General features: G+C 37.5%; 1 protein-coding gene and 1 pseudogene across 9 annotated transcripts; both read right to left on the reverse strand.

The window, feature by feature from the left end:
* Positions 1 to 12,871: 12,871 nt before the first annotated feature.
* Amph (amphiphysin) lies at positions 12,872 to 227,643 on the reverse strand. Of its 9 annotated transcripts, XM_077796785.1 has the most exons (23): positions 227,575 to 227,643; positions 126,945 to 127,025; positions 104,735 to 104,789; positions 99,245 to 99,339; positions 96,496 to 96,591; positions 88,264 to 88,371; positions 86,740 to 86,825; positions 77,679 to 77,754; positions 77,021 to 77,103; positions 73,887 to 74,025; positions 72,550 to 72,678; positions 57,806 to 57,922; positions 53,374 to 53,397; positions 50,807 to 50,830; positions 50,054 to 50,551; positions 48,021 to 48,053; positions 43,846 to 43,885; positions 43,775 to 43,779; positions 39,346 to 39,471; positions 23,061 to 23,264; positions 20,579 to 20,839; positions 17,960 to 18,061; positions 12,872 to 12,979 (listed from the first exon to the last, which is right to left on the reverse strand). In XM_077796785.1, exons 1-23 carry the CDS (start codon positions 227,641 to 227,643, stop codon positions 12,872 to 12,874), a joined length of 2,559 nt encoding a protein of 852 aa, XP_077652911.1. The 9 variants fall into 9 exon arrangements, with proteins under 9 accessions (XP_077652911.1, XP_026243408.2, XP_077652916.1 ...); XM_026387623.2 differs by lacking the exon at positions 50,054 to 50,551; XM_077796790.1 differs by lacking the exons at positions 43,775 to 43,779; positions 50,054 to 50,551 and having other exon boundaries at positions 20,579 to 20,649; positions 20,770 to 20,839; positions 43,829 to 43,885.
* Positions 129,612 to 130,404, reverse strand: LOC113181955 (dehydrogenase/reductase SDR family member 7B pseudogene; annotated as a pseudogene).
* Positions 227,644 to 288,358: the final 60,715 nt, after the last annotated feature.

Here is a 288,358-nt window from a genome sequence, read left to right on the forward strand (position 1 = left end):
TCTCACTTCCTGTTTTTCCATTTCTTTCATGGTCATGGGTCACGATGGCTGTCTTAAACTACTTATTCTTCCAACCCATGTGTCCTCTCAGAATTGGCATCTGTGTGTTGACTTTTCCAGGGTGAGACACAGAGAGATTTCTGGTTCACTGTGTGCTGAGTAATTGTGCTTTATATCTTGCATATTTTGAATACTATGTTGCAAGGCACTACACCTTATTTACATATATGCAGAATATTAAGGTTTTTGGCTAGCAGGCACCCGATCCAACATGGTATTGCAAGTTCCTACAAGCTTCAGATGGGTGGTTCCATTCGGTTCCCTTTACAAGCCTTTACAGTGCTACTCAGATGTGTCCTGTGTGTGTGCTACCCAGAGACCACTCTGGAAACCGAGCAGGGCTCTAATCCTGCTAAGTCTTTGGTAGGCTATTTAGGGTCATACTTAGGCAGGCACAGCTTGGGGAAAACTCAGGACCCTGAATACCATTGCATGGGATTTCTTTCTTAATCTCCCTCTTCTCTGCCATCTCTACAGCACTTGCTGATTTGTGGGGGTCTTCGATCCCATGGCCACATAGGTGGGGTTCTATAAACTGCTGCATTGTGCCTCTCCTTCAGAGGGTTGGCATCCCGGGCCAAGCAGTGAGAGGATGAAGAAAGAGCAAAAGCCACCAGGATTCTCTCTCAGGACCACAAGATCCCTGGTCAGAGAAGGTCACTGACCTAGATTTTAAGGTCCATTGTAGCCCCCATCTAGTCACTGCTGGCATTCCCCCAAAACTGGGAGAGAATGAGTACAAACTCAAAGCAGAAAGCAGGGTGCTTCCGCCCACCAAGAATCTCTTGCTCTTTCCTCACTCTCTCCTGTGTTTCTGGTTGTCTCTTAAAAAAAAATAAAATAAATAAATGAGAAACTCTGGTTGAGTGGTGCATTCCTCTCCGCTTTCCTTCTCCAACTGACTTCCTACCATTTATTGTCCAGAATTCTAAGATTCAAGATTTAGAGTTGTGTCCAGTGAAGAACAGATTGGGCTCTCTCCAAATTTTCCAGAACTGGAACTCTTGACAATCTGAGTTTGCAGCTCCTTTTACCAAGAGATACAGTTTTATTTCCCCATTAAAAAAAAAATCACTCACCAGTTCTATTTACAAAGGATGTGGTCTTCAAATTGGTTATATCATGTATGCATCAGATTCTGCTTCATCTAAGGCATATTAGAATGCTCTTTGACCAAATGCTTGAATGACAGTTTTGGAGAATCAATATATACCTGGTTTCTTTTTAAATATTTATTTTGTAGTTGTACACAATATCTTTATTTTATTTTTATGTGGTGCTGAGGATTGAACCCAGGGCCTTGCATGTGCTAGGCGAACACTCTACCGCTGAGCCACAATACCAGCCCCACCTGGTCTCTTTTTTATCTTTAATGCTTGTTCAACTCCTGTGATGACCATCTTAAAATGTTTTTTCTCTAATAAACTTCTTTATCATCAGGCTAATTCTATGTGTAAATTTAAGGTTTATTTCCTTATTTCCATATTTAAAAATATTTTTACTAGTTATTGATAAAACTTTACTTATTTATTTGTTTATATATGGTGTTGAGAATTGAACCCAGTGCCTCACATGTGCTAGGCAAGCACTCTACCACTGAGCCACAACCCCAGCCCCTATTTCCCCATTTTTTAATGTGTGCAGAAGTTGTGGGTTCTAGTTCTAAAGCTAGAATTCAAGACTCCTGCTAGTTCTTGTATTCCCATCATTGTCATGAGAACAAGCCTGGGCTAGTCTGCTGGAAATGAAACATCCTGTGTAGCAAAGTTGCCTCATTCCAGCCCAGCATCCTTGATCAGCCAGCCCCCCAGCAGCAGACCCAGCAGCTGACCAAAATTTGCCCAAGTCCACCCAAGATTAGCTGAGCCTGGCCCAGATAGAAACACAGCCTAGCATACCCATGGGCTTGTGAGACCTAATAAATGAATGATGTTTTGGGGCACTGTTTGGGGGCATTACACTACATTATTGTGGTAAAAGAGTCAATGATAGATAGATAGATAGATAGATAGATAGATAGATAGATAGATAGAATCTCTATAAAGAGGGAAAAAACTAGAAATATGTATTATATATAATTATAATTCATATGTATAAATAAATATCTGTATGTTTGCAACAATACATACAGTTGCAATATGATGATTCAACTTATGATTTTTCAACTTTACAGTGGTGTGAAGGGGAGAAACATTCAGTAGAAACCATACACTGAATTCATTTAATCACTATTAAGCCATGCATGGTGGTACATGCCTGTAATCCCAGTAGCTCAGGAAGCTGAGGAAGGAGGATCACATATAAAGAGATCAGAATTACTATTATGATAGAATTGTACAAAAATTTACTGCTTTGGGGAGAATAACCTACAGACTATTGGTTATCTTTATTATTCAGCCTGCTATGAGATGTTACCTAGCAATAATGTGGGAGTCAATTTACCATGAATTATTATAATTATTAAGTTCCCTGTGAGCTTATTACGTCTAAGAGGATGTGTATTCCTTCTATATCATTTTGAGACCACAGTGAACCAGGTCACTAGTATTTATAGTGAGCTCCGTCACAGGGACACACCTCAGTATCAAGAGCTCTCATCTAATCCCTATGGATCATAGGGATTACATATATAGTCATGGATAAATTATTATGCATATAGTTTGTAAGTTTATCATAAATGTGTCCATAAAGCTAAATTATATAAAATGTGTTATATCCATAGGAGATTTTTTAAAAGTTTTCAAAACTAGAATCTTCATCCCGTCAGCCTGGTCTGGGACATAATGAGAACCAGTGACTCAAGAAAATCATTACTGATTACAGTGGACTGAAATAGGAGTTGACACTGGAGGGAGAGGAAGCCAGAGGAGGTGGGCAGATGGGACACACTTCATGTCCCTATGCCATGAGACTCACAATGCCCTTCAGGTCCTCGGAAAGCAGTGAAGTTTCTTGTCAGCATATGGATGGGCTGGGCTGGCACCATGTGCAGGGAAACTGAGTGGGTCCCACCAAAGCTTTCCTTCCCACTTGCATTTCCCACAGGATCTGTGGGCTGCTAGGTGCATGAGGACATCAAGACACTGCCAGGTTTGACCAGCCTCTGCCCACTCCACGTGGCTGCCATGCTACAGACTTCCCTTCCCTGCAAATAGTCAGCTGGTGAACCCACCCTTCACCTCCCTGGAATGAGCAGCCAACAGTGAGATCTCATAAGCAGTGCACTCATGGGATGGAGGTGCCAGAAAGGGCCTCTTTGCAGAGTTTGACTTGAGAACTTGCAATTCTGTGAGAATATATTGTTTTGGAAATGGCAGAAATGATAGCTCAAGTCCCAGTACTTCCACTTACAGGTTGTGTGTCCTTGTGAAAGTCACTGTAAATGAGGATCAGAGCACATGCCCAGGGACATCATCTATGATGTACCAGGATTAAGTCAATTTATGTTTTTAAAATAAACAATAATTTATCTTTTAGTACCATTTAATCCTTACAACAATTAAATTTTTTTAGTACTTCAAAGGAGATATAATCAATCACATTTAACAGATGAAAGAATTAGAATCTTAAAAATGTTAACTTGCTCAAGGTCAGTTAAGAAGCAGGTAATAGGGTATGGATTTAAACTCAAGTTTAATAAACTCCACAGCAAAAGCCATGATTCATTTTATATATAGATATATAGAGATAGATAGATAGATTTTTTCTGAACATATAGAGAATTTTTTTCCTTAATCTAAAAGTGTAAGGACCATAAAAAAAAATTTAGGAAGATTTCAGAAACTCTTCTTACTTCTTTATACTTCAGCTTCAGCAACTTAGCAAGATCCTTGACAACTTATAGAGGCCCTGTCTCAAAATTAATTTTAAAAAAAAGTAACAAGGACTGGGTAATGTAGCTCAGTGGTAAAGGCCTCTGGGTTCAAATCTCAGTACCAAAAACAAAAACAAAAACAAAAAAAAATTCCCAAACTAAAAACAACTCTCAGAAGCCAGTAAGCAAACAGCATAAGATATTCTTGAATAGTATTAGTATTCATTCAGTTAATAATGATGGGTCTCAAAAAGTAGTAGAAATTTCTTCTAGCACTATTTGTTGTTGTTGTTGTTTTGTTTTGTTTTTGGTTCCCAGGAGCATCAGCCCCTGAGCCACATCCCCAGCCCTTTTTAAAAAAAAATATTTTATTTTGAGACAGGGTCTCACTAAGTTGCTTAGAGACATGCTAAGTTGCTGAGGCTGGCCCTGAACTTGTGATCCTCCTGCCTCAACCTCCCGAGTCACTGGCATTACAGGTGTGTGCCACCAAACCAAGCTCTCCTCGAATTTTTAGGTTAATCATTAGTGCCCTTTTGTATAAGACTAGTCCTGGATTCATTAAATGATAGCAAATATCCTTTACTGAGTGACAGACATTGACACTTTAAAGTGGTTTAAATGCTAGTATATAACAGGTGATACATGTCTCCATTTTGCAGATGAAACTGAAGCTTTCAAAGATTAAATAACTTTGAAAACTAAATAAAGTCACCAAACTAATAAAGAGCACACCAAGAATTTGAACAAGGCAGCCAATCTCCAGAGCCTGTCCTCTGACTAATTACTGGGCTGTTTATGATTTATGGACTAATTTTTTTGTCTTCACTGAGATATGTGATGTTGCACCTGCTATTTGTTTTCAACTCTGTGCTTCTGGCTTAAAAACTGACTGCTTAGTTACTTATGCTGACTTTTAGCACCCCCTTCTGGCCACTGGAGGAATATTATCCAAGCTATGTTTTTCTGTTTTGGAACCCCAGTAAGTGACGTCTACTAAAAGCAAAGAGGGTAGAAAAATGACTGGAAAGGGTTCTGAAATTCAAGGCAGGTTTCAATTACATACCCCGTGTACTTGACAGTTTTAGGCAAAATAATCCTTCTTGCACAGTTTCTATTTTCCCAGCCTCAAAATGAGAGAAGTGATTTTTAGTTTCTTCCAGGTTTAATAATTTGTGATTCTAGCTTTGATGGATGCTCCAGATATTAAAATAACAGGTGTAGTAGAACCAAAAAAAATGGAAGTTTTTTTTCATTTTAATCCAACAATAATGTATATTGTTAGCTTCATTTTGATGCTGCTCTAGGAAAATTCTATTCTGAGTAGGTCCTTTAAGAAAAGCATTGATTCCTCCTCATCTTCTGAGTGTTTGGAAAGGCAATGGTAGCCTGCACCACCACAGAGTGGGTGACTTCAGCCCACCTCGTTCAGACCAATGAGAACAAAATGCTCAAAAATTCCACCTAAGAAGAATGGGGACATTGAGGCTTGAGGAGGCAAAGTTCACATGTATATACACACAGGCACACACATGTATGTAGACACAACAGTGATATCTAGGAAAAGCTTCCTTGTATTGACTCCTATTGGCACTTGTTTTTGGCATTATCTAGAAACTGAAAGAGAAGACTCTCAGTAAATACAAACATGCACACAAAGTAGAATTATCTTGTGGATATTTAGAATTTGATACCTGTACCATCTTTCTGTGCTTCAAATTTATTTTTAAATGTTTCAATGTTTCATTAGCTTAAAAAGTCACAAGGGTTATGAACAACATACTCAACATGCCTTGTCTCTCTGAAGGTAATTGTCTTCAGTTTGGAAAATGTCTTGGCTGAAATACCAGTTCTCATCCTCTGTCATATGACTGGGCCTGGGAAAATGGGAGAATCCAGTGCTCCTAAATAGAGCTTCATCAGTATTAAGAATCTGAAGATCCTTGTTCCAGATCGCTTCATTCATCTTGGACAATAAGGTTGCCTGGAGGCAGACAAATCCCCAAGACTAGTGCATAGTGGCCAGGGCCAGCCAGTTTGCGGTTAACAGCCAACAGACACAGATTTTCTCTAAGAAAGGAAAAGGTCATGTTTCCCACAGGAAATATGATATTTGAAGAAAATGAACAAATTCCCTTTGGGTTACCCTGAATTTAATTTACTAGTTGAAACCATTCTAAGCAATTGATAGAATATGGGTTGTGTAAAATTAGGTCTCATAGATTAAATATGAGGTTGTGATGGTTTATCCTAAAATTGGTGCCTGATTTATTTTAGGTAGTTTTTTTTTGTTTTAACTTCATATTTCATATTTTTTCTGTCAGAGTTTTAAGTACGTGACATACTATCATCATTAATCAGTGCCAGCCATGTTGTATAGTTTTATATAATGATTATTTTATGCTATTTTGCTACTTTGTTCCCCTTGCCCCATGGGTGTCCTATCTAATTGATATATACCTTTAGTGTCTCTGTATCTGTGAAAATGATACAGTGCTGTTTGTGAATGGTATATTTATAAGTAGTATACCATTCCTCCCTTTTCATGTCTGGAGGACTGTCTAATCCTTATTGCTCTCCTCTGCTGCTGCTTGCTCCACAGCCAGCAACCATTGCATCCTATCCATCCATTTTCCCAGGCTTGGGCACTTGGATTTCACCAGAAATACTGTCATTGAGTCCTTGCAGAGAACCCTTACACCCAGAGGAAGCATTGCCCTGAGAATGTAATCCCAGGATTGCTGGTCAGGGAGAACACACACGCGCGCGTGCACCCCCCCCCACACACACACACACATACACATGCTGCCACTGTTATGGTGTTATCTGAAATTTTAATTTTTGCCAACCTGATATCCTCAAGCAGGATCTTGTTGCTTTAATAGGTACTGATCTGAGTATTAAGAATCTGAAGATCCTTTTTAATACCTGGTCTACATTGCAGCATCTCCTTCCGGGTCCTGTCTATGCATGGCTTTTATGTACAGCAGAAAGGAGTCATATAGCAAAGGGTAGAGTTACATCCAGTCTTCCTGGGTAATATGGAGCCTGGCACTGCCATTTGTTGACTATGTGACCTTAAACAAGTTTCCTCCTTTCACTGTCCCTGAACTTCCTCATCTGTAATAAATGAGAGCAACTACCTTATAGGGTTATGAATATTAAATGAATTAAATCACAGAATCCTGATCTAGCATGCCTGGAAAATAATAAACATGCAGCAAATATTATTATTGTATTTAATATCCATAACAATTTATTAATATTAAAATATAAATTAATATAAATAAAATACTATACATATAAATCATTATAATAGTAATTATTGAAATCATTTCTTCTTAACCTGAATGAGTGTCTTGTATATTCTAGGTATTTTTCCTTTATGTATTAAGTTTTACAAAAATATTAAGCTATGGGGGCTGGGGTTGTGGCTCAGCGGTAGAGCACTCATCTAGCATGTGCGAGACCCTGGGTTTGATCCTCAGCACCACATACAAATAAATTAAATTAATTAAATATAGGTATTGTATCCAACTACAACTAAAACATAAATATTAAAAAATATATTAAGCTAGTCTCTGTCATCTACTAACTATCTGAAGTTTTCTTTTCCTTAAATAGAAATGCTTAATTTTATAGTCAAACTTTTATTTTTTAAAATTTTATTTTGGCCATGTGCTTTATGTGCTTTGGAGATTTATTTAAGAAAATTTTTCTTCAGTTTTCAGTATCACAAAGGTATTTTATATTTCTTTTTATATTTAATTTCATATTTCCTTTTAATCCTGGGATTCACTTCTGGACTTTCCTGAGTTAATTGGTCCACCTGTCTCCTACTTACTTATTCAGCACACTTGTATGTAAGAACCTAGAGGGATACAAAATATAAATATTCATAGACAGTTATTCATGTAGTGGGGAAAATAGAGAGCTGTATAAAAAGATTTCACATTCACTCTACATGCGTTTAGAAGGTCTAGCAGATGAGGGCATAGGAGTGAGCCTGGGGAAAGGCTAGGTTGAGGAGATGCCCTTGTGCTGTGCCCTGGAGTGATGGGGATTGGAGGCAAATATGAGAAGGGGTCACATTCCAGGAGAGGGTGTTCTCCACAGGGTGAGCATCTGTATAGCCTTCTGGAAGCAGAAGATAAGTACTGGCAAAGATATGGAGGGTTTCAAGGCCAAGTAGTGGTGCTGGGATTCAATATGACATATAGCATCCACCATGTGTATGAGAGGGAAAGACCAGGAGGGTAGTAGTGACATCCCCACTTCAGTGTTAGCTACTAAAAATGGGTGGAGTGGGACAAACCAGGAAGACAGAAAGTAGGGAGATGAAGGTGACAAGAAGTACTCAAATCATCTTCTCTAGCAGTGGGAAGGAAACTTACCAGATCAGATCATAGAAGTTAAAGTGCAAGGTGGCATGATGTGTTGAGGGAAGAAACAATGGCAGGGGTTTGACCTTTGGCAAATGAGGCACAAGAGAGCTCCCCAGTCTGCAGGCCTAGGTTTCTGGAGAATGGGGAGCCCCTCAGTGGTGCATTGGGCACAAGGTTTTTGTCTTATAAATTGTGTCCCAGGTACAGTGAACTGACACTTAGCAAAACTTGACAAACATTTAATGAGCAAATTAAGATGTGGAGTTGGAGGCAATCACTGATCCCTCTAAAGGAACATGCCTTACACAACTGGAATACAAACAGAAGGATAGAGGTTGATATTGTCCCATCCCATACCCCACTCCCAGCACCCACAGAAAACAGGAAGAAAAACAAGCAAACATGACAGAGAGGAAAAATGAAAAAGGTAAGAAAACAAGTAAAATTAGTATCTTGGAATCTTGGGAAGAGTTTGGAGAAGTTTGATAGCATTGCCTAATGCTGCAGAAATCACTTGCTGGTCACTGGTAGGTTTGTGCAGAGCAGAGGAAAACAACACAGGGTTAATATTTATTGATGGGGAGAGGGTATAAGAATATCATCAATGTGGCAATATCCTCCCACATTGGGCTGGATTCACAGAGCACAGATTCTCTAGGACTAATTGCAGACATCACCCTGAGTTAACAGCTATAGGGAAGGAGAGATAATAAGCATGCAACCCCAGCCCGAGCTTCAAGAACCAGACAACCCAAGTGTTTGACCTGAGATCCTAAGGGACTGGAAATTAATTAAATCTTAGACAATGAAGAGAAAGTTTAGATTTCCTTGGAAAAAGCTTCAAGGGACCCACCTGGCCTTTCTCTTAATTTGCATAGATTTAAAAGCTGTGTCACAATTAACTTTTACACCGAAAAAGCAGTATGGGTTACCATTAAGCAATCTTTCAAAAGTATAGCTAGTGAGTCATGAAATATTGGGGTGGACTATTCAGCTTATTCAAGTGTCGTTTATTTGGCTTTTGTGAACAATTGATCAAACCTTTGCCATGCACCTTGAAGAATAGTGCTAGGGAACAGTCAGGTTGGCTCCATCCTGGTGCTCCATAACAGGAGTCTTAAGTCAGGTCTAAGACAGGGTCAAGGGCTATATTAAGGGTGAACAGAAATATGTGGCCCTTGATTTTCAAATTTTTACCAAGAGAATATTAGTTGTTGTCTTCTCCATGCAGCTACCAAATGTCCGATTCCATTTCTTTGAGTCCTGGGAAGAGGCCACAATGGTGGGAAGACAGTAGCTACAGCATCACATGGAGGAAGGCTGCCAGCAGATTGCCAGCTGCTCTTCTCCCGTGTCCCCCACAGAATGTCTGCAAGGTTTCTCACTGGGTTCCAAGTCAAGAACGGAAGGCAAGCTTTTAGTTAGGCTCCTTTGAAAAACTAGTGGAGTTCTAGCAAGGCCAATCTGTTGACCAGTCTATTTCTAAGGCTTCAAGGTGTTCAGCCATGCAATTTGTGTATTATAAAGCACTGAGCCTCAATCACTTTTAAATTCATGATTTCTCATAATTTATGTTTGTAGTTTCCCAAAAGTGCTTCTAGTAATGTGCCACCTGACTGGGACATGGGTCATGCTGGGATTTTTCTAATAGCCTGAGTAAAGGCTTCTTGGTGAGCATTCAGAATTCTGAACCTGCACACTCTGTCTTGCAGCTCCAGATATGATGGGTGTGGTCTCCTGGCTGATTCCAAAGCTGTCCCAGCTTTGTCAGGAAGAGCAGGCTCTGATAGAAGACACAACAATGGGGCACATGACCTCTTCCTGTTGCAGGGGCTGTGGTTACCCTGAGATATCAATAAAAGTTCAAACTGCCAGAGGACTTTGTTTTGCAGTTATTCACATCACACAGGTTTAAAAGCAATAGGTGGTGTTGGTAGGAATGCCTGGTAGGTACATTTTTCTTAAGAAGTACAGGCTTTCTTTATCTGACTAAGAACTATTCGGATGTTTGCATGCCATTAGGCTTGTAAGAGGAATCTTAAAATATAGAGAACAGGCTCAGATTGGGCTTCCTGCGTCCAGCCCATTTGGTATAAAACATAGCTACAGGGCTGGGGATATAGCTCAGTTGGTAGAGTACTTGTGTCACATGCACAAGGCCCTAAATTCAATCCCCAGCACCACCAAAGGAAAAAAATATATAGGTACAAACTTGCCAATATATGGACAATGTGTCTAGAATGTGTTGGTGGCTTGTGGACTCACACATCCCTTTGAAAATCCACTTCTATGGAAAAGAGCATTCACTCTACATCAGAGGCCATTTCTGCAGAATAAAACTAAACCACCTGCTTCTCCTGCATTTTCAGTATAGTGGGAATTCTTGGATGTTGGCAATTCCTGAGACAAAGAATCTGATTATTTAGTGTTTAAAAACTCCAAAGGTATTTAAAAAGAATCAGGAACATGTCATCTTGGACAAACATGTTAGATTCACCTAGGTAGGTTAGGAAGTTCAGGACAAAACTTATCTGGGTCATGTTCTATCAAACTGTGCATTGGCAGGGACACTGTGGGCAGAAGTACAACAGGAATTTCAGCATAACTTCTCCAGGAGATGTGGCAATTATCTTCGTAGAACATGAGGTGCATATTATTATTAGAACACATTTTTCAGTCTTGACTTTTAGCATCCCTTGTGCAGTATCCATATTACAGGCGTTCTATTATGAACCTCATACTGCTGCATTTCTCTTGCTAAATCATCAGCCGTGCTTCTGGGCCGTGGCATGCTATTTTCTTGCAACTAAACCAGCATTCATGATGACCCATCTCCCCTGAAAATTAGCCCTTTGAAAAACCATGGGTCAATAATAACAATTTCCCTATTAATACTTAAAGCATCAAATTCAGTAATCTAACAGGAGAATTTGAACCATGAATTGGAAATAATTACCACACTTAAAAGTCTAAGAATGCACATTCTTGATTAGCCTGGACTGTGTACAGAATTATGTTAGAGGAGAAGCGTCTAAATAAAAATGAAATGTTCTTGTAAGAATCCTCTTCTGGTAACAATGGCCCCGTGAATTGACTTTTCTATTCCACTGGATTAAATATTTTATGTACCTACAAACATAAACATGCCAGAAAGAAAAGTGACCAAAAAAATGAGGCTGGCATGGAAAGAAATTGCTGATTATGAAAGTTGTAAGATTGTCAGTGATTCACAGACTGGGGGTCCACAGCCAGCACCTTTAAGGTGTCTCCCTCCTTAGCTGTTATTTGTGCTCTAGTAATTGCTGGTTATCAGGGAACACTGAATGACCAGCAATGACTGGAATGAAGGGGGAGGGGAAAGACAAGGGGCTATGGAGCACAACCCAAGAGGAACAAGCATATTTCTGCACAAATAACAACTCCAATATAAATTGTTTCAAGTAGCGTGTCCAACTGGAAAAAGGGTTTGGGGGTTTTTGTTTGTTTTTAAAAAAAGACTCATAAAAATGAATTCGGGTAATTGTTAGAGATTACCAAAGGTTTATTTGGAATGACAGAGCACGGAAAACATAATTATTACAGATGATTTGTGGATACAGCGTACATCACCTATTTTCTTTTAGGACAATCTGTGAAGATGAATTGCATAAATATAAAGACGTGGGAATATATAGGAGCTATTTTAAATAGGTTCTTTGGGGAGGGATGGATTAATATGCCCCATCGTCTAGACATTCTGGTAAAGGCAGAAGTGAAGACCACTTAGCTGCTCATTCTGGACTAACCTTGCTCTAGCCACAGCAGCTGGACAGCTGTGTAATCGGGCCCTGCTTTCTCCAGAGGGGCAGCAGCTTGGACGTGCTATTTGTCATTTCATCTTGAAAACTGCACATGACAAACACAGATACTGTTGACTGTTTTGGCAATGGGATGGCTGGTTTTGCCCTGAGGCAAAACTGCAACTGTAATGCCAGACAGAATAAGAGCAATGCATGTATCAATGACACTCGAAAGGCAAAGAGCTACAACGGAAAGGAAAGAAAGCAACTATGCATATGTAGCCTTCTGCATACACATAGATCCAGCAGTCATGGGAACTAGCTCGTGTGACTGTGTGTCTGTATATATATATATGTATATGTAGGTGTGCTGAAAAAGACCATTGAGAACATTTGCAGCAGTTTAGTTTTAAACACAGTAAACTTGAAAGGGAGAGAATAAGATAACTTGTACTACAGGACAATTCATCACATCTTCTGCAGGGCAGCCACTGGATACCGTACACTTGGTGCAGAGAAATTAAGATCTGGTCTGGAGAAAGCTACTTTAGAATTGGTGGGAGGGGAATCAAGTACAACAGTGTCCACAGTTGGGACAAAGCACAAACAAACCTGTAATCGACCACATGGGAACTGAGTGAGGGTTTTTTCCTTAATTCGAATTTGTTTTCCTCTTACACCTTTTGCACACATGCTCTACCGAAGGTCTTGCCCAGCTTTGTCTGGCGTCAGTCTGGAAATCATTAAGAGTGTAATAGCAAAAGTGAACTCCTTGGGATTTTGCGAAGGTTTAAAAACCCAGTCATTGAGCTCTTTCAGCAATACTCGCAGCCTTACTCCAGGCGTCGAGTGAAGTTCTCTGGAAAGAGGCCTTTGTAGGTGGCCAGGTCTCTGTACTGCAGCCAGTCTGACTCCTTCACTCCCACCAGCCAGCCTGCATCCTGCAAGACAAGGACAGCCTTTCAGTGTTTCATTAACTACCAGAAGCATGTGTACTTCCAAGAACTAATATTTGATTTGTTGAATTAGTGTTGTGGTCCTGCCCTGATGTCATAGTAGATGTGAAGTGGTGGGAAATGACCAGTGGGAAAGCAAATAATTTAGGAATAAAAGAAAAAGTAAAGAATGAACATTTGAAATTATTTATTTACTCTATAGGGTTAATTGAATTAACATTCTAGTTTTGTATGATGGCATAGTGAACTGACCTCATCTAGAACATAGCATGATAACAAAGAATACATGGTGTTCAAAGAATATTTGGGTCCCAGTGTACTGAGACTTAAAAGGACTCCTGGGGAAGGCTACAAAAAGTTTGTATTTCACCCTGAGCCACTTGTTTTCAGGAAGAGTCTCTGCTCCATATAAGCCCATATAAACATCATATAAGCCCAATAAACACCCTAGCCAGGTCATAACAAAGACCAAAAGTTACATATGTACTGCCTGATTTTGTTGTTGTTGCTGCTGATGCTGCTGCTATTAATGCCTGATATTTCAAGTTTATATAAACTACAAATCACTTTAATATTGGGACATTCATATTGGAGATATTCATGTATTCTTTATAAATTAACATTTTTCTGTCATATGGGAGGAAAACCAATATCAAAATAAAGACTTTAAACCATAGAAAGGTTCAAGAATCCATCCATGATTGGCTTACAAAATGGGAGAGGATACTTAAAACCGAGAAGCAAAGGCCACTGTCTGCCTTTGGCCTTCAGCAGGTAAGCAGAGCCCCGCTGGACACAGTGGAGTTGGAAGCATGCAGACTGAGACTGAATGAAGCGAGACTAGTAGGACATGACTGTCTTTATTATGTTAACTAGCGCAGGAAAAGATCCCACTTAGGATGAAAGATGGCCAGATTTAATCTGAACCAATCCCCAGCACAGTTCAAGTACATCAGATAAAATGAGGTCTCAAAAATTAAATAAAGAAGCTGAATACATTCCCTTTTGATATCATCTGAGACTATAAATTGATGCTGCCATATAGACAAGAAATATAAACACTTAGACAGGCCAATTTTTGAAGGCAGAAAAAAAGAAAAAATACTGAGAAAAAAAAATGACCCAATAAAATAACTGATAATATTCTCGCTGATGAGGAAAAGTGCCTCTTTAAAATTATGATGGCGTATATGTGAAGGACAAAGTCCTCCTTAAAGTAAAAGATGGTAACTAAATATTTTCTAAACCTCTAGTATGCAGTATAAAAGGTCATTTCCCCCCACACAATTGTCTATATTTGGATTTATTTATAGTGAGTAAAAAATCTAATGGGGGCCAAATAGAGTCAAGCATTTTAAAATTGGTTCAATAAAGAAAAAAAAAAGCCAAACACTTCCAAATCCCATAATGAAGATATATTCCAACATATATATTCTGAAATAAGACTTAAATCTCAAACTGAAGAATATTAGCTAATCCCAAATCTTAGTTAAGAAAAATTAGATTTTTCTTATTAATTAGATTTTCCTTATTAATTTCCTTAATTGCTTAATATATGTGGTAGACAGGGATTTCCCATTCTGATAATGGCAGAATAATTTCTATTAGATAAATGATTCTGCAAAGAATAATTAGAAATATTAGAATAACTCTCTCTACATGCAGATGTATATATGTGTGTATCTATATATAAATTTATCTATGTATTTGTTATAAAATATGTAACATAAAATACAAGTCTACATAGGTGGGCACAGTGCTGCACATCTGTAATCTCAGTGGCTCAGGAGGCTGGGGTGGTATGATCGAAAGTTCAAAGCCAACCTCAGCAAAAGTGAGGCACTAAGCAACTCGGTGAGACCCTGTTTCTAAATACAATATAAAATAGGGCTGGGGACGTGGTTCAGTGGTTGAATGTCCATAAGTTCAATCCCTGGTACCCCCCCCCCAAAAAAAAAACAGTACAAGTGTACATATAATGAGGTAGGCATTAATCATGGACACAAGTCTTTAAGGAGTGTAGCAGGTGAGACCTAAGCTGATCCTGTCCTCAGTCCATGTGACATAGGGCATTCGGAAGAAAGAGTTTAGGGCTGCTGGAGAAACTGTACATTTATAGGCGGATGGATTGAAAAGGAGGGAGCCATGGTGGGGTCCCAATTATGCAGAGGCACTTCTTGAAATCCTTGGCTGACCCCCAAGCTTGCATGCATAAGGCGTACTCCAAGAACCACGGTGGAAAACAATAGCAGAACTCGGTCGAAAAATCGAGTAGAGATTTAGGCATTGCAAATGGGGAGTACATGGGGTTTGGAGTTTGCATTCCAGCAAATTAAAAGTATTAATAAGGTCTGTGGATTTTCTATTGAAATCCCAGGAATACATGACTTAGACGTAAAAAGTCCCAGGACTAAGAATCAATGGTAACTAAAGGCACCCAACCTTAAGAGTATAAAACCAACTCCCACAAATTAAAGGTAATTATGCTAGAACAAAAATAAACAGAATATAGTCATTGGAGATTATCTACCTCTATGTTCAGTATTAATATAAATATTATTACACAGAAGGAAAACAAAAACAAAAACGATGACTCTAAAGATAAAAGGCAATCAATGTAAATATGCCCTGAAGTGGTAGGTATTAATCATTTGAAATTATCAGTAAGCAATTTAAAGCAGTTATTATAAATATTGTCAAGAACCTAAATTGAAAGACAGTGATAACAAGAAAACAGATGGGAAATCTTGGCAAAGAAATGGAAATTATAGAAAAGAACAACAAAGAAATGTTAGAACTGTATAAAGCATAATATCTGAAACAGAAAAGTCACTGGGTTAGCTTAACAACAAATTCAAAGCAGCAAAGAAAGAGTCATGGTACTAGAAGACAGATAACAGAAATCATGTAACGTGACTACCATAGAAAATATATATCAATCCCTCCCCACTGCAAAAAAACAACAACAAAACCAGAATCTTAGACATGAAGAACATGGACATAGAATAATTGGAAATCCAGAAATAAAAAAAAGAATGAGACTGAAAAAAAAATTAAAAGAAATAATAGCTGAAAGTTTTCCAAATATAATGGAAAATATCAGATTGCAAGTCTAAAGAGCTCAGTGAGCCCCATCTATGAAATCATACACAAAAACACCACCTAACCACAGCATAGTCAAACCAGTGTAAATCAACACACAGAGAAATGTGTCATGGAAGTTACACTGTATATTGAAAAATAATATTAAACAAATCACAACTGATTTCTAATTATAATTAGGAAAGTCTGTAAAACAATGAAGCAACAATTAGAAGACTTAAAAGAAAAAAAGTCAATTCAAACTTCTTCCCCTTATGAAACTATCTTTAAAAATGAACATTTTTAATTGTCTTAATGAAGACAATTCCAGATAAACAGAAGCTGACAAGATTTGTTGCCAGCAGATCAGTACTTTGAGAATTGCTAAAGGAAAATTTTCAACCAGAAAGGAAATAAAAATAAGTAAAAACTCAATTTATCAGAAGGAATGAAGAACACTAGAACTAGAAAACATGTTGGTAAATATAAAAGATGGGTTTTTAAAAATTTTATTTCTTTAAAAATTAATTTATAGGGCTGGAATGTAGTTCAGTGGTAGAGTGCTTGCCTAGCATGCATGAGGCTCTGGGTTCAATTCCTAGTATGGAAATAAATAAATAAATAAATAAAATTTAAAAAGATTAATTTATGGTGAATGTAAAACAAATATAAATCTATATTATGGAGTCTTTAATGTTTTTGCAATGTTGATGTTTTTGCCTATATTAATAATTATGCTTTGTCACATTTTATGGAAAAGTCTTTAAGATTTTAATAATAATAGTGTTAATCCTTTCAAGGAGCCAACTTTTGGCTAAATGAACTCTTTTATGTTTTGTTTTACTGCATTCATTTATGAATTTATTTTTATTTTTTCCTTTCTTCCATATGCTTTCTGTTCAACTTGACTCTCTTTCATATTTTTAGGATTAAAACTAAAAATCAATAATAATAATTATTTTTTTAAAATTTACACTATCATTTCTTTGACCCATGAAATATTTAGAAGTGCATTTAAAAATTTTTAAGCACTGGGGCTTTCATCATTTTTGTTAATTTCTAATCTTATTGTGGCAGAGACTCTGGGTGCTTGACCAGCCCCTGATTTATGTTGGAGGCAGGTACCATCACCAAAAGAAAGAACAAAAGGTTGGAGCTGTATAAATATTAATCTCAAAACCTGTGGTGGTCAACTTTACTTTTTTTATGGTGAGGACTCTCATATCTCTTTAGAAGTAGAATGGAAGTCATAGATCTTTGCTCCAGAAAAACATGTTCAGAGACCCATGGATATTCCTCTTTCAAGAGTCCACAAATCATGAACAGGAATAAAATGGGAATTCCCAGCAACTTAGAATCACACCACTCTCCTAGGAAGGTTTTGAAGGTTGCTGTTTGTTCTGCAATGGGATTTCTTTTAAGGTGGGGTATAATTTAAACATTACAATAATGCAGAGTTGTTCAACTAATTTTGACAAACATACCCACACCCCATCACAATACCTAGCATTTCCATCTCCCCAGAAAGTTCTCCCCTGTTCTTTCCCAGTTAACCTACAGCCCTCGGGGTTAAAGGGGATTTTGAAGAGGATTTACAAGCAAATTCTGTATTTCTTGAAGAATGGTATCATGACATCCCTAGGAATGGTCATAGAATAAGAAAAGGTCATTTAATTGCATACAAATGAAATCATGCAAAACAGCCAGGAAGGGAAGGGTGTCCTTAAAAAGAAGCTAATGGTGTGCTGGGGTCCAAAGCCCTTAAGCCCTTTTCAGAATTGGACTGCAGCATCTTAGAGAACGGAAGTGTTTTTAGGAAGTCACTGTGTCCTACTATCCCACAGGAAAAACCAAGGTGGCCGGAAGCATCTTCCAACCTTTTACCTGGTCAGCTTCTGAATCCGAGGGGACCACCAGCACCACGTCACCCCTTTGTAGGGTAAGTTCATCTGAATTTGCTGCCTCAAAATCATGTAGTGTTTCCACCTGCAAAAGATTTAAAGAACTGATTAATTTTAGAAAGAAGAGATGTAAAAGCATGGTTTCTTAGTCAGATGATAAGCAGGCATGCTTAGAAGCATTCTTCAAGTGGGATAAAAAGATGAAGATACAGACAGGGTTTGATGTGAGGTGTCCCCCAAAGGTTCATGTGCTGGAGGGTTGGTCCCCAGTGTGGTGGTATGGGAGGGAAGGGAACTTTTAAGAGGTAGAGTCTAGCAGGAGGTCATGAGGGCAACTCCTTCAAAAGGGATTAATGTAATTCTCATAGGACTCTTGTTAGTTTTGTAAGAGGGTTATCATAAAAGAATAAGACTAGCCCTTTCCCATGCTCTGGTTTCCTGTCTCATCGTGTGATTTCCTCCTACTTCCCACAATACCATCTGCCATGTGATACAGCTGAGGGTACCCTTCCCAGAGCAAGAGTCATGCTCTTGAACCTCCAGAACTGTGAGATACAGAAACCTCTTTTCTTCATAAAGTATTCAGTCCTGGGTATTTCATGATAGTAATAGAAAAGAGACTAACACACACTCCAAGGAAAAAGAAGACCTCTAAAGACAAAAAGGAAATACTATTGTTGTTTACTTAATACCCTTGATTCTTACTGACTTATATGAACTTCTATGAGGCCATTTGCAATGTATATATAGTAATGTAATGCCCCCTGCAATAGCTGAGAATATTCTATTATTTACTTTTTAACTCATCATCTCTTTTTTAAAGACTTTCATATTATAATTACTGATGCTTTAATATTATTTGTTGTTTAACTTGAACTAAAACTGCAGTGCTGAAAGTTCCTCTAACTCTGGCTTCTGTCAAATAACTAAAAACTATCACTTGCATATTATATAGGAATTTTTATTTAATTAAACACTGTGATCAATTTCTTTTTAAATAATATTGATCCTTTTCCTGCCCTACCATGACAACCTGTTTTCCTTTATCCCTTCAAAAAATATCTCTTTAAAATCATATTATTGTAATGCAAAATAAATAAATGAAATAACTTAAAAATAAAGATAAAATAAAATGAAAGCCAAAAAATAAATAAAATAAAATCATATTATAGAAAAAAAAGCCAAAAAGCTGGGCATGGTGGTGCATGCCTATAATCTCAGCAGTTTGGGAGACAGAGGCAGGAGGGTCACAAGTTCAAAGCCAGCCTCAGCAACTTACTAAAACCCCAGAATAAAAAAATTTAAAAAGTGGGACTGGGAATGTGGCTCAGGGGTTAAGTGTCCTTGAGTTCAATCCTCAGTACCAAAAAAAAAAAAAAAAGAAAAAGAAAAGAAAGAAAGAAAGAAAGCAGAAAGAACAACATGATGAACATCCATTACCCCATCTCCCAGCTTGAATGACTAGAAAGTCCTGGCAATTTAATTTCTCTCATGTCCCTCTCCTAAAACTTATCCATGAGATTAAACAACATGCTTTTAAGACATATATTTTAAAGAATCATAAAATAAAAGATCTAGAAATACTATACACAAAACTAACTCCTCTGATCACAAAACTGATGCCTAGAGAGGGGTTAAATAAAATGTCTATGTTATACCAGTCAGCAAGGAAGCCAAGGATGGCTCTGCCTGCCTTGGCCTTGCCTGGCACATGGCTTTCTTGCCTTCTTGTGCTCTAGTTAAAACACAACACAGCTGGACACAGCCCCCTAACCTGCAGAATTCTCCATATTCATATATTTATAAATATAGAATACCCATACCACACCCTCTTGAGGTAGCAAGGCAGCCATCACTTTCTAAAGCAAAACATTCCACTATTTAATGCTACCCCATGAATACATGCAAATTTAACACTCTTTAAAGGCAAAAAAAAAGCTGTATTTTGAAATATAAAACCAACTTACAGAATTAAAAATTCCTAACCAGGTTCTATTAGAGAGCCTTATCTGCTTTAACACTTGGCTTATGCCAGGGTTTTTAAGCAACTGCTCATTTTGCAGGCTGAGGACCATTGAGTTTATGAAGACTATAAGTAGCCTCTCTGGGAAGAACCTTCTTCCCATTAATGCAGGGTCCCATTTCTTCCTTTTCACAGGAACCTATTATATCTTTATTCGTCTGAGAATATTTATTGGCTCCCTACTGTTATGCACTTTGCTTCTTGCTTCCTGCCCTGATGATCCCTTTGGGAAGCACCTTGGTCAACAGGTGAATTGGAGGAATTGGTCTGAGCCACACTGGACAGTCAGGCTGGGGAAATTAACCCTTTATCATCCAGGGGGAGTGCCCTGTAGTGAACTTCTCATTTATTATTCTTTGCTAAAACATGGAAAGTATTACTGTAGTTTTTGCTTGTCCTACAGCATAGAACTCCTGCCATTTTCCAAGATAAGTTGAGGTGAAGGAAAGCAGTTCTGAGAAAAAAAAATATTATTGAAAAAAGTACAGGTAACATGTCAAAAAACCAAAAGTTTTTTGGGACTGAAGAAGGGTTGAGGCAAAGAAAGGACAAATGACCATGAGGTTACAACAGGAAGACCTTGTAGAGAAAGCCAGGAGGCACTTCCGGAGAGGCCTCCCCTGCAGATGCAAATTGATCAGCAGCACCAGCTGGTGCGGGAGGCACAGCTTGAGAGTCCTCCGCGGGCTTCTGTTCCGTGGCCAGCTCTGGTGTCTCACTGGTGGGGCCCAGAGGAGCCACATCCTCAGTGGCCTCCTTAGTCTCTGCACCCAGGGTCATTTCATGTTCTCCTTCCCCTTCGTTGTTGGAGGCGGGCTCAATGACAACAGAAGGGATGACCTTCTCCTGGGGGAAGAAGAAGGCAGTGATGTCAAGCAGAGCCTGAATAACAATAAATATCCTCCTCAGCCACTTACACTTCCCTGCCCCACTATCCACCTGCTGTTCCCTCAGCTGGGAAGGCGTTTGAACTTTGGGTCTCTGTCTTGTACCTTGGCTTCCTTTCTGTCTCTTCTAAGTACTAAACCCTTAGTGGGATTCATGCTTGGATCCTTGAGCAGTCACACAGCTTGGTAAGTCCGTGGAAATTGGGAGGAGGGATGGAGACTGAAGGGGAAGAAGGTGTATCATGTGGGGTCAGGGAGTAATCCTGAGCAGGAAATGCCAGGAAGGATTCCATGCAGGCTGATTTCACTTTTGCAGCAGTCCATTGCTGTCCCAATCGCAAGAGCTGTGCTGTGTTGACTTTGTGTGCTGCTCTGTAGCACTGATGGATTGGGGCTAGCTCCAAATCCATGTGTGTATTTAACAGCCCACATTTGATCATGGAACCTATGGATAGGCCCTTGGTAAAAGAAGCCTGCTGGTGATTCTGAGGCACTCTTCATAAGCACAAAAGAGTAACAATACTAATACAATTTTGTAACAGTTGGCTTCCCAGTGTAACAGCTGCTCCTTTAAAGTTGAAAAAGAAGGAGTCTAGCCATTTTCCTGCTAACTTGTTAATTGTTTCACCATCTTAACTTCCTACAGGCAATCATCAAATGTAAAAGGAAGTGGAACAGAAACTGTCCCCTAAAGCCTGGGTCCCTAGCACCAGGAGGATGTCAATAGGACCCAAAGAACCAGAATGATGACACACCTCTGGTCCAGGAGCCTGACTAAATATACAAATGCCTGTCTTTGCTCTCCCTGCTTTGTTCTTCCCTATTTAATCCCAATGTTTCTGGGAAACAGCAGGCAAGACAGAATAGCTGTCTTCCCAGTTTGGCCAAATTGCAATAAATTAATTTTTCTTTTTATATTATTCCTGATGAGAGTAAGGAACCAAGTCCAGCCTGTTGGGATCCCCAGAGGCAAGCCCCTGACCTGGGACTCCAATGACAATTTCACTAGTAATATTGATTTTTCACTATGTGTGTGACACTGGACTATGCCATTTATGGGCAACAGACTGTTGTTCTATTCTATTCTCTGGTTTTCCCACCATTTTCATTTTCTTTCCTTCCTTCCTTCCTTCCTTCTCTCTCTCTCTCTCTCTCTCTCTCTCTCTCTCTCTCTCTCTCTCTCTCTCCCTACTCAGGAGCACTCAACCACTGAGCCATATCCCAAGCCCTATTTTGTATTTTATTTAGAGATAGGGTCTCACTGAGTTGCTTAGCACCACACTTTTGCTGAGGCTGGTTTTGAACTTGTGATCCTCCTGCCCCAGCCTCCTGAGCTGCTGGAATTACAGGCATGACCACAATACCAGGCCGCCATTTTCATTTTCTTCATTATCTATGCTTCATTCCTTTGCTCCATCACTTTATTACAGTTTTTTTCTCCTTTCTTTTTTCCTCATATTTTTCCCATGTAGTGCATTTTAGGTGTGCATACTGATGGGATTTGTTGTTACATGTTCATATATGCACACAACATAACAATATAATTTGGCCAATATCATTCCCCAGCACTAACTCCTTCCTCCCTGCCTCTCACCCCATGGTTCCTTTTGTCTACTGATCTCCCTTTGATTTTCCTGAGATCACTGCCCTCCCCTACCTTTCTTTTACTTTTTCCTCTCCAGCTTCCCATATGGGAGAAAACATAAGACCCTTGACCTTCTGAGTTTGGCTTATTTCATTTAACATGATGTTCTCTAGTTCCATCCATTTTCCTGTAAGTGCATAATTTTATTTCTTTTTGGGCTGAATAAAACTCCATTGTGTATAAATACCACATTTTCTTTATCCATTCATCCATTGATGGATATCTAGCCTGGCTTCATAGTTTGGCTATTGTGAATTGTGCTACTGTACACTAATGGGTATGCATGCATCATTTCTTTTTCATCATCCTATGGTTAGGCTCCATCAGCAATAGGCACTGGGGACCTGTGTGGAACCAACAGATATCAAGTGGATGCTAGGACCATTCTTTCTGAGAATTAAAGGATATGTAATTTTTTGATGGAATGGGAACTTACAAGATGGCTACAAACCCATTCCATGTGCAAAGCATTATCACCATTAACCCCCAGATGGAGCTCTCCAGCCAGCACTGTCTCGAGGATACTGACCTGAGGCACTGCTGCTTCTGTCTCTGTTGGTTCAGGTCTGTCCTTGTCTGTAACCTCTGTGGTTTCAGTATCAGTTTGGGCCTCCTCTAGACTTCCTCCCTCTTCAGCAGGGAGAGCTACCTTCTCCGCCTCTGCTTCCTCTACCAGGGTCCCCTCTGCTGGTAAGATGGTTCCTGCAGCCACATCCGCGTCAGTTCCAGGGATCTGTAAGGCAGAAACAAAATAGGGCACCTCTGAGTCTTCTTGGGCTTCCCACTAGGCCTCAAACTTTCCCTCCCTCTTTTCTCCCCTCTGTTGAAGCTCATGAGATTTCAAAGCTTGCTGTGTGTAACGTACAAATCCCAGGATTTGGGTGCAGCAGAATCTGATATCAGATCATCAAAGCTCTCTTCTTCCTGAGCCCCCATCAATTTGACATTGCTCAGCTTTCCCTGCAGTAAGGTGTAGCAAATGGAGTTTAAATGGAAGTGACATGTCATTCCTGAGATACTGCTTTTAAGGTGTGCCTCCCCTTCACAAGCTATTTCCATTTTTCTTGACTGAAAGCAGAGGTTACTGAATGAGGGAGGGTCATCCAAGTCACAAGTCGCAATATCTGGCTCATAGAAGAAAGTCACATAGCAAAGCAGCCTCATCATGCGACATTAGAATTGTTTTTTTTTTTTTTTTTTAATTGTGTTTCAGTACAAATTTTCAAATTTTTGTGGGGAAAGTTTCCAAATAAATCATTCTCAGGGGAAAAAAAAGGAGGGTTTCTCAAATAGATCTCCTGACTATGATGGAAAAATAATTTTTGTAATCAAATATGTGTTAAAATAACCCAAACCTCTGAAGAGTTGTATGTGGGCTAGAAAAATATCAAAATCATATTTGAGGTCTTTACAGGAAGAATCAAAATAGAAAAAAGTTTTAAGAAGTATTAAAAACTTGCAATAATAAAATAAAGGAAGTGTAATCAAAAGTTTTAATTTTGAACAAATTTGTTTGGAGTATAACTCTTTAGTAAGATTCTGATAACATCCACTTGGCAGACCTGATTTGAGGGATTCAAATCAGAAATACTGTGGAAGGATATTACATTGATCTCATATAATATACCCAGGATACGGATTTCAAAAATTGATCTTTTTCGGAGATGTGATTAGCACCAGCTATTCCTTGCCTTTACTGAATAAGTTCTACCCAGTTCATTTGATCAAGTCAGAAAGCCCTAATCTTGGAAACCTCTGAACACTGGAATGGCATGAAGCATACTCTGTGTGGGTATCAGATGGAAAATGAGGGACATGAGCCACACAGCCAACCTTGGTATAATGCACTTTCCAAAAGCATCCTCATCAGGCAATATCAGAGTTTTAGAAAAACTTCATTTCAGTACAAATTTTCAAATCTTTGTAGGGAAGCTTCCAGAAGTTAAATCACTTCTGGGGGGGGGGGGAATAAAAACCTTTCTTCTGCCTCAAACTTACAGTAAATTTAATAATAAAAATAACTTGTTACCGAGTACCTTTACTACAACATAGTTCTACCTGTATGAAAAAAAAATGTAAATAGCTGTGCTATTTGTTACACTCATATTCTCAGAAATTTACTTTTCTCTCTCATATAAAATTCTCCTATTATGAGAATTTGGCTTTCCTACAAAGTGAGCAATGACCCAAAATGTAGTTACTTGCCAGAACATAGCCTTCATTTCTTTATTTTCTACCCTGTTATTAAAACGCATGAGTTCCTAAAAGTAATTATTTTATGTGAATTGTAAGAGATAATTATTTAAATTGAATCATTAATGCTGATAATTACTAGAGTAGGTTAATAACTACTTGAGGATTCATATTTTGGTGAATGACTGAAAATTCACATTTAAAAATTTAAGAGAATTACATCTCTTGTTTTACAGAACCATCCATCTTTTTATGGATGTTATTGTTGTTGTCAAAAGAGTAATAATCAGATCATAAATTAGGAGTGCATCCTAATTTCCCCCAAAACAATGAACAATTGCTTGTGTATGTGTGGTACTGGGGATGGAACCTAGGTGCACTCTACCACTGAATTACACCCCAAAATCCTTTAATTTTTTTTTTTCTTAAGACAGGGTCTCACTAAATTGAGCGGGCTGGCCTCAAACCTTCCTCCTGAGTTGTTGGGATTATAGGCATGTGCCACTGTACCCAATTACTCATAGCTTTATTTTGAGAGAAATCAGCAGACTTTAACCAGAACATTAAAGACCTAGCAAAGTTTCTTCCACATTGGAAACCGTTCAATGTGTAGACAATAAACTTAAAGTCTCAAATGTAGAAGGTTAAGTAGTATGTTCACACTTCTGAGTTATTTATGTTTTCCATCTGTCACCTATGAGAATCCCAGTGGTTTCAATAGCTTTGAACTAGATGGACTCTAAATATATACAAACTGTATGGATAAGCAGAGAGTATGTACCACTACACACATGTACACACATCAACACATAAAGACACATTACTGTAGATCAAAAAGCAGACACTATGTTATTTCATAGGACACCCCCAATTATACATAAGTTCCAAGCACATATTATTAGTAATTAGATTTCTCTGTCCCCTGAATTGACCATACTTCTTTTTAAGTGGATTATTTTTCTTTGACTTGATGTGCTGCCAAGAAGGTAAATTTTTTAACTCATTTCATATAATGCTAATCCCTAGTTCATAATTGATCTCTATTCTTTATATATCTATCAATTTGACTGTATCAGATTTTATGTTGCAAGATATACATGTTATCATCCTTCTTTTGCTGAATAATTTAAACAGGGCTTGTTGGCTAGACATGCTTTAGTCCTAATGGCATAGTTGCTTTGACACCAACCACCAGCAGATGGAGGTCAAGGGCTCTGTCTGACTGCTCCTGTGTTCTCAAAGCTAGAAGAAGTATCCCAGACTCAGCACTTCAGCAACTGACTTTGTAATAGATAGATGATAGATAGATGATAGATAGATAGATAGATAGATAGATAGATAGATAGATAAAATTTATATACAGAATTGTGTATAAGAATAGTAACAAATGAAAATTACTAAAACATTGAAATAAATGCTGTCAAATACAAGGTGCTAAGGAAACCAGCACTTTGACTCTAGAGAGGAATAGCCAAATAAATTGAAAAACCTATTTGAAAAAGGAAAAGAGAAATTAACCCTCCCACCTTCCCTTCTGAGTCCATTAGTAATGAATTCCCATTTGTCTAGATGTTGTTCAGTATTGCTTTGATTTTACAGGGTTTAAAAACATTACATAAACAGAAGGATTTTTCACTCACTGTACTTCCCCATAGCTTTCTATTTCTGAGATTGGGCTGAAAATCTTCCCTTTCTGTCTGGAATCTGTTCCACAGTTTTTTCTCTCCTCTCAATATTTCCAATGTATATTTACTGACAACAACATTAAAACAAAGCAAAGTAGGACCCCTCCCCACCCTTGCTAAAATTAGGTGTTAGCTCCAGATAAATTATGTAAAGAATGGAAGGGTTTTTGGTCCCACATTTAAACTTCTTTTATTCTTTTTATTCATCTCACATTTTGACTATTTTTAGATCTAGAAAAGAAAAACATTTTCTACACCCTGCTTGCCACAGTAGATGTTACATCTGCTAGGAAACCTCAGAGATAAATGACTGCTATTTTCTCTTCTAAAAAAATATTACCTAGGAAGACCAGAGGACTGAAACTAGTCTAAGTATCTCAAGACTCTGACAGTCAATACTATCCAATTTTTCTCTTCACTTCAAATCTTAAAACACCATCATCCTATCTTCTGCTAACACTGTACTATCTATTGGCTAACTATATTTATGGTTGAAATATCTAATGCAAAGAGAGACTGAAAAAGTTCTCCCTGACCTTGGATACATGTGGTTTACCATATCCATGAGGTCTATGAAGCACAGGCATCAGGACTACTGCTGACTTGGATATGCATCCCACAGAAGTCACATGTACCAGCACAGAATTCTTCTTGGGGAAGGTGAGCTGTGGTTTTCCCTATACTATACCATATGGACCTCCCTGCTTTCTTATCTTCTGCCTTGGAGGAAAGCAATATGACTATGCCATTCATGCCAAGGTCCTTTCAATACCAACAACTGTGTTAGCAAAATATTCTGGAAGTGGAATGACGGATACAGTACAACAACAGCCTAGGTGTCAAACCTGCAAAGTAGGCAATCCAAATTGGATGACAGAAACTCTCAGCCCTTCCATGAGATGGCACTTTGAAAGCTAGACCACAAGGACTGAGACCCCAAAACATGTAAGAGTAGTCACAGGCTGTAGGAGAATTTGTGATTGCCAAGGTTGATGTCATCTATTCATTCATTCATTGTTTAGTTGGCAGCATTATCTCTGAACAATGCCTAAAAAGCAGCTTGCCAATGTTACTGTTCTAGATGAGGACAACTGAAGATATTCCCTCAACTAAGTATGAAATTACACATTTATTTATAAGGTAGATTATTTTAACTGAGAATAGGCATATTTCCCATTTTTTAAAAAATGGATATCAGGGATTTAAACATAATAAAAAGAAATAACTCATGATGTATTCTATGTATTTTTATTCATGTTGTAATTGTACAGGGGCTAAATTCCTTTATTAGGTAACACAGACCGTGTTTTTTTATATATTTATTTTAGTTTTAGGTGGACACAATATCTTTATTTTACATTTATGTGGTGCTGAGGATCGAACCTAGTGCCTTGTGCATGCTAGGCAAGTGCTCTACCACTGAGCCACAACCCCAGCACCCACAGATCGTGTTTCTTAGAAAAATTATACCAATGGCTATACAGTCCTTTTATTAATTTTTTATTTACCATTTGTATAACAGTTCTTCTACCATTAAATACCAGTTGACTGCCAGTTTTTAAGTATTATAAATGACAAACTGAGAAAGAGCTCTTCAGTTTGTAAACAAATAATTGTACAGCGTACACATTTAAATGATTTAAATACACTGCCATCTTTATTTATTTATGTGTCTCCATGGAAATAGTTTTTAGGTTTTTCCAAATATTTCATTGTGAAAATTTCAAACATAAGAAATCAAAAGAATCGTATAGCAAACCTTCAAGTACTCACCATCAAGGATCTTCATTTGACAGGTTGCTACATTTCTTTTACCATGTCTTCAACTTATCCATAAAATTGATTGGATTCATCTTTCAGTCAATTGCAATATATCTTCATAAAATGTTTTTGAAAAATTTTATGGAGCATCCACAGACCCTTAACAGCTGTCTTTCTGATGTTTTTATACATGACCCACTACTCACTTGGAGTAGATTACTACAATGTGATTTTTTCTTAACTCAAAACCTATATGCTGCTACAACAACTTCTGATTGTGTGTTGAGAAGTGTGAATATGAGGTCTATCTCATTGTGGGGTTTTTTTTGTAGCACTTTTTTTATTTCGAATCAAGATGTTTGTGTAACTTTGTTTTTTAGCTTTCAATTAAATAAAAAACAGTATTCTCTCCTCATTTTGCCTTTTGATGGTGATTTTATATCATCTACATGCAATAATTCCTTCAACTAGGAAAACTTCAGCTCAAATACTGAAGATCAGGAACTGGAGAGAGATTCATCAAGTCTTTATACATAACCACCTGATTTGAATCTTCCAAATATAAGTGCCAAAGGATGCATGGGAATAAGAGCAGGCCCCAAGGCCTTGATGCTTTAGAAGGGCAGTTGCATAATCTGGGGGTAGGGGAGATAGTTTCCAGTTACCTTGTACCTAGGGTGGGAATGGACGACACTGCCACATATTTCTCTATTTCAGGCTCATTATTATAATTAAAGGAGCCAAATGTTTTGCATTAAAGTGTGTGTGTGTGTGTGTGTGTGTGTGTGTGTGTGTGTAGGGGTCCTGATAAAAGTTAATTTAATTTTTTGTACTCTTTTTAGTGTTTTCAGTTTTCTCATAGTATCCTCAATTTACTCCCTCCTACAATGTATTTCATGTTCTTGAAAATATTCCTGAGTAAATTACATCAATAAGTAAGGAAAATAAGATGTGTATATTTCAATTTTTATTTCAAATAATATACTCTTTGATGGCTACAAGACAATTAAGTCAATATATAGCATCTTCCTGACATTTCTCTTTGTGAGATCTCTGACTGAAAAAAAAACCCACTAAATTCCAGGCTTACCAATTTGCCCCAAGTATAAAGAATAATAATTCTGATGCACAGAGGGCTTCTGCTTGTCAGTTTCTAGATGTGCATTCCCTGTGGGGAAAACTGACATTTACTGTGAATCTATAGTTTTCCCGGTGCCAACTCAGAGGGTTCACATTCATTGCATATTGTTCTCTAACACTCCATTAAAGGTATTTCCCATTTTCTGGACAAGTTAACTAACAGAGTTTAAGTAATTCACCTAGTCAGTAAGGCAGGATTAGGACAGTCTATGTTCTGTGTTTTTCCACACTAGTCTACATCAAGAAGACAACACGCTCCTAAAATTCAGAAGCTGTACCGTAATCCTGAGATCTGGAGCACCTCCTTGTACTCTCTGGTTCCTACTGATATCTCCAAACAAGCTGCATTTGATGAAGAATATGAGTGCATCCTTACACACAGCTGATGCAATCACTCACATTCTTGAAATGCCACTCTTTAAAATAAGATGCATTTTTAAAAAATTCATGTACTATTGGGAAACCTAAGAAACTATGTCATCAAATCCCTTTATCAACAGGGCAAATTACACAATAAAAAATACCAATACTATATTAGTTGGACACAACTTCTTTATCTTGTTTTGGCCAACTTTCCTAAAGATTTCACTATTTAGAAAGCACAAGAAATGGTGTATGTGGGGGGGTGTGTATCAGCTGCTCATTGGCTGGATTCATCCATTTTAGTGCAACTGAGAAGAGTTAGAAATTGAACACTTAGATATTTATAATATGTTCATGAGTTAGAGATTAGCAGTATCCCAAGCTAGAAGGTCCAGATGGCTGAATGTTCTCATATACAAATAAGGAACTATGATGGAGTAGAAGTAACATCAAAGAAGAAGCTGGCGTCTTAGTTCTGTCTCTTCCGCTACGTGTAGTAGAACTGGAGAGAATCTTCCGTTACATGTAGTAGAACTGGTGAGAATCCCAGCCACAGGCTACTATTGCCTTTCACTGCCTACTCCTAACTCTAGATCTAACTCAAGCTCTTGACTTGTCTAAAGATCCTGGTATTTTTATTAAAAGACAAAATTTTCTTCAGGATCCATTTTAAAGAAATGCTCAAGAGGTAGCTATAGTCCCAGAGAAAAGAATCATATAAAAAGACACAAGCTGGTGGCTAGTACCCCTCTTCACACAAATTATGTAGAATACACACTAAGTCAAAATTTTGCCCCAGTCAGACAATAAAGGCAAATTCTCCCTTGCAATGATAGCCCCAATGGCATTCCTTTCAAAGGCAGTATCTGGTACTGTACATTTTACTTGACACATTTACGCACTTTTTATTAAAGGAATTTAGTAAGAGTTACCCTCCCTAACTTTCATCTCAATCATCTTTTTCATCTGCTTTCCTAGACTTGCCTGCAGCCCTATCACAAAGTCTTAGCTGTTGGGTCCTAGTGCAACCAAATGGCTGGCAGCAGGTTGCCAAGGCAACATCTGTTGGAATCAGCTATACAACTTCCTTGAAAAATTAAGGTCTTCTGCAGAGGTACCAAAGATAATTATTGCATTTTTGTTAATTTGGCCTTTGAAGACATGGCAGAATATCCAATAATTACTCATATCAGTATTTAGTATTCATGATTTATCTACAAAGCAAACAGGAGTGGTTGAGTCTTTTGAAACAAAGGTAAATATTATGCTTGCTCAGAGATGGGGAGATGTGGAAATAGTGGTTTCTGGAGCAGCCACAATGAACAGTTTCTATGGAACTTTCCAATAGTTTGCTAGAGAGATTGTTTAACTTGACTTTAAATTTTTTTTTTTGTAGTGTTGAATATCAAAGCCAGGGTCTCATGCATGCCATTAAGCAAGTGGTGTACCACTGAGCTATGCCTCTATCCTTGGAGTTGTTTTTTTAAAATGCCTTTGCTTCAAAATAAACATTTTATCCTGCCTAGCTATATCATCTTTGCACGATATGTAAAGCATTGGCTGTCACTGATCAAACTGCCTCTCCTAGGTTTTTACTAAAACTTAACCTCTCTTGGTAGTTTGGTCATACTATCTTTCACTTCAATAATTATAATTATAATTCAAGGAGCCATTCACAAGACTTCTCAAAGTAGCCATACACAAGACTTCTCAAAGGTAGCATTTGAGCTGCTTCACACTCAATGTTGGAAGAACAGAAGGCAATTTTCCAGGGAAAAGGAAGAAATATCTGATTTCAAATCAAGCACTTTTTCCTGATTATGCTTATGGTTCCTGCTCATGTCCATGGAAGACTAAATAAAGAGTGGCCCAAGCAGGAAAGGGCCTTTGACTCTAGAGGTTTTGAGGGGATGAACAGAATAAGAAAGGACAAGAAGGGTATCAGCACACATTGATCTGGGGGTTACATTCATGTTATCTATGAACTCAAGAAATCTCTGCACTGTCACCCATAGAGTGAGAGCTGAACCAGTAGAACACAGCAGTGTGATTCTTCCAGGTCTAAATTCTGACCCCCCACATATGGGGTGGAACTGGGGTTTAGGGTTTTAGTATTTAAACAAGTTGTCTTTCTTAGCATTTGAATGGTAGTCTACAGACTACCTAGTGGTACTGATAGCCAGGAATGGTTTCAGTGGGGTGTTATGAAATGAGGCCAATATGAACTAAGAAAGAGATTATGAGTTTTTTATCCTGAGGTCAATTACAACTGAAGTCATATTAAAGACATTGAGCTAAAGCACTAGATTTAGTATGTGACAAAAAGGATATGTCAAAGAAGACATATAATCAATCATAGATTGTATCAGTCCATTTATATGAAAAATCCAAAATAGATAAATCCATACAGCTAGAAGGGCTACTGGCAGGTACCAAGGACTAAGGGAGGAAAGAATGGGAGTAATGCTAAATAGGTGCTAGGCTGTGGATCTGGAATGTGCCCCAAAAGTTCATGTGTTGAGGACTTTGTCCCCAAAGCAGCAATATCCAGAGGTGGGGCTTTGGGGAAGTTATTAGATAATGAGGGCTCATTAGTGGATTAATCCATTTGACAGATGCATAATGGTAATGGACTACTGGGAGGAGGTGGAAACTGTAGGCAGGCAGGGCATGGTTAGAGGAAGTGGGTTACTAGCCCCTTTGTCTCTCTCTCCCTCTCTCTCTCTCTCTCTCTGATTCTCAGATGCCATGAGGAGAGCAGCCTTCCCCTGCCATGCTCTCCCACCCTGATGTCCTGCCTCACCTCAGACCCAAAGCAATGGAGCCAGCGGACCATGAACTGAAACTTCTGAAACTGTGAGGTACAATAAATCTTTCCTCATTTAAGTTGCTCATGTCAGGTAGTGTTGTCATTGCAATGAAAAGCTGATTAACACAATGGGTATGGGATTTTAATCTGGGGTCATGAAAATGTTTGGAACTAGATAGTGGTGATAGTTATAGAACATTATGAATGTACCAAATGCCACTAAACCATTCACTTTTAAGTGATTTATTTTATGTTATATGAATTTTACATCAATAAAAAGTACATGCTAAAAGTAACAATTAAAAATCACTAGGCAGCCAGGCATGGTGGTGCATACCTGTAATCTCAATGACTAGGAAATTTCAGGCAGGAAGATCACAAGTTCGAGTCTATCCTTGTCTCAAAATAAAAAATAAAAAAAGCTCAGTGACTCAGTGGTAACATGCCCCTGGTTTCAATTCTCAGAAACACACACACACACGGCTCCCCCATTGTGCAAGAACAATCTGAATCTTGATGTTCCTGTTCACAAATAATTATGATAACACTGAACAAATAACATTAGAGAATTCTCACTTGGGCCTGTTCAAGAAGGCCTTTGGAATATCAAATCTCAGAAGGCAGAGAAGATGGATGTCTGTGTGTGCTACTCAGCTGCTGCTAGGTGGTTAAAAACAGTACCAGCCACATATCCAGTAACAATAGCTCCTTATTCTGGAGATGGAATAAATAACAAACCCAGGCCAACCTGCTCTGAGATGTGTGATGTTGGCCCCAGTCTCATTACCTTCATTTTATTCTCGGATACCTTCATCTCTTCCTAGAAAAGATCAAGGCCCAGACACTTGAAATTGGATGTACCTGGAGGTCATCTGCCTTTTGTCCTCCATCTAAAACCACCTCAAAGGAGGGCACAGCTGAGGCAGCATCCCAGTTCTCTGAATACTCACTGTGCCCTGGCAAAGAAGGCCAGGAAATCCCCTACCAAAGGACTCAGAGTGAAGGACTCCAGAAGAGACAGAGTCCTCTTAAGAAGAACAATGTTGTTGGGACACAGATTCTTTAGGAACCAAAAGGAAATCAGGAGACAGAGATATAAGGTTCCTTATCATATGTGAAAAGAGGCAAAACTGGAAAAGCATTGTCATTGTCCCAAGGCTGCCATCTTCCTCCCAAGCATGTGTTTTGCCTGCTTTTGTTGATTTGCTTCTCATCAACTTTCCACGAGGATGATCATGATAATATCATCAAAATGTAATTGATGGAGGTACTTGATGTGCCAGATGCTAAAACTAATGAGACATATTATTTCTAAGCTCTCATAGGAAAATTTTAAGTTTTGTAGCTTAATTGCAAAAAACAATTATTACTAACTCCATTTTTACATCTGAGACAATTGGGGCTTAGATGCCACAAATATACTGTGAAGCAGAAAAAGAAAATTAGCACTGCTTTTGATGACAAGTGCCTTTCTTTTCTAAATAGAAAAACCAAAGTATCTGAATGGGGAAGGAAGAAAGGAAGGGAGGGAGGGAGGAAAGAAAGAGAGAGTGGGGAGAGGAAGAGAAAGAGAGGGAGGAAGGGAGGAAGAGAGAAGGAGGGAGGGAGGGAGAGAAAAAAGAAAGAGAGAGGAGGGGGAGGAAGAGAGAGAGGGAGGGAGGGAGGGAGGAAGAGAGAGAAAGAAGGAGGGAGGGAGGGAGGGAGGAAGGAAAGAGGGAAAGAAAGAGAAAATGAACATATATTTTCATTTAAAGAGACCAAACTATAGAACTTTTCAAGACTCCTAAACAACAGTGTTAACCAAACAGCAGATCAGCGATTGAGAATTGGCTTGGCATGTGTCACACACCCTGCTCTGTGCTGGGTACTATGGAAGAAGACAAAAATAGAGCCTCCTGTTTGGCCTGAGGAATGCTGAAAATGTAATTAGATGCTAATGAAAATATAGTCAAACTCAGAAACTAACCATTTCTATAATTCTTTTCTGAGAAAGGTAAAAAGCTATGTCTATCTCCAAGGCTCTTTTTAAAAAATAAAAGACACACATACACATACATGTGTATATCATAAAATTTTAATTTAAAGCATGCAAACTTTAATTTGAACAATTAGAGTTTAGAGTTGAGTGATACTGTGTCAACAAAGGACAGACAGTAAATCAAGTTCCCTGGCTTCATCTAGTCTTTGGTATCTTCTCTGACATATTGGGAGACCACATCTTGAGGCACAGTGGAAACCCCAGCTCTCATGCTTACTCTGCACATGGAGAAAACCCAAATACTGTTCCCCATTTACATGACTGCTGCAGAAGGAGTCCCTGAGCTCTGTGTAATGTCAATCTCCACCCCAAGTTTGGAAAGCAGGATGCAGGATCCATGTCTGTTTCCTGCATCACTGTGTTCCCCAGGGCTAGAACTGAGCCTATAACTAGGAAGATTCAAATATCCCTCTCAACTGAGAGAAAGAGAAATGAACACAGGCATTCTATTCAAGCAGACAGAAATATTCCTAGCAAGGGAGTTCAGAGGATATATACTCTGGCAACTCTGGTATATTCATTATTGGAGTAATTGGTCTTGAGGAGTCAATGTACATGTGTTAAAATTTTTAAAAAACAAACCACAGCAAAACCAAAAGTAGGTACTCAAATAATTGGGCCAATAACGTTTCATCATCCCCATGATTTTCCAACTATTCTAAAAACATCTTTAATTTTTCTTCTTTTACATGTTAAGTTGTGTTAACCTTAAATTTAATTACAGCACATTATTTCTTTTAAAATAATAGGCAAAAAAAAAACTGTCTACTTCACATCAGCTGACAGGAATTTAGAGAAAAATAGAAGGGGCCTCCCTTAAAGAAAATGCAATTAAAATTTTATTCCTTGAAAAGAAATTACACACATGGTAAATGGTCAACTATGACTAAATTATATATTATGAATTGATTCTATACATTTATTTATCTGCATTTTAACTTAATTCTCTGATGTACATACTGAAATCCATTGTTTTTTGAAGTTTGTTTTCATTACTCACATAACATAGAAACATCTAGAAGAAGTAAAGTAAGAGTGTTGATTTTAAAATGTATCCTGTAGACATACTGGTAAAATTTGATTTTCTAAGAAAAAAACAAAGACAATATGTGGGAAATAAAACAACAAAATAAAACAGAAATATAGTAATTAAACTTTTCTTAAAAACCTCAGGTTTCTTTGGGAACCACTACTAAAATTTCCTGTTCTATAAATTACACTTGATATTAGATTTGATTCTTTTTTCTTTTCCTCTCTCTCTCTCTCTCTCTCTCTCTCTCTCTCTCTCTCTCTCTCTCTCTCTCTCTCTCTCTCTCTCTCTTTTAACAAAGCCACCACAAACTTCACCTCAGATGAAATGCATTCTGTCAAAAGCTGAACTAATAACTGTGTGGTGACATTTCAGCAGCAAAAAGGATTACCTCCAAAGGTCACATCAACCCAGTCCTGACGGATGACAACCACAGCCGCCTATTAATTAATGCTAGGGACGAGGTGTGGGTTTTTGTTTTTACAACTAAATACCACACATCTAACAAAAGAAGAAGTCTTTATATATATATAGAACCCAAATAAAATGACCAGAAGAAAGAAGATATAAATCTACTCTAAAAATCAAAACTATATTCTATATGGTACAATTCTCCTATGTAGAAGGGAAGAAGCGCTTCATCCAAGTCTATTTAGGAAACATGCAAAGCAGAAACTTTAGGTGAGTATATTATTTAATACTATTACTACTATTTCTCAGCCCATATAGAGAAATGAACTTGATGTTTATTTTTCTTTTTGGAAAGAGTGGTTCACACTATGAGCTCTGCATTTATTGTTCTTATATCACCTCTGGGTCTCAGGACATGCCTGAATCCTTCCAAAGACACTCTAATTGCCTTATATTTCACAAGGAATTGACATTTTGATCGCCTAAAGTTTACCTATAAGGTGAAAAAGTATTTTTAGAATAAAAATTCACCCAAATAGCTTCTTACCCAGCATTAGGGTTTTAGTAACGGTTGATGCTTGTACAATAGTTGGCTAAATATTTTTTTTAAATCACCCTCAGTTAAAAAGATTATAAGTCATGTGCAGGTTCAGCATCCCCAGTTAGAAAATCCAATATCTGGGCTGGGGATGTGGCTCAAGTGGTAGCGCGCTCGCCTGGCATGCATGTGGCCCAGGTTCAATCCTCAGCACCACATACAAAGATGTTGTGTCTGCCGATAACTAAAAAATAAATATTAAAAAATTTCTCTCTCTCTCTCTCTCTCTCTCTCTCTCTCTCTCTCTCTCTCTTTAAAAAAGAAAAAAAAGAAAATCCAAAATCTGAAATGCTCCAAAATTCAAAACATTTTGGGATCTGACAAAATAATGCCGGAAATAAAAAATTCCACACTTGGTCTCATGTGAGGAACACTAAAATATATTACATAAAATTACATTCAGTTCATATGTATAAAAAATTATGAAACATAAATGAATTTCTTGTTTAGACTAGGGTACCATCTATAATATATTTCAGCATGTATATATAAGTATTCTAAAATTAAAAAAAATCTGAAATTCAAAATATTTCAGGTCTCAGCATTTCAGATAAGGGATACTTAATCTGTAATATATTAGGTACTACTTAGTAGGTATTTGATAATGGGTAGCTTGAATTTTAGTAATTAGAAAACCAATGAACTTGGATTTCATTAAAAAGTTACTTATAGAACTTTAGAATGGGGATAAGTGTGAGGTGGTAGGTGATCATGGCAGTCCGAGAAGGGATCAGAGAGAATCCACGTAGGTGCCTGTAGGTTAGCTGTCTACTCACATCTCCCACCTACTGCACATCAGATGCTGTCCCAGCTCAAAGCCATGGGCATTATGCATTAGGCCTAACACTGAATAGCCTGGGGCACGAGCGTCAGTGTAGTTCAAAAGCACTGGTGAAGAGGAAGACTGTGCTGCCATTCAAAAGAGAAATGTGATGAGAACTTTAGGAATCAATTTCCTTCAAATCCTAACCAGTATCTGTTATTGTTTGGATATCTGGTATCTCTCAGAAGTTCATGTATAAGACAGCACAAGAAGTTTCAGAGGTAATAAATGATGAGAGTTGTAACTGAATCAGTAGATTAATCCATGACATGCATTAACTGGGTGGTGACTGTAGGCAGGTAGGACATGGCTAGAGTAGATAGAACATGGGGACATGCCTTTGGGGTTAATATTTTGTCCCTGGTGATAAGAGCTCTCATTCTCCTTCTTTGTTGCCATTTCCTGATCTGCTTCTCTCTACCCTACCTTTCAGCCATGATGTTCTGCCTCATCTTGGCTCCAGAGCTATGGAGTTGGTCATCTATTAACTGAGACCTCTGAAACAGAGCCCAAATAAGCTTTTTCTCCTCGAATTGTCCTTGTCAGGTCTTGTTGTCACTACAATCAAAAAGCTGACTAAAGCAGTGTCTTTATAACTCCCTGTCACTGGGCGTATTCATTTTAAAATCAACTATCTCCTTAATTATAGCAGTGATTAAAAAGACAAATGTGGGCTGGGATTGTGGCTCAGCGGTAGAGCGCTTGCCTAGTACAGGCTGGACCCGGGTTTGATTTTCAGCACCACATAAAAAAAAATAATACTAAAGGCGTTGTGTTATGTCCATCTACAAAAAAGATTCTCTCCTTTAAAAAAAAAAGACAAATGTGTGTATCGACTTACCCCAGATGAACACATTTCTTGTTTTCCCTACAAGACTAGATCCAACTCTATGTCTTTAAATAGAAAATACGATAATTGAGTCATTATTAATTATTATGTCCAATCACTATCTATCCCTATTATTTATTTCTCTACTTATAAACTGTGGATTTGATAGATGAACTACCCTTTTCCCAGTGAAGTGACCTAATGCAGTAACATGAAATATAAATTTCCTGTTTCTAGGCATCTAACCTAGGCAATCCTACTTTCAGTAATAGGGAAATTGTTTTTCTTATTTCTGTATATTCTGTGAAGGCTGTAATAAATAGCACCCTAATTGACATTATTGAGAGACATTTTACTGCATTTCATAAATATATATCTTTCACTCAACACTGGCATTTTCAACTTTATATTTCATGAACTTGGTGCATATTAGATCTCATCCCAGTTTGCAATGAGAATTTTTTTTTTTATAGCAGCATGAATCAGGGTAAAAGCAGGTGTCCAGACAGACAGATGGATCGCCATACAACCTCAAGGTCCCCATTATTCTCAGAGACAGAACAGAGTTGATTTCCACTATTCCTAGCTGTATAAATAGAAATCCTAATAAATTCATGGGTTTGGAATATGAAATTTCAGTCCCTCACTGTGCCTTTACCAACATACAAAACTAACATTATATGCAATTAGTGTGATCACACAATCTGTAAAGTTATTACTCTTATTTTTATCACATATAAGTTGGTCCCTAGTTAAGGATGGGTCTCCAGCCATCATAGGTGGAGCACTGAATTGACAGGTCTGATTCCCTGCAAGTAATATCACAAAAGGGAGAGTATCGGAAAGAATCAAGGTGCCCTTCTTAAAGAGTTATGCCTGTGGCAACACTGCAGTTTTCTGCTTCTCTCCACCCTGCCTTTCAGCTCTCTGGGTATCTTCCTGTTTTTAATAAAATGAAAAGGCATGTAGTTTCATTGTCAAAGTAACAAAGGCTACTTGAACTGGGGGAACCATGACAGATAGGAAACTTGTTTGGACAAAGTGAGGCATGGATGGGAAGCGATACACAGGGTCAGGAGATGAGCAAGGTGATGGCAGCAAGGTGGATGGATGGGAAAGAAAGACTGCTCTCACCACTGCCTCCTCCACTGGCTCCTCAGCCCTAGTTTCCAGTCCAAGGTCCAGCCCGACAGCAGGTGCAGCAGCAGCAGGAGGTTCCTCTGCTTTTGGCTCTGAGGGTGGAGCCGGTTCAGATTCAGCCTTGGATTGTTTGTTTTGGGGTTAGAGGAAAAAGATTCAACATGTCAATAGTTAACATTATAGAATATTAGATAATAAAGTTTTTTTTTTTTGTCATCCTATAGGTAGCTAGTAACTTCATTAAATCCGTGCTGGAAACAGATAAAAATCCCTCCCATTTGGCATAACGGACCATTACAGAAATGAATCTTGTTAAGCTTCTCTGTTTCCATCACCAAGAACTACATGCATTTCATTGAAGTCAGGCAAACACCACAATTTTGGCTACTCATTTCTTTTTGACAGCTATAAAAAGTTCTTAAAATGATACTTTCTGCTATTTAGAGGAGAGACAGAGAAACCCTAGGAGGGCCCATATTTGCTTGTTGAGAGGAGTGAGGAAGAAATTTCAGGGAACACAATTCTGGGATCTTTTAATGCTGTTAACATGTATTGTACAAAAAAAAAAAAGTGAGGGGCCATCCCCATATTTAGATTAAAATGTATTCATTCGATTCTATAGGTCACTATGAAGTTAGGATGCCATCTCCAAAGCTAGGGGACAGCAGGCCTAGCCTCATGGCTGCTTGAAGTACAACTATAAATATTTTGTTTGTCTGTTGTAAATTTCTAAAATAATCCCTCTTTCCCTTCTCTCTCTGACAAAATCCTTCACAATCCATTTAATTCATACAATAAACTAATTCTTCAAAAACCACAGAGCAGTACTTTCCATGGTATCAATTTGATCTTTTTAATTGTGTGGTGAGGTGAGGTCTTTTCATTCCCCATGAGACTTCTATACATACGTATCATCTTAATTCTAATTATATACTGAATCAGATCTCTGGCATCTCTTAGCTCAAGACTTTTTGTTTTAAAATTAACCCTATAAAATAACAACAGACCATTAAAAATGCCATAGCTAATGTATATCACCACAGCTACTGCCAATATTCTCTCTTTGTCATTAATGTAATAAACATTTATCTAGCATGACCATTTCACTAAATAAATTAACACTAGAGGGGTGATTAAGATCTTTTTCCATCAGAACTTTTCCATTTAAACTGCAAAAAAAAATTTTAAATTATGTTCCAAGAATAGTAATAAGACTCTAGTTAATACTTTGGAGAAATCAGTTAAGTTCTAAGAGATTCTCAACTTAAGTAACCAAAAGCTACATCTATTTCTCTTGTATGTTTACCTAAGTCAGTGCCCATGACAAGTTTCGTGGAGAAGTTACAAGAAAACTTATGCTGAGGTTATATAAAATAAATGATGAATTGCCTAGTGTTGGATAAATATATAAATTACATTTTTTATGCCCTCCACCAAACCATTTATTGTGATGCATGCCTTGACCACACCACTGATCTTTTCAAAGGACAGTAAAATTAATAGACACATTGGTAGACAAGTATGCAGAGATTCGATATTTTTATAGGCTTTTATAACCTTTAAGAGATGGTCTGACACAATTTTTAAGAAAGAGTGAGATAGAATTTACTCTAATATGATCTCAGGTGTTCTTTATGAGAAAAGACTTCACTTTTATTGTTCAAACAGAATTATCTTCATAATGGAACAAGTTTTCATAGCAGATGCTATAAAGGTTCAGGATATGATATTTCCACCTGGGAAGTCAAGGTAATTTTCTCCAGAGGGTGGTATCAAATGACCTACACAATGGAGGACATAAAGGGCTATTTGACAAAGCACATAGAATTCCCTGGGCAGGTGCTATTCCCTGGCAGGTGAGTCTATGCTGTGGAGGAAGTCTGAAGGCAGATTTGAAGCCAAGAGAAGTTTCAAAGTACGAGTCAAATACATTTATCATTCTATATTTAAAGAAATGCAAGGATAATTTAAAATGCAAAACAGTTGTTTGCATCAGAGTTTGGGTTTCTAGAAGTCTGAGAAAATTCGGAAACTGTATGCTGTAGCAAGAATAACTAAGGTGACTTTATAAATAAGTCTAATTGCATTTGCTTGCTGAAATTTAACAATGTAATGGCCGTACAGAGGATATAGGTCTGATTATGTCCTCTTAAGCCACAACACATTTTACCATATTATCATATCATACCAAATATTATGACATTGCAACTTAAATCAAAAGGAGATAAATGTAGCTCACTGAATGATAAGTAAGAATGAAGCATGATTGCCCATAAAATCTGCTATTCTAATTTAGAAATAGATGTGTCTTCTATTTCTTTTAAGGTAGCATAAGATCTGTAGATATTCTGTCAGGATAGAGAGAAAAACAAATATAAATTGTAAGCAACATCTTGTGGAAAGATCTAAATAGTTCTACAGGAATTGTGCCCTGCCTCAACCCTACCCTCCTCTTTTTTTTTTTTTCTACAGGATATCTCTCTTGACAGATGCTGCTAATGACTTAATATCATGGTAAACTATTTGGGAGTGCTAGTAATGATTTCCTATTAGCTGAAGTAGCAGTCACTATACATTCAGAGACTAGAGAGACCATTTAAATATATTGGTGGCCGCAGAATGCTACAATGGTTTTGTCTGGGGTTCAAAAATGGAATGCTTCCCTTAGAGTAAAATTGATAGTGTGGCCTTGTTGTGCAGGTTCTGGAGTCCTCTGTGATAAGATGAAGCCAGGTCAATGCAGAGGCAGAGAAGATGGTATGGAAGAATGAATTAAGAGTATTCACAATTCAATATGGCGCCTACCTTCTCAGATCTTGGGAGAGCTATTTTAGAGAGAATTGCAAAGGGCCTTGGGGAAGCTCTGAGCCCTGAGCAAGGTTTTCGGGTTCAAAAGGGTTTCATCTTGTACTTTAGGGATGATATGTGGGGCCATGAGATGCAGGCTGGGAGATGCATAGCTGAGTACTAGTTTTCAAGCCTACCTTCTCAGAACAGTCAATGAAACATTATTTTTAGGGAGTTTTCCTGCTCCTAAAAAGATCCTGTATAATCACAATACACTGAGAAACATAGGATTACTGTGATTTCATAGTGTTAGCAGCACCTCTATTGCTGGGAAGGAGAAGCTAAGTTCCCAAGGGAAAGAAGAGGCATGGTGTCTGTTTCAGAGAAGATATATGGAGAAGGGCAGGCATGAAAGCTCCTACAACTAACTGAGGACAGGGAGATGTTCAAAGAAATTTAAAAGCCATAGGATTCTGGGCCTGGATCTTCTTCATCAAAGTCATAGTGTCACTTTAATTCTAACCAATTGTCTTTGGTTTTTATGCTAGGATTTCTCAATTTTTCTTAAACAATTCACAATTGATAGTTAAAAATCTCATCCTTCATCTCCATTACCCTGGCTGAGATTCATCAATGAACATGAAGAATGAGTCTCTCTGACTCCAAAACTGACACCATATAATTTCTTTTGGAAGCATCCAAATATTTATTTGCAGGCCGTAGAGATTTAACTTGGTCGTGGCAGGAGAAAAAAAAAGTATAACAATCTTCTAGCAAGGTAGTAGAGACACACTTGTCTTGCAAAACTCTCAAATTAACCTTTAAGACAAATGTCTAGAACAGAATTCCCATCTTAAAATTGAAATAGTCTAAAATGAAAAATTCATTCTACTTAAACTTAATTCCAAGTTTCCAGAGAAAAAGGTGGAAGCTGGGATAATCATACATTATGTACATGGGAAAATCATAGTGTTGCAAATAATCCTCATGAACTAACCCTCACAGAGACAAAGTCTTCTGTAATGCAGCAGTGTCAAGCTCACAAATCACATGTCTCAAAGTCTCCTCATTCAGCTTTCTGGTAAGATGCTTCTGAAAAGGCTTCCCATGGTAACTGCAACACCAATCTTAGAGAAGAATCTCTTTAATGCCAAGTCTAACCCTTTCTGCCTCCTGCTCATTCCCTAAGATTTCTCTACTCTTATTTTTCATTGAATTAGGAACCACAACTCCACACTCTACATTCCTTCTTTCTATAACTCACAAGATGAAGGGATGAGATGAGAAGCAGGGTGCTCTTATTTCCAAAATAAAAAAATAATAATAAGAAGAATTTTGAAGCATAAATTCTTAAAGCAAATTCATGTCCAATCCTGTAGCTGAAGTTCCAATTACATGGAAATATTCACATCCTTGATGGATCCACTGTTCTCCACTGAGGCCTATAACGAAAAGACTTTGGTTTTTGCTAGAAACACTGTGCCTTTTATAAATATGAGTAAACAAACTCAAAATCACAGTAAAATTTTATAGATGTGTTCCGTCCTGATTTCTACAAAAGAGGGAGCTGCAGAAATCACATTCTAGATATTCAAACTCTAGACAAACCAGAATGATCAGTTTATATTAGCATTACCACATCTGGTGGTATCTGACAACTTCCCAAAGATACAGACACACATCAACTTACCAAGCCGCCAATCACACTCTGATCTGTCTGTATTGTAAATAATGAAGTATCCTGGGGCTGAAAATGGGGAAAAAACAATACTTTAAAAGATATTTAAATTAGCTCTTGTCAATTGTGTTGATGAATACATTTCTAAGTTTTAAAGGTCCCTTTTTAAAATCACTGAAACAAAAATGAAAATTAAACATTAACAGGAGTTATTCTAAATATAAATCTTGGTTAACAGTACATTGTGAGAGTCATAAAAGCAAAGGGCACTGGCTTTGGGGGCATCTTTCTTGCATAGATTCTCTTCTGGATGTTGACACCAAATTAGAAGTTAATAGCTTTGCACCTGAAATTAACCTTCAAGCTTTTAAAAATGATGGCAATGCACTCTCACTATATCACTTAACTGGAAGGGTTATTTATGTGTTATAATTTAAAACATTTTAAAAATATTTTCATTGATCTGAAACTTCAAGCTGGAAGAAATCATAAGGAATAATGGTCTCTGATACAAGGCTCATCTCCCATTGTACTGGTAGCCAAGCTCTGTACCTTCTGGATGGGAGACCAAAGAGTCTTTCCCAGACAATCTCACCATCTCAAGGGAAAAAATATGCCTGAAGAATCTGACATCAGGGGCTCCCCACAGAAAAGAGGAGTCAAAGACTTTGGTTAAAGATGGTCATTTGAACATGTGTAATATAATTTTGTTACCTACAGAATCTAAACTACTATAAAGGGATATTTTTTTAAAAGGCATTACAACACAAGGATGAGAAGAATGGGAAGAAAGATAATTAACAAAATTTGATTTGGAAAGCCATTGAATAAGCACTAAGTAACTTGGTGGATCCAAAATGATTTGTGTTGAAAGATGATGGTAGAAATGTCACAAATCAACCCAATTCATTGCTCCCAAAGGATCAAGGATTCAAAGTGTAGATAACCAAGGGAAATAGGAGGCAGAGGGGCTGCTCAAGACAGGGGAACTGGTTGAATGTCTATCAAAAAGTAACCAAAGACTGGGGCTGTAGTTCAGTGGTAGAGTGCTTCCTAGCATATATGAGGCATTGGGTTTGATCTACAGCACCACACAAAAATAGATAAATGAAGTAAAAGTATTGTGTTCATCTACAACTAAAAAAAAAAAAAAATTAAGTGACTAAGTCTCAAAATACTCTTACCTATTCTGAAAACACAGCATGAGCCTTCCTATCCAGCAGAAAACTTTCTGCTGAGACTGAAACAGTGGGGTTCTGGGCTGGGAGACACAGGGGTATATTAGGAAAGTAGAAAGAATAAGTGAGCATTTATATAATAAGTATTGAGAACATGTGTCTTCGGTTACAGTACAGCCAGGCTTGTACTCCTCAAAACAGGAGACCATAGGAGTCTTGCCTAAGGAGTCTGACCAGCTTAAAATAAAAATTCTAAAAAATCTGACATTAGGAGCTCTCAACAGAAAATGTGAGCTAGAATGTCCTACAACAATGCCCATAGTCAATGAGGCCTACCAACCTATACAATTTTCTACTCAGTTTCTTATCATCCATTAAATATGTGTATTCAGTCAAGATTCCAGAGATTTGAGAAAAGCCTCAAAAATGAAAAAGAAAAACTGAATTTTAAAAAAATGCAAGTGGAAGAAACAAAGACTTCATGCAAAAAAATATAGCTACAAAAATGGTTACTAATATCCTCAGAAATAAAATGGAAGATGTGGCATTCATAATACAAGAAGAGGATGCTATTGAAGAACGAATATCCAAGAACAAATAGAGCTCTTGGAAAATGAGAAACGTACAGGATGAAAGATCTGTTGGAAGAGGTGGAAAGCAGAGAAAGAGGATAAAAGTAAATGAGAAGAAAAGGGTAATTGGACTGGTTCAGGAAGATATCATATGAAAAGGAGAAGCATTGAAGAATGAAAGAAAAAGAAAACCAAAAGAGAAACATCAGTGAAAAAAATTAACTTCAGAATTCCCCTAAACCCAAAGATACAAATTTTTGGATTAAAAGGATCTAGTACAATGAATGAAAAGAGACTCAGATCATAACCCATCCTTGTAAAATTTAAGAAACACTGAGCTTAAAAGAAAATTCTACTGCTCCAGAGAAAGAGAGAGAGAGAGAGAGAGAGAGAGAGAGAGAGAGAGAGAGAGAGAGAGAGAGAGAGAGAAGGAAGGTGCGTAGAGAGGAATGTGGGGAAGGAAAGAGAGAGAAAGTTTCTTACAAAATTTCAAGAATCATAATATGCTTTTCAAAGGCAACATTTAAGAGTTAGAACTGAGTGGAGGAATAGCTTTAAAATTCTAAAGGAAAATCAATTTACAACGTTTCATATAATATCAAAACTAACAGTTCATTAGGTATATGAAGACATTTTCAGATGTGTAGAGTCATGATTATACCTCCTACAGACATTGCCTTGAGAAGTTACTGGAGGATGTGCTGTATGCAAATGAGGGATTAAACCACAAATAAGGGTGATTTGCATCCAGAAAGCAGGAAATGGACAGCCCAGAGGGATGAAGGTAATCCTGGGATAAACATCATGGGTGAACAGCAGGTTATAGGCTCAGAGTACACAGCTCCAACTACAGAGAGCCCCAGAAGGAGAGTTAATTTCTTCAAGAAGATGATACTGCTTCCATATCCAATAGTTCAACAAAATGAGAAAAGGTTTCTATAGTTCTAGAGTAGGGGGTTCCCCTGGCACCTAGAAGCCTAAGCAAACCAATCAATACCCAAACTTACAAGATTCACAATTATCCTCTAAAGCAAAACAAAACAAAACAAAAATTGTCATAAAATGGAAATGTAAACTTCATGACTTGGCTGTTAGCACTTATGTCACTAAAATATTGCCACAAAATGACTGTATGACTATGAAGGAACTCCATCAGAGGAAGATGCAGAAGAGAACTTGGAGGTAGGAGGAGAACACACTGTAATTTCTTACCTTCTAGAGATTGAGTCAATAGATACTGCTTTAGAAATAAGGATGTAGCATTAAGAACATCACATGCACTGATAACAGGGTAAAACTATAGAATGTGTTAAATAAAAAAGAGATGAAAATATATATACTTCTAGGAAACAAGAAATGGACGCATGATAGTCGGAAGTTTTAAAATGGAAACCTGCATAAAACTTCATTACTATTAAAATTATGTGCATTAATAACCGTTAGAAATATAAACTTGAAACAATAAGGAAAGAATAATGATCCCTGAGATGAAACCTTTCAAAAGAGGTTTCTGAAGATGAAAGAGATGCATTGTGTCACCTGTCTTTGTGATTATGTGTATCTCTATTTGGATACAGGAGTGGGTCTAATCTTTTTATAAGTAACATGGGGAACAATAGTGAAAAACTTAAAAGGAGAATTAAATTTATGAATATATTATGAATGTGTTAGATAATTCTAAATGCTAAAATTATTAGAAAATGTGCATGTCTTACATTTTGACATGAAGCATTCATCACAGACAAGCCTATTTGAGGTCATACTTCAATAGGTTGTCAGAATCAAAACCAGGAGCTTGATAGCCACAAGGCCTGCCTTTTATATGGATTACACCTGGCTATCCCCTGGGACCTATAAAGAGGATGGGACAGTCCATCTTGTGGCTCCTCCTTCTCAGACTCCCAAGAAAAATGCTGCCTTGTTGGACAAAGTCAATACGTGGTTTCTGATCTTCCAATGGCGTTTTGCTGAAGAAGCATGAAGAGGGAAGGCTCTATGTATGAATTTTGTGTGGCTCCTCTATGAAATCTTAGAAGAAGGCTCCTAAAATAGTCTGATATTTTCTAAAGACCCATCTCCTTAGTTCAAAACAATCCCCTTTACTCTTTTCCAGCAGCTGAATTCAGGGGATCTCTCAGATCAAGACAAATTCTAATTACTAACAGATCAATCAGCAAAAAGTAAAAGTTCACACTATAACTAAAAACACAAGTATTAGCTAGCTGAAGTCATAGAGAACTTAGCGTATGCCGGGCTAGTGCCCTGTATTCATATCTCATCATAATACTCCTACAGTGTTGCTAATTATTATGTCTCCATTACTCCATCTGTAAATAGTGGGGTCAAATTTTGTTCTGATGCTCTTCATTATATTCAACCAGTGGCATAGAGTCACATTGAAAAAACTGGCAGCATTCTCAACAGATAGATCTTGTTAGAAAACAGATTCCTTACCTGGGTAAATCCATTAAATGAACCACCGGAAGCCTAGACAGAAATGGAAATCAGAGTGTGTTATTTTTTTTCCCATCACTTTGATAAGATTAGTAAATGACCATTAGACAAGTCAGAGAATAATAACTACCACACATTTTAAAATAATACAAAAGGTTGCTGTGCATGAAAGTGCTGAGGAAATGTAAAAGACCATGCTGTATTATTTTAAATAGGCTGACAAAAAATGAAAGATTAATTTTACAATTATTGTTGGGATGTGGCTCAGTGCTAAGGAAAACTGACTTTCTTAATAATAATGAGAAGATGATTACAGAGAAGAACCATGAGGGGTTAAATAGCTCTCTTTCTAGGATGTACCTAAAATCCAGATGGAGCTTTTCAATCATTTCTATAATCCATCTTTTTAATGAACAGCAATTATGGGACAATTTCAATGGGCCTGGGTAGAAACATTTCCTGTGTTCTTATTAGAGTAGAACCACTTCAGAAATAGTAAGCAAATTTGTACTGCTTGTGACTTAGCTCATTTTTACTACTAAGTAAAAATGAAAGTAGAAATAATGGACTCAGAGAATGGAATGGTAAGAAAAGATTCTTATCAATTCTCAATAGTAGTTATTCTGCTTTGGGAGAATTTTTTTTTTTTTTTGGTCAACCTATTTGTGATTGGTTTGCACAGATTTGAAGAGGTACATGACAATCTGTCCAAGAGATCAATTAGACCTCCAAGCAGATAGTGATGGATAATGAAGTAGGTAAGAGACATTAGGAAAAACGGATCCTACAGAAGTCTTTGGCTAGTCTATGCTACATACTGGGGTAAGTACCTCGTCTTTATCAGCCTCTATTTCTTGGTACAACAATCCATATCTCTGGTTAGCAATTTCATCTTCAGATAAATCTGAGTTGTTGATGTCATTGTCTTGGGAACCATCAGAACTCTCAGTGCTAGCGTTCCAGGAGGTTCCCAGAACCAAAGGTCTAGCTATCTCCTGACTCTGTTCTGGGCAGCTAGCAATGGCTTGTTCCCCACTTACATCTGTTTTAGTCTCAACCACATTTAAATGTTCCCAGCAATTATCTATGGATCTCATATCTCTTACAGGCTGGTGGTTGTTAGAATCCAGACAATTGGTAAATCCACTTGCTTGGCTATCTGGTATCCCAGGGAATTCTGGTACATCCATATTATTCACTGAAGAATTTAAGGTTGGCTGACAGATTTGACCTGGATCTGTGTTTGCTATTCTTGGCAAGTTAATGGAACAACTATATCTCTCAGTTGTTGTGCTTTCCGACCCTTCTATTAATGAATCTTTTCCCTCAGATGAATACTGATCTCTTTTGTTTGCATCAGTTTTCAGGGAATAATTAAGACTCATCCCAGACTGAACTGACACTTTTGTTGATAAAACAACATCCTGATTGCTATCCCTGTCATACCCAGGAGTATTTAACATATTCTCACTCTGAATTTCTTTAACATCTGCCCTGTCCTGTGCTGGGTAATATATCATCGCATGGTTGGAAGGGTTTATTAAATTATTCTGTATGTCTTTTCTAGTTAAATCCCATCCCTCTGGACCAGCATCTTCAATATTAGATACAGAGTTGGTCCGGAGGAGAGGTAGAGTCAAGTTATCTGCATGATTGGCAGGTTTAGCTTCAGAATCTTCTGTATTTTCACAATTATTGATTATTACTTGAAACCCATCATGTGGCCCTTGGTCTCTGTTACCAAATTCGTCTTTCATATCTACTTCTTTCATGTCATTTTCTAATAGGTCAGTTTTCTCAAAATAATTTTCATAGGTTTTTACACTTTCCTTACAACTCACTCTTAGATCTTTCATAGTTTCCATTTCACTAATTTTGAAGGCCTCCTGCTCCTGCTCTGCTATTGTTTGGGGATAATCTATTGCTTTGTTTCCTGTACTTTCCTGTTCTTTTTCTTCAAATTCCTCTGTATCATTTACTGCCTTGTTATCAACAGTTCCAGTGTCTACCTGCTGACATGTCTCCACACCTGCCCAAACAGAATCTTCTATCTTCTGTTTCTCTTTTTCTTCATTTGACTTTTTAACATCTTCATGACCTTCTTTGAGCAGGCCAGCTATTTCCATGGCTGGCATCTCTGCATCAAGTAATTCATGTGGCTGTTCCATCTCCATAGTAGCAGCAATGGTAATTCCAGCCCTGTTCACGGGCTTTGGGGACAGCGGTTCATTTCCACCTGGAGGGGCTGGCCCCAGGACATGCTCACCCTGTTTGGCTACAGTGGACCAGTCAGCAGAAGAAAGTGTTATGGTGGATAATCCCATGTCTTTCTCTGCTTCAGAGAGACATGCAAAGTCTTCTTGAGTCATACGTGGGTTAATTTCCTGGCTGACACTGTCTGTACTAGCATCAGGGCCCCAAGTAAATGCAACTATGTCATTTTGACATCTTTGAATTTCTTCAGCCAACCCACTGTCTGGAGTTTCCTCCATGATCTGGTTACACAGGGAAAGACTTTTTGAAGAGTCAGTCTTTAAAATATGCAGAAAAGCAAAGAAAAAGAAAACATAAGATGAAATAGACCATGGTAAGATTTGATGAGAAACACAAAGCTCTTCATTAGGGTAGCACCAGTTAAACAACTAGAAAGTGTTTAAATTAGTTGACTTAAGGTTAAACCTATGACTAGAAATTCCATGGGGAAAAAAAGTTCATTCTAAAATTCACCTCGTATATAAACAATGTTAAATATTTTAAATTCCAGAATTTTCTGGATATTTACTTACCGGCTGTACCAGATCAGTGCTTGTCTGTATGCATTAAAAAGAAGAAGAAGAAGGGGAAAAATTCACTGGCAAATTAAAATCTTATGCTATTTAGAAACTATATTCTGCTGAAGGCTATTGCTTTTTTTGGTTTGGGATTCAATTTGACAACTGATTTCACAGAAGAAAAGATTTGTTCTAAAGTTAAGACTTCTGTGGAAAAAGTATAATTGAAACACAAAGTCTCTGTGGTTTTTTCAGCATTAGCAAGGATGTTTTATAGCTGGTCCATTACTTCAGCTGTAGCAGACTCTGAAATGCAAAATTTCAAATAAACAAGCAAGTCTGAGAACACTAGAATAAAGATCAAGCACTCGAGGTCAAGAAATTACAGAGTATCATATACTCTGACACAGTTATCTGAAGAAAATCTTCCCCAAACTCATCTTTCACTTGGTTTCACCTTTTGAGGTAGGTTTATGGATGGAGAATGATCTGATATTAACTACTGTGACTCCCTGAGGGACTCTCCTGATGTTCTTCCCTGGACCCAGAAGTCATTTTCTGCACACAAGGAAAAATCCCTGGGATGTTGAAAAGATTAAGAACTATGAGCAATTATGTTCATCGTGCATTCTTACTATTCCTAAGAAGTTTGTCCTCTGAAATAGTCAGAAGCTCCTTTTATATAATACCTTCCTCCTCACCATACCCCTCCCAGCTAGGGAAGAAAACTTCTTTACAACTTCAACTAAAGGTATGAAATATGGGAATAAAAAAAAGGACTAAAGACTCTGCATTGTTCCCTTAATCTCCAAGAAAATTAATATAGAGTTGAGGCTAGAATTCAAACACCCTGAATGTCAACCCATCCATCAAGTAAAACCAACTCACTACAAAAAAATATAACTTAGTCACAGGTGGTTTCAACCTTTCAACTGATAGCTTTAGCTCTTCTCTTGAGAGCTTTCCCTGATGCTCCAAAAATGCTAAAGAATGCAGTATAGGGCTGGGGATGTGGCTCAAGCGGTAGCGCGCTCGCCTGGCATGCGTGCGGCCCGGGTTCGATCCTCGGCACCACATACCAACAAAGATGTTGTGTCCGCCGAGAACTAAATAAAATAAATATTAAAAAAAAATTCTCTCTCTCTCTCTCTCTCTCTCTCTCTCTCTCTCTCTCTCTCTCTCTCCTCTCTCACTCTCTCAAAAAAAAAAAAAAAAAAAAAGAATGCAGTATAAACCTGATGCTCCAGAAAGGAAGAGGATGACCATCATTCTTTGAAGGGGAAAAAGTAACAATGTCATTTCATAACACAAGACCCACTAAGGAAAAAAAAAAAAAAAAAGAAAGAAAACATGAAACTCAAGTTGGGTTCTTAAGACCACATAAGCAGAGTTTTTCTGAGACAAAGGCATTCCCTAAGAAATTCCAGGCTTGATACAGGTGCCACTGGTCTCCTAATTTCATGGTACTAATGTAGCACCACAAAACTCTGTTCTAATCTCTTCCTCAACTCTAAATTATGGAAATACTCATCCTTGAACATCAGATTAATGGAGTAAACACCATCAGGAATAATATCTACTTTTATTGATACAAACCACCACCGAAAGGGCTAAACACTCTACAAATATATTATTATTTAATTCTCTCACAAACCTCTCAGGTTGGTGTCATTATCCTTATTTTACAGATGACAAAACCAGAGGCTTGGAGAGTTTTAGAAATTGCTCAGAGTCACAAGATTGTAAGTACAGGGTTAGGAGTCAAATCCAGAGTAGTGTGGATCTAGAGCTTAAAATGTTATTAACCAAGCTTCATGAAATATAACAATGGAAAAAAAATGTTTCCTATCACCTTGCATTTTCCCATCCACACTTGACCTATATTCTATTTGAAAGCAACCACATGTGTGCATGCCTTTCATTACACTTGCTCCTCTGGCCAGCAAGGTCCACAGGAAAAGCAAATGGATACAACATCACATTCTTGACCCCTAGTGATCCAGCAGCTGGGACCACTGAAACACTTTTGGCTCCCAGGATCTCTAGGTTCCTGATATACACAGAAGTGTTGAGAGCTAAAGATTATCCTAGGGGAATATGCTATCAATATATAAGGATCTTCCTTCCATCACAAGTGAAATAAAATGTAATAAGATTTCCAAATTTTTATACATCATCATGGCATTTGCCAGTAAATGGATGGAGTTGTAGAATATCATGCTAAGTTAAATAAGCCAATCCCAAAAAACCAAAGGCTGAATGTTTTCTCTAATATGTGGATGCTAATTCACAATGAGGCAGGGGGCACTAGAGAAGAAAAGCATTATCTTAAATTAGGTAAAAGTGAAGAGAGGAGAGGGGATGGGATGTGGGGATAGGAAGGATAGTAGAATGAAACAGACATTATTACTTTATGTATATATGTGTCTGCATGACCAATAAGATTCTACAATATGTACACTCAGAAAAATGAGGCATTATATCCCATCTATGTATGATAAATCAAAGTGTATAAATGCATTCCACTGTCTAATTAAAAACTTAAATTAAAAAAAGATACATTGAGTTATTAAAGGTCTTACCGTCCATAAGTCCCAGGGTAATGTCTGAAAGGAAACATACAAAAATATTATTAGTATATAAATTATAAGCATCTGAAAAAAATACATATGTAAAGACAAATACAGAAAGGTGATCAAAGTTCTTGAAATTGCACACTTTTTTTAAGCATATGGTAAAGCACTGTTCACAGAACTTCTTTTATAAAGGAACTGCTCCATATCTTTGCTATCCAATATGTTTTCCACTAATCACATGTGACTCTTGGGCACTTGAAATATGCTGATGTACATAAACTAGTTTGAAATTTTACATAATTTTACTTAAGTTTAACTCATCACATGTGGCCAGTAGATACCATATTGGATAACAAAATTCTAACCAATCTGCCTTTTGCTGTGTAAGTAGAAAACTATAGGTGAAATATGATGAATGGGGTTACTTTAATACACACATACACACACACACACACACACACACACACACGCACTCACACCATTAAAATAAACAAGGTGTCCAGATAATAGAGACTAATTATCACATCATTAAAGAAATAGAGATCTTGGGCTGGGGATGTGGCTCAAGCGGTAGCTCGATTGCCTGCCTGGGTTCGATCCTCAGCACCACATACAAACAAAGATGTTGTGTCCACCGAAAACTAAAAAATAAATATTAAAAAAATTCTCTCTCTCTCTCTCTCTCTCTCTCTCTCTCTCTCTCTCTCTCTCTCTCTCTTTAAAAAATGAAAAAGAAATAGAGATCTTAATCACTGCTAATGCTATTCCTCCATCACATTCAATAGGATATATTATGATCATTTTGATGGCAAATAAATCCCAGAAAAGTAGTTCTTCAATTTGCTAAATTAGATAACACACAGCTAAAATAATTAGTAATCATGTAAATTACCAGGGTGCCCACGAGGACATAGGAGCAAATTACACTTACTAGTGAAATTTCAATTATAAAGTCTATTGATCCTGAGGATTGAATCCAGATAGTTTAAGTGACTTCCACTGTGGGTGGGAAGACTAGGGAATATCTTTCTTTCTTATTTCCTTTGTGATTGAGAATCACTGCTGAAGCCACATTCCTTCATATCTGTGTTTTTGAGGCCAGATTCATGTTCACCCTCTTGTTTGAGATCACTAAATGTGAACAGAAATCTAGAAAGCCTGGCACTCCCACTTTAACTCATGGTTTCCAAAGGAGATTACAGATGTTTCATTTGGATTCCGTACAATAGAGAGTAGATCCTGTGTTTCTAACTGATTCCCCCATACCATGCACATAACACACTTGGCCTGGGCTCAGTTTAACTGCACTGAGCTGCCTGCCCTCTATCTTTATGCAGCTTCATTTTTCTCTGGCTTAAAACTATCTCATAGAAAAAGAGACAGCAGAGTAGAATCTCTCCATTCGAAGGCACACTCTTTTTGTACATGGACTCCTGTTTTATCTAATATGCATTTTCTGATTGTACAGATGGTTCCTGCTCCCTTGCTTCACAGGTCCTGAAGAAGTATAAACCATGTAAGACAGTACACATCTCTGCATATTGCAGACAGCACCAGTGTTTTCTGCAAAGAAAGGCAGCAATAGGAAACACCATGCTTATCACTCCTCAGGATCATGAAAGGATGTGTTAGCTCACATGGACATTGCAGAGATCACAAAATGAGGTGTTCTGCTAGCAGCAAGAACATCAGTTGAAAACAAGAGGTCAGCAATGGGTAAAGAAGATAAAGTTGAGTAAAGTAGAAGGAAGGCCCGCAGAGTCTAACTGCCTTGGGCTTACTGTCACTCAGCCTAAGCATTTCTTCTTTAGGGAAAGAGAAGAGATGTGATTGGAGCTGGACAAGAAGACTACTCTGCAGTGAGATGACTCAATTGCAGCCCCCAGGAGACCAGAGAAATTTATTACCAGGCCCCAAGGAAAGACTCCAGGGACACACACAGAGTTTGCCCTGCCCACAGAGTGTTTCCTTTAGAACAAGGACTTTGAATATATAATCAAAGTGGGGATTTTTGTTTGTTTCATTCTGAGAGAACCCTTTAAGCAGAGAATGGTAGTGTACATCTGTAGTCCCAGAACTTGGGAGGCTGAGGGAGGAGAATCACTTGAGCCTAGGAGTTCTAGGCCAGCATGGGCAAGATAGTGAGATCCTTAAAAAAAAAAATCTGTCTTAAATTCACACAAAGCTGCATAATTTGTGGGTTAATTATAAGTTGATATAAAAGATGTTTCTCCCTTGATTTAAATTAACAGACAGAAATACTATGGAATCTCACCCACTATGTATAGCATCCACTGCAGAAACTTTTGCTTCTTCCATAAAAATAAGGAATTTTGCAAGTAAGGTGGAGGAAGCCCCCAAGAATTCTGCTATCTGCATACAACAGCAAAACTTTGAGAAGGATGTGTACGTGATTACCTGGACATACGTTTTCTACTTTTCTTGACCACCAGGTAGAACCCTCAAACTTGCTAAGGTCTACTACTCCAACTGTTCCCAAAATATATTTTAGAGAGTATTCCAATGAATGTTAAGAAAATTTTGATTAAAGCAGTTCTACTATCAACCAAATTAGGGAAACTCTAAGTTAAACAAATAGTTCTGTAAGTGTGTGTTTATAGTTGCATGACTTCTAAGTGCCCTTCATATTCTAATGCATATTGTTATTAATTTCCTATGAGAGGTTCAGCTTCCCAAAATATTTATCCAAGAGACCCATTATTTTGCAAGACATATTTAAGGTTAGTGTCTGGCCTAGTTAATTGGCTACCTATTATAATATTAGAATTTTACTGTTATTATTTTACAATAGGGAGGCCTTTAGATACCCAATCATATTCTAGAACAAAGAGCATGGATTAGAGAAAAGCCTTATTTATCTAGGTCCATACTGAACAATTTGTTTCCCAATGGTTTACTGTAAAGTACCAATAAAGCTTCATGACCGGTAAATTGAGCTAAGTCTTAATTTCACAATAAACTTTCATTAATTACTTTATAGTATATTCTAGCATCTTTGGAATTTTCCAAATTCAAATGTGAGGCTCCAATAATATCTGAAATATTGATATATGAGCTAGGAGCATATATCAGGGATATAGCATGTGTTGAACATGCATGAGACTCTAGGTTTCATCCTCAGCATCAAAAACAAACAATAAACACCAAATTTTGAGTCAATTTCCTTCAACTAGCATAGACAATTGTAAACCAACCATATTCCAGAGGAATCATATGCATGTCATCAAAGCACCTGCTATCAATATCTCTGACAGAGAATCTTTTTACAATAACTATTGGAATTGAGAGCAAAGAAATGATGAGCAAGAATACATTTGGATAAGGAAGGCTAGTTCAGATCAAACTGTAATCAGGATTACAAAAGGGGATTTCTACAAGGTGGAAGATGAGCACAACACTATTAAGTCCAGACTCTCAAGACTGTAAAACTTTTCTATTGGGTCATAATCTCATGGTTATTTCAAATATGCCTTAACTTGCAAAATGCAATGAATAAAGTAGAGAAAAAAGGAAGAAGAATAATAAGCCCAAAGCCAAAATGAAAATTTTATTGGGAGAACTCATACAACATTATCATGGAAGCCTGGACACTTTTGAGAGCAAATGTTCATTACTCTGTGAGAAATAATTCCTGGGAAAACAGGAATGTATGTTTATGCTAGCCCTGTGGGAAGAGAAAACTAATGGTAGGGGGAGGTAGGGAGAATAATTGATGTTGAGGGCCAAGGATATACCTCAGTGGTACAGCATTTACCTAGCTTATGCAAGGCCCTGGGCTCAATCAATAGTACCAAATAAATAAATAAATAAATAGAATAATTGATATTGATAAGATCCTCTTTATACCCTCCCTTCCTATCAGGAAATATATATTGATTGTTATGGTTTAGATGTGGTGTCCCCAAAAAGCTCACATGTGAGACAATGCAAGAAGGTTTGGAGGATAAATGGTTGGGTTATAGCTTTAACCTAATCAATGAATTAATCCCTAATGGGTTAACTAAGTGGTAACTGGAGGCATGTGGAGTGTGGCTGAAGCTAGCGGTTCATTGGGGATGTGTTTATGAGATAAATATTTTGTATCTGGAGAGTGGAGTCTTTCTCTGCTTCCTGATCATCATCTGAGCCACTTCCCTCTGCCATACTCTTCCTCCATGATGTTCAGCCTCACTTTGAGCTCTGAGGAATGTATTCTGCTGTATATGGATTGAAATCTCTGAAATCATGAGCCCCTAAATAAATTTTCCTCTCCTAAAATTGTTCTGGTCAAATCTTTTAGTTGTAGCAGCGAAAAAGCTGACTAAAACACTGATCAAAGATAATAGTCAATTTGAAAAAGACAGCTGTCATTGTTTTTTATTGAGCTTATGAAGGTTTATGAAATATCATCCTCAAACATCTATAAATCACTTGATACCTGAGACATAGGTGAGTGGGTCACTCCAGCAGAACCCGCAGATACCACCTCAGGCTTGAAAGGGTCAAAGTCCAGATCCAGTAAAGTCTCCTCTTTCTTCACTTCAGGGACTTCATTCTGTTAAAACCAAGCCAATAATGAATCATCTTAACCTGATTCAACTTCATGATATATCCCATGGAGATATCCTCTAAGATAATTATTTATCTCCCCCAAACATACTCTGATAGTTTACCATTTTGTGGCTCATCCATACAATTCTAAATTCACTCATATGTGGTGAGAGAGAAAATAACTAACTGTTCCTGACTAATCTAGATCACAATGGGGCATGTTTCAGCCTCCAGTTCCTGTTCTTTGTCTAGTATAAAGTCCAGTCAACAAATAATGTCTTTGAGAGGTGTTCTAATGCTTCTCAGACGCAGGGATCTCTTTCACTGTTAGCTCAGAGAACTCAGGTCAAACAGTTAAAGATGAAGAAAGACATAAAATAGGTCAAGACTTATACCATATTATAGTGACCCTCTGTTGTGATGTTCCTAGATGAAGCCAAGGAAAGAGACCAATGTGTACTGCTGACCCCATCTCACCTGCCTCATCCCCTCAGAGTGCCCTATCCCTGAATTTAGTTTTCAAATGATCCATTCTTCATGCATATTATGGTTTCCACTGTTTGTACATGAGAGGGAAAGTGAGAGAGAAAAGAAAGAGAACTCTCTGGGAGAGAGCCATGCCCCCTAACATTCTCTGCAAAATGATCCCCACAATAACACTCTTGATTAGAAAAGAGGTAAGCCAAATAAGACACAGGATGAAAGTCCTGCTATGATAGTAACAAAAACCTAAAATATTAAGCACCAGCACTTGTTCATTTACTTGTGGTATCATCACATAGGCAAAAGACAAGAGCTTGAAGTTTGTCTAACCCAGGCTCAAGTTACACAGTACAGGGTAGAACTGAGCCATAATACCCATGAACTATGCAACAATGAAGAGAATTGCAGTTATTTTCTCACAAATTCAAATTAAATGTTTTTCATATTGGATTAGTTTCATTTTTGAACATTTTGTCATCTTGAAATTAACAGGTCACACCAATGGGTAAATTATTACATGAAAATAGAAATGTTTGGTGCAAGATATTTAAAGCATAGTTTTATTTCCATTATTATTGGTCATGAGCATTAACTTTTCAAAACTTAAAAATGGATGAAAAGCTGGGGGGAAGGTGCAATAGATGATAGTTCGTTTAGCATATCCACACTCACTGTGAAAGGAAAGCTCTGCTTATATATCAGGTTATTAGCCTTTTCCATTTTACGACATGATTGCTCATCATATACTTTTTAAAGTTTTGTAAGGACAAATAATTATAATAATTACAATAATTATAATCACAAAAAATTATGATCACAAATAATTATAATAATTATAATCACAAAGCCAATTCTATTGCCCTGTATTCAAATTATGCATTACTTTTGTTTTTCACCAATTTTTGTATTTGTATTAAAATTATATATTTTAACTTACACTTAAGAATGTTCAAGACATTGCTCTAAGAACTTGATGTATCTGAACATCACCCATGTCAATGAACTTTGGTGCAATATAGTGATGTCAATATTATTGCCTTTAAAATGGTGACTTTACTATATACTCCAAACTGCATTTTATCTGCATTGTCTAATATAATCCCTACACAAAATCAAGTGGGAATTGATATCAGTCCCCACTTGCAGGAACCAGAACAGGTTGAACAAGGCCATCTATTGCCCTATTCCTATGCTGCAGTGCAGGACCACATCAAGTCGCCAATGACTCCAGTGCCTTCTGGGCCACTGCTGATCTCACATCTCTCAAACAGGGACCCCAAGGATCTGCAAGTTCACCATACAAATTTATGACACACAAATATGTCCTTTATTCCTTCATGAGGCTAAATAATATACTTAAGGAAGCATGAATGAAAATTCAGAGATCATGTATGAAAAGAGGATTGCACTACAGTGGGCTATGCTCACACTTTGGTTGAGATAATCTGTACTTACACCTCAATTTTGCAACCTGCTATGTGCATCTCCCTGAGCTTCTTTGAGACTTATTTTCTCCATGCATAAAACAGTGGAAACAATACCTAGTAGAATTACCATGAGTAATAGACAATAAATGCACTCTACATAATATAGAGAAGATACTTAGATGAATGTTAATATTATTAATGACTATTAACAACATAGCTCTATAACAACATAATGACTATAAAGCCATAGCTCTGTATAATTACTGTCATCAAATATTCATAGTATTTCTTTGACTGCCTTCAAAATGTGCATTTGTTTTCTTAAAGCTCAATTTCTACTAGGTTTACCATTTAATTATGAGAATTATCTCTTAAAACATATATATCAAAGAATATTTTCATAGAGCTCAAAAAAGGACAAAAATGGATTGCCTGTTTACAAAATATTATGATTTAAAGGGGCAAAGAAGTACTACAACTTCATCATTGTGTCTTGAAACATAGTGAGATGTAATTTCCCTTAACACAACAAGAGAAAACTAATCCTTTCCCAGGCATTTCACCTACCTCATCGTTACAGTCTATCTAGTGTGGTCCTGGTCCCAACATTCTAAATTCTTGGTGAACTTGATCTTTAGTACTCTTTTTGCCAAAAAGAGACTGGAAGAAGTGACCTGGAATGTGCTTCTATGAAGGGAATTAGCTATGGAAACCACAGTGGGGGAAAGCCATCCAACGGGAATGTATTAGAAGTTACACTAATCTTCTATGCTATGTTTCATAAGGCTTCTTCTCACAGAGACATCTAAGTTTATCTGTATAGCACTGGACCTCTTCTGACATACATATACAATGTGAGCATGAACCTTATGACTGGACTTGCTCATGATAGATGGATTTTATTTCCCTATGCTTTGGCCATTGGGTAGTACTCAATATAGTGTAAGCAAAGTAATGAAATGCGCTTGCATGGTCAATTTGCATTTTTGTGTTGTTTTGTTTTCATTTTGAAATGTGCAGCCATAGATTACCACTGGTCCAAGGAAGATGAGACACATGGAGCACACTTAGAACCATCTAATCAAACTTCCCCAAACCAGTGAGCTGGTATAACGCTTAAAAGGAGCTAAAGAAAAACAGACACATCACATAGAGAGGAGTCAAAAAAAGATCACAAGAGTTCTCACCAGAATTAATGGAAGCAAAGAGACATGGAGCACATCTTTAAAGTTCTGAGAGAAAGACACTGCCAACTTAAATTTTATGCTCCTTGAAAATGCTTTTTAAACCCCTTTCTTTGACGCTCATGAGACTCAACTCAAAGTGGATCAAAGACCTAATCACTAGGTCAAAGACCCTGTGTCTAATAGAAGAAAAAGCAGGCCCAAATCTTCACCATGTCAGTTTAGAAACTGACTGCCTTAAAAAGACTCCTAAAGTGCAAAAAATAAAATCAACAATCAATAAATGGGATGGATTCAAACTAATAAAGCTTCTTCTCAGCACAGGAAACAATAACATGAACAGAGAGCCTACAGAATGGGAGAAAATCTTTATTACATGCACCTGAGATAGAGCACCCATCTCCAGGATATATAAAGAACTCAAAAGACTGAACATCAAAAAAATAAATAACCCAATCAAGAAATGAGCTAAGGAACTAAACAGATACTTCTCAGAAGGAGATATACAATCAATCAAATATATAAAAATAATTGACATCTCTAGCAATTAGAGAAATGCAAATCAAAATTACTCATCCCACTCCAGTCAGAATGGCTATTATCAAGAATACAAGCAAAAATAAATGTTGGCAAGGATCCACATTGGTGGTGGAACTGCAAATTGGTGCAACCAATCTGGAAAGCAGTATGGAGATTCCTCTGAAAACTTGTAATGGAACCACCATTTGACCCAGGTATCCCACTTCTTGGTTTATACACAAAGGACTTAAAATCAGCATACTACAGTGAAATAGCCACATAGCAGCTCAATTCAGAATAGCTAAACTATTGAACTAACCTAGGTGAACTTCAACAGATAAATGGATAAAGAAATTGTGCTATTTATTCACAATGGAATATTACTCAGCCTTAAAGAAGAATGAACTTGTGGCATTTGCAGGTAAACAGACAGAACTGGAGAACATCATGCTAGGTGAAATAAGCCAATCTCCCAAATCCAAAGGCCAAATGTTTTCTCTGATATGAGGATGCTAATTCACAATAAGGTGTGAGGGGCTATAGAAAAATAGAGGTACTTTGGACTAGGCAGAGGGGAGTAAAGTGAGGGGATAGGGTATGGTAGTAGGAAGGATAGTAGAATGAATTAGACATTAATAATAATTAATATAAGAAATGATAATATATGACCAGTATGATCCTATGTCATGTACAACCAGAACACTAAGAAGTTATAGTTTATCTATGTGTGGTGTGTCAGAATGCATTCAACTGTCAGGTGTAACTAATTAGAAAAAAATTAATAAATGTCTTTTTAAAAACAAAAATTAAATTAATACTTTTCCAGATGCACAACAGAAATAATAAATCACAATCAGAACCACATTAAAATTAATGTGGAAGGACATCTCTCAGGTAGAAAATGATAAAAAATGGAAATACAAATCTACAGAAGGGATGAAAAACACCAGAAATGATAATGGAATAGGTAAATATAGATGATATTTTGTATAGTTTTGTACTTTAAAAGATAATTGAGGGTTTAAAGAAAAATAATAACAAAGTAAAGTGAATTTTATAAAATAGGTAAAACTAAAAACCATGAAATCAGCACAAAAACAAGAAGCAGAGAATTGGAAGTATACCACTGTGAGATTCTTCTCTTTGTATTATATCTGAAATGGCGTCACATCATTTGAAGGTACACTATGATAGTTAGGATGCATACTATAAGTCTTAAAGCAACAACTAACAACACAACAAACTATGGTTAATAAACAAAGAAAATAATAAAAATGTTCAAAGAACCCCCCTCAAAAAATAGAGAAAAAGAGGTAGAAGGGCTAAATGAACAGAGGAGACAACAGAAAAAAATATCAAGGTATTAGATTTAAGCCTCACCATATTAATAATCACCTTGAATGGAAAATGGTCTAAACAATGCAATCAATAGGGGGAGATTATCGAACTGGATAAAAAAAAAAAGATCCACTTAAATACTCTCTAGAAGGAACTAACTTAAATGCAGAAACATAAATAGGCTTAAAGCCAAAGGATGGTAAAAGATATAGGTTTGGAAGAATTACATGAACATCAAACAAAGTAAATTTAAAATTAAAGAAGATAACCATGAATAAAGACATTTCCTAAAATAAAAAGCAGTCAATTCCAATATACTTATAAATTAAAGAGCTTCAAAATACCCAAAACAAAAAACAAAAAAAGTTGCAAAGACAAATATAAAAACACATAATTTTATAAGAAAAAAATAATACCCCTCTTTCAGTAATTTAAAGAAAAAGTAGAGAGAAAATCAAGGTTAAAAAAAATTAGACAACACCATGACCTATACATGACCTAATTATACTTTTAAAATCCTCTATCCAACAAGAGAAGAATATACTTTATTTTCAAGTGCACATGGAAATGTAACATGATAAGCAATAGCGAGGTCAAAAGAGGTCTTAATAAATTTTAAAATATTCAAGTTATACAAAGTATGTTCTCTAATGCCACTGTAATTCAATTAATTTAGAAAACAGAAGGACCTCTGGAAAACCCAAATATTTAGACCATCCAAGATGATTTCTAAAACAGCCACAAATAATAAACTTTCAAATAACTAATGAATAAAAGACTAAAGTGGGAATTAGAAAATATTTTAAATTTGATGAAAATGCAAACAATATATCAAAATTTGTGGGATGCTGCTAACACAGAACTTAGGAAAAATTTTACAGAATGAGGCCTCTCTATATGATAACCAAAGAAAGCTTTTAAATAAGCAAGAGAAAACATTGATAAAACCAAATGCTAGTTCTTTGAGAAGACCAATGAAATAAATAATTATTTTTAATAAAATTATTAGCCAAACTGATCAGGAAAAAAAAGAAAGAAGACACAAATTTTCAGTTTCAGGAATGAGAAAAGGGGCATCATCCCAGATACCACAGATTTTTTAAATAATATGAAAATATTATGAACTACTTTATTCCAAATACATTTGACATTGTAGATGAAAAGGGCAAACAGTGAAAAATACAAACTACCAAAGTTCACTCAAAACACAGATAATCTAAATTTCTCTATATGTATTCAAGAAATTGTATTTATAATTTAAAACATTTATCAAAAACAAAATAAGTAAACAACAACAATAACAACAACAACAACAAACAGGCCCAGATGGGTTTCCTGGAAAATTTTACTATCTAAGGAAGAAATAGTAACAGTCCTACATGAAGTCTCCAGAAGACTGAAAACCAACAAATATTTCCAAATTTATTCTATGAGGTAACCATTACTTGGTATTAAAATTGGGGAAAAGATATTATTGAAGAAAAATAATAAAATAGACTACCATTCCTCATGAACAGACATGGAAACTGTAGACAAAGAATTGACAAGCTGTTCTCTGTCTCTCTATCTCCCACCCCTTTCTACCCCCAAATATATGTGTAAAATAGCACATTATGGTCATATAAGGTTTATTTGAGAAATAAATGGTTTGAAAATCCATCAGTGTAATTCACCAAACTAGCAAACTAAAACAGAATACTTGTCCGATCCCCCTGATTCAGAAATAACATTTGAGAAAATTCACATCTACTACCCTTCAAAAGCCTCAACTAAGTAGAAATAAAAGACTACTTACTCAACCTGATAAAGTCATCTTATAAAACCTACAACCAATATTATGTTTAACAGTAAATTACTAGATGCTTTTATCCTAAGATCAAGACAAGGATGACTGCTTTACCATTTCTATTCAACATTATACTGGCTGTAGAAGACAATGAAATAAGGCAAGAAAACAAATACACAGCCAGGCATGGTGGTACACACCTGTAATCCCCACAATTCTGAGGCTGAAGCAGGAGGATCATGAGTTCAAAGCCAGCCTCAGCAAAAGTGGGGTGCTAAGTAAGTCAATAAGATCCTGTCTCTAAAATACAAAATAGGGCTGGGGATGTGGCTTAGGAGTAAAGTGCCCCTGAGTTCAAGCCTCAGTGCCAAATATATATTTCTCAGGTGTTGTGTTAGACATCTGAACTCCTCAAAGAGGTCAAATAGGCAAGATAAATTATATCTAATATATCATCTATATTAGAAAGAAAAAGGAAAAAGTTATCTTAATTGCAAAAGATATGATGACCTATATAGAAAATCCAATGAAATGTACAAAATATAGAGTTTGGCAAAGCTGCAAAATACAGCATCAATATAGGAAAATCAGTTTTATTCGTAATAATTGTGTGAACAACCAGTGCTACAATAGCACTAAAAATATAAAATATTTAGAAATAAAGCCAAAAAAGAATGTGGAACAGTTGTACACTGTAAACTACTATAAAACATAACAAACAGAAATCAGAGAAGACCTTAATAAAGGGAGAGATACACTCTGTCTATGGGTCAGGCAACTCAATATTGTTGAGGTGTCATTGCCCTTCAGATTCAATGTAATGCCAATTAATAGTACCTAGGGTTGAATAGTGTCCTTCAATATTTATGCCCATCTGGTGTCTATGAATGTGACTTTATGTGGCAATAAGGTCGTTATAGATATATTAATTAACTTCATACTGGTGATGGTTTTATGGGTGTATACATGCGTAAAAATTTATCAAATAATACACTTTATGTGCAGTTTACAGAATGTCAATCACATCAAGCTGATTAATAAAAGACAAAAAGGAAAGAACCAAATGATGGAAGTGGTTAAGCCTAGGATAACACATTCTTTCACTGCAGTGTTCTTCTGCTACCTAAAATTGATAAGATAAAGACCAAACTGCCATAAGAATATTTTGCTACATTAGTAGTAAAAAAAAAAAAATAACAAATCGCAGAACTTATTTTAAAGAATTTTTTCAAAGCTATACATGGCCTTCACTATGTAAAAGGGGAAATTGCGACATTGTACAAAAATAAATTATCAAAAAATATGGATTTTTTCTGGAAATTTATACTTTCTAGTTTTTTGCTTTTTTTGTCCTTTTACTAATTTTTTTCACATTGACCATATATCTTTTGGGGCATCATTTTTAAAAGTTATGAAATAACAGACATTGCAACTTACAGTTACAGCTACAAGACATTCAAGAATAAAACATATAGCTCCAAATCAGCCCCACAGCTACTCACATAGTAATTTCTTAAGTCATAATAAGTAGTATTACAGTGAGCCAGATTATCAGGAGGCCATAGGTACTATGTACAGAAATTCTTGATCTCATATTCTTTCATTTAACATATTTTAAGATATGTGTTTCATTAAACACTATTTCTCAGGTATTGTGTTAGACATTTGAAGTCCTCAAAGAGGTCAAATAGGCAGCTTAAAGTGGAAAGGACAAAGGGCCTTTCAGGAGCAAGGCCTATCAGGAGTTATTTTTCATGTAATATAAATTATTTTCATTTAAGAGTAACAAAATAATTTATAATTTCTAACAATGAATCAAGTTTTAGCATTTTGTGAATGAGTATGATGAAGCAGCAGCCAGGGGAATTTCAACTTCATGGTTGGAAGCCTATGACAAGATTGCTGTAGATGGAGAATTACAGTTCACATGAATAATAATATTAACTATAGTATATTAACAGGGTTCAAGCATTTTATATTTGCAATCTTAGAATGGAACATCTTTCAATAATTTAAAATAATGTTGTCACGTATTAGCTCCCTGTTTGCCATACATGGAATGAAAAGAATAGTACAGTGCAGATCTTTCTATTCACAATCTAAACATACCAGTTGCTCTCCCGTCACATTTGCTTTTAGTGCCTTCACCCATTTAAAGAATCCTGCAATGCCCTAATGATCGGACACACAATAATCTCAACTTTCTAGGCAAGTGCTTTTCTAGTTTTTTGTTATTTTGTTATTTTTATGGAACAAGTTAGTCAACTTCAAAGTCATTCTTAGTGCAGTATGTCATGGGTTTTATATACACTATGACTAAGAGTATAAAAGTTGACAATATTGAGAATAAAGGCAGTAGAAAGGTGGAGTGAGCCTTTACTTACAATGAGTTTCTGTTATGACCAGTGGATTAAACTGGTTCCATGAAGATCCTCCTACCACTACCTCTTAGTATTTACCAATATCACTGATGCATAACCACCTGAAGAATTTACAAATACTGAAACCCAAACAAGTTCTGGAATACATGCATCCCAGACACTAAAGAAAGAGGCAATTAAATAAATTTGATCATTTACTGGATGCCTCATATCTGCTATTATTCAGGTGCTTAAAATGCTGGCACCCTGTGACATTTTGCTTCCCATGACTGCCCTCAGAGCATCATGGTATGGCAGAAAAATCATATGGGTTCACTCATCTGATAAGCAGGGATAATGACATAAATCCCAGAATCAATGTCAATGTTAAATTATGTAGACCTTACATATAGTATATTCAAGGAACACAGATATTTTATTAGAACCTCTGGAGTCTGAGAAGCTTAGAAGATTATAAAGCTAAATAATCATTTAAAAACATTTTCATAATATTATATGATAAATAAACTGCACTGCTTAGTTATGTCTGTTCAAGGAATGGAGTAATGATATTGATGATCCACCAGGGTGATAAACTGACTAAATTTGGGCTCGATGCACACTGCAATTTTTCTCCCTTACAAATTCCATCTTAATAATTCTTTGTGTCATAAAATAATGTTAACATGCTTATTTTGAAAAACAGCAAGTAAAAGAAGAAGCAACTGGTCCAAAAGTATCCTACATTGAAAAGAGAAGCCAATGTACTACTTAAAACAAGGTTGCAGACACCCAGCAAGTGAGTGATGTGTATGTCCATAATTACAAGCAGGCTTCATCAGGATTGCAGAGAAAAAGGAGGCCATTTCATGCACTGATTTTGCAAGTTGAAAACCTATTTCAATTTAATTGGCTAGGAAAAATTGGATGATTTTATAAACTTAAAAGGAAAGATGCAGTACTGGGCTGTAAAACAGTGATATGTGTGGAAAATAAATGGTATTAAATTGGTCCCAACACTCACAGGGCTGAAAGACTATGCTCATGTCTTGTCTGACAGCATAACAGACATCTCCACAGGAGCCATGAGCAGGCTTGGAAGAATAAGCTTGAATGCTCAAAGGATAATCCCTCTGGATTTGTAAAAGGGAAAACCATATCAAAGAGAAAAGATATGCAACATTATTACTGGGGAAAAAAATTAGGAAAAAATTCTGGGGTTTTCTGCTATGGAAAAAATATTCTAAAACAGACATTTCTTCTTCCTCTCTGCCACTGTACAGAAAAAGGTACTCCTAGACTTCGAGAGACTCACCTGCATCTGAGAGAACCAATGCTTTTAAGCATATTTCTTAAAATTTTCTAAGTCCTTCTCTGGTAGTTGAGACCAGTTGTGGCTGTCAATCCTGTCTGGTCAGGACCACACAAGTCTGCATCAAGACCTGCATTGGACAGGATTTACATATCTCCTTTTGGAGTACTGTCCAAACCTATTCCATATATAGATTTGATCATAAGCCCCAGGAATTCTGGGCTCATATTTTTGGGCTTGTCCCAGAGCATGGGGGCCAGGTCTGTTTTCAGGAGGATGATTGGTGAGTAGACTGCTCCCCCAAGCTGGATAACATTTTACTTATGGAATCCCATTAGACTAGGTATGAAAATGTTAATGATATGCTCATTTCAAATGACTCAAATTATTAATATGGAAAAAATACTTGCTCAGGACCACAATCCTTTAGAAAGTCCTTGGAGAGAGGGGAGAACACATTCAATTGAAAGGCAAGTCATCAAGCTGGAATAAAAATGTAATTCAAACATTTTTTGAAGAAAAAAGAGAAAATCTTGCATTTTGTGTACATGATTGCTTTATTTTTTACAAATATCCTGTTAAAAAATCTTGTTTGTATCCATAGATTTGGTTTCCAGGGACATAAGATCTTTTAAATTTTCATTTCCTAAAATATTTCACCAAACATTTATTTCTCAGGAGCAAGGTATTTTGGATGGGGGGCAGGGAGATTGTTTGAGAAACTCTGACTTAAATGAAGTTAAATGGAGCTTCTTTTGTTGCAGAACTTCCCAGAGTCTTGAACATGCTGACATGCACTACGAAAAAGCAAACATGGATGCAGCCCCTCCCTTTCAGCACCTCCTTTTCACAGCATCCAATGAGATCAGTGTTCCTCAAGAACACATTTTTTAAAAGTGTTATTTTAGAAGAATAATGCTGGAACCACATATAGAAGACTTTTTCTATTTATGTTTCTGGGAGGGAAAAAGAGGGCAGGATAAGTTGGTTCTCTGAAAGGTCTATTTTTGTAAACAATGAACCAGAAATGCAAGATAAGCTTTTTGGTCTGACAACCGGGCATCTCCTTATGAGTCAGTAAAGACATTTCCTAGAGAAAAATCCCATGATATAGTTAAGGTGTGGGCCATTAGAGGGCTCAGTAGGCCTGATAGATCTCTATTTTCAATACCAGGACACACTGAGAGAATCACTGTGTGATGACACTGGGTGGTGTGAAGATGACACTCTGACACTTAGAGTGAGCTATACCCAGACTGGGTGCACTTCAACCATTACATTTGGAGCAAACAGCAGGATTAACACAAATACTTTTTTTTCTCCATTAAGTTCTTGATAAAAATAGCAAACTGGAGATATAAACTCATCTTCTAAATGTAGGGCAATTCAATTAGAAAAAATTAATATTAAAATAAAACTTAAAGGGATCATTGAATATGAATGTTATCTGGGTAAACCCTTTTCAGATACCTCTCTGCTTTCTAGTTCTTGGTACTTCTTTGTGGTCAGCAACTCATGTTCTCCACACATTGATTGCTATTTATTCCCTTTTACCCATTCATCAATATACTGCCAGACACATTATATCAAGATAATGCAATCCATTCACTTATAACATGTAGCTTGGCATATAGTGTGATCAACACATCTAATAGTGTTGATGTATCCAACAGTCCTAAATAAGGAACATTTTTAGTCATACTATGTTTTAATATTATAGATATAAATGGACAATCAAATGTACCCTTGGCTTAGTTGGAAGAAATCTGTTAATTCACTGTGATAGTCTGTGAATGAGGAAATTCTACCACAGATTTGTACCATGAGAAATCCTGATTACCTGAAACCACTGTGGTTCCCACAGTGGGGTCTCAAGACCAGCGGCATCAGCACCAATAGAAAGCTTGTTAAAAATGTAAGCTCCTGTTCCCACTCCAGACCTGATGAATCAGGAAGTCTGCTGGATTGGCTTAAACAACATAAAATGGCTATTTATAGATATGGATGAACAAGCCAACTAAGGAGATTGTTAAAACACTCAGGAAAAGACAGGGTCGGCATATTCTTAAATAAAGCTAGATTATCTCACTAAATAAGCCAGAAAGGAGACTGAAATACAAATCCTGCTTCGCTTCCTCTCTTTACATCTTGACATGAGATGAGTGTCATTTAGTCAATGGAAACACTTCACGTTGTAGTCCGGGGTCCAACTGCTGGAGCTAAGTTCCTTTGCAGATTCAGAAAAAACGACAGAAAACCCTTTCTGTCTCCTTATATCTCCTTCCCATATTTAAAGAAAATGTATCAACACTCAAATGTAGAATCCTCAAATGCAACCCCATAACAATGTCTCTGGAAGTTGTTTTTTTTTTTTTTTTTTTTTTTTTTTTCAAATTTGGTCAGCAACCAGCAACCAGTGCTGGTAGAGAGGTGTCCTGGGGTCTGTCACACAGTGCTAGCAAAGCTCAGAGGGGGCGGTTTCACCAGTGATTTGTGCCCTGATAGGAGCAGTAGCTGGAGAATGGATGTTTCCATTTGGAAAGATACTTCCTCTCCCTTCCCCAACTCCTTAACTTCTTCTGTCACTCTCATGCAGCAATAAAAGCAAAAGTTAATGTTCCCAGAAGTACTTAGGAACCTCTCTAGGCATCTGTAATTTTCAAAAGTGCTTTGAGTTTTTTTTTTTTCCCCCACCATCAAGGGTCCTTATCTAGGTGCCTGTAAACCTCAAATAAAAAACATTTAAAAAGAAAGAACACTCTGAACCTCATTGTCACTTCAGAACTAGTCTATGTGTCATGTTCTTGCCACTTCAGTTGCCTCATCTTCTAAATGCAGATGTCATTACTGAGTACACAGGCTTCAAGAGGACCACCATCTCTACTAGTGATGAAATTGAGAGGATGCTCCTGGAGGGTCCAAGTAAAAGTACCTGGGTAAGAGCATAATTCCCCTAAAGCATTCTCAATGTGAAAATCATGTAGCAAAAGAGAAGAGTAGCAAAGAAAAGGGGACAGTACAACTTAGAAATCATTGCTGCTAAAGTTTGGTGTCAGAGCAAATGGCAAGAGCTGGGTAAGATCATGTGCCCTAGCATAGCCATCCCTGGAGGCATCTGTATATCTACAGATAGAATTTGCCCATGCATCAGTCAACATACAATTCCCCCTCTCAAAGGAGCTCCTAAACCACACTGCAAACTCTAGTTAGCTCATCAAATTCAGCATCCTGTAAAAACAACCTAAGAAGGAAACCACATCTCAGAAACCAATGCACCCATTGACAAATGCCTCAAAAGGGATAATAAATAATGATTTTTCTACTGCATCACTCCTGAGTTCAACTTTCTGCCCTTCTTGTTATTGCTACTATACCTGAGAGGTGACTAAAACTGGGATATTAAACATAACGTTATTATTGATGTACTTGACAATTACAGTATTATTGTTAGCACCTCTAACAAAATGTAAATATAGTAGGGACAGGTCTTCAGATACCTATACTTGGGACATGTGTACCCAGGCATCTTTCCAGTGTGAACCCTAATATTCCCATTTGCTGAGTCATAGAAATGATAGAAGCTGAATGGCAGAAGACTTAAAATTATTCAGTCTTCTAATTTTATTTTCCTATTCTCTACTAGGAGTCATTATAAAAGAAATAATAGAAGATGCAAATATAAATTAGTTTATATACAGATATTCACTGAAATGCTGGGGAAGTAATAGAAAAATTGGAAGCCACCTGTGGCCAACAATTAGGGGTTGGTATATCCAATGATAGAATAGTAGGCTTAAATAAATCTCTGCAAAGACATTATTGTGACATAAAATCATGCTCAATATATATAAGTAGCAATCAAGATTATATAACAATACAATACTCAGGGTGGAGGAAAGACTAAAATGGTCCAAAGTACATTAGTGGATATATCACAGTGACATGATTTTAGTGATTATGAAAATTGTTCCTGTTTTTTCAATATTTTTCTAATTTTCTATAATAAGTACAATGTTCTTAGTATAAAAAACGAGAACATTCATATACTGTACATTTCCCTTATAAGAAAGCTTTAGACATACAAAGTAATTAAAACAAACCTACATGACAAGTAAATTCATATTGCTGATTATATTGTCTGCCACTTGTTCTAGAGCTGACCTCTGAGAGTCCCTCCACCATGATACTTTCATGGGCATGCCAGTTCTGTATAGGCACTCACCTGGGAAGGTGTTGTCACACTGATTTCTGGAACAAAGTTGTCCTCAAAGAAGTTGATGATGTTCTCCTGCTGCAGATCCTTTGTTGGGGTGACTTTAGGCAGAGGTGGGACAGGAGGTCCTTTTCTTGTCTAGAAACATTGAATATAAACATTAAAGCAGCCAAATAGGACAAGCAAGACGGGCATAAATGTCACACGAACAGAACTCGATGGACAAACTGATCTCAAATGGAAACTTGGACCTGGATATAGATATAGGCCTAACTAATTGAAGTAAAGAATGCAAGATGTCTCTGATGGCTCTCTGGGCACTGACACACTATGGTCCAGTAAGAAAAAACCAGGCTATGAGAGTCTGTTCATCTCAACACAAACACTCCATGCAGGGATACAGGGCCCTCAAGGTTTAAACTAAGCCAACATCTTCTGTGATCTAAACTGAAAATTATTTCTCATTTCAGCAATAACTTAGAGTTTCAAAACTAAAACCAAGCAAGCTTTTTATTAGAATCAGTGAGATCAACTACAGGCAGTTTCCATTTCAATGTATGCTCCAGGATTTTGAAATAAGAACTGAAGATCGGTTGTGTATATCTTCTTATGACTTTCCTTGGTTTTAACCATATTCATGAATACTTGAACTGGGCTGGGAATTCAAATTTTCCTACAGGCCTTTTATTTTCATCCAAAGTAGAAAAAATAAAGATGGGAATTGTCCTGTTTGGTTACTTTCACCTAGCCCTTACTGTTTCTTTCAATCATTTGGTCCACACAGTTTTATTGAGTGGCTACTTATGCACAATAAACTGTGAGTAATACAAAAATGTGAAATGATACATAAACTTAACTGCTTTTCTTGGCAGTACTTGCCCCAAGTACAACCTAAAGCATTAAAAAGAATGGGGAAGGAGAGACTAAATGAACCTTTGGGAAAAAAAAAATAATAATTCTTATATTTTTTTTTCTTTTCTTTTTAGCAGTGCTTGGTCTCAACCTCAAGTCCTCATGCATGCTGGGCAAGTGTTCTACCACTAAGCCACATCCCTAGCCCATGAGTGGTTGGCTTCTGAGAGCAAGATAGGATAGAAGAAACGCACAAGCTAGCCAGAGGAAGATGAGAATGTGGCAAGAAGTCTCAAGAGGTTCAAACATAAAGCATGGGAAGAAATATAAAAGTCAAATAAGAGAACTGGATTTCTCATTGGTAATTACAATGCCTACTGCCTCACAGCTCAGTTTTCCTAGTTGGAAACATCTCTTAATGGCCCAGCACCAGAGAATGGGCCATCAAGTCACCTCACATGAGTTTTATCCCCCCAGTGTGTGTGATCTCCTACCTGTGAAGGCGACCTGGGCCGTACTGGTGCAGGGGACGCAGGCGCTAGTGTATGATTGGGACTGGCTGTGGGGCTTGGCAAGGGTGAAGCCTCCTCCGGTGGTGAAGGTGTCTTTGCAATGCGGAGAGGACCTGAATCACTGGATGAACATAGGGGATTAAGCAAGGGGCCTTCTGAGAAGCAGGTCTCATTTGATCAGAGATTCTCCATGCCAGGGAACTCCTGAAACTTAACAGGTACTGGTACCCTACTCCCTACTTTCAGGGTTATTCTGGTTATTAGTAACAGAATGGTGATAACTGGTACCATTAACTGTCCACTCTTAGCCAGACCCAATGCATATATTATTTATTATCTTCAAAACAGCTATGTGCTATTGTCCCCACTTTATAGATATGGAAAATGGGGTGCAGAAGGTTGGGAAAAAATAACCTAAAAGCTCTCAGCAATATAGTGATTCTGAATTTAGGTCTTAGTAATGTAAACCTCTTGTTCTTCTCACTATACTAAACAGACTAAAGATTCTTTCAAACATCAGCTGAGTTAATTTAACCAGTTTCACTTTATACCTCCAAAAGAATTTTGACATATCAAAATCTATAAAAATAACTACTCATAAAATGATAAATTTCATATTCAAAAGTACCTTAGGAGAATATTAATAAATCTTTTGTAGAAGTGTGCTTTCTGATAATATTTGGAAATAAATTCAGTAACTATTTTTCTCTATACCTTATAAAACAGTGACTCAACTCAGACACCTTGAAATGTGCAAACAAACCATGTGATGGGCAAGATTCAGTGATGTTTGTTGAGAACCCACCATGTTCCTGGAACCAAGCCAGATGCTTAGAAACAGCTAAATGCAATGAAGAAGATAACACTTGGGACACATCTTACTCTAAGAATTTCTAAAGTCTACAGCTAGAAGGAACAGAATCTGTACCCTAAAATTAACAAGCACAAACACAGCAGCATGGTCTACATATTTAAGGGCCTTTAGAGAACAGACATGCCACATGATTGGGGCCACCTGCCAACAATCATGGCTTCTGATGGGAAACACAGCCCCAGTCTAGGCTCCAAAGAGATTCCACCGAGTTCACTCACCACCTCATTCTGTAGAGGAATGTTGGAAAAAAATGAAAGGAACATTTGTTAAGTGGTCATGACCCCACTTTCTCCTTACTTTATCTGATTCAGCAGCACTGAAATTTTCCATGAATTGTTTCTCTCATTTCCATTTAAGGAAGCAAGCCTTAATTATTTTTAATATACTTCATTTTAAAATATCCAAAAGTCATTTTGATATTCCTGTTCTAATTCTTCCTTTGTTTCTAATCCAATATTGTAATCACCATATTGAAACATTAACTCTGCCCTTTTCAAGGCAATGTTCTTTCCCTTAGAGAACTTGGGATAGCAGCTTTAGCAGGCACCAAAATTTTGAATTCAAGAATAGAAAATGAGAAAACTAGTTATCTCCAGAGGAATCCAGACACTGGCATATGTAGATGTTTGTGTATGACTATGTGTATTTCCAAAAATGCAACTGTATGATTGTTTGCATTGATTGATATTAAAATTGCAAACACAGAATGTCAGGACTGCATTTTACCTTAAAAACTATTGCAGTCAGTGGTATCATATTTTGTCTAATGATTTTAAAATAAATGAAATATTTAGGCTGAGAGTTTACTGGATTTACTCAAAGAAAGCAAAGCAAGATAACAGCAGAATCATAAAACTAAAAGCAGGATCTTCCGACTTCTAGTCTAAGACTTGCTAATCTGCATTCTCTGAGTAGCCAGTGCCTGAGAAGGATGAAAAAAAGGAACTCTCATACATTGCTGATGGGACTGCAAATTGGTGCAGCCAATATGGAAAGCAGTATGGAGATTCCTTGGAAATCTGGGAATAGAGCCATTTAACCCAGCTATCCCTCTCCTCAGACTATACCCAAAGGACTTAAAAACAGCATATTACTGGGACACAGCCACATCAATGCTTATAGCAGCACAATTCACAATAGCTAAACTGTGGAGCCAACCTAGATGCCCTTCAGTGGATGAATGGATAAAAAAATGTGGTATATATACACAATGGAATTTTACTCAGCAATAAAAGAGAATAAAATCATGGCATTTGCATGTCAATGGATGGCACTGGAGAAGATAATGCTAAGTGAAGTTAGCCAATCTCCAAAAAACAAATGTGAATGCTTTCTCTGATATAAGGAGGCTGACTCATAGTGGGGTAGGGAGGGGGAGCATGGGAGGAATAGATGAATTCTAGATAGAGCAGAGGGGTGGGAGGGAAAGGAGGAGGCAGGGGATTAGCAAGAATGGTGGAATGTGATGGACATCATTATCCACAGTACATGTTTAAAGACACAAATCGGGTGTCAACAAACTTTATATACTAACAGAGATATGAAAAATTGTGGTATATAAGTGTAATAAGAATTGTAATGCAAAAAAACAAAGTACATGTATAAATACATGAATTAGTGTGAACATACTTTATATACAAAGACATGAAAAGTTATGCTCTATATGTGTAATAAGAATTGTAGTGCATTCCGCTGTTGTATATTTAAAAAAATAAAATCAATTAAAAAAAAACAAAATAACAGCAGAGAGTTAATGTGAGGCCAAACCTGGCATATAAACAATAACTATGTGCAATGAAATAACAGAACAGTGTTTTCCAGATCAGTCACAGCAGAGTATGAAAAGGTGAAGCCTCGCCTACTTCTTTCTTTTCCCAAAATGCATTCATCATAGATGTCAGTGCCAATGATAAGAATCAATAGTAGGTGTCAGGAGTTTGGACAATTCCTTTCTCTTCCAGAAAAAGTAATGAGTGGGCAAGTAGATTATTTATTTATTTCAATTGCTTTCAGGGCCTATATTAAGTGGAGAGGCAGCTAGTGATTGTCTTCTGTGACAATAAGAACCCTCATGGGGCAGCCAAAGACCAGAAGTAAGTGTAAAAGCACAGAAATGAGGTGAGTATTAGCCTCTTCATGGCAAGGCTCCTTTCAGACTCTTATAACATGCTGGTCTACAGACGGCAGAAATTTCAACAAGTAGCATGATGAAGGTACAGACAAGAACTCAGCTCTGGCCTACCTGGGAGCTCCTTGGATGGTGAAGGCCTTGTCAGCGTGCTGGTCACCCAATTTTGTCATCACTTCATACAGTTTGTGGCAGAGCTAAGGGGACAGAGGCCACTTGTCTATTAGCTGAACATTATCCTCGTGCAAACCCAGGATATTTTCCCAGGGGAAAAACATTATCTATTGAGAAACTAAGAATCTTATGAGAGTTAGGGTGGTCTCAGGACCACTGAAATTCTGCCTATATCTCCACTTTAAAATCCACATCAAAACTCAAACGAACTAAACATAAATAGATTTAAAATATCAAAACATACTTTCTCATCATTTTACAGAGCAGATAACAAAAGCTTACTATTTAAACTTATTCTACTAGAAATAATCACATAACTACCCTTTGAGCTACGAAAATATCAGTCAAGAACAGAACTGCTCTCTGAATATTTTGAGACCCATTTTTCATCATCTTAAAGTAGCACTTGACATTCCAACTTCATAAGCTGACCGAAAAAGAAAAAGAGATTGTGAGGCTGTAAGAAATCCTTCAAAAGTGTAAAGAACTATGTGGTCACTACAAACAACTGCAAACATTACAGAATAATAACACACTGCCACAGGAAACCCTCCCTTTACTTTGCATTCCATTTGTAAAAATAATTATCATTACTCACCACTGCAATTTCCTTGTGAAACTTGGCCTCAAGGCTGGAGACATTTTTGAAAGTATTAACATAAAATCCAACTCGTCTACCATGTGGAAATACAAAGAAAGATAAGAGAAGGAGAGAGTAGTTAGCAAAATCAGATTTACAATGGCAATGAAACATATGAAAACCAGGTGTTCTTATTTTGAGTAACATTGGATGAAATGAAAATACTTAAAGTATACCCAACTTTACCTCATCTGTTAATAAACAAAAAAACCTTTTTGGTACCCAGCATGGCCTCCTCTGAAGTTCAGTTACAACCATACGACAGTGGCTTTCAAACTTCAATGTGCATCAGAAACACTTGGAGCACTTGCTTCTGATTCAGCAGGGGGTGGAGACTGAGAATGTACACTTCCAACAAGTTTCTAGGAGATGCTCATGTCTCTGATACAGAGACAACACTTTTGGACCACTGTCCTGATAATTTGTTTGTATTTTAGGTATAAATCTTTAAAGGTTTCAAGATTGAGGTTATTTTTCATTTTTATAAAACAAATGGTTTTGGAATGCATTGTACTCCATGTATGTACAATATGTCAAAATATACTCTATTAGTAGGGCACAGTGGTGCACACCTATAATCCCAGTGGCTCAGGAGGCTGAGGCAGGAGGATCACAAGTACAATGGTAAGGTACTAAGCAACTGAGTGAAACCCTATCTCTAAATAAAACACAAAATAGGGCTGGAGATGTGGCTCAGTGGTCGAGTGCCCCTGAGTTCAATCCCTGGTACCAAAACAAAACAAAACACTCTACTGTCGTGTATATCTAAAAACAATAAATTAAAAAGATAGAAATGGTCTAGTATCAGTATTATATATTTGTACTCCCAACTCTGTGTAATGGGAAATAACAAAACCCATAAATTAATCCTAATTGTTCAGCAAAAGTAAGAGCATACTATTATTGAGCAAATAAAAACACAAGCTGCATATCAGCAATGTTTCAAATATGTTTGTGAAGGGAAGCCATTGGGGGAATATCTGAGTCCCCCAGTTCTCATTTTTAAGACCCTAACAGTAAGTGTATCAGCCAGATGTGGATTCAGCCCCATTCCCCCAGGATACCTCTGTCTCTAAGGTATCTCTGGACCCTATATTAAGAAACTCAATCCTACTGAATACATCTGACAAAATTATTACATTTTTGTTTCAATGACATTCTTAAAATGAACCCCAGTATCCTGACTATTTAATTAGATTCTAAATCTCAATTCTGAATCAAGTAAGGACTTTGGTACCAAAACTATAGGTAGATCTAATAGTGGACCAAGTTATATTCAAAGATTTTATAATGTAGCTGGGTAATAAAATGTGCCTATATACAGTAGGCACCCATCTTATATAGAAAATGAGATAAAAGGACAGAAAATAATGAAACTCTTGTGATTGAGTCACACCTTGCTTGAGTAGGATATCCATAAGCTGAGGAGGATGAAGGCTCCCTCCTGATCAGAGACAACAGAAACCGTTGCCACCTAGGTAATTTTATATGCTGCCTAACTTAATTTTCCTAAGCATGTCCCAAGGCAGTGATCACCATGGACCAGGAAAACTAAGCTTAGCAAAGAAAGAATAACTGGTCAAAGTTATGTCATTAGTATGCGGGGAATCAGTATTTGAAAACAAAAGGAAGAAAATGCAATTAAAAAAAACATGAACTGCTTGACAAGAAAAAATATGATATGTCAAGAGCTTTGTAATGTTTTGAACAACCAATAAAAAAAACTGAAAAAAAGAAATGCTGTTTAGCATGGATTTTTATATTCCATCAAACACTGTGCTTAAATTACATGGTTTAGAATAAAAGCTTGAAGTTCAATTTAGATATTCAGAAACTAAATAATAATTGGGTAGTAAATCCATCCCACCAGAAGAATTTCTTCTTTTGTGACTAATACTGTGCCTTAAATTCCTACTTAATCTTAGTTTCTTATACCCACAATCATTGTGTGACCCTGATTTCATATTTTTCTTTTAATTTATTTCAAATCACAGACGTATTCATATATGTAAGTATATACAGTTGGCTCTCTAATTCCATGGATTCTGCAACCTCTGATTGAACCACAGATAAAAAAATATTACAAAAAACCCCACTTGCACTGAATATATACAGATGTTTCTTTGTTCCCTAAAAAATGTATATATATATATATATATATATATATATATATATATATATATATAATTGTAATTGTATTAGGAATCATACATAATCTAGAGATGAATTAACATATATGGGAGGAAATAAGTAGGTAATATACAAACAATGCCATTTTATATAACATACTTGAGTATACGTGGATTTTCATATCTGCAGCGGGTCCTGGAACCCGTTCCCCACAGATACCAAGCACAACTATAGATATTTACATATGTGCATATACAAATGCATATAGGCATACATTAATAAGGAAAATACTGGCACAGTGTGTTCAGGAAATAGTTAAGTACTCAGAAGTGTCAGACCAGAGGTGGAGAATGACAGTCTAGTAAAATAGAAGGTTCTTAGGTTGGCCCTTGCCAACCCATAAAACATGTTTATTTACAGGCATGGGCAGTGCTTAGACATGTTTCAGACATTTTTTGTTGTTGTTGTTGTTACTGGGAGTGAATCAAGGAGTGCTTAACCACTAAGCTACAAGACACAAGACACACCCCCAGCTCCTTTTTTTTTTTTTTTTTTTTTTTTTTAGAGACAGAGTCTTATTAAGTTACTTAGAGCCTTGCTAAGTTGCTGAGGCTAGCTTTGAATTTGCAATCTTCCTGCCTCAGCCTCTCAAGATGCTGGGATTACAGACATGTGCCACCACTTCAGGCCAACATGTTTCAGATAGAGGAAAGAAGAGGGATTGTACCTGGATTTGAGGACCAACATGGCAATTTGGTGGGAAACTGAGCAAAGGTAACCCCTTTAACCCTTATAACTCATTGTAGTCTTGCAAAGAAATCTTCTTGGGGCACTTTGAGTTGGCAATCCATGACCCAGCCTGGAACTCTAATCAACCAAGACTGTTCTTAACACCTTTCCCGCTTCAATCCCTCATCAAAGGACTTATCCAGTTCTGGGAGCATGTACAGTGGTAGGCTCAGGAGGCTTCATGAACTTACAATACAGTTGGTGAAGCACCCAGAGGGGCTTATTAATGGACATACACTCTATTCACACAATGGAATTATATTGAAAGAGAAAGACAGAAATTACAAAACCATACATGAGAGTTAAGTACCACAAAAATCCAACTATATGTCAAAAAAATAGGTAGATATGGCAAACAGCTAAAAGAACCAAGAGGAGAGGGAGTAACAGGCCCTGTGCAAGCTGAAAACATCTGCTGGAGAGGTCAAACAGGCTGCCCAAAAGGATGGGTCAGATTTAAGTAAAGGTTAAGTACAAATGGGAGAGAGAATATTGTTGAAGTTGACTAGAAAACACAGGGTTTTTTTTTTCCATTGTGATAAACAAAGCCCTGATATATAACCATGATTAAAACTTTGTGCACAATTTTATAATTTTCTTGGAATATGTTTCTTGCATGTATATACTGGTGAAAGGAATGGACAACAGAATTTTGATCTGACAAACTATTCCCACCAGGCTGGGCCATTTACACCCTTGACTTTGAATATGACCTTATATATAAAGTATACAATGGTATGCAACCTTTATAAATTTGTTACCTAAAAGTTGACATCTCACCAACTTTTGCACTTATATTCCTATAACTAAGGATAACACTTTTTTTAATCTATTGACCATTTGTATTTCTCCTTTTTGTGAATCCCCTATTCATATTTCTAGCTTTTTAATCATTGATTCACAAGGACTTTTCTATTAAGTGTTGGAATGTGGATACGTTTAGCAAAATATAAATCCCTACTCCTCTATGCTTAAATTTTGTTTCCTAATATACAGTATAACTTATTATATCAATTATTATTTAGAGAAATAATTGGTACAACAACAGAAATGCTTTATTTAGAATAACTAAACAAGTATCTATGTTTTTGTAATACAATATTTCTTTGTAGAATTTAGAAATTAACTAGTATGATTTACTTATATTTATATTCAATATTTGTGAAGTAGTTTATCATATAGTGATTTACTCTAATTTATGAAATCAGAGACTCTTTCAAAATAGGGATTGTTTTTGACTAGGTCACTAACATAGCCCCAGCACCTAATAGAGCACCTGGTACATAGCAGTGAATAATCCACAGATGAATGGGTGGATGGATGGATGGATGAATGAATGAATGAATGAATGAATGAATGGATGAATGAATGAAAAATCCAAGAAATAATAAACTTGGCACCTGTTTCACTGAAACTTCTGGTCTATAAAAGACTAGTGTCACCAGCAGTGAAATATACATACACAAAGTGTACCAGACTCTGGATTTCGATATTACCTGCTTGGAAGACTTATTTCATAAGTTCTTCATCAACAAGGGACTGTGAGACACTACCAGGTCACCAAAGGACTTCTTGGTGGCATCACTAGGCCCCTTATGATTGGCTGTCAAAATTGACTTGATTTATTTATTAGATATTTCCTTTTCCTTGGATCCAGTGGGAAGAATTGACAGCTGAGCTTATCACAGCCTCAGTTTTCAAGCCAGAACACTCTCCCTCTACGATGCCCAAAGAGAAACCATCCTTTCCCAGAGGTGGATATCAGGGCTTCCTTGGAACCCCCTCAATGGAAGGAGCCTTCCCTGCTCTCCCATTTACCATGGAGATGGAGTGGGAGGAAGAGGCATTTTCTCCAAACTCTCCTCAAATTCCTGCTGCTGAAGTTTATGATCTATGCACTAAACCTCTTCACAGCTCACTGACATCCTCCCAACTCGCCCTCCCAATCCACTCACTGAGCACAAGGGTGGGTGTCATGGATTCCTACTTTCTCCTTCACCCAATCCTAACACTAACACAGCAGATCTCAAAATCCAGGTGACTGCTCACCCCAAACACAAGGCCCCAGCTCATGACCTCAACACCCCAAGTACCCATCCTGCCACGATCATGGCACATCCTAGCTCTGGCCATCATTCCCAACTGCTTCACCTCTGAAATGGGGCAATCCAGTGACACACTTACTAACCTAATTTTCTAGCCCATGGGATTTCTCATGCCTTCATTTCCATCCACCTGCTGACCTTTCTGTTAACATTGGTGAAATCAATGCTCATTTTCTTCCAGCTCTAGCCCCTGCTCAGGTCCAACTCCTGCTTTATCAAGCTTTGCCCTATGGCATAGACCCCAATGCTCTCAGGCTAATTCTATCAACACCCTCACTTCTTATCCTTATCCCCTAGTGTCCCACATATATTCAGTACCATCCCACCTCTGCCACTTCCACTGCCATCTTCTCAAAATGATAAGAGCTATTTTTCACGGGTTTCCCTTGCCCCATCAAATTCTCGATATCTGCCATCACTAATCCTCCTGTCCATTGTAGTCAAGATTCATTGTCACTGCTTCCTCACTTCACAAAGTCTCCAATGCCTGTAATTTATCTCCTGAAACTACACTAGAAATTCACCAGAGGTGACACTGAAACATCTCTACAAGTTCACCAGAGGTGATACATCTGCTTAATCTCTCTACATATGATATTCTTGGCACCTATTTTAAATATTCTCTCCTTTCTTGCCTTTTTATGATACCACTCTTCAGAACTCCTGTGCTTCTCTGATTATTTCTTGTTAGGTTTTTCTGCAATCTCCTCTTCTGCACATCCCTTACACATCGGTACTCTCAAAGTTTCTGTCTTTGACCCTCACCTTGACACCTTGAGATATGATCCGTCTTATTATCTATCTGATCAACTCTCAGAGCATCATTGCCATCTGGACTCCCAATCCTCTTTTTGAGCTCCAGATTTACCTTAATAAATATATCCTTTGGACTTCCTAATGATTATTCAAACTCAGCATTTTTTTTAAAGCTTCCTTTTCTTTATATATTGCTTTTGTCTTGGAGAGATGCCCTCCTTACCCAATCAAACTACATACTATGTCACTCTGTATTAAATTAACTTGTTTTATTTTCTGCATTGAACTTATTGCCTGATATATATTGTTTTTTATTTCTTTTCTTGGTAATTGCCTTTCTCCATCCTTCAAATTAAGCTTTAAGAAAAAAAAAAAAAACTTCCAGGGTAGAAACTGTGGTATTTAAAAGAGAACTTGGTACATATTGGATGGTCAATAAATATCTGAGGAATGAATGACAACTGAATCTGGCCTCTGCCTCTCTCCTGCTTTCTCACCACAAGCCCCTCCTGAATAGTCTCACTCTGATTTCATGCTATATTAAACTAATTAAAGTTCCATGAACCCACAGATATGCTTAAATCCCATGCCTTTGTTAATGTTCCTCTTCAATCTAGAATACCCTTTCCACCAAACACTGGCTTTATTCATTTAAAAGAAAATGTAGCTTAATCATTACTTTTGGAGTCCTTTCTTTGTAATACTTCTCTTTCATCCCCTATGAATTATAAACTCATTTGAAACATACGAATCTACTCTAGTATTTTTTTTCTTTTGAAACTGAACCCATATTGCCCTCCAACTCATAGTTCATTTCTCTTCTCCTTTACATGACAAAAATTTTGAAACAGTTTTTCCTGCATGGCAATAATGGAGGAGTAAAAGAACAAAAAAGACATAAGACATCCAGAAAGTAGTAATCAAAATGAAAGACATAAATGCTACTTTATGTGTATTAATGGTAAATGGACTAAGTACACCAATCAAAAGGCAGAGATTGAGAAAATGGGTAACAGCGCGCGCGCACACACACACACACACACACACACACACACACACACACACCAACGACCCAACTGTTCACAAGAGGCATATTTTATATTCAAAGATGCAAATAGGCTGAAAGTAAAAGACTGGAAAAGATAGACCATGCAAAGAGCAAGCAAAGAACTATAAAAGGATAGTAGCACTTCACTCCTACCACAACACCATAACAAAAAATGTTCTGTTCTCTCAGATACCACAAGGGTATAGTAATATCTGCCAAAATAGATTAAATGTATTACTAGAGAAAAAAATAGACATATAGATAAAACAATGAAGAAAACGCACCAATTATAAATACATATACAGTTAAGAATATAGCCCCAAAATACATGAAGCAAAAATAGATAGAATTAAACAGAGAAATAGGCCAAATAATAGTCGGAGAGCTTAATGCCTCAGTTTTAGTAATGAATAGAACAACTAGGCAGACTATAAATAAGGAAATGCAGGACTTGAACAATACTGTATCTCAACTGAACCTAGCAGATACATACTGAACATTCCACCCAACATTCTAAAGGGTATGAACAGCTTGATTCAAGATTTCAAACATGTTCATTACTGTGTGTCCTATGCATTTCACCATGGAGGCGCATAAGATTTGAAGTGCTAACTTCAATTTTACAGTTGAACAATACGGTTAGGAAAAAAAATAAGTACAATGAAAAATGATAGATTGATTCTTTGGTTGCCATTTAATTTTCCAAAGTTAACAGCTTCAAAGATTGGAGGCTGGGGAACCCAGGAATGTCAGTTCCAAAAAGAGAAATGATGTTAAAAGAATGAGTAAATTCAGATGAGCAATGAGATAATTGCATGTGCTTAACTTTGAGTAATGGCTGAATATTGAGGGAGACATTTCCTACAGGCTAGGTTTACAGTAAAGTAGATATAATTTAATTTATGTATTTCAGTAGTTCAAAAGCTAATACTGTCTTTTATCAGCCAAAATTTGAGAACATTAAGGATGACCCTGGAAATAGACAAAGTTCAACCAAGATCATCAAAATAACTATGGTTTTGGAGGTTAGGTAGAAAGCTCTACCTAAATAGAATTTTGTCTATAGGAAGATGTTATGGTTGGATAAGAGGTATCCCAATAAAAGTCCCTGTGTTAATGAGAAATGTTTGGAGATGAAATGATTGAATTATGAGAGCAGTAACCTAATCAATCCATTGTAGTTTGAATGAACTGATTGTGTGGTAACTGTAGGAAGGTGGGGCATCGCTGGAGGAGGGGGATATGCCCTGGAAAGGTTCATCTTCCCTGTGGCCCTTCACCAAACTCCTCTCTGCTTTCTAGCTGCCCTGAATGGAGCAGTGTACTTCTGTCCCACATTTGTGCCATGATGTTCTGCCTCACTTGGGCCCAGAGCAAGGGACTCGGCTGAGGATGGACTAAACCTCTGGAACAATATGCCAAAATAAACTTTTCCTCCTCTAAGTTGTTCTTGTTGGATATTTTGATTACAGTGATGCAAAAAGTGACTAACGCATTTTCTTTGTGGCAACCATGTGGGGGAAAGCTAGAGGATTTGACTTAAATCAATATGTCATACAAGCACAATTCTGTTTATTAGGGATGGTATCATGAGGGTACTGATGGAAACTGAGAAACATGAGACCTCAATTCACCCAGCAAATTGTTGGTTCTACTAAAGAGTAGTAAAAATAGAACAAACTATGGAAAAGGCACTTTATGTCATGATAAATGAAGAGCACCAGTAAATAAGAAGAATATTTAGTGCCTGAAACAGAAATAGAATCCATGTTAACAGGTCAGGGCTGAAAGTACAGAGGTTAGCATCAAGCCAGAAGATTAGACAAGCTCTTAGAACAAGGAAGTCCCCTGAATAGCTAAAAGGGAAACATTTAAGCTCCCCTAATACCTCTAATGGAGAAATACATCAAGGTCTAAAACAGTGTCATGCAATATATCAGCATCTAAACACATCTGGTTATTCAAATTTTTAAGCAAATTAAAATAAATTTGAGTTGAAATTCAGTTCCTCATTCATACTAGCCATATTCCAAGGGCTCAGTAGCCACATGTCTATACTAGACTATGCATGTATAGAACACTTCACTGGATAGTACTGAAGCAGCACAGACAATAAGGACAACATAAGGGATATTTACTGTTCTTGATTTTCTAATAGGGGCAGGTGTAGCATGTTCAGAAACATTTTTACCTTGACCATAATGATGGTAACTCTTCTTGTAAGTCAACATTAAACTCCTCAAACACTTTCTGTGCTTTTTGAAATTCCTCTTCTGCCTAGAAATTATACATAACATGGTTTACATTTAAAAAGAAAAACAAGCCATTTCTATACAGAACAGAATCATTTAGTATAAACTAGGAACAGCCTTATGGCATCCTGGAATGATTTTGGAAAAAAAGAGACATTTGGCTAAATTCTACACCATTTTTTTAAATGAAACATGGAATATCAAGACTCATTAAACAGGAAACTGGATTGATTACAATGGCTACTCCTGAAATTTCTTTGCAATTTTTCAATTTTTTAAAATTGTAGTTTTATTTTTCTACAAAAACTTTTTAACTAAACTACATGTCTAGTAAACAGCTTTGCTCCAGATAGTGGGCATGGATACTCCCCCAAGATAGTCCCAGTCCAGTGAGAACCCTTAACAATGCAGTGTATTTCCAAGAGGGACTTATTATCCATTATGGGGCATTCTATAGGAAAGGTGGTACAGGGAAGAGAAAACATTACATAGAGAGAAGGTGATATTTTAACTGAATATTAAGAATCAGAATCTGCTAAAGAAGTGGGTCAGGTACACATCACAATACATAAAGGTGGTGGTCCTTTGAATGGTAATCTAGCTTAATGAACATGAGAATTTGTCAGACTCCTTTACCTTTCTGCACCTTAATGTCTGTGGTGGGTATGAAGGAAAGGTGAAGCAGGTGAAGTGTTGAACAGGGCGCATGGTATCTGTGAATCCTCTATAAAGGCAACTGAAATTATGGCTGCCAAGGAACTGACATGTAGGTTGCACAGGCTCTGCTGAGGGTGTGTGCATGAAAGGAGAAGAGGATGGGGCAAGACTTGAAAGTCAATAAGGACAGGCAGGTAATTTGTGACCAATTTGTGAAAGTCTTGCATGCCATGCTAAGGGATTTAGAATTTTTCCTACAGGTAATGAGAATCATTAAAAGATATAGGCAGTAGAGAAACATATATAATTATGTAGAAAGACCATTCAGGAAGCTGTCTGTAGGCAGATGAGAAAAGGCAAGACTGGAATCAAAGGCAGTGGTCTATAATGTCAACTATAGGTGACATCAGTAGCTGCCATCTGTAAATTATAGACATACATGATAAAACCTACTGAAATGGATTTCTAAAAGAAAAGTAATGTGGAAATTTAGCATATGTCTGCACTCTCAATCATGAGCTACATCTGAATATTTCATGCTTGGTTTCTCATCTGAATCTACATAGATCATACCATAGAAAGAAGTGTAGACACACTGTCTTTGATCTTGCGATACTTGCAAGGGGACAAAGTTTATTGGGATCAGAATGTGGGAGTCTGTCTTACTCATATGAACTCTACAATAACATAAAAACTTATTAAACAATAACAAAAAGAAACCTGTAGCACCATGTTTAAGTTTAAAGCAAAACTACTACAAGTCATAAGACATGGATAGTAATATTAACCATGGAATTCATCCCTACCTTAGAGATCCGGCTCTCATCCTTCCTTTTGGAGCTCTGCAGTGCTTCTAGGTGGTGGCGGGCACTGTCATAGTCCACCAGTTTTCTGCTGCGCTTGGCAATGCGATTCTGCCAACAAGGAAATATATGCACTGAGAAAAGATACATGGTCATAGTCTCCCTTTGCCAAACACCAAAATACTTTCCTTGTCCAGAGCAGCTGAGGACTCTGAATGGAAATCAAGGTGAGGGGTAATTTCAGTAGATAAAGAACCCTGGAAATCAGGCTACAGCCTCCCATCCTTTGTGTGGAGACCATTAAGTAAATTTCTCCCCTTCTGATAATAACTAGGGTAACTGTGAAGAGCTAAAGGCATGGGTTGCTATCAAAGATCCAGAAAATTCCAGAATTGTTAGGAGGAGCAGGTAAACGCTCCCATTAGCCTCTATTCTAAATCTTAAAATGTTCCCGTTTGAAGAGAGTGAAAAAACTATGTTGGATTTGGTGTTATAATCTTAATAGCATACATAACATAAAAGAAATTCTATAAAATAGATTTACTTCCTAAGGAATCCTCTTTCCTACAAGCATATCACAATCCTTTATTCATTAGAATCACCTGAGCTGATGTGGCACTTTGGAACATCTGGTGTCCTACACACAGGGAAACCGATTTAATGGGCAAGCTTGTTCCCATAGGCTTCCATTAGATGTTATGAGAAAATTGAGGCAAGACATTTCCTTGAGCTTCAGGTAAGAATGAATAAGCCCTGCTTATTTCCAAGGACCATTTTCTCTTACCAAGAAAAATCTTTAAGCTGCTAGAGGAGGGAATTCAAAACCTTCCTACCCAAAGGCCAGGCAAAGTCCTCTATTTCTAAGAAAGAATGAGAATGGCAAAGTCAACCTAGCCAAGAGAAAGGGATAGAAAACCTCTGGCTTTTTTATATAGGCCAATATAATTACTATATGCACAAGAGTAAAAAATAAACTTCCTGAGCCCAAGTCCCGACTCCTACAATAAACATGGTCTGCTCCACTTGAGCAAGGAAGGGAGACTCTAGCTCATGACTAAGCATGAATAGGAGACAAACTGCTTTACTTTGGATTACAGATGGTGCACTCCTATGATCCCACAGTCTTGGGCAGCGGAGACAGGAAGTTTGCAAGTTAAGGTTAGCCTCAACAACTTAGCAAGACCCTAAGCAACTTAGGAAGACCCTGTCTCAAAATTTAAAATGGCTGTGGAGCCAGCTCAGTGGTTGAGCACCTCTGGGTTCAGTCCCTGGGAGAAGGAGGAGGGGAAGGGGAAGGGGAATGGCCAAATGAGCAATAGCTGCCAACCACTGGAGGAAGGACAAGTACACAAAATATAGTATAAACATATAAGGAAAACTTGACTCCAATAGGGAACAGAACAAAAGCACTGGAAAAAAACCCTCTACACCCAAGGACCCAACATATTTGGGTAAGAGAATAAGTAAAAATCAGATTTTGACTCGAGTGAAAATGCCATAAATCTTGAATATAAATAAGCACACAGCATTAGCAGTCAACTTTTAGAAAAGTCTGCAAGCCATAATGTATTGAAAATAACAACAGAAACAACAAGAACCAAGTCCAATTCAGGTCCTGATTAGATCGATTCCATGCCACACACAAATAGACTGACAAAAGGACTTGCCTGTTTCCAGGCATAAATATTACTTCAGTCTTTACTATCCTAAACGTAATGTCTATGCAATTGAAAAGTATAAAACAAAAGAAAATATATAAAACAGTAAACAATTAGACTCATAAATTACCTAGATGTTGACAGTAACAAGCAGGAATTTTAAAATAACTGTGACTGATATGTTAAAATATCTAATTGGAAAAAGTAGACAACATACATAAACAGATTTTCAGCCCAGAAATGGAAACTTTAACAGGCAAATGTAAATGCTTGAAAAATGTTAAAATGATATCAGGAAAATTTCTTCAATGAATCCATAGCTAGACTCAAAATAGCTGAACAAAGAAATGATGCAAGTATGGAGAAAAATTATTCCCACTAAACACACACAAAAAATAAAGTTGAAAGGGAAAAGCCCACAGGGAACTGAGAACACAGGATCAATAATACAATATAAGTAATCCAACATAATGTGATTGAAGAGATGAGAGGAAGAGTCAGAATAAAAATTTGAAGAGATACTGGCTAAGAATTTTATAAAATAATGACATCAAAGTACTGGTCTAAGAAACTCAGATAATCCCCCAAAAGGGATCATAAACAAACAAAAAACAAAGTTTAAAGGTAAAAATTACAGCAGGCTAATCTTCAGGAACTATGAAAGGTAGAACACAATGGAACATCTTTAAAATACTGAAAAATAAAAAAAATAAAATCATATCTACCAACACAGAATTCAATACCCAATAAAAATATCAAAGATGAAAGTAAAATAAATAATATTTTCAGATGAACAAAAATGGAGAGAATCCATTGCCATGTGGTAGAGTGCTTGCCTAGCACATGTTAGGCACTGGGTTCAATCCTCAGCACTACATTAAAAAAAAAAAAAAAAAACAGAATAAAGGTATTTTGTTTAAAAAAATTCTATCATCTTAAGAAAGAGAATTTTAACCTAAGTGGAGATACACAATGAAATGGGTACCAGAAAGATTAAAAATCAAGATAAATACATAATATTATCTTCTCTTATAATTTTTTGAATAGGTCATTGGTCATTCAGAGTAAAAAACAGAAAAAATGCATTGTGGGGTTCATAACACATGTAAAACAAAATGTATTCAAATAGTAGCACAAACAGGAATGTGGCCCATTCCTATAATCCCAGAGGCTTTGGAGGCTAAAGTAGGAGGATTGCAAGTTCAAGGCCAGCCTCTGCAACTTAGCAAGGCCCTAAAGCAATTTAGCAAGACCTTGTCTCAAAATAAAAAATAAAAATGGCTACGGATGTAGCTCAGTAGTTAAGTGTCCCTGGGTTCAATTCCCAGGCAAGAAAAAAGAAATTCAAGTATTAGCACAAAGAGGCAGGTGAACTAGAAGTATGTATTGTAAGGTTCGTAGATGTGGCATGAAGTGGTATAAAATATATAAAGTTAAACATGGCAAGGTAGAGTAACCACTAGAAAAATAAGTTACATAAACAGGTAGAGTTAATGGACAATTAGTATAAAATATTCTGATTCCTGAGTCCCAGACTAAGAGTCTATTAATCTGAGACCAGGCCTAGATAATTGTCCTTTTAAAAACTCTCCCCAGGGGTCCAGTTATGCCTGGCTAGTCTAGTAATAAGAACTATTAATGGAGAATACACATTTAAAACCATTAGAATTTTAGGAAGAAGCAAAAACAATAATGCATATGTTTATGTTTCACATCCCATGGATCCTCACAGCAGCCTATATATAGATGTGGCAGAGATTGTCCCCATTTTACTTAAAGAGAATTTGGGCTTGCATCAGAGGATTCCCTAACTTGTCCAGAATTGTTCAACAAATCTGTGGAAAAGATGAATTAGATTAGAAATCAGACCTACAACTAGCACCAGAAGGTGAGTGAGACAAGTGAGACAAAACACAAATTTTAAGAAGGCCACTTACTCTCAGGGTTAAGTGTCTTCTATTTCTAGGACCATCACCTGCCTCACCTGACCCCACCCTGCTCTTGAGTGTGGTTAGTGCCCTTCTAATCACTCTTGCTATGTCTCTGACAGACTGGTTGAGTCAATGACCATCTGTCACTCTGCTGTGCCTCTGCAGCCCCTTCATATCTGGTGATAGGTGGGTTGGGACATTTAATCTTGTTGATCCACTTTCAATCACTTTTATTTTACCCACACCTACCACTTCCAACTGGTGTTGTCAGTGAAAAGCTTTGTGGCATAGCCAGGGTTGCTTAAAGATGCATGATATAGCCCAGGCAGGGCACAGTGAAGTCCTTCATTAAGGTACAGAAGGCACTGAGTGCTGTTAAGGTGATAAAAATCATTATTTTGAACAAACATCTAATGGTCACCTTCACAGGAGGCATGACCCTAGAGGCAATGGCCCATGCGACTATAAGCAACTCCTACAAAGCCCTGCTTTATGGAACCTGCCTTCTGGCATGGGAACACCTTTAATGTCTTCTAAGTAGCAAATCTTGACTTTTGGAAGATGAATCTAAATTTTGAAAGGGATGGAATTCAATTACTTCTAAGTCTGGGAATCAGGAGGAAGAGTAATTTTATTTTTGTTCCAGAACAAGAAATGAAGTAAATAATGTGACTCATTTTCTCTTGTAACTGACAAGTCAGTTACAGAGGATAACTTAGCAGGGTAGAAGTGACTATTTTAAAGGCCATCACTCATTGTGACACATAATGTTTTCATGGTAGAAAAATAGATCAATCCTATTTGTTTTCCTATATGATATTTGGGAAACTTGGGGGAAAAATACAAATCTCGCGAGGGTAGAATTTGTACACATTAGCTTTGAAACATGATACAATTCTTATGTAACCATCCAGTAATAAATTTAATTAAATAATAAGTAAATTTAATTAATATTAAACTTACTTTAAATAATAAATTTAAATAAAAGTTCTTGATATTTCCCGTTGTGCACTGAATTTTGGCAGTGAAGAAAACAACTTATTATACATTTTTTTAAGATTCAATAATAATCCCAATTTAAAAATCATTGGGCACCCTGCATTAAATATCTGCTTAGCTGCTCATGCACAACTGCCAAGATGGAATCTAAACTACATTTTACGATAACTGCTCACAGCTGTAAGCCTGCCTGGGTTGGTGAAAAGCAGGGTCTTTTTATAACATTGACTTTAGATGTCAATGCTGCATAATGGGAACCATAACACAGGGTGCCCTGCCAATCACAGCTGGAAAAATCAAACATCATCCCCTCATGAATGGGTACTTCATAACACTCACTGATAGGTTGCAATAAATATTTGGAAATTTGCCTGAGGTTTTAACTGCACATGGACTGTTGATTTTAATGAGATCAAGGAAGTCAATTAAGTTCCATGCTTTGAAAATTCTCCACTCAGTATTTTTAACTGTTATGTTCCTGTTCATTAATAAGTAATTCATTACATAATCACTCGGGGCTCATTTTATAAAATGACGAAGTCTATACCTACTTCTTACTTCTATTCACCAACTAATGGTGTGCAGAATAATAATAATAATTCTCACACAAGAAAAATCTTCCAAATATTAAATACAGCTATCTGTCCTCTCTCCAGTTCCATATTATCTCTTCCTAGATATACATTGCAATGTCTTAGATTGTTTGTTGGGTTACATGGTTCCCCAAATATCTATCTTGTTAATAGCCTCGGTGTAAATTTTACTCTTCTCAATGTAGCTTAAGAGAAAGGGAGAGATTAGAGGGAAATTGACTCCATCTCTTTCCATGATGCATGTAAAACCATGATGTATATTTACCCTCAGAGTATCTGGCAAAAGACCTAGATGATATTATTTCTGATTCTCTAGATGAGTCAGCAACTGGAGGGTCATCTTTCTATGAATTCAACCACGGATTACAAGAAAAGAATTGCTTAAAGTAAAAGTTCTTCTGAGTTCTTTACCTTTTTTGACATGAAGTGAACTGAAAGATTGAATTAATATAATCTATTATGGCTTTTTTAAAATCTATGTTTCACCACAGATACTTCTATGTGTATTTGTCTTCTGAAATTATAAGCTCCTACAGAGTAGGTCCAATTTTTAAATAACTATCTCTGGGTAGCACTGTAACAACTAAGATCTTTACAATTTGTTAATGATACCAAGTTTTTGTTCCTGAAACTCAAAAATCTTTCAAATGTCATCTTCTCCAGTCAATTACACATTCCTTTGCTAAGCCAGGTCATGCTATGAATGTATAAAATCTATTAAATAATAGCAAGCTGCTTTGGAGTTTTCTGGTAGGAGGATACAGTATTCCTTATCTTCTTCTGATTTATTGGGTATTGATTTTTTTAGAGATAGATTGTTATTTAATACAATTGCTACTAGAAGATGGAGGATATAACCTGGATTCTCTTCCCTCATGGATACACCAATTTAGTAGCATCACATGAATCAATCCTGCTGTGAAACCCAGAAAATAGTTGAAAAGTTCCTGCGCGTTCTAAAATAGTGCAAATCAAAGCAGTGGTTGGAATGGTTTCAACTAGCCTGCAGCCATTTGCAATAGTTGCTTCCTCTAGCTCAGCCCAGAGTAAGTGGGCAATAAACCTCAACTCCCTGCTTTTACCTGGGGAAGGAAAGAGTTAACTTCTCAAATACCAATTTTTCCAGGAGCTTCTTAAAGGACAGGCTTCTGTCTTGGAATACTAACTATACTCTAGCCACCTGGGCACCAGAGAGTACTAAGATGGCAGTTTGATCTACTACACAACTAGTCACTGCAACTCATTCTTCAAGCTCAATGCAAGATCCATTTTCTACCTGGAGAAAGAAAACATCAGCATCCAATGATCCAAATTTCAGGGGACTCTTGTGGAACTGGTTTCAGTCCCATTTGTGTCAGAACATTAATGGGGCCCAGCATTCTCTAGATGCCCAGATGTTGCTAAGAACAAAAATAGTGAGCTAGATTAGCACAAAATTCAAAAGGCCTCCCAAAATCTCTGAGTGAGCCCACTGGTAAGGGCCTTTAGTACAGGCCAGTCTGTGTTTTGTCTAATGCAGACACCAACACAGAGAGTCAAGGAAAATGAAGATTCTAGGAAAGCACTTTCTTTTTGTTGTTGTTGTTCTTGTTTTTGTTTAATACTGAGGTGTATTTTATTCTTTCCTTAAAAGGTATGTCATTTATAATAATGTGTACATTAAATGTGGTTTAGAAACATGCATTTTTTGTACAGAATGCCTTTATTTTATCTGTTGATTTTTATGTGGTGCTAAGGATAGAACCCAGTGCCTCACACATGCTAGGCAAGTGCTCCACCACTGAGTTACAGCCCCAGCCCACAAACATGCATTTTTTAAAACAAAAGTGTTTTAGAAAGTTCAAATAAGAAATTGTATGTATAGCTGGTTTTCACTGTATTACTGTTAACACTTTCTATCTGTTATGCTAACATTAGTGAGAATCTATCATGTGGGTCTCTGTGGCCTTTGGCCAACAGAGTAAAGGTGTCTAGACTGATCCATTTAGGTTATTGTCCAAGGCCCCTTATATCCTAAAAGCTCTCTGTATATTGGCCAACTACCTTTAGATGAACAGTGTGGGAACAGGAAAACTTCAGTCATCACTATGAGTGTTTTGTTGCTAAGAAGTTTCCATATGTCTCTTGGCCAAGGCTGGTGCACATTTCTGTAGTTTCCCAGTGTTTGACCATGTCTACAGTAATCACACAGAAGGTAGAAACTCCATTGTAACCAGATAGCATCAGAAGACTCCTAATGAAATACTACAGATGCACACATTGATGTTGATTCATGGCTTCCTCATCCTACCAGAAAGATAGGACATGACTACCTTACCTGGCTCTTCACCTTGAGCACAGAAAACAAATGAGAAGCTGGGATATGTGTAATGCTACCCAAATGATTCAAAAATTATCTTCTCCTCCAGTATCAGTTCCAAACTTGTCTATTTTGTCTATTTTACCCAAATCTGGAATATACACTTGTCTATTTTTTATTTTACACAAGTGTCAAATAAGATAAATGTATTAGATAAAATATTTTGGGGTACAGATGCAAATGTATTTAAAATAATTATACATTAATATTTCACTTTGAACCTGAACATTTCAAGGGGAAGAAAATTACCCAGCTGCACTATGGCCACATGCAAAATAACCAGCAAACAGGAAAGATAAGATTTTGCCATCTGGTTACAATAAAGTTTCTCCCTTCTGTGTCATTACTGTTTCATTTAATGGACATACTTATCCAAGGCTACATAATAAAAAGTTTGAATATAAAGAAGATTGGAATTTTTTGTACCTCTGATTTAGGATATATTTTTTTTATCTACAGGCTTTAAAAGACTTCTGGAAAGAAAGAAAAGCTAAAGCAGACAATGTAATTTCTGTAACCAGATTTCATTTCAAAATCATAGGAATAGAATAAAAATCCCATGCTTAAATAAATGAAAAGTTACCACCTGTCTTTGATGTCAGCTTGAGGACTTTTAATTCTCCTTATCTTGCCCATCTTTCAATAACTACATGAGACCATTCAATTCTTCCCTTTATATACACAAACTAAAATACCTTTATGTCAGGAAATTGGCCCAGGTATGTATCCAGTGTCAGCAAGGATCCATCCACTAGTTTTTGATGGAAGTCTTCCCATAGCACATCACATTTCTAAAAGAAAAGGAAAAATTGATACCTTCTGAAATATTTTAATTGGATGCCTTTCCCTAAACTAAAATTCTAAAACATTTGAAACTGTAAAATTATATAAATAATAGTCTCCCAGACATTAGATACTAAAAATAGTGTTGATAACTTAAGAATATGAAAAATAGGGCAATTTGTTAATTAAGTGATTAACAATTCAGGCTAAGATCTCAGCTCATTTTTAAAAACTGTATTTCTGATTCTGAATGACTAAAGAATATAGAATCTTCAAAGGGCTCCCAAATCCCTATAGATGGACTTTGGAGCTAAAAGATTGAAAAATTCTACTGAGACACTTAAATTCTCTGAAGGAATTCAATAAATTAAAAATCAACCCAGACAGAAACAATTAACCATTGCTGAAGCTTTCAAAGACCTATCATAAAATTTACAGTCTACTGGAAGAATCTTACCATTTATGGAGTATCAACTGTGATAATCACACAATGAATATTATTATTTTTATTACTACTACTATTGCTATGATTACCCTATGATTATGTGAGGATACACACTTAATTTTCATGATAGTTTTCTGAGAAAAGATGTGGAATTGCCAGTGTATAGAAGAGAATACTGAAATCTATAGAAGCTACCTAACTTGGCCAAGGTTATACAGTGGATAAAAGAAAGACCTAAGTGTCTACCCAGTTTTATCTCCTTGAATTCAAAGCTCATGACTATCAATTAATCCAGGCTACCTTCCCAGAGCAGGATTCATATCCCAGCTGAGTAACTTCAAGAAACTGAACCTTCCTGAATTTCAATTTCCCAAGTTAAATGAGTAGGCAAGATAAAATACTTATTAGAATCCCAGGCACCTAGCAGGTGCACAAAAATATTATCTCCACATTTTTCCTACTGCTACATTTGGGTTCCTCTGACATGGTCTGCTGCTTATTCTTCAGTCTATCCTTTTTTTCTTCTTAATAATTGAACCTCCGATTTCAGTTGTGCACACACCTGCCTAGGATAAAGATTCTGATTCCCAGATTCCTTTAGCTAAGGGTATCCATGTGATAAAGTGGCCAATTATGTACTGTAAGGAAGTGTCCCCAAAAGAAGGGTATGGGCTAGACCCATATTCCAGAGTTCATTCTTACTAAATAGAATGCAGAAATGAGAGATAATGTCCACTGCACAAAGGGTCCTCTTGAACCTGAAGGAGTAAAGTAAAGATAGCAAAGACAAGCCTCTGATACTTTTGAGTCCTCTATGTCATCTGACCTCCAAATTCCTGTATGTGAGAGATGCTTCTATTTTGTTAAAAAAAAACACTTTTAAAAATTTGCTCTCGTATCATTTTCACACTTCAAACCCTAATCTTAATTGTTATAATCCTCAATTCAAGAATTTTATGCAATCAAGAAAATTTAACTCCACTGTAGAAAAGGTTTATTTTCATATGAGTAGATCCTCTGAATACAAAATACCCAGTTCCTTCATCATCAAAAGAGCCCATATTTTCATCTGCAGCTAAGGATTCAAGGATTCTGTCAGCCACAAGGACTGAGGTTAAGATAGAAGCCACTTTCTTAAGGAACCAACATTTGCCATATGTAGACTGTAATGATAAAGTGTTCTGAAAAGATATTTATACAAGTTTCTGTTCTTCCCTTAAAATTTTCTCTTTTGTGTTGAATTTTTAATAACACAGCATTAATCAGAAACTTACAATGAATTAAGCATTTAGCAACAGAGTGTTGAAACAGTGTCTTTATACTGGGAAAAAATGTAAGAAGATACAATAACATAATAACTTCATTTGAAAATGATGTGTGGAAAATGTTTTGACCAAATCCACATCCTGAAAGTCTTTGAAATATGTTATAGGACCAATGATAGCTTTTCTAATAAATAAATCTCTGTTTTTATCTCAGTCCCAATGAGACTATGAAGATCCATGTTGGGATATCAACCTGGAGCTCCTCTGTTGATTCATGTTTTCCAAGGGTGCTTTGACTGTGACATCTGGTTCAGGTTTTTTGTGCCTAAAGGAGCTGCTATCTGACATCTGCTCTTTGTTTTAACAAAGGACTTAGAGACAAGAGAACCTGTGGCTGGCAGCTTTATCACTTCAGTGATCCAAACAAGCACTAAGCACTAACTGGGGACATAAACACAAAGGCTCAAAAGTTATGAGTAGGTACAATGATTGTTCTCATTCTGTAGATGAGGAGAGTAAAGCTCAAGAACACTAAAGAACTGGTTTTAATTATGTAATGGATGCTCTTCAGAGCTGCTGCCTGTTAATTCAGGGAGAGTTTGTCAGCAGAAATTTAGGAACTAATGGGTGACATTACTATCCAGTTTTGTGAGAAATGGGTTGCTAGTACCTGTAGTATAAGATTAAAAATGGCTACTGTTATTTTGAAGAAAAATAATCTTTAACTCACAGCTCCCTACTCAAGTGGTTTTTATAATCATCTTTGCCTCTCGTTTGAGTGTGGGATAACCAGATAGCAGAACTGCCTGTCACTTTCTGGGAACCTGTTCTCCCTTTAAGATTAAGACATGAAGGAAGGAGAGGGGGCAGGGGCAGTTGGAATGAGCAGGATTCAGTGGGAATCTCGTGGACACCACCCCACCTCCTGCACACTGCCACCCCAGATCTTACCTCGCCAACCATTTTCACATCCTCCCGCCCATACCAATCTGGCTCATAGACTTCATGCAGTGACTCAGTGAGCTTCATGGAGGCTTCTTGCATGCCTGATATTGGAGAAAAACAACTCCTGTTACTTAAAAATGGATGTGAAATCTCTTCTACCTCCCTCTCTAAGTGAGAAAAAAAATCTTAAAATATTGCTAAATATTTAAAGAAAAACCTTGAAGGCAACCTGCCACATACAGCCACAGTCACATCTTTCCTTTAGGGCCTCTAAGACATATCACATTGTACATTGTCTGTTATTTACATGATGATATGTACTGTATCTTTGAAAAAAATCAACACCCAGCCCTATTCTGAAAAATAAAATAATAATAATAATAATATGCCCTATTATCACTCAACAAATGGCATCCAATCACAAATATATAGATCAGTGAGAATCATATTGGTCTATGAAACTGCAGAGGTCTGAAAATAAAGTTAATCCTAAAAAAAAACTTTAAGTATGAGAAACAAAGCATGTTTAGAAGCAGATAAAAACAAAATAAACACTAATTTAGGACATAACAACTGAAGGTAATTCTGTGGTTTAAAATAATAAAATTTCTTGAAGTGGTTAAAAATGGCTCAGAATTTAAGTTGAAGAAGCTTAAAAGTTTTTAAATGAACAAAGAAAAGAGATTGCATTTCTTCACTATTATTAAAACCATGAATACAGGTTTAATTTGTTTTTTGTGATCTTGGGGCTCAAGCTCTTGGCCTTGTGCATATAGGCAATCACTCTACCACTGAGCTACATTGTCAGCCATTTTTATTTTATTTTAAGAGAGGGTCTCATTAACTTGCTGGGGCTAGCCTTGAATTTGCAATCCTCCTGTCCCAGACTCCTGAATACCTGGAATTGCAAGAATATGCCACTTCACTGAGTACCATTTTAAATCAAAACTCTCAGAAAGCTTAGTGTTCTTAAGCCTATAGGTCTAAATTTTCCTTCAAGGCAAATCTGGCATGTTGCAAAATCATGGCTATTAATAATAGTAAAGATATAAAATTTGAGGGTAACATGGTGATATAAAGCATCACCAAGTCTTTTCCAGTAACCTTATTCCCACTGCAGAACACAGAGGTTAGTGCTGGGTCACCATGGAGATGACTCATGGCAGAGACCAGAACAGGGTACCAAGAACCGCCAGAGCTTGCAGCCGCTCAGAATCTATCTAGTAGCTAGAAGGTGGAAACTGCCCAGGTGGGTGTCTTGGCCTTTGTCTCTCATGGGTATGAAAAGGGGCTGGATAAAAGGAGAAGAAAGAAAACCAAACCTCAGTGAATTAAAGATGGAAACCACTGATTAAACTAAAAACCGAACTACATGCTGTTGGACAGTACTAAATTCGGGGCTCAGTTCTAAGATAAAAAGATGTCTGAAATGATGGTAGTATATCCTTGAAGAACATGGATAAAGTTGCTATGCAATTTGGTACTTTATCATACTATTTCATTCTCTAGACAGAGAATGACCCCTGTTTGGCTCCCCCTGATAACTATAGATAAATGTTTGGTCTTTAAACCCAGAGGTTTGAATGTGTTTCAGAGTCACATGAGGTACAACTGCTTGCATTTTCCTCTCCATGAAGAATATAAATCATTAAGCATCATCAAGGATGCCCTTGAAAATTAGGTGTACAGCCCACACAGTTAAAGTGAGCTGGCCACCCCTTCCAGAGGGAAGGCAGGGAAAACCAATGATGACTGAAGTGTTTGGGGACTCTGATGAAACTCATGTAGGTGTAGAGACAGCCAACAATGATGCAAAACCCTGCATCCATCCCTTTACACTGTGAATGTGAATAAGTGAGAATAATTTCCCTCATGACTGGGTTACCATTGACATGACAGCTACATTATCCCAAGTACCACAATCACCCCCACCAAGGTAAATCTATATCAAGAAATGTATCCCTTGAATTTATGCCAAAAGCTAATCATTAATTGTTCCCTCTCTACAATTCAGATGCCAAACAGCTTATGCAATTTCCTTCAACTCTTTGTCTTGAGTCTGATGGAAATTATAAATAGCTATATAGACAGATTCTTAATAATGTCTTAAGGGGAAAAATAAAAATGATAACATTGGAGGACAAATGACCTTTGTAGTGAAAAATGAAACTAACGTAAGCTCAAAATAAAATTCTCCAAGATTTGAATCATAAAGACTGAAAGTAAGTACAATGTTTCAGTAAATAGGTCTGTTAGAAGTCAAAAATAACTACTCATCACTGTGTAAATAAGTAGTGATGGGTAATTTGGATAGAAGTCATTGTGACTTAGAAAATGGTTTCTGGGATATCTACTCCATAGAAAGTACTTTGATGGACACACAAGGGAGCAAGCTCAAGCCTCACTTCCAGGAGGACGTAGACAGCTGATATTTCAGCAACTGAGAAATGCTATGGTATTAATGTGTCCTCCAAAGCTCATATGCTGGGAAGTTGGTGCCCAATGCAACAGTGTTGAGAGGTGGCACATTTAAGAATTGAATGGGATGTGGAAGCTTTGCCCTCATGAATAAATAGATTACTACTGTTATCAAAGAAATGGGTTTGTTATTATGAAAGTGGGATCCTTATAAAGAATGAATTTGTCCGCCTATCTTATTCTCTTTTACCCATGGGATGCCTTCCACCATGCTGTGATGCAACAAGAAGGCCCTCACCAGATGGTGCCCCTTGATCTGGACCTCCCAGTCTCCAATGAGCCAAATACATTTGTATTCTTTGTACATTACCCAGAAGCATGAGACAGACTAAGACAAGAACTTACTCTGCTGATGCAAAATAATAGAGAAATAAATATCTAAAAACTAAAAGTCAAGTTCCTTCAAAGCAACTCAATAACTGAAAACAGAATACATGCTAAATACTAATACCAAATATTTTCTTAAAAGATCAGTGATTTCTTGCAAACCCCTGCCCAACATCCTAAGTAGAAGAATTAATATTTTACTATTGGATGGAACTTTTCCCTCTATTCAAACATTTGGACCTTGTCCAAAGGCATCTAATGTAACATCTTCTATTTTCATTTGCAGCCAAATTTATGAGTTTCTATTTTCATCCTCTCAGATCGGTTGCATATATTGCAGTGCTACATGAGTATTCTTTGCTTGCACAGCCTGAGGGTATATGTTCTAGTTAAAAATAACTCAGTTTAAATATATTATGACATTAACCACAAGCAATGATGAACCATTAAAAGAATGTCTGAAAGATGGCAAATATCTAGCAGCTTTGCCCCTTGTTTAGAAGATAGCTATTTAGGAAGATAGCAGCTGCCTCAGAGGAAAGCAGGAAGGGAAGTTTTTCTCTTAAAACTGCAAAGAGAAAAGCAAGTATAAGAGAAAAAGAAGAGAAAATAAGCAGATGGTGGGGTAGCTCAAGAACCGTCAACCCTATCCCCTGTGTCATGCCTGCAAAGTCACATGCAACCAATACATATTAATTATGACATCTGGGCCATGCTCCACTTAAAGAAAGGTTTTCTGTGTTCTTCTCCATGTGTTTGGTCTCCAATGCTGCCACATATGCTAACTCAAAAATCCCTACTGGACATCACCATGTGAATGTCTCACTAATATCCCAAACCTCACTATTCAAAAACATACTCCTAACTTTCCTATCTACATCTGTTCCTCTTCCTTTTCCCATCTTCATGAATGGCATCCAATTTTCCCAGTTAGAGTACTAGAAGTCATCCTAGGTCATCCTCACAAAATGAATGTGTCACCAAGACATACCAATCATGTCTATGGCTAAAATCCATCCCCTTCCTTCCCTGCTCACTGTATCTGCCCTGTATTATGTACTCATTGTCTATTATTTATATTAGATGAAATCTAACCCATGAAAAGGGTTTAGCAAAGTACTTGGCACACAGTAAATATTCAAATGTCAGTCACCATTATAAAAAATATTTTTGGAGCCAATATGGCATAAAAATCAAGACTATTATTTGCAATCAAGCAGCCTTTGTTAAAATCTTGGTTCTACCACATGCCATCTGTGTGATTTTGAGCAAACTATTAATCATCCTGAATCTCAGTTTTCCAAAGTATAAAAATGCCAATAAATAATAGTACGTTCCATAATGTTATGGTAAGAATTATATGAAATGAGGCATTTAAAAAGTACATCTTGGTGTCTGGCACAAGAGTACTAAGGAAATGTTAGCTGTTATCATGTTGATTAAACTATTGGACTCTAATAATCTCCTTGTAGTTTCATTCCCTCTAAACTGAATTCCATACAATCTCAAGAACTATTTTTCTGAAGTTCTAATTTGATCATGTGACTTATTCCCTTGCCTACAATTATTAATGACTTCCCTCCACACTGACAGAATAAAACCCCAAGATGATATGACACATAAAGCACTTCTTTATATAAATACTGCCACCTTTACGCATCTCAACCAGCACAGTCTTCTGCTTTCACTACTAATCTATTGGTTCTCAAAGAGTCCATGCTTTCTTTTGCCTTCTGGTCCTTTGGCTCCTTCTGCTATTTGGAATGTTCCTCCAACATCCACCTCATTGTCTATCATACTTCATCACTTGATGATCACCTCTCCCCTATTCCTGAGTCCACTGAAGAATATGTTCCTTGGCAAGCCACTCCTGACCCTGTCTCCTGCTTTTCAGATAGTAAAAAATAGCATTAGCTAACTAATAACTCCAGCTAAACAATTGTACTAAGTCAGAGGTGAATGTTATCCAGAGACCAATAATAATAAAAGAAAGAGTAGAAGCCATTTAACTCAGTTCCATAGAATCCCAGTTTTAGAGCTTTGGAGGGTTGAGAAAAGAAATGGAGTACTTCATGAATGAGGAACCCAAGGCACAGGTTAAATATATCTCCCCAGTGCTCTCTTCTTCCTCCTCCATTGGCCTCATTTCTTTGTCTTGCTTGGAAAAGGCTAGAAACCAATGCCAGTCCCTCTCTGTTCCCCATGTTGCACACTGGCAGGGCTGCACCTGCATCTGCTTTGTGCAAGCCACAGACACATGAGGGCCATGTTTCCTGATAACCTTCCCCCACCTCTATTGCCATTCTGTGTACTTTCCATCAAGAGGGCTTGGCAGTGAGTCTGTGAGTGTTCATTCTTGCAACCTGCCTTCCCTTAGAATGTAAGCCAGCTGCAGTCATTCTTATATACGGGCTCAAGCTCACTGTCTAACAAATCTTCCTAGAAATCTGTGGCATGTGGGTGGCATTTATTCTTAGTTTTCAGCATAAGGGCAGATATGTTTTGTCCTTGTATATTCTGATTATTGTTTCAATGGGAATTTGGAAGTAGGTGGAATGAAACACCTGTGCTCAAGTACTGTACTTGCCAGAAAGCCAAATGGTCTTGTAATTAACACTCCATCCGGTCTCTTACGCATTCCAAGAACAACCTGAGCTTGGTAACATGCCGTAAACAACACATACACATTACCTTTGATTGCTGCTAAATATCCTCGGAGTTCTCGCTGAAGTCTGGTACCCTCTGCCTGAAAAGCACACAAGCACAGAGATGCTAAACATTTTGGCTATATTTTGCATGCAAACATGTAAAAAGTAGTAAGACTCAAAGTGACTATCTCTAGAGCTAATTCTTAAAACAACATAAATATGTGGACACAGACTAAACAAGGTAATAATGCCCATCATTCTAGATATTTATAGAGATTGTATTCAGTTTAAAAGAAGAAAAGAAGGCAAAGGAGATTTTTTTTAACAGTAGAAAATATGAGTCACCATACAGCCTCCTATATATTTAAGAGCTATGGCTTAATTTTGACATATGGAGAATAATGGTACACAACTGATCACCTGTTTCCAACACAGTAGCCACTAGCGACATGACCACTACAATGTGACTAGTCCAAGCTGATTTGTTCTATAAGTGTATTACCCTGTGAGGATATTGTATACAATGGAGTTCAGAGGCTGAGTAAAAAAATATTTCATTAATATATGCTATATATATATTAAAATGACAATATTTTATATGAGTTGAATAAACTGTTATTATTGAATCAATTTCACTTATTTCTTTATACTTTTTTCATGTGGCCCCTAGGACACTTGAAATTATATGTATGATTTGCATTGTATTTCTATTGGACTGCACCAAAATTGACAAATCAATAAATCATAAATTTTGGCATAAGAATGCTTGTTTTGGTTTAGATTCCCCTTAGAAAGTACAAGACTCTAAGACATAGATTATACTAAAAGACATTTAATTTCTTAATAATCCAGGAAATTATGATAGCAGAGAAGAAGAGTGAGGCAAAGCAAAGAATAGAACCAATGTGGGTGCATGACTGTGAGGCATTGGATCCTAGTCCCACTGGGGAACTCAGGCAAACCAAACAAACATCCTATAGATACTGTAAACAAAGAGCAAGGGAACAGAGGCATTTATCCATCAACTTTTGTTGGTGGAGCTGCAAATTAGTAAAACCAGTATGGAAATAATTATGGGAGTGATGCTAAGTGAAGTTAGCAAATCTGCCCCCCGCAAAAATGCCAAATGTTTTCTCTTTTCTTTCTTTTATTTGTTCTTTTTGGTTATATGTGACAGTAGAATCTATTTTGATGCGTTTATACAAGCACAGAATATATCCTAGGATCCCAGTCTTGTGGATATACAGGATGCTGAGATTCACTGTGGTATATTCACACATGTACATAGGAATGTTTTAATCCATTCATCTATTGATGGATACCTAGGTTGATTCCATAATTTGGCTACTTTAAATCGTGCTGCTATAAACATGGGTATGCTTTCATTGCTATAGTATGCTGATTTTAGTACATGTTGTTAAATATCAGAATGTGAGATAGCTGAGTCATATGGTGGTTCCATTCCTAGGTTTTTGAGGAACTCCCATAATTATTTCCATACTGGTTTTACTAATTTGCAGCTCCACCAACAAGGTGAAAGTGTTCCTTTCCCCCTGTCTCCTCACCAGCATTAATTATTTGTTGTTGATGACTGCCATTCTAACTTGAGTGAAATGCAATTTCAGTGTAGAAAAACTACATACATCTGAACTGCATAATCATTTAACAAAATTACAGAGAATGACTCCATCCTGAGTTCAATAATAAGATGAACTAAAATAATTATATTCAATTCAACAAATAGTTATTAATATTTTCACAAAATGTGTGTTGTAGTAGTATCCTGCTTCCCCAATAAATTATAATCTAGTAGGAGAACTAAAATAGCTTAGAATAAAAAAATATTTTTTTAAAAAAAGCATTGGAAAACAGATGACATTTAGCTCTGTGACAGCCAAAGTGTTTTGGGGTACAAAGCAATGGCAAAATGTCCTTCATGCTTAATAATAGATGTTAACTAATACAAAGAAACTGAAGGGAAGTGTTTGCCTTAAGACTATGCTTGACTCCAAGCACATTCAATAGAGCACTTGCAGAGTTCAAGCATAGTGACATTATTTTTATGAAATCTGTGTAAAGTTCAGGTAGGGTTGTCTGTATTTGAGTAAAGCTCCTGCTATTTTTGCAGATCTGTAAACTCAGTATAGCAGAGAAAAGCTTAGGGTTAATTCATTTGGTGGCACACATGAATTTCAACCAAAATAGTTCTATTTAAAATATAAAAACAGAAATCACCAAATTTCTACACAACAAACTCACTTTCTAGTAGCCCAATGTGGTTTAATATCAAAACTCTAAGTGCCCCTCACCTTGCTAAGCATTTAGAAATCTAGTGTGAAAGCAAACTGCCATAACTTAGAGGAAAAAAGAAACAAATCATGGTGGATTTCTAAAACAGCAAATTATGGTAGAAAACTTACTAGTCTAGGATGAGAACACACTACTGATAAACACAGATAAAACATAAAAGATGGATGAAAATGATGAAAAGGATATAGAGAACTAACACTTGGAATCCTCAGTACAACCAAGAAAAAATTTTAGAAAGAAAGAGGTGTCTTTCCCCTACTGAGTATCCAAGATATGACAGGTATGGTGTCAGGTTCTGATTACACCCCCTCCCCACTTATCTGAAGTTTTACTTTCTCCAGGTTCAATTACCAGTAGTACCATGGTCCAATAATTAGAAATTCAAAAAAAAATTCACAAATTTTAAATTATGTGCCTTTCTCAATAGTATGATAAAATCTCATGCTGTCCTTTCTATCTTGCCCAGGCACACAAATCTTCCCATTGTCCAGTGTATCTGCTCTGTAATACTACCCACCCATTCGTCACTTAGTAAGTATCTCATATATTGTATCAATTGTCACTGTTTTGCAGCCCTTTTGTTCAAGTAACCCCTATTTTGTTTATAAATGGCCTCAAAGCACAAGCAAAGTAATGTAACTGGGATACGCCAAAGAGAAACCAAAAAAAAAAAAATGCTTCAAGAGGAAAGTAAAAGTTATCTTCCTAAGGAAAGAAGGAAATCATATGCTGAGGTTGTAGGCTATTGTTGTCAATTTCCTGCTGTACCTAATTTATAAAATTAAACTTATCCTAAGTGTGTATACATTTAAGAAAAAACAGAACTCATTGGGTTCAGTACTATCTGTGGTTTCAGGCATCCATTGGCGGTTTTGAAAGGCATCCCAGATTACTGTATGTGAAATACTGAAAGCAAATCAGATTTGGAAGATTTTACTATTGTCAGTCTATACTACATCTCCCTACCAGACCTGTTTTGGGAAGAAGATTTTACTTCCTATCTCAGAAACATCAGACTAGGTTGTAGGGATTCCCATAACCCAAGACATAAGGGTAAAAATGACATGTTCTATTTCCAAGCTGAAGCCATAAGATTCATCACATGGTCTTGCCATTTATTTTCCCTCTACCATGAATCCTGTAATGTTTCAGACAGGGACTGCTTCTCTGACCTGAATTCCCAAGAAAGGGATTTGTGCAGCACAGCTGCTGTTCACATTTTCATATGTGAGAATAAGCACCTACAAGGAAAGCCACTGAGATGTTTTGACCACAGCATAAGTTAGCCTCAACTGCTTGATGAAATGAGTCACTACCAGTAGCAGAAATGCCAACATGTTAGGCTGAAATCTAACAACAATGAAAAGTCCCAATAGATTTGATGAGCAGAAAAGCAATAAAGGCACTTACAGAAAGAAACATGACAGAAAAGAAACCAAGCTAGAAAGATTCAGAACCAAGAGGATGGTTCGACAATGAAATCCCAAAAGATGCAAAGAGAAGAAATGGTACTCAGAGAGAGAAGCCAAGGTTCAGAATCACCTTTCTCATCAGATAGCTCATAATTTAGACAGAATCCTATCTAAAATTAGACATGTGATTTCCCCAGACAAATCCAGACCCAAACCAATCTGAAGCCTAAAATCCTAAAAGGTAAAATTAGGAAAGTGTAAATCACCCAAGGCCACATTTCTCAAACTGGGTAAGTGTACAACCTGGGGAAGCTCTATGGGTTTTCTGGAATACATAGAGCCACAAAATAAACTTACATCTCTCTGTCACATGAAGGTAGTGAGGTGGAGACAAGCAAACTGGAATAGAAACCCTGATTTTGCAGCCATTGAGACACCTGTTATGAAGAATTTAAAAAAAAAAAAAAACTGTACACATGAGAAGCAGAACTTCCCAGACATCTGCAGCTTTCTGTCTGCTCTGCTCTTCAAGAGTCCTAGCATGGAAAAATTTAAGAGGCACTAAAGTAAAATAAAGCTCACTTCCCACCCAGAAGGATGCTTTTATCCTCAAAAAGGCACACAAGACCCGCCATGAAAACATGACTATGAGTCACCAGGCTTCTTCAGAGTATCAGGAAACAGCAAAAGAGTAGCAGGGAATGACATTCATTTCCCAAATATTCAAGGAACAAAGTATGTCAAACCAAGCCCACAATTAAATCGCTGCCTTTTCTTTCAAAACAAGAAAGAAAACAAAATAATTCAGACTCCAATCCACATACTGAATTTACCTCACCAAAGAGAAACAATACTTTTTTGGAAAGTGTAAAAAATAGATTTACATATATATTCTAAGTGGAAGAAAAAGCTCAAGTACATAATAATGACTTAAATACATGGGTTCAATTTAAGCAGATAAACTAGAGGCTAATTTGAATGACTTGCTTCTTTTGCACTTTTTACATTAAAATCTTTAATTTTCCCCATGAGCATTAACGCCTCATAACCATGTTGAATTTCACCTAAAATTCTACCTGACTCAAAAAGGCAAAAAGCTCTGGAGAGAAAGTCTCCACCTATAATATACTAAAGCCTCGTTTCTTCTGCACAAAACCTGAGGCACAACAAAATTTCCCTAACTTCATGTGAACCACAGATGTCATAAATTAACAAATTTCTTATATGTGTGTCTACATCATTTGATACTCATCAATAGCATATGCCAGAATGTGTAGCATGAATTGGCTATGTGATCTAAGGAGAATTGTAGAATATCTCTAAACCTTAATTGTTTCTTTTTTAATCTGAAACAAATCAATACCTTCACAGCCCCCTCTGACATCACCTAACAGTTCTATAAAATTCTGTCCTATGGCTTTTGTTCCCTTCCTTCTCTTTGTCCTTCAATCATGTTCTCTGCATTTCAGCTACATTTGACATATTGACATCCCATTCTTTTTGGAAATTGTTCTTCCTTGACTTATTTCCATAACACCACCCACTCCTGATGTTTGTTTTCTCCATCCTTTTCTAATGGTTCCTCTGTTTCCTTTAATGCTTCCTCTGTGTCATCACAGATCCCAGCACTCAACACTGGTTCTCTTTGTTTTAAATTAACAAATTTTTATCACCTTGCTCATATTTCACTGAATTTGCAATTCATTCCAAATTCCTCAGAAAATTACCATTTCGATAATTCAGCCATGAATTACGTATTCTGTGTGTGTCTGTGCATGAGCGCATGGAAAACAGACTCAAAGTTCTACACCCTTGGGGCTACATGCCTGTTATTTTCTCCTTTATTGCTTGATGTCATTCCCTACAAGGTAAGATTAAAATTGTTATGCTATTTCCTGATCACACTCTCTGAGGGCTCATGGCAACAGGAGGGGAAGAGAGTCTATTATAACTAAGTTGTCTGAATTGCCTAGCAAATATTCCTCTTTGGACAAGATCCAAGAAGGATCTGCCGCCTATGAAATTCCTCGCCCTGCCATATACTGCAGTAGAATAACATGGTTTCAGTGTTGGTCAGAGGTTCTTTATTTTGCCATTTGAATCATTTATCAGTGTCAGGAGCTGCTGCTTCCAAAGCCAAGCTGGTCCTGCAGGCTTCACATTCTTCCCACACAGTCTGAGGGAGTTGGAGTGTTTTCCTTCCTCATTAAAGCTTCTCTTACCCACTCCCTCCCTCAGGGTCTTGTATTTCCACAGGGTGGGGAGAAGGATGCAGCCTTTTAAGCTGCCTGCTCTTCAGCTCTCCTAGAAAACTTGAATATATCAAGGTCTCATCTTGAATATATCAAAAATAAATAGGCATGCACAAAGTAAACATGGTTTAAATCTCCACAAAGTTCTGAATGCCACTGCCTCTAGTTTTTTATTTATTTTTTAATTTAATTTAATTAATTTAATTATTTATTCCCATTCTGAGTTGTACTTTGACACTGCTGTTTTTTCTTCCCTTATCCCTGTGTTTATTTCTTTCATCATATTTGTCCATAAGTATTAGAATAGAGGTAAAAGTCAAATTAAATAGAGAAACAGTAAGGTAGGCAAATCAGCAAATGATGTTTCAGAGATCTTTATTACTTAATACAAAGGAATCATATCCCATGCCTAATTCAATGTGTTTCCATGTTGTTTTGCAACAGGTTGGTTCTCAGTAACAAAGCTTCCTTAATTCTTTGCATATATGCCAGGGGTTGGAACACAAAGGTGGAGGGAGCTGTTTCCCGACAGTCTGAGCTCAGGGGCAGCACCTTGGACAAGGGCTGTTCAGCACCTTGGACAGCCCCCAAGACACCTATGTGGTTTTCAAACATTGAAAGGCATGATCTGTGTAGTACCAAACAAGCAGCATTAATGCTATTGAACCAAAATTTTCTAGCACACTCTGGTAAGAGCACATAAGGGTGACACACAACTTTCTCTAAAATAAGCCATGTCCCTGATAAGAAGAGCTACCAGAGACTTTGAAAGTCTCTTGAGCAGGACTGCCATAAGGTATGATAAATTGCATAAGAAAAACAATGAGTTTTGTGTTTATTGTTTAGATACACTGAATTCTGAAGCATTAAAATATATTAGTGCTACTAAATGCTTATGCTGAAGACTTCAAGCACTGCACAGTTGGGGTCAGTGGGAACACACGCCACCATGTGCATAAGGGTATGTATTACTTCGCCCTGATGGTACTTACAAAAAAATAAGGCAATAAATACTTGATACCTGTTCAACAGGCAATAGCTTTGTGAATTCCTTATTAAAATATGGTAAATGTAATAATTACTGACATCTTTATAAGTAACTTTTGCTATAAAAGGGAAAAGAAAGAGGAGGAACAAAATCTCATACATAGAAAACTTTTTCATTGAACTACCTCTCTAACTCAGAAACTAACTGTGAGCTAGCATTTAGAAAACTGCTCAGGTGGAAAGCCAGCAGTATGAACAGATGCATGAAACCTGGATCTGAGAAGACAGTCACAAAGGTGTGACTTCACAAAGCTGAATCCTGTCATCTCATCTGTGACTCTAAACCCATAGATATTCCCATCATTACATTATAATTTTTGGCCTTTGCTGACATTTTTCTCTTGAAAATAGCTTAAATAACACATAAAAATTAAAATTGGCTCATTTTTTCAGTTCAGACAAGTTAACTCAGTCATGAAATTAATGTTAATCAATGTACTTATCATTTCTGTAGCTTAGAAGAAAATTAGATTATCAAGGAGATGAGATTTAATGAGGACATAAACAGCACCTTGACTAACAGATGACTAATTAGGCAGAACATCCAAAAACACTTATGATCAAAGACGAAAGGTTTCTGAGCACTGCAGACACTCTTGGTGTGCTAGGAAATGGTGCCCTCCGAGTGACAAGTTCATGTGCTGTTGAATTGGAAGAAGATGCAGGAATTTCAAAGGAAAAAACATTGAAGTGTCTGAAATTTACTTTTCCATTTCCTCACTTTAAGCTCTTTGTAGTAACAAGAGCTGTCATTAGGAACACAGCACTGATTTCATAAAACAATTTCTATGACTTTTTCAGATGCCTTTTCATAGATATTAATACAGAAGATGTGAGACAGAATAAATAGGAATGGATATTTGAAATCTTGGCATTGGACCTGGGGGATAGACACCACAGAGAACATCTCAGCATCCACAGTTGTATCCAAGATTTGTGGCCCAATTTCCAGCTGTTCTTGTCATCAATTCCATGAATGCCTATGATCTGAAGACCAAAGTAAACATATGTTCTATCTTTCAGCAAAACAAAATCAGAAAGCTAGCTAATAATCACTAGTACAATTTCTCCATTCATTTCCTACAGGCAAACTAACTTGTATACCAATCTGTACTCAGATGTTTTGGAAAAGTTAATCCATAGTGTGTGCAATATGATAGAACTGTCTAGTTAGCATTGTCACAGCAGGCAGGCTGAATACATCTGAAAGACATGCTCTACTGCAACTGAGTTTATGACCCTTGAGAAGCCAGCTTTTCTCCTGTGTGTGTGTACACGTGTGTGTGTGTGTACACGTGTGTGTGTGTATACATTTGTGGGTGGGTGGGTAGGTATGTATAGCAATGACTTATAAGGTGCACTGAAGCATTATTTAAATATCTTTTGACCTTTACCTTAATGCCTAAAACAAAGAATTGAATTTATCAGGGGAGGGGTGGCTGATTCAGAAATCAAAGGAAATCACCCAACCACAACTCTACAAATTGTTCAGTATGTATGTTCCTTTCTATGGGTCTGGATGCCAGCTATATCTATAGTATTGTCTCATGAGCAAATTGGGCAGGATGTGAAAACACTAGAAAAACAATTGGTGTTTTCAATTTAGAGGGATACATGAATGAGAGAGAAGGAAGTGCTTATCTGTCATATTCCAGTCACTTAAACACCTAAAATGTTCCTGAAGCTGCCATTCACAATGCCTGCATTAGCTTGTTAGGGCTGCTATAACAAAATACCACACACTGGGGAGTTTAAGTAGCAGAAAACTACTGTCTCACAGGTCTGGATGCTGAAAGTACAAAAGCAAGGTCTGGCAGGTTTGGGTTCTTGAAGCCCACTCCCCTTTGCTTGCAGATGTCCACCTTCTTGCTATGTCCTCACACAGCTGTGAGTGTGTGTGTGTGTGTGTGTGTGTGTGTGTGTGTTTTCCAGGTGTCTCTGCCTCTTCTTATAGGAACACCAGTCTTATAAGATTAGGGCTCACCCATATGACATCATTTAACCTTAATCATTTCTTTAAAGACCCTATCTCAAAATATAGTCCCATTCCAAAGTACTGGGGGTTGCACTTCAACATATGAATTGCGGGAAACACTAATAAGTCCATGACTGACCAATGTCCTCAATGGAACCCTTTAGCATGGAAACATACTCACAAAGCATAACACTCAGTGAGTAGTCACTTTGTTCCAGGGACCATCTCAAGTGTCACAATTCAACTGTTTCATAATAACTTGATGAGGTTGGTACCATTTTGCAAATAAGAAAACTGAAGTACCAAGGCTGAGACCTTGCTCAAAGTTACACAACTACTAGATGGCAAATCAGCATTTGATTCCAAGTATTCTGAGTTATTTAAGTCTTATTTCTGCCTCAAGAATACATAAGGTCAGCCTTGGCTCACCACTTCAGTGTTCTAGGCTGTGAAGACATGGGTGTTGATGATGATAAGGGATGAGGCTGCGCAAAAAGAGTCGACTGTTGACATGAGGACAGTTTAACTAAAGGTATCATTCTCCATGTTCTCACATACAGTCCTCATCTATAAATAAATATACCAAAATTGTTCACTTGTTTTTATCAAAAGCTCACGATTCCACAGAATTTATTGCATGGTGATAAAGTCTGTGGGTGCTAGAATCACACACTGCCTGGCTTTAAAATATGAGCTGCCTCCCTGACTGTGCAATCGTGGGGAAGTTACTTAGCCCCTGTAATTCTCATCTGTAAATAAGGGTGACCACAGGACTCACTTCCTTGCGCCAACATGAAGATTGAGGCAGACGCTCCAGGTAAAGTGATCAACAGAACACTTGGCACCCTGCAGAACTACCCTGCAGTCCATACATGTTATATGTCGCTGTTATTGCTCTACACAGTACTTTTTAAATGATCAGCTGTGCTATCAGTAGATGTTTCATAAATGTTTGATTGAACAAAGTTTTGCTACATTTCATAATACAAGAATATCAGGAATATCTTCATGAGAAATATAAAAAAAAAACCTCCCCAAAACAAGATCTTTGGGAGTTTGTAATGATTCCTTATTTTTTCATTTGTACTTCTAGGTATCTATCAAACACACAGTCAAGTTTCTCAGAGAGTTTTTTATAGTCTTCAATATTACAGTAATAGAGGATCCCAGAGTACACAGAAACAATTATACAGATGTATAATAACCACTTAACAAACGATATGGAGAAAAATCATGTTAATATGATAAATTGCTGCCTAAGGAAATTCAAACACATGATTCCAGTAGTCAAAAGAATAATCAAGCTTATTTCCAAAATGACAGTTTTTATGACATATACTCAGTTTTCTCATATGTAAAAAAGAATTATAATTATGGATCACTGTGAGAATCAAGCAAATAGTACCCCAAACACACTATAAATACCAAAGTACTACTTGAGGAAAGGAATTATAATAAATATGCTTTATCACTACTTTTGTCTAAGGCAGTGTGGTGGGGCTTTGATATTTGAAAAATTTTAAAGCTCCTTGGAAGATTCTTATAAATAATCAGGTGTGTGACATGCAATTAAGGAAACCATTATGTTTACTGTGTCTTTATAACCTCAGGTTCATATCTAGGTTCCTAACATCACAGGTGATTCTTTACAGACCCAAGTCAAATAAAGAACTCAAGAATATGTACTTTTAAAAGGCCTCCAGGTTATGGTTATTGGAAATCCCTAGTAAATTTTTTCACTGAGTCCAGCACTTAATGAACACTTAGTGTGTTGATGGAAACTCTAGTACATAGCTCTAGAATAAGATTGTTTAAAAAAGATACTTGTCTGGCTCCAGGTTTCATTCAGCCACCATAAGACATTACTGCCAATGTGCTTACTTCGTTGAGATTTCTACTCCAGTGACAAAGTCAACCACAGGTTTTACAGCATGGTTTACAAAAGAGAATCACAGCAGATGCAAACCAATAAAACAAATGCAAATCTTAGAAACAACTGCAGCTCGTTTATGCAGATGTTCACAGTCATTTCAGATAGTCTCCCCGGGCCTAAATAATAGATATGCCTAATTCTCTGTATCCCATTACCAGAATGGTACAGCCAGTCTGAGGATTGTTTAGAAGGAGCCGCAAAAATTGAAAATGAGCTTTCCTCATAAGAGTAGTGGGAGATACTTGGAATTGATCTCTAAATGAATGCTGAGGAATGAGAATCTAAGCCTTCTGAGTCTGCACCATTGATTAATATTGTAAAGTGAAAAACAACTAAAAGTAGGTAAAAAAAAAATAGGATGGAAACCTTCAGAGAAATACCATGATACCACTTTAGAAGTGATTTTTTAAAATTGGGAACAGACTCCATAGGAAACAGCACAGTGATGTTTGAAACATCTGTAGTTTGGGTAAATTTTTAGTTTGGCTTAAAGCTTTTGACTTATATAGGCCAAAACTGAAGAGAGAATCTTGCTGATGAATAGAACAAATAAAAGTAGTTAATAGATAGACATGTTCTCTAACAAATGTGTCAAGTTTTTGCTTTCTTTCTTCCATCTGGCACCATGGACAGCATCCCTAACATTTATAAGAAGTAGGTAGACTCATTTTACATGAGCAAAGACAAGAGATTTAATAAATGTGTTGGATATTAAATAGAGAGACCATAGAGGAATGCAGAAAAGGTTCACAAGCAAGGACCAACAAACACATGCTTTTGACACCTATACTATCTGCTTGCTTCCAAAGAAGTCAATTGCATTAACAATCATAGTGAGTTTTAATTAGAAAAAAAATATTAAATCAAGATTATAAGGAAAAAATACATGTTTCCTATAAAACAATATTTAAAAAGGAGAGTGACCATCTTAACTCATGTTCAATGGACAGATTCATTGTTATTTTTGCCATATAGTGACTATTTATACAAATAAATTAAACGAAGACACTTATAATGACTAACTACTAAGTGAACTACTTTATAGGATGAGGCCTTTTGGAGTAACATCTAGTAAACACCCATTTAGCCTGGGAGTGTATCTGAAAATGGGATTATGAGATGGTATAGAAATAATATTTTTTTTCTAAGAATACTAATTTGGGGGAGGGTATACTCAAGCATGAAAGTTAGATGAAGAAATTAGGACATCAAATTATACCATAATGTTAATAGTACTGTGATATCATGTAAAGTCTATTTCTTTTGTCTACCATTTTAATTGCTGCAAAAGAAAATGGATTTCTGCACACTCACAACACAAAATTGCATTTGAATTGTTCATTACTTCTATCCAATGCCCTGTACAATTCCGTGCCTGATAGGCACTCAATAATTAGGTGATAGGTCAGTCAAAAAGGCTTTTGAAAGACACTTATCCATAGAGAAGTTATCCCTGTCTTTTAGCTGCTAGCTAGTAGCAGCATTGTGCTCCTCCAGCTGTGTACTATACCCGAACTCCACCTGTCTATTCAAGAATACAGATCACCTGTTCTCCCCTTTCCCTGATGAATCATCACATTTTCTGCTTGGACTAAATGAGTCCCATTTGTATGTAATTGACATCTTTAAAATATGTACTCTGGACCCTACTTCCTCTGCCAGCTGAAATCTTATTTCTTTGTTCTCCTCTGAAGCAAAACTTGAAATCCAATGTCCTCTAGCCTCCTGATATCATATATCTTGCTCTATTTATTTCCCATTTTCTTGCTTTTCCACATTCTTGCCATATTCTACAAGACAATATAATCTACTTATTTACTCTATACTTATTTTCTTAGAATACAAGATCCAAAATGGCAGTGATCTTTGTCTGTCTTGTTCACTGATGATTCTCAGTGGCCTATATCAGTTCCTGGCATATAGAAGACAGTCAGTCATGGTGTGGCAAGTGTATACCTTGAATAATTGTATTAGTTTGTTCTACATCGGCCTCCATGTAATATCACCTATTAAACAACCTCAAAAACCATTTTGAAAGTTGATTTTAAAATAAAACACTTTAAGTGTTATGAAATATTTCTATGCTGTCGGTTTTTCAGTATTATAAAACTCCCACATAAATAAGAATAAAGAGCTCCCCTAGGTGAAATTTACTTCCAGATACAGCTGTTTACTGATTTTTCTCTGTGATTTTTGAGCTTAAACTTTAATAGGAACCCTTTATGAATTCAGACAAAAAATTACAAATTTCTCTCAAAAACAATTATCAGATATTAATTAAATATAGTAATGCTTTTGGTAAAAGGCTCTTTCTTTCAGAGAAGATAAAACTTGCTCTAGAATATAATACATAAAGAAAAAAATTAAAGATTCTACAAAATAGAGAGCTTAACTGGGATTCAAGGATAAGAAAAAATTATTTTACATAATTAAAATTACTTACTATATTGTTTGTAAAAACATGAAAAACTGTGAAGATTAAAAATACTATATGTGCCAGCAGATCTTTATAGAGCATCATGACTATCAGGGCAGCTTCAGAACCTAGGGTAGAATAAAGCCCAGGCCATGTCAGAAATACCTCCTTGGATATCCTACTGTGAAAAAACTTATAATAAAAGAAATAAAATAAGCTACAACAAAGAGGGGCTTCAATATTGAACAAGTAAGGAGGCATATAGCATGCAAATTAGAGGGTAAATCTGGAACATATTTGTGACAAGGAGGCAACTCAAAATTAGCTATATTAAGCATCTTACGGGTGCTAACGTTCATGCAGATTTCTTAAAATGATTAAAACAGGATGTCTTTCTTTATGTTATAATCTTATGAGGACACAGTACAAATCAAATAACTGTCACATATGAAAACTGGACTACAAATAATGAACTAGTGAAACAAATAGAAGAAGAGAGACTCCTGACTAAGGGGGCTAGAAAACCAAAAGGTGGACTGTATCTTGAGTCGACCTTAAAGAAGGGGCACTTGGACATGAACATGGCAGATGAGACAAGGGCAATCATAAGGGAGCAGGTGCAGAGAGGGAAGTGGAAAAGAGCTTAGAAGCAAGCAGTCTAGTCTTAAATGACTCCATCAGACACTGACCACCAACTATTCACTGCATCAACTTCCTTTCTGCCTTTAATTACAACAGAGCATCTTGATTCAGATGAGTCTCCTTAATGTGATCCCTCAAGAGAAAAGACATTTGCTAGGCTGGAGGGCTGCTGAGCTCTGCCAAGTACTAAAAGAGGAATTACAATCACATCCCTGGGTATGGACAAAGAAAGGTTTAATGCCCTTAATGTGAAAGGAAGCCCAAAGCAAATTGCACCTAGAAATAATTTCATTTTTTTAATAGAGCAGGGGAGTAAATAAAGAAAAAGAGCAAGCAAGTAGAATTTGTCCCATGTCATATAAATAAATATTTTTTTCTTAATTGATTTTATTCCTTAAATATATGACAGCAGAATGCATTACAATTCTTATTACACATATAGAGCACAATTTTTCATATCTCTAGTTGAATATAAACTATGCTCACACCAATTCATGTATTCATGTATGTACTTTGGATAATGATGTCCATCACATTCCACCATCATTGCTAACCTTCAGTATTTGTTATTTTGGAATTGGCTAACACCACTTATTATCCTCTCCAACTTCATCCATTTACCTGCAAATGCCATGATTTTATTCTCTTTTATTGCTGAGTAATCTTCCATTGTATATATATGCCACATTTTTAATCCATTCATCTACTGAAGGGCATCTAGGTTGGCTCCACAGTTTAGCTATTGTGAATTGTGCTGCTATAAACATTGATGTGGCTGTGTCCCTGTAGTATGCTGTTTTTAAGACATTTGGGTATAGTCTGAGGAAAGGAATAGCTGGGTCGAATGGTGGTTACATTCCCAGATTTCCAAGGAAGCTCCATACTGCTTTCCATACTGGCTGCACCAATTTTCAGTCCCACCAGCAATGTATGAGTGTGCCTTTTTCCCCACATCCTCGTCAACACTTATTGTTGTTTGTCTTCATAACAGCTGTCATTCTGACTGAAGTGAGATAATATCTTAGAGTAGTTTTGATTTACATTTCTCTAACTGCAATAGATTTCATACTTCAAAACACAAGAACAATGTTTAACAGGCAATAACTCTTATTTTTCCAGATGAATTTCATGATTGCTTTTTCTATTTCTGTGAGGAATGCCATTGGGAAATTGATTGGAATCGCATTAATAAACAAATATTCTTAATGGAATAACTTAAGGGCACTACCACAGACAAGAAGTCAGATTTTCCTGTGTCAAAATGTATGTGTGGACTCAGACATAATTTTATTAATTGCAAAATTTATTGCTGGAGAGATTTTTGGAGAAGTAGAGATTTAGTAGAACATGTATCAGCTCTTGCTTTAATATACTTCATTAAAGGAAAAAAAATTCTATCACCCACCCTGTTTCACGATGGTCTCTGGGTCCACAGACTACTCATTCTTTGTGGTATATTTCACATGAGGCCATGGCTTTCCATAGAAAGATTTCCTTACACATTCTTTGCTAAAATGTCACCAGAATACTGTTCCCTGTTTTCCATGTCCATCAACAACCTTCATGAGTCTTCCTCCTGCATCCAAACATTTTCTTTTCCCTTCCTTTAACACCTTTCCCATTACATAAATAACATAAAGGTAAACCTTATCTAATTTATACTCATAGTGTTCTGTTGAGTATGCCTACCAACAGGCAATAAACTGAACATGAGGGCCACTTCACCCATTACACACTTAACAGCATTCTGTTCATTGAATGTGATGGCTGCTGGTAAGTAGCATTGTAAATATTTTGATCACTGTGATTTTAAAGAGCCCTGTTATATCTGTATAAACATTATTTAAACTTATTATTTTTTCACCCTCCTTAGCCCTAAACAAATTATATTTCTTTTCTCAAATATATGACCTGGAACAAAGTCCATTTTAGTTAAAAGTACTAAAAATAAGACAATAGAAAGATGCTCTATAATAACAAACCTGTAATTTGTACCAGAGCTGCTCTGGCAGAAATGAACCCTCTTCCCAGTACTGAGAATACTACTGATTTCCTTCAGTGGCCACAGTAGAACAGGGATAATTGGAGTCCAAGCTGTGAAATTAACTGCTATGCTTCTAATAAGAATTTCCCAATAAAGCAGAGGGGAAACTGGTTACAAAAGATCTGCTTGGGATCTCTAGGATCACTGCACAAGGTAGAGACAATACAATCCTCAGATGAGATCTCATACTTCAAAAACACAAGAACAATGTTTAATCCTTCAAGGGCAAATGCAAACACACCATACATCTTTAACTGATAGCTGTCATGCCAGCAAAGTCTAAAAGGCAGATTGCCCCCTAAGTTCACCAACTATATTAACTACTACCTTTATTTTAAGACACTAATAATGCTTATCAATTGTTATAAGTATATATGTAATAATGCTTACATGTTTCATATAGAACAGCCCATGGATCAATTTCATCCCACAGACATGGATTGTTTTTTATAATCTTCATTATAAAATTGAATTAGGTAACAATATTTAATAATGATATTTCCACTGACACAGAGCCAGATTTATTGGAAGTAGGGGGGAAAGCTCTCTGAGGCACAAAAGTGAGGGCAGACCAGTAGGCAAAGGGGACTGTCAGCTGGGGTACTGAGTGAATGTAGATTCTTGGCCAACAGTCCTCAGGAGTGAAGAGAGGAGACAGCACAGTGGGTATGAGTCAGTCACAGCTAGAAACAGGGGAAACTCTCCACTGGAGTAACACAGCAGATGGGGAGATGGCTCACATAGTCAGAAGACTGGTTACATAAACTGGTAAACACACCGTTAAATACAAATATCAAAAGCAATGGAAAACAACTTTCTTACTCTGAAAGAAGGAGGTGTGAATATAGGAAGGGGGTCAATTAAAATAAACAGGAGATACTGAATGGCAACTAGAGGTGTCATGGTTTCAGACAGAATTAGGAAGTGTTCCCTCCTCTTTCCCAAAATAGTATGTGTAAAATTGGTATTAATTTTTAAATGTGAGCATTTTCCAGTGAAACCAACTAAGTCTGGAGATCTCTTTTTCAGGTTTTAGATTACAAATCATTTATAGGACTATTATAGGACTATTCAGATTGTCTATTTCATCTTTCAAGCTTTGTTACTTGGTGGTTGTAGAGATATTGGTCTATTGTGGTTGTAAAGAGTGTAAAGTACAAGTTGATGGTATTATTTCATTATTAACCTTTAAATGGCTATTTGCATCCTGGTTATCTGTCATTTTAAAAACGTGTTTGAAGGTACTTGCTAAGTATTTGCAAATTGCAAACATATGCACAGAATACATATAATTTACCATAAATTTAAAAATTATCATAAGTTAATGTACTATGGTAGTATACTATTTATTTACATGCTCTTAAAAATCTTTTATTCTGAAGGTTTTAAAAATTTTAATCATAAATATATGGTTCTAAATAAACTCTCATAAAACTCTCTCCAAAAATAACACAGCATGCATCTCTTTGATCTCAGATATAAAAATATACTCTAGGAACACACTCAAAATTATAATTATTGCTGTTAGTCAATTTTAGAAAGGATTTGTTAAACTTCCATGAAAAGCCCTGGGTCCTATGAAGATAAAAAAAATGAAAACAACAAGACAAGCTGCCTGTCCCAGGAGGATCAACTCAGAGTAAGGAGAAGACCTGACCCAGCCTTCAATCACTGTAGCAGCCTAATAACTTTAGTCACTGGTCCTGAATTCTCACAGGTTGAGAGGATGCCAAGGTCACAACATTTCCTAGTTTGTATAGGTTGAGCATTCCTATTCCAAACATCCAAAATCTGAAATGCTCTGAAATCTGAAACTTTTTGAGTAATGATATAATACTCAACATTTTTTTAAATCTAGGTGCCTTTTGGATATTAAATATTCAGATTAATGATGCTCAAATGGTAATGTCTAATTAATACCACAAAATCCAAAAATCTCTGAAAGATGGTCCCAAACATTTTGGATAAGGAACACTCAACTTGAAAGAAACCAAAGTCAGGCCATTGCTTAGGAGGGGGCACAGAAAGAAACAGCAGGACAATACTAATCTATTGTTTCAAAAATGAAATGGAAAGCTACTGATACAGGAAAAGCAGAATCAAGTCCTGATCTTAGGCCCAGTCTGAATTAGGGTGCTCACATCCACACTGACTATGATGCGATCCAATATTTGGTTATCTGAGCCCAGGCAGTCATGATGTATTTTGTTATTATAATTAGCACACCTGCCAAAACCGTGGAGTCTTCCTGGGCAAGTTCATTGACAGGAAGGAAAGAGAAGCCAACAGCCTTCCTTCCCTTGTAAAACCTTTTCCCTGTTCACTAACAGATCATTGGCAGGCAGCAAGATGCACTGATAGTAGCTGGTGTTCACACAAATCAAATTTGCTACTTATCAGCAGCTCTGATAAGAGGTAAAATGGAATAAAAATGCCTCTGGGGAGGAAGCACTAAAATCAGATTTGTTTTCTTCCTTGTGGATTTTTATAATCCCTGCTTTCCATAGCTCTCATCATGGAAAATTTTGAGTTCTTTATAGAGGAGTTCACTCTGCTTTCCTTTGTTAAACCCTCCCTTTCCCCCTGCCTCACTCTCCTAATTAATTGTTTACAATATCTGGGCCACAAAATCTATGACAATGCAAGTCCAATGGACCACCAGGGTGGTCTGTGCAGACTCTTCACCCACCTCTCACTCTCACACAAACCATCTTTTAGAAAAACAGGTCTGGGATCAGAAAGGAAGTTTGAGGTTAGAATAAAAAAAAAAGAGTAAGCTCATCACCAGAGTTGAAATATAGGACATTCTGCCACCTTCATTTCCAACATAAGCATGCAAGGAATATACCAGCAATTGCAAGGACCCTTATGATTTTATAAAAGGGAATTTAGAAGCAAGATCACCAAGTCCCAAAATGTTTGAATACTTTCTAAAACATTCTGGAATGGTTTACTTTTAATTAAACACTGGTGGACTGTGGTCAGATGACTATAATATAATGCACAAACTCAAATATGCTTCAATTCATACTGTTAATAGTATCTTTTGAGATTTAGAAAAAAATAAATATTCATCAAATGTGGAATCTAAATTTCCTGCATTAGCTAATTCCTTTAAAGTATGGATCCTTGAGATAATCAGTCACCATATTGACATTTAAGAATGGCATTAACACTAAGAATAATAGATGTTGTAGAGGTAGTTACAATCTTGAAAGATCTTTCTTCCTAAGTCATGTTGTACATAAGCACCACACTTTTTCAGCATAGGCAACAGATGTAAATTGGTCACGAAAACATATTGCAGGTAAATTTTTTTTCTCTCCATAAAAAATAAAAAAATTTCAACCTTCAGCTATATTTCTCAACATTTGTTTCCACTGAAAATTAATAAATCCCTCTCCTCTCCTTCAACTGTCTTCCTTTACTTTCTCCTTCTCTTCTTCTAACTCCTCTACAATGACTACAAACTTACCCTCTGGTTAGTAACAACAATTAAAAATCACCAAAATCAGATATAGAAATGGAAGATATTTTATGCAAAAATATCTTCCAAGTGAACCAAAGGGGGCCATGAGTCTTCTTGAGAAATAACACTTTTCACATTTCCAGTTTATTTCCTTCACTCTTATAAAATAGAATTGCTTTTTTAAAAATTTCCCCAAATTTTGAGGTTTTACCCAGGTTTTAAAATCTGCTAAAATTCTTGAGAGAACTAAGGTATAGCTTCCTAGAGTGATTATATGCTATTTGCCCCATAACATTTGAAAAAATGTATATAGTGATAGGAAACAGATGGCAGAATGGCACTATAAAGCCACCCATGCTGCTCTCCTGGTGGCACAGATCATTTAACCAATATAACTGATGGTTTAATCAACCTAACTTTTCTCTAGTACTTGAGACAAAAACAATCCTTATCTGGTTCAGTCAGGAAAGTCAAAAATTAGCAATAAAAATCGATTGAAATCAGAAAATTCAAACTGCTTCCTAGACATGAATGTATTACTGAACTGATATTTCCCAAGTTAGCCTTCTGGGATGTCAACTGCCTCAAAATGTCATTAAAGTGACAAAGAAAAAATGCTAGGGCAAAGAACTAATTAGCTCCACAGGGATACATCAGTCATGAAGTCTAGGTTTCAAAGAGTAGATTATCAATTGTTAAGCAGGGAAAACTATAAACAGGAGTCACTTCTTCAATATAAACCCAATCTTTTAAAGCAGACATTTGGGATTGCCCTGCAAAGCAGTGGGGTATTGATTGACAGGTTTTCCTGCAGTCTAAGACAAAGATCTGTATGAGTGATACCTATGTACAGGAGAAGATGTGTGAGGGTTAACCAGAAAATGGCAGAAATTGATGCACAGATGGTTCTCCTTGGGAAGACTAGGAGACAACTAATTCTATGGGCCTACATCTAACATACCTCTAAGAATTCTCTTTTCCACCTCCATCAGTCCATAGGAGTCTATAATATTCAGTAATTTGGATGTGATCAATTGTTCCCTGATCCTCTTTTTTTCCAACTTTCCCCCTTCCCCTTTCTTTTCTCATTTTTAGATAGAATAAGATCCCTACTCTTCATGGTAAGTTGAGTACTTATCTGCTGAGACATTCAGAAATGTGTTCTAGCAGATCTGCATGGTCTCCATGGTCCTTCTGATCTACGTGGCCCTACACCTGCTGGATTTTATAACACCTCTCAGTGAGGAAAAGAAATAGCATGTGTCCAGTGAGAAAAACAACAGAAACACTGATACATATAGGGAAGAAAGGAACCTCCAAGATCAGGGATTTTTATGCAGGAACAAAGGAGGCAAAATAAAAATAGATGATTTTTCCATTACTGCTGTCATCCAAAGGCCATAATTTTCTTTGTGAACACTGGTAACTCCAATAATAGCAGGAAATTAGTCAATGTTCTTACATTGGCCCTCTGTCCCCATTTTCCAGAATCTATGGGCCTTGCCTTCTTCCTACCCTGCTTCTAGTATGAAACCTAAATCCCAGAAAGTTTCAAACATCAATCCAGATCAAACATCCCTCTAAAGAGTGATATGTTAGCCAATTCTCAATTGACCAAGTCTTGTCAATAAAAACAGGTCATTTGAAAAGTAGTTTGTAGTTTTCCATATATGTTAAACACACACCTGTCCATAAAAGGAGCAAACATCACACACACACACACACACACACACACACACACACACACACAGTCTGAACCTTTGTTTTTTTATATCACCTCATCTAAGGAATCTTCTTAGGCATTTTTCTTAGTTACACACCCCATGAAATCTTAATAACATAGATGTACTATGCATTTATGTATCTAATGTATGTTTATCTATTTTAAGCATTAAAAGAGTGAGACCTTTCTTGGACCCACCAAGAACCAAGTTCCATCCATTGTGAGAAGTGTAATCCCTCACAATAATGCATGATGTTGAAGCATGCAACAATTGAAATCATTTTGCCAGAAATATTTACTGCCTCTCTAATATTGGGTGGAATAGAAATGATCAAAACAACATCTTTCCTTTAGATCAGTCACTTGGGACAGAAGAGGTCCAGAACAGCAAAATCTTTGTCTCCTGCTCTTCCAAGTCCCCAAACTCCCTGCAGTGCTTACTCCCTTTTCTTCTACAAAAGAGTCTCCACAATGAAAAAGTCAATTCCAACTCCATTGTTCTTTCTCCATTTCAATTTTTTTTAATTTTAAATTGTATTAGTCCATCTTCCACTATCAATAAAACAAGACAACAGACTGATGAGTTATAAAGAAGTTTATTTTGGCTCATGGTTCTGAAGGCACATGGTTGAGGGGCTACATCTGGAGATGGCCTCTTTGCTGGCAGTCTTGAGGCAGAGCAAGGCTTCACACGACAAAAGACATGGAGTGTGTGTGTGTGTGTGTGTGTGTGTGTGTGTGTGTGTGTCTTCTGGTCTCTGCCTCCTCTTCTTATAAAGGCCCTATGATGCAGACTTGAGACTCCACCCTGATGACCTTATCTAATCCTAATCACCTCCCAGAGATCCAGAGACCCCCCCCCAACACTATAGTAAGGCTGTTTCCACCCCCTAAACACCTTACTATGGAAATTAAATCTCAACACATGAACCTTGGTGGGCCCTAAGTCCTATCCAAACCATAGTATGTACTAAAATACATACACTGTTAAAACCATCTCCCACTCCAGAAATGAGATTAACAGACTCACCTCTTGCCGTTTGAAGTTCTGGACATACTCTTCAAACTGTTCATCTTTTGTCTCATCAGCTTTCCCCAGCTTCTGGAGGACCTATTGTGAATAAAGCAAAATGTTTGGGTACAGTGATATTTTCAGAGGAAGCTGTGTTTTCAGTGAACAGGCTGAACAAAGCTGCTGCTTTGCAGTAAGGAGTCTGAGGAGAATCCTCCCTCAACACTGTTAGTTTTCCTGTTCTGAAAGCATCTTGGCTTGGTGACTTTGTAGTTGAACAGACATGGATTTTAATCACAGATCCACCACCCACAAGCTGTGTGATTTTGTACAATGGTCATGCTACATTGCATTTTTTTTAATTATAGATCTGTTTCCTCCAGGAGGCTGTGCATGACTTAAAGAGAGAAGCAATGCCTTTCTTGTTTATTGGCCCAAAGCATCTGACACAAAGCTTAATACATAATATGTATTCAATTATTTGTTAATCAATGAAGCAAAGCTATTTGACTGAAGTATTCTTCTATTTCCTAGGAATAGTGTGAAGTTCTCCCCAGGTATATTCTGATGCTCCCCTCAATTCAATAAATACTCAAAGAGGTCATGGAACACACAGGCCTCATGCTAAACACTGATCAGTGAGAAATACAAAGACAAATAAGAAAAGCCCCAGCACTGAACCCTAAAAAAATGTGTATACAGACAAGGCACATCCATAAATAAGAGATGGAATATGATGTGTTAATAGCAATATAAGCAGTTGCATAAGTGTTATTAGCAATCAATAGTCCTTGGAGTTGATGTCTTTAGGGAATGCTTTCTAGAAGTTATTTACATTGTGCTGAGAAATTTGACAGAGCTCTTTCCAGCCAAGGAAGTGGCCCAAGGGAAAATCACAGCAAAAAACATTACATATCATGAGACTGGGCATGAATAGTCCTGCTTGCCTAAAGCACAAGGCAGGGTACCCGGAAAAGCAGAAAGTCTCCTGAGGACAGAGCAGAAGGATCCAGACGGTCATGATTGGGTTCACTGTTCAATCCTGAATATTCCCTCATCTTGTACCCAAAACATCAACTAACTCAAGAAAATAAAACTGTAAACATTGCCTTCTAGAAATATATCCCCCATGGCATTAACAAACATCCTTTTAAAAAATAAACAAATGAGCATTAAAATATATATATATGATGTAAACCATATTCTTGACTAGGTTTTGCAACATTATGCTACTATTTCCCCAAATTGAACCTAGAGCCTTATGCAAACTGAGAAATATTGAAGTGGCCCTTTAAAGCAAGGACAGAGTGAGAAAGTCATCTAAAACTTGGAAAGTGAACAGTGAACAGTGAACTCTGGTGGTTCTTCAGGGCTATGCTTACACGTAGTTTGCACTTTCAATTGGCTTCCACTGGACCATGCTGTTTCACAACTCCACAAGGATGGAAGTTGACTTGAAGAATTTGATCCAGCAGAAAGGCAAATATTTTCTATCCAAGGGACAAGATTCCAAAGGTGATGGTTTATGTCAATGACTAGTTTTGTATCTAACCTGGCAATCATATTCTGAAATTCCTTTATTAAATAGCCTGTAAGTACCTAGCTCCTCGGTATGCTCTGAACACGTTTAATTATCTTACTGGATACTGCATTAATTAATGAACTGAATAAAATTTTCAATCTAGTTTATATGTTTTTTTCATATGCTAGTAGATTTTTATTCCAACTTGGGGAAGTCTATATTGGACCTACCATTTCAACTTCACTCTCATTAATAGGAAAAAGTTCTCCCTAAATGAAGTGACTCGTTCAAGAACTTCAACTGTGTACTTTTAATAAATCAAAGGTGGATCCTGGCTTTCTTTCTGGCTATAATCCCTCCACCTGGAAACCAGCTGCTGCTTCAACTCTATGCTCACCAGGCCAGTCTCTTTCCTAGAGGATGTCTAGGGCCATGCAAGGGTCTCCCTCTGCTTGCTGCCTCTTTAGAAAATTCATCTGCTTTGAATTGTGCCTGACATCCTCCAAGACTGTAGTTAGAGTCAGCTGGAACACAAGGAATACCTTTTGGTGCTAAAGCCAAGATCACTTGGATGTGCCAAATAACCCATCACTCACTAGCCCACCATTTTCTATGTTGAATGGGCTATCACAGGATCCTGGAAAGGGATATGAATAATGATTTCCTAAAAATACAACCTTCTCTCCCAAGTGCTGGGGGTTTTCTCTGCCAAAGCAAATGGGTTAGGTGGTCTTGGATACATCAACCGCGAGAACAACTGGGTCAAATAATGTTACGACATCTGATTCCAAGGCAGACATTTTCTAGGAGTCATCAAGGCTGGAATTCAAAGGACTCAGTGTTCTTCTAGTCACTGAGGTTTATGACTCTTACTGTTCCTATCATTTATTTCATATTTTTAGAGTTGAAACACATCTCCATATTTATTCCTTAAGTGCTTATCCCTCACCCCTAGCTCATTGCCTGTTTGGTTCCTATTCTCCATCTGCAGGGGCTGCACTATGGGCCTGCAGGAGAAATGTTTCTTCAGTCTTTTCCACCTGGAGGGCAAATTGCCACTAAAGTCTCAAGCACAGCTGTCCCTTGTAGAGCAATCAAGCCTGGGGAGGTGTTGATTCTCAATCTAACTCAAACTGGTTGGAGCTACTAGCTCTGGGCCAGGATTAGGAATTCTTAGATTTTCTCTCCTTTTTGGCTATGATGCTGAACAAGATCCCAGGAGCCAGAGTTTGAAGATAAATGGCCAAAAGGAAGGTAGCAAAATCTTCTTCCCCACAGCAGCAAGAACATCGTGGGCCACCTCTACAGGGCTTTGGCCCTGCGCTGTGTTCTTGTCAATAGCTCCGTATCTGGACCCATCCGTGGTAATGATATTTGCAGAGAGGTTGATATAGATGTAGCCAGGGCTGATTGCAGTCTCCTGAATCTCATCCTGTTCCATCTCAGTACGAAAACAGTCAAAGAAGGCCTGGGTTGCATGCTTGGAGGCTGCATATGCTGATCGAAAAGAAATGCTGATTTTGCCCTAATGGTAATGATGTGGCCTTGCCTCCTCTCGATCATGGAGGGCAGGAGTGCTTTTGTTAGAGAGCAATAGGGCCAAAGTAATTTGTCTCCATGACTCTCTTCAACATCCACTGTGGTGTCTGTGATGGTCCCTCGGTAGCTGATCCCAGCATTGTTGATGAGTATGTCTACATAGCCAAAGCACTGCAGGATCTTAGCTGCCACAGCAACAATAGTCCCAGTGTCTGCAAGGTCGAAGGTCACTGTGTAAGGCTTGTACATCTGCTCCTGGAAGGTATGAGAAGCAGTGAGCTCTCTGGTGAGTTCTTTGAGGGCCTCTACATTCTGGCCACAGAGCACCAGCTTAGCTCCATGGAAGGCTCTGGCACATTCTGGTTGCTGGAGAGCCCATAGTCTTTTGATTTCATGTTCTGGCCTCTGAAGGGACATAAACTCAGAGATCTAGTTAATATTAATTTTGTCTTTAATGATACTTTAAAAACAGATTCAAGGGGCTGGGATCATGGCTCAGTGGTAGAGTACTTGCCTCACACATGTCCTCACACTGGGTTCAATTCTCAGCATAAATAAATGAATAAAATAAAGGTCCATCAACAACCACAAAAAAAAAAGATTAAAAAGATTAAAAAACAGGTTCAACTTAGAAGTGTTACATGAAAAAAATTAAGAGGCAAAAGTTTAAAGCCTTTAATAGGTTACAATTAAATAAACAAAATGGTGATTTGTTGGGAAATAAAAATTGAAGTAGAATCTCGGGCTCTCTCCATATCAGCTTTAGCTCTCATTTTCTGCCTTTTTGGTGAGCACCTTGGACAATGAGACCTCAGCACCCTAGAGGCCTCTCTGTCTTTCAGGTCAGGCATGCAGGCCACTGCTCAGAGCACCTTACCTTAAGAGAAGTCCCCAGTTTGATTTTTGGCCCCTTCCCACACCTCCAGCTAAGGAGCTGCCCTCTTAGGAGCCTTGACATTGGCCGCTATCTTCTTTTTGTTTGGTGAAGCAGCACCATTCTTGTCCTTGATGACCGTTGGTTTTGAACTCTTTTTTCTTTTCTTTTTAGTAACAGGGATTGAACTCAGGGGCACTTAACCTCTGAGCCACATCCCCAGTCTCGCTGAGTTGCTTAGGGCCTCATTAAGTTGCTGAGATTGGCTTTGAACTTGTGATCCTCCTGCCTCAGCCTCCTGAGCCAATGGGATTACAGGTGCTCACCACTGCCTCCGGCTCAATTTTTTAAATTTGTTTTTAGATATACATGACAGTCGAGTATACACTGACATATTCCACATACATTGAATATAACTTATTCTACTTAGGATTCCATTCTTGATGTTGTACATGCTGTGGAGTTCTACTAGTGTTTCTACTAGTGTTTTCATATATGAACATAGAAGAGTTATGACTGATTTATTGAACTTGTACTATTATTTTGTTACTATTATTGTGACAAAGATAGGCAAAAAAAATTTCATAGTCCACACTTGCAAGAGAAGTAAAAATCAATTATTAGGTATTCTTGGCCTCCAATAAACCTCCATATTTTCATTCTAAGTATTATAACTCTAAGAAAGAAGAATCTGGCTTTATTGTTCCATTGTTCTATCCTCCTTTCTTTAAAAAAATGCTTTATTTTAAACCTATGTCTACCAAAGGACCTTCTACCATCCCCCCCCACACACCCACACACACAAAACTAAAGGTAATAGGAGAAAGGCACCTACATTTAACACGTGGTTTTTACCCCTAGTTCTCAAAGTCCACTAATTCATACATGTTAGGATACTCAAGATGGTGTAAGTCACTGAGAAGCAGCAATTCCTCATCTGACAGCAGCAGTTCAAGGCCAAGGAAGATTGCAAACCTCTTCTGAGCAAGAAGTAGCAATCAAAATCTCAGTTCTACAAATTCATAGAGAGTGAATGGGTGCTGCAATCTCAGGGAGTGGGAGCACAAAGCTACAGATGTTTACTGAAATGCAGAAGGTGGGTGATTTACACACTCTTTGGTCCTCAAAAACTTTCTATATGGTACCTATTTTATCCATATGACAGCAGAGGCAATAGGTTCCCCCAGTTGGTTAGTGATCTATTAGAGACCCCCAGGAAATTTCCAGTTCTGAGGCCTGATGCCTCTGTCACCACTATGAATAAACTTTACCCTCTCATGGGAAGCACAGATAGACACACCATAAACATATTCTCATCTTCTCATTAAAGGACTTGAAGCCCACTGTACCCTGAGAAAAGCAGAGCTTACAGGCTGCATAACTACAATAGTGGATGGATCATTCACAGATCCCAACTTAAAATCTTCCATTTAGATCTCAAATTGTGGTCCCTCACTTTTCATGTTTCTAAAAATTGTACAGTATAAATAAAATAGCCAAACAACCACAAACACTGATCTTAGGTGTAAAGAGAGATAAAAGAATGATAACCAGATGATGTCATTGGCCCACATTTTCTCCTCTAAGGAAAATAATAAGGTATTCAGAACTCTTGAGTTAAAGCATACTGCAAATTTTTGTTGTTGTTGTTCCTTTTAGATACACATGACAGTATGTTTTGACATATTTTACAAACATGGAGTATATCTTATACTAATTAGGATCCCAGTCTTGCGGTTGTACATGATGTGGAGATTCACTGTGGCATATTCATATATGTACACAGGAAAGTTATGCTTGATCCATTCCACAGTCTTCCCTATTCCTATCCTCCTCTCTTCCCTTTATTCTCTTTAGTCTAAGCACACTGCATCTTGAGGCCAGTTGCCTCTGACAGCAGAAGCCACAGGGGAGATGGGAAAGTCATGGGACAGAGGGAAGAAGGGATCTGGCCTTTACTAGGAACTTTTTAAATGCCAGTAGTTACATCACCGAATTTGTGGACTTCATTTCAGCTGATTCTCACAACAGCTTGTCATCCCTAAGTTAGAGTTGAAGGAACTCAGACTCAGAGGAGGGACAATCTGCTCAAAACCGTTCATTTTGCTATTATCAAAATCCAGATTTAATCACATTCTTCCACCCATTCCCCATAGCATCCTCTGCACAGAGAGCAAATCCTCCTAACACAATCCTGAAATATCCTGGCTCATATGTTTTTCCCACCTAGATTCGAGTTATAATGTTATTAATAAGCCTAAGTATGAATTTATTTAACTAGTGTCCATATAGATCACTCTAAAAAGCACACTTTTTTAGGAAAAGAATTACACTAATATGTAGAAAATGATAGTTTTACTCCATTCTAAAAATAATTGTTCATAAAATATACTATTTCTTTTTTCCCAATCAATAATAAATGAAGATACAGTTTAAAATAAAATTGTATAGACTCACACATACATTAAAAAGTAATCAGAATTACTGAATTTCATTGCACAAACCAATATCATATATAGATAATAGGAGAGGTATCTTATTCTTCAGTGCAAATTTATTTTACAAAAGCTAGAGGGATCTACTAATATAAATATGAAAAGGGAATATAATCATTGTACCAAATAATAAGCTCCTGTTACTTGTATAAGTGTCCCCTTAAAAGATGGAAAAAATATACTGCATTTTTAAAAGAATTGGGCATTGCCACTAGGAAAGAATTGAGAGGCATAAGAAAAATAAAATTATATATATAGACAGATTTATAACATATACATATATGTGTTAATACAATAGGTTAAAAAGTTAATACTGATTATTTCTGCATAGTAAGATGATGATAAAGCTGATGATAATTTTCTTCTTTGTAATATTCTGTACTTTACACACTTTATTCAATGGTTATACATTGCTAAGGTGCTAAGAAAAAAATCATAAAGATAAACAGGAGTTTTTAACACTATCTTGTATATAAAATAATTATTTATTAGATTCTAGTATAATCAAAGGAATTTGTTAATAACTGATTAAACAACTCTCCTCAAAACATATTGATGAGTGAATCAATGTCAATTGAATGTAAGACTTCCAGAAGCAGCCATCAGGGGCTCACATTCAATTTAGCAGCTCATGTATGAGGAAAAGGTATCAGTAGTGTCTACTTTGTAATATTGGGTATAACTACCAAGGATATGTATGGAAATGCTGAGCTATAATGCCCAGCATATAGTTAATGCTCAATGAAGTGTACCTATTATTTGTATAGATATTATTATCTAACCTTATTGAATAATTTCCTCTATGGTGTAAGCTTATGTAGACAGAAAAATGGGGAAGAATACTGAAAATGTTATATGATAAGAATCAAGATCCACAAAGGATCTTATCTAACAAGATGAAATTCAACAGGGAGAAAAAGTAAGACAAAAATAAAATTGCATAAGTACCAAATTTATATATTTGACTTTCAACTAAAATGCAATGGGATGGATATTAGAAATGCAAGATTTCTGCCCTTAAGTAGGAAGAAGGAATGACTTTAGCAGATAATCAATATGAGTCAACAAAGTGATGTTGCTGCCAAGGCATCTAATATAATCTTGGGCTGCACTATTAAAGCTTAATAGCTGCCAGGAAAACAGTCCAGAAAGCTCTCTGAGGTGGACACATTGGTAAACACATAAATTCACAGACATATGGAGCCAAGTAAAAGAGAACCCCACAATGCAAAGAGAGTTGACATCATGTGATAAGAGGAATATTTAATATAATTTGGTATCTTATAGGGAGAAGAAAAGATCCAAGAGTACAGATAGATCCAGACATTTGAAGGACCATCATAAGCAAGAAGGATCAAACTTTTTCTGCCCAAAACCAAGATCAAGAACTAGCATCAGCAAGTAAAAGCTACATAAATAAATTAATTAATTAATTTAGTTTATACTAAAATTGTCATCATTGTCAACAACTTAAAAGTTGTTGACAGAGGTAATGAGTTTTTTCTAGAAGTTATTTGAGGCTAACCAATAGTTAGGGTGCTAGAGAAGAAATTTACTCATCACATAGGTGATAGACCACATCATACTTCAAATGCATTCTTTTTTCATGGCAGGGAGGGTTACCAGGGATTGAACTCAGGGGCACTTAACCGTTGAGCCACATCCCTAGACCTATTTTGTATTTTATTTAGAAACAGGATCTCACTGAGTTGCCTAGCACCTATTTCAAATGCACTGTAATCCCAGAACTTCATTTATCATATTAGACATTTTCCCTAGAGATGAAGACAAATCACAATGAGTAGCAGGCAGGGAAGAAAGCCTTTTCATACTTAAAAAAGACTGTGTGCCAGACATTGTGCAAAAGATTCCAGAAAAAGGTAAGATGCATTATCTAGGGCTACAATAGTGCGATGGTGTTGAGCACAGGGTGTGAGATGTGCAGCTGGAGTAGAGGAGGTTGGAGCAACAGGCAGAGGGCAGACTACAGAAACCTTAGCCGAAAGACTACGGACTTTAGATGTCTTGTACAGACCATGGAGAGTCAATGAAATATTTCCCTAGAGGAAGTCCCACCATTAGATCTGTGCTCCTTGGTAAAGATGCCAAGGACAAATTAGAAGAGAACAAGACTGAAATATTGAGACCAGTTAAAGAATTACTTAAATAACCCAGGCAATAAACAACAGAGCATGAGCTAAGAAACAAATAAGAGAAATATTTAAGAAATAAGATGTATATAGTACTTCATAGCTTATGAGAGAAAATGATAAAGGTCAGAAAAGAGCCAAGGTGACCTCAGATTTTTGCTGAGGTCATTGGTGGTTCCTTCAAACAAAACAGACATCATTTTGTACATCAAAGTTTCATATACCACTGTGGCATCCAGGTAGAGATATGGCAAACAGCTTAGAAGACCAAGGTTCTGAAAAAATATTCTCACCTATAGATATTTTTGGAAATCTCCAGAATAGAGCAGTGGTAAAGCTACTGGAGTATGTGAGAATATTCAGAGGAAATAAGTGTGGAAAAAAGAAGTGGACCAAAGAGTCCAAGAGAAACGTTATTTGATAATGGGCAGAACAAGAGAATCCTTGAGAGGAGATTAGAGAGCAAGAAATATGTTGGAATCAGAAGTAAATTCACAGAAACCAACGAAGGACACAATTTCACTGGCTACAGAGAAGTCATGCAAGATAAAGGCCAACGGAACTAAAAGTGTCTGTGAATTTAGGAACCAGGAAGACGCTGGGGACTGTGCTAAGAGCTATTTAATAGGACGGTAAAGTAAGAACACAGATCACTGTAGACTAACTAGGAGGTGAAAAATCAGAGCAAGTACTCTTCAGAATTTAAGGGCATGCAGAGTCCATGGAGAACTTCCTGAACTGAGTAAAGCTCAACCCCATTTCTAGGGAAGGAGGAACCAACCACAGAAAGAAGTAAGATACAGGATTGCACAATAAGAAAAAGCTCAAAAGGAGATGACAGTGCTGGGTGGGTTGTATGTCAGGGATAGAAGGATTTGTCTTGCTTAGGAAGAGGTACAACTATTTCTCAGAAAAGCAAGGAAGAATGAATGGGAAGGCAGAGAAGTTCACCTGTATAGAGGAAGGAATCTGAAGGAAGGAATACAAAGTAGATCTATCTTCCTTATGAGGTTAAAAAAAATAATAATCCACCAAGAAACAAGGGGTATCAGGTCATACAGCAAAGATCCCAGGGAGATGGGAATGGCTCATATTTAGAACTGACAAAGGTCAGGACCAGAAACACACAACAAGGCTTCTGAACAGAACTGAAGGCCCACCAGAGGCAGAAATCAGGGACGGTACAGATGCTCACATTTGAAGAGTTTTATGATTTTTCAATATAGGTGATAAGATACATCTGCTACATACCTTAAGACATCAAAGACACTGAAACTTAGAATTTAAGATGATTAAAAACATATTGTTTGCCTTGTTTAAGGTCACTAATATTTTGACAGTGTGTCGAAGGCTCAGATGACCTCTCCCATTCCTCCATTGGCTCTGTTGAAAACACCAACTCAGCCTGAATAGGAGGATAGCTATAAATTCCCATATCCAATATGCAGATTTTCACATTATAATACATCTTCCTCCTACAAGATAAAGCAAGAGAGTTCTGTGGCTCCTTTCTTTTGGTCTAGGACTTGGATCTTTTATTTCAAAGATAATTTTCATCTGCATTGACACCTCCCTATTGTGGAACAATAAGATTTTTGTTGTTTCTTTTGAGGCTACTGTTTATATATGCCAAACAATAATACTAAGATGAAAATGCTTCTCAAACTGTACTCGCTTTCAATAACATTCTGAAATATTCTCCTAGGACTGTGCTCTCATCCATCCTCTCATCCTCTCCAGGCTCAGAAGTCCCAGTCCTAAAAGACATCATGACACAGGCAAATAAAAAATTAAATAGGAAGGAAAAGCAAGAAGATAGCAACTTGGAATATTTTATCTTAAGCCCTGTTTTAGAGTCTCCTAAAGCAGTTAGTTTCTTGGCTTCAATTGCAAAGGACTGTCCCAATAATACAGATCTCACATTCTTTTCTATAGCAATTGCTCCTATATAAAGTGCCCCCAAAAAAGTCACTAAAACCTTGGAATTCTTTTATTTGGGCAGTTTTCCCATCCTGTATGGCTAAAATTTTGATCAAGTTTTAATTCTCCTAATGAGAATCAAATTTTGACTATCTCAAGTACTGAGAGAATAAATGCCTTCTCCTAACATTTTGTACTAGTGATGGAATAATGTTTTGGCAGCTTTTAAAAAAGTAGTTCCATTGTAAGTCAGAGGGAAAATTCAACATCTTCCATTGCACATGGAAATACCTTCTTTTAAAAGAAAAGATCAAAGCAAGGTCAAGCTATGGTAAAGTGTGACCCCAAGCAAGAAAACCAGTCCTATGATCAGATATGGGGAAGTTCATATGGGCATAGGATGCAGATTACAGAGAAGTTCAAGATGAAGGCCATGAGGAGCTTCAAAGGCAAACTTTTACTCATGACTTGATACTGTGACAAGAACAATGGTTAAAAGAACTTGGCAGGAGTGGCCCGTGGGATTCCTTTAATAGACTGTTGCAATGAGACGAAGATGAAGACCAGACAAGCATCCAACTCTGGGTGACTCATGCTTCTCTAAGACTCTAAAAGTTAAGAAGGGAATCATACAATTTAACTAGTCTTCTCTGAAGAGGGAGGCATTCCTTTCTCCACACTTTCTGTCTTATAAAAAAAAGGAAGAGAATATATCATTATGTTTACATTACCCACTGGATCCAGTCAACTATATAGGATGGCCCAGCTACCTTCTGGACAGGACATGGAGGCCCTCTATCCTGCCTACAGCCGAATGACTCACTCATTTCTTTGTCCACAAGTTCAACTATTCACCCGCTCGTCCAGAGAGCATTTATCTAGTGCTTGCTCTGACAGTCCCAGGTCCCATAACCTAGAACTGGAGGAAAAACCGTTAGAGGAAGTCGCTGCAGTGTAGCTACTAGTCCTAACACATCCTACTGGGCAAGTACCACACTGTTTCTCAAACTTCAGGGTACAGGTTGTTTGACCCCTTTCTGGGTGGATTGTATGACTTAAAGAAATGACTTTAAATGAATCACTAGAAAATCATCTTTTCACGTGGTCCATGAGCCTTTGAGGTCTTTACATTATCCTCTGGCTTATCTTTTGGGGGATAGATATTTAAACCACTTTGGCATCCACTCCTTATTCTGTCAGATTTCAGTACTATATTAGCCATCCTGGCATCAAAGCCTCTCAGGTTGACATGAGCCTTCCTACTAATTCTGGGGAATAATTTTGAGAGGGTGAGCAAGAATAGATAAAGCAGGGAATGTCCTGTTCCTGCTGAGTAGCTTTTAGACTGTAAAAATGTTTTTTCTGTCTCCTTTCAGCAGTTTCTAGACTGTAAAAATCAGAGAACAATTATACAAAAGAGAGAATCTGCATGTTTCAAAAATGAGTAGACTCAACCTAAGTAAGACAAGCGCAAGTGAGAATTAGAAAATTATGCAGGAAAGTATGCAGGCTCTAAAGAAGGCAGAGGTTAAGTGAGAAGGTCATTTATTGTCACTGTATTGACAGTAAATACCAGCCAGTTCTGCTTTCCAAGCACATATCTCCCTGATAAGGTATCATGTTCCAGAATTCTGCTCTTCTATCCTTCCTACTCCTTTAAAGTGAAGGACATCAGGTCCTCTGACTTTAAAAAAAAAAAAGGAGAGGGGGTGGACATCTTGGTACAAATGAAAAGACAGCATGATATTGATCTAGCAAAAATAAAGGGATTATGAGCCCTGGCTTCTGAGGCCCTCTTCTGTCTAGGTTGGATCACCATGTCTCAGAACTACTTTTCTATGAAACCTGATACCTCCAGTATCCAAGCCAGTGTACAGCAGGTACATCAAAATTCAGTGGAAGTTGCTATAGCATGTGGGCCATTCCTTGAAGTTCTAGGAAGAACCATGTCTTCCTTTGCAAGTGGCTCCCCTTCAAGGACACAGTGCTATCTTGGGTCAAGATTACATAGGATAGGGTAATACAAGGATCCTCCAGCCTTATTAGATTATTTAAATTAATCCACTTGCTTCTTAGCTAGGGGCAAGAGATTCCTCCACCAATCACTGGAGCAATCTTTGAGAGAAAACTCATGACTGCCAAAACAGCATCAAACTACTTTGTACAGAAGTTTCTCTAAACATTTATGGCCATTGTCTTAGTCAGCTATTTCACTGCTGTGACTAAAATATCTGACCAGAACAATTTTAAAGGAGGAAAAGATTATTTGAGGGTTCATGTATCGGAGGTCTTAGTCCATAGAAAGTTGGCTCCACTTCTTAGGGCTCAAGGTGAGACTGAATATCATGGCAGTAGAGTGCGGCAGAGGGAAGCAGCTCACATGGTGATCAGAAAAGCAGATAGAGCTCCACTCTCCAGATACAAAATATATACCCCATAGCCACGCCCCCAGTGAACCAATTTCTCCAGAAACACACCACCTGCCTCTAGTCCCCACTCAGTTAATCCCATCAAGGATCAGTTCGCTGATTAGTTTAAAAATATGACTCGCTCCTTTCTCCTCCAAACCTTCTTGCGTTGTCTCACACACGTGAGCTTTTGACTGACACCACATCTAAACTACAACAGCCATGGAAGCCAGGGAGGTTCCAGCAATTCACCATGAAGCAGCCCCATTCCTGGTAGCTTTATACAGATTCTTCAGGACAGTTTTATGATGATTGTTACTCACTGTACCAAGAGAAGATGAATCAGCAATTTGAAAACAGACCTGCAGCACAAATATCAATGTTGGTTTCAGATAGGACCTAAGTCCACAAACCCTCTCCAGTCTACCCATTGGAAGCTACAGTTTGCCTAAGGCAAAAGAGGTCTTCATGCTAGTGAGTAGGAAACTGAAGAAAAGGGGAGTCCTCCAGGGAATAAAGAATGTTCTTGGTTTTCTTATTCTTGGGAAAATGTCTTACTATAACTCCATTGATTTCTAACTTATTAACTATCACCTATGAAAATATAAAATGTTTCAAGTGCAGTTCTAAATACCTTATATTTAAAAAAAATATTTAATGCTAAATTTTGTGATTTAGGTTACTATGGTTATCCTCCTTTGCTGGACAAGGCCACTGAGGCAAGATGAATGCAGTGTAGCTATGTGAAAATTAGAGAGATTAAGCAATTGACCACCACCATGCACGAGTGTATAACTGAGCCCAGATTTAAAGCAAAAACTCTGAAGCCAGAGTCAGTATCTAACCACTAGGCTATGAAGTCCTAAAGACTGAAGCAAGGAAGGGAACACAGTATGGCACCTAGACTGTTCACTCAGCAACTGAGTGTTTCTCCTCTACTTAGTATTTCACCCTAAATAATCATATCAGATTATCAGGAATACTAATAGAACTACAGCTTGACCCTACTCTTGTCAAATGAAATCCATATAACATTATTTCCATCCAAAATAGGTTACTACGCTCACTTATGGAAACCTTCCAAAGAGCCTTCAACTAGCAAAAGGCCAGGGACATCACCTTCTTGTAGAAATCTTATAGAACAGGTCACCATGGTTGACTCATTGGAGCAGCAGGAAATAGTGCTGGAAAGAAACTAAAGATCCTCACTTGATTCCAGAGACATCAAGACAAGTTCACTCCATTAGTACAGGTGGTAAATTCCCAGGGAGTGCAACACAGAGCTCAGGCTTGCCACCACTCTCCCATCCTTGGCTGTACCTGGGAATTAATATTGTCAAATGGCCATACTACCAAAAGTGTTTTATAGATTTAATGCAATTCCTATTAAAATCCCAATGACATTATTCATAGAACTAGAAAAAGCAGTCATGAAATTCATTTGGAAAAGTAAGAGATCCAGAATAGCCAATGCAATCCTTAGCAAGAAGAGTGAAGCAGGAGGCATCACAATACCAGATGTTAAAGTATACTACAGAGCAATAGTAACAAAAACAACATGGTATTGGCATCAATTTAGACATGTAGGGGCTGGGGTCATAGCTCAGTGGTACAGTGTTTGCCTGGCATGTTTGAAGCACAGGGTTTGATTCTCAGAACCACATATAAATAAATAAAGATACATTTACAACTAAAAAACAATAGACATGTAGACCAATGGTATAGAATAGAAGGCAGAAACAAACCCAAGTAAATACTAGACAAAGGTGCCAAAAACATACATTGGAGAAAAGATAGCCCATTTAACAAATGGTGTTGGGAAAACTGGAAATCTGTATGTAGGAAAATGAAATTACATCTCTCTCTCTCTCTCTCTCTCTCTCTCTCTCTCTCTCTCTCTCTCCCTCTCTCTCTCTCTCTCTCTCTCTCTCTCTCTCTCTCTCCCTCTCTCTCTCTCTCTCTCTCTCTCTCTCTCTCTCTCTCTCTCTCTCTCTCTCCACAAAAATCAATTCAAAATGGATCAAAGACCTAGGCACTAGAACAAAGACCTTGTACCTAATAGAAGAAAAAGTAAACCCAAGTTTTCATCATGTCTGATTAGGACCTGACTTTCTTAACAAGATTCCTAAAGATCAAGAAGTAAAATCAAGAATTAATAAATGAGATGGATTCAAACTAAAAAGTTTCTTCTCAGCAAAGGATACAATCAATAATGTGAATAGAGAGCCTACAGAATGGGAGCAAATTTTTACCTTGCACAGATAGAGCACTAATCTCCAGGATATACAAAGAACTCAAAAATCTTAACGCAAAAAAAAAAAATCAATAAATGGGCTAAGGAGCTGAACAGATGGTTCTTAGAAGAAGATATACAATTGATCAACAAATATATGAAAAAAGTACAACATCTCTAGTAATTAGAGAAATGCAAATCAAAATTAAGGTGTTTCATCTCACTCCAGTCAGAATGGCAATTATAGAGAATACAAGGAATAATAAGTGTTGGCAAGGATGTGGGGGGAAAGGCATACATTGACAGTGGGACTGCAAATTGGTGCACCTAATCTGGAAAGAAGTATAGAGATGCCTCAGAAAACTTGAAATGGAACCACATTTGACCCATCAATCCCACTCCTTGGTTTATACACAAAGGACTTAAAATCAAAATACTTAGAGTGACATAACCACATTAATGTTTATAAACAGCTCAATTCACAATAGCTGAACTGTGAAACCAACTTAGATGCCCTTCAGTAAATGAATGGATAAAAAAACTATGCTATATATACAGAATAGAATTTTTCTCAGCCTTAAAGAAGAATGAAATTATGGTATTTGCAGGTAAATGGATGGAGCTGGAGAATATCATGCTAATTGAAATAAACCAAACCCAAAAAACCAAAGGCCGTACATCTTCTCTGATAAGCAGATGCTGGTCCATAATGCAGGGGGGGGGGGGCAGTGAAGGCACTTTAGATTGGGCAGAGGTGAGAGGAGGAAAATGGCATGGGAATGGGAAGGACAGTGGAATGGGATAAGATTATTACCCAGTATACATATATGATTACACTACTGGTGTGACTATGTACAATGTACAGCCAGAAGAATGAGAAGTTGTGCTCCATTTGTGTATAATGTGTCAAAATGCATTCTACTCTCATGTATAAGTAATTAGAAGAAATTAAAAAATAAAAAAGTCATATATTTTAAGAGAGGAATTAAGACTTCAACAGAGAAATAATTCTTGATTGATTTATCCCAAGTATAAGCTTTGATTTGGAGAAGTTTTTAAAGAAAACTAGAAGTTTTAAAAGCTCCAAAATGACAAATATTCCCTATAGGAAGAAAAGAAGTAGTGACAAACAAGGCACTGGTTTTGAACAATGAAGATTCACATTCCAGAACTGCCCCTCAGAGTCAGCTGGACAAGGTTTTTATATTTATCCAACAATTTCCTCATGTGTAAATAATAGCATGGATATTCACAGCATGGATCTGAAGATCAAACGATAAAAGATGTATAAACGTTTTATCTCAATGCCTAGCAGTAAGTGCTCAAAAGCATTAGTTATTAAAATTATTGATGTTCTAATACAATGGCAAGGAATCTTTAAGTACTTGAAAATAGGGGCTGTAGATGACTCCTAGAGCACCCATCTATTCTGAGATTCTGTGATCACAGAGCTACTTCCTAGAGGTAGAGGTATTCTCCCTTTAATGAAGACAGCCCTACAGGAACCATCACTATAATAGGAACTTTCCTGAATTGAGAACTGCAGGGTGAGTAACTCAAAGATTGGCTACGTTTTCCTTGAGGAAAAAAAAAAAAAAACAGACCATGTCCTTCCTCTAGACAAGGCTCTGCATCTAGGATCCATGGTGAGATACCAAAGAATGGCCTGAAAGGAGATGGCTAATTCAATAGGGATGTGCCTTTAATGAGGAAAGGGTCGCTGCTCTCAGTCTGGTGAAGAAACACTGCACTGATGACTTCATGGGTTCTGTGGAAAAAATAAATAAATAATTCCGAAAATCAAACTAATTGGTCCTCACTAGATCAGTTTGGAGATTTGGATAAGTTTTGAAAAATTTTTAACTTCACTGAGCTTCAGGTTCCTCATTTTTAGAAAAAATCAGGAAAATACAAATTCTGAGATTACACAAGAACATAAGCAAAAGCATCCAGCCTGACTCTGAACAGTGTTTAATGAGGGCGGGTTCTTTTTCTTCTCATATATTTAATATATTCACTTCAATTTGTCATATAAATGGGCTACAGGGAGCTTAGATTTTATACTACACAGTTCATTGATCCAGCAGATGAAGCACTTAGGAAAGTTAGGTGTACTGCCAAGGTCACATCTTCAACTTTCTACGATATAGATGGACCTTTTAAGGCTAATGGAATACTGTAAGGACTGTGGAAGTATCTTTGTTTAGACCCTACTTTTCAGGCAATTCTCTTCCTGCAGCTCAATAAATATCTCTTGAGCCATTCTCTATCTAATTCCCAGACCCTTTTACATGCCAGCAACGCTGACAATGTCACCAGGAGGAACTAAGTGGCTGTTCAGGTTCCTAGAAATCACCTTTATAGGTGACTGCTTCATATCACATGAAGCATTTGAGGTGAGTTTTGTAGCTGCAGGGAATGGAATTATTCCACATGACTAATCCTCCTTCAAACCAGAGGATCCAAAGCCACCATCAGACCTGCTCCAACATCTCTTTCTGAATCAGAAAAACCTAGGCCTGGGGACTTAGGGTGAAACCTGACATTATCCTATAACAACTTTGTTTAGATTATATTTTCAAGACTAAAAGTCATTTAAAGAGGTAGCTTTGTTTTTGTTTTTTTGTTTGTTTGGTTGGGTTTTTTGTTTTGTTTTGTTTTGGTTTTTGTTTGTTTGTTTGTTTTGTGTGTGTGTGTGTGTGTGTGTGTAAAGAAGTGTGACCAGAATCTTTACACCAATGTATCCTTTGCATTCCTGCCTAGAGCTTCTAAGTGACAATGGGAAGCCCACCTTCTTAGAGTAAACCTTCCTCCTTTTTTATTAATTGATTCCCTGCAAACACATTGTGAATAAAAAACTTTTTAAAAAGACAACTTACTTAGAGAACTTTTGAGAAAGGTTTTTCATAAATTAATACCAGGAGATATTCAGCATAATCTCAGGGTGGGATAACACGAAAACTCCACAGATTCTTGAGTGGTCCCACAGAATCCATGCAATACACCCCAAATGCCAGAGCTGCTGATCACCAAGTATTTTAGATGGATCCAACAGGTTGTGTGACCCCCCAAAGCAACCTCGTTAATGTTTTGTATCATTAATATTTATTGAGCCAAAATAACAGTAACTTGATTTTTTAAAAAAATTATACATGTTGCAGATTTGAGTAGAAATTTTTTAAAAAAAGGATTTTGCTAATAAGACTGAAAAATGCTTCTTCTGAAAATGACTTCCAGCACAGGCTAGATACAATATTTTCAGTTCAGTTGTTTGTCTTGTTGTCTAGAAAGCTGTGCTAAAGAAGGAAAGAACCCTGAGTACCTTCTCAACCTTCCGGGTACACGTAAGCAGAAAGGTGACACACAGTGCCTGAGAGATGCTGCTCCTTGAGTCTGGCTGAGGGCCACCTGCACACAGCCCCTGGCTTCTGGGCACTTAGTACCAAAACACTCTTCACAGAACAGGCATTTGCCACAAATGAACCAACAAAATAATGAATGGATGGATGGATAAATGAATAAGTAAATTATAAGGCACTATTTTTGCACACATTTCTGTACTTTGACCTATTCCTTGATATTCAGTTTTCTGTAGCTATTTTTAAAATCTGAGCAGCACAAAGCAAATTACTATGGAAGAGAAGCTATCAAACACATTCTGGAAGGAGGCCCACTCCAGATTTAATTTTGGATTCTGGTAGTGGGATTTCTATAATCCTGTGCTTAACATGGATATTTTAAAGCTGAACACAAAACCTACATGAATTTTTTAAATAAAATTAGAATTTTTTACTGTGCTAACACTATGCTGCTTTGGGACATATCACCAGACTCTTGTTTGCATTTGGGAATATTTTAGGGGGACGTTTTTAAGAAGCATGGTTCTGGTGCACAAGAAATACTGCATGATAGATGGGTAGGAAGAATACAATTGCATTCTGGAGACCCTGAGTGATACTTCCATAATTCTTGCATAAGTAAAAATGGGAGTTCATAACCCACTTAAATCAAATGTATGAAATATGATATGTCGAGAGCTTTGTAATGTTTTGAACAACCAATAAAAAAAATCAGTGAATGGAAATTTTAGAAAATCCTTCCACTCATTCTTCATGTCCTCTGTAAATACTAGCAAATGCTTCTGTGGTTCATTCTCTCTTTGCCTCTTTAAATTCATAGTGTTCCCTTCTCCACCATGCTCAGCATTCCAGGAAGTTGACTACGAAGGGACTGCATCCTGCATTGGCCCTCTGGCTACTGTCTGGAGTCAACCCATGAGAAGGGCCAGCAGGAAATAGAAGAGTGGGAGAAAGAAAAGATTGAGGCTGGGACCCCTGGCTCCCTTGCAGCCAGCACCATACATGGGAGCCTCACTATATTCCCTTTAAAGTGTTCTTCCAACAAGTACATCCTTTCCCTCTATGCTTGGAGAATAGCTCCCTCCTCTTCTTCTTGGTAGAGAGTCCCTGGCACCCTCCACAGCATTAGCTTCTATATCACTTGCTAGTTTCCCTTAACTCTCCCCACAGAGAATTCTGGATGAAAATATGGACCTCAAAATCCCTAACTCAAAATCTTCTAATACTTTGTATCTCCCAACTATAAGAAGTAATCAATTAAAACAAACTAACATACTTCTAAGACAAAAGAATACAATAGTGGTAACTAGAAACCAGAAAGGGCTGGAGGGGCTATACAAAGAAGTTAATACCAAAATACCATTACACAGGAGAAATTAGTTCTGGTGTTTTACAGCACAGTAAGGTAACTTTAGGGGCATTTTTGAGAAGCACAGTTTTGGTGCATGAGGCTGCATGATAGATGGGCAGGAAGAGAGTCTGAGTGATACTCCAATAATTCTTGCATAGGTGCAATTCATTATATATTTCTAAATAACTACAAGAGATGACTTTTAAAAGTTCCCATCATATAGGGATGATAAATGTTTAAAGAGATGGAAAAGTTGATCACCCTGATTTGATCATTACACATTGTATACATGTTCTAAATTATTATACTGCACCCCAAAAATATATTTAAACATTATGTGTCAATTAAAAATGAAAATATATGTGTCAGCATGCAAAGATGATCTAAAGCAAACCAGTACAATTCATTCTACCAGAAACAATGTTCATGATAAGCAAATTTGATTATACTAATCCCACAACAATGGGTTTTGCAAGCTACAACACTTTTCAGGAACATAAGCCCTGCAGTTGGCAAAGGATAATTATCATTAAAAAGTGTTTAGTAGGATTTTTTCAGCCTTTGACTAAATGCATTTCAAAGGGCAGAAGCTGCTTTTCCATTTTAATGATTCCAAAACTTTTGTCATAGGAGATTACACACATAGTTTCATCAATATTGTGAAGAGATTGATTTTCTCTTGTTGCAATATCTAAACAATAACAACCAAAATCCAAGAAGACTTTTTCAAAGAAACTAATTCTAAAATTTTTAGAATTGCATTAAAATGTAAATTAAACTACCAACACTCAGAACCCACTTAGATTTGGGTAGAATAATGTTGCTGAATTTACTAAGTTTGCTAATGTTAACTGCAAAAATTTTTTTGAAAAAAACCAAAAAGAATAAAGAAAGGTTACTACTTCCCACTCCCAGGTCCTTTAGAAGTCAACTTACAGATTGGAAAACTAGAAAGTTGAAGACTTACTTGTGTCCTACTAGAAAGGTAGTTTCATCCAAAACGTTTAACTTTAACACCTTATAAATCTTAAGCCTAGTAAAAACAACCAACCACAAAACAACGGATTTCCTATCAGTTTTATTCCATATTCATGGAGAAATTGAATTCCATATGGGGTCTCGGTGCTAGGCACAGAGGACCTAAGACAGAAAACAACTGGGGCTGACCATGTTTCTAGGACAAAACCTCCCTCCACAGACTGCATCCTCCTGAGATGATTCCTTTACAGTTACTGGATCCCACACCTAATGATACAAAATAATACAGAAGTACTTCTCTGCCTTCTGTTTGAAAAACACTCAGATACACCTGCTTTCTAAAATGTTGGCTCTTTTCTTCCCACTCCTATTTAACTCCTATTAAAGCCATAATTTATAACACCTAATACTTGAGACAATATTAAAGTCTGATCAATATAATGTCCAGTTGAACTAAAAGAAGCAAACAATTTCAAACCTTGTGATTGTATAGCTTCCATGAATGAATCAGTCAAATTGATGAGTGTGTTCAGTAGTAAGTGGAACCAATTCCTTGCTGGCTGGAGTCTTTTCATCCTGCTTACATTTCCTCCTCTAAAACCATGCTACTCAACATGAGTCTGATCTCACCAGCAGTATCAGCCTCCCCTGGGTGCCTGCTAGACATGCAGAATCCCAGGCCACCCTAGAGTGGAATCTCCACTTTAACAACATCCACAGGCAATTCATCTTGCAATGAAGCTTGGAAAGCTAACTCTAAAATGACAAATTTCATATAGATACAGACAAAGTTCAGGATAATTAGTTTGAATCTGTAATGATCACAGAATAGCACCCTGAATGCTATGAAAAATGAATGCATGATCTCTGTTTAGTGTTTCTCACATTTTCTTAAAGCAGAGAACTGTACTTTTTCCCAAATGGTTAAGTGTTCTAGATGGTTGAGTGGGTTCTGAGTGTTGGTAGTTTAATTTGCATTTAAATGAAGTCATCACAATTAGATTTTTATAAAAGGTTGATTCTGCAAACCACTCCATAGGAAGGGAATTATTCTGATTAGTCACTTTTTTCCCCAAAAATATGAACTTCTGGCTCAGTGACATTCAACAGCTTCATATAAATGAAACAGTAACATCCATGAAGTTTTTCCTGGCCATGACCCACAATGGTAAATAACTGCTGGCCTTGCTCAAATCCCCTGATGAATGATCCTGCCCTTTCATGTGGAAATAACAACTGAAACCAGATGAGCTACATCTGGTTTTGGATTTCAGAACCAATGTTTCAAGCAACTCAAATTGCAGGCAGTGACTTTCAATATCAGGTAATCGTAGTTGAAACTAAAATAAAATCTATGTCAAATGTCCCATGAAGATTTTTGCATAAAATAAGACTTTAATTCAATAGTTTGCATGCGATACCATCATTAACACTGCACCAATCTTTCCTTCTTCCTCTGAGACACAACAGCAGTCAAAACCCAAGTGTCCTCTCAGCTCTTGGCTGTGAATGAAGCGCCACATTTGCCCCATGCTAGGCATCTACAAATTTTAAAAACAGCCTTTGCTACCTTCAAACTCATAATTGTGGAAAATGCAGGTTTCTCTCCCCATCATTGCTTTCTATCTTTCTTCCCTTATTTCCTCACCTTTTATTAGGACTCCCATAACTGACTTTGGTAGCATAAAATATTCTTAAATTATTCTGTGAAAGGGAGCCAGAATTAGCAAGAGAAAGTTTCATTTTGTAGAAGTGTCTCTCTAAAGTGTGTGAAGGGCAAAAGCAACTTCCAGGAATGTGCAGAACCTCAAACCTCTCCCTGTATCACCCATGGACCTAGGAACCTGCAGGAAGAGTCAAAAAGACCATGGGAGAGGAGGAGAGGAGGAAAGGAGGAGAGGACAAGGCGAGAGGAGAGGCAGATAGATATTGGCTGCACATCCGAGGGAGGCTGCTTAGGAATGTCAAGAAACAAACTTTGAAGAAAAATGACATCTTCATCATGCTCAGGCTTCCATGGTGTGCATGAGCAACTGTAATGTGCTTTCTTTCTGAATGTGGACTGTATCTCCACTCTGTGAGTGTTAAGGGCCAAACTAAAAGGTTACAAAACTAATTAGAAAGTCCAAAGATAAACTGTATAAACATAAATAATTTGCTCTATAAAGTATCTAGGAAATAAGATAACTTCATATAGCCTCATTATTGCCAAGTACATTTCAAATCCCTAAGAGGAAAATGTAGAATGTTGTTTTCCAATTTCTTTTTCTTAATTAGAAACTCTTTTATTTATTAATATGGGACATGTTAATTAGTTTTGATGTGGTTTATTTTTTTTCAATTTTCTTCTTAGTTGTAGATGGGCACAATGCCTTTATTTTATTTATTTGTTTGTTTATTTATTTATTTATATGCAGTGCTGAGGATGGAACACAGTGCCTCACACATTCTAGGCAAGTGCTCTACCCTTGAGCTACAACTCCAGCCCCTCCAAGTTCTATTTTGACCAAAGAACTCTTTGGCAAGACAATCTCTACCAATCACACCTGGGTGAACCCCTGGATGGTACCAGAGACATCCACGGGCTGCTTCAGGATCACCTGGCAGGCCTCTGATGCAGCAGGTCAGCAGCAGAGGTCATTCTGATGAGCAACAGAATTGCTCTCATTTGACTGATGTAAGAAAATCCTTAAACATATTCCAAATGAGTCATAATTTTAATATCCAACTTTTATGACTCTCAGAAGTGAGCCATGACTCAGCAACATAAGCTCATAATTGGATAACTCAATCTGACCAGGTACTAGCTCTCAGGTAAGTCACCAAAGCTCTCTGAGTTCTGTTACTCATCTGCTTACCAACCCACATCTCAAAGCCTTCTGAAAACCACTTGTTACCAGAGTCCTTATATTATAATACCTGCCAGGGACATTTAGGATACTGGGACACATGCATCAGCATCATAAATTTTCCTGTGTTAACAATTCAATATAAACTGGCATGAAATAAGGGTCAGAAGAGCTTTGGAGAAGGTCCAAAGCCAGCTCTGCCCAGTATAAGCAAACATTTTGTAACCTTCTCCTCTTCTCCATCACCATTTCACCATATAGGTGACAAAATAAATGAAGTATGTAAGATCATCTGTGTAACACACATACATTGAGACCTTCTAAAGTCAAAGACCTACCTTTTATCTAACCCCAAATCCATTCTCTGCCACCCCTGTGCCCTGGGGACTGACCCAATGTACTGGTTCCCCCAACCTCCCTGGCCTCAACTGCCACAGGTGGACCAGGGGAGGTGAGCAGGAAGTGAATGGCCAAGGCCCTGATCCATTCCTGCTCTGAGTTGTTGCTGGCAGCCATTAGGTTCCTTCACACCTATCTGGAGACACTTCCTTTATGACTGCAGCTGTCCCTCAATCCAGTTATACCATTTCCTTCCATATCTCTTCAGGCCTAGGAGTGGTTACAGCTTCTTGGTGCTGTTACTAGTCTCTGGAAAGCTTCACATCCACTGTTGGTACCCCTAACATCCCACACTTCTACAAACCATCCATTCAGCAAAGCCTCTTGAGTCATCTGAGCTGAACTCTGCTTCCTGCCTGCTGGGCCCAGCTGACAGAGTACTATTTCATTTCTGGTCCTGAGAATCACTGTGCTGGTGTGATCATCATGAACTCAAGAACAGGTCAGACCACCTAGTTGCAGTTTGAAAACAGACATGCAAATATACGTAGTCACAGAACAAAAATGGTCTCCCAGAATTGGTTGGAGGAGGTTCAAACATTGCCTTTTTAATGCACACCAAGTATGCAATTATGCATTATATTGAGTCAATTATGAATTATATTAAGTCAAATTTCTGGAGCTCCAATTACAAAAATAAGTCTGTGCTCTAGCAATGGTAATAGACATTAACTCAGGTTAAGGCCCTTAAAAATTGTCCTCCTGAGCTTTTGTTAAAGCTGATGGGGCCTTGGCTGAATTTGATTTTGGTAAAATAAGGTTCTTAAATGTTAACTGATAAATATTGGAGCCTGGTAGTTTTCATAGAAAGACCCTCTGGGAAGGGCCAGTGCTTCAGGCTTAATGTCTCATCATTCAACTCCACAGGCTGGAAAAGAGCTTTGGCTTTTGCTACAGCAGAGGAGAGAGATTATTTATAAGTTTCTCCAGTGTTATTCAGAGTACTGAGCTTATTGGTGAAGTTACAATCAGAAAGCCTGGTTTCCTTAAACATCACTAGATTCTGCCTCAAAAAAGGAGAACCTCACTAGGAGCAGACCCAGGCTGGTTCCTTTCTGCTGCATCACATTCATTACCCACACTCTTCTACTTCACCCACCAGGGGACCAGCTACCTGACACAGGAAAGATGCACAGAGCCACATTCCAGGCATTTTCATCAAGCCCACAAAAGCCTTGTTCCCTTTGAGGTCCAAGAGGGAACTTGGATTTGCTTCGACAATAATTTTGATGGCCTCTCATGTTTAGTAAATAACAGAGTAAACCTGGGACTTCAGTAAATCCAAGGGCATCCTAGACCTTCCTGCCTGCCCCAAATAGAAGTCTCGGAAGAACTCACAGTCATGTTCTCTAGGAGGCCTTCAATTAATACATGAATGTTGTCAGGGCATAATCTAACTCAATCTTTCTGTAGTATGATTTGGTCACATCTATCAAAATCCTTAAAAATATCCATACTTATTGTCACACCAATTTTACTTCTATAAATACTCTCAAGAATTAGAAGAAGGGCACAGATATCTTTATAAGAATGTTCATTATTATAACTTATTATGGGAGAAAAACTAGAGATAAATTATTTCAAAATAGATAAATCGTTAAATACATTACTGGTGTCTCTATTTCTCATATTATGGTAAGCTAGAAATCTAGAACCAACCTCCCACCCAAATTTCCAGATAAAATGTAATTATCATTGTTTTCAATGTATTGCTGAGCTGGCAAGAAAGTCAGGAATTTCAGGAGGCCAATAAGAATGAATTGGGAAGCTTTACCCTTAGGGCATCTTTCACTGTTTTGACAGCTGCACTGGTTGTACTGATCAGAGATAAAACTTAGACTGGCTACCCCAGGGTGGGAAGCCTTCCAGGATACCTGCACCCTCTTCTCCCTGGTGCTGCCTAAAGCTGGACTCCAAAAGACTACATTTTCAGTCATGGTGAATTAGCACTCTACCTGTGCTAATTAGCCCTTTACCTGTGCTAATTCTCTCCAGAAGGACAGCATAAGAAAAATTGTCTGTTTTGCCCTTGCTACTGGGAAAATGGAAAGAAATATATTCCTTGAAATAGTGAGCACAGTTTGGCTGCACCGCGTGTGACGTGATCCTAGGACTGCACATTGATAAAACGGCACAACCTGACCATCTGTAGGGTCAATGGAAGGAACCTCAAGCAGAGCAATTAATTTAAAGCAGTCCTGTGTGATGGTGCCTTCAGGGCCTGGCTTTGCCAAACACAAGTCCCCTCTGGATAAACTTAACTTCGGCCCCTTCCTCAAAGAATTTCCATGGGCAAGGTTCTAAGAAATATTATAATAAAGATTGTTAACCATAATAATAAACAAATATATGTCCAGGATCTTCTAAAATGGGGAAAGAGTCACAGTATTTTATTATGTGAAAAAGTTATAAGATAATAAGAAAATCATGAAGGTACAAACAGACAGATTTACAATGGATAAATTTGAAGCCTGTGCAGAAAATATGTGAAGGTCAACAGGGATAGAACCAAAGGTTTTCTTACTTTTTTTCTCACAATTTTTAGTGCTTCCTAAATGATCTGCTATACACATACACTTTGGAAATTAGAAAAAAAAATTCTGTGAGACAAAATTTAACCTTGGAAAAAAAACAACCCAACCTTTAAGAAAACATTTGATCTAATTCCTGCCATCTTTTGGTTCCCTTAAAGAAAATTCTACCAGAAGCATCAAGGTGAGCATTGTGTAACTTTTACTGTTATTAAACACCTTCTACATGCCAGACCCTGTAAGGCATAAGAGAAAGTTGAAAAAGACCCAGTCCGCATCTTCAGGATCTCATGGCTAAGACAGGAATTCCAAAAGAAACAAGTGTGAAACCCAGTTGTGCCTGATGGACTTACCAGGTATAGGGGGAAACTTGAGGGTAGAAGGGGGACTCTTCACACAGGTTAGGTCAATAGTCAAGTAAGGCTTTCTGCAGGGAATGAGCCCTGACCTCCATTTGAAAGGAGGAACAGAAGTGACTTGGGCAGGAGGGAAGAGAAAACGTGCCTCAAAGAAGACATATTGCCCCCACCTCCCGCCACCCCTTCATTCTGTCCCAGGCTCAGTTCTATTTTCTTCATAGCAAATTCCGTTTGCCAACCTACATTGTTTATGCAGTTGTTACCTTGTGTGCTGTGTTTCCCTTTTTCCATCAGAAGTGTCATAGAGGAGAGGACTTTGTCTGGGATACTTCTTTATCCTCAGCAACTAGGACAGGGTCAAGCAGATATTGAGTGCTCACACCTTCATAGAATAAATGAAAAAGAGGCAAGAAACAGGAACACAGAAAAGTACAATTCTTCAGTTCATTCTGTCAGAAGGTACAGCAGACTAGGACACCAGTCAAGGCTGGAAGGAGTCACAGATCCATTATTCCAAGAGCAATGGGAATCCCTTGAGGAGGTATGAATCAGAGAATGATATGGTCTAGGACAGCAGCACAGAAAACAGTAAGGTACAAAAACCATGGGGCCACTGAGATGGCTATGGTCATAGTAGGCAAGAAAGAGAAAAATGGATGAATCAAGATGCAGTAGTAGGCAAATCCTTTCATTCATTCCACAACAACTTAACCTACATGCTGTTGCCTGAAGGAGACACAACTGTAGGCAGTGTCATCGTAACTGTTGTTAGTGCCTAGGCTCGGCCTTAATCTCTGGTTTTACATCTATGAACAGGACAAAAGCCATTCTCTCATGAAATGAATACTGTGAGATATAAATCTTAAAAGGAAAAAAAATACAAATAATTTCAAGTAGAATTTGGTGCTATGAAGAATAATAAAGGAAAGGAGAAAATAGATCCATGAGACGTTTAAGAGGTAAAAACTGCATGAGATGTTGACCACAAGGCTGCCTAGGCGTTTTTAGAAAGCTAAATGTTGACTTCACTGCTAACATATAGAAAGTGTCTAGAAACTTTCTCAATAGTCCCTCCAAAGCACAAACTCAAGCTGATAGGTGTGCACACTGATAGTGTGGAACTTCCATGATATCAAGGCCTTTCACAACCCAAACGTGTTAAGTCCAGGTGAGGTGCACCTGGCCAAAAACCACAGAGTGAGATTTCAAAGAGAGAGGCTGGCCTTCGATAATTTAGTTCTTCACAGTGAGGGGCCTAGTTTTAAATTGCATCTTGGCTTGTTCAGAGGACTGAAAATTTTCTACACCAAATGCATTGTCTCCAATGCCAAACTTTCCTCCGATTAAATCCGAGAACCATTTCAAACAGATTAATGCTCTTTTTAGTCAGCAGGGTAGTGGAAACAGAGGAACACGGAGGGGAAGGAGGCAGGCAGGAGCACAAAGTTGAGGCAGTGTTTTCTTTTGAAGGAATGTTTGTAGGTTAAGGGATGCAAAATAGCATGTTATATAACAATTTTCACATCTCCAAGATAGTTTCCTTTTTTAAAAAGGTGCTGGGTGTGTTCAGTGTTAGTCCTGTGACAGACACCTGGACTCTGGTGACCCAGAGAGGTCAAGATGGGGGAAAGGGTAGCTCAAGTGGGAAAGATAACCACTGTTTCTGTACTCAGCACCTCTGCATAGAGCAGACCTGCGTTCAGAACCTCGTTTACCCTTCTTCCAGTTGTAGCCATGCCCCTTGATTTATCCTTGTAATGACATACCATATGGGAAATAGTGAGATCTATAGATCCTGAAACCAAGAACAGTTTTTGTTGAAAAACTCAAGTCACACAAGACATGCCCTTTTCATGTTCACTGTGTCAAAATATATAATGCATGTGTTTCCAGCCTTCTCAGAGCGCTAGCAAGCATGATATATGCAGCTTGCTGGCTGCCAGCATTTTGCAACCTGGCCTGTGGGCAAGCCCAGCAGGCACACTGTGGAAATTACCATCAGGTCCCCAAGCCACATTTCTTCAGCTCATCTCTTCATTATGGCAACAGCAAATGACAGAACAGTCAAAGGGTTGCCTAATTTACAGCTCACCCATGAAAGGTGAATACAGATGAAGGACAAAGAGGGACAAATCTAATTTTTAGGCTGGGGAACAAGAGACTGGCTTCTACAGACTGTCCTGGAAGAAAGCCAGACTTGTGTTTCCGCCACACTGGGTTTCCAATGGAATGGGGAGCCAGGTATCCCAGCAGTGTGCGCAGTCAGCCGTCCCTGACAATAGGCGCAGATGCCCAGCTGGAGCCCTGATTGTATTATGTAGAAACTAATAGAAGTCCCACCTTGTCTCACTGACAAATGGGGATGTCCAGTTTTAACAATATGAGTTATGGAATGCTTATGCCAAGATCTGCTTTGTTACACTTAAACCTCAAGAATATTGTGTAAGATAGGTACCCTTACGAGTTTCATCTTCCAAATGAGAAAACTTGAGGCTCACAGGTGAGAGGAAATGATGCAATGTCACAAAACTAGTAAATGGCAGAGTTAGGATTAAAAATCCCCAGCCTGTGCTTTAAAACAACCTGTTGCTTCCTTCCTTGATACTGAGCTTGTCAATTATTTCAAGTCAAGACACCTCATGTTCCTTGTGTTGATGGCACCTGTAGACATGAACTGTTGTTTGGGATCACTTAACCAGGTCTTGCCTGAGTTATTATAGGTCCCCTTAAACACAAAAGTAACATGGTAAAGTGGTTGGGCCCAGACAGTTCTGTTTTGTGGGAAATTCTGCTAACTGAAATTCTGTGATTGCAAAACTTGAACTTTTCCTGTGTGCATGCTACTTTGCCCTGCAACCCTTGTGAAGCTCCTCCCATGAAGAAGTGGGTGCTTTTTCTCCATCTCTGGAATTTGAACTTGGCCATGTAATTTGCTGTGGCCAATGAAAATTAGGTGAACTATAACCAGTTGAGGCTTGAATAGTTCCTACTCAAGAATGTATTTTCTTTCTTGGGAACCTGGGAACTACTTCTATGGACAAATTCAAGATAACATGGTGGATGATGAGGCACATGCAGTGAAGTCACCCCACTGTCTCAGCCACTAACCAATCAACTATTGGTCAAGTGAGTGGGGCCATCATACACCATCAAGCCTCAGCTGAGACAGCGCAAACCATGAAAACTCCTCATCTGACCCACAGAATTAAGAAAAATGATTTGTATTGTTTTCAGTCAATATGTTTGGGGTGTCTTGTTAAATAATACAAGTTAGCTGGCACAAGTACTTAAGAAAGTTCTGACATTTTGCAGGGGAACTTAGGTAATACATTGTGACTCTGGCTACCTTTGCCTCAACCCAGCCACACTGATGAGTTATCCCTCTTCAAGAGACAAAAAGGTACATATATATATATATATATATATATATATATATATATATATATATATATATATATTTGTTTTGTTTGTTAGCAGACTGCATCATTTCCCAAAGTTTTGAATTCAATGACTCCTCTTAGGGGGTTCCCAAGCCTGCAAAAGCAGAGTAAAATCACTTAGCATATTTCCCAAATATATTTATGCATTAACTTGTCCTCCAAATTCTGATTTCACTGGTCTAGGCTGCAGCATGGCTATTTTGTTCTCTAGAATCAGACTGTGGTAGTCTAAATTCCAGCTCTCCAACTGGCTAACCAACATATTATTTTCATCACTAGTTCCCTCAAACTTTGGATGTCGGCAAACCTTATAAATCCATCCATTTATTAAAGAATGTTAACCCCTCTCCCTAGGAAAAGTTATTTTTGGTTAAGTATTTGACTTTTGACTGTGTGTGTGTGTGTGTGTGTGTGTGTGTGTGTGTGTGTGTGTTTATGGATCAAACCCATAGTCTCACTCATGTTAGAGAAATGTTCTACCGCTGAGCTACACCTCCAGCACTTCTGGCCTTTTCTGAAGCACACTCTGAATCTCAGTATTTGAAGGCTCTATACCCAATATCATCCGCGGACACATAGTTAACCTCATAGGTCAAGATGACTGCTGTTGCTGTGTGAGATCTACGGCATGTCATCTAACTTCTCCTACATTCATCCTTCCCGTCTGGAAAGAGGTAGGTTTTGAATAATGAGCTATGAAGTCCCCTGCCAGCTCTGAAAGTATGATCCTACACTAGTTATTCAACAATCCTAGCTACATGATCAATACCTGGTTCCTCTTGTGAAGTCAGGCAGCAAACTCTTTCTTACCCTCTGAAAAGCATCATGATTACAGCCCAGAAAGGAACAAACAGGGGTCAAGAAATGCTGATTGCCTCCCATGTATCAAGCATTGTGCTAGGCACCTACCTGAGACAAAGAAAGCAAAATATGGAGATTCCTGAGCTATTCACACTTTGAAGTAGAGGAGAAAATAAATACTGGCAAGGCTATATGACTGCCACACAAGTAACCCCTGAAAAAGGAAGGAAGGAAAGCAGAACTATTTCAGACTCAGATGAAGGGAGGCACTAAGAACTAAATATTGGTATCCCTCCAGAATTTGCATGCTGGTACCCTAATCCCCAATGCATATGGTGGTGAAGACTTTGAGAGGTAATTAAGTTTAGAGGAGGTCCTGAGGGTGAAGTCCCATGATGGGATTACATCTCTGTAAGAAGAGACTCAGAGCTTCCCCTAATCCCCTGTGAGGGCACAGAAAGAAGGCCTTTACCTGATGTTTTAGTCAGCTTTTTCACTGCTGTGACTAAAAGATCTGACCAGAGCAATTTTAGGCAAGAAAATTCATTAGAGGGCTCACAGCTTCAGAGGTCTTAGTCCACAAACATTAGATTCCATCCCTTAGGGTTTAAGGTGAGACAGGAAAACATGGTAGAAGAGTATTGTGGAGGGAAGCAGCTCACAGGATAATCAGGAAGCAGAGAGACTCCACTCTCCAGATACAAAACACATACCCCCAAGTCACGCCCTCAATGAACCACTCAGCTAATCCCATTGGGGATTATTTCTCTGATTTGGTTCAGGCTCTAATACTATCATTTCTCCTCCAGACCTTCTTATATTGTCTCAAACATGAGGTTTTAGGGGACACCTCACATCCAAGCTATAACACCTGCAAACCAGGAAGACATTCTCATCAGACCCAGAATCTGCTGGTACCGTGATTTTGAACTTAAGAGAAATAAATGTCTATTGTTTAAGCCACCCAGGCTGTGGCATTCTGTTATAGCAGCCCAAGCTTTCATTCAACATACATGTTCTGAGTCCCACCTAAAAGGAAGACTGTGGAGCTTACTGCTGAAGAGATCAGGCTATGGGGGTCTTATTTGTAGATTTAAATCTCAACTACTTTTCAGTTGTATGGATTTTAGAAAATCTCTTATCTCAGGGCTTTCCTCTTGCAGAGCCCATAGCCTCCCAGGAGAAGGGTGGTATAGCTACTTACCAAATACCATAAAGTGAAATGATTTAATCACGATGTGTTTATTAGTGGTGCCTAACTTTGAAATAAATAAATGAAAAAGGTTTGACTTAGAAAGGCTTCTCCCTTAGAGCAGAGATAGTTTGGCTTTGAACAGCATTTATGTGTGCAATTAACAAGCTGCCCAGGTTGAGAATCGCAGAACCTACAAATTTGTTCATTCACAGCTTAATGAGCATTTAATATATATAATGAGAGTTCTGAAAAGAAAATTTGTTTCTAATGTCTTTTCCTCAAAAAATACATTTTAATACAAATAGATAAACACAATATGCTTAATAATTGGTTTCCCAACTGGGTACAAATGTAGTTGACTTCTAGGTTCTGTTTATAAGAAAAGATGTTAATAGACTAAAAAAAAAAGTCAAAGCAGACTTTATAAAATTACCTCTTTCTATTTAAAAATCTAAGACCAAAGGTCACAGGCCTCAAAAAGAAACAACAGTATCAACAGGGGTCACCTTTAGAGCAAATACATTTCTCAAAACTATCTTCCTTTATTTCTCCTTAACTCTCATTTTTCTCATTTTTTGTTTCATTTTATTCCAGGGACTTATCTGTTTTTCTAGCATTTTCTTCCTATTATCAGGTATAACTTCTTTTTTATTATAACCAAAAACAAACAAACAAACCCTAATGTTTGGAAAAAGCAACTTGAGGCAAAGAAAAATATTGTTCTAATGTTGCCAAGCTATGGAGGAGCTCAAACTCTCTTGAAGCTTCTTAGCTTGTTAACAACATGCAAGGGATAGAATAACTGACAATGCCCACTATCCCTAAGCTTTCAGATCAGATTCTGCAAGGGTAGCTGCCCATGCAGAAATATGCTTTCATCAAATAAATGTTAACTACCCTTGGCTTTCAACAGCAGCAAAACTGTTCCATAAAGCAAAAACTTAAATTGAAAACAATGAGAATGTTTTGTATGCAAGAAAATGAAGTTTTTATTTACAGTATTACTCTAATCCCAATAGTAATCATCATCATCATCATCATCATCATCATCATCATCAAACTCTGGGGTTATTATGACTCTCCTTTTGAATCTATGCCAAAAATTATATTTCTGTATAATTTTTCTATCACTATTTCAGGAACGATCAATGTTTCAACCTTAATTTTAGTTTTGATAGCATCTAAAGTTTATGTGGCAACTATAGCAATAAAATAGGCCTCAATGGGGATGTTTATACATTTTACAAGTTACATTTATTCTTTTCCATCATATATTATTTTGATCTAGATTTCATTATCTCTAAAATTTTACATATTATACATTTTATATATTAAACATGGTTCCAAATTAGCTTTCCCTAGATTTTTAAGACTAACTTTAAAACAAACCTAGTTCTTACTTATTAATGTTGAGGTTTTTTGTGCAAAGGCACACTAAATGAATTTAGGTAGACCATTGACATGATGCATAATTGCAGTTATGCAAATAATCCTTCCTTTGAAAGCCATGATTACTCCATAATGGATTAGAGCTAATATCTACCCACTCTCTTGTCACAGAAGGCTGCTTGAAGAATTAGAGGAGAACTACTGTTATGACTACTATAATTACTATGATTATTCTGATGCTGCACCTTGACTTAATAGGAAAACAACGCTCTTTGATTAGTGATGTCTGCTTCAGGCACAGGGACAAACACAATAACACATGCACTGCCTATTTTCCATACCTGCCCCAGAACCTTGACAGATTTATTACACCTCTTGCCCAGTAGTAAGATATCTTGGTTTACATTGGGGCATGTATACAGCAGGACCCATGGAAGAGAATGGAATTAATGAAAATCAAACCCTAGCACTAACAGATCCATCAACATGTAAGAAATGCCTAAAGGAAACTGGATGATTTTGAAATAGGTAGACACGGATTAAATGTCAAATGCACTCACGTATATATGCTTGCACACAAACACACATAGAGTAGCAACTGCTACTATACTATGCATGAGTATATTTTTGTCTCTTTGTAGTTCAGCTTCCAGTGACTTAGGAAGCAGAGAGCCTCCACAGCACAACGGGGCAGCAAGGAACAGCCTCCAGGAGGAGCCCAGGAGGATTTTAAGTAGGAAACAACAAGGATGCAATTTAGGGGGTGTGGACCCTTTGTTGCAGCAAGAGATGAAAGTGGACTCATCTGTGTTCTGATCTCTCTTCCAGCTAGACTAAACCACCCTTAAAAAGTCAAAAAGATCTTTTCTCTCTTTAAAAACACTGGAGATGTTATTGCGAGCTCCCTCCTGGCTCACTGGGAAGGAAAAATTAATTTAAACTGATATTTGTTGTTTCTACATCTCAAACAAGCTCAGACAGCCATGGAATAAAGCCAGTAGTTGGCTACATTCACTGCTGTCAACTAGTATACCTCAGCATTTTAGTTGCCCCCTTTGGCCACTGGGTTTTTCTGTCTACCCTCCTATATATCTTGGGGTGGATTTTCTCCTCTTCTCTATGTGCAAACCAGTCAGAGCACTCAGCCATATCATCTGACTCCCAGACTGCTGAGCTTGCAACACTAGGATCAGAGGTTGTTCACTTTCAATGCAAGAATTTATTCTACAGCATCCATAATTCCCTCCTCTGCTGGAATCCTTCCAAGCAGGGATAGCTTATTAGTTGGCTAGATAAATTGCTCCATTTCCAGTTCTAATTATTAGATTTTTTTTCCTCCTTCTACTAACAATAATGCAAACAAGAGTATTAATGAAACTTCTCCATGTGCCTGCTAGGTGCTACATTTAGTGGTTTACATGTATCATCTCATTTAATAATCTAAACTAGCACTGCTAGTAAGAACTATAAAATTTTCTAGTGGACATATGAAAAAAAATTGAACTAAAATTAATCTTCATACTATATTTAATGCACTATTTCTAAAATATTATCATTTTAATATTTGATCAATATAGAGATTATTGATGAGATATTTACATTCTTACTTGTATTCATTTTTCCAAGTCAAGTATAAATTTATACCTATAGCAAATCTTATTCCAAATAGTCATACTTTTTGTGTTCAATAGTCACACATGGCTAGCATCTACCATTCAGGACAACCCAGCTCTAAACAATGGGGATATAGATTAAGTTATGACAAAAACAATGTTTAGAAGAGCCCAAGCTCACACCTCTGGGTCAGAATCAGATTTGAATTCAGGCCTAACAACAAAGTGAATGCTTTTAACTGGAAACTATACTACAATTAGGAGACATGCCTTTCACATTGCACTTTTTAAATGGTAATCCAATGTTAAAATCCAACTTGCATCTACTTTGCTGATAATAGTCTGCATAATATGAACACTGAGAAACAATTTATTCTACCTAAGGCAACAGTCTAGCCCAGAAATGACACTATATAAAACTACTCTCATCATAGTATTTTATAAAAAGAAAAAGAAATGTACTATAACTGGCAAACAGCTAATTATGACACAACATTATGCATTTTACAATCTCAAAAGTAGTTTTTTAAAAATTACTTTACACTTAAGCAATTTCAAGTGCTAGCTGACGTTTTAATGTAAGTAGCTTAAGTTTGAATGTGTATTTATATTTATCTACTACAAAATACTGTATTCGAGTGATTACACATTTGTACCTAAAGGAAATAAGGACCTGCTCATATTATATGAAAAACAAAACTTCCTGGTAAAAGTACCTGCCATTAGCACAAATCACAGAACTGGAAAATGGAGCTGTTGGGGAAGCAAAGGTAAGAAAATAGAATATAAAGAAAAATAAAGACCAGGATCAGACTGCTTCTCTTTTTAAATATATTGGTACAGTTTATATGTAAAAATATGGGAAAGTGTGTGTGTGTGTGTGTGTGTGTGTGTGTGTGTGTGTGTGTGTTTTAAGAAATGTGTAAGGACATTAGAATTCTGGAAGTCTTCTTGAATAAAATGCAAATCCTGGCCTAGGGGATGGATAGGTGGGGAGGTAATCACTGTGACAGCACCACTCTGAGTAGGCAGACCACAGCACAAAAGGCAATAGAAAAAGTGACATTAATGTGCCTTTTGAGGTATTATTTATATGTTCTTTTTTTATTAATATGGAGATGGAAGCAATTTTCAGGAAACAAAAAACCAAAATGTTCCAATTATGTTACATTTGTCAGGTCATAAGTTTCTTGGAAATAAATTTCTGACACAAATGAGTTACATTTCTTCCATCTAAATGGTAATTCGCCACAACAGCACAAATTTTACATAATGCTGCTCAGTGCAAATGAGTACATAAGAGAGCCTGCCTGGAAACTGCCCTGATGAGTCCCAGAAATTAGAGGTCCAGGACTCCACATCTGTTGATAAGGCTCAGGCTCAACCCCAAAGCGGCCTTTTGAAGGAGAAAGCATGCTCAAAAAAGTAACACAAAAAGAGCAGCTTTAAAATGAGTAATGGATCTCATATTAGCAATCAAGACTCTGTGGTGATGTCGTCTTCAGGCTTCACCTTTGTTTTATTTTGTTGATTAGTGAAATAATCACCAACATTTCAGGAGTTTACAGGCAGCAGCTGGAAGAGTTGAGAAGCCAACGGGAATAGTGAGGAATTATAAAATTAGCAAATCGAACAAAGGGTGAGGGTGCTCCCACACCTGAACTGAATAGACAAAGGAGGAGGTGATGCTATAATAAGCCCAGGGTCAAGGTCACCTGATAGAAGCAGGCACCGTTGAATGTTAGCCCTGGAAACCTACTACTAGAATAAATCCACCCAAGGTGAAGTGAGTTTGGGAGAAGTCCCCTTTCTCCGTATTGCCTGCTCTCCAGTCTTCCAATGCTACCTCTCAGCTAGAAGCCAACTGACACAGAGCCTGGGTTATGAAGCCATCTCCAACAAAGAGGGCAGAGGAAGGATAAGGAAGGCTTCTGAGGACAAGCAGGCCCAGCACCTGACAACATCTGAGCTGCATCACAGTACCACCATCTGACTCCAAGGACATGCTTTACTGTAATCTGCTTTGGTGTGGCGCCAACAGCCTATATCAAGAGAATGAAATGTGTCATTGTTCCCATTATTGACAAACGGTGTAAGGACCGCTACTCATTATACTGATTCATTTGAAGACTCCAAGGAGAAATCTTTCTGCTGCTCCCAGTACCAAAAATATTTGTCCTTCTCTTCAGTAATTAGGGACTTGGATTGTGGAACTGTTCTGACTTCTAGAGCCCCATTCTCAATCCCAGCTTAAGTGTGGCCAACTCAGTCCTGCCCTGCTCCATTTCCACTTTTTCTTTTCTCTTATTTTTAATACTTGTCATTTTTTACTGTTTATATTATTACAAGCTGACTTGGTTTTGAAATAAGTAGGAAAGAAATACAAGAAATCCCCAAAGGGGTGTGCATGTATCATTTTGAACATGTGCTAATGACAACCATAAAATAATATAATAAATTGAAGGCATGAGTTTTGCTATCACACTAAACTGATTTTAAAGTCTAACTTAACTCTGTGCCTTGTCAGATGTCCTGCTGCAAATGTTTATTCTGTTTTTAATTTACTGTTTAATAGTATAAACACTTATGCTTTGCTTTATTGACCTATTCACAATAGGCTTTTGTTTCTGTAACTTAATCTATCAATCCTTAATGGTTTTCTGCACTGGCTACAAATACAGGGAGCTCTTCCTGATCTAATAAGATCCAATAGATATTAATTTGTGTTTTCTCCTGATTGTTTTATGGGTTCTTTAAATTCTAAAAAAAATAATAATAATGCTTTAAAACATAATAGCAGCAAACAATTGTATAAAACCTACTTTATGCCAAATCCTGTCCTAAATTATAATTTTAAATAATAACTAACACAGTGACCCATTTAATTTTCACAACCACCCTAATGTAGCAGTTACCATTGTCATCCCCATTTTACAGATGAGCAGAGTAGAGGCACGCAGAGGTGAAGTAACTTGAGCAAAGTCACGCAGCCAATAAGTGGTAGAGCCAGGTTCTAGAGTCTCAGTGCTCAAGCACAGTTCTATGCCACCCCCGAACTGGCTTTTTGATGGTACGTATAAGGTGAAGAGCTAAAGTGTTCTTTCCCCACTAGTCTGCAAACAGCCCCACCAAAGTTAGTGGAACTATCCTCATTTTCCACAATTGGTGATGTTGACATTATCACATATATTCTCATTTTCTTTGGCATCACATATGTGCCAGACCACAGAGATGAAGCACAGCTTTGTTATTCTCACCATGCACTACAGACTAACTAGGACAACTGGGAAGGTAATTTATCAAAATCACACCTCAGAGACTTCTGTCCCCATGCCATCTGGCCAGCAATCCATGAATCAGCCTTTCCTGTGTCCCCACTCAAGCAGCAGGGCCCTCAAGACACCTATGAACCCTCTATAACAACACCGAAAATTGGAATTTCAGCCAAACTATTGCCCTCTCATCAGCATTTCTTTAATTACAGGATTCAGAAAGCTGAAATGAGATTCATAACTGCAGCTGATGTTCACATAGCCATGGATTGCCACTTAGGACAGAAAAAAAAAATGACTGGTCTGACAATGGTCACAAATAAACCAAAAACCCCACTACTCAGTATTTATGGGATAAATACAAGAATTGAGAGAAGTGGTCACTAATGTTACCTTCATGTGCTAGGACTATGGGTGAGGTTTTGTATTGTATTTTTCGAGGCTTTCAAAATTCATCATTTGCTACTATTACATGAGTAAAAACCATTATTAAGGCATTTCACAATAACAAATAGTGAAAATAATCCCAAATTCCAGGTTTCCTGTTGTATCCTTCCCCTGTAGGCAAATGTGCTTTTAGCCCCACTCTGGGTAGACCCTCCACTGGGCACTGGGGATATAGAACCAAAAACATTTAGTCTTATACATCAAATTTGGCTTCTTAACCTAAAGATATAGTCATAGATATTTGTGTAGTTAAATATTAATCTTTAAAATGGTTAAGAATGGACAAAATGAAGAGTGAACTCACTGGGATCGGAGCCAAACAGAGGAGATGGCTGCCCTACCTGTTCTCACCTAATCTGGTAGGGACATGATGGGAGAGGCTTTCTAAATGGACAAATATTTTATAAGCCTCTGGGCTGGACTGCTGCTAAAGTTTCCAAACACCTGTTTAGATGTGATACCATGTAAGATCAAGTGTAAGAAGCCAGGCATGGGGCACACACCTGTAATCCCAGTGGCTCAGGAGGCTGAGGCAGGAAGATCTCAAGATCAAAGCCAACCTCAGCAACTTAGTGAGGCCCTAAACAACTCAGTAAGGCCCAGTCTCTAAATAATATTAAAAAAAAGGGCTGGGGATGTAAGAGAAACAACTGAAAGCCCTTCACAGCATGCCTTTGAAGTGACCAGCTAATGCCAGAGAATAATAAACCTTTCTAAGGAACCCATTCCACTTTGGAAAAGTCTAATTTTAAAAAGGAAAGAAAAAAACAACAAAACGAAAACTTTCTAATTTTGAGTTCTGCAACTCATTGCCCATAATTTATTTTTATTGGTTCCTAGTCCATTTCCCCAGAGCAAAACTAATCCCTTCTCCACACAACGGCCCTTCAAATGTTTGATTTAATATCCTCAGATATTAAATTATGGCAATTTCCCTTATAATGTGCTGCTGTTATGTTATTGTTATTTTTTCTTGTTTTCATACTTACCCACCTGAGAATACCTAGAATGAACCATATGGGACCATACAGGAAATCATTTGAAGTCTGGATTAGATGCCCAGACAATCATGTAACCTCCGCCTTATTTATCAGCTCAAAATATATAAGACAAAAGAAGGGGACATGGGTGGTTGCTTCCTGCTCTTTTCCATTTTTATATCTAAAGGAAATGCTAAGGAAGTGGGACAGAGACCCGGCCTGAGCCTGAAAAATTACTGCTTAACTCTCTACTGTGTCTAACACAAGGAAAAGGTGTTGGGCATATGGTTACAAATCTGGACTCTGCCACACATTGGTTGTTTGACATTGGGCTAAAACTTTCTTAGACTTTCAGGAATTAGTTTTCTCATGTATAAAATAGAATGATAATATCTACTTGACAGGGTTGCTTTCAGAAAACAAAAGAAATAATCCATCTGAGGCCCATGATATGCTCTCAGTGAGCTGTAATGACTATTATTATTTCTTAAAGAAGACCCAGATGGGGTTCTGGCCATCCACCTGATTCTCTTGTGTTCTACCTTTAAATCAACTATATAGAATGTGAGGAAATTTGAAAATGGATTATGTAGAAGAAATAAAGGATTGCTGTTTTCAACATAAAACGTTATTAGAGCTTATAAGTGCTACTAAAAAACTAACATCCAAATATTAATTTTAACAGCTCAAAAGAAAGAAGAATAAGCGACAAGAAGCATACAGGTTTCAAAATGCATACAGGGGAGGTAAATCACCTCACTCCTGGGGTTTCCCTCTTTGGCCCAGCCCTAGCCCTGTCAGTTCCAGGTTTTCATATCAGTCTTCCGTTCTCCATATGCAGATGCTAAGAAATGGAATCCACTGGAAAGATTAACTTCTTCCCTGTAAAGTAACAGGTTTACACTCTGGTTTATATGTTTCACTCTCTTCTAAGTTTGATTTGCATAAGTCACCTGCAAAGAATTCTGGGATACCAACAAAGTTTCCTACAGGCAAGAGCACCATCTTTTAAATTTTCTTCTGAAAACACAGTGCAGAATGCAAAAAGAACAGGTGTTGAACAAGTGAAAGGTGGGGGAGGGAAGAAAAGAAAGGAAGGAGGGAAAAAGCGGAGAGAATTAAGAAGAACTGAAGGAAGGTATGAAAGGAGGGAATAAGGAGAAGGAAGGAAGGAAGAAGGAAGGAAGGAAGGAAGGAAGGAAGGAAGGAAGGAAGGAAGGAAGGAAGGAAGGAAGGAAGGAAGGAAGGAAGGAAGGAAATGCAAGAGAAGCCTCTTGGGAGCCAGCACTACAGCCATCTTCTGGCAAATACCACAGAATTAAGATTGGCATCAAACACAACTCTGCCACTTAAGTAGCCCCTGCTATGAGTGGCAAGAGACCTAGCCACACTGTATTCAGTAATAAATGACAGAGATTGGACTGAGATCACTTGCTCACTTCACCATATGGAACCATTTAGGCTCTATGTCCCTGTAGATGGTACCCTCCAAGTAACCTTCAATTCCCAGGGGAAAAAAAATCACTCCCAACTGCTGCAAAGTCAGAAAGACTTCAAGAATAACCCAATATTCCCTGAGTGCCCAATGTGCCTGCTGAGCTAACTATCAATAAATAAGCAAGAAGAGCTTCAGTTTATCCAACATCTTCCACAAAGGTAGGTGCTAAAAGATGCTCTCTCTGCAAATAAAAGGAATGAGTATGTAGGATTGCCAGATTTAGCAAATAAAAATGCATGCTACATTTGGGACATATTTCTACTAAAACAAATCCCAGAACTTTAATTCATATAAGTAATATCAGTATTTATCATGTTTAATTGAAAGTGAAATATATTTAAATATTTGAGACATTTAAAATACCCAAAAAACTATTGCATGTCAATATAAATAACACTGCATGATATTTTTATGGCCTTATGCTTTACATTTTTTAAATATCTTTACTGCCTGGCTTAATAGAAGATTGATGGATTCTCATATCTAATTCTGATTTCAAGCTATTGAGACACCACATATCCGATAGCCTCTAGAAAAACTACACTGTACACTTGTAAGAGAATGAGATGCACAGAAGCAAATAACATCTTACTGTTATCAATGTTGGCTTTACAAAGCCTCTATAAGGGTCTTGGGCTCCCCCAGATGTTCCTGGACCATTTTCAAGAACAAAGATTCTATATCAACTAGGGATAAATGAAAAGACTAGGAAAAAACCAACAAAGGTGTCCAATCTCACTGTGGTGGTACCCATTGCTGGCTCCAGCTGTTCTACAGAGTACAGCATCTACATCAGTGGGAGAGACAGAAACACACCCTTGGCCCCAGCCCAGGATTGTCTCAGTGTCCCTCTCCACTAGGACACTGGTTTGACAAACATGGCCAGGCTCTCTTCACCACCCATTGGTTCCAATTTTCCTTCCAGCATTATTTTTCAGAAGATATATAATATATACCAAATACAGGCTGTCTTCTCCTGATTGGTGTCTATAATAGTTGGAGCATATTGACTTATGAGCAATGATTAGTTATGATGGATAACTTAATGTCCTAATATGTAAAAAATGTCTGGTCCAGAACTCTTCTTACAAAAGAAGCAATAATTGTGTCAGGAACAAGATGATATTTGTACCAATGGCTGCACTCTCAGAATAATGCTTTCGGGGAGAAAGGAATAATAAAAATGGATAATGGGAATACAGCTTTTACATCTGCAGCCAAATCTGAACTAATGATGTTGTCCCTCTACCTAAATTTAATGTTGAGTTTCTCTGTAACCAAACTCTTTTTATATAAATCACATCTCAGCGAAAGACAAGCACAAAGTTCTGAGAAAATGCCCACAGTGTGGAAAAGGTACAACATACAATGTTGGTGGGACAACTGCAAATCAGCACAACCGCTCTAGAAAACAGTATGGAGATTACTCAAAAGCTTAGGCTTGAAACCACCATATGATCAAGGCATCCCATTCCTCGATGTTTAGCCAAAGGATAAATTAAAACCAGCATATTACACTGATACACATATACCAATGTTCATAGCAGTGCAATCCACAATAGTCAAGTTTATGGAACCAGCCCTGGTGCCCATCAACAGATGAAGGGATAAAGAAAACATGGTATATACACACCATGGAGATTTATTCAACATAAAGAAGACTAAAATTATGTCATTTGCTGGTAAATGGATGGAACTGAAGAACATCTTGCTAAGTGAAATAAGCCAGACTCAGTAAATGAAGGATCAAATGCTTTCATCTGAGGAAGCTAAAAAGAGAGAAGGAAAAAAAGGAATTTTATCCCTCTCCTCAGTCTATACCCAAAGGACTTAAAAACAGCATACTACAGGGACACAGCCACATCAATGTTTATAGCAGCACAATTCATAATAGCTAAACTGTGGAACCAACCTAGATGCCCTTCAGTAGTTGAATGGATAAAAAATGTGGCATATATACACAATGGAATATTACTCAGCAATAAAAGAGAATAAAATCATAGCATTTGCAGGTAAATAGATGGAGTTAGAGAAGATGATGCTAAGTGAAGTTAACCATCCCCTAAAAAACAAATGCTGAATGTTTATATATAGGCTGATTCCTAGTGGAATAGGGAGAGGGAGCATGGGAGGAATAGAGGAACTCTAGATAGGGCAGAGGGGTTGGAGGGGAAGGGAGGGGGCATGGGGTTATTAATGATAGTGGAATGTGATGATCATTATTATACAAAGTACAGGTATGAAGACACAAATTGGTGTGAATATACTATGTATACAACCAGAGATATGAAAAATTGTGCTCCATATGTGTAATAAGAATTATAATGCATTCTGCTGTCATAAATAAATAAATAGAAAAAAGGAAAAGGGAACACAGGAAAATAGAAGGGAGACCAATAATTGAGAGGGAAGAAGGAAGGCAGGTGTGGAGAAGTACGGGGAATGAAATATAAGATTATGTTATGTGCAAGCTGGAATATTTGGCAATGAATCCAACTTATATATATAATTATAATGCACTAATTAAAATTTAATAACAATAGAAGGGAGGTCAGTAGATTAGAGCAAGAGGATGTAGGAGTGAGAAGAAAAGGGAATGGAAAGGTCTTGGGGTAGGAGAATGATCAAATTACATTATACAACTGTACAAATATGGCATAATGAATCCATCATTATGTATATTATAATGCACAAGTAGGAGATCAGTAGAGCAAGTGGATTCAAGAGAAGGAGAAGGGGAGGGAAAGGAAAGGTTCTGGAGAAGGAGACTGATCAAATTATGTTATATGAATTATGAATATGGCACAATGAATTATAATTATGTATAATTATAATATATCAATAAAAGTCCCTCACTTACAAAGAAAGAGTTACATAAAAAGCTCAACTCATGTGAATCTCCACAATGTTCAGCCGACTTTTGATGTTCACACACATTTATAGATTCTCATCAGAGCACTGCTCCAATTCTATGAACATAAAACACTCTCCAGAATTTGCTCCTATTCTGGAAAAAGAATGTTTGATTACAAGACCTTTCCACTTAATTGATATGCCTTTCTTTCTCTTTCTAGTGTTGAAGACCAGAAAAAATATACACTAAAAATATTTAGCATATATAAATAGTAAAGGCTCATTACTCTGTTCCTGAATTCCCCCAGTGAGATATTACAAGAACAAAAGCCCTGTATTTCACTAATTGTGTGAAACCCTGTATTCTATATCTCCTCCTTCCAGGATCACAATGCACAATAGTGAATTAAAAGCTCTGGGAAAGGAAGAATTTTAACTGATTATTTCCCAAATTGTTTTCTCCTGAACCTCAACCCTTTTTAGAAACACCTATTAATATTGCCATGTCTCATAGCCTGTGCTCTGGGTTATAGCCTCCAACACCAAAACTGAGGTCACCTGACCCCATAGACATGATATCCTGGGTGAATGAACCCCTTCTGTAGCTGGGGTTATTTTCCCTCAGACTATATCCTGAGGATCCTGGGATATTCTCCCTCCATATCAGGGCTGTTACCTGAGTATGAGAGGTTATAAGAGAGATGAAAGGATGATGATGATGACAATGGCAATGTTGATGATGGTGATGATGATGATGATGGTGATGATGATGATGATGATGATAAGAAGGTTCTGAGGAGGCTGAAATAATTGCACTTATTCTCAATGCAGAATCCACCCCAAAAGTTCCTCTACTACCAAATCAATTCAAGCCCAGGGCAACTAACAACATGAAATTAGACTCTTCTTATGATCAAAATCACACCTTATTCTAAAATAAATTTTAAAATTATACATTATTTTAATTGTTGAAAAACTGGAAGTGTAGAATCAGCTGATTCCATTATATTTCTTTGATATGTTTAATAAATTTTCACCTGAAAAGACAAAATAGTTCACTTTCCACTCATTCATTCATGAATATTTCCTAAAAGTCTAGGAGTTCTGGTAACACTCTAGGCACTGAACAGCTACCGAAGGAACACACATAAGAAACCCCTGCTCAATGGGTTCATTAAGCAACCTGTTGCTGGAGAACAGATGAAGTCAATTTTTTAATAATAAGTAATATATATGCCTATTAAATGGTTTTAAAATAATGATGTGGAGGATTGTAAAGCAGGAAAGGAGGCAGGGAGAGTTGGGGGATGGTAATCTTCATAGGGGACAGAGGGAAGACCTCACTTGACAAGGTGATATTTGGTAATGGCCTACAGTTGATAACAGAGTAAACCCTACAGCAGAGGAAGATGGTTCTCCAGGAAGATGAGACTCCAAGTGAAAAGCCCAGAGGCACCACAAGGAATCAGCCTGGATGGAGGGGAAGTTGCCAGAACACAAGTTATGAAAGATGATGGAAGCAGGGGATAGTTCAGGTAGAATTTTACAGGCCTTTTGAAAGCCCTGGTTTTCTTTCTGAATGAGAGGAAAACTTGTTGGACTGTTTGAAATACAAGAGAGATTAACCCACCTTTCAACAGGAAGACATCCAGTGGGGGAGGAGAGGGACAGAGGACTATTAGTAACTCTGTAAGACATTATGGTGGTGGCAATAGCTGAGGTAGTGAAAAGTAGTAGGAGTCTAAGTCTAGATTAGAGTGTGAGCTATGGGTGATGGACTGGATGAGAAAAGTGAAATAAGAGTTTAAAATGACTCTAAGCATCTTGGAAGATGGGTATTTGATGAACTGAAGAAGACTATGGGAAGGAAAGTTTTGCAGAAGAAGAAGATGGAGAGCTTAGCTCAGCACATGTTAAATCTGAGATGCTATTAGATACTTAATGAGGGAATGTCAAGTGGACAGATGGACACGAAGATATGGAGTTCAGGGAAAAGGTCAAAGCTGGAAATATGTGCTAAGAGTATTTGTGTACAAATGGTATTTTCAAAATTGAGACTGTGTGATGTCCACACCAAATAAATAATGTAGATAAAATTAAGGAAAACGTCCAAAGACTGAGCTATGGGGACCTCCAACACTAAAAGGTCAAGGAGATAAGGGGGAACATAATGAGTCTGGTACCATGGAAGACAAATGAAGAAAATATTTTAAGAATAAATGAATTATATATTGTGTCAAAAGGTTTTGGTATATTGAATGAGGCAGGGAGTGAGAACTGACTACTGAACTAGACCATGTTGAGATCGCTAATTACCATGACAAGAGCATCTTAAAAGTAGCATGGTCAAGTAGAAAGCCTAAGTGAAGTGGGTTCAGGAGAGAAGAGGACAAGTTAAATATAGATATACATATACATATACATAGATAGATATAGATACGAAGAGAGAGAGAGAGAGAGAGAGAGAGAGAGACATGAGCAGTGTAGCCCAGGCAACCCTGGAGGGTGCCCATAACCTTTCCATTGGGTCCACAGCATCAAACCTATTTTCACTCTTATTCTCTCATGAGTATACAGTGGACTTTTCCAGAGGCTCCATGATGTGTAATGACATCTTGTGCTGACAGCTAATGAAATATATGCCTGATTTTTATTTCTGTTTTAATCTCTAATGTGGGAGATATCCAGGAATATAATTCAAAATTCTCTGGAATCATCAATTATTTCTAAGAGTTTAAAAGGGTCCTGAAATTAGAGGGTTTGAGAACTGATTGATTGATAGATAGATAGATGGATAGATAGATAGACAGACTGACCCTAAAGTAGGAATGAATGTCATGCTCCTCCACGTTTTCTCCATGCTCCATTTTCTCCCAGGTTTACTGCCTAAGATTCTAAGTCATTCACAATTTCTTAAACTACTAATCAATCATGAGCTTGAGATGACATAGTGGCCTTGAGAGTTGGCATATGGCAAAACTTCAGCCCCCAAAGACATGTAGAGGGCAAACAAGGCCCTTAGTCAAAAGCTGACTCTATTCAGCAATCTGTGAGTCTAAAAGGCTCTACTCCGAAACAATCTCATTAATTCTGGGCTGGATTTTAAAATGACATGACCACCCATACTCAAGCATAATCTGGTCCATAGATTCAAATTCTCTTTGTCTACATTAGATTTTTGTCTAAGGGGAAATTTAGTTTAGGATGGTTCACCATACATAATAGTAGACAATGTATTGACAATCTTATGGTTTATTAGTGATGGGAATAGGGAATTCTCTTAATAAAAATGTCAAATTTAGAAGAATCACCACAACTCTGTTTACTTATTCTCAAGAATAATAGTCATCAAAGTTCTATTTTACCCAAAACAACGGATGAGACCAAGTCTGCATTCCTGTATTCCAATGTAGTAAAAAGAATCTAAACCTTGAAACTTGACAGACCTGGGCATGACCATTTTCTAGCTGAGTGACGGTCAAAGTTTCTTAACATCTCTAAGACTTAATTCTCTAATCTGTAAAACATGAATTTCATAGGCTTGTGAAGATCAAATAAAGCAAGTCATACAAAGATCCTAATAAGGAACCTAGCAAATGGTAGAATTTTTAATTCATCATTTCAGTAATTGAGCATAGGTTACCCACCTTTTAATAGTTAGTGGTGAAATAATATTAAGACACACTCATGAGAAGCCAGAGACATACAATAAAGGATTTATGGGGACAAAACTTGCATATAGAGATTCACAGTGAAGATTCCCACATTCATTTGAGGATAACACCCTCCTTTTAGAATAGACACATTCTTATTCATCCAATACATATTTATTAAGTGCTATAATATGCCAGACACAGTGACAGACAATGGAAATGCTAAAGAGAACAAATCAGGGCCCTTGCATCCTGGGAAGCTCACAGAGTAACAAACCCAAAACAAACGTAGTACAGAGGGATAAAGCTTTGAGGACCACTCACTGGGTACGACATAGGCATTATGAGGTGGGCCAGGAGCCAGTGCATATCTTGCTATCCACCACATCCTGTTCTGTCCTTTCAAATGAGTAAAAACTCTTGAAAGCTTTCCCTAAAGAACCCTTTTACATCATCACCACTGACACATGCTGTTTAACTGAGTTCTGCTCTAAAATGACAGAGGAAGAGGGCATTGTCATTGTATTTGGGATATTTAGATTTTGATCTCCATCTGAATAAATCCATGAAAAAATATTTTGTTACAGCCAGTTTATTTTTATATGTGCATTTCTCTTTTTTAATATTTATTTTTTAGTTGTAGTTTATTTAATACCTCTATTTATTTATTTTTATGAGGATCTAACCCAGGGCACATGCTAGGCAAGCGTTCTACCTCTGAGCACAACCCCAGCCCTGCGTTTCTCTCTCTCTTTTTTTTTTTAATGTTTAGGATCATTAAGAGTCCATTGGTTTTTATATATTTAATGTGTTCCAATCCATCTTAGTCATTGTCTTCTTGATGCTCCTATTGTGACCTCTTGGGCCACTGGGAGTGCCTTAGAGTTGACATCTGTGTCCTTTTAAAGTGACCTAGGTAGTGTTCAGTAAGCTTCCTTGCTTTAAAAGATGATAAGACATTCCAGACTCATCTTGTACATTTCCTGCCCTCACATGGAGTCAGCTATTTCTCCAAGGAGCCCTTTGGAGTGGACATTTGAGCAGGAAATGATTACTTTTCATGGGAGATGGGGCACTGTTGCATGACTGTCATTGCTTCTGGGTTTCTTTCACAGACATCTGAATCATTCCAGATGCGGCCATCCTCATAGGGTGTCTCTGTACATAGCTTAGTCTTGTACCACCACCAAGAATCTTTCTTTTCCAACAATGACATCGATGAAGAAATGTCTCCTAGAGGCAATTATACTGCAAAAATTAAAGCTTCCCACAGGGATATGTTTTTTCTTCTCTGATGGGTCATTCTTGCATTTAAACATGAATTGCAGCATGTGGTATGTGGTAGAAAATGGAAAGGACCTTCTAGAGATTTGGAAAGCCAGTTTCTGATGAAAGAACTAGGAAATTGACATTCACAGGCAGCAGGTTTCCTGGAAATTTTCCCTCTGTACGCTTCTGGGCATATGTCCTGATTCCATCACTACTGCAACAGAGACCTGAGCAGATGGAGTCGTGTCCTCACGACTTCTACCTAAATAAAACAGCCATTATGTAAAGACTGGGGATTACATTATGCCCAATGTACAAGGAGATATATATATATATATATATATATATATATATATATATATATTTAACCAAATAGTCATCAGGGCTACATTTTCTCCAGGTGCTTTGGGTTTCAGCTGAAATTTCTGGTTCAAGTAAGAGTTGCAGAGCAGTCATCTCTGAATTCTCTATGACAACCAGGAAAAAAATGGCAATTTTCAACTTTGGGAAACAACAAGCTACACATTCAAATACTTCAGTGTCTGAGTCAGTGATATAGAATCTCAATAATTCACACAATTATTATTTTATTGGTGCCAGTTAAGTGAATAGCAGTATTACATTTTCCCTTACAACAACCTTATGGGTAGATGCCACTATTATGTCCATTTTACAGAAAGGATTTTGAGAATCCTTGAGGCTATGTGTCATGCAGCTATTAAGACACCATGTCAGGCCAGGATTGCCTGACTTCAAAACTCTTGATCTAAACCATTACTTTTCAAGAAAGAAGTGCTTTTTTTCCAGATGGCATGAGAGAGGGGAGGGGGTTTAATCTGGACACTAATTTTCAATTGGTAGGGAGATGCACAACCCTGTTAACTATAGCAGGACACCCTTGACACTTATCACAAGCACTGAAGTGATTTGTCTACCAGATCCTGAGGACATACTCCCAGCTTAAGAAAAGTACGTTCTTTTTACACACATGGATCTTTTAGGAAACAATGCAGCAAAAGGGCTTTATACTAGGTTCTGCTATTATTTTACACATCACAGATCCAAATTTAGAATGAGCTTTTGATACATGGTTCTGTTAAATAGCCTCACAGACAATTGTGCCAGTGGAATTTTCCCATCTACTCTAATAGGCTATTTAAATGCAGCGAAGTCTATTTTTGAAATATCTTTCATCATTTAAGTGCAATATATGGTAGAATTTCTAAATCTCAATAATGCTTCAATGCTGGTTGCTTCTCCTGATGGGATCATTAAATATAAATGTATGCATAGCTAGGAATACACAGAGGATTTAGCTTATATAATTCTTAAACCAGAGGACAGTGGGGTTGCAGCTATCCTGAGAGATTTCTTTTCTAAGCTGCGCCTCTTTGCACTGAGTTAACTTCTTCACACTTCTTTTGAATTTAGCTTTTATCTCTTTTGCCATTTTAAATAACCTCATCCTGTAAATAGTGACATGATACATTGAACAACACCTACAAGACAGCTAGCTGCATGAAGTACAGACAGGAAAGTAAAACAATGCTTATTACTTCCAGATTTTTCTGCAGAAAGGCAATCATTCCAAAATTTGTTTAAATGTGAAAAAAAAATTAATACTGAAGTTTTCTAACATACACATAAGTAAAGAGAATGCACCCAGCCTTCAGCCATTCTTGTATCATATGTTCATTCCATTATCATTAGTTGTTGTTTTTTTAAAAGGCATTCTCTGAGCAAAACAATTTTTTTTATAAAAACAGGGATTGAACTCAGAAACACTTAAACACTGAGACACATCTCCAGCCTGTTTTTTATATTTTATTTAGAGACAGGGTCTCACTGATTTGCTTAGGGCCTTGCTGAGTTGCTGAGACTAGCTTTGAACCCCTGATTGTCCTGCCTCAGTCTCCCGAGTTGCTGGGATTACAGGTGTGTACCACCATGCTCAGTCCAAAACAAATCTTACATTAGAATCCTAGTGATGTATGAAATCTTATCTTTTTAACTGCAGAATATGAAGCAGCAGATTCTTCTATCTTGTGGTATCTATCATAGAGCATATCAAAACAAGAGCATCTGCTCAATTTTAAAACTACTCTAGATAGTAATTCATACTTGCAACCAACCAAGATATGAAAGTGCTGATTGCTATTGAGTCTGCTCTAAGCAGCACAAATTAATCTTTTTCTCTTATATATATTATATTCTCATGAAAACATAAGGTCAATATGGAAGTAACAATCTTGAACTAACACAGTGTACAAGATGATAGCAGATGACTCCAGCTAGCACCACAAAGGGACACATACAATCTTCATTCTGCCACATCAAGGACTAGAGGGCACAGGTTTAAGTTTTGCTTCTTGTCATCATTATATCTGCCATTACCATTTTCTGATGACGGACACAATCCTGTACTCCATGCTAAGCACTTTACATATATCTTTAATGTGCCACAGGATTTATCTTTTTATCCTCAATTTGCATTTGAAGAAATAGAAGCTTAGAGACATTAGTGACTTGTTGAGCAGAATCTAGAAACCAGGTTCTCCTGACTTCAAAGTCTGCACTCTTTTCCCTGGGACACACTTTGGTCCCAAGTAATACTGACCCAGACATAAACACACACACACACACACACACACACAATTAATAAGCCCACACTTATTCTAAAATATCAGTGCTAATGAATGGAATGATCAGCACCTGTATAATGTCTGGTGAAAATCTGGTACCCTTACCAAGTGTTGTACAACTTTTTTTTTTAACTCAATGAAAGAATACAGGAATCTAGAAGCAGACTGTGTGCCTGCCTACATGCTGAGCTCCACAACCTTTCTTGCAGTTAAGAAATCACGTTTGACATTAGGAAAGAGCTCTGGATGCCAATGTTTCCTAGGGCAGGTGGGACAAAAGGTTTGGCCACTGTGACTGGTACCATCAAAGACCAATCTTGACATTTAACTGAAAGTGCTTAAGGAGAAGTATTTCTAATGGAAATTGTCAGTCTACACTCCCTGAGATATCGGTGATATTTAAGTCCAGGTATTAAAAAATCTTCTAATATTTAAACAACACTTTGAAGTAGCAGGGGATTTGGGGAGATTTTGAGAGTTAACTAATGAAAGTTAACTAAAAAGAAAGTACTACCCTTATAACCTAAGCTATTCCTTAGGGGCTGGAAAATGCAAATCAAAGTCCTCTGAACTTAATTCTTTGAAGAAAATATTTAATTAGCAAATTTCTTAAATAATGAAAGGAACCTTCAAATAGTGCAAAAAAATAGTGCCTCAGAGGTGACCCTACTTTGATATACTAAAACATCATGCCATATCATACCAAGACCTTGGCCCATCCCAAAAGAAAATCTTCATAATTTTTGCGACTACCTACTGTGCTCGTTCTCTAAGCTATAAATTGTAATGTTCATCCTGATATTAAGCCTGTCTATAGTCTTAGATAGTCACATAGGCTTCTCAGCTTCAAAATTCTGAACTTCAAAATAGCTTATGAATTACTATTACCTGTCTTTTTCTATAATACTGTCCATCTTATCCCAAATAGACCTTTGTTCCTTAGCTTTAGTTCTGCATCAGACTCTCAAACACCCATACCTAATAGTGGGATTCCTTATTATCATGAATCTTCTCTACTGAATTTGGGTTTCACATATACCCAAAAAAATCCAATCATATATTCATTCATTATTTGCTTTTTTCTCTCTGGATGAACCTCTCTGGATTACCAAAAGGCACAATGTTTCCTAAATGTCACTCTCTGTACTAGACACATTAATGGTCCATCAAAATGAACCTATCAAGCCTGTTGCAGTGGTACATGCCTGTAACCCAGTGACTCGGGAAAACAAGTTTAAACATCATAAATGGATTAGGTTCTTTATATACTACTTGGTAATTTTTTTAATAATAGAACATTTAATGACTTTTTCTCTAGACTACATCAACCTCCCCCTACAGTATCAAAACAGCTGCATCCAAATCACAATGGTCATGTCAAATGTCATGTCTTCTCACCATTTATTAGAGTTATTGTAAGATAACAGTCTTGTAGAATACTGTTTCTTCCCAACCTGAAGATGAGGTTTGATAAACTAAATTATGCCTCTAAGAACATAGATCTTGGATTTAGTACTTTATATTAAATAGCTCTCAATTACCAATTGAAAATGAAAATCTTCACATTAGGGTAGACACACCAACCTGCTACAATCAATGCTAGACAATAGTTAAGGCCCAGAGAGGGCACCCGTAAACGTACAGCTCCTTTGTCACAGGCAACACTAGGGAGATGACTTAAAATAATTCAGTGGGTAGAAATTACAAAAGAACACAGTCAGGATGAATAAAATAACAAACTTTCCTAAGAGATGCTTTTTCTTTGGGACAAAATTTCCAGGGACAGCATCAGACAGGACTTGAGAGAGTGCTTTACCTCAACAGGCACAGAGTGACAGAGTGCCAGGAAAACTAGCTGAATAAGTAAAAAATAATAATAATACCAAGAACAAAGATGCAAGTGAAAAGCAAAAAAAAAGTGTTTCATAAAGTCTGAGAATAAAAAACTATATTTCGAATATATATCTTTAATCCCCCTGACACACCCTCTCAATAGTTCCTGTGAAGCTGAGTTCCATCCTCCACTAGACTGGAAGTTTATATGCTATATAGTTTATATGCTAATAAACTAATATATGAATATTATAAGTAAATATTCAAATATTTAATTGAAGGCTTAAAATTCATATATGCATGGGAGCAGTTGAGAAGGAATCGAACCAGTTGCTTATATTCAGAATATGTAAATAGCATTATTATCACTTTAGAAAATTCAAAAGATCCCACAAAGCTATTTACAGAGAGATACTGGTACCCCGATTGATCTGTGACTGAAACCTATGGTGGTTCCTCCACTAGTCCACAGAATCTTCCAAAACACATCCCACTATTCAGTCTAGGACTAAATGGAGGGCCTACTGAACCTAGGCATAAGTTAGCAGGTCTCCTCTGATTCCCACAGCAAGCTCTCCACTTCCCTAAAGATAAGGCAATTTCCAGGTAAAAATTATCCCAATTCTTATCAACAAAGAGAGAATAATTTATAAAACCTCCTTTCTGTAAGTCCTACTCTCTTTCATCTAAAAGGGACCCCAAAGTGGGGAGATTCTTCAAGAGTCCCCAAAATCTCATCATCCCCTGTCACTAGTACAATAAGCTCACAACCAGACTTGTGATGATCATCCCGTTGTACTCCGTGTGCTGCTTTCCCCACCCCCATTCTTCTATTCACTGCCCTGACACTTGGCCCTGGGAACCAGCTATCAATCCCTTCTGGTCTTCTAAAGTCAGTCCTTTTATTCAATTTTGTCTGAGGTCACTTACAACAAATGTTATCTTTCCCTACTCAAGACTATCTTGACACCTCTTTAGCCAGTTGAGTGGAAAGAGAAATGACCTTGGGTCAAATAGATTTGAGGTCTAAGGACCTTTAGGTGTAATGACCTTAATGTTCTGATAATCTAATAATCTGAACTCAAAGTCATTTTTTTCCTACATGCAATTCTACCTATGTGACATTGAAACTGTTACTTAATGTCTCTGCATCTCAGTTCACTGATCAATAAAGGGGCAAAAGCAATACCTACTTTACTGCTGATTAAATAAGGTCATGAACTTTGTTAAGCTGAGGATGGTGTAGCATATTCTAAATTCCTAAAGACTGCTGAAGCTGGGTCTCTTTAATCCCCCTGACACACCCTCTCCGGAGTTCCTGTGAATCTCTGAGTTCCATCCTCCACTAGACTGCAAGTTACTTGCAAGTGCAGACATTGTTTGAGTCCTTCTCTTTACATCTTATAAAGCAACTGTCACACAGTAGTGGCATAATAAATATGTTTGCTAAATGATACAAACGAAAATCTTTCTAAAGGAATGAAACCATAAAGCCTCTTAATTATAGGTGAAACATTTAATTATGTCTGTAAAAGGGTCTACTTAAGCTCTGGTGAAACAGAAGCTGTTATTTCAGTGAATGAAGTGTGCTTTGATATTCAAAAGGAAGAAAGGAAGAGGGAAGAAAGGGAGGGGGGAAAGAAGAGAAAGAAAAATATTGAGGAACTCATAGTGCACTTAACAACTGTGTTTTCTAAGGGAGCAAGTGCTAATGAATTCACAAAGGTTATATTCACAGAACCAAAGGATAACAAGCAGTGTTCCTGGGTGGCTCTTATATTTAATCAAATAAAAATATTAAAGGACTTGTAATTTTCCCTTTATTGCTCTCAGTTCTATCACAGGAGCTGGATGCCTCTTATAAAAATAGTAAGTGTTAATTTGCTGCATTATTCCATAGCTTTGATTTAAAAGGAGGAATGCCACATTAGGTCTTGCTTGTTGACATTCTTTGATTAGCTTTCATTTTTTCATCAACAAACATTTACAGAGCATCCACTGAAGTACCACATACTGTTCCGAGCTCTGGAGCTACAGTAGAGAACATACAATCAAAAATCCTTGCCAGAGCTTGTAGTCAATAAGGGAAAGTAATACTGATGAGACCAAAAAAAAAAAAAAGTAAATATGTAAGATGTTAGATGGTAGTAAAGCTCAAGGTTCAATACAGAAGTCAAACAGAGAGAAATGGAGCCTGGGAGAGAGAGGGGTGCAGGAGATGAGGTCCAAGAGGGAAGGCTGCGCCAGATGATAAGGCTTCTTGGACATAGTGAGAAGGGTGGCTTTGCTCAGTTACATGGGGAGCCACCTGAGTGTTCTGAGAAGACACCTGAATGCTCCAGCCATATAAGCTGGTGGATGTGTGGAGGGGGTCCAGGGCAGCAGCAGGAAGCCACATTGGGAGACTAGTTCCATAACCAAGTGAGAGAGACTGATGTCCTGGATCTGCAGAGCGGTGAACAGTGATAGAATTCCAGGTATGTTCTGAAAATAGAGCCACCATGATTTATTGATGGACTGGATGTGGGGCAAGAAAGAGAAGAGTCTAGGGTGACCAGGTTTGTGCCAGGATGGCATGCAATATACATGGATGATCCCGATGGATCCCAAATTCCTTCCAAATATCTCTTCAATGTCCGCAAAACATGCCAGTTTTTCACTTTGAACATTGGTTATTTGGGGGACAGCAGCCTACATTTACTCCCTGCCAATTTTGCATCAGACTTGTGCAAGGTAGTTCGAAGGGACACGATCTATACTAAAAACCTGTGAGAGAGTAATTATTATACTGTTTTATGGTAAAGAGGGCTGAGACTCAGCAGAGGTTGGTAATCCACCAAGAGGGAAAGCCAAGCCAGTATGGCCACATCTTCACATTTCTATAGAGAAACTGGAAATCCAGATAATTACATGCATTCTTGATATTTTAAAATATAGTTAAAAATTTTGACAGTTTAAAAAAAACACACAATATGAGACAAATATACAAACCTGCATCCCGAACATCCCTTAAGGGAAGCCCACTGGGGCAAGATAGAGACTCCAGTGCTTGTAATTCTAAATATATTATAAAATGATATGTTTTTTCAAGTGATCATTCTAGGTGATGCAGAAGCAAGAAATCTAAAAAAAAAACCCTTTAAATAAATATAAGACAAGATTAGATGTATGTCAAAAAAGAAGTACAGATTTTAAGACTGATGTCTGTACCACTATGGTTCTACATGTCACAGAAAGAAAAAACACAAATGGCCTCTGCCCTTTAGGAGAGAAACTCCTAGCCATCAGTGCTCTGAGCTCCAGGACTACTGAGGGGTAGAGAGATGGTTCTCCCTTTACACCTCTGACATGTGGACAATGGTCCATACCTCATGTATGAAAGCAAACTGCTCCTAGGGCTCTGACCCTATGTGTCTGCCTTCACCTCCTACACACACTACCTTGCTTTTCTGCTTCCCCCTCAATAGTAAGCAGAGTGGTGGGTATAAGCATATGTTCTGAGGCTGGTGTTCAAAGCAAGACATGTTAGGGTCTTGCTAAGTTGCTGAGTCTGGTCTTGAATTTGCAATTCTCCTGCTTCAACCTCCCAAGCCACTGGAATTACAGGCATGTGCCACTGCTCCCAGCTCATCCAATTTTTTTTAACTTATTCTGATTAGTTACACATGACAGTAGAATGCACTTTGATGCATTATATATAGATGGAGTATAATTTCTCATTATTCTGGTTGTGCATGATGTAGAATCCCACTGGTTGTTATAGTTATACATAGGGTAATATATATATATATATATATATATATATATATATATATATATATATATATAATATATGTAAATATTATATATGTAATATACATAGAGTAATAATGTCTGATTCATTCTACTATCCTTCCTACTCCCATACCACCTCTGCTCCCTTTACTCCCCTCTACCTAATCTATAGTGACTGTATTCTTCCATAGCCCCATCCCCTTATGACGAATTAGCGTCTGCATATCAAAGAAAACATTTGGTCTTTGGTTTGGAGGAATTGGCTTATTTCTCTTAGCATAATATTCATTTTTATGAATAATATCCATCCATTCATTGGAAAATGCCATAATTTCATTCTCCTTTAAGTCTGAGTAATATTACATTTTGTGTGTATAGAGATAGATAGATAGATAGATAGATAGATAGATAGATAGATAGATGCCACATTTTCTTTATCCATTCATCTGTTAAAGGGCACATAGGTTGGTTCCATATTTAAGCTATTAATAGTGAGTTAAGCTGCTATAAACATTGATGTGGCTGCATCACTATTATACCCATAGGACTTAAAATCAGCATATTAGACTTGATGCAGCCACATCATCCTATAGTTTTGATACAATAAACAATAAATGCTTCATCCTTTTTGCTTGTTTGTGAAACTAAATGGTCATGACATACACAACTGCAGAAATTCATGCAGCTTTATAAATGCTATTGCATTTCCATTTAATAAGAGTTGATCATCATGAAAATTTTATGTTAACTAATTAACGTCTACTGAATATTTCCCCTGTAGAGGAATAGGAAAAGGGCTGTACTGAAGTACTAACATCAGCAGGCCATGCACTTCACCTAGATGGCTCTGAGTCAGCTATGTAACCTAAAAGTTCAATGTAAAACTCATAGATATATTTTATACAACCAATTGTGAATGTGATTTGATACAATTCTTTGTCTGGAATTTTAAATAGAATTGATTATATATTTCTGATGCTTAAGTGAATGATCTAACTTTTTCCACAATAAAAATAGATTGTTATCATCTTTTGCAAGCAGAGAAAGAAATTACTCTTACCAAATACTAAGAATACTCAATAGAGAGCAATATTAACACCTGATAACCAATGTCATTTTTCCCAAATGATGAGTTCTTAAGATTTATTATTATATTTCTCATAATAACTAGTTCATGTGTGTCTTTGATTTTATATTTCAGCTTTCTATGATTTTCCACTGATTTGTCCATTTATGTTGGTAATATTTCCAAAGAAGAGGCTCACATTTTTTCACTGAAATTTTGATAATTTAAGTCATTCATTGTGTTTGCAGTGTTTCAACATCTGACAAGGTTGACTTCCACCCTCCAAAATTTTAATTTACAGAGCTTGTATTTTATATTTGTAGTCAGCCCCTTTCTTATTCCTTGTTTTCTTGATGGATATTCCAGGTTCATTTTTCATTTATTATCATGAAGTCAAGTTGATTTTCTGCTTTTAACTTTACTATTTCTTTCTCCTTTGTCTTTAGATTGTACTTTCCAAGCTTTTTGAAAAGCAGCTTTTTACTTCATTTTATCCTTTCTTGAGTAATCTAAAAGCACTTAAGCAACTTCTTTTTCTCTCTGTGTGGCCTGGCACTTATCCCCTGGCTTTTAGTATGTGATGTGCTCACTGCTACTCATTTCTACACAGTGTCTAAATATACTTAATATACTTTTGATTTCCCCTTCTTGATGTAGGTTATTTAACAGTACTCTGTAATTTTTCAAGGAGGTGAATTGTGATAAACCTTTTCAGTTATTTGCTAATTCTTTGAGTTGTAGAGAGAGATGTGGGATGTGTGATTTCCACACTTAGTAATGTAGTGGAAAGATCTTTGTAGTTTAATATGTACTATACATGTAAATATTCTTGAAACGCTGGAAAAGAGCATATATTCTCAGTTTATAAACAAAATAAAGCACATGTGTTCTCTAGTTTGCATGAAAACCCTTACCTCTATATTATATCCTTGGTTCAGAGGTCACGATAAATCACTTATGGGGACTGGGGATGTGGCTCAGTGGTAGAGGGCTTACCTAACATGTGCAAGGCACTGGGTTTGATTCTCAGCACCAGATATAAATAAATGAATAAAATAAATGTCCATCAACACCTAAAAAAAATAGTTTAAAAAAAAATCACCAGGCTTGGGATGTGGCTCAAGCGGTAGCGCGCTCACCTGGCATGCCTGCGGCCCGGGTTAGAGCCTCAGCACCACATACAAACAAAGATGTTGTGTCCGCTGATAACTAAAAAATAAATATAAAAAAAAATCACTATGTCCTCCATTTTATATATGGTCATATATTTATGCAACTATGTAAGTTGACATGTCCATACACATAAAATTATAGCAAGTACTTGAATTAATAGTTTATCATTTATATTAAATGAACTTGAAATATCCTAAATATTTATTTAAACTTTAAACTTATAAATATTATTTTATAGTAGTATAATAATCAATGGGATTAATAAAAATGAAAGCTCTTATTTTCAAAACTATTTATTCTAGCATTCTACCATTATAAATTTCCCCCTGCAAAGCATCATGATATAAAATATTCTTATTATTTTTTTATTTTCTTGCAATATATTCCTTGCAGTGAAATAATTTTATCACCATTTTTAAGGACTGCACCTTTTGATTGGCCCTCATCAAGAAGTAACAGTTGTTTTTATCTTTGATAGTTTAATGAGGCAAAAGATAAAATCACAATTTAAATATACATCTTTTATTATGAATTAATGTGAATTGTTTCATATTTTTATAAATCACTTTTACTGCTTCTTTTAAGGGCTATCTAGGCCAATAATTGGTCCATTTCCCTGCTAAAATATAAATATTTTAAATTAATTAATTCTAAATTAATTGATTTTTAAAATCAATTAAAAACATTTTGATATAACAGGGAAACAACTCATTTGTTACAAGAAATGCATTTTAGTTTCTTTTTAATATCAATACATTTCTAACAAACCTATGTTTCAAAATATTCTATGACAATAACTACATTATTGCTGTTATTTTTATCCTTAGAAAACTCACCCTCATCGAAAATTCAATAAGACATTCAACTTAAATTTTGGCATTTTATTTGATTTCTTTCTTTTTTCCCCAGTACTACTGGGAACTGAACCCAGAACCTCACTTTAAGGGTTTAGATACGAGGTGTTCTCCAAAAGCTCATGTGTGAGAAAATGCGAGTACTTTCAGAGGTGAACTGTCTGGGTTATGAGAGTCTTAATCTAATCAGTGGATTAATCCACTGACAGGGATTAACCCAGTGGCAACTGAAAGCAGGTAGGGTGGGCTGGAGGAAGGGATCACTGGGGTGTGGCTTTGGGATTTATATTTTGTCCCTGGTAAGCTGAGCTCTCTCTGCTCCCTGGTGTCATGTCCTGAGCTACCTTCCTCCTCCACACCCTTCTGCCATGATGTTCTGCCTCATCTCAGGCCCAGTGCTACGGAGTCAGTCATCTGTGGACTGAGCCCTCTGAAACTCAGCACCACATAATTTTTCTTCCTCTAAAATTTTCTTGTTGGGTCTTTTGGTTACAGCAGCAAAAAAGCTGACTGAAACAATCACACATGCTAAGCAAGCACTGTACACTGAACTGTACCCACAGCCCTCCATATTTCTTTTTTATATTTAATTCATCTGAAAAATATTTTTGTTTATAGTGTAAGGTAAATACTTAAATAATCCATGATCTCTCCAGTTAACTGCTTTTCCTATGACCAACTAATGATGATTATTCCTTCCACATATTTTGCCACTTCCCTTTCTAGTAGCAATACTTTGGGATGAGTCTGCCTTTTCCTAGAGTTTATAATCAAATATAACCATGGATTTTTGAACAATCACCTCACTGTTACAGTTCACCTTTATAGTATATTAAATGTAAAGAGTGTCAGTTCTCTAAAACAACAAAGGAATCCAAAATATTACTGTGTACTTTCATCTTCTGCTAAGATATGTTTTAATTGAGATTACACTGAGAAGTGCTTTAACATATTCAATCTTTCTGAAGAAACACAGTACATCTCTTTACACATTTATACACACACACACACACACACACACACACATATAATTTTTTTAAACAGGAACTGGTTATGTTGCCTAGGATGGTCCCAAATTCCTGATCTCAAGTGATCCTCATCCCTCAGCCTCCCCAGTAATTGAATACCAGGTGCATACCACTGCACCCAGTCAGATAGTTTTGTAATATCATTTAGTTTATAGCTGTAGCTCTCAGAACATAATTTTCTTTATATAAGTCCCATGTATTGCTCAGGAGGGCTGACCAGGGTCTATATTTTGCTGTTTTTGTTGTTATTGTTATAGATGGAATAATTTTTCCTTAACATCTTGTAAATACTATTTGTATATAAAGAAGCAGGAATTTTGTTTCTTTGTCTCCTGTGCACTAATGCACTAAATTTCCAATTAAATGATTCAAATACTTGAGTTTTCACTGAACATCACTTTTTCCTTTGCATTTGTTTATCATATTGCATTCATAATATTACTGTTTCATGCCTCTTTTAAATTTCCGAAATTCCAGAACCACACTAAGTAACAGTGTTAACTAGGAGGTCTTTTTCATATTCCTGATTTTTAACTGAATGACTTAAATGGTGCCATATTCTGATGCTCACTGTAAGATTATTATTAATATTTTTTTGCCCTGTAAGGAAAGGTTTTATTTTAAATCAGGAATGGGTAGTGAATTGTATCATACACTTGCACACACCATTTGAAAAGCAACACTTTAGTTTGAACTGTAGCCTAGTGCCAATCTTCAACCATTTTTTAATCCAGAAAATATGGTAATTTTCTATTCTCCAAGCTAACATTTAAATGATATGCTAAATATTAAACCATCCTTGCATTAAAGAAACAAATCCTAAATGGCTATGGAGGATAAGTTCCTCAATGACCTCTAAATTCAGTTTGCCAATCTCTTTGATGGTGCTTTTATATCTACATATATTAGTTAGTTTGGTATGAACATTCTTTGTTCAGTTTTCATAAAACATGATGACTGTTACAAAGTGAGCAGGACTCTCATAAACATTACCCATGCTGGCATGGAGCCAAAGGTTCAGCATGTCCTCTGCCAAACAGGAACCCTATTCACAAGATCACTACAAATGATTGCTCATTATGCCAATACTCATGTTTTCCTTGAAGCTCATTAGCACCAAGATTCCAAACTCTCTTGAGACTCCTTGTCATCCTGTGGCTGTTCTCTTTCTCTCCAAAGCAGGCTTTACCACTGTCAGTATGCAGTGCCACCTTACCTGTCACACCCATCAACACCTGCCCTGCTGTCATGGAGATCAAGAGAGAACACCCAGTCATCCAAATTCCAGGGCCTCACTCACAGCCACCATCACGGGCCACTTCACTCATGAATGCAACAGGAGTAGCCCCAATGTACCCTGACACCAACTGGAAGCATCTGTTCCCAAAGAGCAGATGTCTAACTGCACTCCACTCACTGATCTATTAAAATAAAACACTATTATAAAGGAAGCTCCCTTGAGGGCTGAAGCAAAGTCTGTTTTATTCCACAACTATATTTATTTTTTCTTTCTTCAATCCAACTTAAATCCATTTTGTTTTGGGCTCTTTAAAATCAAATAGTTACCTTTTCAATGCCTAGGACACTAAAAGGTACATTCTAGTCACAACATTTATAAAATATTTTAAAAATCCAAGTTACACATGATTCATCTTCTTATTCCTTCAAGCATCATTCTGAATCTGAAATGTTTGCAGGCTTAAAAATATTAACACAATCCTCTTTCTCACATAAGATAATATAATGGAAAGCCTAGGACCTAAGAACCCTATAGAACTGCTTGGAAATTCCAGCTTCCTGTGTGACTTTGTATGAGCGCCTTAAGATCCCTGAGTCTCTACTGTTTCCACTTTTGCAAGATGGGATAATCATAGCTACCTCTTCAGATGGACGGCAGGTATGAGGAAGAAAGTAAACATAAATCACTATGCCAAACAGCAAGACTTCTCACCATCTCAATTCACCATCGCTTTGTAATATCCAATGAAGAACCCCCAAACCTACTGAGGATCTGTGTATTGCTCAGATTCCAAAAACAAAACTGTAATTACTTGGTATTAATGTAGTGTCAGTGTAAAACCTCTGGCATATTTTTTATATATACCTAAAAGAAATTCCAATGGAAGGCAGCAAACAAAGGCCTTGAAGCCCTCGGGTCATCCCACCGCTGCCTTTGTTATTCATAATGGATGATGATAAGAATAAGCCATGCTTGGGTGGCCAGGATCACTGAACTGGCCAACAGCAAACTGTACCACAGAGGCCAACAATGAGAATGGAACGCCCCATTCTCAGAGCTGCAGAGGTCCACCCTGAGGACTGAGTGGCCTTCTCTCTTGGAGCCATTCTTCCCGTCACATCAGTAGCCCAGCTTTCTAAATCCAACTCTGTTCCAGGTTCCTATTGCTGCTATTAACAAATTACCACAAACTTTTTGGCTTAAGACACAAGCTTATTATTAGTTCTGGAGGTCAGAAGTATGAACTGAGTTTACCAGGCTAATGTCAAGCTAACAGCAGGACTTTTCTGGAAGCTCTGGAGAACTCATTTCACTGCCTTTTGGTTTATGGAGACTGCACACAATCCCTGCACACATTGGCCCTGCATTGTTCCAGCCTCTGCCCCTGTGGTCACCTCTCTTTCTCTGATTCTCCCACCTCTCACTTGTCTTTATAAGAACCCTTGCGATTATGTTGAGCCCACCCAGATAATCCAGGATAATCTCCCCATCTCCAAATCCTTAACTTAATCACACCAGCAATGTCACTTTTACCAGGTAGCATTATATACTGACAGCTTCCAGGTATCAGGATGTAGCTATCTCAAAGGGTGCACTTTTCTTCCACCCACAATCTCCAACTCCTTGACAGGATGTACTGAGAACACATATCACTTCTATCATATTCCCATCAAAATCACACATCCTGAATCATGGAATCATGAGGAAACTGGCATGCCAAACTGAGGGAGGCTCTACCAAATCACTAGCCTATGGCCATAAAAAAAAAATGTCAATATCCTGAGCCAGTGAAAAGCTGAATACTGAAATCAAAGGAAATTAGCCATGTTGTGGCTAAAAGGGGCACAACTATTGAATCCTGAATCAAGTCAAGAGATTTGATTATAGTACCTTATCAACTTTCTTGATGTGAATATTGATTTTGAATATTGAACTACTCTACAACTTTTTCTATAAATTTGAAATCACAACAATATTAAAAGTAGAATGGAAAAAAAATCACATTTAAAAAATGTGGTGAGCCGTTTCTGTGAACTGTGGCCGCCATTACAAGATGGCGCTGGTTTCCCCTGTAGTCTGTGACAAACAACTCCTTATCAGAATGAGTTGGCACGCTGTGACTTGGCACCCTATGAGAAAAGTCCACGTGGCAGTTGTGCATTGGGGCTTTATCTGCTTTATTAAGGCTGGGGCACACGGGAATAGTAGTAGTGGCAGTAGGAGTAGCAGTAGTAGTAGTGGCAGTAGGAGTAGCAGTAGAAGTAGTAGTAGGAGTAGCAGTAGAAGCTAAAAGACATGTCAAAACAAAGGCCTAAATAAACAGCTGAAAGAAGAAAAAGTATCAAGGACCTGAATAAACTGCTGAAAGAAGATTCCTGAGTTGCGTCTTCCTTGCGGGCAAGGGGTCGCGACAAGTGGCGCCGAGACCCGGGAACCAGAACTTTCAGTCAGTCAGGGGTGGTGCACCGGTTAGTCCCAGGTAAGTGGGATCTGCGATCAAAGCAGGGATAGTCCCAGTAAGTGGGATCCGCGTCCAAAGCGGGGTCAGCTCCTCTACAAAGAAAGAGAGAGCCTCATATTTATTGCAGCTGCACTGTGTACTTTCACTTTTGTTTTCTGTGTTTCTTTTGTTGTGTCATTTCGCTTTTGTTTTTTGTGTTTCTTTTGTTGTTGTGTCCTCTGTAGATAAAGAGAGAGCAAAAATAAAAAAAATAAAATAGGACGCTCCTCTGTAGATAAAGAGAGAGCGGGGCTTTCTACTTTCACTTTCTTCATAGTTTTGAAAACATTATGGGTGTTAACTCCTCAAGCCCAATTTTGCTGGCCTTGGATGGGCTGCTGCGTTCTAAGGAACTTAAAGTGAAGCAGAGCACATTACAGAGGTTTTTAGAAGAGACTGACTCTGTAGCTCTTTGGTTTGTTTTTTCAGGGAGTCTGACGATTCCCAGCTGGGACAAATTAGGGAAGGACCTAGATTTCGCTCGTGAGCAGGGTATCTTGAAGGATGGTGTTATACTACTTTGGAAGTTAATTAGAGGATGTATAACAGATGGTAAATGCCAGAAAGCTGTGAGCGAGGGTCAGGCTGTTCTTGAGCAATTGCATGAAGAAAAATCGGAGGGGTCACATAGCGAGGTAGCAGAAAGTATTAGGAGTAAGAGTGATGAAAAGATAAGGGAGTCTGAAGTTAAACAGGGGAGAAGGCTCTATCCGGACTTGACTGAGTTAAAAACTCCCAAGGACACAAGTAGCTCGGACAGTTCTGAGGAATTGGACAAGTTATTACAACAATTACGTAAGACTAAGATAAGAAAGAAAAAACGGGAAACAACAGATGTAAAAGCCTGCTGTGAGAAGGGTTATAAATCCAGTTCTGGGGAGGAAGTTGAAAATCTAGAGGAGGAGCCAGTACCTGATGCTGCTCCACCCTTCCCTATGCCTCCAGTAGTTCCGCCCCTGTATGTGGGTGGAGTCCAAGGCTCCGGGAGGACTTTTCATTCTGATTGGTTCTTCCACAGTCACTCAGACAGGACTTCTAGTCCCGCCTTCCAGCCACTAACCTGTACTGCTGTGTTTCAGGTTTCTACCGGAGCTGCTCAGAGCCTGTATTTTTAAAAAAATGCCTACCTGTAAATGCTAACAAAAGATATCTTTTTCAGACAAAATTTAATTCCACAGGTTTCTATGTTACATTCCTAAATTTAAACTAGTTCTAAGTTAAATAACCTGACTTTTTCTCTATAGTTGTGTTACTGAATAATGTTCTATTGATGAGAGATATCAAATATGCTTCTTTATATTTTACTTTTAATTTTGAAGGTTATGAGGATGCATTTGCTCGCCACAGGAACAAGCCGGCAAAGTTCCTGTGATGACCAAAGAATCCTTATTTTCATTGCTAACTATAAAAATAAAAATGTATACTCAAGGATCTTATTTCAGTTACATCAAGTGACGTCACATAGAAGAGTGCACTCCTAGTTAAAAATAAATTTAAATGGATCCAAATATTTTAAGACCACGTGGTTACATGAAGTTAATATAATTATAAGTTATGTTCTTATTCTTTATATATATATTTTAGATATTTAGATAACCTATATTTGTTAATCTATAAATTAATTAGCACATGCCTAATTGATTAGTTAATATATATTTGCCTAATTGTTTTTCTTCAACAGAAAACCTATAATTTAAGTTTTATATTTACATTTATCAGATACTCTGTTTTTTCAGTTACAGATATTTGAGATAAATGTGTTTACTATAAATTTGCTTTTAAATAAAAATACAATCAAGTAATTTCTACTTCTCAATGTTATTGTTCAAACTCATATAATGATAAATTATTATAATTATTTCTCCAAAATATCTAAAGGTTTTAACTTTATTTTCATTGATATTTCTTCTCAAAATATAATAATTTGTTTATAGATTCTAAGGTTTTCAAAAATTGTTCCAAAGTATAAAAAGAAATTTAAAAAAAAAGGCACACATGCCTCCTCCTGGATAAAGAACCTTGGTGTCCTGTGATTTTTTTTATTTTTTACCCTCGACGTCTCTCGCCGGACTCGGTTTCCGTTAGCCGGACTTGGCATCTGGAGGTCCTTACCGAGATTCGGAAAGCAGAGGTAAGCGGAGGAGGCTCACCTTCTAAGGGAGAAGGGGAGGATTGGATCAAAGATGATTTAAAGAGACAGGGTACGTACCATGGGTAACTCAACAGTGAAACTTCGTCTGGCCAACGAAGTTAAAGAACTGTTAAACAAACAAGGAACAGGAATAAAAACCAAGACAACAACTAAATTCGTTGAAGCTATAGCCCAGGCTTGTCCTTGGTTTCTGACGGGAGGCTTTCTTAATAACAGTGATTGGGATTTGGTAAAGCAGGATCTCCAAAAGTTGTTGAGGGACCAGGGTCCAGATAGAGTCCCGATTGCTACTTTCTCTCTATGGAGATTGGTAAAGGATGCTCTTTTAACTGATAAAGTGAAGATTAAGGAGCAGCTTGCTGAATGCAAACAGGCTCTTAATCAGGTCCAAACTGCTGCCACTATTAATCAGGTTATTCAACAAACTTCCACCATACTCGATTCTCAAAATAAAGTTAACCAACATCTTTTGTCAGGGATTTTAGCTGCCAACCAAAGAATAGATTTACTCCAAGCTCAGGTAGAAGAATTGGCTGACTTGGTGCTTTTGGGTTGTGTTGACCAACATGCACATTTATGCATAACCTCTGTCAGATTTAATAATTCCAGGAATGCTTCCCGCATCATCGGAGAGTACTTGGCCGGAAATTGGTCCATGGTGGCAAAAAATTTGATCCAGTCTCAACTAACTCAGATAGCTGCCTTAAACAACACCCATGTCGATCCAGTGACCTTGAGTCAATTCACCACTTGGATATTTTGGATATCTTCTGCCTTTTCCTTTTTTAAGGAGTGGGTGGGAGTAGACATTTTTGGTACTATGTGTTGCTTTGGTGTGATTCTCTGCTTGTGGTTTCTCTGTCGCCTCAAGGCCCGCAGTGCTCACGATAAGGCTATGATCATACAAGCTCTTGCTGCTTTAGAAAATGGCAACTCACCACAGGTCTGGCTTGCGCATCTTAAACAGTAAACCTTTGACATGGTCGTTGCACCCCAAGTTATTATAACATTGCACTGGGATCGACATGTCCTTCTTTTGTTACTCTTCTAATGCTGGAACTTCTACCATATCTTTCCTTTGTGCATACCTCTCCTCCCTGCCTTTCTGCACTAGGATCTTTGCTAGCTAATCTTACAGTCCAACTACACCTGCCATTTGATGGTGATGGTCATGGGTCCTGTTTATGGAGGCGGTTACCATAACAATGTCCTGTTGGCCACAACACGCTGAGCTGATCTTGTAGTACCCAGTGACGGGCAACTTCCACGCTTGCACTGCAACCTAAGACAGGGGAGTGGGGCCTCCCCAGAGACGGGTAAGCAGTGCAGGGGCGGTGGACGACCTAAGACAGGGGCTACTTGATTCCCTTTGACATGCAATAAACAAAAGAGGGGAACTTGCTGATAGCAGGCCTTCCCTGGCCCCCGGGGCCCAGCCCCCAATTCCTTGTTCTGCATGTCAAAGTGGCCAGTTCACAAGGCCATGACATATGTGCTCCACGGGAACGTCTTGACCTTTATCTAACAATGGCAGATGTCACAACCAAATTTCTCCCCCTCTCTATTGTCCGTGCCTTTCTCTTAGGGTGTTGCCAACTTAATTTTGTCTGCACTACAAAGACAGCCTCAGCTGTCCCCCTTTGTCTACCATCGTCACGATACAGGATGCGAGGCAAGGCACTGCACTTGAGTGATCCACTTGAGTGGACCTCAAGGGGAGCATGTCCTATTGCATGCGGGTTGGACGTCCACGCCCCGCCCCACGAAAAAAGGCGTCGGCTGATATGGAGCCAGATCTGGGGAAGGGCCCTCCTTAGGCTGGACCATATGCAGCCACTTCTGCACAGTGGGATAGGACCTCTACTCTCGCCTGTATTGTCTTAGTAAAACTAAAAAGGGGGAACTGTGGTGAGCCGTTTCTGTGAACTGTGGCCGCCATTACAAGATGGCGCTGGTTTCCCCTGTAGTCTGTGACAAACAACTCCTTATCAGAATGAGTTGGCACGCTGTGACTTGGCACCCTATGAGAAAAGTCCACGTGGCAGTTGTGCATTGGGGCTTTATCTGCTTTATTAAGGCTGGGGCACACGGGAATAGTAGTAGTGGCAGTAGGAGTAGCAGTAGTAGTAGTGGCAGTAGGAGTAGCAGTAGAAGTAGTAGTAGGAGTAGCAGTAGAAGCTAAAAGACATGTCAAAACAAAGGCCTAAATAAACAGCTGAAAGAAGAAAAAGTATCAAGGACCTGAATAAACTGCTGAAAGAAGATTCCTGAGTTGCGTCTTCCTTGCGGGCAAGGGGTCGCGACAAAAAAACATAGTTGTCCATCTTGGAATTCCAAAGCAAAGAAAGAAGGTACTTGAAACACGTTTGAAATTTTTTTTTTTTTTTGGTGGGGGGTACCAGGGATTGAACTCAGGGGCACTCAATCACTGGGCCACATTCCCAGCCCTGTTTTGTATTTTGAGACAGAGTCTCACTGAGTTGCTTAGCACCTTGCTGTTAACTCGCAATCCTCCTGTTTCAGCCTCCCTATCCGCTAGGTTTAAAGACATCCAATTTTGAAATTCTTTTCCATCCTCTCAACCTCTTTTGGACTTCCTAGGAGCCAGATTCTTCATACCACCTAAATCATTTTTGGTCGCAAGCCAGGCACAAGTTACAGCTACAAATGCATACACTTTCATGATAACCTAAAATGAGGATGGCGGTTGGTTTCCAAACAATAAATGTGGAATGACTGAAGTCACCAGGGAGCTAGGCCTTCCTAACTATTAACCACACAGGCTCTGAAACCCAACATGCCAAAAGGCTCATCAAATACAGAGTGACAGCTCTTTGCTAGACCAGAGCACAACAGAGTGCTGACTTTCCTGGCTCATATGTCTGGGTGTGTATGTGACACATCCTTGAGGCTGAAACTACTCTGGCTGCCAGAGAGGAGAGTGCTAGCTACCAAATCCACCTGAATTGAATTCAGGACCTGCTCTCACCCTGGAAGCAAAAAATAAGAAAAGAGATAGGGGTTTTGACAAAGTGTGTGTGTGTGTGTGTGTGTGTGTGTGTAGTGCATGAGAGGCTACGTCTTTCTGCTCTTCCAGAACAGAGCAGAAAGGCCTTAGGTTAACTGGCAGAAAGAATCAGCTCAGCAGGATAATTATATTCTATACTGATTAAACTATTGAGCAAATTTCTAGAAAGTTTAAAAAATAGGCAGATTGTTGGGATCGACCTGATGTGGTCATTTGTAAACACTACAGCATGGAAAGATGATTGAGCCTCATTCACTCATACACAGAGATCTTTCCAAATAAAAGGGAGACATTTGCACTGTCCCCAATGAAGTACACATAGAAAAGAAAATGGGTGATTAACAAATTTACAAAACAAAGAATAATCCCATGAGGCAGCCAGATTTTAACTATTAAATGATGGCAAGACAGAGATTGCAAGAAATGTTAAGGACTTGATAACAAGTCCTCCAACTCCCCAGATCTGAGCCTCTGCAACTTCAGCTCACCCACTGCATCCATGGATGGGGTTACAGTTGTGAACTGGGCACGGAATTGAGAAAGGAAACACAAAGGAATGAGGATGAACATGCTTTGCCCAAACCCAGCAATAATTTGCTCATAATCCAATCACTTTGCCAGTAAGCTTTCTTGCATTGTCTCACGAACATGAGCTTTTGGGAGACACCTATTATCTAAACCATAACACAGTACCAGTTACCCTGAACAGCACCCCGAAAGCTCTCAGACTTAAGTAAAGGTGATTGTAACAATTAGAGCAAAGGAGAGCATAGGTTAGGTTTGGGCTGGAATCCCAGCTCTGCCACATTTGACTCTTGAGTTGAACAGATGACTTCACATCCTAGAGCCTCAGTTTCCTCAGTAATCTCCACCTGAGGTTCGTCAGCACTGAAATTCAGTATTTAGTATTATTACTGAGAATCCTGCCTGTAATAAAATATCTGACTTTGTAAACTAAAGCAAATGAGACCCATTCAAATTTCTTCCTTCTCTTTTCTTTTTATACTGTCTGTAACAAACATCTTTTTTCTTTTTTTTTTCAAATAGCTATCTCTATTTGGAAGTACAATGTAATTCATCAAAATAGCTTATCATTTGTATTTCCTGTCCCTCATAAAAGTGACAAAGAATTAATAGCAATTCATTTTGAAGTTAGGGAAAATTAATAAAGAATGTGTACGACATAAGCACAAATTTCTTATGACAGAGAAAACACAATTAGCTTTACTTCACTTAAGTCTAAAAGCTTTTGGGGTGCTGTTCAGAGTGATAGGTACTGTGTTATGGTTTAGATAATAGGTATCTCCCAAAAGCTCATGTGTGAGACAATGCAAGATAGTTTAGAGGTGAAATGATTGGGTTATGAGAGCCTTCATTCAATCAGTGAATTAATCCCCTGATAGGGATTAACTGAGTGGTAACTGAAGGCAGGTAGGATGTAACTGGAGAAGATGGATTATTGGGGGCGAGCGTTTGGAGTACATATTTTCTCTCTGGTAAGTGAACTCTCTCCCCCACTCCTTCTGATGCAATGTCTTCTGCCGCGAAGTTCTTTCTGACCTCTGAGCCAGAGCAATGGAGTTGACCATCTACAGACTGAGACCTCTGAAACTGTGAGCCCTAAATAAACGTTTCCTTTCTATGCTGTTCTTGTTGGGTCTTTTGGTCACAGCAACAAAAAAGCTGACTACAACATACTGCTTTGGAAGTGGATAGGCCTAGACCTAAGTCAAATCAATGTGCTGTAAGAAACAGGAAGCTGCTCAGTGCAGAAAAGTAACAATAGGAGCAAGGGAGGAACGTGAAGTCTGGGTGTTGAGAAAGAGAGCCAGAGGAAGAGGAAGAGAAAGCACTTTCAGAAGGACAGACTGCCACAATAAATGGAGAATAAACAGAGATGAGCTGAAAAGTACCTCGAGAGAATTCTGCTGTGTATTCTGCAAAGGACTTGCCCCTTTAATCCTCTTTTCAGAAGCCTTTCTGAGGCCTTTTTAAAGGATCACACTTTGTTCCCCATGAAAACCTAAAAGGAAGCGTCTACTTAGTATTTCTACTTATTTTAGAATTTTGATCCAATATTCATTTTGAACTTACAATGTAATTTTGAGTAACTGCAGCCTAAACTTGCTAAAACAGGAATCCCATCACCACTCCTTCAAAATAGGCTGTCAATTCTCACAACTGTGTACTATAGGAAATGTCATTGTCCTTATATGACAAAAGAAGACACTGAAGCTCAAGGAGATCAAGAAACACAAGGGAGCTAGTGAAGTAAGTGAATGGAAAAGCAGTCCATTGGTCCACACTAGCCCCTATGCTTTGGGGTTCAGGAGGGGTTTATGCTTTTAATTTGTTCTGTTTCTCCTTTTTTATTTTAATTACGATGAACTTCAACATAAAATTCATCATTTCTGTCATTTTTAAATGTACAGTTCAGTGAAATTTAGTTATTTACATTGTTGTGCAACTATCACCACTGTCTAAATCCAGAAATCTTCATCATTCCAAAAGGGAACCCTATAACCATTAAGCAGTTGCCCCTGTTCTTATTTTGCACCAGAGCCTGGCAATTCCTAATCTGCCTTCTGTTTCCATGGATTTGCCTATTCCATATATTTCACATACATGGAATCATTCAGTACACAGTCTTTTATGTCTAGCTCTTTAACATAATTTCCCCCAGTTTATCCATGTTGTAGTATGTGTCAGAACATTATTTCTTTTTAAGGCTGAATAATATGCTATTGTATAATCAACCACATTTTGTTATTTATTCTTCAGTGTCTGGACATTTAACTATTTCCACCTTTGGAAATTATGAAGAATACTTTACACATGGGAGATTGGTTATAGGCCCCACATACCAAATCCTGCAGATACTCAAGTGCCTTAAATAAAACTGCATAGTATTCGCAAATAACTTGTGAATATCGTCCCATGTACTTTAAATCTACTGTAGATTACTGATAATACCTAAAACAAGGTCAGTGCTGTGTGAGTAGTTATGTTGTATAATTTAGAGTATAGAGACACAAAAAAGAGTGTGTATAAGTTTTGTAAAGATGCAGCCTGAAATTGGTTGAATCTGTGTATGTTGAACCCACAAATACAGAGGGCCAACTGCACAAGTTTTTGTTTGAATACCTGTTTTCAGTTCCTTTAGGAAACCTCATGCTTGTAATCACCACACTGCCCAACTTTTCAAAATGGAACCAAGTCCCATGACAACTACTAAACTTCTAGGTATCCAGAGGCTCACAAAATGTTTGTTCATGGGGACAATAACTGAGAAATGACTGAAATTATACCAACTGAAGTCTTTTCAATTTCATTACTAATTTCTGAAAGTCCCAAATAATTATATCATACCCAATACCAAAGCATATATCCAGAACTTAACGTTACCTCATTTTCTTAATTAAAAACTGTCCTTTAACTAAACTTCCAAAGCAGAACATGCAAAACACTAAAATAGCTAAAGGTATATTTGGTTAAACATTAACAGTATATTCCAATTTGGGGATGCTAAGTGTAGGTTATACCATGTGCCAAACTACCATCAAAGAGGCCATAGTCAAAATCAGGAGTTTGAGAGGCCCTTCAGAAGACTGTAGGGCCACAAAAAGTAAAGCAAGGTAGAGCCACCGAAAGATGGAGGGAGGGAGGTGATGGAAGGAAAGTAAGAGGATTTCTTTATTGGAGAATAGTCTAATGTCTGCTAAGTCATCCATTTCCATGACCACACAATAAAATTAAGTGAAGGGGTCTCAATGCTACAAGGATGAACACCAGGAAGCTTGCCTAACTTTCCTGGCAATGGGTTTGATTTAAATTGCAGGGACCACTGAAAGTACTGGGAATAGAATCTGAGATCTTCAATACTCAGGCTTTTGTGAAACTAATGTTGACATTGTAAACATTAAGCATATCAATAATTCCATTTATCAAGCTTTATGAAAATTACTTATGAGACAAAACCTTCTTTCACTTTCTCCCTTTGTGAAAAGATGAATATAAATCAATGATTTTTTAATGGCTCTTCATAAAGTCATGTGTGGGTGTCCCTGGGCACAAGGCTGGAGCCTTGTACACAGGCACATAGGAGGGGTACAGAATCGTGGGCATCAAATCACGACTACCTGGGCAGCTTTCGGGTGCAGTCTCACCATCACATCACTGCCCACAATTCTGACAGTCTGCACTTCACCTCCCTGCACCTGGGTGTCTGTCCTCTTGTATAAAAATAAGAGCAAAGCTTTTCCCCAATACTATTATGAAGATTAATTTAGACAAAAATAATTAACTCCCTGGCAAAGGCACCTTTCCTTTCTTACCCCTTCCTTCTGCCTTCTCTTCTGAGTAAACTCCCTATCCTTCAAATTTGTCACTTTGCTATCTACGACTTCAGAGTCTATAGAGTACAGATTATCCTAACTAGCCCCTCCAAAGACCCCAGATTTGAAAGAAGAACTGATAATGTTGCCTGTTGTATATGTCCCCAACCCCCAATACACTGATACCACCAATTGTCACTGCCAGCACCAATGATCATCACGACATCCAACGAGAAATAGAATCGAGGGCTTTTACAGATAAATGAGGGGGGAAGCCTGCATGTGTTGTCTGTTACATAGAGCATTCTGGAAATGTCTTCTGCTTGCCTCTCTCCCATGCACAATAAAAATGCCTCAGCAGCTCATTGTTTTAACCCATGATGTGCAGCCTGCATCACCAACCAAAATCAACAATAACCATTTTCTTTCAACTTGTCCATTTCCCCTCTCAAGCCCTCATTTGGAATGTCTATACAGAAGACAGGTGATGGAGAAGAGATGTCTTCTGAGCAACACAGCCAGTGGTTTAAATGAGTTCTCAATCTTTTTGTTACTTCATTAACTGTGCCTTATGTTGATGATAAATCATCAGGCAGCATAGAGCATGACTTTCAGTCAAAGCAAAGCTTAAAGAACAATGGGTTTTGGACCTGATTCCATTCTCAGGAAAGGTAGGATGACAGGTGAGAAGAGGTAGATCATCAAATTACAAGGCTGAGAGAGGGGCAGGATGCTGCAATCAGCTCTCTGCTTGCAGATTTGGCTCAGATAAACAGGAATTACTTTCAGTGACAAAGAATAGTATCAAAGGCAGAAAGAAGCCTGTACAGCACACACAAAGGCACAGGCACAACAATCTGGTGATGCACAAAGGCTCTCATCTTCAATGAAGGCTTTCTTTTATTTCTATTTGACTAGGTTGCCAATAAAACCCCTCAAAGTCAACTTGAGAGGCATCTGCCCCACCTCCTCTGATGCTCCATCAGACCTAGAAATCTTCCTGCCCAAACTCAGCCACAGTGGCTGCTGACTCAGAAGGCATCCAGACATGTATCAGAACAGTAGGCACACTACACAGTGCTGAGGCCACCCCCCAAATGTCCAAGAGGACAGTCAGTGAGTAATCTGTTTCAAACTGCAGTCCATCCTCAGTGTAGCCACAGAAAGTCACATCCTCCAAATGACCTGAAGCAAGAATATGATGCAAAGTCAAAAGATCTGGGTCTAAAGCTATGTTCTATACTCTCGATTTTAAATACCTGTGCCTTTTTTGAAAAGTTTGTGGTTTTATGATATAAATGTACATACACCTAAGGAGAAACTACCCCCAGAGATAGACTGCAGATGCTTTTTTATAAATGAACATGTGTTACATGCATCATCCTAAATTATCTATTTGTAAAAGTGGAAATCTAGTTTCAGAACATATTGAAAAAAACTCATTAATCATTAATACATCCACCCTATAACTATTTCCTAAAAACTATTCTGCTCAAAATTCAGTGAAAAGAGGAAATAACATAATATACAAGAAACCCATAACAGAAAAAAAATCCATAGATGGCAACATATAAGCAAAAAGACACTTTTTGAGCCATGTATTAAGAACTTATTATAACTTAACAGCACTGTGCTAGACATTTTACTTGCTTTATCTACTAATTTTTCAGTATTCCTTTAAGTGTTTTACATATTTTACAAATGAACAAAGTCACTCAAGGAAGCTAGATGAATTCTCCATGGCCAACGAATAAGTAATTTGAAGACATATTTGAAACACAGGTCTTTACAACTGTTCCTGCCTTATAAATAAATGAACAGGAATGCAAAACATTCAGTAATATAGCACATTAAAAGATCATTTAATTTTATATTATGATCTAAAATAAAAAAGAATCACAAAGTATAAGAACAGAGCAGTAATAGAGCACAGAAAGAAAGAAAAACAAAAGTGGGGTGGGGAGTACTCAGATATTAAGTCAAATATGATGTTCAATGATCCAGCAATCCTACTTCTGGGTATTTATTTAAAAATTGAAAACAGTATCTTGAAAAGATGCTAGCACTTCCAGGATTCCTGCAGCACTGTTTACAATTGCCAAAGTGAAGAAACAACCTAAAAGTCCATCAATGGGTGAATGGATAAGAAAAATGTGGTACATAACATAGTGGAATGTGACTCAGCCTTCAAAAAGGAAGGAAATTTATGTTTTGCAGTTTCAGCTTGTATGGTCATTTTTATGGTCTTGCATAACTGTGCAAAGACTATTTATGTATGTATAAGTGTACATGTATATATACATATAGAGCCAGCTTTATAAAACAAAAGATAGAATATGCAAAAGAAAGAAGAAAATTCAGCAATATGCAAGAAAAAAACATGGATAAACCTTAAAGATACCATGTGAAATGAAATAAGCCAGTCACAGAAGGACAAATATATAGCATGATTCTACTCATATGAGGTATATAAAATAGCCAAATTCAAAGAGCCAAAGAGTCAAAAGTGGTTGTTGAGAGTAAGAGAAGGCAAATGGAAAGTTGCTAAGCAACGGGTCTATGGTTTTAGTTAAACAAGATGAATTAATTCTAGAGTGGGCCATACAACTTCATACTTATAGTCAGTAATACCACATCATGCATTTAAATTTTTTAGAGGGTAAATCTCATGTTAATTGTTCTCACCACAATTAAAAAAAAAGAGGTGGGGGAGGTAAATTTCTCTTATCTGGGAAATGGAATCCCATTTTTTTTTCTACAAAATTATGCTTATCTGACCAGCCTTGTGTATAGTTCTGATTCTTAAACTTGAGGTTTCTATGGCATAGAAGAAAATATCCTTTGGAATTCTGTACTCTGGATGGAATGATAACTTCACACCTGTTATTTGCAGCAATCCAGAAGAAATTAAAACAAGAGCTAAATTCTACACACCAGCCACAGGTTATCTCACCTAAGTTTGCCTGCCGGGATTAGCTCACCCTTTCTGCAGATATTTTTCCTGTGCACTGGACTCAGTTATAGAGTTCAATTGATTCCCTGGTTCATAAGTGTCAGTAATAAGAGTTAATAATGAAAACCATAATTTTACTAACAAGATAGTCAAATTACAGGGAAAAGGATGAACCCAGTTATTGTAAATGAAACATTCCAAACAGAGACTATCTATACAACTTAATAAAGCAAGCTAAGCAAACAACCCAGGCCTAAGGAGACTCCTTTGATTTATTATTTCTCTTCAGCTCCAAAATTATGGGCCTAAATTCAATACACATTCTAATAAAATTGATTTTTTTCTTTTTTTTTTTAACTGCTATCAGTGTGAAAATGCCACTAGAGTTTTGAAGGGGATTTTGGAGCTTGAAGAGTGGGAAAAGCTGATACCTTTTAAATCTTACAGAACCAGGTCCTTTCCTATAGTCTAAACTGTTTTCTGTAGGATTTATATGAAGGATTGATATGCACAGAGCTTTGAGGAAAAGAGAATAAAGACTTGTCTTTCTATCTTGGTCTTAACCTAAAGCAGGTTCTCGGCATGAAGGGGAATCAAGATTTTCCAAAGGTTCCCTGAGTCTTGCCCTATGGCTGGGGACCAGGGCCACAGGAGAAAAGGACCACAGGACCCACCTGGGAGGTACCTAAGAGCAGGCAGATGATGTCCAAAAGTGTGTCTCCACCTCTGGGTCTAGGGCTCCTCACAATTATACTTGAGTGTGACCAAAGGAAATGTGTTTTTTCAGTTTAAACAAGGTGCTTCTCTTTTGGGCCCAAACAGATGTGTGGAATATATATTTAGATCCTCTTTTCACCATCTATTCTAAAGGAAGAATTAAAACATAAATATAGCACAAATTTGCCACCTTGAGAAATACTCCGAAATCCAAAGAAAATTAAAATAGCTACCATTTAAATTCTATGGAAATACTACATACTGTGCCAATACTTGTATATTAGCTCTGATTCAAATTGCAAGGTGAAAAAAATAGCATCATGTTAAGCATTTACTATAGAAAATGCAGAGGTTCACAGAGACCATCCTCAGCTAGGAAATGAGAAGGTCCATCACCGGCCAGTTCCAAACATTCTGACCATCCTGAACTGCTTCCAAACTATAGCAATATCCTCTTTTCAGTCTGGCACCACAGCTTACAGCTTACCAAAGACACCCTTTCTAAAGTGTCATGTTCAACTCCAAATAGTCCCCTGATAGCAGCATCAGTGTCTTCCATTGGCATATGATTCATACCATAGTTCAAGGGGAATGATTGCCCAGGGGTCAAACCCCAAGGTCATCCACTGATACACCCTACTGCCCAGGTATCTGCCTTCCAACTAATTTGCATAAAAATATCTCCCCATGCTCCAAGGAGGTCTTAACTAAAGAGAAAAATCTCTTCAACCCGCAATTTGGATAACTTCCAAGTAATCAAACATCTGCTCATTATCTCCTGTTTGAATATTTCTCCATGCCTGAGTCATCTTTGCACCTTCCATAAAATCCCCTCTGCTTCCATTGTATGCAAGCTCATATAGTAGACTGCAAAAGTCAATGAAAATGCAAAAAAAAGTAGAAAAATAAATGCACATTTTTAAGCTGAGCTGTATAAAATTGCTGATACTTTTTTTTTTTTTTGTGGTGCTGGAGATTAGAACTTTGTGCATGCAAGGCAAGCACTCTACCAAGTGAGCTATATCTCCAGCCCTAATACTTAAATTTTTTTGATTCACTAAATAATGCCAATTTGAAATTATTCAAACTAAATCTTAAGACAGGGGTTGAGCTTCAGGAATAAAGGTCAAAAAAATAAATAGGAGCTTTTGCTCCTTCATGCAATTATCCTAGTTTAAGTAGCTCAGGATGTCATGGTGGCTTCACAGTGCAGGGAATTCAAGTTCCTCCATCTCTTTTTCCTGTTTCACTTAATACATGGGATGGCTCCAGCTCCATCACCCTTCAGGAGATCCACATCAAAACAGTGCAGGAAGGAGAGGATCAAGATGTAAAAGTTATTGTGCCTCTGTGTTTACCTTCCACTGGTCAGAGCTTAGTCACATGGCCACAGCTAGCTGCAAATGAAGCTGGAAATGTCTTTAACAGCAAAACCCAGCATTGTGCCATTAAAGGAAAAGGGAAGAATCAATATTATGGGGCAACCTGTAATCTCTGCCGTATATCAAGGGAAAGAACTAGAACTGTCATACAATAGTACAGAGTTTCTATGATGGATCATGTAGAATTGACTGAAGAGAAAATGTAAAACATCTGGCAAGATGAAAATAGAGTTATTTAAATAAGTGAAAATCAGAATGCTTAGCATATGCAAGTTGCTGAGAAGCAGCTACAGAACATGCACAAGTCTTCTGAGGGCTTAGTAGAAGTCTGCCCGTTGCCAATCTGGTAGCACACACACACACCCTTGCTTTGCTGTCTTTCTTCCCAGGTTGTAAGGTCATGTTTTGGTGGCATATGTTCCTCTTATTTCTCCTAGTGCACAATTTAGGATAAGCTGTAAAGGTTTTTTAAGATGTTTATCTTGTAAAAAGTGACATGAACTCATATACTCAAGAATTCTTCATGACTTTTCCCAACCATCAGTGCCTCCTTCCCGGGTTCCATGAAACTTTGAACACAATATTTCTTAAAGTAGTGTAAGTTGCTGGAATAAAACTGTCATGCTATCGAAAACATATGATTGTCATACTGGTTTGTCCCCACTTTTAAAAAAATCAGTAATAAAAAAAAAACTGCCCTTAGATAGGAAGAGGATAACTGAGAGTTTCCAGGAATATAAAAATAAACACATATAAAACAATGAAGGAAATATAAAGGAATGAAACCAGAGAATGATATCACCAAAATATGGCAAAATGGAAGTAACAAGCCTTCATTCTCTCCCACAGAAAACCAAATACAAATTCAATGGTGAAATTACTACCCAAGGGGTTGGACAGTAAACTCAGGTACAGTACTTGCCCAGTACCCAAAAGCCCTGAGTTCAATCCCTAGCACTAAAAAATAAAAAGGAAAAAAAAAGAACATTTTCAGGTATCAGAAGTTCTTACCTATCCTTGGCTACTACTGGAAACCCAACATTTTCTCAATATTGCAAAGAAATATCACTAGAGGATAATGATATTGAATGGCAATGTCTTCAGTCTTTTCAGAAAACATGGACTCTCTAGAGAGTCCCAAGGTCAAATCCCTACTAATACTTAACTAGCTAAGGAGTCTCAAACCAATCAAGTAAGTTTTTCCTTTATGTGTGTTACACTCTTCATCTATGAGATAGAGATAATAATGGCACCTACTATGAGGGTTAAATAAGTTAATATATGCTTGAAATAGTGCCTAAGAGATAGAAAATACCCAATTCTTAATGCAAACAAGTCTGGGTACAAGAATTAAGATGACTTAAGTGCAAATTTTTCATAATCCCTCATTTTTCTTTTTTTTGTGTGTATCTAAAGCCACAGAGGGCTTCCTCCTATGGTGGAGGAAGTTGCCCCTGTACCCATGATGGCCTGGAATGTTCTGTGGCAGGAGGATATAGAGAATGAAGAAGAAAGCATTTTCCTCCATGGAGAAGAGGGAAAGATAGAAGAAAAAGCATTCAAATTCCTTCCCCTTTCCCCTTCGAAGCAAGAATAACATCAAGGTTGGAGGGAAGCTATGGCCCTTATCTCCCACTGAATGCCTGGAAAGATTACTCCTTGGGTTGCCTCCCTCACCAACCTAGGGCACAGGTACATCACTATGGCTGCACAGTGACAAGACAAAGGAGACCAGAAGTTTAGATTCCCCAAGTGGTTCACGATACTCATGTGGTGAAGACATAGGGATTTGGAAAACTGACTGGGAAACTTGGCAGATTTGGGGGGCTAGGGGCCAGTAGCTGTAGCAGTGGTCATGTGGCTATGCAGCATGGCCTGAGAATCAGAGCCCAACGTCACTCCAGCTAGATGACAGGAGGATGTGCAGTGCCAGGAAGAACCAGGGTGAAGCGGAGCTGGTCAGAGCAGGCCATGTCAATGGGCCTCACCTAAGCCCAGAGGCACCAATGATGAGTTAGTGTACCACAGACACCTGAAGGGAAAGTCATTTATGTGGGAGCAAGACACTGTTCAGGAGACAGAAGGAAGATTAGGGCACACAAGAACCCTGGTATCATTGTGACAGCAAGCACCCTATGCTCCCAATCCTTACCCACCAATCTGCATAGACACCCTCTGTACAGTTTCTCTAAACAGGTGAGCTGCAGTGTAAGTTAAAGGTAGTGACCATGCCCCGACCACCGAACTCAAACGCAAAATGTTGACAGGTTCCTCCAAGAGAAGAGTTTCTATGATTAGAAATAAAATATATAAAGATAAAATCATTCCATAATTAAATGAGTTCTGTGGTGATATAACAGTGGACAGGCACAACTTGGTTCTCAATATCAAATTTATAACTAAAAGAAATAAGCTTCTAACTTCTCACAACTTGAATGAAATGTAAATTTGGAGCACTACTTTGGAAAACTGGCATTATCAAAAGCTAACAATTTTCACCTTACTGGATCAGTAATTCCATTCTGCTATGATATGGAAATGATTTGAGTATGTACCCCCAAAAATCCATGGGTGGGAACTTAGTTCTCAATGTGATGATGCTGAGATGGTGGAACTTTTAAGACGTGAGCTTAGTGCAAGCTAATTAGGTCAATGAGGGCACAACCCTTACAAGGGATTCATGTAGTTTTCATGTGACCCCGGTGAGTTACCAAGAGATTCAGCTGTTACAAAAGAGCAAGTATGACCTTGAATATTTCTTGCTTTCTATCTTATCATGTAACTGCTCTCTCTATATATAATACTTCCACCATCATGCCATCTGCCATGTTGCATTGCAGCCAAAAGGCCCTCACAGAGCTGAACAGTTGAAACCACCTCATCTTGAACTTTCAGCTTCCAAAAAATATGAGCCAAATAAACCTATTTTCTTTATAAAGTACCCATGATCAGGTATTCAGTTAAAGTAACAGAACACAGACTAATACATCTTTCTAGGTATTATTCTAAGAGAAATGAGTGGTCTGGGCAGCCAAAAGACATGTATAGCAGCTTTTATTCATAATGGCCAAATATTGGAAACAACCAAATCCTTTCAACTGAAGAATGGATAAATAAATTGTGAGACTTTGTACGGTATAGAATTACTCATTGATTTTAAAAAAAGAATGAACTACTCTTATATGCAGTAACTTTTGAATGAATTCCATATACATTACAATAAGCTAAAGATCTAAAAGAGTATATGCCATACGATTCCATTTATACTCAGTTCAAGAAGGCATGAAACTAACATATCAAGTTAGAATAGTGGGTAACTGGGATAAAAAGTGATCAGAGGAAGGTAGTATTAGCTGAAATGAGGTATAAAGGAGCCTAACTTTATTCAGAAAATGCCTTATGACCTTAGCATCTAAATTGCAGCAGGCTAATATATATAATATATATATATATATATATATATATATATATATATATATATATATATATTTGATAAGATTGTCACTAATTAATACATCATGTCATATCTCATTCTAAAATTTCTAAGAAATATGTATACATGTGTGGGTAGTCTTTCAATTTCAATTTGAGAAAGCAACCCTTATTACTGAGAGGAGGTTTATCAATGCTACTACACTACCCAAAAAGAGGCTGCTCTATTGCCAAATTGTACAGGGTCTCATCTAATGCCCTCTGTAAATATGCCTCTGATAGAGGTTTCCTCCTCACTTACCTGGGCCACCTCTACATGAAGACCTCTAGCTACCATAAGATGAACAACTGTAGAAAGGCAGGCTAGAGTAACTTAAGGACTGAATTAACTTAAGAAGTTTTACTATCCCTTAAATAACAGATCAAAATAATTATATTAAAGTGCATGATAGCTGGGCATGGTAGCGCATGCTTGGGAGGCTGAAGCAGTAGGATCGTGAATTCAAAACCTACCTCAGCCATGGCGAGGCACTAAGCAACTCAGTAAGACCCTGTCTCTAATAGGGCTGGAGATGTGGCTCAGTGGTTGAGTGCCCCTGAGTATAATCCTCAGTACCCCAGCAAAAAAAAAAAAAAAAAAAAAATGTGTGATGATAAACTGGAGTGGAGGAAAGCATCCCCTATCCATATTCAGGTTCAAAACAATCACAATCTGACTGGATCAAATCTTGAAGTACTCACATATTCTTCTTTGTCAAGGAGCAAGGAGCATGACCACAAACAGAACAAACCATCTTGGGTGCCTGAGTGCAAGGAGTTCTACCATCTACCAGTGACTTTATTCTTCCTCCTCTTTAGAATTTTGTGATCTTCAAAAAGTTCAATGGAACTGTTTAAGCCAAAAAAACATTCCTTAATACTTTACGTTTCACAGAATTTTTGGTTTGTTTTGGTTTGGTTTTTTGTTTTGAGAATCTGATTTAAAAAACTATGAGGATCAGAAAAAAAATGCATAAAATGTTGCATGTATTTTGAGGTATTATAAATAATATTGAATAGCTTGTAACAAGGAAACTGTAAGACTATTAAGAAAACTATGAAACATTTTCTCAATAATATAAATAATTTAGTAGAATGTAACTGTAGTTTTAGTTACAAAATGGCTAAAACCACTAAGTCTTTATACTTTTTTTAGTTGGAGTTATATTTAATAAATCTGCAAATACAGGTATATCCTACTATCATCCTACTATCAGGTTTTTGCTCTATCATTTTAAATGTGTGAATCAGCTAATTATTACTTAGTAGAGCCAATTGCATAAGAAAAATATTTTTGAAAGATGTACTAACTTATAAAGGCTAATGTAAAAAATGGAAATGCATTTTTTACTTTAATTCATTTTTATCTCATCTGATGCATAGGACAATTAGATAAACTAATAGTTGCAAATCTTAATGATGTGCATACAATATGTAAAGACATGATTTGTCTGACAATTCCAGCACAATGGATGAGGAAAGAAAGAGATAAGTTACAGAACAGTAAAGTTTTACACACTATTTAAATTGTTAGCATTAATCTGAACTAGATTGCTACAAATTAATCATAACCCTGAGCAATCACAATGAAAAGAACTACAAAAGATAGTAAAAGAAACAGGGAATTAAAATGCCATACAGAAATATCTTTTTAATGCCAACAAGAAAGGAATGAGAAATAAAGGAACAAAAAGGAAAAAAGACATAAATGACAGAAACAAATTCTACCTTTTCTTTTTCTTTTTTTAAAGAGAGAGTGAGAGAGGAGGGAGAGAGAGAGAGAGAGAGAGAGAGAGAGAGAGAGAGAGAGAGAGAGAATTTTTAATATTTATTTTTAAGTTCTCGGCGGACACAACATCTTTGTTGGTATGTGGTGCTGAGGATCGAACCCGGGCCGCACGCATGCCAGGTGAGCGCGCTACCGCTTGAGCCACATCCCCAGCCCAACCTTTTCAATAATTATATTAAACATAAGCAGATTCAATACTCCAATTAAAAGATAAAAATTGGCAAAACAGATTTTTAAAGTCCAACTAAATATTGTTTACAAAAGATATAACTTAGAGTCAAAGACACATAGAGGTTAAAAGTATAAGGATAGAAAAGATGCATCACACAAACAGTAACCAAAAGAAACCTGGAGAGGCTATAATAACAATCAGGCAAAATAGACTTTAAGACAAAAATTGTTACTGGATACAAAGACATCTTACAATTACAAAAGGGCAATCTATGAAGCAGATATAATAAATCTAAACATTTATGTACCTAGTAAAAATACCATACACAAAACAAAAACTGACAGAAAGAAACAGAAAATTCAACAAGACAATTCCAATACCTTACTTCTGATAATAGAACAATGAGACAAAAGACTGACAAGAAAGATGTGAACACCATACACCAACTAGTCCTGGCACACATCTACAGAATGATCCAACCACTGACAGAAGAATGCAATTCTTCAAGTATAAATGAAACTTTCTTCAGGATAGATTATATGACTATAAAACAAGACTCGATAAATTTTAACAGATTGAAATCACATGAAGTACATTCTCCAACTACAACTGGATGAAATTAGAAATTATGAAGAGAATTTGGAAAATTAACAAATTTATGGAAATGAAACATCAAATTCCTAAACAATGGACCAAAGAAAAAATCACAAAAGAAATGAGAACATGCTTTGGCATAAATAAAAATGAATATACAACATACCAACACTTACAGGATATAGACAAAGTTGTGCTTAACAGGAAATTTACAGCTATAAGCACCTATATTGACAGAAGAAAGCTGTCAAATAATCTAACCTTCCATGTTAAACTAAATACAAATTTATTTCAAAATGAACAGAAGTATGGAAATAATAAAGATGATACTGGAAATAAATGGAATAGATAACAGAAAAACAATACATAAACTCAATGAAACCAAAATATTGGCTCATTGAGGAAATTAACAAAATGACAAACGTTCAGATACACTGACCAAGAACTGAAAAAAGAAGACTAAAATTATTAAAATTTGGAATGGTACGGCAGACCTTACAGAATAAAAAGAAATATCATGAATAATTATATGCCAAAAAAATTGGATAAATAGACTAGATGAAATGGAAAACACACAAACTACCAAATCGGACTGAAAAAAAATTAGAAATAGACCTAAAACAAGTAACAAAACTTTGTTAACAATTAAATTTTTTACCCACAAATAAAAACCTTGCCTAGATTGCTTCACTGGTAAATTCTCTCAACATTTAAAGAATTAACATCAAACTTTCAAAAACTAGAAGAGGAATCACTTCCCCATTCAGTCTATGAGGCCACTGTTACCTTGATTCAAAAACCAACAAAGACATCATAAAAAATCCATAAGGAAATATCTGTTGTAAATATAGACACATAAACCATCAATAGAATACTAAAGAGAAAAAAAAGAAAATTTGAGTTCCTAGAAAATGGTATTCCTTCACAGTGAACCCGAATTTCTCATCTGAGTTTTGACCACTCTCCCTACCAGGAACTTTAAGCAGTCTAATTGTGCCTCGTCCCATAATAAAACATGTAAGGTCAATGTAATTATAAATAAGTCCCTCAAACTCACCCCATTTCCTCCTGTCTCTACCAAAAACATGCAGCAGGTTTTTAAGCCTAGTGTTTTTTTAAGATTTTTTTTAAGATGGACAAAATATCATTTTTATATGGTGCTGAGGATCGAACCCAGCACTTCACATGTGTGAGACAAGCGCTATACCACTGAGCTACAACCTCAGCCCCTTAAGTCTAGTTTTCATCTTACTTAATTTTTTGTAATTGTTAAATTAACCAGCATTGTTTTAAAAATATAATGGCTTTTACAGAATCAGATTACACAGAATCCAATCTTCCACAAGATTCAACTTTCCATGCTACATAGTCACATTCCTAATAAGAGAGCCATTTGGCTTTTGATGAAACATTTCCAATCCGACTTCCAGAAAATAGATTGATTTCTTTGAAATTTAGGGTAGGCTCTTTTAAGCATAAAGGCATTTTTTAAACATCCTGTAGCATACTCCTTTTTATCATTCTCTCTCACTGCTTCAGAGGTAAATTTACTCTTCATATCATAACATTGAAGTGGTCCTATAAGCTTATAACCACCACAAAATATCAGCTAAAGTCCCCTTCTCTAAAGCAGTGTCCACATAAGGAACTTAAAAATGTAGATGCTCAAATCTTTCACTAAAGAGATTATCATTTACTAAATCAGTAACTCAACTCAAGAATCTGCACTTTGAATTTGTCCCCTTCCCAAGTGTTTCTGACCACACTGCCCTAGAAGAACTTGCTTTCTAGATTCCTTCTCTATGCCTAACAGGAGTGACTATGAGCCAATCTAGATCCCCAGGGGAGCCCGACATTGAAGGACATATGTCTTAACCTGTAATTCAAGAATGATAGTGGTCCCCACAGACAGAAGCATTTTGTGAAGTGGTAGAAAGAAAAGTTCAGAAATCATTTTCCTAGAGGTGTTTAAAGAAGAACCCACCAACAGAGAAAAAGCTGAACAGGCAAGAAGTAGACATTGTGCTATAGAAATCTGTAGGTTAAAGAGGCAGGATTTTGTGTGCAGACGTCTCAAATACTGAGAAATCATAGATGGCGAAAGGTTCCAGTCTCCTACATTGTGCTACCATGAATTGGAAGATCCTTCCAAGGCGTAGACCATTTACACTATTTAAGAGTTTGCAACCACTATTAGGTAGCAGAGAAAACTGTCTGCTACAAAGAATCTCTTCCCAAATTTAAGATTCCCTCCTAATAACCATTAGAATGGAAAAAGGAGTTCAGGGAAGGGAGGAGGGGAGTGAAAGGGAAGGTATTGGGGAATGAAATCAATCAAATTATTTTATGTGAATATATGAATATGTCACAGTTAATCTCACATGCATAATTATAATGCACCAATAAAAACATTAAACAAATAAAAACTGAAAAAAAATGTCCTCTAAGCAAGCTGATTATTCCTAAGTCCAAGACCACTACTTAAAAAATTATCAGTGAAATTCCCATAGTAAATCAGGTTGTCACCAGCCTTAATATCCCCCTTCTATTAGGTACATACCCATTAATTGTATGTGTGTGTGTACATTCTCTGCCAGCAAGGGTTCATAGAAATATATATATCTTTACATCTTTGTACCACTAGAAACTGCATAGCTATTCATTAAAAATTATAATTAAATTCTATAAGAGGAAAATATAAGTTGGTATCTAACTAGGGAAAAAACCCAGAGAGATGCATATTATATATTCATGTATAAATATAGACAGTTAATTAAATGTGAAGAATCCACATACAATCCAAATGCAATCAAATCTTTTGAAGGCAGAATAACCTTTCTAGAACTATGACATTAAATAACTTGATAAGTATTTCACTTTTGTTTTGGCCTTCTGATGGTTAAAATAAGAGACCCTACTCTCAACAAATCCTTGAAAGCATGCTGGGTTGGACTTTACTGCTATTGTACAAAGTAGTCTTTGTATGACTAGCAATTCAGAGGGTGAGTCATTTCTGAACTGGTGTCCTGGCTCTATATCAAGGGGTATCTATGCCCCAGAAAGACCCTTTGGCATGTGAGGGTAAAATCGGATCACACTAAAGAGAAATTGCTATTACAGTGAGATTATACTGATTAGGGTCCCCTTTGCCTAGTTAAATGTCTGAGTGGTAGAAGATATTACTTATTAGGCTGATATTTACAGTCCATTCTGCATTCTACACTATACTTCTTGTTTATGCTCAATGAATATGAGCAAAGAGCCAAGGTATGGAGGGCTTTCTGACTCCCATATTTACCCCATCCTCACCCCCACGTGTCTGATGGCTTCAGTTCATCCTTAGGATCATAGTTTAAAATCTACCTTCTTAAAATGTAGGGTTAGCAGTTCAGTATATAGGCATAGGCAATGACTTTCTCAATAGGACCCCTAAAACTCCAGGAAGTAATACCAAAAGTTAATAAATGGAATGCAAATTTTAAAACTTCTGCACAGCAAAGGAAATAATTAAGAATGTTAATACAGAACCTACAGAATGAGAGAAAATCTTTGTTAGCTACCCTTCTGAAACAGAATTAATATCTGGAATATATAAAGAGCTCAGAAAACTTTGACCAAAAAATCAAATAACCCAATTTTATAAATGGGAAAATGAACAAAACAGATACTTCTCAAAAGAAGAAATATAAATGGCCAACAAATAAAGAAAATTTGTTCAATATTATTAAAAATTGGGGAAATGCAAATCAAAACTACACTGAAATATCATCTCACACCAGTCAGAATGGCAGCCATTAGGGTAATAATAAATGCTGGAGTGGATGTGGAGAAAAGGCCACATTTTTATACTGTCTGTGGAATGGTAAATTAGTACAACCACTATGGAAATCAGTATGGAACACTCCTCAAAAGACTAAGCAAGGAACCATCGTATGACCTAGCTATACCACTCCTCAGTATTTTTCCTGATGAATTAAAGTCATCATACTATAGAAATACATGCATATCCATGGTTATAGCTGCACAATTCATAGTAACCCAACTATAAGAACAGGCTAAGTGTCCATCAATGGATGAATAGATTTTTTTTAAATGTGGTCTATATACACAAAGGAGTTTTATTCAGCTGCTAAAAAATAATGAAATTAGTCATTTTCAGGAAAATGGATGAAACTTGAGACTTTTATTTTAAGCAAAATAAGCCAGACTTAGAAGGTCAAGGTCAGTGGTATGTTTTCTCTCACATGCAGAAGCAAAAGGGGGAAAATGGAAAAGAAAGGTGGAGAGGTGATCATATGAAAAGCAAAGGGAGATCAGTACAATAAGAAAGAGAGAGGGGAGGGAGGAAAGGATGGGAGAGATATTGGTGAAATTATATTGTTAGATCATGTGAATGTACTTATATACAACAACAAATCCTACCACTATGTACAAATATAATACACCAATAAAAATATGTGGAGGGGAAAAAAATTCTACCTTCTTCAGGGAAGGCTATCTAATCCTCTCATTCTAGGTCAATTCCCTGGTTACATCCCAAACTGTAATCATAATTTTAAATTATGATTTTAATGAATAACTATGTAGTTTTTAGTGTGTGCAAATATTTATCACTCTACCAACACTTTCAGGTCTCTATGTGCAACTAGGACAGCTTTGTTGACTGCTATTTAATGATATATGCATAGTTTGGAGATAGTGTAGGTTTGGCTCCAGATCTCCACAATAATATGAATATCACAATAAAGCAAGTGACATGAATTTTTGTCTTCTAGTGAATAGAATAATTGTGTTTACACTATGCTTTACTCAACTAAGTGTGTAGTAGAATTATATATAAAAATTCAATGTACATGAGTGACTTCATTTAAAAATGCTTTGTTCATAAAAAATGCTAACAATCATCTGAGCTGTTGGAAAAAATGGTGGTGATTGCTTAATATAGGGTTACCACAACCTTCAATTTGTAAAAATCACAGTATCTCTGAAGTGCAATAAAATGAGGTATATCTGGATCTAGCAAGTGCATTTCGCAAATTAGATTCTCAATAAATATCTCTAAATGAATGAATTCATTCTATCACACTGACTTGACAATAGAATAGTTAATGATTAAGAGTATATAAATTTATCATCTGTTATTCAACAAGGTTTAGGTGCCATGACAAAAGTCCATTTATGCCTGGGTCCATGAATATGTTACTAAATCATTATAAGCACATTAAGACAGGGAAAAAACACATATATGCTTATTAATATGTCCAATTACTATATGTTCAAGTTCTTCCCAGTCATGAACTAAGCTTTCAACCAAATAACTGAATCAGAGTAAGATGAAAATACCAAAATAGTTTTCTGTGTTTTGTACATCTGCTCCAAATAGCTTCATAATAATCAAAATCAATAACATGACTATGACATAACAACTACTTTAAAACTAAGACCCTATCCATAGCTTTATACAACATCGAACCAAATAAAGGATCTGTTTAATGTGTTCAAGAAATACAATTGTAACCAAACAGAATACTTAAATTTAGAATTTGAATCAATAAGAATGGCATCTCAGCATTCCCATGCTGAAAGTCACTCATGGTTGTAATCTTAGGAAATAATAACCATATATCACTTTAATAGCACATGATGCTGTATAGAGCCTTGTTATAGTCCTTAATGGGTAAGTCCCTTGAACTCTGTGATAATAGCATTTTCATTATGTATGTTAGCCATTTTGAGAACATCTAGATATTCTATCTGCAACTCAAGGACTCTTCGCACCTTTCATATCTTTCACAGAAACCCACCAGCCACATATTTCCTCAGGAGTTCTACTCAGATAGCTCCTACTATAAAAGGCAAAAAAAAAAAAAAAAGTAAAACTGTGTTTAAACAGAAAGATGGAAATTTCCAGACTTTAAAAAGTCAAAACAATATGTCATTTTTAAAAGCATTCTTTACTTTCTCTACTCATTCCCTCCCAAATTGTGTCACACCTTTAAAATTTTTAAATTTTGTTTAAAATTTAATATACGTGTAAAGGTAAATATATCAGAACACACACACACACACACACACACACACACACACATTCACCCACACCCTCTGATGGACTGAAGTAGCCCAAACAAAGTCAAGTTATAAGAAAACATTTCATAGGTCCTCCAGGGTAGTGTTTTCAAACCAAAGCCTTAAAATCAATTTTGTATATCCCAAAAGAATTTTCTTAAAAGTGGAAAAATAAAATGGAATGGAATGGAATGAAATGGAAAGGAATAGATAATTCCAGACATAGTGTGTTTGCTGATTTTCAATATTGTCTAATGAAGGAACCCTGGAACTCTGGGCAAATCTCATAGGAGGGAGAAGCTATATGTGTATATGTACAAGTAAAGTGGAAAATATGACCGAAAATATGACCAGTCATTGATTGAATTCACACATTTGGAGCTCAGGCATACTGGAGTAGGGTATGACTCTGGTGAGAGAGGCTCCTGGCCCTGCCAGCACCCTCAGATCCACCATTAAGGGCTCTTTGTCCCTGTTCACTGCAGTGCTCATCTGAGGACAAGAATAATACCTAAGTCCTGGATTCCTTTGCAGAACTGAAATTCATGAGGCTAGAGAAAAATCACTGACTACTGCAAAGAGGAAAAACTCCCTGTATTTCTGGACTTATCACAAGAGGTGGGGGCCCTAGGAAGGAGTACAAGATTTTTATAATAATAGGATGAGATGGAGAAATCATTTAATTTGAATATTTTAAAATGGGACCTAATTTTATATCCCAAATGGGCCATATTGTTTATATAAGAATATCAGCTTTTGTAATTAGTTGTATTGGTCCATAGAAAAGTTTATTTTTAAAATGTGACATAGTAGAGGATAGGAAAGGTAGCAGAATACAACAGTTACTATTATGGCATTATGTAAAAATGTGGATGTGTAACCGATGTGATTCTATAATCTTTGTAATGTTTTGAATAACCAATAAAAACAAATAAAATAAAATAAAATGTGACATGGAACCTACACCCATATCAAATATGTCATATGAAGAAAAATAGTGTCTTTTGCTAATATTAAAAGCTGAGTTCCCATAGTGCTTATTCCCTAGTGTACTCAGTTCAGAGAAAGAAGGATGCATTGGTATATGTCTGGTTATGTGAAGGAACAATGGAAGAAGAAAACCTTACCCTGACATGAATGTCTTCCTAACAATTACTTTTAATTTTGGCAGTCTCTAAAAACAGAGAAAATTATTAAAAAGATGGTATCTTAGTCCAATTTGTGCAGCTACAATAAAATACCTGCATATGGGTAATTTATAAAGAACAGATTTACTTCTTACAATTCTGGAGTCTGGGGAGTCTTCCATCAAGGTGCCATCATATGACCATAGCCTTTATGCGACATCATCCCATGGCAGAAGATGGAAAGGCAAGAGAAAGCAAAAGAACTGGCAACCTCAAACCTTTTTATAATCAGCATTGATATATTCATGAGGGTAGAGCCCTGAGAACATAAACACCTCCTATTAGGCTCCACCTCCCAACACTGTTGCAAGGGAATTAAGTTTCCTAACTATGCTTTGGGAAACACATTCAGACCTCAGAAGAAGGTATAGGTTTTATAAAATGAGAAGTAGACTACAAAAAAAAAAAAAGCCTTCAGAAGATCTTAAAAGGGCTCAGTCTCCAAAGTGCCCTCAGATGTAAATGAAGTCATATAAGCTACTCTTCTACAGACAGATTCACAGAGAAATCTTCTAGGCAGAAGAGAGCCATCTTCCTCCTACTGTATTTACATACAAACATACATACATGCATGTGTGCACGCACACACATGCACCATCCACATGTTTTTCTTTGAGAATAAACCTAAACATGGGCATCAACAAAGCAACATTTCCCAAAAAAACTATAATGTCACGTAAGTAAGCATGCAGAAGGAGACATTATTTTTCTTGCTATCTTACCAGATCAATATGGAGTTAAACAACATGATTCTGACAATATTTAATTCACTTACAAAAATGACAGTTCCACACAGTAAAACCCTCATCATAACTTCACAAATGTCAGAGAAAGAATAATGTGGAAGGATTCTTCAATACTATGTGTTTGCAGGAGTGGGAAGTAAAGAAGCAAGAACATAGAAAATCAAATCACTAAATTATCACTGAGTACATAGGACTCAAGATGCATTTGGTTCCTGTCTTCAAGCAACTATGATTTAACTAGGAAGATGTATTTCATGGAAAAAAATGGTAACTAAGTTGATTATGTAATAATCATTTGGGACAGATAAAATGACACACAGCATATCAAACTGGACAGGTCCTTAAAATTTAAATAGTCTAACACCCTTACTGTAAAAAATAATAATAATACTAAAGAGGTTGGTATTATAACATATCTAAGTTATCCTGCTCACTCAAATCATGTTTAAAAATGTTTAAATGTAGTGCTTCACTGATTTAAATATTGCATCAAGGTCAAAGAGAATTAAGACCAAATAATGTCACTAGTTTTTCGCAAATAGATGAAGATGGTAGAAAAATGAATCCAGAAGGATCAAATATTTAAATAAAAAGGCTTCTGGTTAAACAGGACAACTAATTGTATGTGCTTATTTCCATCTCCTCCCAAAGCCTAACTAAAATGAAAGAAAAAAATTTTTAAAAATGTTTGAACATACAAGGACAAGAATAGGAGAAGCAGGGTTGGTGGATAAAAGTTCAATACATTTTACAGAAACAGAAAATAAAATAGAGAAATAGAAACAAATCAGTAGAAGAGAGGAAAATACAAACAATAAAATAAAGGGGTTAGGGTTGTGGCTCAGTTGCAGAGCACTTGCCTAGCATGTGTGAGGCATTGGGTTCCATCCTCAGCACCTCATAAAAATAAATAAAGGTATAGGTATTGTGTTCATCTGCAAATATGTATGTGTTCATCTACAAATATATATATTTGTAGATGAACACAATACCAATACCTTTATATATATATATATATATATATATATATAAAATTTTAAAAATAAAATTAAAATTAAACTTGTACAGGAACAACCAATGAAAAGCATCTGAATCTCACGGCAGTCATATACACAGAGAGGCTTAAGACCGGGCTCCTTCAAGTATTATGGGTGAAATGAAGCACAATACTGACAACTGGGTATTGTTTGAATACAGATCAGAGACTTCAGGTCCCTTCCTCAACCCCAACCCAGGCAAGGGAAAAACCAAGATGGCAGCTATTTAGGTTTAGTTAAAAAAAAAAAATCATCACAGACTACAATAAATGGGCAGAGCCTCCAAAAAGGGATGTCTCCAATGTGAGAAACGAGAAAATTATATTTTCTGATATTTGGTTCCTTGAATAATAATGCTGATTGAGATATGACAGATCTGATGAAGCAAAAAGAAAAATTCTAAATAATCCATAGAAAAATAAGCAAATTTTAAAAACAAGGCAATTATTAACTTCCGGGAAAACAAAAAGCTGGGCCCCAGTCGTGATGGCTCATGCCTGTTGTCCCAGCTACTCAGAAGGCTGGCAGGAAGATTACTTGAGCCCACAAGTTCAAGACCAGCCTGAACAACATAGCAAGACCCTGCCATAAAAATTTTATTTTAAAAAAGTGACATGAACTTAATTTTTAGGTAGGACTTCATAAATTTAAAACTGCCATTATTCAGTAGGTATAACTAAGAAAGTAAAAATAAAAAAAATTAATCACTGCCTGGGAGAAAATACAGAACATCTGGCGAGGACTCACATCTTGACTATACAGAGAACCTCTACAAATCAACACAAAAGGCAAATGAAAAACATAAGCAAAGATTTCAACAGACCCTTTGCTAAAGAAGATATCAAAATCACCAGTAAGTACAGGAAAATGTGCTTACTAGGGGAACATCAGCAAGGAATTAAAATGTTTAAACATAAAAAGACAAAGAATGGGACAGGCAAGAGGACTGATGGGTATCTGGAATCACAGAAATGTTCTGTAAGTCAATCTGGGTGATACCTATGCAGATATCCATATACATGGAAATTCACCAGCTGAACATAAGATTTGTACACTTTATTCCACAAAAATTATACTCCAACCTTAAAAAATGTAATCTTCAGCAATCAATGCTTGTGATTATGTATGATGGGAAGGGGAAATAGATAAAAGAGAACTCAATCTTTACTATCTTCATCAAACATTAAAGCATTACTAGTTCAATAAAGTTATATAAGAAATCTTGTGGTTAGTAAGAGCTGTGTGTGGGAAGCAAAACTGGAGGTTGAGAGGGAAGGACAATGGGCTACTGTTTTAACATAAGAAGTCTTTTACTAATATTTGATTTTTAAAACTGCATATATATCAATTTGATGAGAAATTCTTTAGCAAATAATAAATTATAAGCTATTAATATGTAATTGTTTACATAAACATGATATGGAGAAAGCCTTTTAGAGATGCCTCAGTGGCATCTTTCATTTTGCCAGCCAAGCATCCTCTCCTCCTTCTGTACTGATTTTCCTTCCTCTTCCTCTATGAGTTCAGAGGATCTGTCTATCCCATTTTAGCAGTGGCTTGTGACTCAGGCCCAATTCATTCATGGTGCTGGCCCTTGCCCTTGATCTCAGAGACTTTTTTTTTCTTCCAGGAATAGGCACAGGTTCAGTTTGGGCCAATAAGATTTATACCAAAGAGTTCTGTGGAAATGAAGAAGGAAAGAATGTTCTTGCCTGGAGCAGCTAGCAGCCATCTTGCCATCAAGAGAGAACTTGACCAAAACTGGGGCTGACTGAAGGCACAGCACAGAGAGGAGTTAGGGAGAAGACAATTGAGCCCTGATATCTGTGGTTGTGTCCCTGATTTCACACAGGCCAGAACTTTATCTATCCCTGCCCTTTTCATAATTATAAGAGGCACTATAGTGGAATGGGGAAGCACTGGACTGCTTAAGTCCAAATCCCAGCTTTGCTATCTACTAACTGTGACATTGAGCATGTCACTAACCTCTCCCTTATCTATAAAATGTGAGTAGTAATAGTATTCACCTCAAAGGATGAGTTAATATATATAATAAGCACATATATATGCATGTATTTATTTATGTGTAAGGATAGGTACACAGTTTAATTCAGATATATATTAATACATTAAAAACATACTTAAATTTATATGTACAAGAACCTAATATAAGTTATTAGCTAACCTTATTATCCACAATTAAATTCCATTTTTCTCTAAGCTAGGTTGGGTTGACATTTCTAAGTGGCAGGATCCTGACTTATTCAACTACCAAACAAGGAACCATACAAAACCAATCAATACATTTAAGCAGATATACATAAAGCATAACCATTCTCTTTAGGAAAAAAATCATTAGAAAAATAGGAAAGGAAGAAAATGTGTTGTGTTTGCAACCTTTAGGATTCATATATTTTTTGCTCTTACAAATAACAAGATGGAGATGCTGATAGGGGCAAAATATGAACACACGATTCATGAATTAAAAACATAGGAATGCAAAATAAGTTTCAATTTCCAAAGAGTAAATGAAATGAATGAGGAACTCGTTTTTTTCCAAAGACAAACCTAAACAGTTATTTTAAATTTTATTATCCAGAGTTGGCAAGTGTCTCATGGACTGCTGATGAGAATGGAAATTCGTACAACCTTTCTGGAAGGCAATCAAGCTGTAATAAAAATAAGCATAACTTTGACTCAAAAATTCTCCTTCTAGAAATTTATCTAAGGAGAAAATTATGGGTGTGTGCAGAACTTCTCCTTATGAGTTTGCTAACTGACTTATGTTTACATACAGAAACATTAGGAAATTGATATCCAAAAAATATAGGGTTTTCATTAAAATCCATACATTCCAATACTATTCAGTCATTTATAATGTTGATGTAAAAGATGTGCATTTATAGAAGACTATTCATGATTATTAAATGAAGTAAATAGGTTATCAAACCATATAGTATATGTATGTTTTAGTTGTATTAATATTTATATACACACATGGAAGATCTACTGGGATACACATTAAATGATAGTGAAGTCTCTGGGAGGTAGAATTAAGAGATTCTTTTCAGAGTGATTTCTTCTGGTTATATACATATTCCATTCTTTATCCAATGAGCCTTTTTTTGACTTCTGATAAGAAATAAATGCATTTTAAATTCACAAAAAGCTATAAGTCACCTCTATGGATAATTTCAGTAGTGCGTTTGGATGTATGCAAACTGTTAGGTGGAGCAGAGGTGATAAGAAAGTCAAAGAAGTAGACATTTTAGGAAAATCTGCCTTTAAAACTAAGGAGCACAAGGTCTCAAGAACATATGTGTCATATGGTTACTGAAACGAAGAGTTCATTGGAGAAGAGTCTGGAAAACAAAAAGAGGGGAGATGTCTCATGAAGCCTCAATAGCATCACACTGTACTGTCCATTCTCTAGCAACTTCCATCTCAGCTTTGCTGTGTTGCTCTTTTCCCTTTGTGCTAACCATGTCCCAGTGTTATACAGGACCAAAAGGGCATGAATTTACCCAGGGCAGACAGCCTCTTGGTGTCTTAACCCTCCCATCCTAGATGCAACAGGCACATTTCATCAATAACCATCCCCAGAAAAGAAAATGGATACTTCAGGCCCCACAAGAGGTTTGTTAAACCCTCACTCTCACAAGAGAATGAACACAATCCACAACTGCAATCTAATACACACAAGCTTCATCATGACAAAAAGGGAAAAAGTGAGTTTTCAACAATTCATACAGGCGTGAATGCTCTGTAAGAGAGATTACATTTTCTTTTCATTTATTTTGGGCATATTAACAGCTGGTGACCTAGATTAAGAAATAATTTAATATGTGAAAAGGCAAACCATATCACTAAATTCCTTCACAGATGAAAAGTGGATTCAGTGAAAAGCTTCAAACCAAAGATGCAAGTAATTACTTGGGGTGGGAGAGTTAACTACAAGTAGATGAAATGAAGTATTGAAAATTTGTGAAGAAATCTGGCCCAAATCTCAAAACCTGCAGATAGATCCGTGGCTGTTTTCTGAACATATGAAACCGGGGACTAGAAAGGGACAGGAAGTCTTGCTAATTCGCTGCTGAGGGAGCAGCAGCAGGAGGATCCCCGAGTTCAGGATGAGCTAGGGTAGATATTAAAAGAAATACAATCCTCTTACTGCATTGAGAGTGTGCATGTGTGTGGAGAGGGAGGGACTAGCAGCAGCCACCAAGCCTCTCTGCCTGTGCTGGCAAAGGGATCAGTGCCCCTTCTGCTCAGTTCCTTGGGGAAGGCTAGAACTGGGGAGCAGCCTGAGCGTGGGTCTGAAGAGAGAAATCCACTGTCCTAATGAGTAACACAGCATATCTGACTCCTAGGAAAATGCCAAACACCCTATATCCCAGGAACAGAAAACACTACCACATGAAAGAGAATACAGTTCAACTTGATCCCAATCATGAGGTTTGTTAGCCAGTATTCATTTTCAAGTACAATGCTCAAGCTACAATTAAAAAAAAAATGTCCTTTGCTCAGGTCACCAATGAAGACCTTAGAGCTGTCAGATACAACAGTCAGCAGGAAAGCCAGGCAAGCTCAGTACCCTTCCAATAGCCCCCTCCCCCCAACTGCTCAGGGCTGCACTTGCTTGCTATGTACCTGAGTTTCACTTGTGTATGTATATCCTGGAGGGAGAAATAAATTACCATGGCCAATTTACTAAGGGGGTTTGCAAAAAAACACGGATCCCAACCCGTATAATCTATATACATATTTTTTAATGCAATAAAACATCCCGTTTGTGCAGAAATGCTCTGAGAAGAACTGTTTGGGTTCAGGTGATATTTATTTTTGACCTTCCAGGGAAGGACATTGGCGTCAAAAAGAATACAAATATACATGAAAAGGGGAAAAGTGTGCTCTGTTTTGAACTCCAGGGTTCCCAGGAGAGCACTGTACAAAGGTGCTAGTTGTTTGCGATCCAGTCTTATTGGTCCAGAGATTTTGGGGGGAGCTTCTCTGCTAGGTCGTTCGTTTCTACCGCACTCAAGTAGCCACGAAATCCCCCCAGAGGACGGAAGGCTGCCGCAATCTCCCGCCCCATCTGCGGCCCGCGTCCCAGCTAGCTGCCTGCGGGCGAGCTGGAAGCCGGCGCCAGGAGATGCTAGCTGAGGGAGATGCAAGCTCCTGGAGAGATACAAAGCTCGGGGAGATGCAAAGCTCTGGGAGATGTGCTCTTCCCGGGTGCAGAGAGCCACAGCACCTGCGACAGCTGGTCAGCGGCGCCGGGCCCATGAAAGAAGGGAAGCGGCGACCCCGGGCGGGCTCCGGAGGCCGGGCACAACCTGGTGCCTCTGGGACCAGGGTCTGTGGGTCCCTGATGCTCCCGCTGCCGGGTCCAGTGTCCGTGTCGCCTGGCCCCAGCCCGGCTCCGAAACGCGCCGCATCCGGAGGATCTGGCCCCGCACAGCCGCAGCCAGTGACCCACAGTTCGCCCCCACCTCGCAACACCTGCCCGGGCCTCCCGCCGCCCTCTGCTGACCTTTTCCTGTGCGCGGTTGAGTCGCTTCTGGACGTTCTTGGCGAAGATGCCAGTCTTGATGTCGGCCATGGCTGTGGGTCCCGGGAGCTGAGAGCAGCTGAGCGCGCAGCACGGCTGGCGGCGGCGCGGAGGAGCGGGAGGAGGAGGAGCGGGAGGAGGAGGAGCAGAAGAGGCGGCGAGGAGCAGCCAAGCGAGAGCTGGATGAGGGAGGGGTGCAGCGGTGGGACCGGCTTAAAGCCACAGTGCGGAGGCGGGACGCACCGGGACTGGCGGTGCCACCGCGCGGGGAGGGGCGGGACCCAGAGAAAGAAAGGGAAGAAGTCAAAATGTCCAGAGGATATCCACGATGATAGAAGAGGAGGTCAGGAGGTGAAAGGGATGCAAGCCACTCAGCATCTCCAGGGCCCTGAAGCAGCTCAAGGACCTGGCCAGAAGGCACCCACCTCATCCACCCTGGGAGTTTGAGAAGGACTGGATGCCTCTCTGCCCTCAGTAGGCTTACAACCCAGTGATGGGGGACTGACTGGAAAACCAACCAAGTCACTGCAGGGCGGTAATACTGCAGTTGACAGGAAAGGGGGAGTGACCATAAATGGCACTTGTTTAATTTTAAGACTTGATGGGTGAGGAGGTCAATGTTGAGAAGGGTCAGCTCCTACAGGCTGATGCTGTGCCTTGCCCATCTCTGAAATTTCTGTGCTGTGCAGAAAATCTGGCACACTCCCTCCCCAAGAAGGTGAGAGGAATAATCAAGTCCTTCATAGCCTCAGGCCAACCCAGGCTTCCTAACCTGTTGCTTCCTTACAAACCCTCTGGCAACTTTAACTTTGCAGTGCTCTGTATGTCTGTATGCCTAGCTGAAAGAAAGAAAAAAAAAAAAAAGATAGAGATAAACTTGTCCTAACGTACTTAGAGCTCTTGAAGGCTTTGACCAATATACCTCAGACTATAGGTTTATTTAGTTCTTGCTTTGAGTGTGAGGAGAGGAACACAGGTGGGCCCAGTAGAGACCAGAGGTGGTCAAGGGAAAGTGAATTCCAGTGAGTGTCCTGCTGCTTCTCTGAAAAACACTGTTATTTTGGTAGCTCCCAGTGAACTGCCCCCTAGTATTCACTATTGGGCAGTCTGCAGTCGCCTTCATTCTAGAAAGATGCTGTAGCCAGTTTTAACCAATAAGATGTGGTACAAGGGACTTTATGCCAATTCCAGGCTTGAGTCTTGAGAAGCCAGGCAAGTTATGTACTCTGGGGAACCCTGTGCCACCACATAGGAAATGCAGCTACCCTGCTATTTGCGGAGGGAAGGGGGAGAATCTATGGAGAGGCTACATGGGAAGGGAGAGGCAGAGGTTACTTTACTTGAATAAAGGGAGAGACCTGAAGAAGGGGAGAGACCCAGAAGTCCCAGCCTCCAGCCAACTCCCTGGATGAATGTGGCTACACAAACACTCAGAATGCAGAATGGTGAGCAAACCAAGTAGTAGTTGTTTTAAATCACTAACTGTCGTAATAATTTGTCATAAAACAAATTATTACTTAACTGGAATACCTAGTCTATTTGCTTGGCTTTTATTTCTCTAAGATGGCTATTTGTTCCAGTTTGCCTAGGAATGAATGGATTCCCAGGACACAAAATTTTCATTGCTAAAACTGGGAAACCCTAGGGAAGCTCAGATGAGTTGATCACCCTACATCCAACATCCCAGTTAAACAGAAGTTTATGTCAGAGAGACATTAAGAGAAACTTGATTCCCCTCTTGGTCAACATGCCGTGGAAAGACTCTCAAAAACCAGAAGTTAAGTCAACTCCCTCCAGTATGGACCTTCAGAACTTTAGCTGTGCCTTAGGGTTTTGACCTTGAGGATCAAAGCATTAGAATTCTGGAAAAACCAAAATGTTCTGGAGCTTGTCAGTCCAAGGTCAACGTTATGATGTGGCCACAAAGCCACCTCTGCTTTGGCACTGAGCCAGCTATAGTTCCCTCTGTGAGTATCAAAGCCATCTCTCTAACAGGCAAGAGACAGGAGTTCCAACTGGAAGATATACTTTTTCTCTGCCTCTGAAGAGCCCAAGTCATCAGTTCCCAACAGGACTGTTGTTTGTCTCCAAAATGTGGTTATCCCCCTCACCCACATTTTTGGAACTCAACAATTATCTCTTGAAATAAGATTGCAAATGATTAACTTTTGTTATTCAGATGCTCAAATATAGTTCTATAGTGTGGATGGAAAAGGGAGTTTTGTCATTTCTTGATAATTATATTTGGAAGGCATACCAAGCATATTAAAAAGGTAGCAGAATACAACAATTACTAATAGGGCATTATGTAAAATTGTGGATGTGTAACCGACGTGATTCTGCAATATGCATTTGGGGTAAAATTGGGAGTTCATAACCCACTTCAATCTAATGTATGAAATATGATATGTCAAGAGCTTTGTAATGTTGTGAACAACCAATAAAAAAAATGTGGCAAAAAAAAAAGTTAAGTGTGAACAGCTAACAAACCATTTCATTCCAACCAAGAGATAAATCAGTGGCCAATTTCAGGTGGCCATGTGGCTTAATCTATCCACTCTGTAATAATGGCAGCACTTCAGCTGCACTTAGTAGGTGTTCTTTAAGTATTTGTTGAAAATGCATGATAGTAGCTTTTGAGCATTCATCATGCTAGACATGATGCTAATAATGACAGAAACTCACTCCTTAAGAAGCCCAAACTGGGATTCATGAATTCTTCCCTAGTATCTCTTTAAAAACCAAATATGGCATGCTGGGGCTGCATAGAAGCTAACGGAATAGATGAATCTAGCTTAACCTGCATGGTAATGCAGGTAAAGAGACCCCTGAAACATGTGCCAAAGTATATCTTTATTTCTTCCCATAACTGCAATAATAGTACTGGGAGGGGGGTGAAGGATTGGGAGAGGAGTGCAACTACAATGATCTTAACATTTTTATGACATATAGTGGAGTCTTTTTTATACAAAATCTCTTGTAGGGCTGAAATTTATTAATCATATGTGTGTCTGTGTTTGCAGAGAGTGTTGAGTGCCCAGAGCCCACCCATTAGGCCACTCCTTTATTCCTATGGCTATCTCTAAGGAACCACCTAAGAACCATAGAACTCCATTTTAAGAGTTGGAGGGTCACAGCTCAAGAGGATCTCAGTGGTCTTGTCCAGTTCCAGAGTGGTAGGATGGTGTCTGTACATATACTCTCTTCATTCCCAATAGCACTGGTCATGCCCACCATTTCTTAATTGCTTATGTACCTCTTCCATATTGGCTATTTTTCTCCTCAGTCAGACGAGGAAAAAAACGTGACCCGTCCAATCTATCTACACTTTATTATTAATGAAAAGTAACCACCATTCTCTCCTATTTCTAGGACAAGCCTAGATATCAAATTATATTTAATATTTATTCAGGTAGGTTTCACAAAAGCCATCACTACTCCAACCCCAGATGTTTCTCTGTGTGAGGCAGAATTCCTGAATCAATTTTTAGTTCTGATTCATCTTTCTTCCTTCCAAATTGCATTTCAAATTCGTTGATGAGTCAATATGTGATTTATGACAGGTTTTGATAATGGCTGAAATAGGCCCAGAATTATTATACTCTGTAATCACAGAACTCATCTCCTACATTTTGATGGCACAGTTTAGCCTCTCCTATCTTCATGTCTCTTCAGTCCAACTTAGACCCCCAAGGAAGATGTCTAAGAGATCTTTTTAAAAATACATCTTGCTCTCTGTTAACACTTGGAAGTACTATAATACAAAACTGTATATACAGTGATTTATGTGCTACAACATATTCTAATTAGTTACAACTTCTTTCTAATTATTCAGTTTTTCATATCATTTTATATAAAATGAGGGAGACATTACATTTAAACATTTGGTTGAGTTTAACTGAAATTTCTGTCTCAGCCAAATCATGATTACTTCTTATACTTACCTCCTTAAAGCTCAAATGAAATTTTATTTTCTCCAGCAAATATTAAACAAAAATGGGAGTAAAATTAGGATGTTCTGTACAAAATTTTTTTGATTGATTATCTTCTACATTGCAGGCAAAAACAATCAAGCATAGACTCAGTCTACCTTTCACATTAGGCCAACCATCTACAATTTAATTGTTCATACACTTTTACTAAATTTTTCCTGCATGGCTACCCTTTCCTTTCCTAATTTAACCAAGTCTAAACATAAGGACATCCTAGATTCATTAATAATGCATCACTGATGTATTCTGAAATGCTGAATAGGAGGCAAGAGCTTTGTTTTACACAGAGCTATTGGCCACTAAAGAAAACAATGTCATTGTATTAAATTGCCTAATAACTTTAATGAATTTCAATACCACATTTGGTGCTTTTATGCAAAACAAATTCTCCACCCAAATTATTTCAACATGATTTAATAGCTTATAAACCAACTGAGAGGTCAGGGAGCAAAACAAAATAGAAATTCTAATGAGCAACAGCTCTTTCTGAAAAAAAAGAGACAAGTTTCTACAAATATTTTATGCTCTTTTTCATCCACAAATAATCTATTAAAATTATATGTATAACACAGAATCAGCATTTTTATGCAACTGAGAGCACCTTCTTAATTGCTTTTATAGCTCATCTATTTTATCAGGAATAGTTTTTCAGCTTGGACAAATCACAGCCTTGTAACAGTGATTTACTTCAAAACCTTTAACAGCTACTTAATTTTATCATATATATAGATGCTCCTTGGCTTTCAATGGGGCTATGTCTCAATAAGCCCATTGTAAATAGCAAATATCATGAGTTGAAAAAGGATTGAATCCACCTAACCTACTAAACATCACAGCTTTGCAACACAGTGCATTGTAGTCTCCATTGTCTCCCCTGGTGATCAGGAGCCAACTAGAAGCTGCAATTTGCTGCCACTGTCCAGCATCTCAAAAGAGAATCATTTCACATTATCAGTATCCCAGGAAAAGATCCAAATTCAAAGTACAGTTTCACTGGATACATATTGCTTTCACACTATTCTAATGTCAAAAATCCTAAGTCAACCCCTCATAAGTCAGGGACTATTGGCAAAGACTTCTTTGGTTAAAGAAAAATATTTTGGATTAAATTTATCCAAATATATTTTTATAAGAATATAGCTATCCATATGTGTCTGCCTTTGATTAGAGGGCTGCATCTGTTTTCTCACATGTTGTCTTCTGCCTCTAACCCTCTTCTAACATAAGGATTGTTCCAGAACTGCTCCTGGATCTATGGCCACTGGCACAGTAAAGGCATTACCTTGTACAGTGGGATCCATCATCACAGTGCCTCTTCACTCAGAGCCCTCACTCAGCCAAAGCCCCTGAGTAATAAGCTCAGCTCACCGCTGAGCTTCATCAGAGTTATGCTATGGTTCTATGTGCATGGAGCCTGCAATAATTATTGTTTTTCTCTGTCCCAAACATATGCCTACTCATCTGCAGTAGTTCCTCTTCTCTATCCAGAGGCCACACAACCTTACACCTGTTCTCACGTCTCAACTTTCCTCAGTCCCTCAATGACTCTTCTCTGTAGTCCCTCAACCTGTTGCTTCTTGGAATCAACTTCATGGAAGTCAAATCAGTTGAGTGATGAGGGCAGGATCATTCCTGTTACTATGATACTCATTGACACTATTATAGGTCAGCATTAAAGTTCAGACTTTCAAGAGGTCTTGTCTAGGACAGAATCTATTTGGATAGAATCATATCCCTATAAAGGTGTGTTGAAGTTCTAGCCCTTGATGCATGGAAATGTGATCTTATTTGAAAATAGAATCTTTAGAGACGTAAGATGTAAGTTAAGACGAGGTTATAATGGTGCAAGGTGGGTCCTTTGTCCAAATGGTTGATGTCCTTATAATAAGAGAAGTCATAGAGATAGACACACAGAGAGGAGACGTTCATATGAAGACAGAAATAGAAGAGTGATAGCCATGTGGCATCAGTCACAGAGACTGTGTAATTTTATAAGATGCTTTTTAAGGAACACACTATCACCAAAAAACACAGAAGCCAGGGGAGAGAGCCTGGTCCTGCCAATAGTTCAATATTAGACTTCTAGCCCCCAGAGTGGTGGGAGAATAAATTTCTGTTGTTTTAAGCCACCTAATCTGCAGATTAGCCCTCACAAACTAATACAGAATCAAATCTCTTTCTTCTGAAAACAGTGCATCTCAGAAAATTTACCCCTCAGTGCAAAGAACTGGCAAACTGTCATTAGCTGGAGCAGCCTGTGTTCATCTGTCACCTTCTTTTGAAACAATGTAGTTTTGTAAGTGTATGATTTGTCCTTATTTTCCTTCTTAATTAAGTGGGAAACTCAGTAGCTTTGGAGTGAGCCTGTGGCATGTTGGGTTCTTAAGAAGCTGAGGCTGAGATGGAATTAGGTATATGGGTTAATTAGAAATCAATGAGCCTGTCAAAATAAAGGGAAGGTTTGTCAAGGAAGTGTGCAAAGCCTTGGCCCATCTGCTGGGGACTCTGTCCTGAGCATTAATAGGGTGTCTAGTCTCTGACTAGAGCCTCTATATGCTGCCTACCAGTTACAAGTGGCAGAGGAGTGGGGTGAAGACAGTTCAGGCAGCTCTTGCTGTAGTAGCTAATCCTGAAGGGACTAGCAGGTGGGCACTGCTGAGACTGTTGAAGTGGCCCTTCTCTGAGATTCAGGTGTCGAACTCATATAACATGCAGTAGGCTTATGTTCCTGGTTCTGCTCTCCACAAATCATCTCCTCTCTCTTCCCCTGCCTTATTTTCATGGTTTCTCCTATGTTGAGATGTTCCTGAAGTTATCCTAGTACTGACTTGACCATACTTTCAAATCCCAGGCTTTTACATTTGAACTTGGGCCATTTGCTCCTTCTAAACAAAGTTAAAAATAGTCACCTATGTTATAAGATTTCTCAATTGTACAGTTACCATTTTCCAATTCTAATAAATAAGAAACTTGTAGAGAGATAATTAGAGGCTATGTAAATACCCTTGCCCCAATCAAGCATGCATAATTATTGGCCTAAATCTGGTTTTTTTTTTTTTACTATGAGAACTTTTAAATGGTGATTTTTAAAATTTTTTCAATGCTACTGTATTTTTTTTTAAAGAGAGAGTGAGAGAGGGGAGAGAGAGAGAGAGAATTTTTAATATTTATTTTCTAGTTCTCGGCAGACACAACATCTTTGTTGGTATGTGGTGCTGAGGATCGAACCCGGGCCGCACGCATGCCAGGCGAGCGCGCTACCGCTTGAGCCACATCCCCAGCCCAATGCTACTGTATTGAATAGTCAGAATTCTACTGCATAGAAGAGCTGTCTTCTTTTTTCCAATGCATTTATGAGTTTTTGATCTATTCTTTGTTGAGTGCGGAGTCATAGATTCTTATTTTATTGAAACTCCTATTGTTCTTATGTATCTTAATGCATAAATTATCCCAGATTTGGCGTGTGAAAGTCCTTTCAATTTTTATATATATACTCATTTTGGGGATTTCTTTCCTGTTTTCTGGCACAATAAGATGTTCTAGGCTCATCTTCCACTTTTCCTACCAAGTCCTTGAATATGCTATTCTTCCATGGAACCCTCATTCCTTTTGGTAAAGAATAGTATTTAGTGGGCTGAGGCTATAGCTCATTGGTAGAGCACCTGCCTCGCACCACCTAAAAATAAATAAAGATATGTGTCCAATTACAATTAAATTTTTTTTAAAGATTAGTATTTAGAATCCAACATGTAATGGCTCTAGATTATCATTGTTTCTGGGTCTTCCAACTAACAGAAAAAAAAACATATATATATAATGTTTTATATATATACATATACATATATGTGTGTGTGTGTGTGTGTGTGTGTCTATCTCCACAATAAAGATTTAAACCTCCTCAGGGAAGTTATTTCACTCATTTAAAACAGATTTGTTAACTGTGTGATTAAGTTTGATGGTTTTTCCCATTTTCTTTTTTTTTTATTTTATAGGCTGTGTAGAACATTAACATGAATCTGAAAATCAAAATTGTATGTAAAGATGTCCCCAGAGAAATGTCACTGCTTCTCTTGTGCTATCAACCCAGACTCTCATCTTCATCCCTTGTTGGGAGCCAATTTCATTAGTTTTTTAAAATTATTGTTCCTGTTTCTTTTGGGAAAAAGTCTAATTTTTCTTCTTTTCTCTTCTTTTTATTCACATAATTTTTTTTCAGTTTTCCTTAAAAATATATTCTAGAAATTTCTCCCCTTAAGTTCATAGAGATTTTTCTTATTCTTTTTTAAACTAGTCTGCAGTTCTTCATGGTGTGCATTTACCAGAGTTCATTCAACCAACTGTTATTTTTCTTATTTTTTCTTTGATGCTTAAATTATTCTAGACCAGTGAATAATTTGGCCAGTGAAAGCAGTCTCCTGCATTTGAGCATTTAGGTAATTTACAATATTTTACAATTACAAATCATTCTGCAACGAGTAACTTTTGTAAATGCATTTTCATATTGATCAAGGTGTATCTTCAAGGTAAATCCTTAGGAGTAAAATTCATAGATCAAAGAATATATGCCTAAGTACTTTTGATCAATATTGCTAAATTCTCTTTCACATAATAATACTATTTTATATCCCATCAGCAATATGTGAAAGCAGATCTTTTCCCATAAACTTGAAAATCTTGCCCAGATTTAAGGGTTTTTATCAACTTGATGAGCAAGAAAAAACTTTATAGGAATTAAAAGCTTCAAAGAAATATGATTATTTCCTAAATCTCTCTCTAAGGTGAAGAAGAGATTATGGAAGTTCATGTTTCAAACTCCAAAATCAAAATTAATTACATCTGTAAGTCTATTTCTATCAATGTTTTTTTTAAACTAGATTATAAATAACATTCTCCTGTTTCTTCAGGAGTCTTACACTTTTTAAATTTTATGTTATGTATAAAAGAGTAGAGACCAGATCAAATAATATATGGTACAGTTTTCTCTGTCAGGAGGCTCAGAGGAGGTGAGGATCTCTTTGATCTCACTAGGAGTTAAGCTGGGTTGGGGATATATATATATATATATATATATATATATATATATATATATATATATATATACCATCTGTATTAAACATGTACAGACTTATTCCCTCACAGTACAATATAATAACTACTTAGGTAGTTTTACATTGTATTAGGTATTTATAAGTAATCTGGAGACGATTTAAAATACACAGGAAGACATATACAGGTTATGTGCCACTGTCACATCATCTAGGGACTTGAGCATTCTCCAGTTTTGGTGTCAGAGTAAGGGTCCTGGAACCAGTCCCCATGGTTAACTGAGGGCCAATTATAACTACAAGGCTATGAGATTTCCCTCTGCTTCCCAGCTTCTCATGCTACTAAGGGAGTGCTCTCCTTGACTTTATAAAAGTTGAGCTGGGTGGGTTTTTGAATTAAGTAATTTATCTTCTAGTTTGAAGAGATTGGTAGGTGATGCCAGGTCCCTCCAGCTATCACTAATTCAGAAAAAGCAGGAGACTAGAGGGCCTCCTTTCCATTAAGGGGTTGTGTTACTTTTCTGAGGCTGTTGTAACAACTTGTTATAAACTTGGTTGCTTAAAACAACACAAATTTAATTATCCTCCATATCTGACGATCGGAGGGTGGGCACAGATTTCACTAGGCTAAGATCAAGGTATCAGCAGGGTGCGTTCATTTCCAGAGGCTCTGGGGAGGATCCATTTTCTCTTTTTTCCCCAGCTTTCAAGGCTGAATTTCTTGGCTCATGGCCCCCTCCTCCATCCTGAGAGCCATGTCATTTGAGTCTCTCTCACTGTTTTCATTTTCTCTCTTTTAATTCCTTCTTCTACTTTTAAGAACATTGATGGTTACACTGTATCAAATAGGAAAATATCCCCCATTTGAAGGTCAATGGATTAACTGCCCTAATTCCATGCATAGCCTTTGCCATGTAACCTAGCATTCACCAGGTTCATGGATTTGGACTTTGAGGGTCATTATTCTACCTACTATAGATCTTTCCAGATTCCATCCCGTCTTGCCAGCCCAACTTTGAACATTCAGCAAGTTTCTTCTTGCGGTGGAAAATTTCCTTTGATATAGCAGGCCCACTTCCTTAGTCATGTCTCAGGTTGAGGTCTCTGGAAAGCAGGCTATGTTCAGAGATGGGACCCAGTAGTACCCTGGGGTCAGCACCTGTGGAAAGAGGTGTGTTAGTGAGTTGGGCTGCCTTATCAAAGTACCAGAGACCAGGTACCTTAAAAGTACCAGGTGGCTTAAAACAACAGAAATCTATTCTCTCATGCATCTGGAGGCCAGAAGTCCAAAGTAAAATTGTGGGTACAGCTGAGCTCCCTCAAAGGCTCTAGGAAACTCTCTGGGCTTTGCCTCTTTCAGTTTCTAGCAAATGTGACATTCCTTAGCCTCCAGCTTCTCACTCCAGTCTCTGCCTCCATCTTTACATGTTTATCTTCTCCTTTTTTATTTTTATGTGTGTGTGTGTGTGTGTGTGTGTGTGTATATATATATATATATATATATATATATATATATATATATATATATATATATTAGTAACTATAAGGCTACGAGATCTCCCTCTGCTTTCCAGCTTCTCAAACTATTAAGGGGCTGCTCTTCTTGACCTTATAAGAGTTGAGCTGGGTGGCAACTGGGTTTTTAAATTAACCCAGTTGCCGCCTGCTGCAGCCCGGCTAGCTAGGCAAACTAACGGGGGGGGGGGGGGGTGACAAGGAACTTGTGTACAATGATACATCAGGAGTGGAAGCCTTTTCTTGTAGGACAGGAGTGGTATATATACATTCCACACAGCTTATCTAATTAACATAAAATAGATACAGCAGTCAACCAATAAGGAATCTCCACACTTAATGGCTCGCTGGCATTACTTCACAAACCACTCCCTCTGGCAAAATGCCAGGCGCCATCCAGACTTGTTTACAGACCTTAACAGACACCCAGCTCAACTCTACCTGATAGGGGAGAGATATATATCCCCTATCAGATCTTATTATTCCCACTTAGATAATCTAGGATAATTTTAATCTAGAACCCTCAACTCAATTGCATCTGTAAAGACTATTTGTTCACATAAGTTAACATCACAGATTCTGAATATTAGGCAGTAGACATATTTTTTTTTCCCAAGGGAAGAGGAGAGGCATCATTCAATCCAGTACAGGAAGGGAGAAGGCAGGTTTGGACAGACGGAGAATTTGAGCTGCAATTAAGGCCCAACTGCCTCAGCAAGACACACAGAAAGATCTGGAACTGAAATGGCCCATCCAATTTCTAGAAATTTCCAGAACTTTCTATACCTGATTCATAAAATGAAAGGCCTCTATTCTGCAGCTGAAGCAATCCCTGTAGGGCTGTCAGCATTCCCACAGCTGAGCCAACAGTCCTCCTTTGTAAGGGAATCTGGACATGACACATGCTGCTCAGATTCACTTCTCCATATGCAGTTGGAGAACAAACCTGCCTCCCATTATAGTAAAACTCTCCAGCTTCTGACCTGGCTTCTGTTGCTCTGGACCCTTGTCATCCCCATTGCCATAAGTGGCCTAGTCCTATAATGGCTTCACATCAGCCATGGTCTATAGAGAAGAGCCACCCTGAGCCCCTTAGTGATGTCAGTGCGTCCCTGATAACCTCAGCAAATGTCACTTCTTCTAGGATTTTCCCACTGAACAGGATCATCTTTTGAGTTCTGTGGCCTTACATAGTGCATCCAGGTCAGCATGACCTTCCCAGCACTGAATAATCCCTTCCTCTACCATCTGCAATAGTAGTTCCAGCATTTTTTGTCACTCAGCATAGGCCATTGCTTTGCCCATGCTAACAAGGGTAGTATCCTTGCCAGGTTGTTAAGCCCTGTATGTTAGGGAAGTACAACTAAATCATAAACTCTCCTCATCCAGTCTTCTCTATCAAACATGCTCAGCATTCAGTCCTGCACATGCTCTCCCAGTTCCCATCAGTACATGCTATCTGGAACTCTCAGCTCCTTTGTAATGTAGGCCTCTCTCTTTTTTTAGACCCTGCACATGCCTGATTGAGACATCCTGTGACTTCTCCCCAGTTATAGGCTGAGTAACAAGGAAGGACATGGTGGGGAGGTGTACATCCCTAGGCACATTCCTACCTTTCAGTGGAGAGATTTTGGATTGTCTTCAAGGGAAGGGGTGCACTGTGCTTGTTAGGGAAGGATGGGCTACTGATGAAGATTCAGAACTTTCAAAAAAAAATCACATACTTAAAATTGTCAGGGATTTTGACACAGATATTCCTAGCCATGTGTCAGTCTCTCATTCTTCCCTGACCTTGGTGTCGCTGGTCTGTGTGGCCAGGAGGTCAGGGTTCTCCTCCTCTGAGGATGAAATGACCTTCTGCCTTTTCTGTTCTCTCATGGTAGGACACTTTGCAGAGCTTGTTTGCTTTCTACCAGGAGGATACTCTGATGTTCACACTGGTCTTTCAAGTGCCAGTTAATTGCTTCCTGTCTTTCCTTATCTTTTTCTAGAATGTCAAATGAGATTAGCAATAGGCATCTCTTTCCTACTTACCAGTACTTTTCAAGGTCCAGCTGATGAGTTTCACCACCTGTGGCCTTGCTTTCCACGCTGATTATAATCAGTAGTCATCACAAATTAAAGTTTTCATGGCTGGACTCTCACCTCATGCCAGACTAACTGTGTACCACTTATCACCCCTGACAAGGTCCTCACTGCCAGGTGGCCAGGGGGCACCAAACCTCCACTTGAATGTTCACTTTTCTGAGATGCCCCTGGCATTAACTTCCTAGGTGGAGTTCTCCAGGCAGTGTCTCTAGTTGGGGTCTAAAAGGAGGTTTATTCAGTAACAAACATCTATGGAAGGGAGAGAAAAGAAGCAGATCCAGGCAGAAATACGCCACCCTGCAATACAGAACCAATAGCCTTAGCCAACTTCCCAAGTAGTTCTGAAATAAAATAACCAGTCACAGTTTCTCCAAATTGGGCCAAAATGTCTCAGCCAGTCACTGAATAGGTGCCATCCCCAGAATGGCATGACTTTGGGTAAATTGCATCTATAGCTAAAGCAATCTTTGAAGGGATTAACAGCTAAAATCTCTCTCTGACAGCATTCCCAACAGGCCCTTCTCTGAAGGAGTTTTTGACTGTCACATCCATACTGCCAAACTATTCCCACATGTGGAAATGAACATGAGCCATTCCTCATCCAGAAAGGGCTTGCTGTGCTCTGCAATGTATTTCATTTAGACCATGTTGTATCCACAGCTTTTCAATGGCACTAAAGAAAAGGAAGATATTTTAGCTTACATGTTGTTGTTAGAAAGGAACAAAAAATTTTCATAATCTCAACAGCCTGATCAGTACTGAAACCCCTCCAAACTTTGAATTATTTTCTTTTTTATTTTTAGTTGTACATGGATAAAAATACTTTTATTTTATTAATTTATTTTTATGTGGTGCTGAGGATGGAATCCAGTGTCTCATATGTGCTAAGCAAATATTTTACCACTGAGCTATAATTCCAGTCCTAAACTTTGAATTCTTAAATTCAGTTATCTTTCAGTTCCAAAAAGCATGATACTATAGAAGACTGGTCTCCTCTTTTCTCTTCCTTCTGTAGATGCTGATTCAAGTGGGGTTTTGGAGCACCGAGGAAAAGAGTATTCTTAGCTTGATTCACTTACCATGTGCCTATTGATATTCAAAATTGAAACCATTTAACAGAGCTGAAATGATGGATGTTCCAGAATTTCCCATTTGATTCTTCTTTATAACATTCAGTCTATTCTAAAATCACCATCTTGTCATTTAATTGCTTCAGTGAATTAATCACAACTGTTTTAATATTCTCATCTGATAAATTTAATATGTAAATTTCTTGTCCAAATGTTTTCCTTTTTATTCCTCTTTTGTTCCTCCTCTTTTCTTTCCTTCCCTCTTTCCTTTCTTCTCTTTCTTTGCATTCCAACTTATTTTTTATTTCATACCAGCCATATTATGTAATATACTGTTAAGAGAAATTGAAGTTTTTCAATGATGACATCTTCTTCCAAATAGGATTTACTTTTGCTTTTAGTGAGCAGTTAGAAGAATAAAGATCACCTTTATTTCAATACAGACTAAACTCACTTTAATCCCCCTCCCCATGTTCTTTCAATTCTTAAAATTGGGCAATTTATGATTTGCTCCATTTGGAATATCTGCCCTTTGGTGATACAAAATGAATGCTCCAGATGTCCAGGGGTCTCTTCTTTCTTTGAAGGTCTGTCCTCTTTTGCTATGTCTCAGCCCCATGGGACTTCCAGAAGTTCTGTTCATCCTTGTTATTCCTAAGTTTCAATATTATCCTCAACTTTCTAGCCTTGCAGTTGCCTATAATCCCAGCAGTACAGGAGGCTGAGGCAGGAGGATCACAATTCAAAGCCAGCCTCAGCAACTCAGTGAGGCCCTAAGCAACTGAGTGAGACCCTGTCTCTAAAAAATAAAATATAAAATAAGTGCTGGGGATGTGGCTCAGTGGTTAAGCACCTCTGGGTTCAATCCCTAGTATAAAACAAACAAACAAACAAAACCCTAGAGAACAAATAATTGTGCCAAATATCAGCCTCAGCTACCACTTTTCCCTCTTATGTGGAATCTTGCCTTCTCAAGTCCTCATCACCTTAGTAGCTCTTGGAAGCCTTCAGATGGGGTGTGTGTGTGTGTGTGTGTGTGTGTGCGTGTGCGTGTGTGTATGTTCACCTGTGCACACACATGTGCACACTTGAGGCACATATTCGTGTTACATTCCGCTCAGCTTTTCTACACACTCTCAGCAGGATGGTTGATCTAATACAAAATATTCCATCACTTGCAGAAAGCCCAATTCCAAGTCTTGTTTTATCGATTCATGTCTTCAGTATCTTTCTATATAGTAAAAAGCAGCTCTAAAGAATTTCCTTCTGTTCCTTGCATTGTATTTTTATTTATGTTTTGCTCTGTCTTTTGCATTGAGGAGTTCTCACTGTACCTTATTTTTTTTTCTGTGGTATGTTTACAGGCCACTGTCCTATTTCATTCCATCTTAATTATGCTTCCTTGGCCCTTCCCTGACATTTTGTTTGCTCTGATATAATCTGAATGATTTCTGGACTTTCTTCCTGCTGTATCTGGGCCCAGCTTGCTTGCTTTCTTCCAAGGCCAATTTGAAAGCTGAGAAGTTCATGTTCTCTCTGCTTTTTCAAAGTTGAAGAAGTCTCAAGGGGTAGAAACATTTTTGTGCAAATGTTTCAGCTCTTCACTTACTCATTCATTAACAAATATTTTTTCATTGTATAAAATGCTCCATGCACTAATCTAAGCACTTGAGATCCATGAGAGAACAAAACACAAAATTCTCTCTGTATCTTAAGTCTTAGTCTTAGTGGGGGAAGCAGACAACACACTAAGCAATAAAATAGTAGATATTATCTTAGAAGATGTTGAGTGCTGTGGATATAGGAAAGACAATAAAGACTGGGAATGCGCAACGTAGAGACACTGGCAGTTTCCATTTAAAACTGGGTAGAAGGTGTAAGTGTCACTCAGCAGGTGAAATTAGGGCAAGGATCTGAAGAAGGAGCCATATGGACCAATGGAGGAAAAGTATTGTAGGCAGCAGAAATGGCTAGTAAGGAGGCCCTAAATCAGGAGATGCCGGATGAGTTCCAGGCATAATATGGAGGCCATTGGTGTATGTATGCATCAACCAAGGCAGCGAATAGAAGGAGGATGCAAAAAAAGGGAACAGGAAGCAGATCAGACAGGACACTGGGGTCATTGCAAGGACTGTGATTTTTACTATGAATGAATAGGGAAGCCAGTCTCCCTCCCTCCCTCCCTTTCTTCCTTTTCCCTTCCTTCCTTCTTTCCTTCCTTCCTTCATTCTTCTTGCTTTCCTGATCTTTATACTGTATTATCACACATAAAATCCACAGATATTAATTGTATAGCTTAATATGTATTTACCAACATAAACAAAAACATAGTTATTGAATGTCAGCAGCACCCCAGTAGCTTTGCATTGTTTCCCCATGTCTACATCCTCCCTGGGGAAACTACTCTTCTGACTATTATGTTCAAAGATCATGGGTTTTTTTCCTTTCTATTTTTGAACCATGGTTGTACTTGCTCATTTTGGATATCTCCCCAGGAGTGGAAATGAAGCCTTTTTTGCATAAAGTGGTGATACTATCTGACTTGATTTTAAAATATTCATTGAGCATAGATGAAAGTATCAAGGGTTCAATAGAGGAACCAACAGGAGTCATTGTAATGACCCAGGAATTGAAGATGGTAGAATGAAGATGGTAGACCAGGTGGTAGAATGAAGGTAACAAGAGAGCCCTCAGTGGAGTCAAAGGAGAGCAAAGACAGGGATGTCCAAAGAGGTAGCTTCTCTCCAGTGTGGAAAACACTGGCTAAAGTTCACAGGACTTTGGTGATTTTACCAGTGTGAATTTCATGGGTGAAAGATAGAGGTAGAATTAAGAGCTCAGGCTAATGTGTTCCTAATGGAACTTTTATTTCTTTCTTTGAACATTAGGTTTTGAAGCTTATTGAATTTATTTAGGGTCCTTTTCTTATTTTATTATAAAAGGCATTGGGGGGGAGGGTTTTCACTGTCATTGATCACTCTGTCACATATTGGGAGAAGAGAAAATATTTACATTCACTCTTTAACCAGAACTCATTTTTTCAAAAGAGAACATTTTTATACTCACTAAGATGGCTATAATTAAAAAGTCAGATAACAAGTGTTGGGAAGGATGTAGATATTAGGATCCCCATACATGGCTGTGGGGAATGTAAAGTGGTGTAGTCACTTTGGAAAACAGCCTGTTTCTCAAAAAGTAAAACACAGAATTATCATATGATCCAGTAGTTATACTTCTAGGTATATACCAAAGAGAAATGAAAACACATGCTCACACAAAACAATTTGTACAGAAATATGTACAACTATTCATAATAGCCTAAAGGTAGAAATAATCCAAATGTTCCATCTTCACATGAAAGGATAAATAAAACATAATCTATTTATACCATGGAATATTACTCTGTCATAGAAAGGCTGATTTCATGTAACAGGGATAAGTCTTGAAAACAAGACCAAGGGAGCCAGATGCAAAAAGCTACATATGTTATTGTTCCCCTTATATGGAATACCCAGAAAAGGTACATTTACAGGGACATTTCAGAAGTGTATTAGTGATTGCTTAGGTCTAGGGGAGGAGAGGATGGGAGGATAAGTGGGAGATAGCCAAAGAGCAAAGTGTTTCTTTTTGAGGTGATGAAAATGTTCAAAAATCAATAGTGGCAATGGTTGCATAACTGTGTGACTATTAAAAAAAACATTGATTTGCATTAAAGAAACATTGATTTGATTGAGTTGTGTAGTACATGAATTTTCTCAAACTGTTACCAAAAACAAACAAAATAACTTTATAACATTTGATGCAGAAAAATAAAAATACAAAATGGTCCATAATCAGTCCCTATAACTCCTGATGATGTTCTTAAAAAGTGAAATAATACATCTGTTGGCTCTAATCAAATGTTATTAGAGAAAGACACAAAATAGTGAGAACTGTATATCCCTCTCCTCCCACAAAGTCCTTGAAAATAACTCAGGTTAAGGATCCCTTATCCAAATGGTTTGGATTAGAAGTATTTCTGATTCCTTTTTTTTTCTTCAGATTTTGGACTATTTGCACCTACATAATGAAATACCTAAACATACCTTATCTATGTTTTAAATATACCTTATATCTGTGGCCTAAATGTAGTTTGATACAGTATTTTTAGTGTGCCTGCATTTTGACTGCAACCTGTCACGTGCGGTCAGGTGTAGAATTTTCCACTATGCCATCATGTTGGTACTCAAAAATTTGGATTTAGAGCATTTTGGATTTCAGATTTTTGGATTAGGGATTCTCAACCTGTCCTATTGAGATTGAGTTCAGGTTCTTTTCAGAAAGCATTTTATACATATTCTGACATATACCTAGTGCATATCATCTTTACTTTGACTTAACACAAAGAATCACACTATTCACACTGCTCTGTAACTGGCACTTTCCACTTCATATTGCTTAAAGACCTTTTCACTGAGGCACAGATGCAGACACTCCTTGACTTGCAGGGGGAAGGTTACATCCTGATAAATCCATCATAAATTGAAAATATCTTAATTCAAAACTATAGTTAATGAACTAACTACTGAATGTTATAGCTTAGCCTCACCCACCTTACACAATCTCAAAACATTTAAATTAGCCTGCAGTTCTGCAAAATTTCCTAATACAAAGCCTATTTTATAACAAAGTATTTGCTATCTCATGCAAATTATTGAATACCTGTATCCCAAAAAATGCTGGCAACACAATACACTATAAAGTGTCATTCATTGTTTCTTTTCATTGTCATGTGGGTGGTTTGAAGCTGTGGCTGCTGTCCTGCATAGCAAGACAATTATCTTCCTGAATATCAGTGGGCGTGAAAAAGATCATAACTCAAAATACAATTTCTATTGACTGTGTCAACCTAAATAACAAACAGAGATTCTCCAAAGACAATGAATTTAATTGGGAATAGCAGAGAACTGCAATGGGAACATGTATGCTATAGTAAATTATGAACATATTTGGGGGAGGCACAGGAAGACAGGGTTTTTTCCTAATTAGTTATACATGATAATAGAGGGCATTTTGACACATCATACATAAATGGAGTATTACTTCTCATTCTTCTGGTTGTACATATTGTAGAATCACACTGATTGTGTAATCATTTATGTACATTGGCTAATAATGTCAGATTTATTCTATTGTCTTTCCTACCCTATAATCCCTCCCCTCCATTTGCTCCCCTCTGCCTAATCCAAAATACTTCTGTTCTTTCCTAGCTCGCCACCCCCCACCATCTGCATCTACATATTAGAGAAAACATTCGGCCTTTGGTTCTTTGGGATTGGCTTATTTTGCTGAGCATAATATTCTCTAGCTCCATCCATTTACCTTAAAATGCCATAATTTCATTTTTCTTTAAGCCTGAATAATATTCCTTTGTGAATATATAACACTTTTCTTTATCTATTCATCTTTTGAAGGGCATATAGATTGGTTCCATAGCTTGGCTACTGTAGATTGAGCTGTTATAAACATTGATGTGGCTGTGTCACTGTAGATGCTGATTTTAAGTCCTTTGGGTATAAACTGAAGAGTGGTACAGCTGGGTCAAATAGTGGTTTCCTTCCAAGTTTTCTGAGGAATCTCCATACTGCTTTCCATAATGTTTGCACCAGTTTGCAGTTCCACCAGCAAAGTATGAGTGTACCTTTTTCCCCACATCCTGGCCAAGATCTATTGTTGCTTGTATTCTTGATAATTGCCATTCTGACTGAAGTGCATTTCTCTAATTGCTAGAGATATTGATCATTTTTTCATATAATTGTTGATTGATTGTATTTCTTCTTCTGTGAAGTATCTGTTCAGTTCCCTAGCCCATTTATTTATTGGGTTATTTGATTGTTTTTTTTTTTTGCTATTGTTGAGTTTTTTATATATCATGGAGATTAATGCTCTATCTGAGGTGTGTGTGATAAAGATTTTCTCCCATTCTGTAGGCTCTCTGTTCATGTCATTGATTGTTTCCTTCACTGAGAAGAAGCTTTTTAGTTTGAATCCATCCCATTTATTGATTATTGATTTTATATTTTGTGCTTTAGGAGTCTTGTTAAGGAAGTTAGTTTCTAAGCTGACATGATGAAGATCTGGACCTACTTTTTCTAAGACACAGAGACAAATCCACTTAATACAGTTATCTCATACTAGACAAAGGCACACAAAAATATTCATTGGAGAAAAGATAGCCTCTTCAACAAAAGGTGTTGGGAAAACTGGAAATCCATATGTAGCAAAATGAAACTAAACCCCTATCTCTCACCCTGCACAAAACTCAAAATAGATCAAAGTCTTAGGCACTAGAACACAGACCTTGCACCTTGTAGAAAAGAAAAACAAGGGTTTTTAAAGGTAAAATGAGGAGGGTTACTTAAGTGGTTTAGAAACAAAGGTCAGTAACAAGGATGGCATCAATCCAAGTTTGGACAGACAGTTTCAGGAACTGAGGTCCTTATGGAAGTATTTTTGTGTGAGGTTGTAGTGGCTTTTGTTAAGGTTGTGGTTCTTGGTTGTGCATGTTAATAGATAAATGTGCATAAGACACACTCCTTCATAGCCCTCAGGGTTTTGTTGTTGTTGTTGTTGTTTTGAGAGAGAGAGAGAGAGAGAGAGAGAGAGAGAGAGAGAGAGAGAGAGAGAGAGAGAGAGAATTTTTTAATATTTATTTTTTAGTTTTCGGCGGACACAACATCTTTGTTTGTATGTGGTGCTGAGGATCGAACCCTGGCCGCACGCATGCCAGGCGAGCGTGCTACCGATTGAGCCACATCCCCAGCCCCCGTCAGGTTTTATTTACTTATTTTTGACCCATTGACTCTATTTTTATTCTGACAGTTTGCACAACAAGAAAGTACGAAAATCGAAAATTAAACATTTGCAAGTAAAGGATCATCTTTCCATCTTTCTCGTGTTCTTTCATCCCTTATTCCCATTTTACCTCCAATCCTCCCTTCTATTCTTTCTTACTTTCTTCCCAGAAGGAGAAAATTGGGTGTTGTTGTTTTTTTTTTTCACACAGACTTTTGCACAGAAAAAAAAATTTAAGTGTATGTCTTTTTTTTATTTAACAGAAGGAATTCTACTATAAAAATACTTGGGTCTGTTTCTATAAATTTTCAGATTATATAAGTAATACCTTTTTATCACATGAAATTAATATAGTGTGTGAGTGCTTAGTTAATGAAGACACACGGCTTACTTTGTGCCAGACCTTGTTCTAGGTGCTTTTAATACTGACTCATTCAGCTAAAATCTCACGAGAAGCCTGTGAGATAAGAGTTGCAAATTCATTTCACCAATGAGAAAACTGAGGCACAAGGAGGTTAAGTAAATGGCACCACTAAAAGGGAGATGGACTGGGCTTATTCTGTTTGGCTCTAGAGCTTACTATACTCTGTGACCTGTTCCAGATCCAAATGATGCCAGAAGCACTAAGAAACCTAGCCTCCTACAGTAACCAACCACCAATGACCAAAGATGAACATCTTTTTGTGCATATATTCACGAACAAACACATTTTATATACAAATATATGTACTATATAAATATAAAAATATATGCACTATATAAAATAAATTTGTACAAAATACATATGTGTACACAACATTGGATATACATATGTCTATTGTTCATATGTACATATATACATATGCATACAAATATATATGTACATATATAAATGTGTATATGTACATATATGTACATAATAAATATGAATTTATATATAAAAATATAAATATGTATATATGTACACATATAAAATACATATATATAAAATACATGATATATATATTTTACATATACATATATAAAATATACATAAATATATACATACATTTTTATATTAAACATGCATTATATATAATACATGTATCATACATTTATAATATACATATATATTTATGTAGGCATAAATATATAAATAAATATACACGAATATATATATTATATACACACATAAAATCAAGAGCTCTTTTTTTGTCATTGGCTTTCAATGACAAATAAGATCATATACACTCCTCTGCACTTGCATTTTTAGTTTACCAGTCTCATAAAATTCCTCCAAATCGATCAGTGCAGCTCTACTTGATTCTTCAATGACTTCATGATATTCCTTGATCAGACAGATCTTAATTTACTTAATTGTTCCCCTATTGATCTCTTGTTTTAAAACTTTATTGTATTTTTTTTTAATGTGGAGCTGAGAATCAAGCCCAGTGCCTCACACAGGCTAGGCAAGTGCTCTACCACTGAGCCACCACCCAGCCCTCCCCTACGGATCTTTACTCACCTTGTTCCCATGATTTTTGCTGCCATGATTGTGCTGAAATAAACACCTGAGTATCTATTTCTTTCTGCATTGGTACTTCCATACTTAGAGACTTCCATGAATTATATCATTCATTTTTGGTTTTTTAACAAATTTTGCCAGATTATTTTCACAGAAAACTGAAGAATGCACATATTTATTAGCAGTAAATGAGCATCCTCTTTTCCTGAGAGTCTCACCAGCAGGATGTGAAATTCATTTTTTATTTTTGCGGATATCATTGGCTTGAACTAATAATTCATTTTACTTTAATTTGTACCCCTCCCCCCAACATCTAGGAAGCTTAAAGATCTTTTGTTGTTGTCATTGTTCTCCCAGGACATTCGAATTTGCCCTTCTGTGACTTGCCTGTTCGTAACCCCACCCAATTTTCTATTGTCATCGTTTTTGTTGTTGTTATAGTCAGTCAAAGTGCTTTGTGCATATTTTGATGCTATGTTCATTGCAAAGTTTTTTTTCAATCCATTACTTGTAGTCCACATTTGTATTTATTACATTTTACCTTTTAAAATCCTAATATTTATAGAAACATGACTAATTTCTGTAATAGCCTTTAGCAGTTTCTTGCCTTACGAACCTCCCAACATATATATTTGGTCTCCTACATTTTCTTCTAAGATTTTATGGTTTTGCTTTACCTTATTTACATTAAAGTTTTTAATACATCTGAAATACATTTGAGTGCAAGGTGAGAGACATCAAATTCATTCTTTCCCAAAGCATAGCCAAGTTTGCTACTATTATTTATTAAATAAACCATGGTTCCCTACTGAATTAAAATGAATTTTCCACATATTAAATTCCCACAGGCAGTAGAATCTATTCTGGGGCATCCTATTATATAAAGTTCCACTCCTCTTCTTGCATATTCCTATGATAATACTATGCTGCTTTTATTACAGAGACTTCATCTATTTTAATATCTCATAGATTTCTCTTTCTCACAATTTCCTTTATTATTTATGAACTTTATTCTTCCATATAAACTTAAGCTAATTTAATCCAATTTAAACATGTGCATCAGATTTCTATTTTGGATTGCCTTCAATTTCTATATTAATGGAAAAATTCATATTTTCATGATATTAAATTTTCCCATTCAGGAATGTGGTGTATCTTCCTGTTTATTCCTGTTTTATATTATGCCCTCATAGGGAAATGATCACCTATGCCTTCATATGGAGCCTTGTACAGTAGGCTTGCCAAAACCCTTTCTTCTTAAGTCCACCCTGTAATAGGAGAAAAATCTTAGAGCATCTTTTGCATCTGCCATGTGATGTCCCTCACAGTGACTCTGACATCATCTCACACTCTCTTGTTTCTTTGAAGGCACTTCTATTCATTTTCACTTTCATTGTTTCTTTGGGCATGTCTTCCTTTGTGCTCCTATTCCTAATCCTCAAAATTTGCTGAAACCTCTCCTGGTTTTTGACATATGGACAACACAATCTACTCCACAGCTCCCTCTAGTGTGTTCTGCAAGACCTGCACCTGCTCACACATCCTAGTTTCCCCTGTGAGGGAACCATCACCATTCTAGCAGTTCTTCATTGTAGTAAGCTACTAATAACCCAGACCCACAAGAAACTCAGGAAGTGGGGTGACTCTGCCTGGAGACTTTGAGAGGAACCCCTCATCTGCACATTATTCTTGCTGCTGTCCCCCAGTGCTCTCATGTGAAATTATTATCCAGGTCTCATAGACCCTGTTTATTGAGCTGCCATAGGAAACTTTCAGCTGTCATTGACTGATTCTGAGGCTTGAACATTTGTCCCCCAACCTTTCTAACACTAATTCATTTTCTGACTATGTTTTTCTTGTCACTAACATTCACAATTTTGACTCCTTTCAAAGTGCTTCAATTTTGGATATCTCTGTCACTCCAGAAGTGAATCAAACTAAGCAAAGAATGCCTCTTTGTGCTCTCTTTTTGAAAAGGGAAGACTGGTCTTCTCTACTGGCATGTCTTCTAAGACACACCTAAGATGATGACCTAAATGGTGCTTGAATCCAGGCAAAATGGTAAAGAGCCACGTTTGGATGGATCAAGGATTGATGGTCTCAATTTCTCCATGCTGCCAGATTCCACCTTACCCCAGTGTTTGAATTTAAAAACTTTCAGTTCCACAAGGATCCATCAGTATCATTCTGAAAGATTTTCTTTGTATTTGTAATGTGTCGAATCTGCGGAATGTTGACCCACACAGATAGATGAAAATATTCACGTAAAATGTAAGTAAATTTTCAGAGAAGGCATCTTTATAAACAAAGAATGATAGACCTGTCAGTTCTAAGTCAACAACCAGAATTAAGAATATATCTTAATTCTGGAGACATCGACAGGTTTCCTCCTAACTATCATTTGCCCATCTTATGGAATATGCTATGCTGCTTTTTTTCATGGCTAAATTATTTTTCTGTTGAAAAGTTTATCACTATGGTATAACATTAATAATCTTGTGTCAGTTACTTAGCTCCTTTCTGTCCCTGTTTTCTTGTCTCTAAAATAAGAATAAAAATAGTATTCCTTTCATAAAGTTCTGTTGGGGGTTAAAATAGCTGATAAATGTTAGGCCCTGGGGAAAGCACCATGGTTAGTGTCATACAAATGGTTGTTGTCCTCAGCCTGCTTGTCACCGAGGTTTCCTCCCACTCTTTCTATTCAATGTAGAATTATTTGTTGAGCCTCCTAACTCTGGTTTTTGTTTCCTCTCTGTTGCCATTGCCAGGACTCTTCTTTTGGGGTCTCTCTGCATCTTTGGGGAATATAAAGGAAAGAAAGGTGAGTCGGTTTGTTGAACCTTAAAACATTCTCATGGTCCTCATGAGGTCCTTCCTATTCAGAAGAGGAGGCACCACAAAAGCCTATCCTATAGGAGGAGACTTTCATCCAAGTTTATACAAACTAAGACCCATAACATCTTCTTCTCAAATCAGCTCCTGACCCTCACATTGGCACAATAATCCCATGAGAAAATTTCAACTTTCATCTTGATTGGCTTTTATGCAAGAGAGGAAGGCAATGGGTGGCATTTGATGATCCTCTTCAGGAACAGCTCTCCTTATCTTCCTCCTGTGGGTTCCTGGCATCTTGTTCTGCAGCACCTGCTCTTAAGTTTTTTTGACAATTCCAGGCACATCAGAGTATCCAATGTGCCTCTGAAACTGACATTAACCACATCAAAATAAAAGCAGCACAAATTAAACCAACCCACACTCCAAAATAGAAAAAGTATAAAAAATACAGTTGTACCAAAGGTACCCATCTGTGAATTCAACCAGTTATGCATCAAAAAATTTCAGGGGAAAAAAAAACTTGCATCTGGACTGAACACATGCTGGCTTTTTTCTTTATCATTATTCCCTAAACAAGACAACACAACAACTATTATGTATCATTTACATTACTTTCTGAATCAGAAGTAATCTAGAGATGATTTAATATATGTGGAAGGCAATGTGAGGGCTGTATCCAAATATTATTCCATTTTGTAGTAGGGACTTGAGGGTCTGCAGATTTTGTTATCTACAGGGAGTACTAGAACTATTAGACTTAAATCCTACAGAGAGAGTAAGTAGTATGTATGTTATGGTTTAGATATGACATGTCCTCCAAAAACTCATGTATGAGACAATGCAAGAAAGTTTAGAGGTAAAATGATTGGGTTATGACAGTTTTAACCTCTTCAGTGCATTAATCCCCTGGTAGGAATTAACTGGTAACTATAGGCAGGTAAGGTGTGGGTCACTGAGACATATCTTTGTCCTTGCTGAGCTGAGCAGTCTCTCTCTTTGTTTCCTGGTGCCATGTCCCCAGCTGGTTTCCTCTGCCATGATGTTCTAATCACCTCAGGTGCTGAGGAATGGAGTCATCCATCTATGGACTGAGACCTCTGAAACTGTAAACACTTCCTTCTCTAAAATTGTTCTTGTCAGGTCTTTTTATCACAGTGATGAAAAAAGGTAGTTGTATTATGCTATATGTGAATAATTAATTTAGTTATGACTATGTACACATATTTAAATAAGTGTTATTGAGCCTACGCGTGTATGTCATGCTGGGCACTGGCAACATATTGGAACAATAACAGGCACAGTTCTGTGGGGAGGTAGCTACAACAGACTACCCAGAAATTTTCTGAATAAGCACACTAATAAAAAATGCAAAGATTCTTACTTAGGTAAGTGTTCCAGAAAAAAAAAGCAATGTAGTATAGAAAGATGACCTAAGCTTGCAGAATATGAAATATTGTCTGAAGAAATGACATTTGATACCTAAATTATGTCTGGCGTTACCTAGGGAAAGAAAAGGAAGAATATTCCATGCAGCTAGATCAGGACACAGAAAGGTCCTGTGATGGGAAAGAATATAGCCAGTAGGAGATACATAAGATATTTGGGAGACAAGAATCACTGACAGAAGATTTGTGGAGGAGCAGTCTGTGTTTGTAAATTCAAGTTCTGACTCCCAGGATCCAGATGAACTTGGTACAGACTACTTACTTGGTTATAAATAGTCTAAAGTGCCTTTGAGACAAATAAAGAGACAATACTAAGTAGGTTATTGAATATATGCATTTGGAGCTCAAAGGAAATGTCGAAGCCAAAAACAATAACTGCAGATATAAATAGCTTATATACAGCAGTTAAAACTAATGATCTTGGATACAGTTGCCTAGAAAATAAAAGCATGTACTGGGAAAGAAAAAAGAAAAAACTTGGGCCTTAACAAGCTTCAAGTTTAATATTTGAGTAGCAGATGAACTCCACAAAGCAGGTAAATGGGGCCTGAAGGTAGCTGGGAAACCAAAACCAAAAGAGAGTGCTAAGTAAAATCCTAAGAGCCCTTTGTTTTGGGCTGGTTTCCTGCACTGGGTCCAACAGACAAAATCAATATAGAGTTCAATCACAATCACTAAACTTTGATTGGTTGCAAGAGGCCCTGTAACCAATTAACTAAGCTAGAAGCAATTGACTGATTGCTTGACAAGGCTGTGGCCAATTAAGTTGTTTTCTTTACCTCACTTCCATTTTACTATAAATGCTGTTTGAGAAGATTTCAAGTCCTTTCCTTATTTTGGGAGCTGCCCAGTTTGTGAACCATATTTTATTTTATTTATTGTTTTTTTGGTCAAGTAATGTCTACTAAGTTTAATTGGCTTAAGGAATTTTCCTTTTAACAGTTTTGGGGTAGTCAGCAGGATCCAAAGCAGACCTCCAGCAGTCCCCAGGAACACTGAGTACCCAGAGGTAAGTTCCCCCAAATCCCTGTGCTCCCTATTTTCCTGTGGGTATACTCTCCCTACACACACACACACACACACACACACACACACACACACACAATTATCTCTCTCTCTCTCCACCCACCCCCAATTCAGAGTTTCATGAATTGGAGTTTGGGGTTATCTGAGTTTGTCTGAGCAAGTTTAATGGTCCAGACTGTGTTTCCAAATCATGACTGGCTGGACTGGGTCCTATAGGCAAGACTCAGTGTCTGTCCAAGTCAGACAAACAAAAAAAAATTAAATAAATAAACACAAACAATACAAACTGAGTTCTGTAGGTGGGTTTGGTTACTAGAAGACAGAATCGTGAGTTCATCTGGATCCTAGGAGTCTGGAACTCAAACTTCTAGAGCTCTATCCAGGATTGGTTTATGCCCTGAGACTAATGGGCTTAGGTTGCTATGAGAAACAAACTCCCTATTTGTTGTTTGTGGTATCTCCTGGGTCCAACAGAAACTAGCTTGGCCCAGGTCTATTTGAAATCCCTGCAATTTTATGGATAAAATTATTAGAACCTGTACCTACTTTAGAGAAATGAGTGAACCTTACTAGAAATATTTTAGAATTACAGTGGTCACAATTAGAAACTTTTAATTTGTGTCAAGTTGTTTATTTGTGGGATACATTAGAAAGAAAGTCTCATAAGCCCCCACAGAAACAGTGGGAAATGATGAGGTGCGTTTTTACATTGGTACCAAGAGGCTCTTAAAAGACTGATGGTGGAAAGTTCTCTATAAAAATTGAGCCCTTGGTTTGGCTGGGGGAGGGGTGCTTCTTTAAGCACCTTTGTGTCTTGGTTAAGATTTTAAGCTCAGAACATTAAGATATCATAGTCCTCCTGGAAGATACTGTGACTGATCTGTTAGTTAATGGACCACACCCTGAACTCAGCAATTTAGTCCAACCAAGGTGGGAATCTGCTTTTTTGTTATTGTGAGACTATCTTCCTATTGTGTGAAGGAAACTCTTATCTATGAAGGGAGACTCCATTTATAGAGGATCTCACTGGACACTGGGAAGAAAGGAAGGACTGCTATTATAGGTATTTACAAGTGGACAAGGCAGAAAGATTCGGGTCAATATAACAAGCCTTGCTTATGACCATTTGAACTAGGCTTTCTACTTACGTTTGTCTTGGCAGATAATGATAGTTAGGCCTGAAATCTAATGGCAAGAAGCAACCTAGCTAAAAAACCAGTTAGGGACATAATTGGGCAGGTAGATCAAGAGAAAAGCAAGAATTCTTTCACTCAACACCCTTGCTGAAATGAATTAAATAGGATGTAAAGAAAATATCCTCAGAGTGAGTAGTTTTTATAGAGAATAGACCAATAGTATAAACTAGATGGTTGATGGTGAGGTTTGTCTGGGTGTGGTGAAGTCCCCTCTCCTGTGATGAGTTCATTTGCAGAAGAAAACATTGTTTTGACGCATTGGCTTTCACAGATGAAGGCATTTCAGAAAGCCCTGCCCTGTTTGCCAACTGGTAATTAATATAGTAAGTCTATATATTTTGAAGGTGTTATTTTCCTGAACTACTTCAATGGCTTATTTTGTTTAACAGGCAATTCAAGCCTAATGAAAAATGAGTAGACCAGGTGAAAGTGGGAGGCAATTCATGGATGAACTTGGCAGGAGTTGTTTTAAGTTTTAGAGCCATGTTGCAGTGAATTGGGTGGTAAATATTTATGAAATGTCTGAGTCATTTTCAAGTAAGTTAAAATACTGAAAACTTTTACAGAGGATAAATGTGTGATTCTGACCAGTGAAAGATTTCCTTATTGCCTTTATTGATTGGAATGAGCTATTCGAAATTGTCTGAAAACAGCTGTTTAGTGCTTTTATTGAGAAAATGAGGACTGTCTTGACTAATTTGAAACATTAAGTAATGAATGATGAGTTGGTTGAGACCAATAATCAACACCTGGCAGTTAACAGATACTTGAACATTCCTGTCTACTACATTTTATTATATACGTTTGCTAGCGACAAATGGCAAGCAAGACAGATGTAGCTCCTTCCCTAGTGGAATGTCACAGGGGAAACGGATGCATACACACTGTACAAGTAACGAAAAACAAATTAGTAATCACGTCAAGTACTGTCAACAAAGAGGGCTGTCCATTCACTAGTATTTTCAAATAGAAGAATGATTGGGTTGAGCTCCTCATGTCAGTGATTTTTGTTGACTTAAATACTAAAAATAGAGCTGGTTTCATAGTTTAATATTTGATAATTCTGCCTGTGGAGCAGATTGTATATGGTATAAGAGAACTTAGGTATGTTTGAGTGTCCCAGTAGACATTAAAAATATTGCCTTAATGAGAAAATATGTTGCTAAAAATAATGAAATGGTGCTTATTGACATAATGCTGCTATACATTACAGTTCAAAATTGCCAAGTTTTTACTAGAAATTAAGGTTACTAAAAGTTAAATTCCAATAAATGGTAATTAAAACTAGAAATAATAACAATTACTTAGGCAAGGAAAGTTAAGATATGTTTTGGGTTAGTGAAGCTACAAAGCATGAAAGATGTGTTTTTTTAAGGGAGAAAAAAGAAACTTTTTTCCTTTGACCTAAAAGTAGAATGATTGGTTGTTCCAAAATAATCGAGGAAAAGCATAAGACAAATAAAGGAATTGATAACCTTATAGAAAATTTGTGAAAGATGAATTTTATGTGTGATCAAACTGGATACATTAGAAGGGAATTATTTACAAGAATTAAAAATTAATATAAAAATGTGAAAAATTGGAATTTTGTTCCCTATGTTAAAAAATTTATTGAAGAATTGATCAGTTCTTAATTGGAAACAGAACTTTATTAGGTCTTTGGATTACTTAGGAAATCATATTCAGTAGTCTTCACTAAAGAGCTAGGATTGGTCCTATGGCTATGTGGCTTTCTGTATTTGCCTTTAGAGCCTTTTGATTGTCATTCTGTTTGTCTGAATGACTTGTTCATGATGACCTGTCTCTTGATCAAGAGTTTCAAACCTTTGATATTTGAGACAAACTCCCAAAAATCAAGTTCTAGATTAGGTCTTTTGACTTTGAACTAACTTTGGGATATTTCAGAGCAGCTATTCTAAAATGATGCTAAATCATTGAGTTGTAGGAATAGTGTTATGATTTCCAAAAATTGTATGAAGTTCATAGAAGTCTGATAGTCCTGATAAAATACTAACACCATAATTTCAGATATTATCTTATGTATGCAACAGAAATAATCAAATTTACCTGTCAATTTTACTATTGTAATGGATTTTGAAATGTTTAATCTTCAAGAAGTTTCCAGAAAAAAGTCTCTGAAAAGTAGGCTTTTGATAACATTGATATCCTATCACTGAAGTTCCTAGAATGCGAATAGAAAGACTGATTGGTTCATAAAACTTTATTCCAACATCAGGAGCAATAGAAATTGAACAGCAGGGAAATGTTTCAGCAGAATTTCATGCTAAGTCAGCCAATGCTGAGATGGTTGGGATATGCAATTTGAATGATCTCCTGAAGATCGATTTACTCAAGTGCTATATAGACTTGGAGAAAGAAAACTGGTATATAAAAGGATGTAAATTCAATGTTAAGCATAAGCTCAAGTTGTGGAAGGCCTGATCAACTTAACTTGTCATTATTGAGTTTGTTTCCATTATCAAAAGTTCCCTCCTGAACTCATTATGTAATGAAAAGATGATACAAATTCTGGAAAAATTTTGGCTTGGTGACTGTTCAAAAATTGCTAACATGGTTTGTGGCCAATTTGGTTTGCCAGATGAATAATCCAGGGAAAACGATTAAAACTTCAGGTGGTATATTTCTGCTACTTGATGGACCATTTGAATGTTTACAAAGGGATTTTGTTTAAGTGCTACCTTTAATGATATATGAATTTGTTCTTGAAATAATCTATGTTCTCATGTCGAAGCTCTCCATATAGGACTACTGATGTATTAATAGTTTAAAAAAAGTTATGGGGGATGGTAGATGTAGCTTGTGGTAGGGTACATGATTAGCATGCATTAAGCCCTGGGTTTGATTCTTCAACACTATTTGAGCACCTCTGGAGACATCTCAGCAACAAAAGTACATATTTTATTGGGCAAATTATAAAAAAAAATAGGATTTCATGAACATAGTGGTGTTGCCATTATCTCAATCATCCTCAATCCTCTTGGACCGTTGAGAGGATGAAGAACATTTAAATTGGCAAGATCAACTGCACTGCTTTGACCAAAGTTACTGTCATTAGTTTTAATAAATGGAATAGTTACAGAAAGGTCTATGTTATTAGTATTGGAATCTTTTATATCTCCTCTCCTAAATTATGACTAAATTCTGGAAAGCTTTAATGTACTGTGCCAAAGCATATTTTTACCAGGCAAAGGAATCTCTTCATGATCCATCAACTGATGATAACCAGACATTTCATCATTTAGAAACTGAAGACTAAATGTTCTAGAAATGAAACTTTTAAACTGCTCTTAAACTGTCTCAGAAAAGACTATACCGAGTTATTACCACCTGCCCTACAGTCAAGCTTCATTGTCTAACCCTTTCAACTTCAGGGGGCCCAGCCAGACTCCTGGAACTATACACCTGTTGGACACACTAGGGAAACACTAAGAAAAGTCTTGCCCGGGAGTACACAACATCTTATATATGGAATGCTTTTCCTAAGATCATAACAAGACACTCTATCATAACCACACTCTTATCCCTCTTAATTATTCTCTGCTTATGCCTCTTTTGTTTGCCATAACTAGAATTTCATAGTCGATGACTTTTGAAGGTGACTTGATGGGTTGGTAGATCTTTCATGCTAAGACAGGATCTTTATACAACCTAAAGGATCTTTGGTCCACTCAGTGAATGACTTTAGGAACACCCTTGACATAGAATGTTTTAAATAATACTAGATGTCCTTTGGTCCACTCAGTGAATGACTTTAGGAACACCCTTGACATAGAATGTTTTAAATAATACTAGATGTCCTTTTATCTAGACTCCTCTAGTCACTAGTTTTTACTTGCCACCTTAGTTCAACCTAATTGTGGGATTCTAGCTGATCAAGGAGGTGTCTGCAGTTAATAGTAAATTTTGTTTCATGCAGACAAATACATTATATATTGAAGACTCAGGTGCAAAATATTAATGAGCAGGCTATTAAAATTGATACTCTTCATCTCATTTGCTCTCATCATTCACATTTGGTTGGTTTGGTTCATGGCAAAGCTAAGGAGCATGTTTCAAATTCTTGCTATTATTCTTTCAATAGTCATTAAGAGAAATCTCCCTGATGTGCTATATTTTCTGGAAAAGCCTCAAATTTATGTGTGTAGTCATCTGTTGAAAGCTAAGTGCTCTCTCTTCAGCTAGAATGACAAGAACTTAAAGAAATGCATGGATCACGAGGGGAGTGTAAGCTATGGACTTATACATGTTAAGACCAGAAACCCAGGAAAATAATGACTGAGAGTAGGGCCATCACCCTAAATATCTGTCACATTGTTGTGCAGATGAGAGTCTGACCAAAAGGGGGGGATTTTTTTTTTTTTACAATTTTAAATAAAATCGTAAAGCCCATTTATTTGGACTAGACTCCTGCACGTGGTCCAACAGATCACACCAATCTAGAGTTTAATCCCAATAACTGAGCCCTGTAGCCAATTAAGTTATAACCAATTGAGTGGTTGACTAAGTGGTGGCCAATTAAGTTGTTTTGTGTCGCTTCCAATTTTCTATGAATGCTGCCTGATCATATTGTTGGCTGGAGTTCTCAGAACCTGCTCAGGTTCAGGGAAATGCCTAATTTGTTGTTTTTTTGTTTTGCTTTGCCTTATTCAAATAGATGCTACTAAATTTACTTGGTCTAAAGAACATGCATTTCAACAGGAAGAGTTATAAGAGTTGGAAGCACATAATAACATGCAAAAGCTGCCGAACTGTGTAGTAAGATACGATCTGAACAGCATCAGATGTATTTGAGAACCGGAAGATCACTGTCAATATTATCAGAGCTGCGACAGAGGAGGAAGACAGGAAGTAGCAGGCAGTTCAGGAAATTAAGCCTGAAATAGGTTGAAAGATTGGTGATTAAGAAAATGGAGATTGAAGTTAGACTTCTTTTAAGAAGTCTGGTTGTGAAGGAAATGGGTGATATGAGAACATGATTTGAGATAGGTTTTGTTTACCTTTTTAATTGTGAAAAGTTATAAATATGAAAGGTGATGCATAATATGTATATGAGTATATGTGCATGTATTCATGTGTATATATGTGTGAGTGTATAGTATGAATCTACACCCAGCTTTAAGGAAAAAACAATACTAGAAGTTTAAAAGTCCTTGTGGTCCCTCCCCAGTGGCAACCTGATGAAGGAAGAATTTTTGTAAGTTGCAGAAGATTCAACCATGTTTAAAAGGCGATTGGGGAAGGATCTAGTTAGGAAGGACTGGTTGAATTTGCAAGGGAGAAGAAAGCACATTTGATAGATTCCTTTGAATAGCAGGAGCAAATAGAATCCAAGGCACAGGAGGTGTGGACCACGTAGAGAGGTGGAGAGAGCTCTGAAGATGTGAAGATTAGGTAATTTAGGAATGAGATTGCTGAGGGAGTTCCTACTGATAGCCTCATTTCTCAGTGAAGCAGGAAATGAGCTCAAGTATTGAAAACAAAATTTTCAAAGAAAAAAGATTTAAAGTAGTCATCAATAACATGGAAAGTGAATTGCTCAGAGAAATGTAATTGGTCTATTTCTGACTGGTTGTGTGTTTATTAAGCCTTTTTATACATCTTTATGGGATAAATTATGATAATTCAATGTGTATACACAATAGGTAATACTCGAATCAGTAAAAAGCCTTTCCATCTCTTCAAAAATTAATCACTGATGTGTTTGGGATTTTGTACTGTCATTTTGAAATAAATCATAGATTAGGTTAACCAACAGTTACTCTACTGTGCTAAAGAAAAACCCTTATTGAGGTTCCTTCTCTTTCCCTCTCACTGCCCTTCCCAGTTTCTAGTAACTACAATTTTATTCCATTCTTCCATGAGGTTGACTTATTACTTTTACAAATGAATAAGAACACATAGGATTTCTTTCATGGCATCTTTCACTTTAACATAATGACCTCCAGTTCCATCCATGTGCTACAAATGATAGGATTTCATTCTTTTTATGGCTGAATAATATTCCATTGTGTATACATAGTACATTTTCTTTATCCATCTCCCGAAAGGCATCTGGGTTCATTCCATATTTTAGCTCTTGTGAATAGTGCTACAGTAAACATGGGAGTGTAATGATTTCATCTCCTTTGTATATATATATATCCTGTAATGGAATTGCTGGATCATATAATTGTTCTACTTTTAGGTTTAGAGGAATCTCTGTACTGTTTTCCGTAATAGCTATTCTAATTTGCATTCAGATCCTCTTCCTCCACATCCTTGCCAGCATGTGGCATTTATTGTCTTTCTGATAATAGCATCTTACCCCAATTAGAATACTATCTCTGTGTGAGGGTGAGCATTTTTTTTCATACGTGTTGGTTAATTGTATATCTTCTTTAGAGAAGTGTTTAGATCTTTAGCCCATTTATTGAATTTTTTCTGTTTTCGGTATCCAGGAGTTTTGAGTTCCACACATATTCTGTATATCAATCCATTATTAGATGAACAGTTTACAAATATTTTCTCCCATTCTGTAGGTTAGTCCTTCTGTTACTTCCTTCTTAGTTCGATAAAAGCCCCTTTGTCTCTTTTTACTTTTGTCGCTGTGACCTTTGGGTCCTATCCAAAAACTAACTGCCTTCAATATTGTCTTATAGTGTTTCCTGTGTTTTCTTATAGTAATTCCATGGTTTGAGCTTTGACATTTAAGTCTTTGTTATATTGAGTTGACTTGTGTACGGTGAGAAGACGGGACTTAATTTCTTCTACATTACAAGGTTCTATAGCACCATTTAGTGAAGAGATGGCCTTTTCTCTACAATGTGTTCTTGGTGCCTTGGAAAAAATATCAAATGGCTATAGGAACATGGACAAATTTCTATTTGTTTCTTTGTCCATGTGACTGTTTCCATGCCTGTAACACACTGTTTTGGTTTCTGTAGCTTTACTGAGTGTTTTGAAGTCAGTTATTGTAATACTCCTGGCATCACTTCTGCTTATCAGGATTGCTTTAGTAACTGGGCCTTTTATGGTTCTACATGAAATTTAGAATTTTAATTCTGTAAAGAAAGTCATTTGTATGTTAATGGAATTGCATTTAATCTAGAGATTGCTTTAGATATCGTGGTCATTTTAAAAATACTAATACTTCTGATCCATGAACATGGAATATTTTTCATTTTTGTAAGTCCCCTATAATTTCTTTCATCAGCATTTTATAATTTTCATTGTAGAGATGTTTCACATCTTGATTAAGTGTATTTCTAAGTATTTTAATTATTTGTAACTATTGTGAATGGGATTGCATTCTAAATTTCTTTTCAGCAAATTAATTGGTTTATAAAATGCTATTTTTCTGTATCCTGCAACTTTATTGAATTAATCTATAAGCTCTAACAGCTTTATGAAGTATTTTGAAGTATTTAGGATTTCCTGTATATAAAAATTACATAATCTACAAACATGGATAATTTAGCTTTTCCAACTTGGATGACCTTTATTTCTCTATTGCCAAATTGCTCTTGCTAAGACTTCCAACTATTATATCAAAAGTGATGAAAGTGAACATTGTTGTCTTGTTCCTGTTCATAGAAGAAACACTATCAGTTTTTCCCCATTTGGTATATTGGTTATGGGTTTTACATATATAGTCTTTAGTATTTTGAGGTATATTCCTCTTATCCTAATTTGTTGAGAGTTCCATCAAGAAGGGATATTGAATCTCATTAAGTGCTTTTTCCTTTTAGTGAAAATGGCTTTGGTCCTTTTTATTTATTTATTTTAAATACTAGGAATTGAACACAGAGGTGCTTTACCACTCAGCTACATTCCCATCCCTTTTTATTGTTTTGAGACAGGGCCTCACTAAGTTACTGAGGCTGTCCTCAAGCCGGAGATCCTCCTGCTTCAGCCTTCTGAGTCACTAGAATTACAAGCATGTACCAATTCAATGATATTTTATTATCTGTTGATACAATCTATGGTTTTCTCCTTCATTCTATTAATATATAACATTAATTTGCATATGTTGAATCTTGCTTAGATTTCTGGAATGAATCACTTGATCATGGTAAGTGATCTTTTTGATATAATATTGAATTTGTTTTGATAATATTTTATTGAGAAGTTGTGCATCTATGAATCTATAGATTTCTTTTTATTCATATTTTTATTAAGTATATATTATCAAGGTACCTTAGTTTGCTCAGGTTGTTATATTAGATATCACCTACCAGGTGACTCATAAACAATGGAAATCGAATTCTCACAGTTCTGGGACTGGGGAATCCAAAACCAAGATGTCAGCACATTCAATGTCTAGAGAACCCTCACTTCCAGGTTCACAGATGGCCGTCTTTTTGCTGTTTCTTCAAAGGCCTGGGGGGTAAAGGGTTCCTCTTTAATAAAGGCACAAATCCCAATCATGAGAATTCCACTCAAGACCCAAACTCTGAATAAAGGCCCTACCTCCAAATACCATCTCACTGGGGAACAGATTCCAACATCTGAATTTTAAAACACAAATATTTAATTTATAGCACAAAGCAAGGATTTGGATCTAAGACATCAGAGTGAGAATTCATCTCACCACACAGGGAAAAGTGTGAATTATATTGACACCACACATCTGGCCTTGTCGATATTGAAACACAATATTGGGTGAGTTTATCCAGACTAAGGTAAAACATCATCCTAATGATGAGGGGAAGGCTGAGTTTGTGTCAGCAATTCACTTTCTTAGTTATGAGAAGATATACAGGTAAAGTCTGGGTAATTAAGCAAACACTGGCCACAGCCCAAACACTGGCCCTTTTATTTGTATTATTTGCATTTCTGGTCACTTGATCAATTAACCAATCAATCAATAATTATATTTGCACATACTAAAATTCAATAAATTTACCACAACCTGATTTAAAAAAGAGTAGATCATGTATAAAATTGTATTTCATAGAAAATTAACCCTTTTAGTTGATGTATATAGATGCTCTATTCAGGGGGTTATAAATATTTATGATATGTCTTATTGGAATATAATTCCATTAATCAGTATGAAATGCTCTTTGTCCCTTCTGATTAACTTTGGCTTGAAGTCCACATTATCTCATAGAGGATAGAAACTCCTGCTTGTTTACAAGATCCATGTGAATGATGATTTCCCCCACATCCTTTTACCTTCATCTGTGGATATCTTTGCTTATTAGGTGAGTCTCTTGGAGACAGCATATTGTTAGGTCTCTTTTTTTAGTTTGTTTTGTCAATGGATCTTTTATCTTTTGTTTATTCATATGCAGTACTGAGGCTCAAACCCAGGGCCTCACACATGCCAGGCAAGTGCTATACCACTAAGCCAAAACTCCAGCCCTAATCCAATCTGCCTGTCTTTGGTTGATGAGTTTAGGCCATTTACATTCAATTTCATTATTGAGAAATTATTTTTATACCCTGTCATTTTGATTTATTTCTGGTTTTTAAATTGAATTATTTTCTCCTTTGACTATTCTAGTGTAGTTCCTCTCTTTGCTGGTTTTCATTTCAATTTTTCATTTCTTCATGAAATATTTTATTGAGTATTTTTTAGAGCAGGCTTTCTAGTGATGAATTCTTTTTTGTTGTTGTTGTTGTTTATCATGGAAGGTTTTATGTCATTAATCCTGAAGCTTAATTTTGCTGAGTATAATATTCTTAGTGTCCATTTTCTTTCAGAGCTTAATATATATTATTCCAAGACCACCTAGCTTTGAAGGTCTTTGAGAAATCAGTAGTGATCTGCATTGGTTTCCCTCTAAATGTCACTTGTCATTTTTCCCTGGAAGCTCTTAAAATTCTATCATTCTGTAAGGCATTTTCATAATAATGTAGCTTGGTGTGGGTCTGTGGTAATTTTGTATATTTGAGGTTCTGTAAGCTTCCTATGTCTAATTTTTCCACTTTATTCTTTAGGTTTAGGAAACTTTCTTATTTTATTGAAAAGATTCTTCATTCCTTTGATTTGTATCTCTGAGCCTTCATCTAAACCAATAAATCTTAAATTTGGTCTTTTCAGGTTATCCCATATTTATTGGAAGTTTTGTTTATGATCTCTTAACATCTTTTCTCCATGGTCAACTTTAATTTCAAGATTATATATTTTGTCTTCATTGTATGAAACTTGGTCTTCCAAGTGGTCTAATCTGTTTGTGATGTTTTCCATTGAATTTTTAATTTGGTTTATAGATTCCTTCATTTTGAGAATTTTCTGCTTGATTTTTTTTCAGAACCTTTCTCTTTATTGAAGTAATCTTTTACTTCCTGTATTTTATGATTTCATTCCTTAGATCACCCTTTCCCTTTCCAATTAGTTTTACTATGTGCATTTTAAACTTTTTCTCTGACATTTCTTCCACTGTGGTGTCAATGGATTCTTATTGAAGTAACTTGGTTTGTTTGAGGTGATTTGTTCCCTTGTTTTTTCATGATGTTTGTGTGTCTACTCATCTAACCATATGTATCTGAGGCAGTGTATTTTCTGCCCTGTAGACTTATAGTGTCCCTGAACACTTCCAGTACCTCACAATTTAGGGGAGACAAATAATAACAAGCAATGCAAATGATATATAGCATTAAATCAAATAGTTCCTGCTATGATGTCTACAATGTTGTCAAAATAAACAGAAATTATATCATCAGTTATTGCCTATAACAAAAATAGTAAGTTCGCAAAAGCATTTACAATTTCAAATGGTGAATAGGGAGAAAACAAAAGTGATATAGGACATGATGATTATGAGGGAGAAGGAGAGAAGATAAAAGTAAAAAATTAAAGGAAGAGTGAAAGAATAATAGACATTGGCTGTTAGCCAAAGGAAAGAAAGAATCCAGGAAAACATAAGTGAGAGAAAAAAATATATACAAAGTAAAATTTTTAAAATTAAATAAAAATAAAAGAATGTAAAACAAATCAAAATATACTAATCAAACATCCTAGTCCTCATAACCTGATCAATGAAAAACAACTGGTTTCAAAAATGCTAGAAATGAGAAAAAAAACATAAGAATATGTATAAATGTCCATGAATAATTAAGGTCAGAATTAAGTAGAGAAAAGAAAAAGAAAAAAATGATCTCAATGAAAAGTTAAAAAAATGTTTCTGTTGGAATTCAAAAAATTCTCAGCTCCCTTCTCAGCATTTAGGTGGGATTGTGTGGAGTATGATGCTTGCTCCATCTCAGGGATGGGGTTGCTAGAGTGAGAGAGGTAATCCTGTAGGTGGAACTCCTGGAGGCAAGGTTTAGGCTTGGGTAGGCTCCAAGCTCTTCACTGAATGCCAATTGGCCTGGAGATTTTAAATTGGCATACCTCCAGGACCCAGCAATTGCTGGTCCACCCTGAAAGACTGCACTGCATGGATCTCTCCTAGGTTTCACTCATGTGATAGAGAAGCCAGTTCTTCATCCACTATGTTACCTGCAGATCCCACATTTCCTGGTTTCAGTTCAGTCTCCAAACTCAATCTCTCCCACCAATGTCCTTTGGAAACAGCCAGGCCAGGGTGTTTCTACAAGCTGGTCCTCTAAGCAGCTAGATTAGAGAGGGAGTGGGAGAGCCAGTGGGTTTCCATGACCAATATTCCCCTGTGTAAACCTCTCTCCATATTTGATTTTCTTCTAGTTACTTAGGCACACTATGTTGTGCAGTGTGGGTTAACCAGACCTGTATTTTTGGCCAAACTCAGGTTTGCCAGGAATGGGCTCTCCCAGCTGTTGGCCCCCATGCAATGGCTGCAAAATGGTTCATTCTTCTGCCCTTTGCACAGTGGGATAGATGCAGTTTCTTTCCCATACAAGGGTATTGTGCAGCCCACCTTTCAGTTGAGTGTGGCAGTATCTTTGATCTATAAAGTCTCCCGACTATGACATGCAGATTGCTTTAATTTTCTTATCCCTCCACTGTGCTTGCAGAGGGACCACTCTGACTGGTGTCTCTGGCCACAGCAGCAGCTGTGGCACTGGGAATTTCTTCCTTATTATATCCAACCTCCTATTATATCCAGTTCAATCCTTGAACTGCTTTGAGTGTCCAGTATCAAATTCCCATAAAGTCCCCACCCCTTTTTCTTTTTATTCATCTAACTTGCTGAGAAGCTGTCTGCTTTCTTTGTTTCACATCACAGAGCAGCCAGGAAAGCGACTCTCTTAACCCCTTCAGCCTGGATCTGTAGATTTCTTTGTTCTACATTATTCTGTTGTTGTTGTTTTTTTCCTGTGAGGGAAATGTTGGCCTCATAAATATTTTGGCAGAGTTCCTTCCATTTCAAGTTTTGGGAATAATTTAAGAATAATTAGAATTATTTTTAAATGTTTTTTAATAGAATTCAATATGAACTCTGGCCATAAGATCCTATACTTTTTATAGATGATAATTTTTTTAACTAGTCTACCAATCTCTTTTTTTTTAATTTCCTCCCCTTCCTAATCCTTCCTTCCTCTCTCTCTCAATCTCAATCTCATTCTTCTATTCCACTAATCTTACTTGTATCATTGTTTTTTTAATTTTATTTATTGTTTTTATTGGTTGTTCACAACATTACAAAGCTCTTGACATATCATATTTCATACATTAGATTGAAGTGGGTTATGAACTCCCAATTTTACCCCAAATGCAGATTGCAGAATCACGTCTGTTACACATCCACAATTTTACATAATGCCCTATTAGTAATTGTTGTATTCTGCTACCTTTCCTATCCTCTACTATCCCCCCTCCCCTCCCCTCCCATCTTCTCTCTCTACCCCATCTACTGTAATTCATTTCTCTCCTTGTTTATTTTCCCATTCCTCTCACAACCTCTTATATGTAATTTTGTATAGCAATGAGGGTCTCCCTTCATTTCCATGCAATTTCCCTTTTCTCTCCCTTTCCCTCCCACCTCATGTCTCTGTTTAATGTTAATCTTTTCTTCCTGTTCTTCCTCCCTGCTCTGTTCATAGTTGCTCTCATTATATCAAAGAAGACATTTGGTATTTGTTTTTTAGGGATTGGCTGGCTTCACTAAGCATAATCTGCTCTAGTGCCATCCATTTCCCTGCAAATTCCATGATTTTGTCATTTTTTAGTGCTGCGTAATACTCCATGGTGTATAAATGCCACATTTTTTTATCCATTCATCTATTGAAGGGCATGTGGGTTGGTTCCACAGTCTAGCTACTGTGAATTGTGCTGCTATGAACATCAATGTGGCAGTATCCCTGTAGCATGCTCTTTTAAGGTCTTCAGGGAATAGTCTGAGAAAGGCAATAGCAGGGTCAAATGGTGGTTCCATTCCCAGCTTTCCCAGGAATCTCCATACTGCTTTCCAAATTGGCCGCACCAATTTGCAGTCCCACCAGCAATGTACAAGTGTACCCTTTTCTCCACATCCTTGCCAGCACTTATTGTTGTTTGACTTCAAAGTGGCTGCCAATCTTACTCGAGTAAGATGGTATCTTAGGGTGGTTTTGATCTGCATTTCTCTGACTGCTAGAGATGGTGAGCATTTTTTCATGTACTTGTTGATTGATTGGATATCCTCCTCTGAGAAGTGTCTGTTTAGGTCCTTGGCCCATTTGTTGATTGGGTTATTTGTTATCTTTTTGTCTAATTTTTTGAGTTCTCTGTATACACTGGATATTAGGGATCTATCTGAAGTGTGAGGAGTAAAAATTTGTTCCCAGGATGTAGGCTCCCTATTTACCTCTTATTGTTTCTCTTGCTGAGAAAAAAACTTTTTAGTTTAAGTAAGTCCCATTTGTTGATTCTTGTTATTAACTCTTGTGCTATGGGTGTCCCATTAAGGAATTTGGAGCCCGACCCCACAATATGTAGATCAGAGCCAACTTTTTCTTCTATCAGACGCAGTGTCTCTGATTTGATATCAAGCTCCTTGATCCATTTTGAGTTAACTTTTGTGCATGGCGAGAGAAAGGGATTCAGTTTCATTTTGTTGCATATGGATTTCCAGTTTTCCCAACACCATTTGTTGAAGATGCTATCTTTCCTCCATTGCATGCTTTTAGCCCCTTTATCAAATATAAGATAGTTGTAACTTTGTGGATTAGTCTCTGTGTCCTCTATTCTATACCATTGGTCCACCTGCCTGTTTTGGTACCAGGACCATGCTGTTTTTGTTACTATTGCTCTGTAATATAGTTTGAAATCTGGTATCGCTATACCGCCTGATTCACAGTTCCTGCTTAGAACTGCTTTTGCTATTCTAGGTCTTTCATTTTTCCACATGAATTTCATGATTGCTTTATCTATTTCTACAAGAAATGCCATTGGGATTTTGATTGGCATTGCATTAAACCTATAGAGAACTTTTGGTAATATCGCCATTTTGATAATGTTAGTTCTGCCTATCCATGAACGGGATATGTTTTTCCATCTTCTAAGATCTTCTTCTACTTCTCTCTTTAGGGTTCTGTAGTTTTCATTGTATAAATCTTTCACCTCTTTTGTTAGGTTGATTCCCAAGTATTTTATTTTTTTTTTGAGGATATTGTGAATGGAGTGTTTTTCCTCATTTCCGTTTCAGAAGTTTTGTTGCTGATATACAGAAGTGCCTTTGATTTATGAGTGTTGATTTTATATCCTGCCACTTTGCTGAATTCATTTATTAGTTGTAGTAGTTTCTTTGTAGACCCTTTTGAGTCTTCTAGGTATAGAAACATGTCAGCCTCAAATAGTGATAATTTAAGTTCTTCTTTTCCTATTTTTATGCCTTTAATTTCTTTTGTCTGTCTAATTGCTCTGGCTAGTATTTCAAGGACTAAATTAAATAGAAGTGGTGAGAGAGGGCATCCCTGTCTTGTTCCAGATTTTAGAGGGAATGCCTTCAACTTTTCTCCATTCAGAATGATGCTAGCCTGAGGCTTAGCATAGATAGCTTTTACAATGTCAAGATAAGTTCCTGTTATCCCTAGTTTTTCTAATGTTTTGAACATAAAGGGATGCTGTACTTTGTCGAATGCTTTCTCTGCGTCTATCGAGATGATCATATGGTTCTTATCTTTTAAGTCTATTAATGTGGTGAATAACATTTATTGATTTCCATATATTGAACCATCCTTGCATCCCAGGGATGAATCCTACTTGATCATGGTGCACAATTTTTTTGATGTGTTTTTTATTCGATTCACCAGAATTTTATTGAGGATTTTTGCATCTAGGTTCATTAGATATATTGGTCTGTAGTTTTCTTTCTTTGAGGTGTCTTTGTCTGGTTTCGGAATCAGGGTGATGTTGGCCTCATAGAATGAATTTGGAAGAGCTCCCTCTTTTTCTATTTCCTGAAATAACTTGAAAAGTATTGGTATTAATTCTTCTTTAAAGGTTTTGTAAAACTCCGCTGTATATCCATTCCGTCCTGGGCTTTTCTTGGTTGGTAGTCTTTTGATTGCTTCTTCTATTTCATCCATTGATATTGGTCTGTTCAAATTGTGTGTATCCTCCTGACTCAGTCTGGGCAAATCATATGACTTAAGAAATTTATCGATGTCTTCACTATCTTCTATTTTATTGGAATATAGATTTTCAAAATAATTTCTAATTGTCTTCTGTATTTCTGTAGCATCTGTTGTGATATTGCCTTTTTCATCCCGTATGTTAGTAATTTGAGTTTTCTCTCTTCTTCTCTTTGTTAGCATGGCTAAAGGTCTGTCAGTCTTATTTATTTTTTCGAAGAACCAACTTTTAGTTTTGTTAATTTTTTCAATAGTTTCTTTTGTTTCAATTTCATTGATCTCCGCTCTGATTTTAATTATTTCTTGCCTTCTGCTACATTTGCTGTTGTTTTGCTTTTCCTTTTCTAGGGCTTTGAGATGAAGTGTGAGCTCATTTATTTGTTGGTTTTTTTCTTTTTTTGAGGAATGACCTCCAGGCAGTGAATTTCCCTCTTAAAACTGCTTTCATTGTGTCCCATAGATTCCAATATGTTGTGTCTGTATTTTCATTTATCTCTAAGAATTTTTTGATTTCCTCCTTTATGTCTTCTGTAACCCATTGATCATTCAGTAACATATTGTTCATTTTCCATGTGATGTAGGACTTTTCCTTCCTTCTTTTATCATTGATTTCCAGTTTCATACCATTATGATCAGATACAATGCATGGTATTATCTCCACCCCTTTATATTTACTGAGGGTTGCCCTATGGCATAATATATGCTCTATTTTTGAGAAGGATCCATGTGCTGCTGAGAAAAAAGTATATCCATTTGATGATGGTTGATATATTCTATATATGTCAGTTAAGTCTAGTTGATTGATTGTGGTATTGAGTTCTATAGTTTCTTTATTCAACTTTTGTTTGGAGGATCTGTCCAATGGTGAGAGAGGTGTGTTGAAGTCACCCATAATTATTGTGTTGTGGTCTATTTGATTCTTGAACTTGAGGAGAATTTGTTTTATGAATGTCGAAGCACCATTATTTGATGCATAAATATTGATAATTGTTATGTCTTGTCGGTGAATGGTTCCTTTTAACAGTATATAATGTCCTTCCTTATCCCTTTTGATTAACTTAGTCTTGAAGTCGATTTTATTCGATATGAGGATGGCTACCCCTGCTTGCTTACGAGGACCGTGTGCATGGTATATTTTTTCCCAACCTTTCACCTTCAGCCTGTGTATGTCTTTTCCAATCAGATGTGTCTCCTGGAGGCAGCATATTGTTGGATTTGTTTTTTTTAATCCATGATACCAGCCTATGTCGCTTTATTGGAGAGTTTAAGCCATTAACATTTAGAGTTACTATTGATATATGGTTTGTACTTCCAGCCATGTTTGATTATTTGTCCTTCTTTTAAAAAATTTAGTTTGTTTCTCCATGATTATCTTTCCCCTCGCCCTCTGTCTTTACCGAGGCACTTCCCACTGATGGTTTTGGTTATTGTTTTTCATTTCTTCCTCGTGTAGTGTTTTGCTCAAAATGCTTTGCAATGCTGGTTTTCTGGCTGCAAATTCTTTTAACTTTTGTTTATCATGAAAGATTTTTATTTCATTGTCATACCTGAAGCTTAATTTTGCTGGATACAGAATTCTTGGTTGGCATCCATTGTCTTTCAGTGTTTGAAATACATTGTTCCATGACCTTCTTGCTTTCAGCATCTGCGATTAAAGATCCGTTGTTAACCTTATTGGTTTATCCCTGAATGTAATCTGCCTCCTTTCTCTTGTAGCTTTTAATATTTTCTCTTTGTTCTGTATATTGGATATCTTCATAACAATGTGTCTTGGCGTTGGTCTACTGTGATTTTGTGTGCTTGGTGTCCTGTATGCATCTTCAATTTGTATATCTGTTTCCTTTTTTATTTCTGGAAAGTTTTCTGTAATTATTTCATTCAGCAGGTTACTCATTCCCTTGGTTTGAATCTCTGTACCTTCTTCTATCCCAATGACTCGTAAGTTTGGTTTTTTTATTTTATCCCATTACTCTTGGATGTTTTTCTCGTGATTTTTTACCAGCCTTTGAGTTGGCTAGACTCTTTTCAAGATGATATATTTTGTCTTCATTATCTGACGTTCTGGCTTCTACTTGCTCCACTCTGTTAGTGATACTCTCAATTGAGTTTTTAATTTGGTTTATCGTTTCCTTCATTTCTAGAATTATTGTTTATTTTTTATAATCTCTATCTCCTGATAAAGATACTTAACTTCTTCTTTTATCTGTTTATGTAATTCATTCTCAATGTGTTCTTTCGCTGCTTGAATTTGCTGTCTCGTGTCCTCTTTAAGGTTCCATTCCATCTGTCTAAGGTGTTCCTTGAGTTCTTTATATGACCATTTTTCTGCTGACTCTAGGTCCTCCTGAATATGTAGGCTGTCCTGCATTGTTTGTACTCCTTTTCTTCCTTGCTTTTTCAAGCTGCTCATGTTACTTCTTGTTCTGTTTGACTGCTCAGTTACTCTTTACTCCTATAAATTTATTTGATGCTTGGGAGGAAAGGTATTAGAAGGGAAGGGAAGAAGTCACTAAAGAGAATGAGAGTAAGCAGGTAGAATTCAAGGAAGGGGGAATAAGAAAATTGAAAAGAAATGAAAAGACAAAAGAAGAAAAAATAGGAAATAAAAAAAGAAAAAAAAATTTAAATAATAATAATAATAAAAATTAAAATTAGGAGAAAAAAATTTAAAAAAATTTTTTAAAAAATTTAAAAAACAAGAAAGAAAAATGAAAATGAAAAAAAAACCCAAATTAAAAAAAAAACTAATAAATGCAGTCTTAGAGTTTGATTAACTTCTCTTCCAGTAGGTGGCGCTGTGCCCACCAGGCCAAGTTTCTCCTGTCAACACGCAGGAACCAATCACTGTGCAGCAGCTCCTCCTCCCAGACTGGGCGAGTCTCCAATCCTGAGTGCCTAGGGCCTCCTCTTGTGTCTAGTCACTTCCCCACTTTTCCTCTAGCCAGGCCCCTCTCATGGGTGCGCTCACCACAATACTGGCTACACGCCAGGTCTGCTGCTCCCTGGAGCCCTGTTTTCATGGACGATTGGGCACACTCTCCCAGTTTGCCTTTCCCTCAGACCCTAAGTTTGTAGAGCTTGGGGCTGAGAATCCTCAGCGAATTTTACTTGCCCTCCAGTAGCCACACCCCCAGTAGCTGGTGCAAGAGACCTCAGTTGTCAGCACTGGTGGGAGCGGTAGCCAGGAGTTCCGCGCCACGGGTCCCACGCCACGTCTGATTCCCTCAGTCTGGCTATCGCACTCACAGGAGAGCTGGGAGGGGCCCTTAAGGTTTCCCCGATGTGTGGAGAGGGAAGGCTAGGGGATTACACACCTGTAGCCGCAGGATTCAATGAAGTTATCTCCTATGCCGCAGTCTGGTTACGTCAGTTCTCTGCCATGGTGGTATCTCTTGCAAATGGCGACAGTTCGTTTCCCTTTGCCGGGTGACCAATGCAACGGGTGGGTTCTTACTGTCTCTCCCAAGCCCCGTTTCAAACCTGTGGCCACTACCTATGAAGGCTCAGTTGGCATTTACCTCCGTAGGATCAGAAGGGCCGACCAGTTGTTTCAGCTGGATGGATTAGTGCTGAGTCACAGCTGTTTGTCTGCGGGAAGCAGGCGAACGGGAGCTTGAATTCAGCCGATCCGGAGAGGTCCAGACTGTTCGCCCCAGATCCACGTCAGCTCAGCATTGCCTAGTGATCCTGAGCAAACAGAATTTAGATTGTTTACAACTCCCTATGCCCTCACAGCTCAAGAGGTCAGAGACTTGATCTCTCCGCGCCCGCTGCCATGTTGGAATCCTCTTACCAATCTCATTATTCATTATTGATCTGTTTAGATTTTCTATTTCTTGATTCAGTCTTGATAGGTTGTATGTGTTCAGGAATTTACCCATTTCTTCTAGATTTTACAGTTTTAAAGTATTAAACTGTTCTATTGGTTTCTTATGATCTGTTGCATTTCTGTGATATTGGTTCTTATACCTTTCCCTCTGATTATATTTATTGGGTCATCATTATTTTTCTTGGTTGGTCTAGCTAAAGGTTTATCATTTTTGTTTATCTTTTCAACAAACCAAACTATTTCACTGATTTATTTATTTTTTTGTTTTGGTTTTATTTCTGCTCTGTTTTAGTCAGATTTTTTTTTTTGTCACAAAAGACCTGAAAGGAACAATGTAGAGAAGGAAAAGTTTATTTTGGCTCATGGTTTCAGGGATTCAGTCCATGGTTGGCTGAATCCATAGCTCCACACCCAAGGTAAGGCAGAATATTAGAATGGAAGGGTGTGGCTGAGGAAAGCTCAAGACTCTGCAAATGGAAAGGAAAGAGAGCTTTGTTCACCAGGGACAAAATATGAACAATATAGGCACTCACTCTCTGTGACTTCTCCAACCACACCATACCTGCCTATATTTACCTCCCAGTTAATCCGTATTAGTGGACTAATCCATTAAGTTAAATTCTTGCATTGCCTCACACATGGGCTCTTGGGGAATACCACAAATCTAAAACATAACATGCTGTAATATAGAAGGTCCTTTGGATAGGGTTGGGGGAGGGTTTGATTATTTGGAAACTCGGTCTGTTTAATTTCTTCATCTTTGATACCAGTAATATCTATGAATGCCTCAATAGCCTAGACTGCAGCAGTTCATGCAGGGAGCTCAACCACTTCACAATGGACATGGTTTCCTCAGACTCCACAGAGTTGAGCCCCGATGATACTCTAACTTATAGTATCAGCTGACAATCTCAGTGGTCAGGATGTGGAGAGGACTGTCCCCATGTACTCTGGGCAAGCATTGCTGGTGTCAAGGGTTGCGGCATCACTTGACATGTTTTCTGAGCTACAGGATGTGAAGCAGTCCTCTCAGGATGAATGTAGAAGATTCCTGGGTCTACAGCACTAACGCCAACAGTTCTAGAGCCACAGGATGAGATGGGACCTTCACCAACTACCACGGTATTAGCACTGGTGATTCTGGGGTCTGTGACAGCAGTTACCATAGACTCAAGGTTTTGAAACAGAAAGATTACCAATTATAGATCCCAAGGGTGACTGTAGTTAGTGTTGGGCCTTGTAGCACTATAAGCCACTTTCAAGCCATGGGACTCGAATACTAACTTTTCCAGGGCCCAAGGGACAAGTACCAGTGATACCAGGAATTTGGGCACTAGCAGCTATGGTCTGAAGTCTATACTTGCAGAAGTATAGTGCAAGTGCAGGATACCCTCACTAAGTACCCAGGAATATGTACAGGTGACATTCATACTTGTTCTTATATCCATGTTCCTAAAGGAGTAGGACAATGAGGGAGATGTCCTTACTTTTCACAGGTTTGAGCATGGGTGGTGCTGGAGCTTGTGGCTTTGGGATTTGTGAAGCTGCATAATGTGGATGTGAATGTACCTAGGTCATGTGGAGCAAGCTCTGGTGGGGATACGTCTTGTGGCATTGGTAGCCACAGTCCTGGAGTTGCAGGATATGGGTGGGACTTTTCCCTGGTCCACAGGAACAAGCTTAAGTGATGCCAAAGCCTTTTAAAATGATCATCAGCAGTCCCAAAATCATGGCCTAGGAATGACACCTTCCCTAGTTCCTGCCAGATAAACACATGCTATTAGGGGTTGGGCAATTCTTGGAGCTGTGGGAAATGGGTTGCACCTTTCCCAACTCCTGATGGACAGATAACAATTGAAGTTGGGACTTACACCAATAGTTACAATTATAAGGCTGTGGATCAGGGAGGAGACTTTCCCTAGTTCTTAAGTGACCAGTTCCTATAGGGTGAGTACAGGTGGTGGTGGCAGTGATTGGAGCTTACTAATAGCTGTTCCTGATGATGTAGGAAATGTTTGGGACCTTTTCCCAGTTTCCTGTGCATAGGAACAGGTAAATCTGAGACTTTGCAACAATTACTGTGGTCCCTAGGTTGTGGAGAACCCTCCTTATTTCCTGAGAGACTTCCTTATTTCCTGTAGCTGGGATTCAGGTTTGTAGTTACAGTAGCGGCTGGTCCTGAAGCTTCAGGATGTTGAGGGGACGGTCTTCTTCCCAGTGAGATGTGCATCAGTCCAAGGCTTCTTGTGGCATCAGGATGCTAACTGTGGGCTTCTAAAGCAAGATGGTGTCTAGAAGGGTGTATTGTTGTAGCTTGGGTTCTAGGAGATTGGAGGAGGCCCAAAGTGGTTTCCTTCTTTGGAGAAGAGCAGTCACTCTTATACCAGACAGATCCCCAACTGAATTTAAATCTTATAAGACCATGGAGTTCTCTTGAAGTTAGGATTGCCATTCTGCTATGACTAGGGTCGATGGCACTTTCCCATCTATCTTTCCCTGGCAATGTTGTTCCCTTGATTTTCCCTCTAGGTTGACTTTCTGACTCTGTGCTGTTTAGGGTTCTTGTTGGTTTCTTACTTTTGGAATTCACCCTCCAATACTCCTTGAAACACAGTTTTTTTTCCATTTATTGCCCTCATTTTTTTGTGGCAGAGTTGTAAGCAGGGCACCTCTATTCAACGATCTTGTCTTGCAAGACATGGATTTTGAATGCCATCAGTCTGCTCAATTAGATACCTTTCTGCAGGAGCATTTGGATGTTTACATGCAAGCACAAAAATTCTGTAGGGTTGTAGTTCTGCAAGGAACTACAGGAAAGTACTGAAGATTATGGTAATAGGGACTATTATCTAGAGTTTAAACAGAATTTATACTATCATAGAGATGAACCAAAGGAAGTAACAAGACCTGGAGTCCCAGTGAATATAAAGGGTAAAGAGCCTTTGTCAAAAATTAATGATTTTGGAGGTAAAACAGGTCTAAGCTGTGGTTTGTAATAATCACCTGACCTCCAGTCTTGGACATCACTTTTCAGATGATGTCCTTCATTTACTTCTGTCCTGTGGGATGAACAGCTTCTGATTGGTAGGTTGGGCAGAAGTTACTCAGGAGCATCCAGGTCCCTTTTGCTTATCTCCTGTGCTGCCCTGGGAAATGCATTATGCTCTGCTCCTCTGACTTCCTCCTGAGGAAGCCTGTATCTGTTCAGCCAGTTAATTCTGCAGCTCATGATCAGGAAGGTTTTTGGTCGCACAATTCGGTCACCATCTGTAATAATTGAGTATTTCGTCTCTTTCACCTTCCCTCTTTTATTTGGTTTAGAAATTGGAGAAAGGAATGGGACTATTTATTGGCCCCTCTCCTATCCAACACCATTACTTTGGAAGACAGTAGCTTGAGAAGAGAGAGAAGGTTATGAGAGATGAAGTGATCAAAGAACAGAGAATTTGATGTGTTGGGTGGGTTTTCTCGGTAGGTGTTGAAGTCACCCAGGATGCAGAACTTGGGACCAGAAAAGATTAGAAACCAGGTTTCAAAATTCTTTATCCATATGGATGACTGATCATGTGATCAGGCCAAGGATATGGTAAATTCAATGGTGTGAACCTCTAAGAAGCCGAGTTATTTTCTTTTTTTAATTTTTAACTTTATTTGGGGGAAAGTTGGTGTCTTATGTTTGGAATTGGAAGTGGCAATATAAAGTGAAGAGGATACCAACTCCATGCCTACAAGTGGGCCAAGACCAAATCATGGAACAACACAGGGAAAAGGCATAGTGGAAGATGAACATCCAGTTGAGCTTACATCTTGGCACTGAGGGACAAAAGCAGTGATTTGAGGCAGGGTTGAATTAGCCTAGTTTCTTTGAGAAGTGACGTTTAGCACCCTCAGCCTTGAATGAGAAGGTAAAAGGACTCATTTCTGGCAATTTCAGTCCCTACTCATGTGAACTGGGGTTTTAACCAACCTAAAAGTTCATAGTCTTTGTGTTTGTTCAGTTTTCCCTGAAGATTTCAAGCCAACTGTGTGATGTGGGGAGGGGTCCATAGACTCGTAGTTGGAGGTGAGCTCTGTGGCTAGAAGCTCATGAAGCAGGCTGTACCCAGTCCTCCTCAACCCCCCATTGTGAAGACCTGCTCCCCCCACTGCAGATATTCTTACCTATGTCCCTACACACAGCAATTACAAGTGTTTTTTAAAAAAACCATAAGCTTGGGCTGGGATTGTGGCTCAGCAGTAGAGCACTTCCCTATCATGGGTGGGACCTAGGTTCAATCCTCAGCCCCACATAAAAATAAAGGCACTGTGTTGTGTCCATCTACACCTAAAAAATAAATATTAAAAAAAATCAGAAGCCAAAACAGATTTAAGATCATTATCCATCTTAGTTCCCATTTCTTTTTGATGAGTCTTCAATGAGACCGTACAGACCAACACAGCTGATTTCTAGCGTCAGGGCATCTAATGTTTTAAAGTGAGCTGAGAATCTCAGGCCAATGGCCAGTTTCACTATCTTCTCCCCCTCATGGAACAGAGTAGTGCCAGGTGGGTGACAAAACAGATGCACGTAAAGGAATAACATAATTTTTCTACCAAATTCAGTTTCCTGGCATAAACTCCCATTCCTTCTCGGCAGTGAATAACTAGATATTTATCTCGTCTCTTGCAGCTACTCTAGTCACTCCTATTTTAAAACTTCATCTCACTGAGGTAAATAATCCACTGAAGTATGGCCTCAGGCATAGCTTCCTTGCCCAAACCCTTTCCTAAGGTCTTCTGACCACCTACTGATCCCATGTGTATTTCCACTGCCTTTGGTGTTCCCATCTGGGAAGGAGAACATGTTCCTCTCCCACAGGCTGGTGCACTGGGTGGCTATCTGGGAGAGTCACACATCACACACCTCCTCATTTTCTCATCCACATTTTCTTGGCCTTGGTGCCTGTTTTTGTCAGCTTTGTGTTGCTGTGATGAAAAGACCCGACAAGAACAACTCGGAAAAGTTTCTTCTGGCATATGGTTTCGGAGGTTCCGTTCATGTCTGCCTGAGACGAGGCAGAACATCCTGGTGGAAGTGTGTGGCCCAGGAAAGTAGTTCAGTTTGTGACAGCCAGGAAGCGGAGAGAGAGCTCTGCTCACCAGGGACAACATAGAAACCCCCATAACCACCCCCACAGTGACCTACCTCTTTCAGCCAGACCCTACCTGCTTAGAGTTAACACCCAGTTAACCCATATTAGTGGATTCATCCAATGATTAGGCTACAGTTTTCATAATCTAATCACTTCACATGAGCACACTTGCCTTGTCTCTCACATGAGCTCTGGGGGGACACGTCATGTCTAAACTTTAACAGTGCTCACCCGTAACTTTAGGTCCTCCCAGCTCCCTCCTCCTGGATGTGCCCAACATTAACTTTTTATATGGAAGTTAGATGATTTGGGGATGCCTAGCTTCATCATCAGGTGATCCTAAGAAGTCAGGACTGCTTCCTCTTGCACTCCGAAGGTATTCTGCCTGAGTAGCTTGGGCTGCCTGCACATCATCTTTCTCGGCCAAACTGCAGAGAGAAGCAAGCACCAGTCCTCCGTTGCCTTGAGACCCACTGTCCAGAAGAACAATCTGGAGCAAAGATTTGGGTGCAGTGATTAAGGAAGTGCTTTCACGGAAAGAAAAATAGTACGGGAATGGGGAAGGGGACATAGGAGGTGAAGGGGAAGAAGGCAAGCAAGTTTGGGGGCAGATTCCTGAGGAATAGCTGCAGCCTGCCTTCAGGAAAATTCTAGAGTGCAAAGAAGTCTCAGAAATGTCTGGACCTGAAATGGGGCAGGGGCAGGCAGTCATCCTCCCAACCTCCCATCCTTCTATATCGGAGTTGGACACCAAATCCTGCTTTCAAGGAAGTCGTATGTTCCTGCAGATAAGGCAACTTCAAGAAGCTGAGAAAACCCTCACAGGTATGGAGCTTTGGAGAATAAAGTCCAGCAATCCCAGGGACCAGGCAGAGCAAGGGGTACCATGTGTTCTTCCTTCCTCCCTCACAAATCCTGTTCCCCAAACTCATCCTCTTCTGCCAGCTCCGCCAAGCCTTCCAGCAGGGCCAGCAAGCAGTTCTTCCAGCCCATTCACCCTCTCCAGTCCATTTCAAAACTGGCTGGTTTGTCATTGCCAACTCCAACATGTTAGTCTTTGGTTTTATATTTGTGTGAACACATGTTTGTACACACACATGTGCTTGCACAAAAGCATTCGTCATGGGGATCAGGAAATCATGAACTCGACATTGTTCTGAAATTATCAGTTCATCTATTATCACAAAGCAAGAGTGTTCCCTTTTGCGAAGCGCATCTACTGCTCCCCTTCTTCATCCAGGTACCTGAATGGGTAGCATCAGGCATATGACAGAATAGGAAACCAAACATATTTACTGGGTTTATAATACTGTCCCCCTGCCCCACTTCTATTAGCAAAATGCTCTTCGAGTTCTCTTCCTATGGGTTCGATTTCAGCACATGGTTTTTTGCGGGGGAGATAGAATGTTCCAAATCTGCTTTTCTTGTCATAGTACCTATGTCTGGTCCTTTGGTATACTACATGCATATAACTGAATACACACACACACACACACACACTGTATTTCAACTGACCAAAGGATTAGAGGGGTGAGCAGGAGTGATTGTTGTGTCTTAAAGGCAACTTTCCAAGAAACAGGCACATAACTGGAAAGATCCAAGGCACAGCCAGAATAAATAGGGAGCTGACAGAGATGATTTGTGGCAGGGATAATAACTCTCGGGCTGCTTTATCTGTTTATTGATAAAACAAATCCCATCACCCACTAAGATTGAAATCAGTTTGGTCATGAAATCCTGAACACAGAAAAGGGTTAAATAATTAGTAATTGAAGTCAAGTAGACACATGGGGGAAGGAGGAGGAGGAGGAAGTGGCAAATCCAAGAGATTGCACAAGCCACACAATCCAAGAAGTTAGTCTCACTGTGGTTCCTTTACTGGCACTGGCACAGTCTGAGGATACTGAACCAGGGCCACCTGCCTACACCCAGCACTAATGAGCCAAAGGCTCTGAATGTCACACACTGGAACTCCAAGGCGTCTGTGGAATGTAGCTGCTCTTGGCAGTTTAACGTCCCTGTGTGCTGTCCTGGCTGAGAAACGGATTCAAGGGGAAAACAAGCTGTAATAGCAAAACTGCATCCTCCCCACAGCCGCCTGCCTAAAGGTCTGTCAGAAGCTCTGCTTGTTTCAAAGTCGGCATTAAATGGAACTAAAAGCATCTCATTTCCCAGTAATCTCATCCCAACTCATCAGCTTCTGCAGCTGTGCAATGAGACATGGGGTCCCCTGAAATACTCTCATCCTCAAAAGCTGGTTTTTGCTGAGGTCCTCACTGGATCAGTACATCATGATTCGCAGCCCACTATTTCCCTGGCCTCTCTGCTAAGGGACTAAGGATCAATAACCCAATGAGGAATGTGCCAGTTGTATAAGTAGATAAGCATAAATTGTCTGAACAAGAATTCGCTTTTGGATTGAAAACTTTTGCTTAATTAAATGCAATATATAATTTTGAAATTTTTATTGACTCAAATGGTTTTGTTGCATAGGCTTATATAATCTATGAAAACCATTTTCACGTATAAAATATGTTCTAAAAATAACATATTAACTTCAAAAATATTTCCAGTCCATTTTTTTTTTGTCAGAGCATTATAATTATACATAGCATTTGGGTTCATTTGGGCAGAAATATATATGCACGGAATTTAATTTCAGTCTCCTTCCTCGACCTCCCCCCCCCTACTTTTTCTCCCCTTCTTCCTCCTCTGTTCTTTCTCCTCTCATTCACTAAACTGCATTTCTTCTTCTTATATAAAGGTGAAATACTCTGTGGTAGCTTTATAAATAGATATAATTTTGTTAAATTCATTCCATTTTTCTTCCCCCTTTCTCTTCCTTCCTCCCTCATATTTTAAAACTAAAACCTTCTTTATATTATCTAAGCATTTGAAATAACGTAAGCAAAATAATTATTCTAGGTACATATTCACTTACTGTAATCCGTTTCTCAGCTACCGCTTTTCAACTGGCACTGATAATTTCCTAAGCAAGTTTTTTAAATGATTGAACTTCTAAAAAAATCACTAATCATTTTCAAATGTGCATTTTATGGTTTATAAGCTTAAATTATCCCTGCTATCTCTTGACTCTTCTCTGTATACTGTAATCTATTTGAGTTGAGAAAATTCTTTATAGGTACTAAAATGACAGGCAAGTCCAGAACAAATTCTGCTAAATGGAGAATGTGCTTAACTGTAGTTATTTTTAACTGAAATATGTAAATATTCAGCCTAAATATTTTCACAGGTCTTGCTTTGATTCCATTCAAAAGATCTTTAAATCTCTTTTGGACTTTTCTTCTTTTTCAATATACATGACGGAGTATATTTTGACACACATACATGAGTATAACTTATTTTAATAAGGATCCCATTCTTTTTTCTTTCTTCATGCTACTACTTGTACTTTCATCTTGGTTTACTACTAGCTGTTAATTATTTCTTTTTTATTTCTTTTTTAATTTGTTCTAATTAGTTATACATGACAGTAGAATACATTTTGACACTTCATACAAAAATGGAGTATAACTTCTCATTCTTCTGGTCATACATGATTTAAGATCACACCAGTCATGTAATCATATATGTACATACGGTGGTAATGTCCAGTTCATTCTATCATTCCTACCTCCATACCCCCTCCCCTCCCTTCATTCCCCTCTTCCTAATCCAAGTATCTCCATTCTTCCCTACCCCTGCTTCTTATGAATTAGCACCTGCATATCAGCCTTTGGTTTGGGGGGATTGGCTTATTTCACTTAGCATGATATTCTTCAGATCCATCCATTTACCTGAAAATGCCATAATTTCACTCTTCAAGACGGAGTAATATTCCATTGCGTATGTATACTACAATTTCTTTATCCATTCATCTGTTGAAGCTAGGTTGGTTCCATAGTTTGGCTATTGTGAATTGAGCTGCTATAAACATTGATGTGGCTGCATCACTGTAGTATGCTGATTTTAAGTCCTTTGGGTATAAACTGAGGAGTGGGATAGCTGGGTCAAATGGTGGTTCCATTGCAAAGTGGTTTCGCCAATTTGCAGTCCCACCAGCTATGTACCAAGTATGCCTTTCCCCCACATCCTTTCCAACACTTACTATTTCTTGTATTCTTGATAATTGCTATTCTGACTGGAGTGAGATGGAATCTCTGTAGTTTTTATTTGCATTTCTCTAATTGCTAGAGACATTAAACGTTTTTTCATATATTGATTGGATTTCTTTGAAGTATCTGGTTCCTTAGTTCATTTATTGATTGGGTTATTTGGTTTTTTGGTACTGGATTTTTTGAGTTCTTTATATTCCTGAAGATCAGTGCTCTGAGGTGCATGTAGTAAAGATTTTCTCCCATTCTGTAGGATCTCCACATTATTGATTCCTTTGCTGAGAACAATCTTTTTAGTTTGAATCCATTCCATTTATTGATTCTTGATTTTACTCCTTGTACTTTAGGAGTCTTGTTAAGGAATTCAGATTCGAGGTCAGCAAGGTAAAGATTTGGGCCTATTTTTCATCTATTAGGCACAGGGACTCTGTTCTAGTGCCTAAGTCTTTGATCCACTTTGAGTTTTGTGCAGGGTAAGAGATAGGGGTTCAATTTCATTCTGCTGCATATGGATTTCCAGTTTTCCCAGCACCATTCGTTGAAGAGGCTCTTTTTTTCCAGTGTATTTTTTCTGTATGAGAACTGTATTTATGTGAGTTTATCTCTCTTCTATTCTGTACCATTGGTCTGCATGTCTGTTTTGATGCCAGTACCATGCTGTTTTTGTTTCTGTGGCTCTAGGTTTAATGTCTGATGTTGTGATGCCTCCTGCTTCACTTTCCTTGCTAAGGATTGCTTTGGCCATTTTGGGTCTCATTTCTCCAAATGAATTTTATGACTGCCTTTTCTATTTCTATGAATAATATTGAGATTTTAATAGGAATTGCTTTAAATCTGTATAATGCTTTTGGTAGTGCGGCCATTTTGACAATATTCTGCCTATCCAAGAGCATGGGAAATCGTTCTCCCCTCTAAGGTCTTCTTCAATTTATTTGTTCTGTAGTTTTCATTGTAGAGGGTTTTTCACTTCTTTTGTTAGATTGATCCCCAAGTATTTTATATGTTTTGGATTATTGTGAATGGGGTAGTTTTCCTAATTTCTCTTGCAGTGGATTCATCACTAATGTATAGGAACACTTTGATTTATTGGTGTTGATTTTATAAAGGATCCCATTCTTGTGGTTGTACATGGAGCTTCGCTGGTGGTATATTCATATATGAACATAGGAAAGTTATGTCTGATTCCAGTCTTTTAAGTTGTGGCAAAATGAACATAAAAAGCCATTTTTATGGGCAGAGTTTCGTGGCATTAATTACATTCACAATGTTCTGTAACCATCACCATCTATCCACAGAATTTTGTCTCTCCTTGCAAAACCTAAAATTCTGTGCCCATTAAACAATAACTCCACATTTCTCTCTGTCCCCAACCTTTGGCTGCCCTCATTCTACCTTCTGTGTCTGAATCTGACTACCCTAGATACCTTTTACACGGGAGCCGGTACAGTACTTGTGCTTTTGTTTCTGGGCTTATTTCTGTTAACAGAATGTCCTCAATGTTTATCTAGGATGTAGCATATATCAGAAGTTTCTTCCTTTTAAAGCTGAATAATGTTTAATTGTATGTGATACCACATTTTGTTTATCCATTCATCCATCAGTGGATACTTGGGTTGCTTCCATTTTCTGGCTATTGTGAATAATGTTGCAATGTAGATGGGCAAACAAATCTCTTTGAATCCTTGATGTTAATTCTTTGGGGGTATACAGTGAAATTGATGAATATATGGTAAATCTATTCTTAATTATTTTAGGTTCTACTACATTTTTTCCCCAACATTTTACATTTCTTTCAGGAGTACACAAGAATTCCACTTTCCCCACATACTAAGCAATACCTTTTGTTTCTGTGGTTGATAGAAGGTATCATAATGGGTACGAAATTATATTCCATTCTGATTTAAGTTTGCATTTCACTGATGATTAGTGATATTGAGTATGATTTTATGTACTTATTGGCTATTCATGTATCTTTGGAGAAATGTTTGTTTAAGTGTTTGCCCAATTTTTAGTTGGGTTTTTATTGCTGTTTAAATTATAGGAGTTATTTATATATTTTGGATATTCCTAATCCTATATGATTTGTGAATATTTTCTATGGGTTATCTCTTTCACTCTTTTGATTTTTTTTTTTAAATTTGATGTAGCCTGATTTTTTTTCTTTTGTTGCCTGTCAAAATTTTTTATAAACTCAATAAATACAGATTGTGTCCTACTTAATGATGGTTTCACATGATTTTAGACTTTATGGTGATGCAAAAGTAATACACATTCAGTAAAATCGATACATCAAATTTTGAATTTTGATCTCTTTATTAGCTACTAATGTGTAGGAAAATATCCTCTCTGAAGCTAGGAAGTGTTATCACAGTTCTCAGTAAGCCACATGATCACAAGGGAAATCAGCAACACTTTACAGTATAAGAGCAATTTTGACTTATGTTATTTTCAACTTATGACTATTTACTGGAACATGATCTCACTGTAAGTCAAGAAGCATTTGTAATGTATTTGACTTTTTTAAGTGATAATAAATTCAGATGTTGCAAAATTGGTAGATTCCATGTACAAATCAAGGTATTCAAAAGTGCAATTATAGAACTTCAAAATTAACCTTAAACCCCTGTTGATCTCACAAAATTTGTTCCATTTCCTCCATTTTAGAAGAGATGCAGGTCAACATCCTCTTATCTACAAGTGTTTTGCAGATGCACTTTTATTTTTGTGGGGACGGAGGATAGGTAGAATACTGGAGATTGAACTCTGGGGCACTTGACCATGAGCCATATCCCCAGTCCTATTTTGTATCTTATTTAGAGACAGGGTCTCACTGAGTTACTTAGTGCCTTGCTTTTGCTGAGGTTGGCTGTGAACTCTCTTGATTCTCCTGTCTCAGACTCCTGAGCCTCTGCGATTACAGACATGTGCCACCACGTCCAGCCCAGCTGTGGGGTTTTTTGTTTTGTTTTGTTTTGTTTATTTGTTTGTTTTGTTTTTTGGTAAAGTTCAAATGCTGAAATACTGGGGACTACATTTGTTGAATATCTTGAACCAAATGCAAGTAAACTTTAGATTACTCAATTACACACAAGTCCCACATGTAGGACACCTAGTTTAGTATACAAAGTAATTCTTTAAAGATTCAAACATTTCTCAACTACAATAAATTTAAATCTGCAAAGAGATAAAGACCTACATTGTCCTTGGTCACTGTTTTGGTTTTCACTCTCAGCTTACACATACACAGAGCAGAGTTAAATTGTACTGGTTTATACAAAGCACTTGAAAAAAAATGACAAATATAGCTGCTATTTTCGTTGCTGCATGTGTGAATGCAAATGTGAATTACATGCTCCACAGGTTTCTTAAGTTAGCAAGAATCTTGTTTTTTTCTGATTCTGCTGCATCAAAGTATGTGTTTATAATAGTCCAAAAAAAAAAAAACAATACCTTGCTGGGTACAGTGACACACACCTGTGATCCCAGTGGCTGAGGAGGCTGAGACAGGTGGATCAACAGTTCAAAGCCAGCCTCATCAACTTAGACCTTGTCTCTGAATAAAATATAAAAAGGGCTGGGGATATGGCTCAGTTGTTGAGTGACCCTGGGTTCAATCTCCAGTTAGAAATGGAGTTTTGTTTTTTTTTTTTTTTTAAGTTGAATTTCTCTCAAAAGTGA

Source organism: Urocitellus parryii, chromosome 3, assembly GCF_045843805.1.
Source record: "Urocitellus parryii isolate mUroPar1 chromosome 3, mUroPar1.hap1, whole genome shotgun sequence".
Lineage (NCBI taxonomy): Eukaryota > Metazoa > Chordata > Mammalia > Rodentia > Sciuridae > Urocitellus > Urocitellus parryii.

Bases quoted from the DNA above. Each gene is read 5' to 3' on its own strand.
- Amph (XM_077796784.1), bottom strand. From the start codon at position 227,643: ATGGCCGACATCAAGACTGGCATCTTCGCCAAGAACGTCCAGAAGCGA. The intron at 127,026-227,574 runs GTCAGCAGAGGG...TATTCACAATAG, and splicing joins TCAACCGCGCACAGGAAAAG to GTCCTCCAGAAGCTGGGGAA. The intron at 12,980-17,959 runs GTAAAAGGTTGG...CTTGTCTTGCAG, and splicing joins CGGATTCAGAAGCTGACCAG to GATGCAGGCTGGCTGGTGGG.